Source organism: Dasypus novemcinctus, chromosome 7 (genome assembly GCF_030445035.2).
Source record: "Dasypus novemcinctus isolate mDasNov1 chromosome 7, mDasNov1.1.hap2, whole genome shotgun sequence".
NCBI lineage: Eukaryota > Metazoa > Chordata > Mammalia > Cingulata > Dasypodidae > Dasypus > Dasypus novemcinctus.
Window position 1 is genome coordinate 41,385,500 of NC_080679.1, and position 243,793 is coordinate 41,629,292.

The window sequence follows — 243,793 nt, forward strand, 5'->3', positions numbered from 1 at the left end:
CAGAGCCTTCTGCAGGAATACAAAATTCAGGGTAGTGGTTATCTGCCCCAACCCACAGTAAAACTTCAAAACCACCACCATGTCCAATCCACACCTGGCCAATATTCTGGGAAAACAGTGTTTACTTTTTTTGTTTATGTGATGGGAGACATTATTTGGGAGCTTTTAAACCAAGTAATGAAATTTTAAGAGGAATAGACTTTGATGCCTCTCTGTCTTCTCTGCCCCCCAAATTCTCTGTGCTCTACACTAGACCCTTAGAGCTCTCCCTAGTTCTGCGTACAATCCTGTTCCTGGCCATGGAGGATTTGAGATGCCTAAAAATCAGGCTCCTTTCAGTTATGCTTTGTCCGAACATATTCCCAGCTCTAATCTCTGAGTTTCTATCTAGTTCCCTGTAAACAATCACCTGTTTCTTGTATCCAGTTCAATACCTGAATCCTTCTCACTCTCTGCTTACTTCTCATGGAGTTTCCACCTTGGGTTCTATTTCAGTTAGGAATGTGTATTTGACTGTCAGCGACAGGAATCCCAACAGCAGCTTAACCAAACAGGGGTTCATTTTCCTTACATTACAAAAAGTCTGGAGACAGGTCATCCAGGGCTCGGCAGTAGCTGGACGATGTCAAAGGCTCAGGTTCCTTCTCTCTTCCTGCTCCACCATCCTTAGCATGTTGCTTTTTATCTTTGCATATCAATGCAGATCAGACTTCGTGCTTGAAAAACAAAAGGAAGAGAAAACTGTTCTTGCCAGTTATGTTTATTCCCATGTATTAGAAAAGCAACAGATTTCCTAAAAGCCTGCCCTCTACTCCCAACAGACTTCCCTTAATATCTCCGGCATTAGAATTGGATTGCATGACTACCCATGGCTGCATGGGAGGGAGACTGAGATTGCTTTGGGACAGCAAACAACAGTATCTTTCATAGTTCCCACTCTAGTTACTGCTAAGCTTGTAATGCATCTTGCCTTGTTCCCCTGGGAAATGGAATATCACTCCCAAGCCCTGGACTCATAACTGAATCAGCGCTGCCAGCTTCTAGGTCTGCCTTCTGCTGATCACCTGCACAATGCTCTGATATGATACGCGTGGCTGTTACTATCAGGATACTGTCTGAACAGCTTCCCATGTCCTCATCTAGCCTCATCCTCAAAGCATCCAGCCTATGCTAGGTTCTTAGTCTGGAACTTTGCTTCCACCAAGTTAGTCAGTAAGGTTGAGCAACCACACTGACCCTTGGACACAATTCAGCATTCCAATCCAGATTACTTTTGCTCTCAAGTTTCTGGGAATGTACCTGACATGTGGTAGGCCCTCAATAGCAGTTTTCTGATGAATGAATGAATGCACAGGTCAAATTTATGGACATGGCCTAGAGTAAGGGAAGGTTAGGCAAAGGCAAAATCCAGAAGGAGACATCTATGATTATTTTTTGTTCTATAGGATATTCTAGGAGTACATGTTTCTATGTGATCAAAACTAACATAGAGATGATTTTTTCTTCAGTTGCTATGCTGCTTAGTGAACACTGGAGGAAAAAGATTTTTCTCCCACTTCTTAGAGCCTTTAAGGTATGAATCAGACACACATCCTCACATTACACTAATAACTTTTTTGTTGAACTCCCATGTGTGCAATTTTAATGTTCCTGATTCTCCTGACCATGATATGTAGACATGGGTAATCGGTGACAGATGCATGTATCTTCGCCCCTAGAGTAGGTACAAGGAAACATTATCTAAATAAGGAAAAGTTTAAATAAGCACTGTTATTTAATTAAAGGTTACGGCCCCTTTGGATAATCCTTAAAGGAAAGAAAGCTTTTTTGTTATACAACTAAAAGCATAAAATATAAATAGTAAAGATGGTCACAGTGTTTAGGGAAAAAAATCTTTCATTTAGTAGATATTTGGTTTTGACAAATATTTTATATGAGCAACCCTTAAAATAGAAAAATGCATAAGAAGTCCTCATGGTTTCACATTATTTGTTGTGGTAACAGCAAAGAAGCTCTGTAGAATATATATATATATATATATTACTCATCCTCCATCACCTTATATTCTAATTATAGCTATTACTTAGCATTCCTGTGACATGCATGAATGTATCCAAAACCAGAACAGAAAACACCAAGTCTTCAGACAAAATGGAAACTCCTATGCTTCCCTTTGTCAACTTGTACACTTCTAGGAAAAGAAAAACAGTAATTATCAAGCAAAGGTTATTAGAGAAGTTGCAAATATATCACTGAAGAAACTACTGGTAGTGACTAGTCTGGCTTTTTACAGAATTATTTTAGGAAAGAGTAATTAGTGAATGTGAGTTAAACATAAATATATGGGAGGCAATTTACATAAATCATCTACTGATTCTTTTTATAATATAATTGCAACTATGTAAATTATATTCTTACCAACATATTTTAAGGGAGTGTCAGACTTTCAAAGGCCAAAGTCACTATTGAAATTTTCTAACTTTTCCAGTTGACCCAGGTTATAAGTGTCACAGATTACCCTCACGAATTAATCTTGTATTAAAGTAAATGTGAACTATGGAAATAATTCCATGCACCCATGACTTTTTCTTCTCAATCAGAATTTCTGACTGAGTTTGTCGAGGTAAGTTATCAAGTAGTCCTGGTGATTGAGCCTTTTGCATGAAGGCTTCAGATAAGAGAGTCTCACAGTTAACTCAGCCAGCTTGGACAATCTGTGTAGAAGAAGAATGCTTTTGAGATGCGTATTTATGGTTTCCTTCATGTATAGTCTTCTCACTTCTCTCTCAGGAAGAAAGCAGGCCCAGTGCTTCTTTGCCTGAGGGGTGTATTAATATATCACAAGGAGGAAAGCAGAAGTTGCCTGCAAGATACTTCCTCTGTTCTTGGTTTTTATTTCCGTAAGCCTAACCCCATGGAGAAGTTTATGCTGGATTCCGGGAGGGAGAAGAGAACTGGATTAGCCTCTCCCGGGAATGGTGACTTGAAGAAAACAAGAGATATCTCTGCACCCCTGCTGTTTTTCCTCACTCTCTTTCCTGGCAGTTCCCTCAAAAGGGAACCAAACATTTCTAGCTCACTAGTCTCTTGTTTTGGAGGGTTGAGTGAAAGAAGCAGAGTCCTTGCACTTACAGGACTCTGAAGACTAAGACAGCTGGCACCGCCACAGAAACCAGTGTGGGCTGGAGAAGGAAGGGCCCTCCCCAGTGCTTTGGGGCTATGTGAGGCCTCTGCACAGCCTTGGCAGAGGGTTGGGAACGCACAGGGAGAGGAATGACTGAGTTTGACTCTCCTGCTATAGAAATTCTTGTAGAATTTCTGGTCTACCTTGTGGATGGGGACACTCAAGAGTAAAACAAAGCTAATTCAAGAAAACGAAGAAATGTGATTTTTTTTTTTTTGCACGTTAGAGTTTTAGAATTGACATTCATAGCCAAAACAACTAAATATAGATGCTTGAAAGCACAGAAAACACACACCTGTCCCCAATGACAAAAAAAAAATGAGTAGCTGGTCCCTTTCAGCACAACTGAGATTTGTTAGGGAAAAAAATCTAGTTTTGCTTATTGTGATGAAAGCCATCTAAGAACCAGCTGTTTTCCTTGGAAAATGTGATCTTAAAATACTGTACAGGGAAACCGGTGTGGCTCAACCAATTGGGCTCCCGTCTACCATATTGGAGGTCCAGGGTTGGATGCCCAGGGCCTCCTGGTGAGGGTGAGCTGGCCCATGTGGAGTGCTGGCCCACATAGGAATGCAGCCCCACCCAGGAGTGCTGCCCTGCATGGGAATGCTGCCCTGCCACCAGAAAACTGCCCCGCATAGGAGTGCCAGCTGATGCGGAGAGCTGGCGCAGCAAGATGACACAACAAGAGACAGAGGAGAAAAAAATAAGAAGATGTAGCAGAACAGGGAGCTGAGGTGGCACAAGAGAGTAATCGCCTCTCTACCATTCCAGAAGGTCCCAGAATCGGTTCCTGGAGCTACCTAATGAGAATACAAGCAGACACAGAAGAACATACAGCAAATGGACACAGAAAGCAGCCAATGGGGGGGGGGTGGAATAAATAAAAATAAGTCTTAAAAAAAAGAGAAATACTGTGCAAGTGAAACATTCTGCATCCCAGTGTACATTTAAATATGCAGTCCTTTATCATTCCTCAAACCTCCCAGTTCATTCAAGCAATTTCATTCCTCCCATTCATTGTTCCCTGAGCTCTCAGATGACATTCATTCCCAGCATATTCCCTTTTATGTACTCCCATAATAATATTTTACTTCCCTTTAATAACAGTCAATGTCCAGCTACTCCACTAAGTTGTAAGGTCCATAAAAAAAGGGGCTTTGAAAGGAATCATTCTTTTTGGAGAGCTGGTACCCCTATTATTCATTCAAGTTCTAAAATACAGTGTAATGAGAGGAACAGTGAATGAAAATATTAACTACAATCTATACATGACATGACAGCATTTGTGCCAATATGGCTTCCCACCTTCCCCAAATTAAAACCAAAATGGATACTGAGTTATTCCTCAGAGGTAGAAAAGAGAGGAGGAAAGTTTACTACAAGAACTTTGTTACTTATGGAAGACAATTTGGTATTCCAGTATTGGTTCACAGTGAATCAGCAAAACTGTTAAAAAATTTCACAGTTTCAAGTTTAATTTCTTTTCAATGAGACTCTGACCATTGAAGCAACAAGATTTTCCTGGGTGTTTAAAAATTGGAGAGACATTTTAATAACCAATTAGTTATACACAATAGTCTTAACAAAATATAGCTTTATAATTCTTATTTCCTTTTTCCTAATTAAGAACAAATTCATGGGAAGTGGACTTGGCCCAGTGGATGGGGCATCCGTCTACCACATGGGCGGTCCACAGTTCAAACCCCGGGCCTCCTTGACCGTGTGGAGCTGGCCCATGCGCAGTGCTGAAGCACGTAGGGCGTGTGGTGCCACACAGGGGTGTCCCCCGCGTGCGGGAGCCCCACGCATAGGGAGTGTGCCCCGTAAGGAGAGCCGCCCAGCTGAAACAAAGTACAGCCTGCCCAGGAGAGCTGACGCGCAAGATGACGCAGCAGAGGGAGACACAGATTCCCGTGCCGCTGACAACAGACACGGACGAAAGAAGAACACTCAGCAAATGGACACAGAGAACAGACAAGGGGGCGGGGGAGGGAAATAAATAAATCTTAAAAAAAAAAAAAAAAGAAGAACAAATTCAGGTATTTGGAATCACTTTTTAGCCTGGCAATGGGCATATTTTTGGTGATTTACTGATCCTGATGGGAAGTACTGTATAGAATTGGGCTCTGTTTTACACTCACTTTCGAATTACTGGGAGAAGAGTTTCATTGTCTAGGCAGGGAATATTGCTGAGTGCTTTTTAATACTGGTTTGGACTTAAAATTTATACTTCCACGTGATGTAAAAAAGGCAGGTATAATTTTAAAGGCAAAAAGAGGGCTATATCTGAGCAAAGTTAAATTTTCCTTTGAAAGAAAGCAGATGAACAGATCAGGGAAAGGTTTTTAACTTATGTCCATGTGCAATTGAAATAAGTGAGCCTCCTTTCATGGAGGAAACAATAAAAGCTCCTGCATACATAGTTATAAAATTTAAATGCCATTATAAAGATTTCTCCCCTCTCTATAAGACTGAAGTTTTATTAAATAGACCCTTAGTAAGATACCAAGATTTTTTGTGTGTGCTCATCTTATTTAACTCCTTGTTTTTAGGCAAAATCACCCTTAAAACACTTCAAAAGTTTTTAATTTTTTTCTTTTATTTCTTAGGAGGTACCAGGGATTGATCTTTGGACTTCAAACATGGCAAGCAGGCACTCAACCACTGAGCTATATCCATTCCCCAGTGAGACTGTTGTTTTCGTTTCTTTATTTATTTTTGCTTTTAAGCAGGTGCTCAACTACAAAAGTTTTTAAGTTTTATTTTTGAGAGCTACCATAGAAATACACTTGACAAAGTTCAGAACTCATTCTATTATCTAACAACCCTTATGGTGAGAGAGCTAACTAGAGTCTAAATACAGCTAAATTTCATTATGTGATTAGTCACTTATTCCACAACACAATCTTGATTCCAATTGAAGAATCCTACTCTGTACAGCAAATTTTCATAAATGTTAAGATTGTTAGATTTCCTTTTGTTTTTTTCCTTCTCATATCACAGCTGAGTAATTTGGGTTGCTGCTTCTTTTCCAGTCCGGTTTTACTTCCCATTCTTAAATTATCTTTGTGGAAGTGATTGGTGAACATGCAGCATAAAGATGACAACTTTGTATCATGAAATCATCCTCCAATGTACCAGGCCATTTCTCACATAAATATTTACACTGGACACTGTGTTTTTTCCCATGGAAGATTCACAATAATGTTTCTGAGCTTTTGCTAACATGCAATATAGTTAATCAACAAAAACAGCTAGCTCGATGAGTGCTGTAAAACATGATATGATTCTTTCCCTCATAGGGTTTATCATTTATTTGGAGTAACCCCTAAACCATAAAAAGTGGACATAGGTATTCAGCGCATGATATAGACCTTGCGTGCTATAAACGTTCAGAGAAGGGAGCCTTCCTTGACTGATTTGGGAATGTTCCACAGGGGTATACTGGATATGGCTGGAAAGATTGGACAGGATTCGGGTTGGCAGGGAGAGGAAGTAAAGATAGCCCAGACAAGGAGAACAACAAGAACAAAGCAACAAAAGCAAATGCTATAAAGTAAGTAAAGTTAAGAAGGCTAGCCAGAGAAAAGCAATGCAAAGCAACTGAAGTTGCGAAGTGGAGGCAGAGAGGAGGGGGTTGTGAACAGCTTTGAAGCCAGTCAGCGGAGCTAATTTTAGACAGAGTTATAGGCAAATGGGAATCATTGTAGGTTTAAAAACATTTCTAACTATTTTAATCCTCTTCTGTTGCAAGTGATAGAAACAGCCAGTTTTGGCAGAAAAGGGAATCTCTTGACTTATATACCCAAACCTAGGGAAGGAGAGGAATATGACTTGGCCTCAGACAACCTGGACCAAGGAAGCAAATACCACTAGGATTTTTCCCTCTCTGTTTTCATCACCTCTGCTTTGTGCTCATATTTTCAATATCAGAAATCAGGAGCAGCAGCAGCATTTTCTGGCACACTTTTTTCTAGGCTCCCCATCAGGGAAGAAATGAGTTTTTCTTTTAATTCCTGTTAAAAGGGAAAATAAATAAATAACACTGGGAATGACTCTGGTTATCCCAGTCTGGATCTCATGCTCTCACCTGGGATCAGGGGCAAGGAGCTACCATAATTGGAAGCAGCCTTGGACCCATGTGGTTGAGGTTGGGGGCTGAGTGGGGAAGAACAGTTCCAGAAGAAACATGCTCTCTCCAGAAGAAAGGAAATGGGCAAGACAGAGGAAACAGCAGATGTCCCCTATGGTAACATTTACTGAACCATTTTCGTTGTTCTCATTCTCTATGAAAACAAAAGTAATGCAAGATGGAAATGTAAAATGATGCGGCTGCAGTGGAAAACAGTTCAAAGGTTCCTCAATAAATTAAACATAGAATGACCATATGACCCAGCAATTCCACACCTAAATATATACCCTAAAGAACTGAAAGCAGATACTCAAACAAAAACTTGTACATGAATGTTCATAGCAGTATTATGCACAATAGCCAAAAGGTGGAAACAACCAAATATCCATTGATGGATAAACAACATGTGGTATATCTATACAATGGAGTATTACTTGACCATAAAAAGAAATAAAGTACTGATACATGCCACAGTGTGGATGAACCTTGAAAACATTATGCTAAGTGAAAGAAACAGCCACAAAAGACCACATATTGTTTGACTTCATTTAAATGAAATGTCCAGAAAAGGAAAACCCATAGAAAGAGAAAGTAGATTAGTAGTTGCCAGGAGCTAGGTGAAGGGGGAGAATGGGTGATTACTAGTGAGTAAGCGTTTCTTTTGGTCTTTACTTATTTACAGAATAAGTAAATATATAAGAGACAGTAGATTAAATAGCTGCTTAGGGCTTGGGGAAAAGACATGATAACTAAAGGATATTGGGTTTCTTTTTGAGGTAATGAAATTACCAAAAGCTGACTGTGCAGTAGGTTGCTCATTCTTGTGAATAGTAGTTGTGAATGAACCTAAATTCACTGAAAATATGTACTTGAAATAGGTGAATTGTATATGTGAAAAATATGTCAATAAAAAAGGTTTTTTAAAAATAATGCAAGATTATTTTGAAATTTTTGATCAAACACAAAGAAGTAAAGAAAAAAAAAATCACCTGAAGTTCTTAATCTCAAGTTAAAGCAACCCCTTAATATGTTGGTGTATTTCCTTTTAGTTTTTGGTATGTATTGGGTGTATTTATATGTAAGTGTGATGGACAAAATACTGGCCCCCCCAAAGAGGTCCCTTTCCCAGTCCCTGGAACCTGTGAATATGTTACTTTATGTGGCAAAATGGACTTTACAGATGGGACTAGGTTAAGGATCTTGAGATGGGAGGCTTACTCTGGTTTATCTTGATGAGCCCAATGTAATCACAAAGATCCTGGTAAGAGGGTCAGCCAGAGAGATTGGAAGATGCTAAACTGCTGGCTTTGAATATAGAGGATGGGGCCATGAGCCAAGGAATGCTGGTTGTCTCCAGAAAATAGAAAAGGCTAAGAAACAGATTCTCTTCTTGAGACTTGGAAGAAATGTAGCCTGGCCAACATCTTGATTTTAGCCCACAGAAACTGATTTTGAATTTCTGAGTCCCAGAACTTGTATATAATAAATTTGTGTTGTTTTATGCCACTATATTTGTGGTAATTTCTTATAGCAATGATAAGAAATCAAATGCAATGGGTATATATGTGTGTTTGTAGGTTTGGGTTTTCTATTTTCAACAATATGAGGGTCATACTGTATGAGATGTTTTGTGACATGCTTCTTTTTTTAATGGAACATTGTGGGGGGTTAGTTTTTAAAAGAAAAATGATACAGTAAAAATAGTGCTACTGGTATCAGAGATTAGTCTGGTCAGGAGTATTATATAGAATGTTTCAAAGGGATAAAAGAAAGACTTGTAGAGGCAAGCCTGCATGCTTTTGCAAAACTCTGGTTTTGAAATGATGAAGACCCTAAAAGGCCTGGTAGCAGACAGAATAGTGAAGAAGGAGCATCTGAAAGGCACAACTGATAGGATTCAGGGACAACACTTAGGTAATGTCACATTCTTTCCTATAGACCTGTATCAAAGCACAAAACTAAAGAAAAGTGCTAGTGATCAGCTATTTATCTGTTTGTTTTTCCATGACATAATTTTCAAATGACTTTTCCCAAGTCATTCAAAGAATCATATAAATGTGGTCATGAGGCAGCATGAGAAGGGAGTCTTAACTCATTCATCAATCCCCTAGATCAGGGATTCTGAACTTTTTTTTCCTATGGACCCCTTTGCCAGTCAGGTGAAAACCATGGGCCCCTTTCTAAGTCCACACTATACTGTGTATTATTTAATAAATATATCACATCCCCACCAACGCATCCCCACATTCAAGTTCATGGACCACAGATCCCTTAGGGTCCATGGATCCCTGGTTATGATCCTCTGCCCTAGATGAATTATAAAGTAAAAATATGTTAAATGATAGGTACATAGCAGGAGAATCTAAAACTGTTTTTTAGTAAAAGAAAAAGTCTTTGAAAGTTCTAATTGATCCAAAGAAGCACATTTTGCCTCCCTATATATTACATAGAGACATGTTGGCCATAAAGTCTGGAAACAAATTATATATATTTACAGATCAAATTCCTTTCTTTTAGGGAATGCTATAGATGCATGTTTATTCAGTGAAAATCTGAGACACAAATAATCTGAAGTAATGAATCACAGATGCTTATGTGGGGGTTGATGGACGGACCACATTAATGCACATCATTCACTGCAATTTTATACAGGGCATTGAACTATATAGTACTTATGAGGAAAACCCATTAAACAAGCATGTAATGTCATTGAACACATCATGCATTGTAATATCAGTAAATGAGTCATTATATATAGAATATATATGTATTATGTGTCTCTGTGTGTATTTGCCTATGTTTCTAGTCTTTATAGCCACCAGTGTGTGTGTCTTTGATTTCTGTCTTTGGATGCAGTCCTTTCAGCTCAACAAATATTTATTAGGCAACCTACTGTGTCTTAAACACTATGATAGAGCCTAGATATTTAACAATTGCAACAATTGAAAAGGAATAGTTCCCAACCTCAAGGAAAGTACATACCTTTATTTCCAGGAACCTCAGGAACAGCTCACTTAATGTCCCACACTTACTTCAAATGCCACTGTCCAAGACTGAGCTAATGCCCCTCAGCTTCTCTTGCAGAGAATAGGCTCTGCTTTCTAGGCTACAGAAGGACTGTAACTTTTCCTTGTAGCCCTCCTGTCACTCAGCACAGTGCCATGAACTTGACAGGCACTCAGCATCTCTCTGTTTATTTAGCAATGACGTCAGTGCTCCTCTTTCAGCATTCTTCCATCCCGGAAACCCAAGAGTCATCTGGGATTTGTCCTCTCCTTCATAGCCTTGTCCAATTTGTCATCTGTTTCTGTCGATTTTTCCAAATATATTTTTGTTTCCGTCCTTTTTCTTTCCTCATCACTTTGTACCTGGATTAATCTGCATTCCAATTGTTTCCCTTATGCTTACATAGTCTTCAAAATTTTGCTGGACTTTCTTTAATGATGCCTTTCATCATTTTTTTATTTGACAAATATTGCTGAACTTTTCTACATACAAGATGCCCTGCAACTTGGGAATTGTCCTGAATGACATTGCAACGACAGATACAGACCATTATAAATCTGGCCATAACCTAAGGAATTGGGTGAGAGAGAGTATAAACTATAATGTAAACTTTAATACCCATTTAGTGGTAATGCTCCAAAATGTGTTCATCAGTTGCAATGAAAGTATACCTCACTAATGAAGGACATTGTTAATGTGGGAAAATGTGGGAGGTGTGGGGAGCAGGGCATATGGGAATCCCCTATATTTTTTATGTGACATTTGTATAATCTACCTTTAAAAAAAGAAAAGAAAAGAAAAAGAAGAAAAAAGATGTCCTGCAAAGTGCTGGAAAAAATACACATATGAATAAGGATGTAGTGTCTGGCCTTTGAGGAACTCATGGTGTTTTGGAGGAGTCAAAAAATGCACAAAAGTTTCCAAAGCCAATGTGCACAGTTTTTTGGGGGAGCAGAGAAGATGCAACAAATAACTTTAGAGGAATTGAGGATCAATGAGGAGACAGTTGAACTGTAAATAAGTAGGGACAAGCCAGACAGAGAAGGTAAAAGGACATTCCAGGCAGAGAAAATGGCAATTTCAAAGGCTTAGAGTTGAGCAAATGGCTGGCATATTCAAGAAAGGAGTAGATCATTTACTCTATTGCATTGCTTCCTAAGCTTTCCTCTTGGTCTCCAAGGGCCATCATAACCTATCATTTTTATTTTATTTTATTTTATTTTTTAAGATTTTTTATTATTTTTTAAAAATTTATTTCTCTCCCCTTCCCCGCTAGCTGCCCCCCCCCCCCGAGTTGTCTGCTCTTTCTGTCCATTCACTGTGTGTTCTTCTGTGTCAGAGGCACCAGAAATCTGTGTCTCTTTTTGTTGCGTCATCTTGCTGCATCAGCTCTCCACGTGTGTGGCACCACTTCTGGGCAGGCTGCACTTTTTTCGCACTGGGTGGCTCTCCCTGCAGGGCACACTCTTTGCACGTGGGGCTCCCCTATGAAGGGGACACCCCTGCGTGGCACAGCACTCCTTGAGCGCATCAGCACTGCTTGTGGGCCAGCTCATCACACTGGTCAGGAGGCGCTGGGTTGAAACCCTGGACTTCCCATGTTTTAGGCAGACACTCTGTTGAGCCAAATCTGCTTCCCTCATTTTCATATCTAACTATTCTTCAACAGACTTTTTCAGCTCTAGTAAAACCCATTTTCCTCATTGTTTATGCTACTTTACACTTGATACATTTGTGACACATTCCCCTATCTAGAATGTTTTTCCCTCTTTAGAGTGGCAACTCCAGACCTAGAAATATCGAACTCTTGATGGAAATCCATCTTCCATCCTGCTCTTTCCCATTGCAGACTTTTGGAGACGGGCATAACCCTGTTAGTTTATTATTAAGTTCTAAACATAACTAATTCACTCTTTCAATCCATCTATTTAGCTCATTCTACTCCTAACTATTTAGATGTCAAGTTGGAGAGCTAGTTTAAAAATAACACTCTAGAATGTGCATAATCAGAGAATTGCTGAGTTCCAATAGGTTGAATTCATTTGTGGGCTGATTGTTGCAGATGTCAGAACATTCACAAAGGTGTAGGTTGTAATAACTGTTCTTGCATAATAGTTTGTATTTGCTCTAAGTAAGCAACTAGAAATTTCCAGTTCTACGGATTTTGCAGACATAAGTGCCTCCAAAATGGGCCTACTCCTAAAAACAGCTAATGTTTTTAAAATAATACAAAGGATATTGTATATTTCATATTTATATTACATAAGGTATGTAAATTTCACTTGTGTGAAAGAAGCAAAAACATATTTACAGGCAAAGATTACATGTGCTGCAATTGTTAATGATGGACTGGGAGGGATAGGACAGGTCTCGCATTACCTAGCAAGGTCTTTGCCTTGCCTTCTATTACTGCCCATAACTCTGCTTCTCTCTTTGGCATTCAGACTCCCAAGTTTCAGCTAAGTCTTACTTATTCCATGGAGTCGTCTTAACCTGCTACACCACAGCCAATCTCTCCCCTCTTTTAACTCCTCTTGTACTTACAGTCTGTATCAGAGCTTAAAATTTGTTCTCCAGTTATTTAATATGTTCTTATCTTGTCTCATCAATGAAATGTCTTGAATGCCTAGATCTCTTTTTAAATTAAAATTAACTTTATTTCCTATTAAGTAGTATATGCTTTGTGTGTGTTTTTCTCAACATTTTGTTTTAGAGATTTATTTATCTTGATAAATTTTTATTTAGTTCATCATTACACATGCAGGTAAGAATACAAATTCAGCATTAAAAGAAAAAGAAACAAAAGAAAGAACCATAATTATACCACTCTACTTTTTTCTCCATGTTGTATTTCCTTCTAGATCTTTTCTGTATGTTTTTCTGTGGGTTCATATTGTACATAATGTTTTGTAACTTTTAAAATATTGATCAACATACTGTGTATGTCTTTTCATATCAGTAAATATCTTCTACAAATCATAATTTTCTTAACCTAGCCCTTATTGCTGAGCATTTAGGTGATTTCCAATTATTTGTCATCAACCCACAATATCCCAACTAATGCTTTACTCTTGCTTTTTGGAATAAATTCATAGAAGAGAAATTGCTTGATCAAAGAGATCCACATTTTATGGTGTTTTAATATCTATTGCCAAACTGCCCTCCAGGAAAAGACTGTAACAATTCACAGTCTCACCTGCAAAGTATGAGAGAGCCTGTTTCTTTCTATCCTTGCCAACAATGGGAGGTATTTTTTAAAATAAAATTTTACTGAATTATATCATTCATACATGAACATACAACAAACAATAAGTTTATAGTAAAATATGTGCATTTACAAAACAAACATGCATATCATCATACAAGGCTCCCAAACATCTCCCCACCACCAGCACCTTGCATGTTTTGAAACATTTGTTACAAACTATGAAAGAGCATCTGTCAAAATATTACTACTGGGCAGCAGACTTGGCCCAGTGGTTAGGGCATCTGTCTACCACATGGGAGGTCCACAGTTCAAATCCTGGGCCTCCTTGACCCGTGTAGAGCTGGACCATGCACAGCGCTGATGTGTGCAAGGAGTGCTGTGCCACTCAGGGGTGTCCCCCGCATAGGGGAGCCCCACGCGCAAGAAGTGCGCCCCATAAGGAGAGTCGCCCAGCGCGAAAGAAAGTGCAGCCTGCCCAGGAATGGCGCCGCACACACAGAGAGCTGACTCAACAAGATGATGCAACAAAAAGAAACACAGATTCCCGTGCCGCTGACAACAGAAGCGGACAAAGACGACGCAGCAAATAGACACACACAGAACAGACAAGCAGGGTGGGAGGGGGGAAGGGGAGAGAAATAAACAAATAAATCTTATATTACTACTAACTATAGCTCACATCTTACATTTGGTATATTTCCCCCCAATCCACCCAATTATTAACACCCTATATTAGTATTATATATTCGTTACCTTCAGGAGAAGGTATTTTCATATTTATCATTCACCACTGGATTCCCTGTGCTATAAAGTACCATGCTTTGTACAATCCATTCAAAGTGTACACTCAGTGGCTCTCATTTTCATCACAGAGTTGTACTGTCACCACCTCAGTCAATTTTAGAACATTTTCATTACTCCAAAAGAAAAATTCCATACCCTGATATACTCCCCTATTGTTGACCCTTACTATTGCCATTGCTACAAAATATTATAATATTATTGTTAACTATTGTCTATAAGTTACATTAGTTGTACTTTTCAATGGGAAGTACTTTTAAAAATCAGGGAGTACATCTTATATTTCTCTAGTCCTCCTCAAAGTGATTAGACAGAGCTGGGGACACAGTGCACACAAAAGCAATAGTTTTGATAAGTTGATTAATGTAGTGTTTACTACTATGACTACTGAATTTTTAAAGTAATTAATTATTCATTCACTGAACACATGTATACTACATGTGATGGTCTTTGGTTTACTAACTAAAAAGGAATACAGCATTTAGAAATGAAACGAATACTTCATGAATTACTGAAACATATATTAATAACAGTGATAATTAGTTTCAAAGGAAATGTGCATAGAAACTACTCATAAAATGAAAGTTGTCCTGTGGTCCTAAGAACTCTTTTGGGAACAAACAATTTGTCTCATTTTTCTAAGAATAGGAAATACTGAAAAGTCTCCTCTGGGATTTAGAACTATGAATTTAGGATATGAAAATCCTCCATCCATTAGAATCTTCAGAATCGGGGGAATTATGCTAGAGAGGAAGCCAAAGCCTGGTTTGGATTTTCACAGTTCTTATACATTTTGGAATTTGTGTTTTCGTTCAAAATGAAGAGAGGGGGAAAAATCAACTTTCAACAGAAGTTGTAGTGTTTCTATCCATTCTTGAAGGCTTATTTTATTTAAAGCTACTTTGGGCCTAGGGTGACTAGATGAATGTCCTATTTAGTTAGGTGATTTAATTTTATAAGGCTCTTGCTCAAGTATCAGAAAGATCATACTGAGGTAAAATTGGACCTACTTCTTCGAGTGTCTAAATCTTTTCATCCTATGTAAAGTAGCAATCATTAAATATTAGCATAGCTTTTAAAATAATTGATTTGAAACCTCATTTAAAAGAATATATCCCAGGAAGCGGATGTGGCTCAAGCAACTGGGCTCCTGCCTACCACATGGGAGGTCCATGGTTTGGTTCCCGGTGCCTCCTAAAGAAAAAAAGAAGACGAACAGACACAGCAAGTGCAAGCAATGAGGGAGTGGGGAGAGATAAATAAATCTTTTTAAAAAAGGATTTATCCCATAATTGTTTTACAATTTTTTCTTCCCATGATCCTAAAAATATTGGAATGATTTAATAGCTCATAAAGCAGTATATAGTGGAAAGATCATGAAAATGGGGTCAGAAGATATGGATTCTGCCAGGAATAACTATTTGACAAGAGCCAAATCGATTGATTTCTTGGGGCTACAGTCTTTTCTACTACAAACTGAAAATCTGGCTTAGACCAGCATTTCTTAAAGTGTGTTTGGTGGAACACATGTCTTATAAGATGTTCCACTGGAAAAAGGGTTTCATGGTCTGATATATTTGGGAAATTATGTGATATCTATCTCTTAGCAATTCACAGTTTACACTAACATATTAAAACCACGGAAAACTCCTTTAATTTAGAAACCCATTGAACTTTGTTTAGGAAAGCAATTCTTACTTATTTGATTAAAGGAATTTTTTCTTTGACTCAATAAAATCTTATGAAAAAGGGTTTGTTCGAGGAAGCACACTTTGGGAAATGATGGACTAAGACCCTTTGAGGGAAGCGGACTTGGCCCAACAGATAGGGCATCCGCTTACCACATGGGAGGTCCGCGGTTCAAAACCCGGGCCTCCTTGACCCATGTGGAGCTGGCCCATATGCGGTGCTGATGCACACAAGGAGTGCCCTGCCACGCAGGGATGTCCCCCGTGTATGGGAGCCCCACACGCAAGGAGTGCACCCTGTAAGGAGAGCCGCCCAGCGCGAAAGAAAGTTCAGCCTGCCCAGGAATGGCGCTGCACACACAGAGAACTAATGCAGCAAGATGATGCAACAAAAAGAGACATAGATTCCTGTGCTGCTGACAACAGAAGCGGGTGCTGCTGACAACAACAGAAGTGGACAAAGAAGAACATGCAGCAAAATGAACACAGAGAACAGACAAGTGGGGGGAGGGGCGAAAGGGGAGAGAAATAAATAAAAATAAAAATAAAAAAGATCCTTTGGGATATCTGGGTTTATGTTACTATGCATATTACTACTGTTGTACAGGCATTTAGACAGGCCCCTGATACCTCCTCCTCCTTCTGGGGTCTCTACTTCTAGAGGACCACCACCATCCAGTCAGAACCAGAATCCTGAGTGCCGTCCTAGACATCTCCCTCGTATCTAGTTATTCATCAAATCCTGCAGAGTCCTCTCTGTAATATTCCTCCCATCCATTCCCTCTTTCCCATTTCACTGCCTCTGCTTCATTGAGACCTGCATCACATCTCATCTGTGTTCCTGCGCCAGTCTGGTCTCCCTAATGCCAAAGAGATCTTTCTAGAATATAAACTCTATTGTTCTATGGTTTAAAATACTTCAAAGACTTTTTAATTTATTATATGTCCTAGGGTATCAAGTTCAAACTCCCTAGTTTAGTACATGAACCCCTTCATTAATGAGGCTGTTCCTATCTTCCTCCCAGCTCTTGACCAGTCTGTTTCTCTCCTGACAAAATTCAACTAGCAGAGCCTCTAAAGCAGGGGTTCTTAACTTTTGTTGTTCCACAGATCCCTTCACCAGTCAGCTGAAAACCACGGACTACAACTGTAATTTATGGCATATATTCATAAGTGAAGAAAATGCTAGATTTCAGTTAGAGGTCAGAGAAAATAAAGATAATAAGTTGATTTTTTTTTCAATTCAAGCTCATGGGTCCCCTGAAATCTTACCACGGACTCCCAAGGTGTCCCCTGGTTAAGAACCCCTGCTCTAAAGCATTGTGCTTTTTGGTGCTTCCATACCTGCACTGGCATACCTATTCCTTGCTCTACAATCATCTGAACTCCCTCTGCCAGTAACACTTGCTCAACTCCAGAATCTCCTCCACTGAGAAGTCTACCTTCTAAGAGTGGACCCTGAACTCTAATAAGGACATCCTTATCTCCTTTCCCACTAATCCTCTTTGAGTGCATTAGCCACCATCCATTTCTTATCTTTGTCTTCCTAGGCTTTAGCTGTAGCTCAATAAATCTTGCTGAATGAATACATTATTTAATGGTTTATAGGAACTGATGAGAACCTGCTTATTTTTCTCAGTGGCTGAAAGTGACTTTGTTTTCTTTTTAAATTAGCCTTGACCAACCGAAGCATCTGGAGGAGAGAGAGTTGGCCAAGAGCTATCTAAAAAGGACTGCAATGTTCTCTTTTCTTAAAAGAGGCTTTGATGAAGTCAATATCTTCCTTGTATGGTGTCATGTAACCTGATAATAGCCTTTGATGACAATAAGGATTTATTAGGCTTGGCACCCAGATATGTATATTCCACAAGAAAGCTACAGAAGGCTATAGGAATTGGTCAGCAGCACCATCTTTGTTTCTAAGAGATAACATTTTATACAGAAATATTAAAGCATCTATTACACTTAAAATACAAAAGTGCAGGGAGGGGGCTGCGGCTCAATCAGTTGGGCTCCTGTCTATCATATGGGAGGCCCTGGGTTTACGTCCTGGGGCCTCTTTGTGAAGAAGGCAGGCTTGCCTGTGTGCTGTGTGCTACAGAGAGGTGCCAGCCTGCAATCGCCACGGATGCTGCCTGGCCCACAAGCGCAACGGAGAACTGACTCAGAAAGGTGAGGCAACAAAAAAGGGAGACAAGTAAAACAACACAGAAGAACGCGCAGCAAATGAACACAGAGCAGACGACAAGCAAGCTGCAAGGGGGAGGAGGGAATAAATAAAAATAAATACAGACACAGAAGAACGCACAGTGAATGGACACAGAGAGCAGACATCAAGCAAGCGGGGAGGGGGAAGGATTTTAAAAAAATACAAAAGTGCAGTTAGGTTTCTAATGCACAGCTATTGCAAATGTGAAATGCAGCCCAAACTGTGTTGTATGGTTGTAAATACCACTTGAACCAGATTGTGTACCAGTTTGGAACAGATTGTGCAAAAAAAGACCGAAACCACTTGAAAGTCTTCAAGAATATCAGAAAGAAGGAGTGTAATTAACCAAGCCAGGATTTGGCCCCAGGACAGAGAAATGAACGCTCTCGTTCTTAGAAAGGGAGCCAGGATCTCAAAAATGTACAGTCACTTTTCTTAACTGTGAAAAGTCAAGATACAGAAACTCTTAGCAAACAGATGGGAACACATGAGAAAGGATGTTCACTGCAACCAACTCCAGGTCACACTCTTGTTTTGTCAATTGTTACAATACTGTCAACAAACTTGCTTTGCACGTAGCAAAAGTGGTCTAATTCCATCCCCTTCTTTCTTTGATAAATTATAGGTGAAGGTAAAAATAAAGATATAAATTAAAACCTAAAAGTCTTACTAAGTCAAGCCTGCATCAGAGTAATCAGTGTCTGAGTAACTGAGAGCTTGATCATAAAGAAAAATGGAGAGACAATATTAAATAACTATTGTCAACATCTTTCTCCTAAACAATTTCAGTAATGGGGGTTGGAGTTATTTAAGAACGCATGATAAGCAGATTTCAAAGTTAAAAAGTAATTTAAAATAATTGAACTGTCCAGTTTTTAAAAGCTTCACAATACAGTGCATAAAACTGCAGAGTTATTGGCCAAAATGGGATTTCCTATTAAAAAAAAAAAGGTTTCCCAGACATCAACGACAATAGTCCTGTGAGTGTCAAAGACAGCATCCGATGTGTTTCTGGAGTCCCTGAACAAATGGATGGCATGAAGGTACATGCCTACAGCTCCTTGACAGATCTGCTCAAGCCTCCAATGTCTCCCAGGGCCCTCTGATGGACGAGGCCGCTGAGCCCGCTTCCGAGGAAAGGCGAGCAGGGCTGGGTCAGCACCGGGATTTTCCTTCCTCATTCATTCATTCTGATTCACTCCTTCCTGGAGGTGGTTCACAGGGACGCGCGGAGGAAAGGCGGGGCACGGAGGCCAGCCCGGGCTGGGTGCGGTCCGGCGCCAAGGGGGAGGGCGGGCCTGGCGGACGAGGGGGCGCGGGCGGGGGGCGTGCGGGCGGGGCGGGCCTGCGGCCTGCGCCGGAAGTGAGTGGCGGGCGGCGGGCGGGGGGAGCTAGCGGCCCGGCGGGAGGCGGCCCTCAGTCGGCCGCCGGGCCCTCGGCCCCGCCCTCCGCGCCTCCGCCGGACGCGGCCGCACTCCGGCCCGCGGCTGTGCTCTGAGGTGGTCCGGCCCCGCCTCGCCCGCCGCCGCGGGGTGCGCCAGTCAGTCAGTCAGTCAGTCAGGGAGCGCGCGGCGAGGAGCTGCGGGTGCTCGCGGCGCCTCAGGGGTAGCGCGTCGCGCCTGGGAGAAGGAGGAGGAGCGCGAGCGGCGGCTGCCCAGCCTGGAGCCGCCGCGGTAGCGGGGAGCGCCGGAGGGCTGAGCGGCCGCCGCGGTGAGTGTTCTGCCTCTCCCTCGCGGGCCAGGGAAGAGCCGGCTGGGCGCGGGGCGGTGAGGCGCCGCCGCCGCCGCTCCCGCCTCCATTTTCCCCGCTCCGGCCCCGCCATCCCAGCGCGGTGCGGGCGGCCGCAGCCTGGGGCGGGGTCGCTGCGGAGCTGGGGCCGGGCTCGGGGCTCGCTGGACTGCTCCGGGCGAGGCGGCCGGCCGGCGGGTGGGGGTCTGCGCGGCCTGGGCTGCACCCTGCGCTCCTGGGGGCCGCGACGGAGACAGACAATGAGATGGGGGGCCGCTTGGGGAGGGTGCGGTTGGGCTTCTCGGACCCGGCACCGGGGGCGGGCGCCCCGGACCGTGGGGGGAAGCAGCGCTCCGCCGCCCAGCCCCGGGCACCGGGGATCCACGCCTGGGGTTGCTCGGGTTTCGGTGCTCCCGGTCCGCCCACCCCCTTCGTGGATAATTCAGTGCCGAGATTTAGAAAGGCGGGGCGCCCTCTGTGTCTTCGTTCTAATTAAACAGGCTAAGTAATTGCTCCATTGCTTTTTAGCCCCATCTCATCTTTCTGTGTCTGTGTACATTCCCGCCGGAAATCCAAACTGTAATTCGGTGTTGGGGGTGAGAGACGGGGAGGGGAGGTGTGTAATAGTTAAGATAATCTCTTTTTCAAGACGGTGTAAAGGAAGATGTGGTTTTCTTATTCTGACAGTGTCTTAGAATATCCCTATCGTGTGAGCCTGAAACCGCCTAAGTCTTACTGCTAATAAGGACGAAGACGTGGCTTATAAATAAGAGCTTTTTGGAAGGGTGTGTTACATCACTTGTATCTTGGGTGCATGTGTGCATTTCTTGCATTCTGTGGAAAGAACATTTAGGGAAATTGAGGGTTGGTGTTGTCTGCTGTATTTCTCATGGAGATGTGGAAAGCTGCCAGTGGATGTAAAGTCCGCTGAAAACGGACAAACAAGTAAAGGTAACGGGTTAGGGGTGGGACGTGATCAGTTTATTAAAAGGGTGATACTGAGTCCCTGAAAATACTCAACAAATACCTACTATCTGTTAGACAGGGTGAAGGGCACAAAGTGAACAAGACCTTCAGCTTGGGGTGCTGCAAAGAGCTCTTTGGAGCCAGGGAAACCAGCGTTCTGTAAGCACTGGAATTGATTAGCAGTGTGACGTTGGTTAAGCTGTTGAACTCTCAGGAGTAAGTTTCTTCATTACTAGAATGGGAGGAACCCCACTCATTCACTCCCTAAATGCATGCAAATACCTCTCCCCTTACCTGGCTGGCAGTGTTTAACCAAAGTTAATCCCTTTCCCCCTTTCCCTTGCTCTTTGTGCATTTGAGTGAGGGGAGAGGGATGTGAGGGAAAGTGAACACAGGTAATTGTAATACAATGGATTATAAAACAAATGCTGAAGTAGAGGTGCAGAATAGACAAGCAAAGAGGAGAGATTCTAGATTGTGGGCATTGTGGGAAAATCCAGGGAAGTGGTGACAGTTAAGTGAACCTGTAAGGATGGCTAGGATTTCAGTAGATGTAGATGGAGATGGAGAAGACATTCCAAGCAGAGGTGGTGCTAACCTTTGAGAGCTGAATCTTGGGGGAAGACTGTTGCTGGAAGGGTAAAATAGAGACCCTCAAAAGCTGGTCTTGTAGCTCAACCTTCAAAATTGTTTGTTATTTTGCTTTTAGTTCTGGGAATTGTCCAGAAATCAGAACTAGCCCTGTTCAAGTAAGTACAAAAATGTCTACAAAGCTTAATAACATGATTTTTTAAAAAGATTTATATATTTATTTTCCCCCCCTCCCTCCATTGTCTGTTCTCTGTGTCCATCCACTGTGTGTTCTTCTGTGTCTGCTTATATTCTCATTAGGTGACTCTGGGAACTGATCCTGGGACCTTATCGAGTGGGAAAGAGGCAATCATTCTCTTGCTGCGCTACATCAGCTCCCTGGTCTGCTAAGTCTCTTATTGTCTTTCCTCTGTGTCTCTTTTTATTGCATCATCTTGCTGTGTCAGCTCTCTTTGGCTGGCACTCCACGTGGGGCATCTTGCCTTCACCAAGAGGCCCTGGGTATCGAACCCTGGACCTCCTATATGTTAGACAGGAGTCCAATTGCTTGAGTTACATCCCCTTCCCCCATGATTTTTCGGATAACACATTTTGTGTTACTTGGACTGTTGCTCTCTTGTTTGGATTTAATAAAGAATTATTTGTAGATATTTTCTTTTGATGGATATTATCTCAGTTTGGTAGAGGAGCAGTTGAGTTTTCAGATACAGAGGTCTTACTGAGGTTATATAGTAAGTTAGGAGAAGAGGAATGAGTACCATTGGGTGTGCTCAAACTTTTGATCAAAACTGATTGTTTTTACAAATATTTTAACACTTTCTTTTCTGAAGAGGTGTTTTTAACCATTGCCTTTTTGAGGATAATTATGGTGTCTTTTGGTCTCACTACCATTTTGTTCCCACCCCATTTGTTTTCTGAATGCTGAATTATTTATTTAATAGATTGACATTGTAGATAACCCCCATCACACTGGTAAGAGATTCTTGAACACGTGTGATAGAATCTCATTGCTTTGTCCTGGTTTAGTAGTTGAGTGACAACATTAGAATTATTGACCCCAAACTCTTATTTTAGGAAGATTAATATTAGTGAAATAAGATGTTTGCTCTCAGGCAAGTCACTTACCTGAGTCTATCAGTTTCTTTACCTGTGAAATGAGGGGTTAGGATTAGATCACTGGTTTTCAAACTGTTTTTACTGAACTCTAGAATTTGAGGAAGTGCTTTGGGAATTCTGAAGATGTTTGATTTACATCTCTTTTTTAAAGTATATTTTAAACCAATAGTAAGAGGCTATTATATGACGTGCACTGTTCATATTAACGCATTTATTTTATTCATTTATTTATTTATTTATTTATTTATTTATTTAAATTGGATGCTGAGATGGTCATAAAACTGCAACATCCGTAACTCTTTTTTTCAGTCTCTTCATTTGATTTTTTAATATGTAGTTGAACTTATAAAATATTATTAGCCATGCTTTTTCCAGTTTATATATTGGCAATATTTTGCTGCAAATATTCAAAAACTTCTAGATTATATGACCTCTAAAACTTAATTCCATGCTCTTATTACTGTTATTTTAAGATATGCACTACACTTTGAAGGAGATGTCTTAAAATATATAACTTCATGATATATAAATGACTTTTTTAAAAAGGTATATATTTTTGCTGTTAATAAAATATGTATTATTGTTTTTCTGTAGACAGGGGTAAGTAAAATAGGGAAATCAGAGAATTAAAAAATATAGACCAAAGCCTCATGGAATAGTTTACTGTCTTGTAGAGGGAAGGATTGTTTTGTTCTTCAGAGAAGAAGAGGGATCTGAAAATGGGTAGAAATTTGAAGAAGCGAAAAAGAAGGGGAAGTGAGGACATTCTAAGAGATCTAATGAAGACTAAATGTTTTGGAACATTTAGAAAAGTAGTCCAGTTTGGTGAAACAGGTTTCTTTTTTTTAGAAGATGTATTTATTTATTTTTCTCCCTTCTCCCTCCTCCCACCCTGCTGTTTTTGCTGTTTTGTCTGTGTCGTCTTCTCTTCTCATTTTCCAGGATTCAATCCTGGGGATTTCTGATGTGGAGAGAGGTTCCCTGTCAATTGTGCCACCTCAGTTCCTGGTTTCTGCTGCTCTTCACCTTGACTCTCCCCTTGTCTCTGTTTTGATGCATGATGCTGTGTGACTCACTTGCAGAGGCACTGGCTTGCCACGCAGGCACTCGCACGGGCACTGTTCACCATGCGGGCACTGGCACTCACATGGGCACTGGCTCGCCACGCGGGCGCTGACTCACCATGCAGGCACACTTTCTCTTCTTCTTTTTCACCAGGAGGCCCTAGGGAACAAACCTGGGTCCTCCCATATGATAGGCAGAAGCTCTATCACTTGAGCCACATCACTTCCCCAGAAGTTTCATATTTGGGCAGAGTGGGAAATAAGCTTGGAGTGGTACATTGGTATCCCGTTGTGATAAATCTTGAATGCATACCTAAGGAATTCAGACAATTCTGTAGCCATTTGATGGCCCTAAAAGTATTGACATGGGTTAATATGGACTGAAAAAAATCCTGTGAATTTTCCAGTTAGGAGATCTTCTAGAAGAAAAGTTCAAAAGGAAGCAGAAAGGACTAGGACTTGAAAACAGGTTTGGAAAAGGAGGGACAAGTCATTCCTTTAGATGAGAAGAAGCGCAAGAGTAGGAGGTCCCTAGTAGTTGTGAAACAAAATTTAAGCCTCTTGGTGAAGAATGATGGTATCTGGAGAAAATTAGAACTGTAAGCATATAAAATAGACCCAAATATTGTAGAATTGCAATGAGTCTATTTTGCAACAGTAATTAAAATTTAATGCTTTTTTGGGAATTGCCTTTAGAAGGATCTTAGCAAGTTTGTTTTGTTAAGAAAAGTGTAAGCCATGTTGGTGCAACAAAATAATAATGTCATTTAAAAATACAAAATATTCCTTCTGTATTCCAAATTCTTTATGCCCCGATGCTTTTGTACATAATCTCAAGGTTGGTTTGTTTTCCCTAACTTTCCCAGTCAAAATTCTACTACCCTTCCTTTGAGATTCAGCTCCATTACTATCCAGTTCCTTTGTGAAGCCTTTTGTCATTAAGCAGAATGAATTGCTTTCTTCTTTATTCCTTTAGACCCTACTTATGTGCCTTATGTTGTTGATAATTGTGAATCATCTTAAATCTCGAGTTTTGGAGGGTTGGACCTGATTTTACTCATCTGAAAAGTCCCCCAGTCCCTTAAATATAATAGAAATTCAATTTTAAAAATTTGAAAGAAAGCTCTTATTTGAAGAATTCTTTACAGTTGATATTACTTCCCCTGGAAGGAATCACAAAAATCTAATAATGTTTATTTATTTATAAAGAATAATGCTTTCTTCATTTATTTGATTTATTTCATATCGTAATAAATTACATTAGATTCTGAAGGAAACCAGTGATACCCCTTATCTGTGAATAGTTTGCTTTATAAATTTTAGTAATGGTTCAAAACCATTTTTTTTGTTCTAAAATTTTTATAAATATATGTGTTTTAAAGTAGAAGCAGTGAGTATCCTGCACTATGTTTGAAAAAGCTTGGTTTTAGTACTTGGTGGTACAGAAATTGCGAAGTCTGGATCTTAAGTTTATCAGTGAAATACTTAGCAGAAAAGGTATCTCATGGAGGTACACATACCCAAAGAGAATAATAAGTACAGCTGGCTGTACTTTCTAAATCTTCCTCCATCCATCCATCAATTATGCAAATTTGGCTAGTCAAATTTGTTCTTCCTGTGTGCCAATCAGTTGTTCTTGCCAACCATAGTGAAGATGTTGCTTTTGTTTATTTTTAATAAATGGGTTCAAAATCCAGTGAAACTGTTAGGAAGGTATTTAAAGAGTTAGAAAATTCTCTTTATAGTGTACAGATTTGAGTCTTTCAAGATGTCACATCCCTTTCTTTTGGAATATAGTTATTTTCTTACTAAGTTTTCCATTTACCTTAAGGTACAGATAGATAAACCACTAGGTATCACACTGCTTACAGCATGTCTTCACAGAAGGTCAGCAAATTTAGAGCCCTTGTTTTTCTATTATATAGATGGAAACTGCAGAACTATTTAAAGTGGACAACTCTTTAAGTACGTTGTCATGAGACAATCAAACTTCTGGTACAGGCTGCACTTTCCTTCATGCTGGGCGGCTCTCCTTATGGGGCGCACTCCTTACGGGGCACACTCCTTGTGCATGGGGCTCCCCTACGCGGGGCTCCCCTGCGTGGCAGGACACTCCTTGCGCACATTAGCACTGTGCATGGGCCAGCTCCACACGGGTCAAGGAGGCCCGGGGTTTGAACCGTGGACCTGCCATGTGGTAGACGGACGCCCTAACCCCTGGGCCAAGTCCACTGCCAGTAGTTGCTTTTGAAATTAAACTTTACACTCTTTCCCAAACTTTTGTGAGTTCAAAGTAGCTGCTTAATGATAAATTATGCTAACACAGTTTCCCCATAAAACATTGCTTCTGTTAAGGAAATAATTTACTGTTGAAAATATATCTTCTCTGGAACACCTGTCTTTTATAGTGGCTTACATAAATATAGGTGTTATTTTTATTTCTCTATTGAAAAGGAATCTAGCTTATACTATCACTCTTCCCTCAGAATACCCAGAATTACTTAGTATTGGTATACTTAGAATTCTTTATAGGATATGTGACGACAGGTGGCTATAATGAAGATGTCGGTGTCATTCTGTATATTAAAGATATATACTTATATATAATGTATTGCATTATGACATTTAAAATGTATAGTGCATTAAGAGAAAAAAAATAGAAATACAAATTTTAATATGTTCTTATACCCCAGAAGCTCATTACTCATAGCTTATTCACTTCCATTTTGAAAACCACTATACAATCTTACTGAATTGCTGTTGTTAATAAAGAAACTTTCATGTTAAGTTACATTTCATACTGTATGGTATTCTTACATTGAGCCATCTTAAAGCCACTTGGGAAAAGACATTCTGATTCTTATACTATTTGGTAAGTAATATTTATAGAAGGAAAGTAGGACACCTTTATATCAAGCCATTTAATCCCAGAATAATAAGAGAATTTCAGCAAAGTGAGGGTTTTATTAAATTTATTATTCACCACAGTTGAAATTATAAGCTTATTTTCATAAAAGCCTAGGATTTTGCATTGTGCTTTCAGGAATTATTCAAAATGAATTAAAAGTACCGTTAGACATTTAATTTAGTAATTCAGTAATGTTGATAAACTTACCTATACAACTTTACTTAACTATTTCATGTTTTGACTATTTTAGGTTCTTTGTATTTCCATATAAATTTTAGAATCAGCTTCTGAATTTCTACTAAAAAAGCCTGCTGGGATAGCAATTGTAATTGAATATCTAATGCAATTTGGGGAGAATTGACATTGACAATATTGTATCATCTATTCATTAATGAATAGAAACATTAATCTCTCCATTTAATTAGGTGTTTTTTTTTAAGATTTATTTATTTCCCACCACCTCCTTGTTTGCGCTTGCTGTCTGCTTTCTGTGTTTGTTCATTGTATGCTGTGTCTCCTGATCTTCTTTTCGGAGGCACTGGGAACTGAACCTAGGGCCGCTAATGTGGGAGAGAGGTGCCCAGTCACTTGAGCCACATTCACTCCCTGCTTGTTGTGTCTCTCATTGTGTCTCCTTGTTTCTTCTCATTGCATCAGCTCACCGTGCCAGCCTATCTTGTCAGCTTGCTCTCTTGCTTGTCTTCTTTAGGAGGCACTGGGAACTGGACCTAGGATGTCCCATGTCATAGATGTGCGCCCAACTGCTTGAACCATATCTGCTTCCCTTAATTAGATCTTTCTTTTTTTTTAAGATTTAATTTTTATTTATTTCTCTCCCCCCACCCCATTGTCTGCTCTCTGTGTCCATTTGCTGTGTGTTATTCTGTGTCTGCTTGGATTCTTGTCAGCGGCACCGGGAATCTGTCTCTCTTTGTTGCATCATCTTGCTACGTCAACTCTCCATATGTGCGGTGCCATACCTGGGCAGCTGCGCTTTCTTTGTGCAGGGCAGCTCTCCTTACAGGGTATACTCCTTGCATGTGGGACTCCCCTATGCTGGGGACACCCCTGTGTGGCAGGGCACTCCTTTTGCGCATCCACACTGCGAGTAGGTCAGCTTACCACACGGGTCAGGTGTTCTGGGTTTGAACCTTGGACCTCCCATGTGGTAGAAGGACACTATCTGTTGAGCCAAATCTGCTTCCCTTCCTTAATTAGGTTTTTAATTTCTTAGCTGTGTGGTTTTTTTAAATTTATATATTTTATTTATTTTTAAAAGATACTCTCAGCTATGTTTTGTAGTTTTCAGTGTAAAGAATTTTTATTAAATTTATCCCCAAATATTATGTTTGTGGATGTCATTCTGAATGATATTGGTGTCTTAATTTCATATTCTAAGTTTCTTTGTTACTATTCACCTGATTTTTATATATTGACCATATGCTCTATAACATTACTAAATTTTCTTATTCTAATTTTTTTTCTGTGTAGATTCTTTAGGCTCTTCTACATGTGCGGTCATGTCAACTGAATTTAAAAAGAAATTTTAATTTTCCTTTTCCAAGTTTTATGTCTTTGATTTCTTTTTCTTCCCTTATTGCTCTGGCTAGCACCTTCATTATAGAGTTGAACAGAATTGATGGAAGTGAATTTCCTTCTTTTTCCTCATCTTAGGGGTGTATAATTTAGGGTCTCCTGAAAGCAGATGCCAGGATAGAATGAGGATTGCAAGAGATTTATTAGGGGACATGACATTGAAGGATAAAGGAAAAAGGGAGGATTAAGTGGGGATAGCCTCAGACAAGAATACAGGTCTGACACTTGTGAGGGGTGAGAGAAAAGGTAGGGAGATTGGGTAGAAAGAGTTTGCTGTGATGAGCATACTTTGTCTACATTTTGAATTTCTTTTTTCAAATTAATTTCAGTTTTTAATTTTGGAACATTTTAGATCAAAGTATGCAACATGGTAAACATTTACATATATTCACCATCAATATTCATGAATTGTTTATATTTTGCTTCAAATAACTTATTCATGAATTGTTTATATTTTGCTTCAAATAACTTTCTGTAAAGAGATGTAACAGATACAGCTAATAATATTCCTTTCTAGTTCTAGTTTCTTTAGTGTTTTTATCTTGAAATGCTGTTGAATTTACTCATATGCTTTTTCTGCATTACTTGAGATTATTTTGCATTTTAAAATTTCATTCTAGTAATTTGTATTCCATTGGTTTTCATATGTTGAACCACTTTTGCATTTTTGGGATAAATCCCTCTAGTCTATTTTTTTTTTTTTTTTTTTTTTTTTTTAGATTTATTTTTTGTTTGTTTATCTCCCCTGCCCTGCCACCCTCCCCCCCCTATTGTCTGCTCTCTGTGTCCATTCTCTGTGTATTCTTCTGTGCCCGGGTTTATTACTTGTCAGTGGCGCTAGGAATCTGTGTCTCATTTTGTTGTGTCATCTTGCCACGTCAGCTCTCTGTGTGTGTGGCACCATTCCTGGGCATTCTGCACTCTTTTTGTGCTGGGCGGCTCTCCTTATGGGGCCCACTTCTTGTGTATGGGGCTCCCCTACACGGTGGACACCCCTGCGTGGCATGGCACTCCTTGCATGCATCAGCACTGCGTGTGGGCCAGCTCATCACACATGTCCGGAGGCCCTGGGTTTGAAACTTGGACCTCCCATGTGGTAGGCAGATGCCCTATCCCGCAGGCCAAATCCTCTTCCCACCTCTAGTCTCTTTTTTTCTTATTAAGCAATACATTCTTTTTTTAAAAAAAAGATTGAATGATCGATTTCTCTCCCCTTCCCTCCCCACCCCAGTTGTCTGTTCTCTGTGTCTGTTTGCTGCATGTTCTTTGTCTGCGGCATAGGAATTTTGTTGCATAATCTTGTTGTATGAGCTCTCCGTGTGTGCGGCACCATTCCTGGGCAGGCTACACTTTCCTTTGCGCTGGGCGGCTCTCTTTACAGGGAGCACTCCTTGCGCGTGGGGCTCCCCTACACGGGGACACCCCTGCGTGGCAGGGCACTCCTTGTGCGCATCAGCACTGCATGTGGACCAGCTCCACATGGGTCAAGGAGGCCCGGGGTTTGAACCACGGACCTCCCATGTGGTAGATGGATGCCCTAACCACTGGGCCAAGTCTGCCGCCCTTCTCTAGTCTATTTTTAACCAAAAAGGAAAGCTACTTTGTAAACCAAGAATTCACTTGGGGCCCTATTCCTGGTCATTTAGGTGTGTTTAATCTGTGGAAGTTTAGTTCTGCCTTCATGATTTCTACTTTATTTCATTATGGTTTCATCTCTCCCTCTGCTCCTGTGTCCCTTAAGGTCATAAAGCTCCTCCCTTTCCTGAGCCAAGGAATTTGGCTTTATTGATGATTTAATGTCTTTATTAAAATTTTGGAATTTTATGAAGGAGAAATCACATGATGTATAGCCTTGTACTACACAGCGTCTGCACCTTTTGCATGGCTGCTCTCCCAGCCAGTACTTCAGGTTTTAGTCTAATTGCCCACTTTCAATATATCATTAACAAGGAGAAGCACTATGTTGTATTATGTTTCCACATAATGAATCACCCCAAAACTTCGTGTTTGGAATCATAAGTAACCACCTTACTATTATCTCAAATGAAGATTGACCAGACTTAGATGTTTCTCTCTAGAATGTCTGGTGCAATTGCAGTCAAAGGAGCAAGGATACAATTAAAAATAAGAAGCCCTTGATAGATGATATCTATGTGCCAGGCACTATGCTAAGCCTTTTACATAGATTATTTCATTTAAGCTTCACTATGATGTTGGGTGATTTTAGAAATGAGGAAACAGGCTTAGGGAAGTTGCCCAAAATCATGAAGCTATTCACTGTTGTGGTTAAGATTCCAACTCAGGTGATCTAATAATTGGAGAGCCCCAAATCTTAACTAAATAAAGTTCATTCTCTTCAACTAGGAATGTGTATGAAACAGTGATGGAAGAAAGGACACCTACTTAGCCATATATCTGCCAATTTAGCCATCTGTGGAAGGACAAGTTATAATCAGAATGCTTTCTTTATTGTATATTGTGGATATGAGACCAATTGTGTTAAAAACCTTTTAGCTATGATCAAAAACTGGGCATCAGATTTGAAAGTGCCTGACCATTATTAATTCTGGCCTATGCAATGAGATGAGAATCACTGATAATTTGAAAACCCCTTCTTTTCTTTTTACCCAAGATACTGTATATCCAGAACAGTGATTAAACATTTTAAATTAAAGGTTAGATATTTTAAAGTTTTATTTAGTCTAGTAGGAAGATTGGTGAAGTTACAGGATTTTCTTTTAAACTTTGCTTCAGTTTTATTAGTAAAAAAGATAGTAGTATTAATGACCAAGACTAAGCACCCAGACTTGGAAATTACAGTCCTAATGTACCATCTAGGTAGCCTATAAAATGTATTTAATCTTTATCCTTACTGAGCCTCTTTGAACTTCAGTTTCTTTATTATAAGATGGAAATGATACCCCTACTATCCTGCTTTTCAGACAAGAGTGATGTAGCCCTAGACCCACAAGTTTGTGTTGTACAGGGGGTGGGAGGTTGGGAGAGATTGGGAATGCAAAGCCACAGACTAAACTCAACAGCATTATTCTGAAGCTTAATTTTACTTGGTGAAAGCAGTTCAGAATACTGTTTTTCTATTTTAATTTATACTATGGAGCAGAATGTGAAATTGTTGTGGATCTTTAAGATAAGATAGACAAGTTCAAGATAAATTTTAGGTGTGTAGCAAGCCCACTGTCTGGATATTGCTAATTCTCCTCTGTTACTAGTAGCCAGCCTTCCTGCTTCCTGCAATCCATATTCTATCCAGAATTCAGGTTAATTCTAAATACCTTTTAGGCAACTGTGGATTTTGGTTTTTCATATATAGGAATTAGGAGTATCTCCATTGATGGACACTGAGAGAGAGAATGGGGAGAGAGAATACAGAGACAGAGATATAAACCAGGTTGCAGAACCAAACTAGAGAATTTTCAAATGAAACCTTGGGAAGGAGAGAAAGGGAGATATAGGAAGTTGAGAGAATATATGTTGTGATAAATGTATTCATGAACTTATGCTCTGAATTTGAAATGATTCTTTGCTTTAAAACTAGTTTCATTTGGGTTTCTGTCACAGAAATCTTTACAAGTACTCACTTGTTAATTTTTATGAAAGTCATATTAACACAGCTTGTGGATCTCAAATTGTATCTCTAGAACTAGATAACCTTATAGAAATATTACAAATATGTTTTGCTGAAGCTAAAGTGCATCCCAAAACATTCTCTGAGTTTTCTAAGCTACTCCTCTATTGATAGTAAAATTAAATTTGAATATGTTGGTTTCTTTAAGTAAATTATCATGTATTAAGACCAGATGAATTTGTCACTTTTTTTTTAAGGGCTGCATCTTTATTTCGGTAGTCTTTAGCTTTGAGCCATCATAAATTAGAAATATTAGGCAGGGAAAAAATTAAAATCCAGATCAAGAAAGAATATGATTCTGTGCAAGTTGCTCTGGGGTGAAAAATGAGAACCATGTACTCTCTCCAAAGCTTGCATCCTAGTTGGGTGTGGAGGGTGATAAGGCAAGTGCACAAATAACTACCACGTAACACAAAGCTGATTAGCTGTAATGCCATAGAGAGGTACAGAGTTCACTGGCCTCTCAGAGGAAGTGATAACTAATTCTTATTTTAAGTCACACTATACTTAAGTTTTTTGTGTGTGTTTGGGTTTTTTTTTTTAGGTTTCTTTTTTAAAAATCGAGACATAAAATTCAGTGACATTTAGTATTTTTAGAACATCATACATCCATCACTAAGACTACCATCTAATTCCAGAATAAACTTTAAAGAAAAGAAAAAAGATTGTTTTAATTTTTTAAAAAATTTTTTTCTCTTTATTTTTTTAATGTTACATTTTTAAAAAATGAGGTCCCCATATACCCCCCATCCCCCTAACCCCACTTCTCCGCCCATAACAACAACCTCCTCCATCATCATGAGATATTCATTGCATTTGGTGAATACATCTCTGAGCACCACTGCACCTCATGGTCAGTGGTCCACACCGTAGCCCACACTCTCCCACAGTCCACCCAGTGGGCCATGGGAGGACATACAATGTCTGGTAACTGTCCCTGCAGCACCACCCAGGACAACTCCAACCCCCGAAAATGCCCCCACATCAAGATTGTTTTTAGCTGAGGTATGCTTTCTAGTTCTCAGGCCCTACTGTTCCCTACTGATTTACATCTGCCTACCTTTGGTATTTATACTGGCCTCCTGACCTCTGTAGGCATTTAGGTTTGCAAACTAGGCTTGAGAAAGTTGTTTTTCTAGCTTCATTCTGCCAGGAAATCCATGGGGGTATCTGTGTGGGGAACAGGGGTTGCTATTGCGCAGAGCATCCTTTTTCTACCCTCTGACTCCTTTAAGAATTTTCCTTACCTTTTGTGACGGATGACTTCTAGTTGCCCTTCAGTTGGCATTCTTAGAATGAAATTCAAACTCCTTTACTTGTCCTAGAAATTCTTGTATGATCTGGCCTTTGCCTATCTATCTGTCCGATCTCATCACTTGTCTTTATAGCTGTATCCTGAATTTCTAGAACAGTCTTTGGCACATACTATGTACTTAATAAATATTTGTTGAATAAATGTTGAGTGAAAATGCTTGCTCTGCTCTGTCACTTCTGTTCCTCTGGTTCATCTGCCTTTTGATTCTGTTTTCTGCCTTCTGGAAATTTGCCAAAATCTGGTCTCTTACCTCCTTTGTTATCTCCTATCCTTAATGCCTTTATGACTTTATTCCCTTTTGTTTACTGTCACTTCAGTGGGATTTTGGGCCGAGAGAAATGTATTCTCTTGCTCTTTTGACAAGTGGAGTTGTTGCGATCTGATTGAAAAACATGAGCAAAGGCCAAGTTGGAAAAGCATGGCTGGTTTCTGGAGAATAGTAAGTACTTTAGGTTGATTGAAGGGTAGAAAATAAGGTTCAAAATTTAGGTTGAGGCCATATCATAAGAGGATCTGAAATCATTTGAAGAGCTTATACTTAGTTCAGAATGACATAGGCAACTGTTGTGGATTTTTGAACAGAAGCATGACATGAAAACATTCTTAAAGGGAAATAAGTCTGACAGTGCTGTTTTAAAAAAGAGAGGTCAGTTAGGAAGTTGCTGGATTAATCTGAGGAAGATATGGTGTGCATCTGAACCAAGATAGTGGCCATAGAAATGGAAAGGATTGTATGGAGTGAGACATACAGTCAAGCTTGCTGGCAGTTATGCTGATGAACTGCTATGTGATAATTACAGTTTAGCTATACGAATTTTATCTTGATTGGTTTAGTGTATGGGGACAGTATTGACTATATCTTCTAATGAGTTTTAAGATATCTTTCTCAGGAATTTTACATTGATGAAATGGATGTAATAGAAAACAGACATTTCAAAACTTTATTGGGTGGAGGATATTTGATCAACTCTCATAATTATCTTTGGATGTTGGCAAGAGGTAAGGAAATATGTTAATGAATAATGCAACATACAGGTGCTTTTTTCCCTTTTCACATTTAATAATAAAATTTTAGAAATCAAAGTATAAAATAAACACTCAAAAAGTCTATATTTACTTTAAGACTTTTTATTTGTTTAAATACTATCCTTTATTGGAACTAAATTTATTTTTGTAATAATAAACTTTATTTTAGAGAAGTTTAGATTATAGAAAAGTTACGTCACAAAGGTGATAAGGAGCTGCTCTGTGACGGGAACTGGAAGCTCCATTTCCCAGAAAGGGGAGGAGGAGAGTTTGGCTGCCGATTTCAGCTACTGATTGGGAGACTTGGCTGGCTAAGAGATAACCCTGGGAACAGCTGGGCTGAGAACCAGCCCAAGTCAGAAAGAGGCCCATAGTCACCATTCTGACTCCGCCCCCAGCCTGAGGGGAAGCCCGACTGATGGTTTCTTTTTCACGCAGATCAGCCTGCAGCCTGCCTAGGCTTCAGCCCTGCCTCTGGCAGGGAGAAAGCCAAGGAGCCCTGCACCAGCCTATACAGGTAACTGCAGAGAACTTCGGCTTGCATAGGACCTGCACTGCATAGATTGCTGCCCACACCTGCAGCTCCATCCTTGCCCTAGGTAGGGCAGAAAGGGATGTGAAGCTCCATCAGTCTCTCTGGGCAACTACAGTCTAGGCCTGCACATGGATTATTCCACATAGCTGTGACTCTGTCCCTACCCCTGGCAAAGGAGAAAGTTGGAAGAAGCTTCATTGGCCACTGGTGCAATAAGGGTTGCTTGAGCCTCCACAGCCTACAGCACCAACTACATGCTTGGCTCCTACTGCACAACCAGCAAGGGAGAAACGATAGGAAGCCCTAAACTAAAGAGAAAAACTGCATCCAAAATAAATACTGTAGGAAGCCAGATGCGAAGACAACAACAAAAATTACAATCCACATCAAGAAACAGGAAGCGATGGCCCAGTTTAGAGGACAAGATAAGCCTCCAGATGGCATGAAGGAGTTGAGACAACTAATTATAGATGTTCAAACAAATCTTAATAAATTCAGTGAGATGGCTAAAGAGATTAAGGATATTAAGAAGACATTGGATGAGCACAAAGAAGAATTTGAAAGCATACATAGAAAAATAGCAGATCTTATGGGAATGAAAGGTTCAGTCAATGAAATTAAAAAAGCATTGGGGGAAGTGGACTTGGCCCAGTGGTTAGGGCGTCCGTCTACAACATGGGAGGTCTGCAGTTCAAACCCCGGGCCTCCTTGGCTCGTGTGGAGCCAGCCCAAGCGCAGTGCTCATGCGCACAAGGAGTGCCGTGCCATGCAGGGGTGTCCCCCACATAGGGGAGCCCCATGCGCAAGGAGTGCGCCCCATAAGGAGAGCCACCCAGCGTGAAAGAAAGTGCAGCCTGCCCAGGAATGGTGCCGCACACACGGAGAACTGATGCAGCAAGATGACGCAACAAAAATAAACACAGATTCCCATGCCACTGACAGCAACAGAAGCGGACAAAGAAGACAACGCAGCAAATAGACACAGAGAACAGACAACTGGGGCGGGGGAGAGAAGGGGAAAATAAATAAATAAATAAATCTTTAAAAAACAAAACAAAACAAAACATTGGAATCATATAATAGCAGATTTGAGGAGGCAGAAGAAAGGATTGGTGAACTTGAAGAAATGCCTCTGAAAGTGAACATAGAAAAGAACAGATGAAGGAAAGAATGGAAAAAATTGAACAAGGTCTCAGAGAGCTGAATGATAGCAAAAGGCATGCAAACATACGTGTCCCGGGTGTCCCGGAAGGAGACGAGAAGGGAAAAGGGGCAGAAGGAATATCTGAAGAAATAATGGTAGAAAATTTCCTAACCCTATTGAAGGACACAGATATCCCTGTCCAAAAGCACAACATACTCCCATCTGAAAAAATCCAAATAGACCAATTCCAAGACACATACTCATCAGAATGTCAAAGGCCAAAGACAAAGAGAATTCTGAGAGCAGCAAGAGAAAAGCAATGCATAACATATAAGGGATATCCAATAAAATTAAGTGCTGATTTCTCACCAGAAACCAGGGAGGCAAGAAGACAGTGAGACAGTGGTCTGATATAGTTAAGATACTACAAGAGAAAAACTTCCAGCCAAGAATCTTATATCCAGCAAGACTTTATTTCAAAAATGAGGGCAAGATTAGAATATTCAAGATAAACAGAAACTGAGAGAATTTCTAAGCAAGAGACCAGATTTTCAGGAAAATACTAAAGGATATGCTAGAGCCTGAAAAGAAAAGACTGGAAAAAAGGGCCTGGAAGAGAGTCTAGAAATGAAGATTATATCAGTAAAAGTAACAAAGTGTCAAAAGAGAGGTGAAAATGAAATATGACAGATTAAACTCAAATAGGAATAAACTTAACCAATGATGTAAAGCACTTGTATTCAGAAAACTGCAACTCAGTGTTCAAACAAATCAAAAAAGCCCTAAATAACTGGAAGAACATTCCATCCTCATGGATTGGAGGACTAAATATCATTAAGATGTCAGTTCTACTCAAATTGATATACAGATTTAATGCAATCCCAATAAAAATTCCAACAGCACTAAAGAAAAAATTGAAAACACAATCATTAAATTTATTTGGAAGGGTAAGGAGTCCTGAATAGCCAGAAACATCATAAAAAGGATAAGTAAACCCTCATCTCTAGACTTTAAATCATAATACCTACCTATAGTGGTAAACACAACATGGTACTGGCCTAAAGACAGACATCATAGACCAATGGAACTGAATTTATGGCTCAGAAACAAACCCTCACAGCTTTTGTCAAGTGATTTTAGACTAGACTGTCAAACTCACACGACTCGGGCAGAACAATCCATTCAACAAATGGTGCTGAAGGAATTATACATCCATAGCTGAAAGAAGGAAAGAGGACCCCTATCTCACACCTTATCCAAAAACTAACTCAAAATGAATCAAAAAACTAGAAATAAAAAGCAAGAACTATAAAACTTCTAGAAGAAATTATTGGAAAATATCTTCAAGACCTGGTGGTAGGTGGTGGATTCTTAAAGGAGATAAGAGAAGGACTGAGTGGACTACTGATGGTTTAATGTATGTAGAAGTTTTAATTAGCTTAATGTAAAATTGTGGAAATGTATAGAGTGGATGGTAACACACAGTGAGGAACAGCTAGTTTATAAATGGGGATGTGACTGAAAATGGTAGTCTAGTTATGTAAATACCAATTGACAGAATGCTTGAGAATAATCTAGGAACTGGACAGCACAGTAAAGCAAGAGGTGGATGAGAATTGTGGTTGATGGTACAGATGCAAGAGTGTCCTTTTTAGCTAGAATAAATGTATATCACTAATGCAGAGTGTTGGGAATGTGGAGAAGCATGGGAAAAATACAGCTGGAGTGACCTATGGACTGTGGTTATAACATCTTATATTATTGTGGTATATTTGTTAACAATTAATGAACAAATATTTAAGCATTGCTACTATAGTTTACATCGTGTTTTACACTTTGCACTGTATAGTTTATAGATTTTGACAAATGTATGACAGATATCTCTGTCAATGCAGTATCATACAGAACAATTCCAGTGCCCTAAATATGCGCTGTATTCCACCTATTCTTCCCTCCCCTTCCTTTCAGAATCTCTAGTAACCACTATCTTTATATCAATGTTCTTCTGTTACCACATGCTAATAACTGCAGTAATAGTAAATCTACTTTGGTCTGTGGTTGTATCCCGCCCCCCCCCCCCAATGTTTGTTCATTCCTTAATCTTGAGGAATTTGGGATGATGTCCACTCTGCTTCAAATTGAGAGGGGGCTTAGATCTAATGGGGCAGATGGAAGGAACTGTTTTGCTTGCAGTTATAGATACTCCTTTATTTTTTGGGATGGGACTTGTCTATCATCATCAATTTGTTAGTTTTCCAGGGTGAGTCTCATTAACTGGAGAGTAAGTATTGGCTGTAACTCTAAGATTCATGGCATATGAACAGACCGAAGATTTAAGTCTCTGAGACATGAATTTAACAAAATAGGGATAATTATAGGCTCAAATAAAGGAGTAGAAGAATCATGTGTAGGAAAATTGTTATATATTCCAGAATAAGGTCTGCTTTTGGGGTGCTGAGTGCATGGGGTTGTGTGTCTTGCCTATGGTGCCTGGAAGTTCCTAGAGCCCTCGGGAGCACTTTTGTTTACTGTGGTAGTTAGTGAGATCTGCCTGAAACCTGCATAAGCATAAACTTTGGAATGACCTCCTAACTCACTTTGAAATCTCCTAGCTGTAAAAACTCCTGTATATTTAATTTCCCCTTTTGGCCAAGGTTTTTTACCAAAAACATAACTGGCTGATGATTGATATAATCGCTTGTTGCCAGGGAGGCTCTTCCCTGTGAGTCATGTCCCATGTAGGGCAGGGGGAGGGAGTAGAGTAGTGTTTTCTTGCTGAATTTGGCTTAGAGAGAGGCCACATTTGAGTAACAAGGCAGTTTCATGAGGTAACTCTTAGGCATTACTTATTATTAGGCTAAGTTTTAATTTTACAAGAATAAAGTTTATAAGTAAAAGCATTAATATTGAAGGCTTAGCATATTTTCTTTTATTAGGCATTGTGTGTATACTCCAGGAATTTTTCCTACTCTATTTGAGAAAGTAACAGGACTCTCCAGGATTGGGGTATAATATTTTGTTGACTACTGTGTGGGTCTCCATCCACTGAGAAAACACATCTATGACAACATGAATGCATTCATATCCCATAGAGGCAGGCCTCAGGTGCACCCCTCTCCATACATATCCCCAACCCAAAACCCGCACAGTGATGCTTCCCTGCCATAGTTCCTGAAAGAACACTCCCACAGTTGTATTCTCAGCCACAGTCCTGGACCTCCCCAAAATTTGGCAAGTGGCACCTTCACCTATTTCATCCATTAGTCCTCCCCCCCAGTACCTCAGAGGCACCCTCCCCCCAGACCACTCACACTCAGACTCCAGCACTGTCAACCACACTCAATAGCTGCACTACCATTACCTCCATCCACTGCCAAACCACCATATATTCTGCCTAGATTGAGCATCGGCTCTCCATTCTCTACTCCCTTTCTATCTCCTGGTAACCTGTATTCCAGACTCTTAACTCTGTGATACTGCTTTATATCCTTAGTTCATATCAATGAGATCATGCACTATTTGTCCACTAGTGACTGGCTTACTCCACTCCATATACAGTCCTTGAGGTTCATCCATTTTTGTCACATGTGTCCGTACTTCGTACTTCTTCCAGCTCAGTCATATTCCATCATATGTATCTATCACATTTTGTTTATCTATTCATTAGTTGATGGACACTTGGGTTGCTTTCGACTTTTGGTAATTATGGATAATGCCGCTATGAACATTGATATGTATATACCTGTTTGTGTCCCTGCTTTCATTTCTTCTGGGTATATTCCTAGTAGTGGGATTGCTGGATCATATGGTAATTCTATACTTAGCTTCCTGAGGAACCGCCAAACTGTCCTCCACAGTGGCTGCACCATTTTACATTCCTACCAGCAGTGAATGAGTATTCCATTTCCTTCACATCCTCTCCAACACTAGTAGTTATCTGTTGTTGTGTTTTTTTTGTTTTTTTTTTAAGATTTATTTTTTTATTTATTTAATTCCCCTCCCCTCCCCCGGTTGTCTGTTTTCTGTGTCTTTTTGCTGCGTCTTGTTTCTTTGTCCGCTTCTGTTGTCGTCAGCGGCACGGGAAGTGTGGGCGGCGCCATTCCTGGGCAGGCTGCTCCCTCCTTCGCGCTGGGCGGCTTTCCTTATGGGTGCACTCCTTGCCCGTGGGGCTCCCCTACGCGGGGGACACCCCTGTGTGGCACGGCACTCCTTGCGCGCATCAGCACTGCGCATGGGCCAGCTCCACACGGGTCAAGGAGGCCCGGGGCTTGAACCGCGAACTTCCCATGTGGTAGACGGCCGCCCTAACCACTGGGCCAAAGTCCGTTTCCCTCTGTTGTTTTTTTAATAGGAGCCATTCTAGTAGGAGTAAAATGATAGGTCATTGTAGTTTTGATTTGCATTGGAACTAAATTCTCATTTCTTCCTGACCTACTTTTGGCATTAGCCAATTTTTTGAAAAATCAGTTACTTGGGTTCTTCATCTGAAGGTAGAAATGATTACGTCTCTCACCACTGTAAAATAATTATCTGATGGATAATTGTTTTTCTAAGATGCTAAACTTTCCTTTGTATTAAGTAACTAATAAACTAGGGAAGCATATTTGGCGCAATGGATAGGGTGTCCGCCTACCACATGGGAGGTCCAAGGTTCAAACCCAGGACCTCCTCACCCATGTGGTGAACTAGCCCACGTGCAGTGCTAATGCATGCAAGGAGTGCCCTGCCACGCAGGGGTGTCCCCCCCCCCCCAATAGGGGAGCCCCACATGCAAGGAATGCGCTCCTTTGTGAGAGCCGCCCAGCGCAATAAAAGTGCAGCCTGCCCAGGAAGGGTGCCCCACACATGGCGAGCTGACACAGCAAGATGACGCAACAAAAAGAGACACAGATTCTCGGTGCCACTGACAAGAATACAAGTGGACACACAGAAGAGCACACAGCAAATGGACACAGAGAGCAGACAGCTGGGGGGAGGGCAGGGAAGGGGAGAGAAATAATAAAAAAATAATTTTTAAAAACTAATTTTATGACAAAAGTAAACTAAAAATGTAAATTAAGTTAGGAAAAACCATGTCTTAACTAGGATTATTTTTCAGTGTCCTTAGATTAAACCATGCTTTTTATTTGGTAAAAGTGTTTTGCAACCTATATGTTTTTTCTTTTTCTTTAATTTTATATGATCTATTTGTGGACATCCTCTCTTTTAACTAAACTGTAAATTCCCTGAGGTCACAAACTTTTCTTCTTTCCTTTCTTTTCTTTTCCTCCCTTCCTCACTTAATTAACTTGTTTTAAGATAATTTTAAACTTCGAAGCTATAAGAGAAGCATAACAAACTCTGATAAATCCTTTACCCAGATTCAGCTCTTATTTACATTTTGCCCAGTTGCTGTTCCTCTCTCCCTACCCACATATGCACATACACAAACTTTTTTCCCTGAGCCCCTTTAGGATAAATTGCAGACATTGTGCTCCTTTATGCCCATATTTTGTGCGCATTTCCTAAAATCAAGGACATTCCCTTCCATACCTGCAGTAGTTAGCAAGATAAGGTAATGCAACATTGACATGATACTATTATCTAATCAATAGTCCATAGTAAAATTCTGTGAATTGTCACAATATTATCTTTTCCAGCTATATTTATAGACTTATATTCCCACTGGGTCCAAGATCCAGTCTAGGGTCAGTTATTGCATTTAACTGTCACATCTCTGAGTTTTCTTTAATCTCAAACATTTCTTCAGCTTTTCTTTGTTTCTTCACCTTCACAATTTTGAGCACTATAGACCAATGAGTTTTGTGAAAAGTCTCTTATGATTTGACTTATGGAATACATTTTTTTCAGGAATACTATGGGCTAATTTGTGTCCTGAGTGCATCATATACAGGAAGCACATGATGTTGATGTGCCTTAATATTGGAGTTGTTAAGTTTGATCACTTGGTTAAGGCAATGTCTCTCCTACTGGGAAGATCTTGAAGAATATGTAATTAAATAGTCTCATCAAATTTAACATCTATTGGTAAAATCTTGCCTGAATCAGTTATTATTACCATGGTTGCAAAAATGGTGATTTTCTAATCATCTTTTTCTTCTACTTATTTGGCATTCTGTGAGAAAATGTTTTATATTCTCCCGCATGTATTTTATTATATTAGTATGGATTCATAAATTTTATTTAATGGGTTATATAGTCTGTTTCTGTAATAGCTTATTTTGATGTTTAAACTATCTCAGATAAGGTCCCTGGGACTCTTCAGGCCAGCTCTTATGTCCTTATGCCATGTCTTTGTCATTAATTGAGCACCTTCTTACTTTCTGGCTCAACAAGATATTCTAGAGATTCATCTTGTATTTCCCTGCCCCAGCCCTGAAATCTTTACTCCGAGGATCTCAGGTTCCTTTTTGTAAAGAAAGTATATTTAAAACCAAGAACTAAGTAATTGGGTAGGTCGTAGCTACCAGGGTGTCACTGCCAGTAAGCCTTTTCAGTGGACATAACTAGGAAATATATGCACACACACACACATCTCTACCTTTATTTCTACTCCTGTTGCCATATATTTGAAACCATAAATTCGTACTGATAACCGAAATCCAATCCAGATGTTTCCTTTTCCTTCAAATAACATTGGCTACCAAGAAGGGGCAGATTTCCTCTCTGATGAGGGAGAAAGGGCAAAGTCGAAAAAAGCAGCAGTCACCTGAATCGTTAGGGAGACTTCTAAGAATTTCAAGGCAGTTTTCCCTACCTGAGAGAACAAAGTGGTAGCCTCTATGTTCAGTAGAGGCTGAAGAGTGAAGGAAATCAGTTCTCTTCAAAGATAACTACCCACCTATATAGTACAATAGAAATGTTTAGACAAACAGAAGAATCAGGTAAAGACACAAGTAAAAGTAAGAAAGAGGCCAACATTTTGTGACTTCTCTTCAGGATCCTGAGATGGCTGCTGCAGTTCCAGATAGTACATACAAACCCATCATCCAGAAAGGTGATCATCCATTTCTTATATCCCTTTTTCATAAGATGCACAAAGATGGAATAATTTTTACCACAAAATCAGCAGCTGAGAGAGCAACAGAAGACCTTTCATAATGTCATTAAAGTTTTAGAAGATGGGTTAAAAATTGGGTTATGTGACCGACCATATATGCTGCAGGAGAAAGAGCAAAGAATTTGAAAATATCCATCAGCAAGAGTATTAATTTTATCAGAGCTTATCAATGAAAAGAATATAAACATGAAAAAGTCAAATAGAAAGCATTTGTAGAGCTGTATTTTAAAGAGGGAAGAAAGACTAGCTTACAGATTTTTTTCTTATTCAAGGGTTCAAAAGAGAAAATTGCTTGGACATTTATATAATAAATGTGATTTGAAAATCAGTATTATTCAGATATTCTAACAGCAGCAGAAGAGTTAGTTTTCTGCTCAATAACGGATACTCCTATATTCTACACAATACAGAGAACTGCGAAGTTGGTTTTGTTTTTTTCACTCAGATGTGTGTAGAGAGGTTACATTATGGAAGATTTTGATCTTAGTAATTCAAAAAGAATAAAATCTCAGACCCTTCACATTCTTAACACAAGACTTCCTAGAGATATTCTTCATTCTTTTAGTTATTTATTTTTTAGAGTTGCACAGTACTTCATTGTATTGTTATGTACATGAATGGATATATGTATGGGCATTAGTCTTTTTCTGATAGTTTAGTTATGAGCAGTGCCTATATGTTTTTGTTTCATTTGAAGTATAATTTGCAGGGTAAATTCCTAGAAGTAGGGTTGATTTTTGGCTCCAATGCATATGTAGTTTTGTTAGGTATTGCCAAATTCTTTCCCAATTTGCTTTCACCGGCAATATGTGAGCACAGCCAGTTTCCTCATAGCCTTGTCAACAGAATGCTAAGCTTTTACATTTTGCCCATCTAGTAGGTTAAAAATAGTATCTCATTGTAGTTTTTGTTTGTTTTTGCTTTTTTTACTATGGAATTTCAAAAGCATACTATATTAGTCAGGGTTCTCTAAGGAAACAAAACCAACAGGAGATACCTGTAGATATTATGAATTTTAAAAAATTGTCTCACCCAACTGTGGGGGTACACAAGTCAAATTCTGTAGGGGAAGGCTGCAAGCCAGGAATTGCAATGAAGGTTTTCGATGAATACCCCAGAGAAGCGGGCTGTCTGAAGTAGAGATAAAAATTCTCTCTTCTCGCTGCTGAAATCAACACTTCTCCTGTAGGGCCTTCAGCTGTTTGGATGAGATATCTCTCAATGCTGAAGGCAGTCTCCTCAGTTGAATTTTATTTAATCAGCCATAGGTGCAATCAATGTACTAATGATTTAAGTCCATGAAATGTCCTCGTGGTAACGATTAGGTCTGTGCTTGCTTGACCAAACAACTGGGCACTATTACCTGGCCAAGATGACACATGAGCCTAACCAACACACATACAAAATAAAGATAATAGCATAATGAATTCTGATGTCACTGTCACCCAGCTTCAACTGTTATTAACATTCTGACATTCTTGGGTCACCTATACTTCCACCCACTACCCACCCCTGACTCAATTCTATTTTTGTGTGTTCTTTGTGGTAAAATATAATACATTAAAATGCAAAATCTTAATTGTATAATTTTAACAAATAGATTATATAAATGACCTATATTAAATCACAGTCCTGTGATGATATAAGGCATTTCCATAATTTTTCCCCAACCACAGCCACTGTTCTAATTTTTTTCATCTGGTTATTTTTGCCAGTTCAAATAATAAGAGCAATACCTTATACATTATTTGTGTCCAAAAGAGATTCATCCATGTTTTTGTGTTGTTGCCACGTATCAATACTTCGATTCTGTTGATGTATTTATCCATTCTTCTGTTGATGAACATTTTGGGTGTTCCCAGTTTGGTGTTATTGTAAATAAAGCTATGAACATTCTTGTACATGTCTTTTGTAAATATATGATTTCATTTGTTTTGGGAAAATACTTAGGGTGGAATTGCTCAAGGTTATGCTTAACATTTTGAGAAACTGCCAAGTCTTTTTCCAAAGTAGTTGTACTATTTTATGTTCCTGCTAGCAATGTATGGTTTTTTTTTGTTTTTTTTTAATCCTTGTCCTGTTGCTAGAACCTCCCGTATTGAATACAGTTACTAAGAGTGGAAATCCTTGACTTGCTACCAGTTTTGGGGAGAAAGTAAGCTCTTTCATCATGGTTTTAATTTGCTTTTGTTTGGTTATGAATGATGTTGAATGCTTTCATGTGCTTTTTGGTCATCCTTACCTCTTTCTTTGAGAAGTGTCTGTCTGTGTCCTTTGCTTGTTTTTAAAAATTGAGATGTTTTTTGTTTGGAATTGTAGAATTTCTTTATACACTCTGGATTCAAGTCCTTTGTATTGCAAATAAAGTATGATGTTAACTATAGGTTTTTTGTAGATGTCTTTCTTGGGGAGTTGAAAAAGTTTCCTCTTAAGTTTGCTACGTACTTTTTCCTCAACTTATTCAAAGGATCATACATTTTTCTCTCCTTTATTCTGTTATTGTAGTTGATTCTATTGGTTGAGTTTTAAAAATATATATATTAAAGCATTCTTCATTCCTAGAGTAAACCCCACTTCGTCATGGTGTATTATCCTTTTTATACACTAGGTTCAGTCTGCTAATTCTTTATTCAGAATAATTGGTATAGGTTTAATTTGCATTTCTTTCATAAGGGTAGTTGAGCTCTTCTTATATTTATGAGCCATTTTTATATATTTGTGAAATGTCTATGTCTTTTTGCCTATTTTTCTATTGGCTATTTGACTCTTTACCCCTCAATTTTTGAGTTAATTATATTTCAGGAATATTAGCTCTTTACCTGTGATGTATGTTACAAATAGTTTCTTGGAGTTTATTTTTCTTTTACTGCTTGATAATTTGTTTTATATATTTTTAATTGAGATATAATTCATATACCATGAAATTCACCCTTATAAATATACAATTTATAAGTTTTTAGTGTGTTCATAATGTGCAACCATTACCACCACCTAATTCCGACACATTTCGTCACCTCAAAAGAAAACCTCAAATCTATTAACAGTCAATCCTAATTTCCCCAGCCCCTGGCAGCTACTAATCTAGTTTATGTCTCTATGAATTTACCTATTCTGGACATTTATATAATTGATACCATGCAATATATAATCTTTGGTGTCTGGCTTCTTTCACTTACTGACCCTGCTAGTTCTGAGCGTGGGTGGGGTCTTTCCCCTCCCCTGACTGGGGTGTAGGGTACAATGACTAGAGAAAAAAACCAGAATGATCAGGTAGAGCAGAGGGAACCAGAAGAGTTAAATCCTGAGCATAAAGGAACCCTGAGGTCATCTCATCCATCCCCTGCCTCTACCAAGACCATATCTACACTGCCTGACAGAGAAGAAATGGGACCAGTTACTCCAGAGGGCCACATTTCTGAGCTGTTCTTTTTTTATTTTTTTAACTTGTCTCCCTTTTTTTGTTGCTGTTGCATCACCTTGCTGAGTTGGCTCTCTGTGGTGCTTGCAGGCCTGCGGCTCTCCGTGGTGTGCAGGCGAGCCTGCCTTCACAAGGAGACCCCGGGACGCAAACCCAGGGCCTCCCATATGGTAGACGGAAGCCCAGCTGATTGAGCTACACCCGCTTCCCCCTCCCAGCTATTCTTTTTTTTTTTTTTTTTTTAAAGATTTATTTTTATTTATTTAATTCCCCTCCCCTCCCCCGGTTGTCTGTTTTCTGTGTCTTTTTGCTGCGTCTTGTTTCTTTGTCCGCTTCTGTTGTCGTCAGCGGCACGGGAAGTGTGGGCGGCGCCATTCCTGGGCAGGCTGCTCCCTCCTTCGCGCTGGGCGGCTTTCCTTATGGGTGCACTCCTTGCCCGTGGGGCTCCCCTACGCGGGGGACACCCCTGTGTAGCACGGCACTCCTTGCGCGCATCAGCGCTGCACATGGACCAGCTCCACACGGGTCAAGGAGGCCCGGGGCTTGAACCGCGGACCTCCCATGTGGTAGACGGACGCCCTAACCACTGGGCCAAAGGCCGTTTCCCCAGCTATTCTTTTAACAAGTATAGTTTAATCATCATGATTGTTCAACATTCATTCATCAAATATTTGTCGAACATCTATATTGAACACAAGCATTATTCTAGGCCCTGGGACTACAGCAGTGAACAAGATAGCTAAAAATATATCTGCCCTTGGGAGCAGATTTGGCTCAAGCAGTTGAGCTTCCACCTTCCGCATGGGAGGTCCCGGGTTAGGTTCCTGTTACTTCCTGAAAAAGCAAAAACAAATAACAAGCAAAACAAGTGAAAAAACCAATTCAGGGAAGCTGATGTGGCTCAGTGATTGTGTACCAGCTTCCCACATACAAGGTCCCAGGTTCAATCCCTGGCCCCTGATCCCTCCTCCCCCCCAAAAAAAAACTGCTCTCAAATTTTTAATAAGCTTGATTTTAAATGTTTGGAAATGGATAGAGGTGATGGTAGCACATTATTCTAAGTGTAATTAACAGTGCTGAATTAAGGGTGTGATTGTGGTTGAAAGGGGAAGTTTAGGGTCATACATGGAAAGAGAAAGAAAGCTAGAGAATAAAACATGGGACTGTGTATCATAGTGAGCCCTGCTGTGGGTCACAACTGTGATTAATAGTACTAGTATAAGAACGTTCTTCCATGAACTAGAACAAATGCATGTCACTATTACAAGATATTAATAATAGGATGATAATATGGGGAAAAATACAAACTAGGGACTATATAACAAGATTGTCTTGTTGTACCACATCAATGCCAAGTGTGTATAAGAGGTATGGGATTTTTCTTTTTGGAACAATGAGAGTTATTGGTGGTGATGAAAATACAACTCTGTGATAATAAAGACTTTTTAAAGTTGATATCATATAATATGTAATCTTTTGTGTCTGGCTTCTTTCACTTAACAATGTTTGCATGGTTATCCATGTTACAGCATGAATCATTACTTCATTCCTGTCTATAACTGAATAATATTCTATTGTGTGGACATAACACATTTCCATTTACTGGCTGGTGGGCATTTGGGTGCTTCTACCTTTTGGCTATTTTGTGAATAGTGCTGTTATGAACATTCATGTACAAATTTTTGTGTGGAGGTAATGTTTTTAGTTCTCTTGGATATATATGTATATTAATGGAGTTGCTGAGTCATGTGGTATCTCTATGTTTAAACTTTTGAGGAGCTGCCAGGCTGTTTTCCAAAGTGCATGCACCATTTTACCTTCCCAGCAGCATAGTATGAGGGTTCCAGTTTTTCTACATCTTTACCAACATTTGTTAGTGTCTGTCTTTTTGATTCTAGCCATCCTGGTGGATGTGAAGTTCTATCTTAATTGGGGTTTTGCTTGGTGTTTCCCACATGACCAGTGATGTTGAGCATCTTTTCATCTTTTCATTATTAACCATTTGTATATTTTCATTTGAAACATATCTATTCATATTATTAGCCATTTTAAAATTGAGTTATTTGACACTTATTGTTGAGTTGTAATAGCTTTTATGTATTCCGGGTACTATATACACTTATTAGATAGGTGATTTGCAAATATTTTTTCCTATTTCACAGATTGTCTTCTCACTTTCTTGATATCTTTTGAAGCACAAAAGTTTTTTATTTTATGAAGTCCAAGTGATAATATGTTTTTTAAGTGAATTATCTTGAAATTTTTGGGCAGCATGCAATTTGCTCAAAGTGTGGTCTAACTAAGTAGATTCCCTGAGAAACACATGTAACCTTGAGTTTTCTAAAGGCCTCATGATGTGTGACAATGACATCATCACTGTGATGGTGTGTTAGTCAGCTTAAGGGTGCTAATGCAAGGTACTAGAAATCTGGTGGGCTTTATGAAGGGTATTTAATTGGGGTAGAAGCTTATAGGCACAAGGCCATAAAGAATAAGTTACTTCCCTCACCAAAGTATGTTGCCACGTGTTGGAGCAAGATGGCTGCCAGTCACTGCGAGGATTCAACCTTCCTCTTTCCTCTTAAGGCTCTGTGGTCCCAGCTTCTTCAGATCTCAGCTGTAGACTGACATCTCTCTCCCTGGGACTAGTTTCTTTCTGAGCTCAGCTGCATCTGTAGGCTATCAAGGTCATCTCTCTTCCTGGGGCCTTTGCTCTGTGGAGCTGTCTCTATTTCTCTGTATTCTTCTCTTATGTGTCTACTTCTGTGTGAGAGTCTGTTTTTTCAGCTCAAGGAGACTGGGACTTAATGCTGTCACACTCTAATGATGTCGTTGAATCAAAACCCTAATCTTAGCATAATTTAATCATCTGAATCTAATACAAAGGGTGTCACACCCAGAGAAACAGACCAGTTTACAAACATAATCAAATACCTTTTTTTGGAATTCATAAATATTATCAAACTGTTACAGATGGCAAATAGAGTGTGTGCTTGTATATCCTTATGCATTGATAATCCTCTTTTTTTAAAAAAAATTGAGATAGTCACATAATATAAAATTAACCATTTAAAATGAACAGCTCATTTGCATTTAGTACATTCACAATGTTGTGTAACCACCATCTTAGTCTATTTTCAAAACATTTTCATATTACCCATTAAACAGTCAGTCCCCATGAGGAAAATGTTGCTTATACACAACGTATGTTGAATATCTTGGTTTTGTAAAGTGCTCATACAAATTCACTTCTAAAATATTTAAGACTGTTGGTTTATTAATTAAATTCCCAGTTTCCGTTTGGGCAGTTTACATATGGTAACATTTAGGTCACAGGAGAACTATAGGTCCCATGTTAAAATAATATAATTGTAGGTCAAGATAGAAATAATCAAATATACTGCCTGTACCCCAGGCAGACAAGTAATTATGGCTCAACATCACACACAGTTCTCACTTTATTTTACTTTCATGGTGTCCTACTCTCCTTTTCCTTCTCTGCTCAGACTTCCTCCCTCCTTTTTGTGGGCCCCTTCCTCTTTTTGTGCCCTAACTAAATTTAACAGGAGTGGGGTTTTTTGTTTTCCTTACTGTGTCTTGTTTGATTTAGATTTCCTTCCTCCGGCTTTTATTTTGCAGCGGTTGTGCCTTGCACAGTTGGGGGCACTCCTTGAACCTGGAATTTTCTATCTCTAGTGCGTGTTTTTCTTTAGAATTATTCATCAGATCAGAGCAGCATGAGGTGTTTCAAAAACCATTTTTGTGAGGGAGCTACTCAAACATAACTAGAAATAAAGAACCACAATTTATTTATAAACTGAAAAGAAGCATAGGACTATATGGTATTGAGAAGGAGTCATTTAGGTGTGTTAATTCAGGGATCTTAAAGCTGCCTAAATTCCCTTACAGTCTTTAGGGGCAGTCATTCCAGGATATGCTGTCTTTAACCAAATTGTGGTTAGACCGAACTGCTTTATCAAGAAAGACCTCCCTGTAATTACAACACAATATACAGCAGCAGTTGTCAAACTTACTTGGCAATACCTGGGGGTATATGCTAAAAATGTCCCACCCCCTTGAAATTAGTGTTCAGTAGATCTTGGGTAGGCCAGTTTCTAATTGACTTTAAGAGAAACACCCCACGTACTTTTTTAAAATTAAAAATATATATATTATTTTTCATATCTTCTTTTTTTATGTTCCACCTCAGGTACTTTGGATGCTGGGTATCAGCAGACCACATATGGAAAAACATTGGCGTACAGGGTTAACTCCAAATTCTTTGGCATGGCTTATAATTTTTCCCTACTTCCTCACCAGCCTCATTTTCCACAGTTCTATATCCAGTGCTTCAGACGTGCCAAGCAACTTACTTTCTCACACCTTATACCTTTGCATATGCTGGTCCTGCTGCCTAAAATACCCTTGTCCTTTTTCTCTGCCTTGCACATTCCTTCTTCAGGTCGAAGTACCAGGTACTCTTGCCCCTCCTTATCTGAGTTAAACTACACTCTTCCTCATTGTTCACCAAACAGACATCTATTATAGCACTTAACACAGTGTTTCATCATTGTTGGTTTCCATGTCTGTCCTCTAGTAGATTATACATTCCCTAAGGGCATAGGTTATCTCATTCATCTCTATTCCTCCAGTGTCTGGCACATACTAGACATAAAGAAAATCAAAGCTTCTCTTGCTTCTTTGTAACATTGAGCTGGTTAGACCTAAAGAAATGCCCTAGTGGTAGCTCCCTTCTACCTTGAATTCTGAGGGCTTTCGTGGAATTTTAAGTATTGAGTCCTTTGGAATACAAAACAATTATTTTTGTATTTTTAAAGTGACAGAAGAGTTCAGTAATAAGTAAGATACCCTGGCTTTTTGTCATGTATTTTTCTTGCCTCTCTAGATATGTGACTTGTATCAGTTATATTTCCTTTTGGAATTTCAACTTTCTTACCTATAATTATCTCTACCTAATATCTACAGTAGCCTTCTAATGTTCTTTTCCTTCTCTAATAACTCTTAAACAAAGGTACCATATCTTCTTACTTAAACACCATCCCTTCCTGTCCCCTCAACTTCTCTGTTTAAGAATACAGTTAACCTTCGGGGGGAAAAAATAGGCTTGTCTTTTAAAGTCCTATATGGCCTTGTTCAGCCTGAGTCCTTTACTTTTAAATCCTTCTTCCCTTCATTCAAAGCTTCTTGCTTTGTTTTAAATCATTTTCATGACATTCTCCCAAACATACTTTCTCCTTTTCTTTTTATAATTTGCTCTATCTGGACTATATTTAACTAAATCTTTAAGTTCCAATTTAAGTCCAGCCTTCTTCATAAAGAATGACTCTTCCATCTTACAGTGGTGAGATTGAATAGTAAACTAAAACATCTCTTGAGAAGTAAGTTAATAGGGAGAATAGACTTGAATCATTAACTTCATGGAAAAATGAAGTGGCTTAGGATGTCTCATACTAAGTTGTATTAAATGAATACCTTCATTATGTGTAGTGTATATAAATAAAACAATAAATAATTGAAGCATAATTATTCACTGGTATGAAATGAAACCAACCAGCATATGAGCAATGGTAGATCATTCTCCCATTATTTCTGTTTTCACTTGGTGAATGAAGTAGACTTAAATTAGTTAAAGATATTAGTTGTCATTACTAGCTGTATTTTGTGATTTTTCTGTAATAAACCAATATGGTTTTGAAATAGTTAGGTTAGCTAAATATTTCATTAGCCGAATCTTGACCTTCCTCATTTTTTCTAGTTGAATGTTTGCTTGGCATCTCCAATCTATCTTTAAACAGAAGCCACCTCACTTCCAGCTGTTTCTCCCTCTTGCCACCCACTCAGTTGCTGAAACCAGAAGTCTTAGATTCATCAATTTCTCTTTCTCTCTTTACTTCGTCGTCCCCCGTGTACGCGCCCCCCCCCCATTCAGTGTTTCAGCAAGTTCTTTTGGTTCTGCCTCAGAAATATATCCTAAATTTGGCCACACTACTTCATTTCTTCTCTTAGAGAGGTGATATACAATGGTTAAGAGCTTGGGCCTGACTGCTTGTGTTATAACTCTGGCTATGTAGCCATGGCCTTGGGCACACTTTGTTACTGTGAAGATTAAATGAGCTAGTACATACATAGTACCTGAACACTGCCTGGTCCATATTTACTCAATAAATATTAGCTGTCTTCGTTGTTCTAATTATCATCATCTTCTCCTTCATCTCCATTGTTAACATATGGTCCAGGCCTTCATCATTTCTCACCCAGATTATTGCAAAAGCCTTCTTGGTCTCTGTTTCTATGGAGTGATAGTTTTTTTTAAAGGTTAATGCTGTTAAACATGCTTAAAACCCCTCAGTAATTGCCCTTATCCACAGAATAAAATTTTGAGACCTTCTTACTAAATTATGAGGCCAAAGATGACCTATTCCCTGTCCATCTCTTTGACTTGAGATCTCACCACTCTTTGACTAGGTCCCTGGGCACCAGTCATAAGAAGAGTCTTCCTTTCCTTGAGTTCATCTGGTTCATTCCTACCCTGGTCTTTTTTTTTTTAAGATTTATTTATTTCTCTCCCCCCCCACTCACCCAGTTGTCCGCTTTCTGTGTCCATTCTCTGTGTGTTGTTCTGAGTCTGCATGTATTCTCATTAGGCAGCTCCAGGAACCAATCCTGGGATGTTCTGGAGTGGGAAAAAGGCGATCATTCTCTTGCACCACCTTAGCCCCCTGTTCTGCTACATCTCTTATTGTCTCTTCTCTATGTCTCTTGTGTCATCATACTGTGCCAGCTCTCCACATCAGCCAGCACTCCTGCGCAGGGTGGCACTCCTGTGTGGGGCAACACTCCCACACAGGGTGGCACTCCATGTGGGCCAGCTTGCTGCATGGGCCAGCTTGCCTTCACCAGGAGGCCCTGAGCTTCAAACCCTGAACCTCCTATATAGCAAACAGGAGCCCAACTGTTTGAGCCACTTCCGTTTCCCTCCTATCTTGGTCTTTGATTTTTTGTTTCCTCTGTCTGTTCTTCTACTTAATCTTCCATACCGCTCTCACTCATGTTTCAGTTAGTGGAATAAAGATATATTAGGAAAGGGACTTTATCTTACTTATTTCACTGCTCTATCCTTGGTACCTGGATACCCAGTAGGTGAGATAGGTGTTCAGTTAATATTTTTTGAATGAAAGAATGTACCCTTCTCAAACTCCATCTACACGTGCAAAACCAGCAATGTAGTAGAATGAGGACACATTTTGCAGTCATACAAACTTGGATTCACATTCTAATACTGCCATTTACTAGCTTTGTGCCTTTGGAAAGTTACATAATCTCTTACAGCCTGTATTTCTTCATTTATAGTCTTTTTTTTTTATATATATAATCTGTTTTAAAGACAGATTAAATGAGAATTTTCTTGTGAAGCACCTGGTTCAAAAGAATAACTATTAATATTAGTTTTCACCCAGTATTACATATGTTAGTTTTTCTTGGACTGAGGCCTTAACTGGCTGTTTCAGGATCCTTTTAAAAGTCTGCATCTTTTGTGTATTTGGAAACACATACACACATATATCTTTGACTACAAGTTTTCCTTCTGGTGGAGAAAGAGAAATGTAAATGTGTCAGGTGGTGGTCAGTGTTAGAGAGAAAATAAAACAGTATAAAGGACAGAAAGTAATAGGGGTAATCATTTAAGCAGAGACCTGAATTATGAAGGGAGTGAGCCATATGAATGTCTGGTAGAGGTTACATCATTGCAAAGGTTGAGGTTGGAGCAAGTTTGTATGTTCCAAAGGGCAGTGTGGCTAGAGGGGAGTGAGGGAGGGAGGAGAGGCCAGAGAGGTCCTTGAAAAGCCATGATCACACAGGGCCGTGTTGACCTGCCAGCAACCTTGGATTTTATTCTGTATTCAGTAAGTCCCCATTTTGGTGGAAAGTAAAACTTTTCCTTCATGGGTGGGGTTCACTTAATTTTTCAGGGCATAGGTTCCCTCATGTGTCATGGATCAGGGAATTTAAGCGAAACTTTTACGCATGTCCTCCTAAGTACTTAATCATGGAATAGTTTAATAGGATTTAGTCTAGTATGTATTACAGTTGCCTTCAGCCTACTTGTACATTATAAAGAAAAGGCATCAAACATGAGCTATCCATTTAAATCCATTTTATTTTAAAAATAACATGTATAAGTTCTATTTTCTGTAATTATTCTCTCTTCTGATTGGAGGGACAATTTGACTGTTGCATTATTTTTATTTGCATTTCTTGCTTTCACCATTTCCAGGAGGGACATTATGTTGGGAAAATCCAGATTCCAGAATTTCTATTTAATTAATAATAGGCATTTATTGATTATAGCAATTACAGCTGGTTTTTAGAATGGGCAGCTTGTGAATGTCAGGGAATTGGCAAGCAAGAATGATTTCCTTACCAGATTAGCTGGCCTTAAACTATGCAGAACCATTAAGACTTTCTGGGGATAGCATATTAAAGTATATAGAAAATGATGTTATTTGGGGATGGGAGAATAAAGATCAATATCAGTTTCTGAGAGTAGAATGCTGTTTTAGAGTATAAATTATTTAAGAAATGTTATAGAACTTATTTTTATTGAAAAGTTAATAAGTTTAAGGCTCCTTAAGTTATTTTTTAATAAAATAATTCATATGATGGCAAAATCAAGAAAGGAGAAGGCTTTCAAAAGTTACATAAATGGGGAAGCGGACTTGGCCCAGTGGATAGGGTGTCCACCTACCACATGGGAGGTCCGCGGTTCAAATCCCGGGCCTCTTTGACCCGTGCGGAGCTGGTCCATGCACAGTGCTGATGCGCGAGGAGTGCCGTGCCACGCAGGGGTGTCCCCCGCGTAGGAGAGCCCCACTGCGCAAGGAGTGCACCCCGTAAGGAGAGCCGCCCAGCATGAAAGAAAGTGCAGCCTGCCCAGGAATGGCGCTGCACACACAGAGAGCTGACACAACAAGATGATGAAACAAAAAGAAACACAGATTCCCGGTGCTGCTGATAAGGATAGAATCAGTCACAGAAGAACACACAGCGAATGGACACAGAGAGCAGACAACTGGCGGTGGCGGTGGGGGGGGGACAAATTAAAAAAAAACAAACAACAAAAAAAGTTACATAAATGGCAAATGTTGGGTAGTGTCCAGGTTGCTTCAAAATTTCCAGTTATTTTATGGGACTCTATCATTTTTACTAGGCATATTTTCTTCTACTTGAGTGTGTAGTATTCCATATTAAATGAAAACTATTAATAAAAATATTTAAATGGATTTTTTTTTTTTACCCAAAGAACTACTTGGTTTACATAGTAGTAAACTCACAAATACATGGAATTAATGTCATCAATCTTATGTGGCTCCATAATAATTAAAAATAACTCAAATTTTGCGTTTGCCTCGTAAAATCGTTTTCCAGTAATATCATTTCTTCCATTATACCACCTTTCTTATGGACAGTCAATTGCAATGTGAGCTCTTATGTGAAGTCAAATGATCTCTTCATTCAAATGGAATTTACGTGGATGCCCTTATGTTAACTGAAATCAGTGGTATTCCATTAGAAGCTGAGGTGTGGGGGGAACTAGAGTGCTGCCTTCTCAGTCCTCCTCCTTCCCCAAGAGCACCTAGGGCTCACTAACCTCTCTGTAGTCCTCATTTGTACAATGGAAGTGATAATATTACCTATTCTGATATCTGGTTCTGGAGGTCTGCAACCAATATTCTCTTCTTATCCTCTTTGTTATAACATCCTTATATTGTGTATTATGGTGCTCAGATATCACAGATTTTCTTTGTGATGCGCCACCAGGACAGATACTCTGACTACCATGTGATTAAATATTTATTTTGGAGAATATGGTCAACATAAATATAGTGGTTCCCTAAAATAGTCATTAAAGTTACTAAAGCCTGCTTATGTCTCTGCCCAAAGTGACAAAATGTTATGTGCTGGACAGCAGTACTGGAGGGCTGGTCATTTTCAATGTACTTAGCGATATAAAATGTAAATAAGCATAAGTATCACTATCTAAAAACTGAATTCCTGTTGGGCTATTTTAGCTTCTGGGTTATTCCAGTGTATTTAGTTTGTTTGTTTTTTAAAAAATCTGTTTTATTGGTACATATTAATAAAGCATACAGTCATCCACAATGTACAATCAGTGGTATTTGGTATAATCACATTTGTTGTGCATTCATCACTTCAGTCATTATTAGAGCATTCTCATTATTTCAATAATAATAACAATAAACAAAAAACAGACATAAGAATATTCTTCAGTTCTCAATGCATTTAGTTTTGAAGATTAGGGAGGTAGAGAGAGTTGGTATTACACTTCAGATTTTGTTGCTTGTTGATCCTCACTATGAAACTGGGTATTACTGATGTTCTCAAACTAGCAACTGTTACGTGAGTAATTAAGTAGTCTGGTCAGACAAAGTTTTTTCTCCCCCACTCACACTATGTTTTTCATAGTAAATAAATGAAGTATGACATCAAGTTTTCATTTGGCTTGATTATAAAGTATTCAGTAATAAATAAAAATGCTAGAAATAGTACAAATACATAAGTCATAAAATCCAAATCTCTTTAAGAGTCAAATTTAGGAATTGGAGAATTGGTAGATCTGTTTTCCGTTTATCACACATGCCTTAGTTACACATGGTTAGAGTAGTGAAAGATTTAAGAAATGGGGATTATCAGTTTATATTAGAGATATCAATAGGTTGTAATCCTTCCTAGTACTAAGCTTAACAGATTATTTACCTTAAATGATTAAATGGCCATGATCTGATTTTCAGCATCTTTAGAGCTAAAGTCAGTTCAGTTTCAATTTGCAACTTTATTTTATAATGCTTTTTTTGCAAAATGTAATATATAGCGAAATAAGGCTTTAAAATTTAATGTCATGACCCTTCATCAAATAATTAGATTTCTTCCATGTCTCATGACCAGATTTAAGGACCACAGAGCTAATTTTATTGATTTCCTTCATTGAAGATATAAGATGTGCACCATTAAATTCTTATTCAAGATTAAGGGTATCTTTCTTAATGGGATACCCATGTACCACATAACCTCTGAAGAATTGTTTAAACCAACTAATGGGTTATATTCCAAATATTGTACAGATTTATTGGGAAAAAATTTGTGTTTTAGAAATCCATAGAGTATATAATGTTACATATGTTGATAATATTCATTGTGTCCCTGGGAAAATTAATAGGTGTTACTGAAATTGAAGAAAGGGCTTATGGTGAAATGAATTTCAAAAGCACTTGGTTAAGCAAGGCTACGTTTTACTGAGGATTTCTTAGAGCTTTTAATATTGAAATATTTTATATTAATCTTACTTTAAGTACTTCACAGTTAAAGTATCGGGTCAGTCATTGATCTTATTTTGTTTTGTGTAATCCTTGCCTCCCATTTTCACAAAATAATGTGCAAATTCCATGTCACATCAAATTTTTTTAACTAGTGGGAAGAAAGAAAATACCTTCTATCAAGGGTTTATAGTTGAAAAGTTACCACAAAGACGAAATTTTGTATGTGAATTAAAAACTTTTGGGAAGCAGTTGTAGCTCAGGTGATAGAACTTCCGCCTACCATATGGGAGGACCTGGATTCAATCTCTGAGGCCTCCTAGTGAAGAAGAAGAAGAGAAAGCATGCCCGCACAGCAAGCCGGTGCCTGTGCCAGTGCCTGCGTGGTGAGCCAGTGCCCGCGTGGTGAGCAAGTGTCTGCGTGTTGAGCCAGTGCCCCATGCAAGTGAGATGATGACACATCAAAAGAGAGACAAGAGGAGAGTCAAGATGAAGCACAGCAGAAACCAGGAACTAAGGTGGCGCAATTGACAGGGAACCTCTCTCCCCATCAGAGATCTCCAGGATCGAATGCTGGTGAATCCTAGAAGAGAGAAAATGAGAAGAGAAGACAAGATAGCAAAAACAGCAGGGCGGGAAGAGGGGAAGGGAGAGGAAATAAATAAGTCTTTAAAAAAACAAACAAAAAAAACCTTTCAATTGTTTTCTCCTTGGGTTTTATAGAAACTGATAGAGAAATGAGTAATGTGGGGAAAGAAGATAAATGGTGTTAGAAAGTGAGAATAAAACAGGAAAAACTAATGCAATAGACCAAACTAAAGTAAATAATGTGTCTTTTCTTTTTTTTTTTAAGATTTCTTTTCTTTATTTCTCCCCACCCCCTCATTGTTTGCACTTGCTGTATCTCTTGGTCTTCCTTGCTTTCTTAAGAGGCACCGGGAACCAAACTTGGGATGTCTGATGTGGGAGGGAGGTGCCTAATCACTTGAGCCACCTCTGTTCCCTGCTTTGCTGTGTCTTTCGTTATGCTTTTTTATCATGTGTCTCTTGTAGCATCATCTTGTTGGATCAGCTTGCTGTCTTGCTTGTCTTCTCTAGGAGGCACTGGGAATCTTTGCTCCCTGCTTTGTTGTATTTCTCATGTTTTTCGTCTTGTGTCTCTTATTGCGTCATCTTGTGCCAGCTTGCTGCACTGGCCCATCATGCCAACTCACTGTTTTCTTTAGGAGGTACTGGGAACCAAACCAGGGACCTCCCATGTCGTAGGTAGCTTGAGCCATATCTGCTTCCCTGTCTTTTCTTTTAAATGCTTGTTGGACAAAGGTTTCCTCTCTTGTCTCTATCTCTTTATTTTATTTTTGTCTTTTTATGTTGGTTTTTTTTTAATTTTTATGCCTCTCTCTTTAATTACATATTTGTAACTAAACAGGCTTTTACCAGATAAATAAGATAATAAATTGCTGCATTCAAGTCTTCTGAAATTGTTTCCCAGTGGTGTTTGGGGTATTATGGGGTCTACTAGTGGAGGGAATGGTACTTCCATAATATCCTCTGCTGACATTTTAATTACTGTTGCTTGTGATTCTGGGTCATAATTTATTACAGATACTGTTTTGCTTCACAATTGCCTAAAAACTTGACAATTTATTTTTCATTTCTATTCACATCTCAACACTGTCTCCGTTAATTAATTCTTATTACCTTTTATAATGTAAGCTGTTTAGTTTTGAAGATTTGACTTCAGAAAGTCACAATATATATGAGAACATATACGGCATGATTTTTCAAGTTAAACCTATAACTGTTCATTCTGCACAAATGTTAATATTTCAGATGGAACAACTTTCAGATGAAGAAATTGACCATGGTGCTGAAGAAGACAGTGACAAGGAAGATCAGGACCTGGATAAAATGTTTGGAGACTGGCTTGGGGAGCTAGACAAACTCACTCAGGTTAGAAGTAATGCTTGCAAAAGTCATTGAGAATTTGAAGTCATCACTATGTGCTAAAATTTTGATATGTATAGATAAAGATATAGATGTAAGTTAAATTTTAAAATACTTCCAGAAAGGAGAAATGTTCAAAACATTAATAAGTATTTAGTAACTATCTTAATCATTATCTCCTGTGGCTAAGAAGAAGCCTTTAAAAAGTAAAAAGTGACAGAGATTCGGTTCATCCAGCATGGTTACTTAATCTGTTTCATAAATTTGAGATTGCTAGCTAAAAAAAAATCTTAAAGCCTAAAGTTTAAATGCTTAAAATTTAGCAAATCCTATCCTTTAACTAAGTAGGTTTGAATTTACATTACAACCTAAAAATTGCCTCTCATTCAGATATTTTTCTCACATGATTTATACTGATGAAATTTCATTCCAGGCTGCATTTTAAAACAGTGGCAAAGCCTTTTTATTTTGCCTTATTGCCCCTTGGATTTTTTTTTTTTTTAATGACCTTGTCATCTAAATCTTAAAAAGTGTCATCTGTGCACTTATGTCACATATTCAATGTTAGTGGGATTTTAAACTTTGTTTTAGAATCAGGTTTAAGTTTAAGTGATTGGTGAATCTTGTGAAAATTTCTGTGTATATTTGCATTTTCCAAGAGAAGTTTCATAGCTTTCATCAAATTCTCAGTGACCCCAAAAGGTTAGAAACCTCCATCCTTGATTATCAATTGTTAACATCATGCAGTGTTTCTTACTAAACCCTCTGTTGACTTAGCACGGTGGACACAGCAGGTAATTATAATAAATATGTTTGTTTGAATTGGTAAAGAGATTGACTTTTAATATGCCCGCAGTTATATTCAAGCTGTTTTACAGACTACATTAATTATATGTGTTATTCTGCATTTGCGCTGAGAGAGGAGGATTAGAGCTTAAATTGCAGCAGAATGATTAGGTTGAGGTTAAAGGAGAATACCCTGTCTGTTTTGAGACACTTTCAAATAAGGCACTGGAGAGATTGTAGATCTCCTTCATTTGATGACTTTACAATTAAGATGGACACGATCTGTAGGAATTCATTTTAATAGTATCTTAAGGCAGAAGAATAAAGAAGATAGTATTCTACTCTACAAATATAGTACCCAGTATTCTTTTTAAAATTTTAAGAAGGTTTGATACTTAATTAAAGATAGAAATTAAAGTTTTAAAAGACCAATCCTAATATTTGCAAATTTATTTAAATATATACTAAATAGCTACTTACCCTTTCTCTGAATTTCTCTAATGTAAACATTTATTATAGAAAGATTAGAGAGAAACAAATGTCATTGAAAACTGGTGAAAACCTATAGGTCACCCTATCCCTGAATTGTACTATAATTCTAGTCAGAGAGAGCTTGGCAGTTTAGCAGGCCTGGCCCCATCTTGATAGAGCTGGAAAAGAACAAGGATATTCCATCATTGCTTGAACCTGTAGCTGCTTTCCATAAGGTCTTCAGTCTCACTAAGTCTGAACTCAGAACTACCCCTATCTTAAGGGTATTTCATGCCAAGAATGAGGCTATGCTGAACCATAAACAGATCCCTTTGAGTAAAAAGTTAATACTGTGTGGTTCCTTTCTATTTCTTTTCATACCATATCCATGTCCATATCCCTGTCATTTTTAGTGAATTTATATAAAATATCTGACAATATGTTTTACATGTTCGGAAGGATAATTTACTCTGAACTATGATAGTCTTAAGTGTTTATATGGCTTAAAAGTAAGCACATATCTAAAAATTGAAATAACTATAATCAAAATAATGTGAAAATCAATTATGCCTTTCCTTTTTTCTCAGAAGAACTGTGGTTTTGTTAACTATTGTGTGACAATTTACTTAATCATAAAACAAAGTTTACTTATATTTTTGTATAATTGAAGCCTGAATTTAACATATATCATTTTAAACTTTCTTTTTTAAATAAAGAGTTTGGATTCTGACAAGCCCAGGCCACCAGTAAAGAGATCTCCTCTTCGCCAGGAAACAAACATGGCCAATTTTTCTTACCGCTTCTCCATATACAACTTGAATGGTAAGATGTAATTGAAAACAAAGTGTAAATAGTATGTATGTAATGTAGAAGCAATACAGCTACAAATCCAGATATCTCGATGAAAATTATATGCATAACATTTTACTGGATTCTTATATATCCTTGATTGTGCATTAATAATTGGATTATCATTTTAAAAACTGGAACAAAACTAAAATAGTTCTCTAGTTGATTATACTAAGGTGGAACCCACAAAAAACTTAATTATATTATTGTTTTTTTCTCTGGATTTAAAGTCCAGTGACATCTCTTCTAAAATGTCATTTAAAAATCAACCCCTCTGGCCTTTATTTAATGTACCCTAGCCAACTGTTTAGTATGTGAAATTGACTTACATTCCAATCTGTAATTTTTTCATGCCTTTCATTTTTTATCCCTTAACTATTTCAATACTAATATCTCTTCCAGGGCACTGACCATATTAGCAGCTCATTATAGACTCTGGTAAAAAGTTGCATGGGGGATGCTATTAAAACCATATAAAAATACTGGGTTTTTGCATTATTTTTGTCTTTCAACTTATAATTTTGTTCTCCTCTGATAATTACGTATCTCTAAAAATGGACTATTTGCTTTTAAATATTTATTTTGGAATTTTAGAAAAACCTGTTAGAAATACTTTATTTGGTTGGCTTTATAATTAATTGGATGAAATCTTTTGCTTCCCCTGTATTTATTAACTGATTAGTAATACATTGAATGAATTCTAATTTTCAGTATGTTATAGAAATATCATGTGTTGTTCATTGCAGAAGCTCTGAATCAGGGAGAAACTGTGGATCTGGATGCCCTGATGGCCGATCTTTGCTCTATAGAGCAGGAGCTCAGCAGTATTGGTTCAGGAAATAGTAAGCGTCAAATCACAGAAACAAAAACCTCTCAGAAATTACCTGCTAGCCGACATGCATCAAAACATGGCACCTTGAAAGGATTGTCGTCTTCGTCTAATAGGATAAGTAAACCTTCACATGCCAACTACTCTCTAGATGACATCACTGCACAGTTAGAACAGGCTTCCTTGAGCATGGATGAGGCTGCTCAGCAATCAGTACTGGAAGATTCTAAGCCTTTAGTAACAAATCAACACAGAAGAACAGCATCAGCAGGCACAGTGAGTGACGCAGAAGTACGCTCTGTTAGTAACTCCTCTCGTTCCAGCGTCACATCTGCAGCTTCCAGCATGGACTCTTTGGATATTGATAAAGTAATACGCCCTCAAGAACTGGATTTAACACACCAGGGGCAACAAATTACTGAGGTAAATAGATTGACTTTTCTTCTTCGTATTTTAGTGTTTGATACTTTTAAGAGGGAAGTGATTTAAAAATGTAGTTTTAATTAACTCTCTTATTTTTCCTGCATTTAAAATTTGTGAAAGATACATTTGAACTAAGTTTTAAAATAAGACTACAGAAGGAATTTATTACCAGATAAGGCAGTGTCACAAAGATGATTAAGAAGAGAGTCAGTTCCTTTATTTTTATTCTTGTGATCATTCAGAAGTCCTTGAATGAATGCCATTCATGTCACATGATTAAACAAAAATTTTTTTAAAAGATTATTTATTTATTTATTCCCCCCTTGCGGCTTGTTCCATTCTTTGCTGTCTCTTCTCTGTGTCCATTCGCTGCGTGTTTTTTCTGTATCCGCTTGTCTCCCTTTGTTGCGTCGTCTTGCTGTGCCAGCTCTCTGCGGCACACAAGGCCGTCAGCTCTCCACAGCGCACAGGCCAGCTTCCCTTCACAAGGAGGCCCTGGGATGTGAACCCAGGGCCTCCCATATGGTAGATGGGAGCCCAACTGATTGAGCCACAGCCACTTCCCGATTAAACAAATTTTAATGTGACTTCTGTTTTATGACGTTTTGCAAAGTCATCACAGTTAAGTCATTAATAATTGCTTGTTAACGTGTGCTTGTTTTAAAGTAACAGCTTAAGAAAAACACTCATATCCCTATTTAGTCCTCCAAGATTCTAGTTTTCAGCAGGTTCTAATAATCTTCAGGTTCTACTCTATTTTATTATTAAAGAATCAGGGCTTAGAATCAGAAAACTTGGTTCCAAGTCTTTTCTTTGCCATTCACTACCTGTGTGACCTTAAATGAGTCATTCATCTTCTCTGAACATCATTAATTTCTCATACGTAAAATGGAGCTAATAGTACTTGTTCCACCTTCCTTATTAGGTGGGTCAGAGAATGAAAAATGATGTAATATATATGCTAATAGATTTAAAAATGAAGTTTTTCTGGGTTTGGTGGGTGAGAATAGGTAATGGATTTGTGATAAAAATAAGTTGAACGTTAGCTGAGTTTGGCGAGATGAATTCTTTATTCATGTATTTTCATCAAGGAGATGGCAATTCAATGATAAGGTGGCAGCAAGCAAGAAAAAAATAAGGACAAAATAAAGCTAGCCTTTCCCATAAGCTTGTGTACAGTGCTCTCTAATGCTGAGTAAAAGAATTTATGAATAATCAGTACTAAAGTAAAATATTGTAAAACATTAAGGGATTGCAGAAAAATATCAAATTTATTCCTGTTTGATATAATTTTCCCCCATTGGTTTAATTGTTTAGATTAACTTCCATTAATCAGTAACTCTTGGTACTTGCTCATGTTTATAGCTTTGTTCTAGGTATTGTGGAACATAAAAGAAGTATAAATCATGGTGCTTTGGAGATAAACAAATTTTATTGCTTATAAAGAGAGAAACTTTGTCAACCTAAAGAATAAACTTTCATTTCTGTAAAATGAAACTTGCTTAAGTGATATATAGAAAACTTGAGAAAACTGATTTCTACCTGATGATACCTTGGGATTCTGTTTAGCTCCAGCTAAATTATACTATAATACTATAATTAATATATGTAATTTTATGTATTTTAGATTGACCTGTTGGGATAAGAGGAGTCTTTTATCAGGGATGGGCTTTCTTGGTCATTCTGTTTTTTGTATGTTGATTTTAACAATATAAGACTGTAGGGTAGGAGTTCAGTTGCCTGTAATGTTTGGTGAGTAAACCAGGAATAAAGTAGGGAAGGGTGGAGGACGATAGTTTTGTCTGTTTGGCTATTGTTCTCTTGCCTTGCTGGGGGGAAAGAAGAGTGGTCTAACACATCTGGAACTTGCTTCAATATGTTTGTTTCTGGTAGTCTGTATTGATTCTAATCATGAAAACTGATGCAAGCTTACTAGATGCCAAACCTATGTATCAAATTGTCCTTAAAATCAAATCAAAATTTTTAAATTAGTTTTACATAAATGGAGTTGAAAGAGTCTGTGAGACTTATTATAAAAAACTGCCCTACACACACATACACACCATATCCTGCTCCTGGAGGAAAGCACTTTCTACTCTTAGTTGATCCTGATTATTTACCTCCATATCCTTAAATATACCTCATATCACTATTTCTTGATTTTTCAGTTGTATTATCTCCTAACTTCTTACTCTTAAGGATTAGATGTGGCTTTTTTTAGACAGTACTCTCCTCAAGTTTCCCCATCCTCTCAGTATGCTTTGGTTGGATTAATATAGCAGTTTACTGCTCTACTTTATGTACATTTATTACATGTCCTTTCCAGAACATCAGTTTACTTCTTGTATATTTTTTAAAATACTATTTTTCTACATATTTATCACCATTTTAATTCTAGACTTTTCTGCAATGATTGACTCTCAATTGGCTCAAACAAATTAAGTATCCTATTAATTTCATCACCTTGGCAAACATTTTGTTTTTGTAGTCTTCACGTAAGGATTTTTATACTTTGCTATATCTTTGTAGTCATTAGTTATATCTTTTCTCTCAGGCTGGTAAACTTCTCCAGAAAAGATTCTTAAAATTCCCTGAGTAGAGCATATCTGCCAGGCTGTCAGTGATTTAGCAGCTCATATGGGAAATAGGGCTTGGAATGTGGGGTATTCCTCAGTGTTCATCTAGTGAACTTTCCTTTATTCCTTCTAGGTCAGGGTTTCTCAGCCATTGGCACTGTTACAAACACCTTGGACCAGATAAGTCTTTGCTTTGAGACCTGTCCTGTGCACTTTAGGACATTTAACAGGATCCCTGACCTCCATGTAGATGCCAGTAGCATATCTCTTCTTCCCAGTTGTGACAACCGAAAATACCTCCAGACACGGCAACGTATTTCCTATGGGGCTAAGTCACCTCAGCTTGAGAATCAATACTCTAGATATAAAGAATAACAGCAGTTAGCCCCTTTTTCATGGAAATTGACCTTGGGTTTTACTTCTGGCATTTTCTTTCTGGAGACATACTGGATTAAGTTAAATTTAGAATGTTACCAGATAATATTTATTGTTATGTTGTTTATTGTAAAATTGACCAAATCGATGAGTACATATGGACCCAGAGGACTGTGAGTGAACTATATAGTATAAACCTGGGGAGAAAACACAGACCTTGGCTCTCTGGTGTGCAATGTAACTCTTGTAATTGAACGTGAACATGTCCCTTTAGAGGCCCTGGATCTATGCTCATTGGCTACTCAAGGTACTGCTGGTTCCTGAAGATTCTCTAAGGCAGCATGATTGCTACACTCACCCACATGGTGAGAGAGTGCATTCCCTTACAATGAGCCATCACTTCTGGGTCCAGAATGGCCCCTGGAGGGCTGTATGACTCCCTCTGAAAATGACATGTCTAATTCGGGTATGCTGCCTTTGTCTTTCTGCAGAACTAAGTGAACTTGGTGCCAAGTTATGGTCAGTTAGGGTCCTGTGAGCATGAATATCAATCTGAACCTGAGATCACTGCAAATAAAGTAGGGAATCCTGGGGTTAGCTGCTTTCCATTTTTTAAAAAATTTATTCCCCCCACCCCACCCCCCCGTGGTTGTCTGCTCTCTGTGTCCATTCGCTGTGTGTTCTTTTGTGTCTGCTGCATTCTTGTCAGTGGCGCCGGGAATCTGTGTCTCTTTTTGTTTTGTCATTTTGCTGTGTCATCTCTCCATGTATGTGGTGCCACTCCTGGGCAGGCTGCTCTTTTTTCATACAGTGTGGCTCTCCTTGCAGGGCGCACTCCTTGCATGTGGGGCTCCCCTATGCGGGGGACACCCCTGTGTGGCACAGCATGTACCAGCTCACCGCAAGGGTTTAAACCCTAGACCTTCTGTATGGTAGGTGGACGCTGTATCAGTTGGGCCAAATCCGCTTCCCTAGCTATTTTCTTAAATATACTTTTAACCAATCCTCCTGCTTTTAGTCTCAGTTTCACTTCTTTTGCTGTTTCTGTAGCTTTTTGAGGTTCTGCAATATAAATTGATTTCTTTCCTCCAGTGCTGGCTTAGCAATCAGCTTTTCTTGGGTCCACTAAATTGCTTAACACTCAGCCATATGCTTTCTACCTTCTAAAATTTTATTGTCATTATTTTTTTGTGAGTTTGGCTTTTTTTTTTCAGTGGGGTTTGGGGAGGGAGTGGAACTACCTCATTGGCCACTCATCTCTGCCTCCTATGCTGGTATTTTTTCATGTCTATAATGTCTTGACCATGAAGTACTCCAGGGTGCAGTTGTGATGGGAGGGTTCTGCAGGTGTCGTGGGTTGACTGTTAAACTTAAAAAAATTCACAGGACAGCCTTCTACAGCCAAGAATTAATCTGGCCCAAAATGTCAGTAGTGCCAAGGTTGAGAAATCCTGCTTTAAAATTAGGTGGCACCTGTCAGTCACTGTCAGCAAGGTGGCAGTTATGATATGGTTATGTGAAGCCTTCTGTTGATACTTTCTGATAAAGGTAAAAAATGTACCAGCATCAAATCATGTACCAGCATCAAATCATCTTAAATCCAAGGAAATACAGTTATCTCCAACCAACATCTCTCCCCTGAACTCCAGGCCTATATATACCAACTGCCTAATCAATCTCTATTTGGATGTCTAATAGGTTACATAAATTTAACTGGTCCAAAATTGAAACCTGGTCTTTTCCCCTAAACTTGTTTCTTCCATATCTTACTTACTCCATCCTTCCACTTCATCAAGCAAAAGCTTAGGTGATTTACTCTTTTTCTTTCCAATCCTCATCCAATCCAGTAGCAGATTCTCTTGGTTTTACCTTTACAATATATCCAGAATTTGATCACTTCTTACCACTGCTACCAAGCCAACACCATCTTGATCTAGGTTTTTTGCAACAGCCTTCCAGTTGGTTTTCCTTTATAGTCTGTTAGCCATACTGTAACCTAAATAATCTTATTAAAAGGTAGTTCAGATCATGGGACTCCTGCTCAAGCCTAACGGCTTCATATCTCTCCCATGTGAAAGCTGAAATCCCTGCAGTGGTCAGCACGGCCTTACTTGATCTGCTTTCCATTTTTATTGACCTTATTTTCCTTCTATCCTTGCCTTTCTTACCCTGCCAGTTATACAGCCTCAGTGTTGTTTGACAGCAGTAAGAGCCTGCCTCAGCTTTTGTACTTGTTGTTCCCTTCTTCGATCCCCTGCCCCAGTTATCTGCATGATAAACTCCCTTACTACCTTCAGGGATTTCCTCCAATGTCACTTTCTTAATGAAGGCTTATTTTATCACCCCTTTAAAAAATCAGTCTCAGCTTCCCTTTCCCTGTGATTACCTTTTTTTTTTTTTTTAGATAATTTGTGGTTTACAGAAAAATAATTCATAAAATACAGGGTCCCCACATAACATTCTATTATTAAAACTTTGCATTGGTGTGCATTTGTCACAACTGATGAAAGCACATTTTTATAATTGTACTATTAACTATATAGTCTTTGTTATAACATTGTGTTGTGCAGTTTCATAGATTCAAAAAAAATTTTTAGTAACATGTACAACCTGAAATTTTCCCTTGTAACCACATCCAAATTTATAATTCAGTGCTGTTAATCACTTTCACATGCCTGCTACTATCACTATCCATTACCACAACTTTTCCATCATCCCAAATAGAAAGTCTGTACTTTGTAAGCTATTAATATAATGCCCTATTTCCTATTTCTACCCCATCTCCTGGTAACTAACATTCTAGATTTTGAGTTTGCTTATTCTAATTTCCATCAGTGAGATCTGTCCATATTTGCCCTTTTTGTCTGGCTTATTTCACTAAACATGGTATCTTCAAGATCCATCCATATTGTTACATGTATCAGAATTTCATTCCTTTTTAGAACTGAATAGTATCCCATTGCATGCATATATACCACATTTTATGTATTCATTCATCAGTCAGTAGACACTTGGGTTGCTGCCATCTTTTGGCAATTGTGAATAATACCACTAGCAACATTGGTGTCAAAATATCTGTTCAAGTCCCTGCTTTCAATTACATAGATGTGGGTTTGTCTAGTCCTATGATAATGCTATACTTAACTTTCTGAGAAACTGCCAAACTGTCTTCTACAGTGATTTTACCATTTCATATTTGCACCAACAATGAGTGTTCCTGTATCTCCACAACCTCTCCAAAACTTATAATTTTCTGTTTTTTTAAAAATAGTAGCCATTCTCTTGTGTGTGGTTCTGATTTGCATTTCTTTAATGGCTAATATACCGAGCAAATTTTCATGTACTTTTTGGACATTGATATATCTTCTTTGAAGAAATGTCTATTCAAGTGTTTTGCCCATTTTTGAAATTGAGTTGTCTTTTTGTTGTTGAATTGTAGGATTTTAAAATATATATATATGATGTCATTTCTGTCTGGCTATATTTTTCATACATTTCCTTTGTGGTTATTATGCAGTTAAAAATATAAAATCCTAAATATATAAAATATAAAAATCATATTTGATTTTATACTCTGTGACTTTCAATAACATACCCAAGCAGTTTTCCTATACTCTTCTGTCCCCCCACCTATTTTTGTCTTTATTTTTTCTTTTCTCTTTGAACACTATCTAGTGTCTTTTTCTTTCAGTCTGAAGAACTCCCTTTAGCATTGCCTGTAGGGCAATTCTGGTGGAGGTGAGCTCCCTAAGCTTTTGTTTATCTGAGATTGTCTTAATCTAACCCTCATTTTTGAAAGACTGTCTCATAAGATATAAAATTGGCTGGTAGTTATTTTCCTTCAGCACTTTAAGTGTTTCAACCCACTGCTTTCTCTCTTTGGTTTCTGATGAGAAATTGACACTCAGTCTAATTGGGACTCTCTTGTACAAACCATGTTGCTTTTCTTTTGCAGCTTTCAGAACTCTCTCCTTGTCCTTTCCATTCAACAATTCATGACGGGAGTATTGTTCTTAACATTTATTCTGTATGGTGTTCTCTGAGCTTTTTGGACTTGCATATTCACATCTTTTGCTAAGTTTGGGAACTTCTCTGTCATATTCTTTGAATGTTCCTTTTGCCCCTTTCTATCTTCTTCTGGGACTACCATAATGTGTTTATTGGTGGAAATGATGGTGTCCCAAAGGTCCTTTAGGCAATTTTTGCCTTTTCTTTTTTTTTAAGATTTTACATTTTAATTTTAATTTTTTGAATTATTTCTCTCCCCTTCCCCCCCCACCCGTTGTCTGTTCTCTGTGTCCATTTGCTGTGTGTTCTTCTTTGTCCGCTTCTGTTGTTGTCAGTGACATGGGAATCTGTTTCCTTTTGTTGCATCATCTTGCGTCAGTTCTCCGTGTGTGGAGCGCCATTCTTGGGCAGGCTGTGTGGGCTTGCTATTTTGAGCTTGCTACTTTGAGTTAGCAACCCACGAGGACCGGGCGGGCTTCCACGGCTCGGCGGTGAGCCCCTAGGCCAGCGCGTAGGCCTAGGTTCTCCAGGTGTGGGGGACGCGCGGTAAAAACCACGGAGACAGCCTGTGAGAGTGAGCTAGTCCACTTTATTGCGGGAATACACTTGATTATATAGGGTCGGGTTAAGGGAGGGGTAGGAACGGGGGCGGATGAACTACGGGGCGGTAGTGGATAGGCGGAGCTGTGCAGGCAGCTATGAGGTAGGCGGTGAAGGATAGCAACGGCTGGAAAAGGGAGATAACAAAGGCTAGGAGGAGGGGTGAAGGGAGGCAGCAACAAGGCTGAGCTTTCTTTTGTGCTGGGCAGCTCTCCTTATGAGACGCACTCCTTGCATGTGGGGCTCCCCTACGCAGGGGACACCCCTGGGTGGCACTGCTCTCCTTGCGCACATCAGCACTGTGTGTGGGCCAGCTCCACACAGGTCAAGGAGGCCCGGGGTTTGAACCTCCCATGTGGTAGACGGGCGCCCTCACCATTGGGCCAAGTCCACTTCCCAGTTTTTGCTTTATAAAATTCTTTTTTCTTTCTGCCTCTCATCTTGACTCACTTCAAGTGTCTTGTCTTTGAGTTTGTTGGTTCTTTTTTCTGCCAGTCCCCACCTGCTGTTGAAACACTCGGGAATTTTTCATTTCAGTTATTGTGGTCTCAACTCCAGTATTATTTGCTTCCTTTTAAAAATTTCTATTTCTTTATCAAAATTCTTGTGTTTGTCATTGTTTTCCTTGTATCCTTTAGATCTTCCTCAGTATTTCCCTTCATCTCCTTGAGCACATTGAGGATCTTTTTTTAAAAAGTCTTTGGTAGGTTCACAGTCTGGCCTTCTTTGTAGATGTTTTCTGAATTGTTATCCTGTTCCTTTGGGTACACCATCATTTCCTATTTGTCTTGTAATCTTTTGTTTAGATTTTAAAATGTTAACTCTGTTTAGACCCTGAAATGTCTGTTTCTTGAATTTGTAACCAGCTAGTGATCTGATAGAGAATTTCTTGATTATCAGCCCCCTCTATGTTCCAGGAGACAGACCTCCCCCTCTCCTGAGTGTTTAAAGCAGATAAAACTTTGGAGTGTATCTACCTCACTGTCTCAAGGTGCTTTTACTAGGAGACAGATCTGGGAGGCAGGGAGTATGCCTGGGAGGAGTTCAGTCTTTCTTAACCAGAACAAGGCCAGATACCCACAAGAGGATACCAACTAACTCCATACTGCACTGAAGAGGGGATGAGGGAGGGGCCGGGGAAGGTGCTAGGAACTTCTGCCAGGACTTCTCAAAGCTGTGCTTTACCTTCCCAGCAGATGCAGCCCTTCAACAGTCCTCCACACCTCTGAGGAAGTGTAACATCTTTAATCCTCCTCTGTGGTCTTTGTGGCAGTTTGGAGCAATTGCCACCCTACAGCCAGGGCCCCAGCAATCTGAAGTTGTAAATCAAAAAGCCTGCACTCTGAAATTATCAGTAATTTTCTTTCAGTATGGTGGATTGAGTGCTCTAAGTGAAGTAATATATGTGAAAGCTCTTCAATATTGAAACTTTGTTTTAACAGCTAGGTCCCCTACAGGCAAGTTTTAGCCAAACCCAGGACAAAATAGTTACTTTCAGCTGAAGTTCAGTGACACAAATACCCATTTAAAAAATCATCTTGTGGACCTTGCCAGTCAAACTGGCCGTCTAAAAGTAATGTATCTTTCTGCATTTTTGCTCTTTGAAAGCCAACACTTAAGTACAGTTTCACATCAGGAAGAGTGTCTTTTTTCTCCTGCCTTCCTTTCTTGGCGTTTGTCAAAATACTGTGCTTCCAGGCTCTTGACAAATATTATCTCATTTAAGCCTCATAATATCGCTTTGATGGGTACATTTTTCTGTAGAAGCCAAGACTGGAAGAGATTAAGTAGACCAAATAACTGAAAATCCATATTTAAATGCCAGAACCACATCATAAGCATCATGATTTTTATCAAAGTCTTAAATATATTAAGTGTAGATGATTGTTAAAAATATTCATATTAGCTAAATGTGAAAGAATATTTTATTGTAAAACATTCTGCATGGATGTATATAAAATTATAGAATATAAATTTAGAAAAAATTTTAGTATATAAACCAGAATCAGAATATTACAGTTAATATTCTTATGAAGTCTATCAGCTTATTTGCTAGTTTTTAAAAAATTAGTTGTAATTGAAAAATAAGCTCTAAAAAATGCCGTATTTCTGTGCCAGTTTGAAATTTATGTAGCAGCTGATCTAGTGACATTGTTGTGGTACTTTTATTCATGTTTACTAATTAAACAATACTTTCCTCTAAAATACAAGTTTGCAAATTTAAATGGTAACTTGCAGGTTGTGAATTTTATATAAGATAAGGATTACTCCTAAAGGGTAAAGGGTGAAATGTCCATTTATATTATTTTTTCTGGGATTTAAACTTCAATACCTTTGAATATGGTATTTTATAAATGAAAGTCTATTTTTATATGAAAATACTTTTTAAAGTTTGTTACTATGTTTACAGCAAATTTAAAAGGTTTTGCTGGATCTTAAGGAAACTTGTTATAACCATATCAGGGAAAAAATTGCCTATTATCTGAGCTAATTTTATAAAACTTTTGAAATTTTAATTGATTCCTTATTTGTAAAGAGTTTTTAAAATTAAAACGTTTTATGGACACGGTTAAAACTTGTGATATACAGCGTAAGTATATGATAGCTTCAATGCAAGTCCTCCAATTCCTTTACCTTCCAGAACTATCTCAAGGATTATTTTGGAATAATTTGGAAATTTTGAAGTATTGGGAAGAAAACATCAATTGTCTTTATTTATCATTGGGGGAAGAAACCCACTGGTCCTGAAGCCCCAGATTATTCCTAGCAAACTTAATATTGTACTCTTCTGAAGTATTAACTGGGTAGGAGCATAGGGTTTACATATCTGAAAGATTGGGTTGTAATAATTAATTTTCTCATCACAGCTACATTTCTCTTAAAATTCTGTTGACTTTGTTGCTGCATTTCACATATACCATATACAGTGGAATTAAACTCAGTGTTTAATTCCAGATTTTGCTGGCTTAATAATGTTAATAGCAGAAAGAATAGATATTGATCAAATGAAAGAAGAGGCTGAAGATTTGCTCAAAGCCAAGGGAAAAGTCTAGTTCTCAAATATTTGCGAACATACTCCCCAAACAACACCGGCATGTATTCCCTGATTCTTGTTCTGTGAATACCTTAGAAATCTGTGAGAATGTTCTTCTTTGCTGATGTAAAAATCTTTAGTTGATTTCAGATCTATTTTGCTTCTCATTTTTCTTTTTCCTTTTTTGTTTTGAGTCTGTGGAAGACTAATAAAGGGCTATAAATAGAAACATTTATAGGGGTTCTAAAAACTAATATTTTTTAAAAATTAGAAGAGGCTCTAAAATATAAAAGAAATGGTTTTGAAAGCGTTCAAACATTTATTGGTTATCTAATAGCCAGTTCAAGGAGAGAAATAAAAGGGAGAAAAGTAGAATATAATAGCTATTATGTTGAGTGCTTATTCTGTGTTAGGCATTGTGCTTTACAGACCTCAACTTACTGAATCTGCTTAAGACCTCTATTTTATATTGGAAGGAATTGAGGCAGAGTAATTAAATAACTTGCACAAGGATTTGAACTCAGGCAGTCTGGTTGTAGAGCTTGTACTACAATATTACACTGCTGCTTCACAGAACTGAAGGAGAATCCAGAGGATGATGGACAGGTCAGTAATCTCAGATCCAGACCTAAGGACAGAACTACATGGGCAGGAGAAAAAAAAGCAGAGATTTATGCAGTAATATCCCCATCTTGTGGCGTTTCAGGATATCCCTGAATATTTTAAGTTAAAGTTTAACAACTTTAAACTAACCCTAAGCTAAATGAGTTAGTTGAGCTCAAATAAAATTCAAATGAGGGCTAGCAGTCTCATACTCTTAAAATAATAATGTTCTTATTACTCATTTAATTCTTATGGTAATCTTTGGGGATAAGTGCTTTTATTTTCCCCATTTTATTCATGAGGATAAATAATAAGCTCAGAGTCACATGGTCAGTAAATAGCCAAGCAGGGCTTTGAACCCAGGCACTCTCTGGCCGCAGAGCCTATATTCCTAACCATCATGCTATACATAATATTTTTGAAAAATGCATACACTTGTCAATAAAAGTGAATGTAAATCTGCTTTATAGAAGCACTAATGTGTGTTCACAAATCTCTTTTTTTCTATTTTGTCTTGTGATCTGAAGTGTTAACTATTAAAAGGAAGTGTTTCATTTTGTAACAACTTCTGGGTATAAGGCCATTTTTTTTTTCTTCCCTTTCACCTGTCCGTCCCCCACCCTGCTGTTTTTGCTGTCTGTCCATTTGCTCTGTGACCTTCTGTATCTATTTCTACTTTTTGTCTTCTCTTCCCATCTTTCTCTAGTATTCACTCGGATTCGATCCTGGGGACCTCTGATGTGAAGAGAGTTTCCCTGTCAGTTGCGCCACTTCGCTTCCTGGTCTCTGCTGTGCTTCACCTTGACTCTCCCCTTCATCTCTCGTTTGTTGCATCATCATTTTGCTGCATGACTCACTTGCATGGGACTGGCTCACCATGTGGGCAGTCGGCTTGCCACGTGGGCACTGGCTCTCCATGCAGGCTCTCAGCTCACCATGTGGGCACTCGCGTGGACACTTGGGTCACCACTCGGGCACTCGACTCACTGTGTGGGCTCTCGGCTTGCCACATGGGCACTGGCTTGCCACATGAGCATACTTTCTCTTCTTTTTCACCTGGAGGCCCCAGGGATGGAACCTGGGTCCTGCCATATGGTAGGCGGAGACCCTGTACCTGAGCCTCATCCCCTTCCCAAGGCCATTTCTTAAGTATGGTTTGGCTCCTGTATTCAGGTGTTCAGATCAGTGCTCTTCTAGTCTCTCCTGGCCCCAACTTTTTCTATTATCCATCTCTAATGCTTGAATTCTGGCTTTAAGATGATACTTTTTTTTTTTTTTTAAATAAATTGTATTGAAACATATTCATAAAGTATACAGTCCATCCAAAGTGTACCATCAATGGTATTTGGTATAATCACAGAATTGTTCATTTATCCCTTCAGTTAATATTAGAGTATTTTCATTACTCCGAAAAATAATAATAAAAAACAAAAACCAAGCAAGAACTCTACCCCTTAGTAGTCCCCTTTTAATCTCTTTATCCTTCCCCTACCATACATAACTGCTATTCTATTTCTGTCTCTCTAATTTATTTGTATTTATATTTTATATAGATGGAGTCAAACAATATGTAGTAACTTTTGTCTAGTTCCCTTCACTTAGCATATTTCCTCTTTTTTTTTTACCATTGATGGAAGATTATTAATACATTATTATAAACTACTGTCCATAGTTTGCGTTGGTTGTATTATATTTTTGCCCAGATAGCACCCTGATAGTAACATCATGTAACTTTAATGTATGTTTGTTCTGTTGCAGAGAACAGCAGTCTTATATATGCAATATTACCCATACTCATTTTTCACATGAAGGTTCGCTATGCTATCATTTCCATGTTTCATTTTTCAGCTTTCCTTCCAATGATTTATAGAGCCTTACACTTACCTTTCAACCACTATCGTACCCATATATTAGCATTGCTAGGTATAACAATATGATATGCTTTCACTTGAAATGGTATTTCATTTTAACATGTTCCTAATTCAGTTCAAGAAAATTATAATCTATGACTTAATTTGTAGAGATTTGTGGAGGGTTTTTGAGAGGTTGATGGAGAATTTGATAGGTTTATAACACAAATGAGAGTTTTTGGGGTTGAGAAAGTTTAGAGCAAAATTTATATGGAGAATTGACTCTATAAATTCATTTTTCTTACATGTTTTGAGCACAGCTTTTAGATTTATAAAAGTGATGAAGAATATGTAAAGATTACATTTGTGGGAAATGAAATATTTGTAGGAAAATATTTAAGTAACTTATGGAAAAGGCACTTAATTAACATTAAACTGGTTCATCCCATAATCCCTTTTCATTTTTGTTGATATAGTACATAAATTAAGTTTTAGTTTTTGTTTACACATTTAACATACTATTTTGTATTGCTTTCATCACTTCACATACATAAATTTGTTTTTGGTAAGGATCTGTTGATTTGGAAAGCATGGAACTATGTATTGTTTAACATGGTGCATAAGCAATTATCTCTTCTTTAACACTTTGATTTAGATTTTTTTAAAAAATAACCAATAAGCACCTGGAGCTATATAATGGGATCTTGTGTGAGACTGAGTCTGGATAGAACAGACTTTTAAAATAAATGTTAGTTAAACTTACAAAAAGTTGAAAGAATAATCCAAAGAACTCTTGAAACTCATTACCAAGATTCACCAATTTTTTTTAGCATTTTGCTATTTTTACTTTATAATTCTCTCTAAATATACCTACATTTTTTTTCTGAACCATTTGAGAGTTACATTTATCATGCTCCTTTACCCCTTAATATTTACATTGTTTACCCCTTAATACTTAAATTTGTATTCCCTAACAAGAATATTTGAGATATACAGATTTGACAGGTGTCCCATTGATGAGGTACTTAAAATACTGCTCTAGAATCTGTTTAACAAGACAGTGTAGAGAGAGAAAAGCCAATGACAGTTCTGATCTGTCAAGCATGTGGCATGAAGACCCAGAAGAAATATTTATTCATACATTCCATAAACATTTGAGTGCCTAGGCATGCTCAGGGCTGTAAGACATAAAACTGTGAACATAATACACAATATACCTTTGATGTTATAATTTAGTTGGTGTGGAGTGTGGTATAGATACAGACAAACAGAGAAGCAATTTCAATACAATATCATAAGTACTATGATAGAAAGGACAGAAAGCCTTCCTAGTTAAAACTTTGAGAATGAATTGCAAAGTACATTACAGCTCAAAGAATGAAGGCTTTAAGGAAGAGAGAAATGCTAGATTTCAGGTATTAGGCATATGTGATGGCTCAGACATGGAGGATGTGCACTGTGCCATGAATTTAGAAAATTTGGCAGTGGAAAGGGGAAAATAATGATTTGACAAGAGGAGGATACCCAGAAGAATGAATATTTTTCTATCCCCTCACCCCCATTGGGCTGAGCTAGTTGCATATCAGAGACAAGTTATTGGAGAGGGAATAAGCAGGATCTAGGATGTGCTTAGTTTTGGAGGGGAAAAAAAGCATATTCTAGAAAAAAGGATGAGAATATGGATGTAGCTACATGATAGATGAATGTAATTTTCTTGGTACTGGAGGGAGGTGAGGTCATACAAAGAGGGGGAAGTGGGTCCTAGAAGCATGAAGAAAATGGAGACTACTTGGAACAGGCTTTGAGGTGGTGAATTAGGGAGCAAGAGGAAGAGCAATGGAAAAGGCCCAGTTGAGGTTCAGCAGCATGAATCTGTATTGGACATGATGTTTCTGCATAGTTCTTCCATAGACCTCTATCATCCAGAAGTAGAATGAGATTATCCTTAAATTATCAGGGGTTAGGAGCATCTGGTTCTTTCTTTTTTTTATTTTTGCATAAAAGAATGAAAGGGAATTGCATGCAACTTTTCATTTCTATTTTAACAATTCATTTCAATGATCTTTTCCTCTTCTTCCTGCATGACAGTGAGAACTGCCTTTTTTCACCTCCTTTACCTATCATTTTCTTCCTTCCTGCATTTTTCACAGCATGCTATTTCTCTGAGATGTCCCAGCAAGCAGGCCAAGCATCATATTGACTTCACAGAAGAACAGGCTGAGCTGACACCTGTAAGTTATGTAAACATGTCTGTGGGACAACTTAGATATCAATGAAGAGGGATGTATTCATCCTGTTGCTGAAACCTCTTTTCACATACCTAATTTTTTAAAATAAAATTTAAACCACACTTAAAAACAAACAAGCAAAAACAAAGGAGCAACTTTATGATATGTAACATTGAATATTTATACTCATAGAAAGATTATATAGGTGATAACATATCTGAGGTAGAGAAATTTTGTATTGGAATATGAAACCACGTGCTTTCTCTTTATTCTGAACTAAGGGCGTTTATAAATTTCACTAAGGTATTAACAAATTTAGCTCTTCAGAATAGACATATCAAATAGAATGACTCTCCTGCACTGATGCTTAAACCTAATTTCTTTCTTTAAAAATGTATTTTTTGCATAATGGTTGGCAAATCTGGATGCTTCAGAGCTACACTGCCCTTTATAATAGCCACTGGCTCTTAAGCACATGCAATGTAGTTAATACAAATTGAGATGTGCTGAAAGGATAAAATGCACACTGGATTTCAAAGACTTAGTATGAAAAAAATAAAATTAATGTATTTTTGTATTGCTTATTGAAATTATAGTGTTTTCATACTCTTGATTAAATAAAATATTAATATTTATTTCATCTTTTTTCTTTTTACTTTTTAAATATGGCTGCTAAAATTCATACCACTGAATTATGTTATTTGAATCTGGTTAGAAGGGGGAAATTTTAGGTGGTATAAATGTTGCTAGAACAAAATTTAAAAACAACCACCACCACCATAGGACTATACAACACAAAGTGAACGCTGATGTAACTATGGACCACAGTTAATTGTTAAATTAAAATAACCTCATCAGTTGTAACAAAGTCACCATACTAATGCAAAATGTTAAAAATAGAAGTAGATATATGGGAACTCTTTCTGCCTAATCTTTCTGTAAACCTACAACTTCTTTAATAAAACAAGTTAGCACCTGAAAAAAATGTGACTATTAGAAAACTTTAAGTTTCGTTTGTGACTTTTTTTATTTCCATTGGATAGCACTGCTTCAGAGTCATCTATGAAGCATATTTTTTTAAAAAACCCATGTACCCCATCCCAGACCAGCTGAATCAGATTCCTTTTGATCTCTTTTCTTTCTCTTTCCCTTCTTCCCTTTCTTCCTCTTTTCCTTCTCTTTCTCATCTTTCTACTTCCCTTTTTATTCCTCTTCCCTCCTTCTCTCTTCATCCCTCCTCCCTCCCTTCCTTCCTTTCCCTCCTCTCTTTCTTGTCCTCTTCCTATTCTTTTAAAATACTGGTTGTAACCTAGTGATTTGATTTCACAACCCAATAAAGGATTACAGAGTGAAAAACACCTCTCCAACCTCACCTCTAGCCTCTCCCCAACACTCTTAAGCGTCAACCACACTTACTATAATACTTTCACTGTCATCCACTTGTTTCTTCTGCCCAAACAGTAGTTTTCAATCCTTTCAGACCCAACAACCTTGCCACCCCTTTTTAAATAGGAAATAACTTATAACACCATCCTTACTATCCTAAGTGAAATTGATTGGTAAAATAACCTACCTATGAAGTAGTAAACCTCTTCACCCCCTTATAATCAAGAACTCTGGATTTAAGAGTAGTGAGAAGATGAGAAGTCAGTTTTTCTAAGAAGGTACTGGCAACTCTTATTTGAAGTAAGGTTTCCAGTAGTGAAAGTTGTAATTGGTATATTTCTAAACAAAAGAATGTACAGGCTTCCTTCAGCTTATTTTACATGGTAGTAGCATTTCTGGAACATTTACTGAATATTAAAATTATGCAAAAGTACTTTGTGTTTACATGTAAAATGGAATAAGTCTCTAAGCTAAGATAATTATAAGTGGGATTTCCCATCTATATGATTTTCCATATAGGGAATTTGAAAAATCATGTGGGATGTGGGAATTTTGTTTTTGTTATTATGTGACCTTTTTCTCTACTTGCCAAGCATTTGGCATTACTGGCTTGCCTCCCAATAAATACTAGCAATACCTCCCTCTTCTCTTTATTTTGACAATCCTAAATGTCAAAATATTTGCATTTTTCTAAATGCTTCCTTGAGGGTAATGCTTTTTCTCTTTGAGAACCACTGGTGTCTCATCTCTGTTTGCTGTCTTTGCCCACCCCCAGCTGCCTCCTCCTCATCTTTCAGTACCCAGGGATTTTTCAGAAAATACTTTAGTGAGCCCTTAATTTTGGGTTAGGTACTTACCACCTACTTGGCCATCATACCTCTTAGTATACTCTCTCATATTGCCTGTTGTACTTATCTGTATCTCCCTATTAGATCCAACTCTGAGAGCAAGGAATGCCTATCTTTGTCACATTTGTAACTCTAGTGCCTAGCATGGTTCCAGGCTCAAAGTTGGAACCTAATAAATAGATTAATAAATGTGCATGGAAGGGGAAAAAATGAAGGGGAGAAAGAAAATGCAGCTAATAAGCCAGTAAAATGGATTAAAAGAAAGCATGCAAAGCGAACGCAGAAGAACATGCAGCGAATGGACACAGGGAGCAGACAACCGGAGGGGAGGCGCAAAGGGGAGACAGATAAATAATAATAATTCTTTAAAAAAAAAACTATATGTTTACAAAAGAAAGTATAAGGCCCTGTTTTATGAAGCTTTGTGTGTTTTTATCAGCAACATGTACCAAGACTGAAGGGTGATTAGGTGATACACCCCAACACGATTTCTGTCACTTCTCAGTCTTCTAACTGTACACTCCTCTTCTCGTACCTCTTGAATCCTCCTCTGTAGTGGTTTCCCACCACTCCCCTGCTTCCTCCTCCTTTCTGAGAAGCATGCAGTTATAGGAGTAATGCATGGCTGGGGTCAGTGGGGGAAGAGACATCAAGTAAGGCATTTATTGAAGGAAGGAGTTTGCTGCTTTTGGTTTCTATGTGTACCTGCCTTCTATTACAGATACCTATGTTTAAATAGAGGGAATATGGAGACATAGGCTCCCCGACTACTAGTGATTAAACGTGACTATCCCAAGCACAAATGATTGTAATTTTGGATTATATTTAGCTATTTGTGTTCTCATTTCTTAGATGTGGCAGCTTTGGGGGGTCACCAAGTGTAATGGCTACCCCCCTTTTATTTTAAGCTATTTAAATCTTTTAATGTTGTTAGGTAGAAAAACTTCTACTTTAGAATATTTAGACATACAATTAATTACTGATCAGATTGTAAGTTTTTTAGTGATTTGAGTCTTGAAGTGACAAGTTTGAGAATTGATATTTAAACTTCCTTTTTTAAAGCTTAAACTTGACATTAATATTCGGAATTATATTTACCAAATTATAGTTTGTTTTCCTTGTCTGAGGTGGATTTCATATTTGTTTATTTGAAAATTTCAAATTTTCTATCTCATTATCTTTTTTTAAGGAAGCAGCATTTATAAGTAAGATAAAGTAAATGGAAGAAATAGAAATAGGTTTTCAAAAAACTATTTTCTATATGTTTTTTATAATAGCATGTAAGAATTTTTTTTCATGACCTGTTAGAAGCCAAAAATGAATGGAAATAAGATAAATGAAAGTTTTATTTGCTCCTTTTAATTTAATCTTTTCATTCTTCATCCTTCCAATTTTTCTTCCTAATTCTTAATTTAACCTCAAACTAAATAGAATTTTCAGAAATTTCTCCTTACCTAGTGTCTTTCTAAATGAGCCAACTACTCTAAAGATGAAGTTAATATGTTCTAAGCACAGTGTTTCTGATCTTGAAGTAGTGTTTTTATGGTCTGTGACAATGTATTTTCTGAGAGTGGGTGCTTCTTTAGTATTTATTCACCTAAGTTTCTTTCCAAAAGATTTATTTGTCAAGAATAACTTGATATATAGTTAGATTTATAAAATATAACATTATAGAATGTTTACTACAACTCCTTGCAGCTGTGTCATGCATTGTCTTAAAATGGTAGTTAGCATTTAAAAATAAATACCAATTCAGGATTATTCAGGGACTGGCACTTCTGAATTAGATGTATGTTAAAATGACTGCAATTATTCTATGTAAGGATAAGTACTATTGTGTAAATTTGCCTTACGATATATTATTAAAAAGTTATTAAGGAGGAAACAGGTAGTTGGGACTATGCTATTCACAAATCAGGTTTTTGTGAAATATATTACTTGCTAGAATTAATTTAACCAATTTAAGGGAAAAACATGTAATATTTTGTTCATAAATTCATATACTATGCAAGCCCTTCACTGTACAGCACAATCCTATTAGTAGATTGTCATTCTGATATAGTAAGCAAATTAAAATTTTTCTGAAAACAGGTGATATCCACTAGTCAACCGATGTATGGTTATTATTCTCTTGGTGTGACTATCATCGAATTGGCCAAAAATACTTATAGAAGGTTTACAAATTGTGTAATCTTTTTCTGTTCTCACCAGAAGAATACTAATTAAAGCTACATGGGTGTTGTATAGGCTTAAATAAGGGAAAGGAATAGCTCAGTCATTGGACTTCTTGACACTTGTGCTGTGTGTGCACCAACAAACACTACCCTAGAGGGCAAACTGGCTCTGAGTTTTGCAGTGTGGTGAGGGACAAAGGGGTCTGCTGGGACATGCCTACTAAAAGAGATATTGTCTTTGCCTCCTCCTAAAAATTTTTTTTTTCCTCTGGAAATGTTTCACTTAGTTTAGGAAAACGATATGAGGTTAATTATAGAGTCTCTCTTGCTTTGTCGACTTTATATTTTAAACACATAAAACCTCTACTGACTTCTATTGCCTTTTTTGTTTTTCTCTCTCTCTTTCTGCACAAGCACTCCTATCTGGACAGGGAAACCTCCCTTCTTCTGAGAAACATTGCAGGAAAACCTTCTCATTTGCTGACCAAGGTGATAATTCTTCTTTCTATCTGCATGTAACTATTTATTGCCTTTTGGGTAGAATATAATTTCTGTTTTATTTTTGTCTTTTTGGGTTTTTTTTTTTGTGCTCTTAGGTTATTGCTTTCTTGTTTCAGCGCTTTTACCTTTAATTGTGGTACTCTTTTTCTCTTATGGATCATAATTTATTGATCTTAACGACTGTCAGAAAAATATTTGAGTAGAAAATATTTTCAATAATTTTCACTACTCTCTTAAATTTTGTAAATGCCCAAGTCTTCCCAAACATGTTGTATCTTTTCTAGTTTAACAACTTATTTGTTCTTTAAATTCTAAACAAACATTGCTTTACTTGTAACTTCTTCTACTGAGGTTATTCATACCGTTTCTTTCTAATTCTTGCTTGTATTATCACCATCTCATTTAATTAAAACATTTACTGATATAAATGGAATCTTAGTTTATATTGTTCTAATCATATTTGAAGAGACGGCTGCAGTTTTAAATTCTCAGTTCTCCACCCTCAGGATGGTTTGAATAAGTCAGCTGGATTTTCATTGGGCTGGTATTTTGTATCATAAAATCTTTTGGCCATTGTCATCAGCTAAGGAATAATAGAGAAGCTGAATAGCACTTTTTCTCTTTTTAAATGATGTCTTTACTTCATTGTTTTATTTAAATGATGTTAAAATCAAGAATGTCATATTTGGTTTTAGGTAATTTTTAAAGAATATACTTAGTAATTATGGGTATTATCTCTGAATTGTTATTGTACCCAAAGTTGTTTTGTTTTTTTTTTAAATTCATCTTCTCCTAACTTTTAAACTTGTGAAGGAAGATAAAGGCTAGCAGTAAAATCTGCCCCAAGATGCAACTTAAAGAGAAGACCCTTTGACAAAGTCAGCAATGGGACTATTTTATTGCCTGAGTTTCTCTTTTTAAAGCAGATCTAAGAATGAGATTAGAAACTTAAAGGTCAGGGAAGTATAGAACTCCAAGCAGGTTGTAGTCTTATGACCATAGCTAAGTTACTTTTGCCTTTTTCTCAGCTTTCCTCCCGTCCTCTTCTGTTTACTCTCTCTCTAAAGTCCACACTCAAGTAGGATTTCAGTTCTAGATCAGATCTCTCTCCCTGAGAGCACCACATTTCCAGCTAGCTATTGGGCTTTTCCTAGAAGATTGCCATCTTACCATCACTTCAAATCCCACAGGTCTCTAGCTTCTATACTGTCCTGAGGCCCCACTATTTTTATCCATCTTCTTTTTCTGTCATTTCTCTTTCTGTTCCGGATGCTGTCATTTTCTGAGTCACCCAGGTTTGAGCCCTACTGACCATCCTTGGTACTTTTCTCCCTCTAACTTAATATCCCAAATCTCTGATGAAGCTTGTCATAATCTGCACTATTTTTCAAGTTCATCTATCCATTTCATTCCCATTTATACCACCTGTAATATAAGCTCTTATCTTTTTTCCCCCTCTACCTCCCCTCCCCTGCCCTGCTGTTTTGCTGTCTGTGTCCATTCACTGTGTGATCTTCTGTATCTGTTTCTCTTTTTGTCTTCTCTTCTCGTCTTTCTCCTCTAGGAGCCACTGGGATTTGATCCTGGGGACCTCTGATGTGGAGAAAGATTCCCTGTCAATTTTACCTTCTCAGTTCCTGGTCTCTGCTACGCCTCACCTTGACTTTCCCCTTCATCTCTTTTATTGTGTCATCATCTTGCTGCATGACTCGCTTGCACGGGCACTGGCTCGCCGTACAGACACTTGGCTTGCTATGCGGGCACTTGACTTGCCATGTGGGCACACATGGCTCACCACATGGGTACTGGCTCACCACATGGGCACTTGCGTGGGTCCTTAGCTTGCCACACAGGCACCCAGCTCACCATGTGGACACTCAGCTTGCCACGTGGGCACCAGCTCGCCATGCAGGCATGCTTTCTCCTCTTCTTTTTTCACCAGGAGGCCCCAGAGATTGAACCTGGGTCATCCCATATGGTAGGTGGAGGCCTTATCATTTTAGCCATATCCATTTCCCAAGCTCTTATCTTTTAATGGAGCTATAAATGTTGTCTCTTTATTCTGTCCTGTAACCTCTTCCATTCCATTTTGCCTGCTACTCTCAGATTATTTTTAAAAATTTTACTATTTCTGTTTATTTGTTCAATAAATATCGAGCCATATACTGTGGTCAGTGGTGGAATACAGCATTTGTGGACATGTTTTCCACCCTCAAACTCACAGCCTATTATGAAGATAGATAAGAAGCATTAACAAGCAAACATGTAAAAAAATATTTCGACTTACATTAAGCACTATGAAGAAAACAAGGTAAAACAGAGAATTCTTAGGAAATGATTAGGGGTATACTTAATTAAGGTGATAAGATCAGAAAAGGCCCTTCTAGGGAGGTGACATTTAAGCTAAAGCCTGAAGAATAAAAGAAGCAGCCAGTCTGGGAGTGGAGAGGAAAGAGATTGGCCTAGCTGAGAAGCTGCAAAAAGACCACGTTGCAAGAGACACCGTAGTTGAGTACAGATTTGAGTGTCTTGGTATGGATTTGGGGAGACAGGAAAGAGCCAGATCGTTTAAGCCATGGTAAGGAGTTTGTATTTTTTTCTTCATGCAGTGGGAAACTCTTGAGAAGAACTTCCATTTATTCAACAGGTATTTCCTGAACCTGCTATGTGCCAGACAGTGTTTATAGAACTGGAGAAATGACAATGAACAAAACAAAGTTCCGGAGAGTTGTTCTTTGCAATTTTGAAGAAATGTAGTCCGAAGAAATGTAGTCCGTAATTTCCTATCTCGCTCTGCCAAAGATGTGATACCAACTGCAATATCAGAGCCATTTCTTTTCTGCTCTGCCTGTCTCTTCTCCTGCTTTCCAAGTGGTGGCCTTGGTGTATGTGTCCAACATTCTGGCTCTAGTTAACTCCTGTATACAACCCTGCTTACATGCAACAATATATTTGAGCAGGAATGTGATATAAGAAATGGAGGGGTGGGGAATGGAAATGAGAGGTGGCAGAAATTCTTAGGCAACCTGAGGTTCAGGGATCTCTCAGGCAAGCCTTGGTTTTAGTGCTGATGTCAGTATCCTCTGTACAGAGCACCTGGCTATTTTGAAGCTAAAATAATACATACCTTTTAACATACCAACATTTGTGCCAGTCTGCTTCCCCTTAGGCAGAATGCGTGATTGCCACCCTTGCTGCTACCTCTCCAAATCTGTCTGACAAAAGCATTAGAGGCTGTGCTCTTCCAAACTAGGACAGTGCAACACCCAGTACACAATAGAATGAGCACAGTAGCTCTGTGCTTGGGCCAAATCAGCAAACAGAATGTCTTTTCCACCACTGATCCAGTTCTGGGCCAGAGAGCCTCTGCAAAAACAATCCCAACCAGTTTCTTCTTGGAGTGGTGGCAGTGCCAGCAGAGGACCATGCCACCATAAATGGGAGCAGTGGAAAAAGAATACGTTACTGATTGGATGCCCTTTCCTCTCAGGGTACCATTCTAAAGGTCTTCCCTGACATTCTGATATGATATAATATGGCAGTCTTTGTCACTCTTTACTCCTTTAACCTGCTTTATTATTTTCCCCATAGGAATTATCACTGACATTATATTACACATCTATTTATTTTCTTGTCTCATTAAATGTAAACTACATGAGAGCAGGAACTTTGTGTCCCCTGCACCCAAAACCAAGCCTAACACAGTCCTAATAAACTCTGTCAAATAAAAGAATCATTCTTAATGACCACTAAAGTTTCAAAAACTGCTATAATGTTAACCGTTTTCTTTTCTTCAGGGAAGTCATAAAAATACTATTACATTTTTTTTGTTTTACTGATAGTTTTTTTATTTTTGACAACAGCTTTTATTTACTGTACAAGTTTGAGCTATAATTGTTAAGGACAAAAGGGACTGTGGCATTATGGCAGAAAGAACAAGTAATATTGGGAAGACAATTTTTCTGAGCCTTAGTTAATATGTACAATGGCTATAATAATTATTGGCCTTGCATTATTTCCAAAGATTGAGTTACCATGTGAAAAATGCTTAGTGGTGTGAGGCAAGTTTTAGGTGTTCAGTTAGTTCTTTTTTCAGTGAGTCTGTCAAGTTGATGATTTCTTCATGGGAAATAAACTAGTTATAAATTACTATTTTGGTTCTAAGCAGTTTTACAGAATAGAGCATTTAATGGATATTAAACTATTTATATCACTCCAAGTTCTCTTTGAATCATTTTAATTTAAGTAACTTTATCATTATAGTCTGTGAAACATCTAGATTCTGAAGAAACTGCTAACTACTGTTCAGTTACTTAATTTCAGTCAGATATGTTTTAAACTCACAGGTCCTTTAAAGAATTAAATTGCCATCTGCCAGGAACTGTAACTCTTTCTTTAATTATTTTAATTTTTACACCAAAGAGAGTATTCTGACACTGTCACGGCGGCATTGACTTTCATATAATCATAAGATTTTTACCTAGTTTTTGTCCTTTATGTAAATTTGAGGCGGCTTGGCATTTGATGGTTGTTGATAGCTACACAGGAGTTTTTCAGGTAGAAAGTGGGTTGTCTCTTTTAAGAGAAAATGTAGGAGAGAAAGTTTTTATATGTGTGAGATCTTTTATGTTTTAGTATGGGAAAGGGGTATTCAAAAGATGGAGGGCAGATGACTTAAAACCCTGAATTATCTGCTTTAACAACTGCAAAAAAGGAGACCCTGAGATAAAGCTTTGCCCTTTGTGAAAACTTGGCTGTAGATACTGAACATAGGTTTGCATTGACTTACATGAGAAACTATTGTAGGTCTTCTAAGTTATGTATAATCTAAACACACTGACAAAGATTTATTGGTGTTCCCTGTACTGTATCACACAACACTCTAATAGTAAGACTATGTCTTCCTTTCCCTGGTTATATAGTTAATAGATGTGGTTGGCGATGACTTAAATATTTAGTCAATAAAAGAACTTTTTGAGGAAGAGCGCTTATTTCCTTCAGGGAGCATAAAATACTATGAATCTTGCAAATTGGTATAAATATTTATCATTTTCAGTTTTGCTCCAGTGATGATATTCAGACTCTAAAATGTAGAGGTGTCTGATCATTCCTGTTTCTTCAGAAAGCTTCTATTGAGGATTGCCCTTATAATAAATTAGAGAATAAACTTAAAAAATTTGCCTGGGTTGAAATGAAACAAATAGCTCTTAAATTTGAATTTGATGAAGTTTTTTTTAAACAAATAAATTTTATTGATATATATTAATAAAGCATATAATTTATCCAAAGTGTACAGTCAGTGGTATTTAGTATAATCACAGTTGTGCATTCATCACCTCAGTTATCATTGGAACATTTTCATTAGTTCGCTAATAATAATAATCAAAAACAAAAAACAAGAAAATTCTTTACCCTTCGATCTCTCTCTGCTTCCCTGCTGTCCTGTACATAGCTGCTATTTCTGGCTGTTCTTCCACAATTACTTATTAAGCAGATTTATTGAGATATATTCATATACCACATAATCTATTCAAATTGTATAGTCAGTGGCTTTTAGTATAATCACAGTGTTGTGCATTCATCCCCACAAAAATTTTTAGGATAATTTCATTACTCCAAAATGGAAAATTCTCCATTCCTTAGCAGTCCTTATCTGTAAAGTTATTAAAGAGTAGCATTTTGATCAAATAGAAGAGCTGAGTTTGGATTTGTTAAAATAGACCATTTAGTTGCCTTACATAATGTTTTCACTGATGGTTAAGAAATTAATTGGCTTTATGCATGCTAATTCTTGCACAGATCTCGTTTGTTTAAATCATTCTTCAGTGAGTCAGCTTTTTTCCTTGTTAGCCTATAGGGCAGAAACTGATCTGTGAGTTTACGCTAATCCTATACTTGAATGACATTTATGTCAGTTCTTCAAAAGATAGCACTGGTTGTGTTCTGTTGTACTTGGTAAGTAATACTATACTAAAACAAACAAAATGGGGCATGAAAATACTGTTTTTGCATTTATAATCATTATCAGAATGTAATATTTAAATTATTTTACTTCTTTTTTCCTTAAACATATTTTGAGGACATCTTCTAAATGTCTGAAGGTTAGTTATAATAGGAAAGAATTTGGTCTTTTGGAAGTTCATGTTTGCATACCAAATACACAAGGCATTGATCCTTCATTACAGTTTTGCCTCATCAGATTTTGAGATTTAAATTTACTTTTCATATTATGAGACTGAAGTGCTACCTACTGCACTAACAAGGTACCTATGAAATGAATCTTGAAAATATGCCTTGGTAAATTTTTCCCCTCTATCTAGAATAGCTATTCATGGCAATATAATGATGTGGCAAGTGAGCCATGAGAAATATAAGATAATTTATCCCTTTGAGAAAACAGTCATAAAACTTTCTGCTTGTTTTAGTTTCCTAGCTGCTAAGACAAATACCATACAGTGGATTGGCTTAACAAGAGGAATTTATTGGCTCACAGATTGGCTCACTGTTTCAGAATCTAGAAGACTTGCTTCCTTGCAGGGTTGGTATCTTCTGGCTGGCTGGCTGGCAATTTTTGAAGTTCATTGGCTTTTCCGTCACATGGCAAACAACGCACATGATGATATTTTCTCTTTTCCATTGACTTCTAGCTTCTGGCCGCTCCCCATGACTTCTCTACCCATCTGACTTTCACTCTGTTTATAAAGGAGTCCAGTAAACCAGATTAAAACACAACCTGATAAATTTGGGCCACACTTTAATTGAAGTAACATCTTGAAGAGATCTTATTTGCAACGGTCCATACCCACCAGAATGCAGACCAAGACCAAGAACCTGTCCAACTAGGTTACACAGTTCGATCCACCACACTGCTTCTCTTTTTCTCCAAAAAAAAAAAATGTCAATAACTGATTTCATAAAAACCATAGGAAAATGCAAATCTTTAAAATTTCATTAGAGAATAGTGAATGCAGTACTCATCAAAAGCACATATAGGGGGAAACAGACTTGGCCAGTGGTTAGGGTGTCCGTCTACCACATGGGAGGTCCACGGTTCAAACCCGGGGCCTCCTTGACCCGTGTGGAGCTGGCCCATGCGCAGTGCTGATGCGCGCAAGGAGTGCCTCACCACGCAGGGGTGTCCCCCGCGTAGGGAAGCCCCACGCACAAGGAGTGCACCCGTAAGGAGAGCCGCCCAGCGCGGAAGAAAATGCAGCCTGCCCAGGAATGGCGCCGCCCACACCTCCAGTTGGGCTGACGCTGCTGACAACAGAAGCGGACAAAGAAACAAGATGCAGCAAACAAACACAGAGAACAGACAACCGGGGGAGGGGGGAAAATAAATAAATAAATAAATAAAAATCTTAAAAAAAAGAAAAAAAGCACATATAGGGTTTGGTAATTGAACTAATGATTTTCTATAAGACTCAGAATTCTAGAAACTGAGTTTTAATGACAGTTTTCTCAGTTTAGAACCTGCTTAAAAAAGAAAAATGTTTATCTTCTGTTAAAACATAAAATCAACATACTTCATAATACTATTTGTTCATTGCATAAAGGAGTTACAGAAAAATAGGATGATTTAATCTTTTAGTCAAAGGAATATATCTATAAAATAGTCTGTGAATCAGTCTTATCTTACATTTCTCCATTGTTAAAGTGTTTTGTTCTCTGCCTAATTGAATTTACAGATAGTATTTCAAGGTCTTGGTCATTATGTTAATTCATTGGCTCCTTTCATTGAAAGGGATTGAATTTCTGGCAAACAAACTCACTGTCTTCCCTAACCACTGTTTTCTTCTCTGTTCAACAGAGTAGAAAATACTCAACTTGAAATGAGGGGAGACAACCTAGAGTATGAAATAGAAAGAGAAAAATAGTTCATAAACATGGAAGCTAACAGAATTTGGAGCAGAACAGTGAATATAAATCCTAAGTGAAACGAGTTGGATTTTTTTGTTTGTTTTTTCTTGTCCTGGAAGCTTTCTTTAGCTTTTTAAGTGAAGACTAACACATGGATTATGTTTCTTAATTACAATCTAGAGAGGACAAAGTTTGGCTGCTGTAACTAGGTTTTCTTTTTCTTTTCTTTTTTAAAGTCTTATAGTAAATAAAAGACTATAAAGATGGCATTTTATATTTTTCTTAGATATTTTCTTAGATATCAAAGGCTTAGAGAAATAGAAAATAATCTGTTGTAAGAAATGGTTTGAGTTTTTTTTTTTCAATTGGAGATTAATACTACAGTGTATTATGGCCTTTTGCTGGAAATTACAAGTAAGTACTGATGTTAGAGTGCTAAATGCTATTTTAGGGGGGAAAATAGACAAATGATTAAGTATATTTCAATTATTGATAATTTTATGTTTTCTGAAGTAGCCTTACTTGAAATTAAGTAACTGCGGAAAATTATATTTAATATTTTAAAACCTTATCAATGAATTAATAGGAACAAATTTGAGTTACTGAAATGAGACATGCATTTTATTGTAGTTTTCCAAAGGAGAGTAAAATTTAGGCCATAAAGCAGCTCCCTCTATTTGTATTAGTATATTAATGAAAACATACCTGCATTTTTAAAAAGGTTTTATTGATGTTGGTTTTGGCTATAGATATTTTTATGATGATGATACATTTTCAGTTTAACAGAATAGAAATTAGTATGCAAAAGTACTTTCTTAGAAGAGGGTATACATTCAGAGTTGAGGGCTTATGCAGGTGTAACAAATTAGTGAACTCATAAATGGCCATTGTGCATTCATTTCCTCTACCCGGAACTGAAATTCATCTCCTTCAGATTGACAAAATTAAACTCATGATTTAATTTACCAAATCATGGATTTCTTTTTTTTTTTCTTTCTAGAATATGGAATCCAGTCTTACTATAAGGGATGTTTGAGTCTGCATCTAAAATAATGTTCCTTTCAGTATAACATGTTTGCTTGCAGTTTGTGAAGTTATTTTTATAATATGCTCTATATAAGTGTGAGTTGTATTCTTAATGAAATTCAATACTAGGAACATCCTTAAAGATAAAAAAGAGCTCTCAGATATTCTCATCATCTTAGTATTAGTTTATCTGAAATGCTTTGTGTTCACAGGAAGAACAGGCAGCAAAATTGAAAGCTGAGAAGATCAGAGTTGCCCTAGAGAAAATTAAAGAGGCACAAGTGAAAAAGGTGATATGTGGGCTTTTTCCTGGTTTGGGATTTTTATCAGTTTTATGACTTATAAAGAATTGCCTTGTTTATATAATGTTCCCCTATGATGTGGAGAGGTAGAGGATGATAATATATTTTTCATATGTAGTATTTTTTTGTGGATAAAATACATTATGAAAGAAAGTGCTGTCTGGTTATTTCTAAATTCCCCTAAAATAATAAAGCAAAATAGTCTTACTGTTAGAATCTTACCTGTTATTACAATAAAAAATAATGCTTTAAATTTATTTAGTAGATTATTTGATAACCATATCTTTAGCATACTTTCATAATAAAGTCATTTGTATTTTAATTTTATTTCACCTTAATTTTTATTTCACTTTAATATATTTAAGGGCATTACTGAGAACATTATTTGATACTGGAAGAAATCCTTTTTTGGAATGCCAATTTTTTGTTTGTTTGCTTCTAAATTTCCTTTTTACCTGTTATAGCTGGTGATTAGAGTCCACATGTCTGATGACAGTTCTAAAACAATGATGGTGGATGAGAGGCAGACAGTGAGACAAGTGCTGGATAATCTGATGGACAAATCCCACTGTGGCTACAGTTCAGACTGGTCACTGGTAGAAACTATCTCTGAGTTACAAATGGGTTAGTAATAATATTGCTTTGTTTACTTTATAATTACATCATTCCAACAGTTTTCATGGTGATAAAAGACCATGGCAGTAGCATAAAGACATTTATATAATATTTCTCTTTCATCTTTTATATCATTGATTATAGTGTTTTAAGTAACTATTATATAATCAAATCAAACATGCAGACTATAAGCTCCATGTGTGGCACAGTGCTTTTTACTATGTGGTCATTCAGTACTTGTTGAATGAATAATAGGAGGTTGTAAATTTATTAAGTTAGTTATTGTCTTATTTTTCATTCATAGATCTTTTGGGATGTAGTTTTTCTAATTGTAGTGAGTTGTGGAGACAGGATTCAAATTCAGGCAGTCTGATTGTAAAGTCAGTGTACTTAATCAGGATACTCTACTGCTCTGTGGAGTAAGTAGTCTCAGGAGAGATTTATATGATAGAAGGGAAGCTGAAAGGGTTCTTGTCCCAGTTCTATGGTTGAAACCCCAGTGTGATTGGCATCTGTGTGGGAGAAAATAGAGGAAGGCAATAGAGTACCATTTGGACCTGAGAACAGAAGAACCCCAAAATATTTCACAAGTATTCACTAAGAAGTGCAGAGGCTCAGTTTAAGAACAATGGCTAATAAAAAAGGGCTTTTGCTCCTTCCTATAATAAGGTCTGAAAGAGTTGGAACAATTTGGCCCCTATGAACTCATAAAACTGAGTTCCCTTCCAAGACAGGACCCTATACTTTTACGATGCTGATAATGGAATCACAATTGAGCAGGATAAAGATGAAGGAAATAGAAAGACATACATAAGCAAAAAAATGTATGATGAAAGTCGTGAACTTAAAAAACAAATATGCATATCTTTATGCCTTAAAAAATCATCTTTCAAGAACAAGGACAAAAGAGACACTTTCAGATTAACAAAAATTGAATGTACCACCAGAACATCTGGACTAAAAGGACTAACTAACAGAACATATGCACTAAAAGGAACAAAGATGCCAGATTGAAGGTCTGAGTTTGGAGGTGGGTTGATTAAGCCAGTAATAATGCCTAATTTGTGAGGCTTTGAGAAAGAACTAAAATATTGGACAATAGCTTAATATTGGGGTCATAGTTGATAAGGGTAAAGCTAAGTTTCTTTTATTATTTCAGTGGTAAGTTAAAGAAATTTATTAACTTTGAACTTTATTTTTTTAGTGGCTACCCTAACTTCCAAACTTGTAAATGGAGCAAATAATTGGAAAATAAACTCAATCAAAAATGAAGAGAATAAAAGTGGGGAAAAATAGGAAAGAAAAGAAGGGAGGGAGAGAGGGAAGGAGAGAGATGGTAAAAGGGAGAAAAGAAGGGACAACTAAGAGCCCAAAATAAAGAGGTGGGAAAAATTACAATAAATGTAAATTATTCAATTAAATGACGAAGATTATTAGAAAGTATGAATAAGCAGAACGCAGCTTTTTTTTTTGTCACAAAAAGATACCTAAAACCTAAAGACACAAAAAGATAGAAAGTAAAAGGAATGAGACACTAACCAAAGAAAGTTGATATGACTATGTTAATATCAGATAAAATAAACTTTAGGAAAATGTATTATTAGAGATAAAGAGAACTTCATTCTCATGATTAAAAAATCCAATTTACTGGGAAGATAGAATCATTCTAAACCTTAAATAATAATAGCATTAAAATATATAAAGCAGGGCAGCTGTGGCTCAATCAGTTGGGCTGTCATCTACCATATGGGAGGCCCTGGATTCGAGTCCCAGGGCCTTCTTGTGAAGGCAAGCTGGCCCGTGCTCTGTGGAGAGCTGATGGCCTTTGTGCCGCGGAGAGCTGGCATAGCAAGATCACCCAACAAAGGGAGACAAGCAGATACAGAAAAAACGCGCAGCAAATGGACACTGAGAAGAGAAAGCAAAGAAAGGAACAAGCCGCAAAGGGGGGGGGGGAATAAATAAATAAATCTTTAAAAACTAAGAAGAAGAAATGTGTATATATATATATATATAAAGCAATATTGGCAGAACTACCAGGAGAAATTTACAATTTTCAGTGACCAATATATAAAGCAGACAAAAAGGATTTAGAATATTTAGAGAATAGTTTAAAAGCTTAACTTAATAGATATATTTAGGACTGTATGTAACAGCCTGATAATTACACATTCTTTTCAAACAGAAATGGAATGTTTCCAGAATTTAAGAATGAGACCAAATTTCAAAGAATCAATATAGAGAGCATGTTGTTTGAACATATGTGTTCAATGTATAGGACATGTTCTTTGATTTCTAATTTGGAAATTAGAAAAATACCTGTTTGAAATTAGACAAAACTCATGAGTTAAATCAATCTTGAAAATTTTTTAAATGCTAAGGACTGAATACCTAATGGAAATACTTGATAAAATTCATGAAATGCAGCTGAAGGGTTTTTTTTTTTAAAAGGGTGGAATGGGGAAAAACCGAAGGCTGAAGAATGACTTACTGAGAGTTAGAATACCTTGATTCTAGTCCTAATTTTTTCCTATAGCAGCTGTATGACCTTGGTTGAGTCACTTTATAACCACTGAGGCATATTTCCTTATTTGAAAATGAAAGAAGACTAGACATTCTTTAAAGGCCAAGGTTTATAGTGTCAGTTAACATTCTGTGGTTCTGATGTGAATTAATTCACAAGGTTTCATGCCTTTGCAGATAATCACAATCTCTCTTGAGGTTTGGTGTTCTACCTCCTAAAATCTGATTTAAAACAGTGCAATTCTGATGAGCACTAACAAAATATTGATATTTTATTTTGGATCAGAGAGAATATTTGAAGACCATGAAAACTTGGTTGAAAATCTTCTTAATTGGACAAGAGATAGCCAGAATAAGCTTATATTTATGGAGCGTATAGAAAAATATGCACTTTTCAAAAACCCACAGGTAAGACAATGACTTATAGAAATAAAGAAATTTAAATGTTTATCCTTTATTACTGCTAAGTTAATATAATGAAAAGATTGGCAACTACCTGGTGACACATAGTACTATAGATAGTGAAAGCGCCATGGAAGCATTCATTATTTTTGAGGTAGAAGATCTGATGGGGCCTGAGTGTCCTGTCTCAATAGGCTAACCTACCATTTCCACAGACCATGGTTGGTGGGGGAGAGGTGGGGAATCCCTTGTAGAAGCAGAAGTAGCTCCAGGGAACTACCAGGTTTTTCCTCTTTGTAATCCAGAGATACAGGGAACCCAGCTGTTTATTTGGCAAGTCCCTCATGCATCCAAGAAAAGTAGTTACTGTATTTAAGTTTCTCTACCTCAGCCTTTTATCCAATACTATTTTCATTTCTTTTTTGAATTATTAAAAAAAATTCAGTTATCTTGATTATATATGGTTCCACATTCTAATATGTTACCTTGATTTACTTGGCATCCTTACTTATTCCAAAATAATATTTGAGTTAATCTGTATGCAGATATTTTACAAAAATCAGCAGGTAGGGGAAAATAAAAACTCTACAATAAAAAGGAAAGGAAAACAGAAGCAGTGTTAAAGGTATTGAATAGCTATCTTTCAGATTGCTTAAATCATGACAAATCTTTTTTGGATATTTTTAGTGAAGAATACATCTCTGGCAGTAGCCAGTGGGCCTTTTTGTAAGCAATTGTGAAAAAAAAATTTATAAAGCTAATAATTTGAATTCATTATTCTGTTTGAGTCAAGCAAATGGGATTATGATGATCTCAGAGAATTTGGATTTCCTTTTTAAAAACCAAAACATAAATTCTGTACCTGTTTTTTTTAATATATATTTTTTAAATTTATTTTTAAAATATACATAGATTACATAAAATATTATATTAAAAATATATAGGGTATTCCCATATTCCCCACTCCCCACACCTCCCACTTCTTCCCACATTAACAACTTCTTTCATTAGTGTGGTACATTCATTGCAATTGAACACATTTTGGAGCATTGCCACACAGCATGGATCATAGTTTACATTGTAGTTTACATTCTCTCGCACTCCATTCTATAGGTTATGGCAGGATTTATAATGTCCTGTATCTGTGTTTTCAATGTCATTCAGGAAAATTCCAAGTCTCGAAAATGCCCCCATATTACACCTCTTTTTCCCCTCTTCCTGCCTTCAGCAACTCCAGTGGCTACTGTCTCCACATCAAGAATATAATTTCTTCCATTGCTAGAATCACAGTAAGTCTATGGTAGAATACCAGTAAGTCCACTCTAGTCCATATTTTATTTCCTAGTCCTGAGGATTCTGAGATGGTGATGCCTGCTCTACCTCTAATTGAAAGGGATCTGAATCCCATATGGCTGATGGATGGGACTCTCTTGCTTACAGTTGTGGACTCTCTTGGTTCCTTGGTGTGGTAGTTTTTAAGCTCAGTATATATGAAGGAAATTTGCTTTAATCATTGTACTTAGTAATTTGTAAACCTTTCAGGTCTGTTAATTGTAGCTTTCATTAGATATCCCAAAACACATTTGCCAGCTTTTGCCACCCTCAGGATTTGGGGTGGGGCAGTTTATGGAATAATACATGACAAATGGAAGATAAGGAGATCTGTATTAAGCATTTTAGTGATGATGCCCATGCATGGGAGCTTTTCAAATGAGTGTTCCCCCACTGTATACTGGCAGAAATTAACATGGAGTTGCTATGTTTCTAGAAGAAATCATGTGCCAAAGAAATTACAGAGTGAGTTTATCCTTTAACTTTCATTTATTCATTTTTCCAGAATTATCTTCTAGGGAAAAAGGAAACAGCTGAGATGGCAGACAGAAACAAGGAAGTGCTGCTGGAGGTATAGCTCCCAACCCCCCTTTTTCCCTTCCATAATAAAACATTAAAATATTAAACACTTTTTAAAAGTCAGGTATGTCAGCACTCTTTATTTGTAGTTAACAATTGTGACTTAAGGGGCCCACATCTTTGATATCATGAGGAAGATAATTCTGTGTGCATGTGCTGGGCTACCGAAGGGCCTTTTAAAAACTATTATTTTGCCAAGCGATATTCCAGAGGACTAAAAGTAAAGAGTGTTTTTTTTTTTTTTTTTTGAAGGTTTATTTATCTACCCTCCCCAACTCCGCCCCCCCCATTGTCTGCTCCCTGTGTCCATTCCCTATGTGTTCTTCTGCATCTGCTTGTCTTCTCATTAGGCAGCTCTGGGAACTGATTCTGGGACCTTCTGAAGTGGGAGAAAGGCACTCAATCTCTTACACCACCTCAGGTCCCTGGTCTACTGAGTCTCTTATTGTCTCTCCTCTATGTCTCTTTCTGTTGCATCACCTTGCTGTGTCAGCACTCCTGTGCACGGCAGCACTCCGCATGGGCCAGCTCTCCGCTCTGGCCATCTTGCCACATGGGCCAGTTTGTGTTCATTAGGAGACCCGGGATATCGAACCCTGGACCTCCTATATAATAGACAGGAGCCCAATTGCTTGAGCCATATCTGCTTCCCAGGAATAAAGAGCTTTTAGGAGCTACTGAATGGGAGAACAGGCTTGGTCAACAAAGGATGTGATAATAGTGGTTTCTCTGCTCACCCACAGAGAAATAAATTTGAATATAAGTAGCTATTCACAAAATATTTCAAGTCTTAACCTTAAAGAACTCAAATAATTTTAAAAATCATGATGATTTAAAAAGTACATATCCTTGTTTTAAAGATAGTAAAAAATTTAAACATAACTGGATTTTTGGCTTATTGGGTTTTGCAGATTTCAAAGAACTAAAATCAAAGAAATTAGTATGTTTAAAAATCTGAACCTAGCAACAAGGCAATTTAAAAATCTTTATCAACACTCAGGTTTTAGTGATGCTAGCTACAATAGTAAAAACCCTTTATAATCCCTCATTTTTCTATACTTTGGAGAAAAGGAAATTAATTTTAGGCTCAAAACAGTCTGTGATAGTGTTTAGCAAGGATTTCTTTTTTTCTTTTAACCAAATATGTGATTTTTTAAAATAAGAGATTTTATATAAACGTGAACATTAGAATTCAAAGTTGTGAGTTTTGTTTACATTCTTTTCAACAACATTATTAAATATTTTAAGAATAAATGCCCTCTTAGCATCATATAGATTGGTACAGTTTAAAGTGTTAAAATTTAACCAGCCACTTAATATGTTGCTTTCTTTTAAAATATATTCCTATTTAGCTTAATCTTAAAATATATTAAGCTTAAAATATATTAAGCTTAAAATATATTCCTATTTAGCTTAAAATATATTCCTATTTAGCTTAATTTAGCTTAATTTAGTTAATCTAAGTGTGTCAATGTAGAGAAAAAGTCTAATACTTATGTAAGCTCTGATACTTAATTAAATTCAGGTATAATTACATTGTTTACAAATGTGTTTAAATACTTATAATTAAGTTGACATTTCAAGTTAGTTTTTCTACAGAACAGCACTAGGTATAAGTTCATAGGTAAAAATTCATTATTCCATTTATGACTGACATTTTTACTTAATTACCTTTTAGGATTGCCAAAGTAATTCCAAACTAAATTGATATTATATTTACAATAGAAAATTCTAATTGAGGTAAATGAGCTGCATGGTTTTAATATAAACCTTGACACTTAATTACAGTATCATACCTTTAACAGGGGGACATACAACTTAATTCTGAGAATCCAAAAATCTTAATTAAATCATCTTATTTTTAGGAATGTTTTTGTGGGAGTTCTGTAACTGTACCAGAAATTGAAGGAGTCCTTTGGTTGAAAGATGATGGCAAGAAGTCCTGGAAAAAGCGTTATTTTCTCTTGAGAGCATCTGGTATCTACTACGTCCCTAAAGGAAAAGCAAAGGTGGGATTGGCTTTCATGCTTCCTCTGTACGTTAATTGCTTTTAATTTGTAGTGAGTTTGCTGGCAAGGTAGCCAAGGCTCTTATTTGTTTTAACTTGTGTAGGACACAGAATATCAATGTTTATCGATCCATTATAAGGAAAACAAAACCTGAAAATTTTCGTTGTCTGGTCATAGTTGAGCCTGTCTTGATTCTCTTCCCAAATTTGAATCATACTTTTATTATTTTTGGGACTCTAGTCATAGCAGCTTGTTTTGTTTAGTTTTTGTTTGGGGAGGATACTTTCTAGAATATTAGACATTTCCATCTTGCTTCTGCTGTGGGCCACAGAATTGGTAGCTGTCACTCACATGCTTACTGGGGCCAGCACTATTTTAGCCCTGTACAGTATCATCTCATCTACTCTTTAAAACAATCCCATGCAGTGTATATTCTTAATCCCTGTTTTACTTGTAAGGAAACCCACATTGGAGAATCATTGTACCTGAGATACAGACCCTGAACTATATGATATTACATGCCATACTATACTGTGCACTATATTTAGTCTTTTTAAAATATCAACCTTTCAAAGTCAGTGTTCACTATAAGTGCCAAGATGGTAACTGAAATAACCAGTTGCACTGATAGATAGGGAAGAGACATTCACAGAGAATCTCCTTGTCTTATCATCCTCAAAAGAGCACTAATTTTTACTTAGTACAGTTTTGATTCTCAGATTTGATTTTCATATAAACATGGACAGTAGAATGCAAAATTGTGGGTTTTGTTTCAACATTATTAAATACTCTCATAACATTATATATATATTGATACAATTTAAAGTTTTTAGAGTTTAATCAGCCACTTATACCATGTTGCTTTCTTAGAATAAGTTCCTACTTAGCTTTAAATAGGAAACTGTTACCAGATGTGGTGTTTGGTTATTTATACATTATTGCTAATTCAGTCCTGTGTGTGTGTGTGTTTTCCCACTTAGGTGTCTCGAGATCTTGTGTGCTTTCTCCAGCTGGACCACGTCAACGTTTATTATGGGCAGGACTATCGGAACAAATACAAAGCACCTACAGATTATTGTCTGGTGCTAAAGGTAAACATGTAGCTCTTCAGAAATTTAATTGATGTTAGACATAGAGTAGGCTACTGGACATTTTAGAAGAGTTTAAATCCCTATTGAGTATACTATTTTTGCTTTATTCTATAGGTTTTTAAAGGAATGGTAAAGGGTAGTAAAGAAAAGAAACATATGCTATATCACAGCAGAGTTGTACCTAAAATTAGCACTAATTAGATTGACTGTTAAGAAGTGCATACTGAACTGTAAGCTTTGAGCCATAATATGGAAAATGGATTAGATTATAAATTTGAGGCATTTATTTAATAGCAGACTTATTTTTGGAATACTTAGATGAGAGCCATATGTGGGACATAAATCTCTTTTATGTGCTTTGGGTCTTTTCCTGTACTTACTTAGCAGAACCATCAGAGGGCACCATGCACAAGTTCAAATGGGACTGACTTTCATCTAGTCCAGAAATAATATTTTTTGTCTTTTACTCTTAAACTATAGCCCTGATTGGTCACATATGTGTAAGCTGTATTTAGTGGTTTTATTTCCTCCCTTCTCCTTTATCCAGGCTTTTGGGCTTCTTATAGTGATTGTATCTGTACTTTTGAGAAGAACTGACAGTTTCAGTGAATTTTTAGTCATTTAAATGAACATTGATAAAATGTTCATATTATTAAAAAATGTTCATATATTAAAAAATCAAGATAATTATTATGATAATTAACTTTTTCTCATTGACTCCATTTTAATAATACCTTGGTAAACTATTTGGGCCTCTATGTTTATATCTCCTTTTGATTTTACTTTTCTTTAAAACTGCCAGTTGGGTTTAAGAGGGTGATACTAGTTTAGGATTTAGAGGTGGGATTTCAGCTGCTTTGAAAAATAAGATGTTTTGTAATGGCGTTGCTTAATTAAAATAATCCTTTCTTGGGGAATGCCACAATATCATTTATGTTACTTTCAACAGCAAATAAGTACAAACTATCTTAATCCAGCAGTTTTAAAAATGAGATCCAAGGATCTTGGGAGTCCCTAAGACCCTTTCAAGGGCTCCATGATGTCAGAATTATTTTTATAATAATGCTAAGATGTTATTTGCCTTTTATACCCTCATTCTCTCATAAATGTATAGTGGGGTTTTCTAAGAGGTTACATGACATGTGATGATATATCTTTGCTCTTTTGGTTAGTAGAATGTGTATTTGTGTAGTCTTGTATTTTAATTTTGTCTTAGTTTTAATTTCTAATAAGGTAAATATCAATAAACATAATCCACGTTAATGAGAATTATTTGAGGTTTTCATAATTTTTAAGAGTATAAAGGGGTCCTAAGTTTGAAACATTTGAGAACTGCTGATTAAGCAATGGGAATTTATTATCTCACAGAACATGAAGACAATGAGAGTTGGTTATTTCAGTGACTCAAAATTGTTAGCGATAACCAAAATTCTTTCCATCTTTCTCGATTCCATCTTCTGCATATCAGCTTATTCCAAGGCTGGCTTACCTCACAGTCACAAGATAGCCATTGCACTCTAGGCATCGTGTGTAGATCTAGCAAAATAGAGAAGAGGTACTATTTCTCCTTGAATCTGCATTTTTAAGAAGAAGGAAATATTTCCCAGGAGTTAATGCAGCCATTCCCCTGAAGGTCACTGGCCAGACATACGTGCCCACATAAATTAGTGGCAAGGGAACAAAGCCACTATGGTGTATTTAGACAACTCAGAGACTGGATACCCCAAGAGACACTGATGATGGATAGATACCCAAACAAAAGCGGAACTCTGCCATAGAACACATGTGAACAAGAGATAGCTGTGGGAAGATAACCAAGAGTTTCTGCTGTAACCAAAGTTAATTAAGGGCACCAACCATTATTTAAACCCTTTGCAACATACAGAATTCTTAGATTAAGAGTATTTTTCTTCTAAGTTTTCTGTTTTACTTTGTTTTTATTATAATTATTTCTGTGTTTCATATTTGCTTTTGGTGAATTAGCTTAAACTAAGTTCATATATTTATATTGCCCACGTATCTATATCTAGAAATACTCAGTGTATTGAAATTGAAAAACATGATACCACTGGGAACAAAAATAATGATACCACCAGGAACAGCAGTAATGACCACCACATATTGAAGAACTCTGTAGTGGCAAACTCTGCACTAGAAGGCACTATACATGTCAACCTCACAAGTCATTTTTAGAGTTTTTGTTTTCATATAAGTGAACTGACGTTTAAAGGGATTAATTTGCCCAAAGCTACACTAGTATTATGATTCAAAGACATGTTTTTTTGCCTTTTAAATTCTGTACTAGAATTTTGCCTAAGTAAATATTTTTGTTCTTTAGCATAAGAGTTCCAACAAAGTAAAATGAAACAAAAGAAATAACACAGGTTCTTTGTAAATACAAAAATAACTATTTATGATTTCTGATGCCTTTTGTCAGCACTAGACTATGTTTACTGATTCTGAGTCCTTTCAGTGAAATGTAGGTTATAGGAAGTATAAAACACTTATTGAAAGTAATAACACACATCATTTAATAACTAGTTTTAAAAGGCTAATTTATTTTAGCATTGCAAGTAGGAAGGGAAAAAAAGTAGTTATTATAGTACCACATAACCAAGATGGTTGTGTAAGACACTCTAGAATCCCATTTCCCCATAGAATCATTGAACAGCTAGCAAAAACTGGGAAGAGCCATCTTGGACATAGCTATGTAAACAAAAGAACGCAGTGACAGGGTGAGTGCTGAATCAAGAAAACACAGCTAAAAAAATGATAGGAGAGGCCTATAGTGCAATTGATGACCCCTCCTCCACCTTGTTCCCAGTGCAGTGTCAAATCAGTGTACCCTCTCGTTATGGGTCCCTGGAACTATTCAGAAGGGAGCAGAGTAAACCCTTTACACATACTAGGGTGCCAGTATATAGATGGTAGTCTGAAAGACTGAACCAGAACTCACCCAGAGTTTTCCCAGCACACAGAAGCAGCATGCATACAGGTAAAGTGGTATAAGAAAATAATCGCAGGGAGCTGAGGGTGGTGTAAGAGATTGAGTGCCTCTCTCCTATTCCAGAAGGTCCCAGGATCAGTTCCCAGTGCCACCAAAAGAGAAGACATACAGACACAGAAGAGCACACAGTGAATGGATACAAAGAGCAGTGAGCATTAAAAAAAGAAAAAAAAAAAATCTAATTGAAGTATAATTAGTCAAATGATTTCCAGTTTTAGACATATAATAGAGTACATGCATGGGCAGGGAGGTCCATGTATTCAAAAGGGAATAGAGGAACATTCCATACCCTGTACTAATCCCTGTAAATAGGGGTATTCTTAAGGCTTTGAGCACATGCTTAGAAAAAAACAGAAAGGGCTCCATACTTTTGCCTTGGGTTGATCTTCCTTATAGAAGGGCTAAATGCTGAAGGAGAGCACCAGCCAACACAAAACCAATTTGAAAAGACTGTGAAAGGTATTTCTTGCCTTGAGTTATTTGTTTTCATTAACTCCTGGCACTCAGGGAAACATCTATCTTATCACTATCTGGATACAAACAGAAGTAATAGACAGTTCAGGGACTAAATTCCAGAGTTACACATCCAAATATTAAAATGTACAGTGTGCAACAAAAGATTATAAGGCAAACAGTGAAACAAAAACCATCAACAGATATCAGATACCAGACAAAGACTTTTCTAAAAATGATAGTCAGTATGCTTAAAAAACTAAAGGAAAATGTTGGGGAAACAATAAATGAACAAACTGAGAATCTTAAAAAGAGAAACTATGTAAAGAAAACAAATACTGGAGTAGACCACAATAACTGAAATAAAAAATACCCTAGAGGGTTTTAACAGCAGATTGGAGCTGGCAGAAGAATCAGTGAACTCAAAGATAAAACCATAGAAATTATTCAGGCAGAGGAACAGAAAGAATGAAGAAAGTGAGCAGAGCCTAGAGAAAAGAGGGATATAATCAGGTGTACCAAAATATGGATTCTGGGACTCCCAGAAGAAGAAAGAAAGGGGATGAATGTCTACTCAGAGAAACAATGGCAGAAAACTTCCCCAAATTTAACAAAAGACATAAATGTATGCATTCAAGAAGCCCAACAGGTTGGCGGACTTGGCCCAGTGGTTAGGGCTTCCATCTCCCACATGGGAGGTCCACGGTTCAAACCCCGGGCCTCCTAGACCCGTGTGGAGCTGGCCCATGCGCAGTGCTGATGCACACAAGGAGTGCCGTGCCACGCAGGGGTGTCCCCCGCCTAGGGGAGCCCCACGCGCAAGGAGAGCCACTAGTGCAAAAGAAAGTGCAGCCTGCCCAGGAATGGTGCTGTACACACACAGAGCTGACATAACAAGATGACGCAACAAAAAGAAACACAGATTCCCGTGCCGCTGACAACAGCAGAAGCAGACAAAGAAGATGCAGCAAATAGACACAGAGAACAGACAACGGGGGTGGGGGGAAAGGGGAGAGAGAGAAATTAATTAATTAATTTAAAAAAAGAAGCCCAACAAACCCCAAACAATACTTTTGCAGAGAACCACACTCAGACACATTGCAGTCAAAAATACAAGGCCAAAGACAAGGAGAGAGTTAGAGAAGCTGCAAGAGAAAAGGAACAAGTCACATAAAATAGCATCCCAATAAGATTATGTGTCAGATTTTCACCAGAAACCATGAAGGCAAAAAGGCAGGGGGATGAAATACTTAAAAGTGCGGAAAGAAAATAGTTGCCAAACAAGAGTTTTATATCTGGTGAGATTTTCTTTAAAAAGTGAGGGAGAGATCAAGACATTCTCCTATAAACAAAAGTTGAAGAATTTGTCACCACTAGATTTGCCCTACAAGCAATATTAAAGGGAATTCTTCAGGGTGAAAGGCAAAGATACTAGACAGTAGATTCAGAGTGGCATAAAGAAAGAAGATTGCTAGTAAAGGCAACCCTATGAGTAATTATAAATGCCTGTACTATTATTGTCAATATGATACAGTACCAAAAAAATGTGAAAATAGACATTAACAGAAGAATTGAGGGCCAAACCAGGTACAAGCCTTACAAATTAAACAGCAAAATGGCAGAAGAAATTCCTGCATTATCTGTAGTGACTTTAAAATGTAAATAGATTAAACTTTCAAGTCAGAAGGCAGAGATTGGCAGAATGGATAAAAAAACCCTGTGACCCAATTATATGCTGTTTATAAGAAACTCACCTTAAATTCAAAGATAGAAGAAAGTTGAAAGAGAAAGGACAAGAAAAAATATTACATGCAAATGATAACCAAAAGAGAACTAGGTAGCCGTACTAATAACAGATAAAATAGACTTAAGTCAAAAACTGTTGTGAGGAACAAAGTCACAGTATACTGATAAAGTGGTCAATTCAACAAGAAGAAATGACTATAAATATATAGGTACATAATGACAAAGCCCCACAATAACAAACAAATATTAACAGATTTGAAGGGAGAAATTCAAATTTTTATGTTAAAGTAGGAGACTTCAACACATCACTTTCAATAATTGATAGAACATCTAGACAGAAGATCAGTAAGGAAATAGAAGACTTGAGTGATACTCAAAACCAAGTAGAGCTGCCAGACATACATAGAACACTTCACCCAAAAAGTAGAATACACATTCTTCTATAGTTCCCATAGGCCATTCTTCAGGATAGGCCATATTTAGGTCACAAAACAATAAATATATTGAAATCATACCATATATCTTCTCCAACTACAATGGAGTGGATTTAGTTATTGTGGGAAACTCAAAATATGTGCAAATTAAACACCACTCTTTTTTTTTTTTAAGATTTATTTTATTTCTTTCTCCCCTTCCCACCCACTGTCTGCTCTCTGTGTCCATTTGCTGTGTATTCTGCATCTGCTTGCATTATCAGGTGGCACTTGGAAACTGGGTCTCTTTTGTTGCGCCATCTTGCTGCATCAGCTCTCCATGTGCCACTCCTGGGCAGGCTGCACTTTTCTCACATGGGATGGCTCTCCTTGTGGGGTGCACACCTTGCGCGTGGCAGCACTGCGTATGGGCCAGCTTACCACATGGGTCAGCAGGCCCTGGCGATCGAACCTGGGACCCTTCATATAGTAGATGGACGGTCTATCAGTTGAGCCATGTCCACTTCCCAGCACATTCTTAAATAACTATTGAATTAAAGAATCACAAGGGAAATTAGAAAATACTTTGTGGCAACTGAAAATGAAAACACAACATGCAAAAACTTATGGGATGCAACAAAGGAAGTGCTGAGGAGAAAATTTATTGCTCTTAAAGCTTACATTAAAAAGGAAGAAAAGGGGGAGCAGATGTAGCTCAAGTAGTTCAGTCTCCACTTCCCATGTACAAGGTCCCAGGTTTGATCCCCAGTACCTCCTAAAAGCAAACAAATGAAAAGCTGAGTGGATGTAGCTCCGTGATTGAGCTCCTGCTTCCCATGTACAAGGTCCTGGGTTCAACCCCCAGTACCTTCTCAAAAAAAAAAAAAAAAAAGGAAGAAATTCTCAAATCAGATACCTAACCTCACAACTAGAGAATGTAGAAAAAGACCAGACTATACTCAATATGAGCAGAAGGCAGAAAATAAAGATTAGAGCAGAGTTAAATTAAATAAGAGAATGAAAAATGAGTAGATTGCGTGAACAAAGGCTAAAGGTGGTTATTTGAAAAGATAATAAATTTTTAGCTACACTGACCAAAAAAAAAAAAAGAATGTAAATAAAATTAGAAATGAAAGGGGAAACAGTATTTACCAACCCCACAGAAATGAAAAGGATTTTAAGAGGATACTATGAACAATTGTATGTCAACAAATTGGATAACCTAGATGAAAAAATACAAACTACACTGAAAGAGGAATAGAAGATTTCAACAGACTAGTAACTAGCAGAGACAGAAACAATATCCAAAAACTTCTCACCAAAGAAAAGCCCAGGACCAGATGGCTTCTCTTGTAATTCTACCAAACATTCCGAGAAGAATTAACATGAACCTGCTCCAAACTCTTCCAAAAAATTGAAGAGGGAAGACTTTCTAACTTACTCTGTGAGGCCAACAACACCCTAATACCAAAGACAGAAAAAGATCACAAGAAAAGAAAGTTACAGGCCAGTAACTTTGTTTTCTTGTCAATAAAACTCCTTCAGTGTAATAAAGGGTATAGCAGTTTGATATTGTTTATGAATTCCAAAAATAGATTATGGATTATGTTTGTGAACTGGCCTGGGCATATTAAATTGTATTGGATTCAGAGGTTTCACTTTTACTTGATTGAGTTGTAATTAGGGTTTTGATTGGGCCATCTCAGTAGGACTAAGGGGGTGGGGACTCAGAGAAAACCACATGGCAGAGCAGAAAGTGGAGCTTTTGAGTTTTGATGTTGGAGTTTTGAGCTGGAGCTTGGGAAGTGAACGTACAGGAGAAGAACCACAGAGGAATAGAGGAATAGAGATAGTTCCAGAGACATGGCAGAGGCCCCAGAGAGAGAGACCAGCCGTTCACCTGATAGTCTACAGCTGCCCTTGTGGAGAAAAACAAGCCTGAGCCCAGAGAGAATCGAGCCCTGGAAGAGAGACAAAACCTCGAGAGCCCGATGGCCTATAGCTGATATTGAAGAAGCTGGGACCACAGAGCCTTAAAAGGAAGAGGAAGGCTGAATGTCGGCAGCCATCTTGCTCCAACATGTGGCAACAGACTTTGGTGAAGGAAGTAACTTATGCTTTATGGCCTGGTAACTGTTTACAATCTACCCCAAATAAATACCCTTTATAAAAGCTAACAGATTTCTGGTATTTTGCATTAGTACCCCTTTGGCTTGCTAATACAAAGGATATATATGAAAAACCCACAATTAAAATCATACAGAATGGTAAAAAACTGAACACTTTCCCCCCTAAGATGGGAAACAAGACTAGAATGCTGTCTGTCACCATGGTTATTTAACAATGTAATGAAAGTTCTAGCCAGAGCAATTAGGCAAGAAGAATAAATAAGACTTGGAAAGTGAGGTTAAAACTTTCCCTATTTGCAGATGACTTGATCCTATATATAGAAAATTCTTTTTAAAAAATCCATATCAAAGCTACTAGAGCTTATGAATTCAGGAAAGTGGTAGGGTATAAGATCATGCACACACACACACACGATGTTTCTATACGCTAGTAATGAATAACCTGCAGAGGAAATCCAGAAATCAATTCCTTTTCCAATAGCAACTTAAAGAATAAATTATCTAGGAATAAACTTAACCAAATATGTAAGTTATATGACATATATGACATATAAGGCCTTATATGTCAAACACTTAGAAAACATTGGCTGAAAGGAATTATAGAAGACCTAAATAAATGGAAACTTGTTCATAAATTGGAATATTAAATATTGTCAGTTCTACACAAAACTATATATAGATTCAGTGGAATCCCAATCAAAATTCCAACAGCCTTTGTAGAAATGAAAAAGTCAGCCATCAAATTCATATGGAAAGGTAAGGGAACCCAAATAGCTAAAACTATTTTGAAAAAGAAAAACAAAGTTGGAGGACAAACAGTTTCTGATTTTAAAATTTATTACAGAGCTATAGTAATCAAAACAGCATGGTACTGGTACAAGTACATATGACCAATGGAATCAAATTGAGAGTTTAGAAATAAACCCTCACACTTATGGCCAGTTTTCATAAGTGTACCAATTCCATTCAATGAAGAAAGAATAGTCTCTTCTACCTGGGAATCTATATGCAAAAGAATGAAGGTGAACCCCTATCTTATACCATATATAAAAATTAACTAATTAGATCAAAGGCCTAAATATGAGTACTAAAGATATAAAACTTCTAGAAGAAAACATAGGGAAACATCTTTAGGACACTGTGTTAAGCAATAGTTTTGTGTTTTGTTTTGTTTTTATCCCCTGCCCCCCTCATTGTTGAGGATAACTTTCTGCTCTTTGTGTCCATATGCTGTGTGCTCTGTGGTTGCTTGTCTTGTCTTTAGGAGGCACCGGGAACTGAACCCAGGACCTCCCATGTGGAATAGAGGTGCTCAATCACCTGAGTCACCTCAGCTCCCTAGCTTCTTAGCTTTACACCAAATGAATGAGGTAAAAGAAAAAATGAGAAATGGACTTTGTCAAAATTTTAAAACTTTGATGCATGAAAGGCCTCTATCAAAAAAGTGAATAGGTAATCTACATAATGGGAGAAAATATTGGGAAACCATATATATGGTAAGGGTTTAATATGCAGAATATATAAAGAAATCCTAAAACTCAACAACAGAAAGACAACACAATTTAAAAATGGGCAAAAATTTGAATAGACATTTCTTCCAAAAAAATACACAAATGGCCAATAAACACATGAGCATCTTTTCAGCATCATTAGCCATTAGGCAAATGCAAATCAAAACCCAATGAGATACCATTTCACACCCACTATAATTGGCTCCTATTAAACAAATGGAAAATAACAAGTGTTATCCAGGATGTGAAAAAAAGAAACCCTTTTTCTATGTTGGTGAGAATGTCAAATGGTGCAGCCAGTGTAGAAAAACAGTTTTGTCAGTTCCTCAGAAAGTTAAATATAGAATTACAATAGGAATGGGGAATTCCATTTCTAGGAATATATCCAAAAGAAGTGAAAGCAAGGGACTAAAACAGATATTTGTACACCACTATCCAAAGCGGCATTATTCACAATTATGAAAAGATGGAGCAACCTAAGTGGCCATCAGCGTATGAATGGTTAAACAATATGTGGCGTATACATACAATGGAATACAATTCATCTGTAAAAAGGAATACCTTTCTGATACATGCTGTAACAGATAAACCAAGTACCCACAGTAAAAAAATAAAAACTGCATAAGCAGAGTTGCGGATATGGGAACTTAGTACTTTTTGCATTTTTTTACAACTGCGGTAGTAAAAAATTTTTTAAAAATTAAAACTAAGAAAACTAGTGTTTGGGTGTAGAATATGAAACTCGACTTCCCAAGCACTATTAGTAATAAGGAAATACTCTACGTGATATATATGAGAATCCTGGAACTTACAGCAGAGTGATGTATAGTCTTATTTTTTAACTTCTTGCATGCCAATTAAATGAATTAATGTTCAAACATATATATGTTGCCAAAGTATAAGTGGATAATATATATCCAGTCATTGCCCTTTGGTATTTGGGTTGCTATTTTAGACCATCACTTTTAGTTACAGTGTCATAGGACTTATCTGTCTAAACCTAATTTTTGGCATAAACATAGAAAAGGAACCTAAGCAGCAATAATAAGGAAAATTTAAATTTATTCTTAAATGATTTTACTTACCTCTTAAAATTTTCACATTTCACTAGAGAATGCAAACTTCCCAAATTGGCATAATTCTTGCTAACCTCTCATTGTTAAGGGTTTACTTTGACTATAATTGAGCAATGTAAATGTAAAGCAATAATTAGAAGTCAAATAAAAAATGAAATAAATGATTTTATACATTTTTCTCTCATTGTGGAGCAGAGTGATTGTTAGTAATATAGATAGATAGCTTCTCTTTTGGGACATCTAATCCTGCTGCATTGAGAACATTTATTCAAATTGATCATTATTTTATTGATTTCATGGGTTGCCACAACAAAGGAGTGTTGTTAGGGAATTCTGGATAAGCTTCTTTGTGGCCCAGTGAAGTTAAAGGCCCTTAAATTTCTTCCCAGCTCTTACATCACACAGTCAAGGTCAGTGCAGTCACTGCCCATTTAAGTCTCAACTCAAAAGTACAATAAGTTTTTAAAAAATAAATATAAATGGAATTAAATAGCTGCTTATTCCCCCTGAAGGGCATGTACTGTAGTTGTGCAGTGTGTTAGAGGAGCCTGAAGAGCAGGATTGTCTCCACAGCAGGATCCACCACAGTAACAGGAGTGACTGCTGAGGAATGTTCCTAAGACTGTGCTATATGCTTTTTATACCCAGCCCAGTTCATCACTTCCCAAGAAGCATTAGAAGCTTTAATCTTCAAACTAATAACTGTTTCTTGCTTGGAGTCCTCTGATGGATTTCAGTGGGCTCAAAGTGTAGTTAACTTCCCCTTCGGTAGTCATAGATAAATTTGATAATTCTGCTGACTTTAACTGAAAGGGACTTTATTTTTTTTTGAAATGTTGAAGGGGTTATTTGGGAATTTTCCATTTTATGAAGATTTACTTTAGCTTGCACATCTTGACATAAAATTTAACACAAGTATTATTCTCATTTATTTTGTAAAAATACTTATGGGCTATTTTATTTGGTCTTGTAGACATATTAAGAACTGTAAATTGGATTTTCACTCTGATACCTTGTAAGGTGTCAGCATATGCTTAAGCTTTGATAAAGTTTGTTTTCTTTTAGTTCTATAGGGGATTTATTTGGAATTTTGCTTTTAATCTTGTAGCACCCACAAATCCAGAAGAAATCTCAGTATATCAAATACCTTTGTTGTGATGATGTGAGAACCCTGCATCAGTGGGTCAATGGTATCCGCATTGCAAAGGTAGGCTTTCTTTTGGTTTGATGACAGATTACTGAGGTGTTTGATGATGTAGCCTTGATTGTCACAGGATGATCATCCTTGTTTAATATGTTTGAAACTTAGTTTATTTTCAAGATTATTGTTTCTTGTTCCTGATTTTGCCAGTATATAGTTTTTCTCATGCCTAAATTCCATGGTTTCATTGTTGTCTTTTTTCCTTGATGATGAGTAACAATTGATATCTTTGGAATAAGAGTGCTAGTACAGCTTGGATAGCATGATAGTGGTTTATTTTGGCTTAGGAGAATGCATTATAGGATTTTTATATTAACAGTTCAGCATAAACAAATTAAATTTTTTAAAAATTAAATTGTTTTAGGTAATGAGCATTTACCTACCAGATTTTGGACAGTATTATTGAATAGTGCTGAGAAGCTGGCTCTGGGTTAAGTATTTGGGGGTAGATGGATAGGGGGATACATTTATAATATAATGAACACAGTCAGAATCGAGTATTGACTTATGGTCACATTTCAACTTCTTGCTGCCCTTCTAAAAATTAGGAAAAAATAAGAATAGAGTACAATTCACTGTTATTAAATAACTTTTAAAATGTTATGGGTATTAATTTTAATACAAATCATGAACCAGTAAATAGAAATGTGTCCTGCTTTCCCATGTAATCATTCTGTACCATACCCAGTAAAGTTCAGATGTCATCATTTACTGCCTTCTATTTAGTATGGGAAACAGCTCTATATGAACTATCAAGAAGCCTTGAAGAGGACAGAGACAGTTTATGATTGGACTTCCTTATCCAGCTCCAGCATTAAATCAGGATCCAGTTCTTCCAGCATCCCAGGTAGTTCAAAATGCCTCAAAGCACTATTTTAATACCAATGTGAAGGTTCCATAGAGACTAATAGCAGACTTGGTTATTCAGCTTAATTCTTAAATCCAAAGCCATATCTAATTTCCAAATTATAATCAATAGATGCTTTATCATTTGTTAGAATATCATGGACTAGTTCATGAATGTATTTGAAATGGAAAACCAGTGTGTAGACACCTAAAACCAGGTTATTCAAACGTCACATACACTCTGAAAATGCATACTTTGGGAGTAAAAGTTACTTGGAGAGAGTCTCTGGAATCCATGATGAAACTGCCCCCTCTCCACAGGTTTCCAGACAATAGCTATAACTAGTCCAGTATCATAGTTATAGCTGATTAATGAAATTTTGTAAAGTTTTTACAGGAAATCACTAGTACTGCTGGTCATTTTCAAATTTCCACATCCTTTAAGCAATTAGCTGTGACCACATCATAATATAAATGTTTGTTTGCCTTCAAAATGCTCCATGAATGATATCCATGTCATCTAAAAGCAGAATTATAGAACCTGTTCTGGCATTTCATGTTATAGAAGTATTTAATATTAAGAAATAATTACTTTAGAAAGTATTTGATTAGAAAGCTGTATGACTTGTTTTCATTTCTAAACTATTCAGTAAAAATAAACTTAGAATTTGTATATACACAGATTAGTATATATAAATATATTTCCTTGCTCTGTCCACTGAGAGTGCTAAAAGCAATGTCATCCCAATAGCAATGAGCACACCCAGCATCCAGATCTTGGTTTCTAATACCATTCACCAATAAAAGGAACCAGGGATCCTTGGGGAATTGGCTGATTCTAGTGCTAGGGGAGGTAGTATACTAGATAAAGCTGAAACATCTCGTAATGCTCAAGAAACCACAACAGTGATGTCAGAGAGAGACAGGTGCTAACCTGAAAGAGCTCCCAATGGCCAAAGCTGGAACAATTTGAGCAATAATTTAAATAATATAGTAATAGGTTATAATCTAAGTATAAAATAAATATCCATGTGTCCATACTGGTATATAAATAAATTACTGAATAATTAAATGGTGAAAAAGAAATCTGTACTGCAGATTTTCAAATAATTTATGTAGATACTCTGCCCTTAAGGAGGTGCATCTTAACTCTTTACCCCCTTAAGTATGGGCTGCACATAGTGACTTGCTTTCAAAGAGTACTTGCTTTTCCAAAGAGAAAAGAGCAGCAAAGGATAACTTCTTGTCAGTGGAGTAAACTGACAAAACACTACTTGAGCCAAGTGATCAAGGTCAACATCACAGTAATAAGTCATATTAATACCTTTGATATAATGTAATGGGAATGGCATTTTACCTCTGTGGTCTTTCCTGTCCAAAACTTTTAATCTCCCTCTAATCAAGGGAAAAAAAAAAACATCATACAAACCCAAATTGAGAGATGTTCTAAAATATGCCTGACCCCAGGGCTCCTCAAAACTGTCAAGTCATCAAAAATAAGGGAAAGCCTGAGAAACTGTCGTGGTCTAGAGGTGGCTAACAAGACATAACAATTAAGTGTAATGTGGTAGCTTGGGTGGAATTTTGGAGCAGAAAGGGGACTTTAAGGGAAAACAAGTGAAATCCAAATAAAGTGTGGAGTTTAGTTAATAGTAATGTTACCAATGTTGGTTCCTTCATTGTGACAAATGTACCATAGTAATAGCAGATATTGATGATAGGAGAAACTGGGTGAGGGGTATGCAGAAATGTTCTGTACTGTCTTTGTAACTTTTCTGTAGTTCTAACACTATTCTAAAATTAAAAGTTTACAAAAATGGGGAGAGGGGGGACTTAGAGGACGTAGATTAGGAGAGTAGCAAGTAGGACTTTAGAAAAAAAAATTAAGGGAAAGAAAATTGAAGGGAAGAAAAGATGAATAATATTTTTAAAATTTAAATTCAGGTGCTTCCACATACTTGATGAGGTGGTGTGGTGCATTTTCCTACTCCAACATCATTCATATATGCTGTATATGAATGTGAAGGGCAGGTTTTTTCATGTAAATCATAAAGTGAATATATACTAATGCTGATGTGATCTCAAGAATTTATATGGTCCAGCCTCTTGACACCTTATAGTCTGCTATCCTAAATATTAAGTTGGGATGATAAATGAGGCTAGTGGAGTTTCCACTTTAAGAAAACTAGCTAGTGAGAATCAAGAAAGAAGAAAATAGGAAGGAGATTTTATCTTACCTTGTTTACATTTTTGCCCTGAAGAGAGTGTCTTAACTTTATGCAATTAAAAGGAAAGGAGCAATCATGTTCTGAATTCATAAATTAGAACTTTGGAATGCCTTGGAGCAGAGTTATTAAAAAGACTGATTCCCAAGGTATTGAAGACATGGTAGGAAAAAAAGTCACTCCTTTTACTGATGGTTCCTTAATTCTCTTATTTACTGGGAATTGATTTTTTGCAAGCCAGCTTGTCAGGGTACCAGTAATGCTATGTGACTTTCTTACTGTTGTTATCAGTCTCTCATGGTGAGCAGTTTAAAAGGAATCTAAGATTTCCTATTAACCTTAAGATAAGGGAAGTTTGTCATGGAAAATACTGGCTGCCTGTATGAAATGATTTGAGTAAAATTTACTCATTTGCTCTTCTGCATAGCATTTGACCTTGTGAAAAAGATCTGTCTAAACACACATATTCATGCTGTCAGAATACTGACCTATTTTACCGTATTGTTTAAACAGAGTCTCAGTCAAATCACTCTAATCAGTCTGATAGTGGGGTTTCTGACACCCAGCCAACAGGACATATTCGTTCCCAGAGCATTGTGAGCTCTGTCTTCTCTGAAGCCTGGAAACGAGGCACTCAGTTAGAAGAGTCCAGCAAGGTAATATGCATTTGTTTTCATTTATATGGAGACATCTGTGGTATTCCATGCTTTTAACTTGAGGTTCTGTATTATTTACTAGGAATCCTTTTTTCACCCTGTTTGAGTCTTTTTTTCTCAGATCTTCAGTCTTCCTAATTGTATTGGGTGAAAAGATTTCAGAAAGACCTGCTGATTTGACCTTCTCTCAGAAATGGATATTTACACATTGGCTGTAATGATCTAAAATCTCAAAACAAAACAAAAACCCTGGCATTAGCTTAACTCCTTTATCAGTATCTCAGAATGTTGTTAACACTTCTCTCTGTTCTCCCATTAGTTTGGATGGAGCAATACCGTTTGGTGTTAAGCCTCTCATTTTCAGAGTGGCTGCTTACAGTTATTTATTTCTCTATTAACTTCATTTATTCAAACTCATTCCTTATCTTTGATACTTTTTGGCATTTATCTGCTTATTGATGAATTTTCTGTAGTCATAGATTACATGGAAGACTAAATTCAAATCAGTCCCCTTACAGTTTTACATTCCTGAGAATTGTATAGTAGATTGTCCAGCAATACTGAAGGGCATGTATAATTACTGAGAGATTATTTACAAAAATAGAGAGGTTCTTTAGCTTAAGTTAAAAGGTGCAACACATTCCTCTAGCAAAGTGCCTCTGCAATTCTGTAGGCAAGGGCGTTTCCTAGGCAGCGTTCACCATTTCAATATGCAAGAGCTACTTCCATCACTGAGGAACCAGTGGCACACCTGCCTGATGATTGTTTATTTATCCAGTTGTCATTCTTTTTTTTGTGTGGTTCTTTTGGTTTGAATTACTTGCTAAGTATTTTCACCAATGAGAAGTAAATGGATATTTCTCCTCAATTTATTCCTTAATTTGCAGAAACTAGAAGAGGAATAAGTAGCCCAGTGTGGGGGTGGAGCACTTTCCCTCAGAAATGAATATTTGAGAATTGGTTTTAATGACCTAAATTCTCAAAGTGCTGGTAGTTTGTTTAATTTCCTTATCAGAGGCTCAAACTGAAGAAATATTATCACTCTCTTTATCCCCTTAATCAGTTCGGATGGAGAATCACCGTTTGGTGCTAATACTCTACTTATGTACCAGAGAAACTGGTTTATATAATTCAAATGTCTAAAGAAAAACCTTGGCCTTATGAAATTATTGATGGTATGATCTGTGTGCATTTTAAATTGTAGGCGTAACCAATTAATATGAATAAGGCCAAGAAAAACAGTGGTCCAAATGCACTGTGATTGAGCAGTGTGAACCCTGCCATGCAGCAGTGAAAATTTGTTTTGAGACTTGATTCCTCTTTGTGTTTCTTCTCCTGTTACCTCGGTCTCAGGTACCAAATGTGAAGGCCAGCACAGCTAAGGGCTACACCCCTGAAGCAGCCAAGACAGGGTCAAGTTAAGGTCAGGGGCTGTTCTTTGGGAAACACATTAACCTGGGTGACTCCTATAATAACCAAATCTTACAAACTAACACCATTACTGTGATATGTAATTTTTTAAAATGTGTGTGTCCTGGTGGGCAAGAGAATTCAGCCCTATAATGAACCTCGTCTACTAACCTAAGCATCCTCAGTGCTAATTAGAAGCCATTCATAATTTAATACAAATGTTTTATCTTGGATCCTTACAGTTTATTTAAAAAGCCTAAAAGATGTCCCCAAAGTTATTAAACAGAGGACGGAAAAACCAAGGGTCCTTCCCTTCCTCTTATCAGAAGTCCTTGGACCACATTCATGCATTCAAGCTCCATGAATAAATGACCTGATGTGGTAATGTTCGGCATTGCCCAAGAGGTTTCCAGGTGGTTTGGTCAGCAGGTTGTTGTATCATTTCTTGATACATTTCCTTTACTCTAGCCTTGCAAAGTTTCCTCTCAGATTCTTCTGGCTTTTTCTGTATGATATTTTTATGTTCTTTTCTGTAATGATTATGAAGTATTTCTTTAGGTATTTTCCAGTAAAACAAATGTAAAGACTGTCCCCCCTTTACCTGCATTGCTGGACATCTGTGCATGTTGGATGCAAGTGCTCACACAAACACGAGTGTGCGTGTCAAGTTTGTTCATTCCTGTGTAACTGTGCACGCCTGCTGAACATTTTCATACTCTCACGTGTCAGCTTACTAGCATCAAAAAGCCATCCTCATTCATCAAGAGGCCCTCCACCCGCACTCCTAAACAGAATTATGGCATCTGCTTGATGTGGATGCAGTCATGGACAGAGAGGTGCACGTAAGCCATCACATCTTCCCCTTTGTCCGAGTCCAGGAGGTGTCTAGTGCTTAGAAGTGCCCCAGAGAGGGTTCTGTTCAGGACAGGTTGTATGAAAGTTACTCAGCCAGAGGTCAGAAATATATCCTGTCAGATTGCTTTTGCAATAGGAAATTTTTCCTAGGTTGTTAGGAAGTTTAGCTATTTTGGCATATTGTTGAGTAAAACAAATTTTCTCTGTCCTTGCCCAGGAAGTCAAGTTTTAGCCTCCTGATGTTATCCAACTTGAGGATCCCCACTGCTGCATCCTTTTCATGCATGTCCTAGACTCCTTGCTTTTTAGAATTCCACAGTCAAAGCTCACCTCTGTAACATTTTGTTTTGTTTTTCTCTTTCCCATCCCCCCTTTTATACTTTAGGCCCGAATGGAATCTATGAACCGACCCTACACTTCACTTATGCCCCCTTTATCCCCACAACCTAAGATAGTCACCCCCTACACTGCTTCACAGCCTTCACCACCTCTGCCTCCACCTCCTCCCCCACCTCCTCCCCCCCCACCGCCTCCGCCTCCACCTCCTCCTCCTCTACCCAGCCAATCTGCACCGTCTTCGGGCTCAGCAGCCCCAATGTTCGTCAAGTATAGCACAATAACAAGGCTGCAGAACGCTTCTCAGCATTCAGGACCCTTATTTAAGCCTCTGCCACCTGCAGTGATGCAGCCTCTGCCCTCTGCCTCACAGTCAGTAAAGCCTCAGATCCTAGTGCCCCCCAGTGGAATTGTTCCACCACCTCCTCCTCCCCCTCCACCCCCTACCCCCGGCTCCGCCATGGCCCAGCTGAAACCAGCACCATGTGCCTCATCCATTCCACAGTTCAGCCCCCCACCTCCACCACTGAAGATTCATCAAGTTCAGCATGTTATTCAAGCGGCTCCTCCAACACCGCCACCACTTCCTCCCATCCCTGCACCCCTGCCTCCCCAAGCTCCCCCTAAACCCCTTATGACCATCCCTCCACCAACCAGCACCAGGACTGGACCACCCATTGTGACACAAGCTGCAGCACCTACACCTATTCCTCCTATCCCCCCAGCAAAAAAACAGCCAGCTTTTCCTGTTTCTCACATCCCTCCCTCTCCCCCTGCTCCTCCTAGTCCAGTCCCCCCACCCACGTTGCCCAAACAACAGAGCTTCTGTGTAAAACCGCCTCCTTCTCCACAGTCGCCTTTGCCCTCAGTTGTGAAGCAGATAGCCAGCCAGTTTCCTCCCCCTCCAACCCCTCCTCCCTTGGAATCTCAGCCCTTAAAGCCCACCCCAGCCAGTGTAGCCCCTCAGTCTCCTCCCGCTGTGAAAGCAAAACCCAAATGGCAGCCCAGCTCGATTCCTGTCCCTTCTCCAGATTTCCCTCCTCCTCCTCCTGAAAGCAGCCTGGCGTTTCCTCCACCACCACCAGCACCAGCACCAGCCCCACCACCACCACCAGCTCTACCCACAGCTTCTCCTACACCTGACAAAAGTGGATCTCCAGGCAAAAAGACCAGTAAGACATCCAGCCCTGGAGGAAAGAAACCACCCCCAACCCCACAGCGTAACTCCAGCATTAAATCCAGCAGTTGTCCAGAGCACCCTGAGCCTAAGAGACCCTCAATAGACAGTTTGGTCAGCAAGTTTGCACCGCCAGCAGAACCTTCGGGTTCTCCTGGCAAGGAGACACCAACACCTCCTGCAGCACCCCCCAAACCTGGAAAACTAAATCTTTCTGGAGTTAACTTTCCCAGTGTTCTCCAACAAGGGTGTGTATCAGCAAAAGCATCTGTTCTGAGTGGGCATGGAAAGGACTCTGCAGTAGAATTTCCCTCTCCTCCTTCTGATTCTGACTTTCCACCACCTCCACCGGAAACAGAGCTTCCTCTGCCACCCATAGAAATTCCAGAAGTGTTCTCAGGAAGCACCTCTCCAAAAGTGGCAGTTGTTAATCCTCAACCACAGCCATGGTCCAAAACGTCAGTGAAGAAAGCCCCACCACCCACACGACCCAAACGGAATGACAGCACCCGTCTCACACAAGTCGAAATCTCTGAGCAGCCAACGATGGCAACAGTTGTGCCACAAGTGCCCACCTCTCCCAAATCAAGCCTTAGTGTCCAGCCTGGATTCCTGGCTGACCTCAACAGGACACTACAACGGAAGTCCATCAGCCGGCATGGCTCACTCTCCTCCTCCCACATGTCCAGAGCAGAACCCACAGCCACCATGGATGACATGGCATTGCCCCCACCACCCCCTGAACTACTTTCTGATCAACAGAAGGCTGGTTATGGAAGTTGTCATGTATCAGGCTATGCAACATTGCGGAGAGGACCCCCTCCTGCTCCCCCCAAAAGAGACCAGAACACCAAGCTCTCGAGAGACTGGTAGCTAACATAGGACTTCTGGTTTATGTTATCTGTAATCAGTTCACCTGGTTATCTCTGAATTTGGTGTTCAGAGTTTCCTGGTATGATGGTGTTATCCAGGTGGTGTCCAGCTGTCTGTATGTGTGTGCACACACGTTCTTGTACACACATAGCTATATATATATTTGTGCGTGTGTGTGTGGCTGAGAGTGATTCTATTTATTCCTTTTCTCTCCTAATCTGAAGGTGGGTTTTATGTGTTTTGGGTAGAAGAGGCATGGAAGGGGATGTGAGACCTGTCCCTTATGATTTATCATGTGGATCGGACCAAAAACTTCTGATTACTTATTTAGAAGGTATTTTGTGTGTCTGTCCATGTGCAGCCTATATCTGCATGTTGTATATTATATATTAATGAATAGATGTATAATGTGCTGTTTTCTCAGTTTGAGAAGACAACCAGAATGTTTGGTCTATCTGTGGGGCTTTGCTGTTCATTTTTTCCCCAGTTAGGACTGCTTGACTGACATTTCATTATTCTACGTAAGCGGGCACTTTAAAATCAGGAAACTCCTTAGCTTCACAGAACGGGTAAATATTGCAGTATGGGGAAACTTTCACAGATAGTTATCTGTTGTGGTTTTGCATAGAAAATAAAGTTATATTCTAACTAAACCATTCTAGTTGTGGTGCTACTGAATGATCCCACCCAAATCTAGAATGTGGAATAAATTTTGTTACAGGTAAGCTATTTGCCTACAGTACATGGAACATTTAGGCAAAAGAAACATGGATAGTTCCTTTTTAGTATTTGAATCCTTTTCATGAGCTTTTTGAAGTTTCTTAAGTTTGGCTTGATGATCTTTGATTTTGTAAGAGAATGTCAAACACAATGCCCCAGTAATTCTTTGTCCCTATATGTCTTCAGGTCACCAGTTAACCTTCTTACAGTGTGTGCTTTAGGTAGATGTGTATAGTAGATGTTTGTAGAAAATTGGTATATAAACTATATACATCTTGTGCCAATATGGTGCATCATTAAGAAAAGCAGTATCACCTTCTGAAATGCCTGTTTTTCTTACATATTACTTTGTAGAAGGGATGGGTGATCACGTAAGAGAATAAAACTGGCCCCTGTGTAGGTCTCAACAGTTAGGTTGTATAAGTTTTAAACATGCAAAAAAAATCCATTTGAGTATGGGACTGTCAGAGAGAGGGAAGAAAATAAAAATGAAGTTTTTGACAAGTTTTGCCCCCAGCTTTTGGAGCACATTAGGATCCTTACTTGTAGAGCCTGCTTATAGAGATGTGCCCAGGTAACCATTTGTTCTGGTGGGGTGGTATAGCCCTAGTACAGTGACATTACATATTGTGCATGTGCAACTTTGTATAATAGGAAATCATTGCTATGACAGAACTCACACTATATTTCTATATGCCCTTTTAAAAATGTGTTTTCTTTGGTATATGAGAGAAATACGTATTGGTCTCACCAATTTATGATAATAGATTGGCCATTGAGAATAAAATGCAGTCTTAGAGCTTTTAAACAGGGAATAAAAGCCAGCCATCTCAACTATCATAAATGAAATGGGGTAGAAATGGTAAATAATTCAAGAATAAGAGAAAATTGTACTTTGTACATAGGATGGCACTATAACCCACTGTCCAAGAAAGTATTGTCATTAAAGAGAAAGAATAGGTAGCACCTGTCCATTGCCACATCTCCAGTGTCTCCTGGATAGTTTGATATACTCATGTAGTTATGGAGTAATAAGCATACACACAATTGTGCATTTTAAAGCCCTGCTTCTTTAAAAGACACACTTTGATATCGTTTAAATTGTTCAGTTTTGTATGCTTGATATTCTTGTGCTTTTCAAGTGACCTTTAATGCATCTGCAGTGTTAAGCATGCACAGCAAGGCTGAGTAATGTTTTTGAGTACAGGTTGCCGTGCTCCGTTGTGACTCATGAATAAATAATTTCCCGTAGTCTTCTGCCTGCAGCTTTATAGTCTGAGGATCATCTTTATTTGTGAGGCAAGAGTTTTACTAAGAAGAGGAATCCAGTTATCTAAATATTTACCACTAGGTGTTTTTGTTGTTGTTTTTTTTGTTATTTTGGTTGTAGTCTTTTTTTATATGATACTGGACTTCAACTTTCCTTGAGGATAAAAAAATGTACCCTTACTCCTACCACCTTTTTTCTCCCATGATTTGAGCTCCAAGTCACAGCCTTTGTTTTTTTCATTCAGTGTGGGAATTCCTGGGATTTCTTGCTTGTTTCAATCTGGGGAGCCATCCTGAAGCAATGCTTCAGTTCAGATACCCTTTGAGTACTAGTAGACACTAAGAAGAGAGCACCATGTGCAGAGCCAAAGGTGGTACAATGTAATTTTTTTACCCCTTATCCAATGGTTTGTCTGACAACAGCCTGCTTTATCCTTTTACACTTCTCCAAAGATGAAAATAGCTATTATTTTTTTTGCTTCCTTCTGTATGAAACAACTGAATCAGAAAACCAAAATGATGGCTTTTGATTTTAATTCTATTGTTTGCTCCCTGGGAGGTTTTTTTTGGTTTTGTTTTTAAATTAAAATTTTTGTTGTTATTGTTGGGATGTAGTTTTTTGTTTTGGTTTGAGACCTCTCTATATTTTTGTAACTGTTCCTTTTTCTCTGGTGCATTTTCATAGAAAGTTCATAGAAAACACCTACTGCCACTAGTACTTTGCCTTCTTTAACTGCCTTGTGCTCAGCAGCTCCAACCCAGCACGGCCCCTTCAGGTCCAGGGAGGAAATCTAAACATTGACTTAACTGTACTGAAAAATAAACAGTATGGATGACATCCTACTGCTACTGAGGGCAGTACAAACAGGTGCCTTTTAGAGGTAATTAGTTGCTTAGCACCATTAATTTTTACTACAGATAATTTCAAAAGTTGGATCATCCTGTGCTTAAAGTTTTAGCATCAGCTCTGAAAGGCTACCAAATCTATTCTGTTAATAAAACAACTTAAGGTTCATAGGTACTAATTTAAATATCTTAAACTATTCTGTATTGAAATTTTACCAACTTGGCTTTTCCTATGTAGAGGTAAAGTAAACAAATGATTTTTATCCTTAGCTGCTAAAATTCTCACTTGGGAAAAGTAACTGTTCTTGACGTTTTACAGATACCTATTAACTGTAAATCAAATTTTTTAATTATTGGGGCTTTTTAAAGTGTAAAAGCATGTTGAAAACTATTTTCATCAGAAACTTTCAAACCAAGTCATGTAGAGATGATGGCCTCTTACAGTCCTCTAAAATTAAGGTGCTAGTGCCCACTAAAGGAAAGGCATTACTTTATGAAGAGTAGTGAACTGTTTTGGAAGTTCTCGCTCCATGATTGTCACTGGAAACAGTGCTGAATTTATCAGGAAAGTTTGTGTAAACAATATTTGGGAATTGTGAATAATAATTCCAGTAGAGTGGCCACTCTGAAGTCAAGGTAAATAGGAGCTGTCCATGCAATTCAAGTTTCAAAAACTGCTTTCATGGGAGAATTCAGCTGCTCAAAAGCTTGTGTCAAGGATGTAAGCTTATAAATTAGCCTGAAAAAAATGTCAAGTTGTTGGTGTTGGTTGGTTTGAATCAACTATCAGGTCAACGAAACCCTTTGTCACCTTTTTCCCTAAGGTAAAAACAACTTTGTTAAAAACACAAGGTGATTTTAAAGGAAGGCTTCCTCTTATGCCTGTTAAAAGCTAAAAATAAAAACTGTTATAATCCCATATATTTTATTCAAGTTTAGACCAGTTAAATCTGTATGATTTATATGAATATTAGGTGTGGTGCTTTAAATAAAAAAGGTATATTTGGATTTATACACAGTGAGAGGATGTATATTTCTAAAAAATCTGTTTAGGTTGCAAGTACCTTTTGGAACTTTGATTTTTTGCTTTATACACTTTCCATAATTTTATAGGGTATCCCTAACCCTTTATGAATATGTGACCTCTCAATGAAGTTTGAGATTTGATCCAAAGAGAGATGCAGGTAGAACAGAATTAAATATCTCACTATCATATAAGATTTTATTTTCCTTTTAAAATTCAGTGTCAAGAATAACATTTCTACATTTACCAGCCTATCCCTCAAACAAATCCAAGTGCTCAGTTCTTATTGTGCCCTTGAAAAGTCTATATGTAAAAGACATCTGAAGCACAGCTGTAGAATAATAATAAAAATAAAACAACATACTGGATAAACACTTGAAGCGAAAATATAATTGGTTTGTTCTTTGATTGAGGTAATTTAGTAAACAATATTTGCTCTACTTCCCAGTGCCTTGACCTCTTTTGGAGGAATAGTATATAAGGAAAAATCAAACAAACTTAGAGGTGCTAATAAAAGAGAAGGAAGGTGAGTATTTCATAATTTGGGCAGAAATAGAAAAAGTGACATCTCACCAGAGATGGGCTTCATCTATCTAATGGAGTCTCGCTGCTCTCTACCAAAGACATTAAGAAGGGAATTGAGTCAGGTTGATGAATACTGCATACTTAAATGGTGGCTAGGTTCAGATGGTTATTAATACAAGCTCATGATTGTTGAAGCCTCAATTACTACTTCTTAGGCTGTAGAATACAGTTCACAGCACTTAAGGGGGAAAAAAAACCTAATGTTTTAGAAATTGTCCATTGGTAAGTTTATTATTACCTAATACCAAAAACAGCCATCATTCGTGATTCCCCACCTCCTAAATTTTTTCCTCTGTATTTGTAAATAATCCCTCCTAGAAAATAAAGCATTAACTGGAATGTTTCAAATGATTTTGCTTAATTTTACTATAAGCCATTAGTGAACTCCTTTTATAGAGATGTACATTTAAAATAAAATACCATTAGCCTGTGTTAAATGTTGTCAAAACATTGTTTACTGTTTTAAAGGAAAATTGCACATATATTTAATTAGGATTGCTCTTCCTCCCCTTCCTCCCTTCCGCCTCCCTCATTTCTTTAAAAAAGGGAATCAAAGCTCTCACACCAACTTTTTGCTTGTGGGAGCTTTGCCATAAATAGATACAATGTAGAAATATACTTTTTTAAAGCATGAAAAAGAGAAAAGGAAACTCATTATACAGTACCCTATAGAAGACATTATTTAAAAGATTATGCACAGCTTGGTAAAGATTTTTCTCTCAACTTGTTGCTGTTATTTTCTGCATAAATGTATGCTCATTTCATTATGTGCCTTGCTCCCTGATTGTGCAAAGCTATATACATATATGTAGGTATATATATATATATGAGAGATATATTCAGTACTACTGATGTTTTTGTTTTACTGCTGGATTAAATTATTTTCCAAGTTCCTCTTGCTGGTTACTGTTAGTAAACTATTGTAATGGCTAAGGATAGTAGGCATACAGTCAGTGTAAATTTGTTTTTCTGTCACGTTTTTCATTTTGTCCACTTACCTAATCCTTAATAAAAAAAATACATAGATTTCATTTAAACATGGCAACTTTTTGTGTTTATTGGCACTATTAAGAACTTGGTTTTGCTTTTTATGTCAGGGCAACCAAAAAATCGGCTATGCAGTAAGAACAAATTCAGTGTGAAAGTGAACTAGAATTTGTTGTGTTCAGTACGTTAACTTTTAAGAATAGTTTGTACCAACATACAGGGGTGCTTTGGCCAAACATCAGCAATTAAGAAGTGGTAATAGCTTTCTGTTTTTCTTTCTTTACACAAAATACAACTACACCTTATTTAGAAGGGGCTGCTTTTTGTTTGAAGCATTGGAGGCACAATTATGTGTTGGGCTGCCATGCCTAGGTATGCATGCACGTGTGTTCTAATAAGTTTTTCATTTTATTACCAAACTAGGGCAAAAAAAGAAAAGGAAGCTTTCTCCCTTCATTCACCATCTGCTGGTCATACCTAGTTTTGTAAACTGGCAGTGTGTTTTGACTTAAGAAGAGTACCTTGTACAATGAACACAGTCTGCCAAGACAATAGAACCAAAAGTATTTCTCTTCCTACCCCCAATCCACAAAGCATTTCAACCAAATGTGTAATTCCAAAGTAACCCCAAAGAGGTCAACTAAAGAGATAAAAGGAGAATGAACAAAAGATTGGCTAATACTAAACACCCTTGAGATGATTGCTTTCATGTCTAAAATTCCTCCCATTCAAAATATAAAATGTGTTAGCTAGGTATCCCTCAGTTTTCCAATTATTCTTACTCCATGTTACTTAAAGACATCGAAAATATAAAGGCACAGAGGAAATAAGTTGGACTAGGAAAATGGGGAAAAACTGAAGCATTCTTGGGTATCAGAGACAGTACATTGTGCCCATTATTTTTTTCAAATAAGCCATTAGAAAATTCTTTCAGTAGATTAAGGTTGGGCTCTTAGCCAACAAAAGCATAGGCAGGGGGATGCGGATTTGGCTCAATGATAAGAGCATCCACCTACCCCAGGCCCTCCTGACCCGTGTGGTGAGCTGGCCCACGTGTAGTGCTGATGTGCACAAGGAGTGCTGTGCCACACAGGAGTGGCCCACATGTAGGGGAGCCCCATGCACAAGGAGTATGCCCCGTAAGGGGAGCTACCCCATGCAAAACAAAGCACAGCCTGCCCAGGAGTGGCGCCGCACACATGGAGAGCTGATGCAGCAAGATGAAGCAACAGAGACACAGCTTCCCAGTGTTGCTGACAAGAATACAAGCAGAAACAGAAGAACACACACAGCAAATGGACACAGAGAGCAGATAACAAGATGGGGAAAGGGAGAGAAATAAATTTTTAAAAATAAATCCTTAAAAAAATAAAAGCACAGGCAGGGAAATAGATGTGGCTCAAGCAGTTGGGTGCATGCTATCACATGGGAGGTCCTGGGTTCTGTTTTCCATGCCTTAAAAAAAAAAAAAGAAAACAGAGCCAGAACATAGACAATGAGCGCAAAATGGAAGGGGGGTGGCGGGTGGAATCCTTGTTTAAAAAGTACAGGCATTCTAATATTTGGTCTTCCTTGTTTTTTGCTTTTCAGTCAATAGCCAAAGATTTTTATATTTACAGAACTGGGTGTATTGGGGATGGAGTGATTAGGAAGTCTGAGGTTCACTTAAAGCAAAATAGGGATATATATAGTTTGTAGCTGTCTTGGGAGCGGAGGGTAAGATGAAATTCAACATTTTAAAATATTTGAAGTCTTAGACTTAAGAATTAAAAAGCGGTTTCCTAATTTGGATCAACAAGGAAATTGAGAATTCTCCCCCATATACTTAAACCTTGATACCACCTTCAAAAGAAAATAAGTTCCTTATGTAATAAATACATTCACAACACACTTATACATTGTGGGATTTTATTTGGGTTTAATTCGTAGTACACAGCAACAATTCCAAATACTATTTAAAAAATTAAAAAGTGAATGTTTCCCCCACTCATCTGGAGGTGGTTTAATGGCACACACAAGAAATATTACTGGCAACATACTGCTCCCTCAAATTTTTCTGCCTGGTTTTCACTCATTATATATGAACCCTCCCTCTGGGAGCTAAAAGTACAACGGCCAGATCACACATTGTTTACATTCTGTTTTGTAAACTATTTCATTGTTAAGAAAAAGGAGCATGGACAAAAGTATGGTTAAAAACTGCTTTTCCATATAATTCTGAAGTTGCAAAAGACGCTTCCATTTTAATGTGAAAATAAGCTTTTTTTGTTTTTTTGTGGTTTTGTGTTTTTTGTGTGTTTTTTTTTTTTTTTTTTTTTACAAAAAAAAAAACAACAAACCAAGATATTTTAGGAAGGATCAGTTTATACACAGCTAGGCCCTGTCATTTCATTTGTCAATTTTTAAAAAATAATTATGAGATTCTCAAGAAATAGGAAGAAAGATCAGCATAAAGTAATGAGCACAATGCCTCCATTTAGTAACTTTTATAAGGCTCTCAAATAAGGCTGTTATACTGTGCTCCTGCCCATGTTGAAATGACAGAACATTTTTGCTAGATATACCTTATGAAGAAGACCATTTATACTGAGTATTGTTTAAGAAGGGTTAAAATGAAAATTTTTACTAATGATGGGTACACTTAAGTACACTCCTTTAAATAATATAGTCTGAATAATCTGAGGATATTCATCAAAACATGGCATATCTTTTCAAGTATCTTCCTGAAGACATCAAGTAGAACTCTATAAAGAAAAATGCAGCACATTCAATTAAGATAGTTGTAGAGCAGTGGAAGGACCACTGGCTGTCTTCTTATTAACTAGATGTTCATATGAAACAAAACGTCAAATCTCAACTCAATTTCTATGAGTCTAAATCAATCATGGGGGGGAGTGGGGGATAAGGATTATCACTTTAACACCAATCAGGAGTTCCCGGCCAAAGAAAAGGAAAGTGATTCAAAATCATTGTCACCTGCCAATTCTGCGATCAAACCCTTTTCAAAGGCAAAGGTGTGGCCTTCAGTACTCCCATGCTTTCTCCACAAGAGAAGTTAATAAGAGATAAGGATAGTTCATAATGAGGAAAGGATGCCTGCTAAAAGGAAATGGAAACAAAAAGATACAAGTAAGGTATCTACCATCATGTTGATGCCTCCCAAACAAATAAATATTTATCTTCTCCATCAACATAAGGCTGCTAAGGAGCACAGCCACATTACAGACATCAATGTAAGGATGCATAAACAGTAGCAGGAGGAGGAAATAAAGGGGTGGTGAAAATGTCTCACCCAATGATTTCTTAGGATCACAGCAAAAAGTATCAAGCCCTTGCCAATCCTAACTCTTAAGATGCTGGGAACAGCAGGTGCATCTGAGGGTGACAGAAAATCAGATAGCCAAAAGGAAAAAACACTGAACATAACATCTTAACATAATAGCAGGCTCAATCTCTCAGGTCTAGATTTTGACATATTGGCACCATTTATGTTTCTGATGTATTGCCTTGGCCATAAGATCAAAGACAAAGTGTATTTTCAGTCATAGCCCTATGGAATTTCAAATGTTAATACCAAAAACAAAAAAAACCAGACCACTCAGCCATTTTTTTTTCTTTTTAAAAGAAAAAAAGGGAGTAGGCACAGAAGTCAAAAAACATTTCAGGAGGGAAACCATCTCTCCTATTAAATTCCCTCTTTCCTGATAAAATGGTTGTTTACTGGTCAGCAGATTTTAGACTTGGATTATATTTGCTACAACATTAACAGTATGTAGCAAGTAAGAGTTCTACATTCATTTGCAATTCCTAATACTGACCCTTTTGTTTATAGAAAGATAAATGGGGGGAAACTTATGATAAAACAGGAAATACAACCCTCACAGACCATTAATAGCATGCAATCTATAAAATATTACATACATTAAAAGTCTTCAAATACTGTAGGCCTGGCCATCATTACATAGTATCCTTCTAAGACACTATAGAGTTCAAACTGTACAAAAATTAAAAAGATGAAAATCTAACAGGTATTGTTTTTAAAACAAAAATCACACACATATTAGTGTTGAATAATGTAGAACAACATCAGTTGGCCTATGGATTCCCTCTGTTGCAGACCTGCAGTATAAAGGTCTTCACCATGTCTTCTGCACTCCCCAATGCAGCCAAGGTCCAACAGGCAAGCTCCCTTCCTACTGACCACCACAGGTCTGCTTCTTGCACAAGTGTCTTCTCAGCTTCTATAGCTGTGAGCTGTAAGAACTGTTTGTTGGATTTCAAAACACACTTTGCATTATGAATCCACTAAGCCTTCTCAGCAAAAAAAAAAATTTAATGGGAACATCTAATTTCAAAAATGTTTTCCTAGTTACACACCCAGTACTAAGAAGAGACTAACCTATCCAAGTAGTCTAGGTTGGGTCTATAAAAGAGCTAAAGATTCAAAGGATACTGTGGGCCATTACTTTAAGAAAAATGGAATAAGGGATGTGGGGATGACCTAACAGAAGTGTAAACTGGCATATGTATTAGAAGCAAGATAATGAAAGCGAAATCCAAAGTCTTGGAAAATTTTAAAAGTAAAGTAGCTACGGTGCAATGTGTAGGAAAAACCTGTAACTTTAAAACAAATTAAAATGTCTTGACAGGGTCGCATTTAAATGTTCGAGATCTTGTGTTCAAATAACGGATGAGCAAGTGGAATATAAACTTATAACTGCACCATCTGGATCTCCTCATTGTTCGAGTTCCTCTATCATCTGTACTATATCATGTTCAAGGCCTACATTTGAAATGTTAGGAGCTATTTGTCCTTTCAGCACAGCATAGGGAGATTACCTGGCAATGCTCTACTCTGACCAAGTCACAGAGACTGGGAAGAACCCACATTGATACCTGGCCATGAGCTGGTCCATCATCACACATTTAACTTCCTGAACATGCTAAGCCCTCCTGATTTTTTCAGTATTTCTTAAACTGGTAACAGAAGGGATGATTAAAGCAACACTGAGTTTGAAGCTATGATTGTGCAAATGGGAAAAAAAACAAACTTTGTTATTGTTTCTCTCAAAGATGTGTTGATTTTTATCTGTGATTGGATAAATTTTGGCTGATTATAAGATTATTAGAATATAATCTTACCCCACTGTTATATTCTTTGAGACATAAGATTCAAAATCTTACCAAGAGCAGCTACTTCAGAATCCAATCATGCAAAAATCAGGAGAATATTTACCTTTACTAAAACTATGGGAATAAACTCAGCAGGAGGTAACACTGGTCATTAATGATGTTGAGAGCACAGTAGCAAGTTTTTTATTCCCAATGACTATAAAGAAACGTAAAAATAACTGCTATTCTTTATCAAAAAAGACCTAAGTGTTTCTAGAGAAGAAGTAAAGAAAAAGTTGGTCTAACCTCCAAGCTCCTACCCATCAAAACAGCACCTCAGGCAAGGGTTTAGGGTCCCTTCAGAGTGGAATGTTCTACAGTGCAATCTCTTCAGAACCTTAGGAACCTTTGTGTGTAACTTTGCACCCTTACCTCAGCGTAAGAACCAGCCTACCACACTTCACACATCTGGGTACACTGGTCATTAGCAACAATGCAGTCTTATGCAACAGCATATTAAAATCGAATTTGGGCACTTGTTAACTACCCTTGGAATGTTTGGAAACTCACATTTCATCATCCTCATAGTTTGAAAACTGAGAAACATGGAGGGATGCAAGTCAGTTCAGCATTAACTTGTTTGGTGCATTCCAATGCTGAGAGAATATAGAATTTAGAGTGTTAAAGAAATAAGTCATCTGAAATAATTATATAAATGGTTAAATGTGATATTTATATTGATTCTTTTTTCATACAAGTGGAAGAAAGTGTAGGGCTTAAGGTATCCACTCAGCTTTGAGGTTAACCCCTTAGTACAGGCATTGAAGAACATTTAATGCCACAGATTCTACAGGAGGGGAAATACCCAGAGTGTACAGAATTCCTGAGAAAACTCCCAGATTTTTTTCTGAACCAATCAAGATACATATTTAGGTTGTTTTATTTTTTATATACTCAGAAACAGTCACTTCATTTTAATCCAGACAGCTCAACATAGTACATATGATGGCAGAAAGATCCATTTGTTCATACTCAGCTTGCTTTTTTGTTTTTGTTTTAATTCTGGGGGATAAACCAAAAATCATAAGTAGTTTTTAATCATTTGTATCCTTCATTCATTTCACTGGAGAGGAATCCCCAGGGGCTCTGACAATCTGGGAAGACCTGACTATTCCTGTGAGGGAACGATAGCCCTGCTGAGCTTTACTCAGAATAATGCATGATAGACTCAACATAATTCCCAGGAAAGAGCCCAGTCACTCCATTCATCACTCCCTCATACCAACCATCGTCATTCTTCTTGATGACATAAATAATGGCTCCTTCCTGAAAGGATAGCTCATCTTCTTTGTCTTTTGTATAATCATAAATTGCCACAACTACGGGTTAAAAAAAAAAAGGATGTTAAAGAGAAGAATAATCCTTGAAAGACAGAACCAAAAAAGTAAATATTCATCCTTTCCCTACTTCTGCAGCACTCTAACAGACTTTCTAAATACAAAACCAAACACTTTTGTTTTGTTTTCCAACTAATACCACCCAAGTCCATACAATGGAATCCCATTTTCTGGGGAGGTTAGGTTCTAAACTGAGTACAAATAGGAAAAATCACATTTAGTCAAACTTACCCTTCAACAGGCCATGGGAAAGTATCTCACTAAAGACAGATATATACAATCCCAGAATCAGGAAACAGAGCTATTTCTTCAGTTGAGCTTTTGTTTAGACACCATATTGTGTTTTTTTAAAATGTGCATTTCTTTAAACATTAGAATTATACAAGTATATTGAGATATACTATGAGGCATGTAAAAGTGACACAAACTAAGGGAATAGCAGATTTACAACTCCTTTCTCATACTTTTGGAGCTGATGCCTATTTTCTGAGTAGAATGCTCCACACTTTAAGGATTTTTTTTTTTTTTTTCTTTTCCTTTACAGGATTGATTGAATTCCCGCAAGCTCAATGCATGAATGATGGGAGTCCACTATATGCATATTCTTTTAAAACACATACTGTATTACATTACCAATTAAACAATAACAGTGGCAGTATTACAAAAATCAATGGACCTATAAACTTTCTGTAGATTTTACTGCTAAAATAACTTGGTAACTGGAACTTTTTAACAATATCTCAGATAATCTCTGATTCCTAAGAAATACATCTGCCTCAAATTTAGGTAATTTGGGATATTCTATGATTTACTCAAATCCCCTTGGAAGAATTCTTTTTGTTCCAACCATTTCATCTCCAGGACCTTTTTCATCCTACTCAGAATTTCATCCAATGAAATCTCCACCTATCCATTATTCTGAGAAACACATAATGACTTTGTTAGTTTATGGCAGCCTTACTCTTAGAAAAAGGAATCACAACAGGCACTTGTGATATAATGCAACTTGCCCTAGTTAGAGGAAAAAATTTTTTCTGGCCTGCTTTACTAAAACTAAAATGGTTCCCTTAAGCTCTGAATACTTCCTATTATGGTGATATGATTAAGCATTCCAGAAGATACTTTAGAGGGGCCTAGAAGTATTAAAGATATATTTCTCAAAATATAACTATCCAAAAACAAACAACTTTTTAAAGAGTTTAGTACTTCTACTAGTCAACCTTATATTTTCTAGCCTTTTTTTTTTTTTCAGGAAAGACAACCTTCATGGTACTTAGAGAAATACAAAGACATTGAAAAGTAATTTAGGGAACAATATAAAGGCTGCTTCAACAACCAGAGTTTAGCAGAAACATTAAACTCTCCTTGCATCTGTTTTCCCTATGTAAACATAGAGAAAGGATTAGATAGAATTTATATGTGACTCCAGAGACTCTGTTTACAATTGTACAGAGATCAGAACTTTGACAACTGCTAGACATTTTATCTTTGTCAAAATTAATAATCACTATTATGAAATTAAGTCTACTTTTATCTTAAAAATGTGCTTTTAAAAACCATTAAAAGGCTCATTTTCACTCCAGGGACAGACATACACCAGTGATTTTTTCATTTAATTCTTTAAAGGATCACTTTAAAAAAAAAAAAAAAAAAGATTTATTTATCCCCTCCCCCCCCCCCCCCCCCCCGTTGTCTGTTCTCTGTGTCTATTTGCTGCGTCTTCTTTGTCTGCTTCTGTTGTGGTCAGCAGCACAGGAATCTGTGTTTCTTTTTGTTGCGTCATCTTGTGTCAGCTCTCTGTGTGGGCGGTGCCATTCTTAAGCAGGCTCAACTTTCTTTCCCGCTGGGTGGCTCTCCTTATGGGGTGCACTCCTTGCGCGTGGGGCTCCCCTACGCAGGGGACACCCTGCGTAGCACGGCACTCCTTACACGTATCAGCACTGCGCATGGGCCAGCTCCACACGGGTCAAGAAGGCCCAGCGTTTGAACCGTGGACCTCCCATGTGGTAGACGGACGCCCTAACCACTGGGCCAAGTCCGCTTCCCTAAAGGATCACTTTTGAAAAAGCAAGCTATTCATCAAAAGGAAAATAGAGTTGATTTAGTACAAGAGACATCAAAATAACTCCAAGATGTATATTAAGTATGAATATCTTACTCTGTTTCCCCAATATTCAAAATATTTAGTTGGTGTTGAGAAATATAAAATTTGTCTAAATCTTAGCCAGGAAAAATGGTTTTGGCAATAGGGAGAGGGAGGAAAGGCTACTAAATATTTTACAGTTACGCATATATTTCAAATATATCAAAAATCACATGAGAAAAAACTTTTAAAGAAAATGCTAAGTATTTGGTTTTACCAAAATACTTGATTTTTTACCAATATGCAATTGGTAGAAAAGAGAAGGATTAATGGTACCTACACATTGGTTTTCTCAGCATTCATGCTAAAGTTAATTTATCCCCAAGTACTTTATATCTTTGATGCAACTGCAAAAGATACTGTTTTGTAAATTTCAATTTTCAATTTTTGTTACTAGTACATAAAAATACAATTAAGTTTGTGTATTGATTTTGTAGTCTGCTATCTAGCTAATCCTTTTATTTCTACTAGGTTCTTTTGTAGATTCTTTAGGATTTTATAGGATGTGTTCTGCAAATGAAGACTATCTGACTTCTTTCTTTCCAACTTGTGTGCTTTTACTTCTTTTTCTTTCCTTATTGCATTGACTAATACCTCTGATACAATGTTGAATAGAAAAGAGGAGAAAATACATCCTTGGCTTGTTCCTGACTGACCTTAGGGGGTAATATTCAGTCTCTAACATTTAAGTATAATGTTAGCTATTGGTTTTTCATAAGTAACTTTTATTATATCAAAGAAGCTCCCGTCTATCTCTAGATAGCTTAGAACTATACCACAAATGGGCGTTGGAAAACTGGCATACTTTTTTGCATCATCTGAAATGACCCATTTTCTCCCTTAATCTGTGAAGATGGTGAACTACACTGATTTTCAAATGTTAAGCCAACCTTGCATTCTTGGAATAAATTCCATTTGGTCACGATGTGTTACCCTTTATATATATGAATGTTTGTGTGTATAATTTTTTTTTGCTAGATTTGTGTTGCAGAAAGAATTTTTTGTCTATGTTTATGAGGGATAATAAACTGTGGTTTTCTCTTCTTGCAATATTTTTGTAAATTTTGACATCAGGGTAATGCTGTCCTTATGAGTTGGGAAGTGTTCCCTCTACTTCTATTTTCTGGAATAGGTTGTTTAACATTGGGATCATTTCTTCCTGAAATGTTTGATAGAATTTTCCATGTTTTCCTTTTCATTCCCAGTGAAATTTTTCCTTCATGGAAAGGTTTTAAGCTATAAAAGTTTTTTTTTTTTTTTAACTCATAGGTATACTGAGATTACCTATTTCTTCATGAGAGTCAGTAGTTTGTGTCTTTTAAAGAATGTGTCCATTTCATCTATGTTGCCTAAGTTATTTTTTTATCTTTTATTTTTTTGAGGTACTGGGGCCAGAAATTGAACCCAGGACCTCATATGTGGGAAGCTGGCACTCAACCGCTAAGCCACATCGACTCCCATGAGTTGTTTTTTTCATTTGCTTGCTGTGTATATTTTGTTTTTAGGAGGCACCAGGAACTGAACCCAGGACCTCTCATGTGGGAAGCAGACACTCCATCACTTAAGCCCATCCACTCCCTAAGTTGCCAATTTTATAGGCACAAAGCTCCTCATGATATTCCCTTGTTATCCTTTCAATATGTGTAGAATCTGTAGTAATGTCCCCTCTTTCATTCCTGATATTGGTAATCTGTGCCTTCTCTTTTATCTGACCTTTTATAATATACACACTTAATGCTATAAATTTTCTCTAGTTCTACATCACACACGTTTTTGTATGTTTTATATTTTCATTAAGTTAAAAATATTTCCCTAGTTTCCCTTATAATTTCTTTGACTTGTGGATTATTTAGAAATGTACTATTTTATTTCCAACTACTTGGGGCTTTTCCAAATATATTTGTTGTATATTTCTACTTAAATTCTTTTCTGTTCAGGAGCATTTTGTATTATTTCAATCCTCTTTATTTACTGAGACTCTTTAAGTGGTCCAGAATATGGTCTGTATCAGTCAAAACTCTTGAGTACATTTGAAAAAAAAAGTGTATTCTGAAGTTACTAGACAAAATGTTCCATAAATGTCCATATGCATAAATGCATAAATCAATGCAATTAGTGATATAATGGATTTTAATTTACTATCTTTTTTTTTTTAAGATTTTTTAAAAAATTTATTTCTCTTCTCTCCCCCCCCTCAGTTATCTGCTTTTCTGTGTCCAATCACTGTGTGATCTTCTGTGTCCACTTGTATTCTTGTCAGTGGCACCAGGAATCTGTGTCTTGTTTTGTTGTGTCATCTTGCTGCGCCAGCTCTCCATGTGTGCAGCGCCACTCCTGAGCAAGCTGCACTCTTTTCGCACTGGGTGGCTCTCTTTAGGGGGCACACTGCACATGGGGCTCCCCTACACGGGGGACACTCCTGTGTGGCATGGCACTGCCTGTGCGCATCAGCACTGCATGTGGGCCAGCTCATCACATACGTCAGGAGGCCCTGGGTTTGAACCTTGGACCTCCCATGTGGTAGGCAGATGCCCTATGCATTGGGCCAACTCGCTTCCCCAATTTACTATCTTCTTGATGCCTATTTGTCAGAGCAAATTGGCTGGTAGTGCTGATCATGTTTTCTATATTCTTACTGATTTTGTTTTTATTCTGACAATAAGTTAGAAAGTAATGTTGAAATCTCAAACTATAATTGTGGATTTATATTTTTTACTTTCAGATTTGTCTCTTTTTGCTTTATGTATTGTGAACTATTTAATGAACTGGTCCATTTATTATTATGGCACATCCATCTTTATCCCAGGTGATATTCCTTCTTCTGAAATTTAATTTACTGATAATAATAGAACCATTCCAGCTTTCTTTTGATTAACGTACCATTTTTTTACTTTTAGCCAAGTGTTCTTACATTTAAAGTGCGTTTCTTATAGACAGCATATAATTGGAATTCTTCTTATCCCATCTGAAAAGCTCTGCTTTTTAATTGAACTGTGTAAGCCATTTATATAATTATTGTTTTGATGGGTTTTAATATATCTTATTTGACTTCTATTTGTCTCATCTGTTTTTGGTTCCTTTAACTCTGTCTTCTTTTGGACTGAGTTTATTATTATTATTCCATTATATTTCTACTATTTGTGTATTAGCTATACTTCCATTTTCTTTATTCTTACTGTTTTTTCTAGAGATTACAATATACATCTTTGATTCATCTAAGTCTACCTTCAAGTATCATTATACTACTTTATATATGTGAACCTTGTAACAGTCCACTTGTTTCCTTTCATTATTTCTGATAGTGAAATAGCTTTTGCATTTGCTCTGAACAATAAATTGTTATTTTATTGTCAATTACCTTTAAAAGAGGGGAAGCGGACTTGGCCCAATGGATAGAGTGTCTGCCTACCACATGGGAGGTCCGCGGTTCAAACCCCGGCCTCCTTGACCCGTGTGGAACTGGCCCAAGTGCAGTGCTAATGCACGCAAGGAGTGCCGTGCCACGCAGGGGTATCCCCTGCGTAGGGGAGCCCCACACTCAAGGAGCATGCCCCATAAGGAGAGCCGCCCAGCGCTCAAGAAAGTGCAGCCTGCCCAAGAATGGTGCCTCACACACAGAGAGCTGACAAAGCAAGATGATGCAACAAAAAGAAACACAGATTCCTGGTGCCGCTGATAAGGATAGAAGCGGTCACAGAAGAACACATGGCGAATGGACACAGAGGACAGACAACTGGCGGGGGAAGGAGGAAAGGAGAGAGAAATAAATAAAAAATGAATCTTTAAAAAAAAAATTACCTTTAGAAGAGATTAAGATACGGTGACACATCTTTATATATGCCCACATATTTACACATTTACTTCACTCTTCATTGCTTTTTGTAAATTTGAGATTTCATCTAGTACTATTTTTCTTCCACCTAAAGAAGTTCCTTTTACTATTTCCTAGCATATGTCTGCTAGTGATAACTTCTCAGTTCTTTCCCACTTCTTTCTTAATTTTGAACAGCTATTGTCTTCCAAGTAAATACATTAGATTGACATCTTTTTCATTCATTGAAGATGTTGCTCAGTGTCTTTGGGCTTGCATTGTTTTTTATGAGAACTCTGCAGTCATTCTTATCTTTGTTTCTCTGTATGTCATGTCTTTTTTGACTCTGCTCTCTGAGATTTTATCTTTATCACACTGGTTTTTCCCAATTTGATTATGATATTCCCTGGCATAGTTTTCTTTGTATTTCTTCTACTTGGAGTTCAATGAACTTTTTGGATCTGCATGTTTATATTTTTTGTGGCAGGCAGCTTCTAAAATGGTCCCAGCGATCTCTGCCTCATGATATTCAAGCCCTTATGTAATCTGTGCCCCTTGACTGTAAGCTGAATCTAGTGACTTGTTTTTAATGAATAATATATGGCAAAACTGATGAGACACCAGTTCTAAGATTAAGTGACAAATACAGGTGACTTCTGTCTTGTTTGCATTCTCTCTCTGGCTCTTCTGATGAAAGTAGTTGTCATGTTTGAGCTGCTCCATGAAGGGGCCAATGTGTAAAAGAACAAAGGGCAGTCTCCAGCCAGCAGACCAAAATAAACCCATGCCCTCAACCCAACAACTTATGAAGAACTGAATCCTGCTGATGACCATGTGCGTGAATGCATAAGAGAATCGTTCCCAAGTCAAGCCCTGAGTAGACTAAGCCACAGATGACACCTTGATTGCAGCCATGTGGGAGTCCCTGAGTCAAAGGACAACCTAAGCCATGAACAGAAACTGTGAAATAATAAATGTGTGTTGTTTTAAACCATTAAATTTTGGAATACTTTGCTAGACAGTACCAGATAATACAGATTTCATCAAATTTGGAAATATTTTGGCCATTATTACATCAAATATTTTACTTTCACCTTTCCTTCTGGGGACTCCAATTACACATATATTAAGCCTGTTTGATATTGTCCTACAGGTCACTGACTTTTTATGCATTTGCATTTTAGCACTTTTAGAAAGAAGTGGAATTACATATCAAACAATATCCTACAATAATACCAGCATTTATAATTACCCAAATAATTGCTCTTACCACAAGTCTTGATGCTGCTTTGAACCACTGTCTAGTGTTATTTCTTTTCAGGATAAAGAACGCCCTTTAGCCTGTTTGTAGAACACTTCTACTGGTGATGAATTCATCCAGCTTATGTTTATCTAAGACTGCCTCACCCTCATTTTTTTTTTTTAATTTAAAGATTTATTTTTATTTATTTAATTCCCCTCCCCTCCCCCGGTTGTCTGTTTTCTGTGTCCTTTTGCTGCGTCTTGTTTCTTTGTCCGCTTCTGTTGTCGTCCACAGCACGGGAAGTGTGGGCGGCGCCATTCCTGGGCAGGCTGCACTTTCTTTCGCGCTGGGCGGCTCTCCTTACGGGGGCACTCCTTGTGCGTGGGGCTCCCCTACGCGGGGGACACCCCTGTGTGGCAGGGCGCTCCTTGCGCGCATTAGCGCTGCGCATGGGCCAGCTCCACACGGGTCAAGGAGGCCCGGGGTTTGAACCGCGGACCTCCCATGTGGTAGACGGACGCCCTAACCACTGGGCCAAAGGCCGTTTCCCTCACCCTCATTTTTTAAAGAAATATCTTACCAGATATAAAATTCTTGGTTGGAAGTTTTTGCCTTTCAGCATTTTAAGTATATCAACTTACTTCCTAACCTCCATAGTTTCTTATCAGAAATTGGAACTCAATCTAATTGGGACTCCCTTGTATGTAATAAGTTGCTTTTCTCTTGCAGCTTTCAATACTCTCTCCTTGTTCTTTCCATTTGATAGTGTGGTCAGTGTATGACAGGGAATATTTTTCTTCAGTGTTTATCCTATGTGGTGTTCTCTGGGTTTCTTAGACATGCATATTCATGTCTTTTGCTAAGTTTGGAACTTTTCTGTCAATATTTCTTTGAATATTCCTTCTGCTCCATTCTTTCTTCTTTTGGGACTCCCATAATATGTATATTGGTGTGCCTGATGGTCTCCCAGAGGTGTATTAGGCTATTTCCACTTTTAATATTACTTTTTTTTTCTTTCTATTCCTCTGCCTGACATTTCAAGTATCTTTTCTTCAATTCTGATTCTTTCTTTTGCCAGATCCTATCTGCTCTTGAAACCTTTCAGGGCATTTTTCATGTCAGTTATTCAACTCCAGTAGTTCTGTTTGGTTCCTTTTTAAAATTTCTATCTCTTACTTAGGCTTTCATATTGCTCATTCATAGTTGTCCTGATATATTTTAGTTCTTCTCTGTATTTTCCTTTATCTCCCTGAGCATTTTTAAGATCAGTTTTTTAAAGGCTTTGTTTGGTATGTCCACACTTGTCTCTTCTTCATTGGTGTTTTCTGGACTTTAATTTTATTTTTTTTTAATTAAAGTTAATAGATCACAAGGAAAGTTAAATTAAAAAACATAAGACGTTCCCATATATCCCACTCCCCACCACATCATTTTTGTAAGTTGTATTTTTTTGAAGATATATACATCACAAAAAAATATTACACTAAAAAATATAAGAGGTTCTTGTATTCCCCACCCCCACTCCCCTACCCTACTCCTCCCACACCAACAACCTTCCTCATCATTGCGGCACACTCATCGTACTTGGTGAACACATTTTGGGGCACTGCTGCACTACACAGATAATAGTTTACCCTGTAGTTTGCACTCTCCCCCAGTATTTTCAAAGTCCAGCATCTGACCCTGCAATATCATTAAGGACAACTCAAAATCCCAAAAATGCCCCCAGATCACATCTCTTCTATCCTTTCCCTGCCCTCAGCACCTACTGGATTTTTATCTTCTTCCATTGGATAGGCCATCATTTCCTGTGGGTTTTTTTTGTTTGTTTGCCCTACACTCTTTCGCTGTACACATTTTAATGTTAACTCTGGGAATTATTCCGAGATGTCTGTTTCTTGGTTTTTTAACCAGGTGGTGCTAAGACAGTCAGCCAAAGACTCAAGGGGACCCCTCTATAGATCTCCAGAGCTCACTTTCTGTGCAGTTCCCTCTTCTCCTTGGTGTTCCCAAACTTCGGTCTCTAGCTTCTCTACTTCCAGGCTGTTTGGGTTCTACCTCCCTGCACTGTGGCCTGGACACTGCCTCTAGGTAGCAAGCTAGGATAATCAAAGGCCCATGTTGTTTAATTTCCTTCTCTCTGGGGTCACAGTCATCTGCCACTTATTATCCAATGCCTGAAAATCATTATTTTGTCGATTTTTTCCAGATTCGTAACAGTTTTAGGAGGGATGGTATTTCTGATTCTGATACTCTATCATGGCCAGATGTGGAAGTCAGCTATTTCTTAATAAAAGCTCCTCAGCTAATTCTAATGTGTGGCCAGATAGGAGACCCAGCAGATTAGTAGCTTCAGTTTCTTTAACAGAAAATTTCCTTCAAAACTGATTTTTTTCCCTAAGCTGATTAATCCTGAAGAGATATATGGAAGTTTGCATGAGTCAGAGTTGACTAATTATATTTGGAGAAGCTGTCCACTAAAAGAAATTCCCAATACAACTTTGCAAAGGAACTGAGAAATCATCATTTGGAAGAAAGTTTCCTATGGAATTACTTAAACTGAAATACCTTGATATAAGATGCCTCAAAACAAGGTTTTAAAGAATGAGGGTAGGAATAATTAACAATCCAGAAAAATAATTGTTTTAGTTTACTAAAGGATGCTAGGAGCAATAAACCAGAGATGGGTTGGCTTTTTTTTTTTTTTTTTTTTTAGGTACTGGGGGTCAGGGATTGAACCTGGGACCTCCTATGTGGGAAACTGGCACTCAACCACTGACCCACATTGGCTTCCTTGAATTGGTTTTTTTTTTTTTTAAGATTTATTTTTTATTTATTCGCACTCCCCCGCCCCATTCTCCCCGCTGTCTGTTCTCTGTGTCTGCTTGTATTCTCATTAGGCAGCTCTGGGAACCAATCCTGGGAATTTCCAGAGTGGGAGAGAGGTGACAACTCTCTTGTGCCACCTCAACTTCCTGTTTTGCTATATCTTCTTTTCTCTCCTCTGTGTCTCTTATTGCGTCATCTTGCTGTGCCAGCTCTTGGCATCGGACGGCACTCCTACACAGGGCAGATTTCCTGCTCTGGGTGGCATTCCTGCATGGGCCAGCACTCCGCATGGGCTAGCTTGCCTTCACCAGGAGGCCTCGGGCATAGAACCCTGGACCTTCTATATGGTAGACAGGAGCCCAATTGCTTGAGCCACATCCATTTCCCCCCTGAATTGGTTTTATCATTTGTTTTGCTTGTTGTTTTTGTTTTTTTTCAAGAGGTTCCTGGAACCAAACTTAGGACCTCCCATGTGGGAGGTGGGTACGCAAATGCTTGAGCATTATCTGCCCCCAGAGTGGCTTTTATAATGCGAATTTATCAGGTTAAAAGCTTACAGTTCTGAGGCTGTGAAAATGTCCAAATCAAAGCATCATCAGAGATGCCGTCTCACCAAAAGTCAACTGTTGGCAATCCTGGACTCCTTCCATGGCAAGGCACATGGAGGCATCTGCATCTCTTCCAGGTCTTGCTTCAGCTTCTGGCTGCTCTGTCTGTGACTTCCTCTCTCCTGGGTCCCTCTTTGAGTTCCTCAATTCCTTCTTCCTGCCTGAGGCTTTTTTCCTGTGTCTATTATTTTCAGTGCTTCATTTATAAAGGACTCCAGTAAGAGGACCAAGACTTACCCTGGGTCATAAATCACTGAAGTAAGGCAATCAAAGCCCCCCAACAAAATCTAACCCAATCAAGGGGCCCCACACCCACAGGGATGGATTAACTTTAAGAACTTGATCTTAAACAAACAGGTTTAATAGGAACAATAGATAACTATCAATAAAAAACTAGTCAAATGTTCACAGAATTTTACTAGAGTGACTTTCAAAATCCTATGAACCTTGAAAATGAAATAAGAATGTATAAATAATATAGATAAAACTATTTTTTAGTGAAAGATAAAACAGATTCTCTTTGGTACCAGCAAGATGCATTTCTATTTTTCCTCCAGTTATCCCATGGAACTTACCCTTTTCCAAGTAAGACCTTGGAGCCCATGGAGGGTCCTCTTCAGCATAAGGGTCACTATACTCAACTACAGCTGCTTCTTCATCTTCATAATCTTCTGGAGGAGGTGGAGGAGGGGGGGATTCATCAAAGACTGTTTCTTCCACAGGTGGTGGTGGAGGTGGTGTATCTGAAACTAAGAATATATCAAGCTGACAACAAAACTATACATTATGCAAAGTTCAGCATTTCCTATTCTAGCTTCTATGTTCTTGGAATATAAACCTAGACTTAAAAATAATAATCTTTCAAAAAATAATGAGGCTAAATCACATTACCAACTATAATGTTTCAAATCTCCAAATATGACTTCCTTTCCTCTTGGGCTACTGCTTATACTAAATTAAGTTTAGTCAAAATAATTATTAACTGAGCCCTTGGAACCTATTTATACTAATACATAATCTTCTTTTTCAAGGAAAAAGTTCAGTACCATAGAGTTTGGCTTTACACCACTATATCCAAGGAGGACTGGTTATCAGAAATATCAATAATTTGGACATCTACAACCATATTTCATTTATGACAAATTATGAATTCAATGAATATTTAAATTTTAGTGATTTGCTACCTTCCTTTCACTTAGATTAAAAAAAAACATTTTGCCTAATGGGTGGGGAGATCATGAAGTTTAACTTAACCTATGAAGATGTTTGTTTTTTATAGAATTTCAACTAATTCAGACTAATTTGTGATCCAGAATTACTTAAGGCTGAATTGTCCAATAATATCAGAGTAATTTCTAGTATCTAAAATGTCTCCTTCTAGAGATCTGTTTTCACACCTTGGGTATTGGCATATAGTAGCATCTAATTGTTTATTTCCAAATTCAGAAGACTCAATGCTTGGTACATACTTGAACACAGCTCAGAATTAACTGAATAAACCTATATTTATCAGCTGTCCAGTTTTACTGAATAGCACTAATTCTTATTTTTGAGGTACCAGTATTGTTTCAGTGATATTTTCTGGGTAATCCTATTTTCTATTCTTTTAAAGTCTGATCTTACTGACTGAATCAAATGGATTTTAGAAGATTGCTGGTACCTAGAGTAAGAACTCATCATATCATACTCTGTCCTCTGTCAGTATTCTTCCCATCTGCATTTACCAACCTAAATTTATGAACTTCAAAACGTTATTCATTTTTTAAAATCCTTTAGTCATAATGGGTTTTTTAAATAAACAAAAGATACAGACATGTGGTTTTAGTATATGCATTTTGAAAATTTATATATGATTGGGATGAGAAACAATAATATATCCTATTTAATGTATCTGTAAGGTAAAGAGATAGAATTTAAATAATTGCATAAACACATGTCCAAAGGAACTTTGTTTTTCAGAACAATCACCTTGAAAGATTATACTACAATCTTATTCAAAGATGCTGCCCTTCTCACTTTTATCTTTTCTTATAATAGCCTCAGAGCCAGTTCCATACTACTAACAACATAAGCACCATTTTTTGAGGATTCAGAATGTTTCAATTACTGAGCTAACAATTTATAATACATTATTTCATTTAATTTTTACAACCTTGGGATGCAGTATTTTTAATCCTCATTTGGATGAATGTGGCTTTCCAAGGCAAGTAAATACAAGAGTGGGAATTTGAATTCCAGTGCCTATGGTCTTAAAAGCCAAACTACAGTGGGATGATATGAATTCAAATAAAGTTAAAGTCATGTTTCATGATCATTCATTCAACATCATCTGAGAGCCTACTATAGGTAGGTACTATGCTCGTCACTAGGAATAGAGTACTGGGCAAAAATCATAGAGATGTGGATAACCTAACATTTATTTACATGTAAGTGTAATAAGTGCTTTAAGGTATTATGGGAACATACAGAGGACCAAACATCGTATGTAAGTCAGAAATGGCTCCTTGAGATGTGAATAATGAATAAGAATTAGTGGCCAAGGGATGGGGTGGAGTGAATATTTCATGTTCCATGTTTAAAAAAAAAAAAAAAAAGGGCAAAGGTAAGAAAGCAGGAACCCTTCAAAGAAGTGACAAAGTTCAATGTGGTTAGAGTAAAGGTCAAGGAAGAAAGAGGCATAAGGAGGCTGGACAGAACAGGAAGGGCCTTGCAGGAGTTTGAACTCTATCCAAAGAACAATGGGGAGCCACAGAAGGATTTTAAGGTGGAGAGCAGGTGTAGCTCAGTGGTTGAGTGCCTGGGTCCAATGTATGGGGGTCCTGGGTTCAATCCCTGGTACCTTCTAAAAAAAAGAGAGAGAGAGAAGGATTTTAAGGGGAAAAAATAAAGGATCCAGCTGCACTGCTTAGCCCAGTGTAACTGGTTCTCTATAATGGATTCCAAATAATTCCAGAATTCTTCCAAAAATCAAACAATGTGGAGTATATATTTGCTACCACAGAAAATCTTCAAAATAATGTACCTAGAAAGCTCTGAAGATAATTCTAAAAGATAGGCTTATGTCTTTCCAAGGTGAATGTTTTGAAGAGAATGTACTCATTTGAATGTGTTAAGTCCTGCCATGTCTATAAAATCAGTCACAGCACACCTCATATAAAAGTTGTTTATTTTACAAATTTTGTGAGAAATGCTTATGACAATGGAACGTGATAAGAAAGGACTATACCAAAAGGTGACAAGTGGTAGAATTAGCAGTTAACTTTTTAAAATATAGGCAGGGTCGCTACAGTGATTTCTACAGTCATTACTTAATTTACATAACGATTAAGTCTTGAAATTCGTAATCATGCACTTCAATAATATTAAATTAAAACAGTAATTTTTAGGGGTCTGTTCACAAAAAATTTTTATGTTTCTACAAGCTTTACAACTTCTCTAATAACTGGTGAGAAATAATAACATCCTGCTCTCTGTAATACTGTTCAATTTTCAAATCTGATTTTTTTGCAATTAAAACAATCTTTTAGCTTCTATACAAAAACTTCTGTTTGATGGATTGGTCTTCAATTTAATTAGTTCAGAGTAAATAATATATAAAAGAACATGCAGTAATAACTGATCACTAACCTTCTCCAAAGTGAACACACATCATTAGTAGTAAAAGCAGAAAAAACTTCTGGGGTATTATTTATGTGACTACCTTCCCAAAACAATGTGATTAGACTGGATTTGTGATGGGAGAAAATTTCTCTTCTACTGTAATGATGCTTAATTTTCCACCAAATAAAGCTATTTACCTGGGTGTGTAGAATAGAAGCAGCACTGGAGATTCCTTCAATTCTGCTACTCTGATTAAATCCTTTTTTTCTATTTGGTCCCATTTAGCTGTTTAGATGCAGCAGAAAAATGACAACAACAACAACAACACAGGGACCTTCTATCCTACATTTGACCTCACAAGCTTGGGAAAGGATCAGACTATGGCTTTACTGGGCTTATACTGAATAAGTTAAACTTGCTGAGAGGGCATCTTCTTCCTAAGCGTATGTGGGTCACATTCAAGCCAAAAGAATGTGGTCCCAATAGCATCCCCCCATATGAAATCTATGCAACTGTAAGACACTATGCATAGAGCCCAGTTAAAATATGAACACATCAAAAGAATGCATTGATCAAAAGGGACATTTAGTCAGCTATGGGAGCACCAAAAAGAAGGGACCAAGAGTGCCTATTTAATGTGTCAGAAACTTTTCTAAGTGCTTGGGAAACAGCCAGTGAACAAAACCAATAAAATTCCCTGCTCTCACAGAGCTTACATTCTAGTACTGGCAATGCCCATTCCTGAAGGAGTCCACATCACAGGCCGAACAATAAATTCCAATTATTTTATCCCCTTGATGAGGCTATCCTTGTTATGAGATGGATATACTGTCCTACTTCAGCCTGACGACATTAAATTCATGCAGTTCCCCATGTTCAGATTCCACACCCATCATGTGACCTTATAATTAATGTGTGTTTCCTTGTGTAGACCCAACACAAGAGAACTCATCTATCATATAGACTAAGTTCTGGTCTCTGTGCCAGCAATTCCTCCTTGAATGTTAATACAGGTCTCCTGATTGACAGATCTCAGTCTCCCGAGTTCCTAATACTACCCTAGAAAAAGACTCAATGTGCCAATAAAATTATCTAATCTTGCATGGTTTATCACTACACCAAAATAAATTCATTGCCAATTTATGAGGCCTCTTAGGAGACAGAATGGCAGCTTGATCCTCTAGAACTTACTGTGACATGGCCATTTTTATACCTGGAATCACAGGTGCAGAGGACTCAGTAATAGCAAGCTAGGCTACTGCTTATCTGAGCAACGCTGAGAAAAAGATAGGGGAGCTAGTAATTAAGGAACATCTCTTCTGTTGGATGTAATCTTTTCCTTATATGTGCCTTATATTTGTCTTACCTTTACTATTAGATTTTAGGCTATTTGAAAGTAGAGAGCTTAATCTTAATTATCTCTTAATCCCCATGAGCCACCCATACGACTTTTTCAAAATATTCAAAAGTTTGAAGGATCAATGAATGAATGACTATTCAGCCAATCATATATATATGACATTTTATGCCTACAATCTGATCTACAGCATAAAGAAGACATAAACTTACTATTTTCTTGGACTCTGGCCACAAATCCCATTAAAGGTAACTGAGGAGTTACCTGTAGGATGGAGGGAGGAGGAGGAGCAAGAGATACTGCAAAAACAAAAAAGGTGTGGAGGATAAGGGGTAAGGGCGAGTTACATCGAAAGGAAAGGATAATACAATAAAGCGAACATATAAGAAGGGAAATCACTATTCAGAAACATTTTATAAGTGATTTTAAGGATCCCCTTTTGAGGGATAATTCATTAAAACACAAAAAATATTAAGGGAGTTTTCAGGAAGTTTTACAAATTATACCAGGAGGCATTTATCAGACTTAGATCTCTATCATATAATAGTAATTGATCTTTATATAAATAATAACATGTCTTCTCAAAGAAAGTATTTCTCCAAATTACCATGACTGACTTTTCTGAATTTTAAAAGGAAGGCTACAACTTTAAATGTCTGTCCATACAGGAGGAAAAAAAAATACCCCTACATCCTAAATTTGTACTTTTTATTACTTCATTAATAGGCAAGTTAATTGGTTCTTACTTCATTAATTAATATTTATTGACTTCTTACTAAGTGGCAGGAACTCTAGAGTCAGGTGCTATGTTATTAATGATTTTTCATAATCAGAGCTTGAGTATACCACCTGCTCCAGCCTCCTTTGACCCTAAATAAAAGTGCTGGTCTCATTCTAATCATTCTTTCTCCTCCTCAAGGTGTCTTTTTTCTACTATCTCAAACACCTGGCAGTGTTTAGTCCTAGTAAGCCATCAACGAATGTTTAATGTACAAATGCAGGACAAACAAGCCTGGCACATGACAAGCAATTTCCCAAGATTAACTCTACACTTATAGTTTCCTTCAGAATAGGTATAAAGTGTGGGTATGCATCTTCTATTAAAGAGAGAATGCCTTTATTAGCTGCAAATTACAGTTATGACTAATAAAACTAAAAGCATGAATAAGAGTCTTTGCCCTCAAGAACACATTCTTCCAGTTGGAAAAAAAAGACATAAGAATAACCTTAGCCCAACAATATCTGTATCAGTTCTCTGGCGGTGGTGGTGAGGAAGCTCACCTTGGATAAGAAGCACACCAAGAAGACATGGGTTGAGAAATACAGCTGAGCCAAGTGAGGGCAAAGATTTACAGGCAAAAAATAGCACAACCAGTTCATAGCAGTGGAAATGCATCCCTATAGGTACCCTAGAGAGAATGTAAAACACCAAGAAAGGTAGTGGGTAGATGGATATGAAACAGGGGAGGACTTCACATCCCAGAATGAGTGACTGGTGGAAACAGGTTGGACTTTAAAGTCACCAAGTCTCATCCCTATTGACCATCTATTTCCTTGTTGTTAGCACAAATCTAAATTTATTTCTTTGGGCCTAATCCATAAATGAAATATGAAAAGGAAACAATGCAACCTACTTCACAGAGTGGTTGCAAAGATTTTTAAAAGACAATGTGTGCAGAAAACCTAACCCAGGGCTTGGTGCATAATAAATTGGGGCAGTAGAGACAGAAAGAAAAGGAGAGAACTAGGAACAGCAAGAGTACTTGGTAACTAATGATTTAAGCTAGCATATAATGGAAAGAGAGAGGTTGAAAATGATTCTTAGAATTTTAGTCTTCATAACCATGAATAAGTACCATTAACTACATTAACCTTGGTAGGGAGCACAGGAAAGGAAAGGGCTGGAAAGTAGGTGGATTGGAGAGAGCGCTAATGAGATGCAGGAAAGTGACTTAAGCATAAAAATGGGAGGCATGTGGAAAATTTGGGTTGAGTTTGTGTAAGAAATCGAGTGGTAAAGAGCTGAAGACATCAGTAGAAAGATACAGTTGATATAGTGGGTAGATGTCAGAACACATATAATGTGTAGACAAGATTTAAGCAGATAACCTTGAGGAATATCCAAATTTAAGGAACAGAATAAATAACCCTAAAAAGGTCTTTATATATATAACCCTAGAAATTGGTTAGATTTCTCCCTAAAGACATACTTCTTGGCAGTAACTCCTTGACTTGTGTGTTTGTCTCCCACTCAGAGGCTTGAAATAATTGTTGATATATTCACAATACCCTGTGTTTTTAATACGTGGGGTAGAGGAAGACACAATGCAGAGAAGGTCGTGGAGACAAAGCAGTAAATTGAGAAACAGCAGCAGACAACAATCCACACTAGAAAATCAGAAATATTTGATGAATATTCTTATCAAATTAGATGAAATGCTCCTCTTCTGTTAGCATTTCCAACCTCCCTTTTAACAGTAAAGTAGAAAATTTCCCACTTCATTTTTCTTATGAATGGAAAAATGAACTTTTTGTACTCAGCTAAAAACAGAATGATTAGGTGCTTAACTTATGGCAGTCTTTGTTTGTAGACTGAGTTTATTATTTTTTAAGATAAATACACTTTATTTCTTTTTTAATTCTGAAAGCAAAAATCTGAAACCACAGTGGTTTTAAGAAGTCCACTGAAGGGAACAGAGGTGGCTCAAGCAATTAGGCACCACCCTCCCACATCAGAGGTCCCAGGTTCGTTTCCTGGTGTCTCCTAAAGAAACAAGGAAGACAGACACAGCAAGTGCAAACAAAAAGGGGGTAGGAAGAAATATATAAAATAAATGTTAAAAAAAAAAAAAAAGTCCACTGACAGCAGCCCATGTAAAAAACAATGCCAGATCTTCCTTAAATAGAATCTTTTTATAACAACACAAGTTAGATTTCTTTTTCAAAGCTAGTCCAGAGCATGCTCAAAAATTCAGTTGTCACCCTAAATTCTACTTTTTTGCCCAAAGCAAACATTTACATGCTGGTCCTAAGTAATCCAGAAACCCAGAATTGTCTTTTTGGACCACAAAGAATTTCATGTGACCAAAACACCTGTGAAACAGATTATGACAATTTATTTGGACTAGATTTGCCTTCGCTAGAGTTAAGTGAAAATTTACTCTAGAAGAATTTAAGCAGAGCTTTGATACAAAGAATTGTTTACAATATTCAGTTCTATTCTTAAGCACCTCAAAACTGGCAAGAGCCAGGAATAACTTTAACTTGTTTGCATTTTGTTTAGATGAATCCTTATATGACAAGACCATTTCCTTATATTCCCCAAAACTTGTCCAAACTTAGATTCAGTAATATTATGTTCAAGATTAACTCTTAAGCAATAATGCGGCAATGTGAAAATTTAAGCTCACCAAGTGACTAGAGTTTATAGGGAGACCTTAAATTGAAGAGCCGTAAAAACTATAGCTATGTATACATAGCAATATACAGATATAAATACCAAAAGGCTCTGCAAACAAACCAGACTCAAAGATGACACTGTGCTGATGACATATACAGACTTTCCAAGCATGCCCTTCCTGTTATGCATTGAAGGAAAAACTCTGAAGCTTGGTGTTTTAAAATGTTCAAATCAAAGAGTTTTCAAGAAAAATTAGGATTTTACATCTTAATTTTACAGCTTTAGAAATACTGAGAAAATCAGACAAAATAAACACTATATAATAAATCTAATTAAAGAATTTAGAAGCCACAGATATTTGAAGCCCATTTAAATTTACCTGCTTATATTTTATATTCCAGTGAGGAAAATAATTTAAGCCATTTAAGACTGAAATATTTTCTAAACATGGATAGCGCAACTTAGAAACAAGAGGAATTTAAAAGTGAACTTAGCTAATCAGTAAAAAGAGCTTTTCTAATGTAAAAAAAAAAAAAAAGATCAGGAAATAATCATCAATCGTATAGTTAAAAAAATATGAAAGGAATTGGGTAATTTTTGTTATTCCTTTTCAAGCAGATAATCACTATATGATGTTATGCCAAGAAAAAAATAGTAGATGAAGATGCAAGATTTCAAAACATAACTTCTATCTAATAAATCAAAGTAAAGAGCTATTTGGGAAAGTGGTTGTGGCTCAACTGATAGAGCATCCACCTACCATATGGAGGGTCCAGGGTTCAATACCCAGGGCATCCTGACCCGTGTAGTGAGCTGGCCCACACACAGTGCTGCTGCGTGCAAGGAGTGCCACATCACGCAGGGGTGTCCCCCGCGTAGTGGTGCCCCACAAAGAGAGCCACCCTACACAAAAAAAGCACAGCCCACGCAGAAGTGGCACCACACACACGGAGAGCTGATGCAGCAAGATGATGCAACCAAAAAAAGTGAGTTTCCAGGTGCTGCGTGACAAGAATGCAAGTGGACACAGAACACACAGCAAATGGACACAGAGAGCAGACAACAAGCGGGGGAAGGGGAGAGAAATTTTTTAAAAATTTCTTTTTAAAAAGCCATTTGGTTTACTTGGTCAATTAAGATTATACTTAAACTTATCAGTTGTTTTCTCGTTTCTTTTTGTTCTCCCTAGAGTAAATATTTTCTAAAAACCCTAAAGATTGCTTAAGATAAGAGTTGAAGTAATTTCTCGCTGCCGCTCCTTTATAACTTTACTAATGGTCCAACAAATCTGCATTCTTCTGGAGATTTATGGTAATGCTGTAAACTGTCATTCCAAGGATATGTGATGTGGCTTTTCTTCTGCTAATACCACAGTCCCAATATTGCTTTTTTACTGTTTCTTTGTTTTTAATACTCTTCATGGGTTTTTTCTTTTTTGAGATTTTTATTTATTTCTCTCCCCTCCTCCCCTCCCCCTCCCGTTGTCTGCTCTCTGTGTCCATTCGCTGTGTGTTCTTCTGCGTCCGCTTGTATTATCAGGTGGCACTGAGAACCTCTCTTTTTGTTGCGTCATCTTGCTGCACCAGCTCTGTGTGTGTGGCACCACTCCTGGGCGGGCTGTGCTTTTTTCACGTGGGGCGGCTCTCCTTGCAGGGTGCACTCCTTGCACATGGGGCTCCCTACATGGGGGTGCCCCTACATGGCACGGCACTCCTTGCGCGTGGCAGCACTGCGCATGGGCCAGCTCACCACATGGATCAGGAGGCCCTGGGTATCGAATTCTGGACCCTCCATATGGTAGGCGGACGCTCTATCAATTGAGTCACATTTGCTTCCCTCTTCATGGGTTATTAAGCCTGAAAATTTCCCTTTGTAAGACAGCATATTCTTTCAGAAATTCCTCTCTCTCATATTAACTATATTACAGGCACATTCCTTAGAGACAATATCCCCATTTTATAAATTAGATTTTTGTAAAGGCTTTATAGTAAAAAAAGATGAATATAAAATGTACAGTATCTTCTACTGAAGGCCTTAGTTTTTAAATACCACATTATCAATTCCTAACCAAACTAGGTTTATTTAAGAATATATGTGTATATATACATATATATAGATGCATGTATGTTCTCCTATATTGCCAAAGTGTTTTGTATTTATATTTCAAGTAAATATTGTAAACTCTTGATTAGCCCTATGTGTTTCAATGCCCTTCCTTATTACTGGCAAGATGAACAATAAATTGGTATTTCTATTTCTTAGGTTGGGTTAGATTAAGAAACAATAAAACAACAACAAAAAAAAAAAGAAAAGAAAAGAAACAATAAGAACCAAATGGGTTTCAGTTATGCCTTGGCCAAAGTGTTCCTTTCAATAACTTGTTTGTGAAATAATCTAACTAGAAACAATTATTGTGCTCCTAGGACTAGGCACTAGACAATGGATGCTCCATATTTCTGTTACAAAGGCCTTTCAAAATCAAACCAAATTATACACTAACAAATACAAAAATAGTGCTGCTAGATTTACACCTCTCAGAGCCCTGTTAAATTTACAGTCATATGAAACCCAGCCTGTCAGTTCATGAATCCTAGGCTGTCAGTTCACTTCCTCAAAAGCACTCATCCATGGCAAGATTCCAACTACAACAACAAAAAATGCCCATAATACAAACCTGAGACCATTTTGTTAAATCAGGGAATGAACTTCTTTGGAAAGCACAGTTAAGTATCACATTTTAAATAAGGACAAACTTTGGAACTAGTGGGAGTAACAGAAATTATATAATATTTTAAGCAAAGGTATATCTGACAGCTAGGAACACTGGTTTGCAAAGCTTTAAGTATTGCACAAAGCATTTCAAAGAACATGGTTTAGTATCATATTTCTTTTTAGTTTAGAAAAAGCACACAGGTTAACCAATTAATAAAATTGTGATCACCTCTTTAAACAATTACCAAAATCCTGAAGAAAAAAATAGAATTTAAAAGAGAGTACAGGAGAACAAACAAAAAAAACACAACAAATTGCCCCACACTATTAAGTCAAGCAACCAACAATCCCAACCCACTGAACTTGCTTCAATGAGTGTAAAAAATACTTTCATTAAAATCATCTCTACAGTAGGGTGTTCTATTTCAACATACTTTCAAGTACATAAAAATCAGATTTTAAAAGTATTGGAATATTTATTAAAACACATTTAAATATGTGTTTAAAATGATTTCAAATAAATTCCACCAAAGGGTTCTCATAAGACCGTAAGACTATTTTGGGGTATATATGTATACAGCACAAAATATCCTTGTATTTACTTTCTGTATATCATGTACAATTGGTCCTAATCTTAACAATGAAATATCTCTCAGCTCTATTATGAAATCAGCCCATTTTGGGCTTATACTATTCTTTCAAAACTCTATGTAAAGATAAGGAAGGGCATAACTGCCATAGGCAACACTTGTCTGGCCTCTGAGAGGGATGGGGAGAGAGCTATCTGTAGCAGAACTATGAAACAGACAATATCTAACAAACTAAAACATAAGATTAATACATTTAAGTACAAAACAACACTTGCCACAAATGTGGATTTGGGAAACATGGTTTAAAAGTAGAATGTATGAAAAAGGCAATTTCATCCAAATTAAGCCCAAAATGTTTTAAAAGTATGGCATAGCAAAAAATATTAAGTGTGATCAAAGATAGCAGTAAGAGAAGTATATTTCAATTACAGCAGTTGGTATTTACACTATACTTACACTGGTTAGATTACATATGGAGTATGGCATTAAATATAAAAGAACAGTGAAGGGATTTGGTTATAGAGACAAGGGATTCATTCTATATTCATCAAATAGTAAGTAAGCATCTTTCCCAGAATATAGCTGTATAAAAACTGATAGTGTCACAGCTCTTTCAGAATTTGTCTAGTAGGTCTTCTGGCTTTTGCTGGAAGTCCCTTAAAAAAAACCAACAACAAAAAACCCCAAAACAAACAAAAAAACACAACTGACTGTTGCCATGAATTTACATTACAATTGGGACAGCTTTTCCAGGCAGGAAGGAGAAGACATAAGAGGGTAAGAAAAAGATCTTTAAAAATCTGATGGCAGGTGAGATAGTACGATAGAACTTGAAACTTAAAAGTCAGAAAATCTAAATTCCAATTCTAATTTGACCTTTACCTCAGCCTCCATTTCCTTACCTGTGAAAAAACACAGTTGAAAATGATGATCAATGTTATTTTGTACATGATTATAAGAAGCAAGTGAGATAATAAACATGAAAATATCCTCTTAACTGTGTTTATGTAGAAGGAGGCTTAGACATCTTCTACAAGACTCCAAAGAATATAACTAAAGTTACACCAATAGGTAACAGCCACAGTAACAAATTTCAGCTCCATAAAATTCAGGGCTTATTGAAAATAAAATGGGTTGTTCCCTAATATCAGAGGTATTCACACACAGACTTGCTGGCCTCTTGGCTAAAATCCAGAAAAATGCAGTAAGTTGACATACCAGTTCAACAACAGTCTAAGAGTTGCTCCCTTCCCTCTCTGCAGGAAGAAGCGAAATAATGACTATTTATAGTATTAAATATGTGCCAGATTGATTTTTCCCATAAGTATGACACAACAGAAAGATGACTATTATATCTGGGTCATTCTCTCCAAGTTCTTGTTTTCCCATCTGTCTACAGAGATAAAACCTAGACCAGAGATTTTGGTTTGAAAACTGAGTAAAATAGTATAGCCTAGCACAAAGCACCTTCAAAAATGCCATTTTCCCCTTTCCTTTGCCAGTTCTAAAACTCTTGTGTCCACTAAGCTTTCATTATTTACCATGGATAGAGCAAAAATACTTGATTAAACAGGAAGGAAATACTACTTACCACAATATATTTAAAGAGTAAATAACCATTAGCACATTCAAAAGGATTCTGTTTAGAAAAATTAAGTTACACAACCAAAGAGGAATTGGAAGATATTAGCAACCTTGTATTCATTCATTCTTCCATTCATCAACAAAGAATTCTGACCGCCTATCACATGCTAGGCATTTGTGGCTGAAGGGTTTATTTTTGTCAATGAAGCTTTTTAATTAGATACATTCTATAGCACGCAAAAGAAAATCTAACCTGGATTCTGGTTATAAAAAGGTCCTCCATTCATCTGATTCTGAAGGCTTGTTTGTGAAGTTATAGAAGGAGGGCGTCTATAGGGCAACGAGCCCCCTATTGTTGGAGGAGTATGGCGAGAGACTGGTCTATTCATGCTGTAGAACTGAACAGGATGACCTGGAAAAGGGACAAAATATAATTCTGTCATTCAAAGAAAATTATCACAGCCCATTTTTAGCTGAAATGCATGGATCTTAATAAGATTATTAAAAATAATAATGTTTAAGTAATTTAATTGCTATCTGATAAACACAAATTGCTTTGTAATGCAAGCCAAGGGAGTTACTGCTCAGCTGATATTATACCAAAGTACAAAAGCAAGAAAGTAGATAAATAAAATTATGATTAGGTTTGATAAAGCTATACTTAAATAGATTACTAATATTATTAATGTATTCAACTAATAAATAGATAAGAGTTTCAAAATATCACAATAAATTTAAGTGTATGCTCTCCCCCACCCCAAAATACAGCTCTCTGTAATCCTGTTCAATTTTCAAATCTGATTTTTTTGCAATTAAAACAATCTTTTAGCTTCTTATTCCAAAAATACTAATAATAAGTTTAAGGTAGCAAAGTAATTTCTTTAAAGGAAAAACAGCAAAGAATTTAAACAAAAGGTCAAGTGGCAGAAATAGAATATGAAATTGAAAGACATTCTACAAATAACTGGACTATAATCTCCAAAGTACCAAGGTCATGGAACTGTAGAAATACTGTGGAACATGAGCAGTTTCAAAAACTCAAAGGACATATGATAACAAAAATACAATGGGGAATTCTGTACTACATCCTTATACTAAGAAGGACATTGGAACAATAAATGAAAACTTGACTGATATCAGAGAACTGGAGGTTACTATTTTGACAATGTTAATTTCCAAATGCTAACTATCTTGTGGCCATGTATAAGAATGTCCTTATTTGTACAAAATAAATATCTACAAATAACTCTCAAATGAATCTGGATAAAATGAAGCTCCTGTACTGTAATTGCAACTTTTAGAAAAGTTATACTTTGTTTCAAAATATGAAGAATTAAAAAGATACAAAAATTGAAAAAGCAAAAAAAAAAAGGTCAAGTGGCATAATTCCAAACCAAAACATCTTTATAAAACCAAATTATCCATCTTTAATTTTACATTATTTTGTCTTAACATTAGAGGTTAAGAAATTTACAGTAATGAAAAAAAGTGAATCAAAATATGTTATTTTCACTATTACCCAGAACCTGTACAAATTCATAAGCTACTTCACTATACTTTCCTCTCTGAGAGTTCTACAACAGCTAATGCTTGAAGACACTCATTCCTAAACTATCCAATTTCCTAATGTAATCCAATTCCTAATTTTCTTTCTTTCCTTTTTTTTTTTTTTTTGAGTTATCAAGGGCCGTGGACCCATGACCTCATATGTGGGAAGCCAGTGCTCAATCACTGAGCCACATCAGCTTCCCTGAGGTGGTTTTATTTGTTTTGTTTTGCTTGTGTTTTTGTTTCTTCAGGAGGCAACAGTAATCAAATCACTTTATAGTTACATCTGCTCCCCAGTTCCTAAATTTTACCTTGACCTCACCCTCATTTAAAACTATTTAGCTGAGGTCTCCCATGAGCATGTAAGCACAAGAGCAGGCCAAGCCAAGAAAGAAAATGAAAAGGGAAGGTAGAGAGAGGAGAAAGGAGGGAGGAAAGAGACAAGGAGAAAATAGAGAAGGAAGTGAGAGGGGAGAGGGGAGGAGGAGAAGAGTAGGGAAGGAGAATAGGACAGAAAAAGGAGGAAGGAAGAGAGCAGAAAGGAAAGAGATGAAAGGAAAGGAAAATACACCCTTGACAATTTTTCATCTTATCCATGATTTTAAATGGTTTCACACAACAAAAATTTGTCTTCAGGAACTCAATAAATTTATCAAACTTGGATTCATACAAAGAATATTAGAAAAACAGTCAGGATCTGCCATACCAGTTAATCATCTTACATATGGCAGTACTGAAATAGAAAAATCAGTGCTGTTATAAAAAATCTTGAGTATTCAAGTCTAAAAATAATGTAGTATCAACTGAGAAGTCTCTTTAACCATGATAAAACATAAATACTGTTATTTAAGAGGTACATTTATTCCTTTGAACCACCAGATACAAATATGTTACTGGCATGTTAGTAATTAAACCATAATAAACTAATACAAACTATAATAAATTAAAGTAGAGGATTTTGCCCTGATATCATGCCTCAGCATCTTAGACCCTGTTGTTAGATCCCTGCTTATACAAGATAAATAGCTTCTCCCTGTCCTGCAAAAGTCAAATACAAATTCCCCACTCCCCACTCTTGCGTGACCAACTACTACCCTACAGCTCCACCCATGTAACATTATAAAGGCAAAGTCCCCAGATCCACTGCAACATTTGCTCCCCACCTGCTTGGGACTCCTAAAGTGTTTCCCTGTGTGACCCTGTGAGGTCTGCTGCTCCACTGTATGTTCTAGGACCTGTCAGCACTAATAAACTTCTCTTTCATACATCTCTGGTGTTACTTGTCCTTGACATACACAATTATCCATATAGTCATTACCCCCACACAAGTTAAAAACATCTAATAATTCATAACACTGTGGGAGTTAGAACACGACAAAATCTCACATGCTATATAAGCCCTAAATGATTCAAAGATACTGTTCATACTGACTATGAAACAATGGACATATTAGTCAGCCAAAGGGGTGCTGATGCAAAGTACCAGAAATTTGTTAGCTTTTAAAAAGGGTACTTAATTGGGTTAAAAGGCCCTAAAAAGTCCAACTCAAGGTTCCTTCCTCACAAAAGTCAGTTGTCACATGTTGAAACAAGATGGTTGCCAATCTCTGTGAGAGCTCAGCCTTCCTCTCTCTCAGCCACAGGCTGGCATAGGGCTTGTCTCTATTCCTGGGGCTTTAGTGGTTTAAGCATTCTCCCTTCTGTCACATGGCAGGACCAAAATGACCAAGTTCTCTCCTCTTCCATGTCTTCTGGAGTATCCGTTTAAATAGCCCATTAAGGGGGCAGGGACTTAAACTGAGTTATCACTACTGACGAGGTTGAATAAAAGCCCAAATCTTAAAATAATTTAATCAAAGACATCTCAACTGAACCTAACACAAGCAAAGCAGATCATACCTAGAAGAACAGACAAGTTTACAAATATAATCTGTATTTTTTTGGAATTCATAAATAATATCAAACTGCTGCATTCCACCCTCTGAATCTCTAAATTCCAAAAAAGACATTGCAATATTGAAAAAAAAAAAAAGCCAAACCTTAAATCAGTAGCAATGCTAAGTACAAAATCACTTCACAATCATTTTATACAAATACAGTTTGTCTTAGGGCAAAGTCCCCTCTGGCTGTTGACCTGTGAAACTTACAAAACAAATTATCTGCTTCCAATATGCAAAGGGACAAGCATAAGATAAACATATGCATTACCACAAGGAGAATTTGGAAGGGAAACATGAGTCACTGGTCCCTAACAGCTCTGAAAACCTGTAGAGGATACTCCATTAGATTTCAAAGTTTGAGGGTCATTCTTAAAATGATGGTTTCTTCTCCTCCTTGGGGCCTCATGGGGGCCGACCCTTTCCACAGGTTTGCCCAATGGCCATTTCCTTGGTTCCACCCTCATCAATCATCTGCGTGGGACTGAGCTCCAGACCTCACCCTCCAGGAACACTGGGGTGATGGCCACTCTTTCCCCAATCTATGGGCTATAGTCTCAATTAACCCCCTTAGTACAGTGAGGTGGCAGCAACATTCTCCCTAATCTCTGGTGTACAGACCCAACCCTATCGGAACAGTGAGTTGACGACCTGGCCTATGGGGGACAGGCTAACCCCTCTCAGTGCAATGGGGAGTTGACTCACTCTCCCCAACCCTTAGGAAATATGCTCCACCCTCTCTGTAGCCTCAGTTAGCAAAACCCTCCCTAAACAGTGGGCTGGAACATCCACCCTCTTCAAATGAGAGGACTAAGCCAAGTGTACAGAGAGGGTTCCTCTCTTGGTACAAGGAGATGTCTTAATTCCAGACCTCAGCTCCCACAGTTTATCTCTTAAAGCCATTTTCCTTTTCATCTCTTCCCTCGATGTCCCTTTCAGTACAGGCTGACAAGTGTTTTTGTTCTTACAGCTCTTGCAAAAAGTTTGTTGGTTTCACATGCAGGAAGGAGAGGTCCAAGCCATCAGACAGTTAGTCTTTCCACAAGTCTTTCCTAGATAAATGCATTTTCAATCCTGGCTTAAAAGCTCCAAGTTTACTTCATTCCTCAAATTGGGCACTAACATCTGGGGCTTGACTTCCAGAGGCTTGGAATTTCCAGAATCAGTTTCTAGTTTCTTTGTGCCCAACAATTTCATTTCTCAGTGTATCTCTTTCATCTAGCATTTTGCTATAAGGTGCAAGGAGAAATCGAGCTGCATTCTCCGAGCTGACTTTGGAAAGATCTTCAGCTAAATGTCCAGGCTCACCATTTTCAAATTCTGCCTTCCATATAACATGAGGAGTCAGTCTTGCTAAATTCTCTACAATTTTAAAACATGGATCAACTTTCCTCCAGTTTCCAATAATAGTTTCTTCCCTTTCTTCTAAGGCCTTATCAGAAATAACTTTTTTAGGCTCCATATTCCTACAAACAGTGTCTTCAAAGCAGTCTAGGCCTTTTCCATCAAGCAATTCATACTTCCTCCAAAAAATATCCCTTATCCATTAATAAAATGGTAATTGTAAAAGCTCAACCCCACTCCCAGTACCAATTTCTGTATTAGTCAGCCAAAGGGGTACAGATAAAAAGTACCAGAAATTTGTTGTTTTTTATAAAGGTTATTTGGGGTAAAAGCTTACAGTTAAAAGGCCCTAAAGAGTCCAACTCAAGGTTCTTGCCTCACCAAAGTCAGTTGCCACGTGTTGAAGCAAGACAGATATTGATCTCTGTTAAGAGTTCTGCCTTCCCCTCAGCTACAGCCTGGCATAGGACTAGTCTCAAATTCTTGGGGCTTTACCTGTTTGAGCTTTCCCCCGTCTGTAACATGGCAGGACCAAAATGACCAAGTTCTTTCTTCTTCTGTGTCTTCTGGAGTGTCCATTTATATAGCCCTTCAAGAGGGCAGGGACTTAAACTGAGTTACACCCTACTGACATGGGCAAATCAAAGCCCTAATTTTAACATAATTTAATCAAAGACATCTCAGCTGAATCTAATGCAATCAAAAGGCATCACACCCAGAAGAACAGATCAGTTTACAAACATAATCCTTCTTTTTTGGAATTCATAAATAATATCAAAGTTACTTACCATATGAACCAGCAATCCTACTCCCTAGGTATTAATCAAATGAAATGAAAACCTATATACACAAAAACCTGTAATTTGAATGTTTATGGCAGCTTTATTCATAATAACTCCAACCAACCCAAAAGTCCAACTGGGAAATGGAGAAAAAAAACTGGTACAACCATATAATAAAGCAATAAAGAGCAATACAAAGGAACGAAATACTTAAACATACAACATGAATATATCTCAAGTGCACTGTGCCAGAAAGCCAGACCAAAAGACTACTTAATGCATGCATCCATTTACATGGTAGTCTTTCAAAGGCAAAACTTTTAAGAATTTAAATAAATCAAGGAGTTGCCAGGGACTGGAGGTAGAGCGCTAGGGTGAATACAAAAAATACGTGGAAGGGACTTCTGGGAAGATGGAAGATTGGAGACACACAGGACTCACTTCTCTCCCAGAAAAATAGCTAGAGGACAGGCAGAAATGGCGTGGAAAAAATGTTCTAGGGTTTAGGACACCAGGGTAAGGCTGGAAACCAACCAGAAGAGAAAGGTGTGAAGGAAAAAAATCTCAACAGGAAAACTCTGTGAATAAAAGCTGCAGCTAATGGCACCGATCTCCCTATCCTTGGAGAAGACGACCTTGAATTCTCTGGCGTCTGGCCAGTGGCTGCAAACATAGGGGGCCCCAGGGACTGACATTCCCAGGAAAGGGGAGAGAGAGATAGAGCTTAAGACTGATAGAAGGGAAACGGACTTTGGTCCAGTGGTTAGGGCGTCTGTCTACCACATGGGAGGTCCGCGGTTCAAACCCCGGGCCTCCTTGACCCGTGTGGAGCTGGCCCACGCGCAGTGCTGATGCGCGCAAGGAGTGCCCTGCCACACAGGGGTGTCCCCCGCGTGGGGGAGCCCCACGCGCAAGGAGTGCGCGCGGTAAGGCGAGCCGCCCAGCGCGAAAGAAAAGTGCAGCCCGCCCAGGAATGGCGCCGCCCACACTTCCCGTGCCGCTGACGACAACAGAAGCAGACAAAGAAACAAGACGCAGCAAAAGGACACAGAAAACAGACAACCGGGGGAGGGGAGGGGAATTAAATAAATAAAAATAAATCTTAAAAGAAAAAAAAAAAAAGACTGATTGAAGGTTTAGCCAACAAATTTGCTCTTCTAGGCTGAGTAGGTCCACACCATTGTTTGCCCTGGGAGCCCACACAGGATGAAAGAAATCCAACCCTATCAACACTCTCCCTATGAATGGGACTGGTTGTTGAGGACAGAGAGGGGAGTGGAACTATTTACTATCCAGGAAAAGGGGCAGGGCCTGCCAGCAAAGGTTAGAGAACAGCATCTGAGAAAGTTTAATTTGCAAGGCTCTGAAGAGCCCTGAGGTGGACTCTTTCTGTCATACTTTCCCCTTGCAGCAAATACATTCCAGCCAGGGACGGAACCGAAAGGGCTGCCGAAGAATGCCATCTGTGGGTGGACAGAGGAAGTACATGTGAGGAAATTTTTTAAATGAGAGACTTTTTTCGGCCTTTACAGCCTCCCTTCCCAAAACCTGGAAACAGGTCTGTAACCCATTCCTGGGTCCATGGCCAAGATATAAGAAACTAACAAGGACAATCCTAAATACCTGGAATAAGTTGAACCAAGAATCAAAGACAAGTAACACACAACCTCTTGTCACTAAATTCCACACAAGAGAAACTAAGCATCTGAGTAAACTCACCATTATAATCAAATGCCTAGACATCAGAAAAATAACAAGCCATACTAAGAAATAGAAGAACTGGCCCAAGCATCGGAATATATCAAAACCCCAGAAGAGACACAGTATTTGAGACAATTAACAACATTCATACAAATCTAAAAGAGAGAAAAAAAAAATCGAGTTGAAATACATTATGATGAAAGAGATAAAGAATATCAAGAAGACGTTGGGCCTGTACAAAGAAGAATTTGAAACCTTAGACAGAAAAATAAAAGAGCTTATGGGAATGAAAGACACAATAGATGAGATCAAAAACACATCAGAGAGGGAAGTGGCTGTGGCTCAATCAGTTGGGCTCCTGTCTACCATATGGAAGGACCTGGGTTCACGTCCTGGGGCCTCCTTGTGAAGGTGGGCTAACCTGCACGCCACAGAGAGCCACTGGCCTATAAGCGCCGCAGAGTGCCTCCTGGCCTGCAAGCGCCACTTGCCCGCAAGTGCTAAGGAGAGCCGACTCAGCAAGGTGATGCAACAAAAAGGGAGACAAGTGAAAAACACAGAAGAGTGCACAGCGAATGGACACAGAAAGCAAAACAACAAGCAAGTCGCAAGGGGTGGGGAGAAAAAATAAATACAGACACACTTAAGAACACACAGCAAATACACACAGAGAGCAGACCACAAGGAAGCCGGGGCGGGGGGGGCGGCGCAAGGGGGGAATTAAAAAAAAAGAAAAAACACATCAGAGGGAAGCAGACATGGCTCAACTGATAGAACATCTGTCTACCGTAGGGAGGGTCCAGGGATCGATCCCCAGGGCCTCCTGGCCCATGTGGTAAGCTGGCCCACACACAGTGCTGTGGTACACAAAGACTGCTGTGCCATGCAGGGGAGTCCCCACGTAGGGGAGCCCCACATGCAAGGAGTGCGCCCCACAAGGAGAGCCACCCTGTGAACAAAGTGCAGCCCGCTCAGGAGTGGTGCCGCACACATGGAGAGCTGATGCAGCAAGATGACACAACAAAAAAGAGACGCAGACAGCGGACCTGGCCCAGTGGTTAGGGCATCCGTCTACCACATGGGAGGTCCACAGTTCAAACCCCAGGCCTCCTTGACCCGTGTGGAGCTGGCCCATGCACGGGTGTCCCCCGTGTAGGGGAGCCCCACACGCAAGGAGTGCGCCCCGTAAGGAGAGTCACCCAGCGCAAAAGAAAGTGCAGCCTGCCCAGAAATGGTGCTGCACACGCAGAAAGCTGATACAACAAGATGACACAACAAAAAGAAACAGATTCCCATGCCGCTGACAACAACAGAAGCAAACAAAGAAGATGCAGCAAATAGACACAGAGAACAGACAACTGAGGTGGGAGGAAGGGGAGAGAAATAAATAAATAATAAAAGCTTTAAAAAAAAAAAAAAAGAGATGCAGTTTCCCAGTGCCGTTGAATAATGCAAGTGGATGCAGAAGAACACACAGTGAATAGGCAGAGAGAGCAGATGGGGGGGGGAGGGGAGAGAAATAAAAAATAAATCTAAAAATTAAAAAAAAAAATCAGAAGTATACAACAGACTTGAAATGATAGAGGAAAGAATATGTGATACAGCCAAGACAAAACAGCTAAACTTGGAGAGAGAGAACACAGAAGAAAGAAGGGGAAATTCTGAGCAGGGGCTGAAATAGTTGACAGATAACATGAAGAGCAATAGCATGTATGTCTTGGAAGTTCCAGAGGAGGAAGAAAAGGGAAAGGGGGAAGAAAGAGAATTCAAGGAAATAATGGATGACAATTTCTCAGCTCTTGTGAAAGAAAATGAATTTGCATGCCCAAGAAGCACAGTATATTCCAAACAGAATAAATCTGAATAGATCTACTCCAAAACACAGACTACACAGAATGTCAAACACCAAAGATAATGAAAAAATTCTGGGAGCAGCAAGGGAGAAGCAAACCACCCATTCCAGGGACGACCAGTAAGACTTAGTGCAGATTTCTCACAAGAAACCATACAGGCAAGAAGCTAGTGGCATGATATAATTAGGATAATGAAAGATAAAAATTGCTAGCCAAGAATTTTTTACACGGCAAAACTGTCCCCCAAATATGAAGGTAAGTTTAAAATAATCACAAATAAACAGGAAGAAAGTTCATAAAAAAGAATCCATCTTTGGAGGAAGTATTATAGGGAGCCTTATAATCCGAAAGAAAAAGATAGGAGAGAGAGCCTTGAAGGAGAGTATAGAAGCCAAGACTAGCAGAAAGGATAACCAAAACAGTAAAAAGACAGATGAAAATAAGATATGATGTATGAAAGCCAAAGAATAAAATAATGTAAATAAATAATGCATTTAAATTAATATCATTGAATGTGAATGGATTAAACTCTCCAATCAAAATACACAGGCTGAAAGGATTAAAAAAAAAAAAAAAAGAGTCATCCATATGCTGCCTAGGAAGACAAACCAGCTAAAAGTGAAAGGTTAGAAAAAGATATTCAACACAAACAGTAGCCAAAAAAGAGCAGGGGTAGCTATACTAATATCATACAAAACAGACCTTAAATGCAAAAAAGTTACAAGAGATACAGAAATTCATTACATATTAAAAAAGGGGATAGCTCAAAACTGAAGGGAGAAATCAACATCTGTACAATAGAAGTTAGAGAGCTCAAAACACCACTGACATCTTAATTAGAGCTTGGCAGAAGATCAGCAAGGAAACAGAACTTGGACAATAACGATCAACAAGCTAGACCTAACAGACATATACAGAATGTTGCATCCCAAATCAATGGGTTATACATTCTTCTCAAGTATGCATGGATCTTTCTCTAAGATAGACCACAAAGGTTGGGTCACAAAGGTCTCAATAAATATAAAAATATTGAAATTATACAAAGCACCTTCTCAGATCATAATGGAATGATGCCAGAAATCAGTAAGAGATGGGAGAGAGGAAAATTTGCAAATGTGTGGAGGCTAAACACCACATTCCTAAACAATCAGTGGATCAAAGAAGAAACTGTAAGAAAAATTACTAAATATATTAAGACAAATGAAAACGAGAACAAAACTAATCAAAACTTATGGAACACAGCAAAGGCAGGGCTGAAGGGGAAATTTATATTAAAAAAGAAGAGGGGAAACTAGCAAAATGGTGTCAGAGTAAGGAGCTCCTAGGGTCAGCTCCTGCTACAAGTCAGTTAGGAAACACCCAGAGCTTTCTGGAGCTAGCTGAAGTACCTGTTTGGGGACTCCAGGAGGCCAGAAGACTATCCTGCAACATACTTGAAGGAATGGAAGTAGGAGGCTGCCCATCTGCAGAGAAGATGGACTCATCAGTAGAGCGCTCCACTACACCGGCTGGTGCCCATCCTCCACTGGAGGCACAAGCCACCTCAGGAGCTGTTACATGGCTGCAATTGAAAGCTCCACTTCCCAAAAATGGGGGAGGAAGAGACAGTTGGGCACCAACATCAGCTACTGATGAGAAAATTCAGTGGGCTAAAGTATAATCCTGAGAAGAGCTAAAGTTTGAGCCTGTCCAAGTCAGAAAGAGGCCAGTAGCCATTATCTTAACTCCACACCTGGCACAATGGGAAGCGGGGCAGATTGTTAATCATAGTGCTGGTGGGAACTGGCTTCTTTCCATCCAGATCAGATTGCAGCTCTAGCCTAGGCTCCAGTGCCACTGCCAGCGGGGAGGAAGCTGCAGGGACCAGCACAACTCTCTCCAGGAAATTACTGGCCAAGCCGCGAAGACCGGTGATTATCCTACTCTGGCGGCACGAGTTGCCCCAGAGGCTATTCTGTAGCTGGCATTCGAAGCTCCATTTCCCAAAAATAGGGGAGAAGGAGATGGTTGGCTGCCAATTGCAGCTACTGATCTGTAGACTCGGCTGGCTAAGATATAACGCTGGGAACAGCTGGGGTGTGAACTGCCTAAGTCTGAAAGGGCGGTGACCACCATTTTGATTCTGCCCCCAGTGTGAGAGGAAGCTCAGGTGAACGAAAATGACAGTGACTATAGGAACCAGTTTCTTTCACCTAGACTGGCCTGCAGCCCTAGACTAGGTTTCAGCCCTGACTCTGGCAGGAAGGAGGCTGATGGGCTCTGCACCAGCCTATCCAGATAATTGCAGGTAACTCTGGCTGACACAAACTGAAAATGGGAAGTCTACCAGGGCAACTGCGGTCATCTTAGACCCACACTGCACAGATTGCTGCCCACACCTGCAGCTCCATCCCCACCTCTGGCAGGGGAGAAAGAGATGTGAAGCTTCATCAGTCTCTCTGGGCAATTATAGTCTAGGCCTGCACGACTTGGATTCTTCCACACAGTTGTGACTCTGTCCCTACCCCTGGCAAAGGAGAAAGTTAGGAGATGCTTCATAGGTCCCTGGGGCAATAAGGGCAGCTTAAGCCTCCACAGCTTATACCACCAATTAACAACCTTGGCTCCTACTGCACAACCAGCAAGGCAGAAAGGGCAAGAAGCCCTAGACTAAAGAGAAAAACAACACCCAGAATAAATACTCTAGTAAGCCAGATGCCAAGACACCAACAAAAAATTATAATCCACACCAAGAAACAGGAAGCTATGGCCCAGTTTAAAGGAACAAGATAAGCCTCCAGATGGCATGAAGAAATGGAGACAACTGATCATAGATGTTCAGATAACCTCCTTAATAAATGCAATGAGATGGCTAAACAGATTAGGGATATTAAAACGACACTGGATGAGCACAAAGAAGAATTTGAAAGCATACATAGAAAAATAGCAGATCTTATGGGAATGAAAAGTGCAATAAATGAAATTAAAAAAAACATTGGAATCATATAATAGCAGATCTGAGGAGTCAGAAGGATTGGTGAACCTGAAGAAATGGCCTCTGAAAGTGAACATACAAAAAAACAGATGAAGAATGAAAAAAATTGAACAAGGTCTCAGAGAACTAAGTGACAGTAAAAAGTGTGCAAACAAACATGTCATGGGTGTCCCAGAAGGGGAAGAGAAGGGAAAGGGGGCAGAAGGAATATTTTAAGAAATAATGGTAGAAATGTCCCAACCCTATTGAAGGACATAGGTATCCATGTCCAAGAAGCACAACGTACTTCCAACTGAAAAAATCCAAATAGACCAACTCCAAGACACATACTAATCAGAAAGTCAAATGCCAAAGACAAAGAGAGAATTTTGAGAACAGCAAGAAAAAAACAATGTATAACATAGAAGGGATGGGAAACGGACTTTGGCCCAGTGGTTAGGGCGTCCGTCTACCACATGGGAGGCCCGCGGTTCAAGCCCCGGGCCTCCTTGACCCGTGTGGAGCTGGCCCATGCGCAGTGCTGATGCGCGCAAGGACTGCTGTGCCACGCAAGGGTGTCCCCCGCGTAGGGGAGCCCCACACGCAAGGAGTGCACCCGTAAGGAGAGCCGCCCAGCGCGAAGGAGGGAGCAGCCTGCCGAGGAATGGCGCCGCCCACACTTCCCGTGCCGCTGATGACAACAGAAGCAGACAAAGAAACAAGACGCAGCAAAAAGACACAGAAAACAGACAACCGGGGGAGGGGAATTAAATAAATAAATAAAAATAAATCTTTAAAAAAAAAAAAAAAACATAGAAGGGATACCCAATAAGATTAAGTGCTGATTTCTCACCAGAAACTATGGAAGTAAGAAGACAGTGGTCTGACATATTTAAGATACTACAAGAGAAAAACTTCCAACCAAGAATCCTATATCCAGCAAGACTTTCTTTCAAAAATGAGAGTGAGACTAGAATATTCACAGATAAACAGAAACTGAGATAATTTTAAGCAAGAGACCAGATTTTCAGGAAATACTAAAGGGTGTGCTAGAGCCTGAAAAGAAAAGACAGGAGAGAGGCCTGGAAGAGAGTCTAGAAATGAAGATTATATCAATATAAGTAACCAAGAGTGTCAAAAGAGTGGTGAAAACAAAATAGACAGCTAAAACTCAAATAGGAATAAACTTAAACAATATAAAGCACTTGTATTCAGAAAACTATAAATGTTAAAAGAAATCAAAGAAGGCCTAAATAATGGGAAGAACATTCCATGCTCAAGCATTGGAAGACTAAATATCATTAAGATATTTGTGCTCCAATTTAAGATATCAAATTGATATACAGAATCAATGCAATCCCAATGAAAATTCCACCAGCATTAAAAAATAAAATTGAAAACACAATCATCAAATTTATTTGGAAGGATAAGGGGTCCTGAACAGCCAGAAACATCATAAAAAGGAAAATCGGGGAAACGGACATGGCTCAACTGACAGAGCATCTGCCTACCATATGGAGGGTCCAGAGTTCAAACCCCAGGGTCTCCTGATCTGTGTGGTAAGCTGGCCCACGCATGCAAGGAGTGCCATGCCACACAGGGGCAACCCCCCATAGGGGTGCCCCACATGCAAGGAGTGCGCCCCATAAGGAGAGCCACCCCGTGTGAAAAAAGCGCAGCCCGCCCAATAGTGGCGCTGCACACAAAGAGAGCTGACGCAGCAAGACAACACAACAAAAAAGACACAGTTTCCCAGTGCCACCAGATAATGCAAGTGGATGTAGAAGAACACACAGCAAAAGGATACAGAGAGCAGACAATGGGGGGGGGCGATAAAGAAAATAAATCTTAAAAAAAAAAAAGGAAAAGCGAACCCTCATTTTCAGGCTTTAATTCATATTACCTAGCTATAGGGGTAAAAAACAGCATGCTACTGGTATAAAGACAGACACAGAGACCAATGGAACCAAACTGATGATTCAGGAACAGATCCTCACAGGTATGGTTAAGTGATTTTTGACTAGCCTGTCAAACCCACACAGCTCAGGCAGAACAGTTCATTCAACAAATGGTGCTGAAAGAATTGGGTATCCATAGCAGAAAGAAGAGGACCCCTATCTCACGCCTTATCCAAACATTAACTCAAAACTGATCAAAAACCTAAAATAAAAGCAAGAACCAAAGAACTTCTAGAAGAAATTGTAGTAAAATATCTTCAAGATCCTGTGGTAGGTGGTGGATTCTTAAAGGAGGTAAGAGGACTGAGATGAACTACTGATGTTTACTGTATGTAGAAGTTTTAATTAGCTTTACTGTAAAAGTGTGGAAATGCATAGAGTGGATGGTAAAACATAGTAACACCTAGTTTATAAATGGGGATGGAGTGAAAATGGTAGTCTAGGTATGTAAATGCCAACTGACAGACTGCTAGAGAATAATCTCGGAACTGAATAGCACAGTGAGCCAAGAGGTGGATAAGAATTATGGGTGAGGGTACAAATGCAAGGGTGTCCTTTGTGACCTAGAGCAAATGTACATCACTACTGCAGGGTGATGGGAATGTGGAGAAGCATGAGAAAAATACAGCTGGGGGACCTATGGACTGTGGTTAGCAGTAATAATATAATCATCTTGCATCTATGCGGAAAGATGTACTGTGCTGATAATGAGGCAGTATGGAAAATGTGACCCAAATATACATTATGGACATGGTAACAATCAGATGATATTACCTTATGTGAAGCAAATGCTGCACCACAGTGTGGTGTGTTGATGGAAGGGTGTTGTTTGGGAATTCTGCACATGTACATGATTGTTTTATAAGTTTACAACTTCTGTCATAAAAAATATATAATAAAAAATATTAATAGGGTGGATTGGGGGAAAAACACACCAAATGTAAGATAAGGACTATGATTAGTAGTAAGATTTTGACAGTGTTCTTTCACAGTTTGTAACAAATGTCTCATAACAATGCAAGGTGTTGGTGAAAGGTTGATGAATGGGACCCCTCTATGATGTTATGCATGCTTGCTTTGTAATTTCACCTCTTATTATATACTTAATTGCTTATGTATGTTCATATATAAAGATAATAATAATAGGGTTGGTTGGAGGAAAATACTTTGGTTAGTAGTAATATTTTGACAATGCTCTTTAATCATTAATTAAAAAGGTTTAACAACAATGCAAGTTATTGGTGGTAGGGTGTGTTATGAGAGTCCTATATGATGTTATATATGTTTGTTTTGTAAGTTCACAACTATTATTATATACTTATTGTTTATGTTTGAATGACATACTTCAATAAATTAATTTTTAAAAAAAAGAAGAAGAGCTAAAATCAAAGCTCTAACTGAACACCTGGAGAACCTAGAAAAAGAACAGAAAACCAATCCGAAAGCAAGCAGAAGGAAAGAAATAATAAAAATTAAGAGCAGAAATAAATGAGATTGAGAACAAAATAAAACAAAAACAATAGAGAAAATAAAAAATAAGAGCTGGTTCTTTCAGAAGATGAATAAAATTGACAAACCTTTAACTAGACTGACAAAGAAAAAATGAGAGAAGATGCAAATAAAATCAGAAATGAAAGGGGGAAAATTACGACTGACCCCAAAGAAATAAAAATGATCTTAAGAGGATATTATAAGAAACTGTATGCCAACAAACCAGACAATCTAGAGGAAATGGACAAACTGCTAGAAATGCACCAGCAACCTGCACTGACTGTATAAGAAATACAAGAACTCAACAAACCAATCACATTTAAGGAGACTGAAACAATCATCAAAATCTTCCAACAAAGAAAAATTCAGAACCAGATGGCTTTACAGGTGAATTCTCACAAGCATTCTGAAAAGAATTAACACCAATCCTGTTTAAATTCTTTCAAAAAGCTGAAGAGAAGGGAAAATTACCCAATATATTTTATCAAGCCATCACCCTAATACCAAAGCCAAATAAAGATACAAGAAAATTACAGACCAATCCCTCTAATCAAGATAAATGCAAAAATTCTTAACATAAGTAAAGCCATTTGATGCACCTAAGAATGATAGCATCAGAGTGTGCCACTGCCACCCCTGCTGCCACCTCCCCCTCCTCCATTGCTGCCACCACCATGAACAGCATGGGGGAGGCATGCAGGACATAAAACGCCAGTACGACCAATGTTTTAATCACTGGTTTGCTGAGAAGTTCCTCAAGAGGGATGGCTCTAGGGGCCTGTGCACCAACCTCTTCAAGCACTACCAGTAGTGTGTTCAGAAAACAACAGAGGAGGAGGAGTTTCCTATTGAAGGACTGGAGTTCATGGGCTACAGCAAAGAAAAGCCTGAAAGCTCTTCTTGACCTTGACAGTCACCTTGAAAAGGGACGACTCAAAACAGGAAACTGAAGACTGTGGATTTTCTCAATTACAGCTAAAAGATGGCCATGTCTTTGATGAGTTTAGGGGGGAGAAGTTTTATTTCCTCTTTGATATTTCCTCTCACTTGCATACTTTGGTTGGGGATGATTTCTCATTTTCTCTGGCATTTTGCAGTAAATGCATGAACTAAAACTGAATAATTTCCTTGGATTATGGTTGCAATAACTGGTCTGTCAATGGCTTTAAATATTCTATGGAGGGAAGCGGACTTGGCCCAAAGAATAGGGCATCCGCCTACCATATGAGAGGTCCAAGGTTCAAACTCCAGACCTCCTTGACCCGTGTGGAGCTAGCCCATGCACAGCACTGATGCATGCAAGGAGTGTCCTGCCACATAGGGGTGTCCCCCGCGTAGGATAGCCCGACGTGCAAGGAGTGCGCCCCATAAGGAAAGCCACCCAGCGCGAAAGAAAGTGCAGCCTGCCCAAGAATGGTGCCACACACATGGAGAGCTGACACAACAAGAAGACGCAACAAAAAGACAGATTCCTGGTGCTGCTGATAAGGACAGAAGCAGTCACAGAAGAACACACAGCGAATGGACACAGAGAGGAAATAAATAAAAAATCTTTAAATTTATATATATATACTATGGAGAAGCAGGTGTGGCTCAAGCGTTTGGGCTTCAGTCTATGATATGGAAGGACCTGGGTTTGATCCCTGGGGCCTCTGGTAAAGGTGTGCAAGGCCCACACAGGGAGCAACTCAGCAAGATGATGATGCAACAAAAAAAGAGAGATGAAGGGGAGAGTCAAGGTAAAGATGCACCAGGAACTGAGGTAGCACAAGTGACCTCTCCCCCACATTGAAGGTCCCCAGGATCAAATCCTGGTGAAGGCCAGAAGAGAAAATAAGAAGAAAAGACAAAAAGAAACAGAAGATCACACAGCAAATAGACACAGCAAAAACAACAGGGAGGGGTGGGGGTGTGTGTGGGAAAAAAAATCTATATACATTATGTATGTAAATAATGATAAAGTAGTGAAGACAGCCAGGACTACCTAACCTATAAAGTCGTACTATGAAGAACATTCGGTATGCCATTCTAGAATCATTGCACATGGAAGCAGTTGGTTAGGACTTCTCTTTTCTCTTAGGGAGACACAACAGTGTCAATGCTTGGGAACATAATTTTATATTTTTATGTAGTAACAACAATTAAAATTGTCATGGCCTGGGTTAACCCAGAAGACAGCTTTTAACAGTTCCCTGCCTAAACAAGAGATGTCAGATTGACTAGAGAGCTTCAAGAATGTTGCAGTGAACATCATCTCAGATTGCACAGTATAATTCGGTAATTAAGATATTTGGAGAAACTCTGGAAGAAAGTCTTAAGTTGCAAAGATTTCTTTTGTTGGTTTCCAACCCATCAGTGAATTAACTCAACCTGCATATCATAAAATGCCAAATCTGATTAAATAAGGGAAAAAGAGTTTGCTTTATTTACTTTATTCTTCCCTGCAAAATCTATAATCATGAAGATGGAATAAATCATAATATTTAGTTTTCTATCAAAAAAATTCTCAACAAAATACTTGCGAACAGAATTCAACAGCAATCCTATTTAAACTCTTTCAAAAACTTGAGAGAGGAAAAATGACCTAATACATTTTTTTTCTAAGATTTATTTATTTATTTATTTCTCTCCCCTTCTATCCCAACCCTGGCTGTCTGTTCTCTGTGTCCAACTGCTGCATCTTCCTCCCTGTCCGCTTCCGTCAGTGGCAGGGGAATCTGTGTTTCTTTTTGTTGCATCATCTTGCCGTGTCAGCTCTCCGCGTGTGCGGCACCATTCCTGGGCAGGCTGCAAGGCTCACCCCCCGCGCTGGGCGGCTCTCCCACGGGGCGCACCCCCCACACATGGGGCTTCCCTATGCGGGGGACACCCCTGTGTGGCACGGCACTCCCTGCGAGCACCAGCATTGCGCGTGGGCCAGTCTACACAGGTCAAGGAGGCATGGGGTTTGAATCGCGGACCTCCCATGCGGCAGACAGACACCCCAACCACTGGGCCAAATCTGCCCCCCCAAGACATTTTTTAAGTCAACATTACCCTAATGCCAAAGTCAGATAAAGACAGTACAAGAAAAAAAAAATTATAGATCAATCTCACTAATGAACACAGATGCAAAAATTCTAAACAAAACACTTGCAAACAGAATCCAACAGCATATCAAATACTTACACAGGACAACCAAGTGGGATTTATTCTTGGCATGCAAAGGTGGTTCAACATAATAAAATCAATTAACATAATGAAAGGTCATTTGACGAAATCCAGCATCCTTTCTTGATAAAAACATTTTGAAAGATAGGAATAGTAGGAAAATTCCTCAAAATGAGAAAAAGCATATATGAAAAACCTACAGCCAACATAGTATTTAATGGGTAAATGTTGAAAGCTTTCCCTCTAAAATCAGCAACAAGACAAGGATGTCCATTGTCACCACTGATTCAATATTGTGCTAGGAGTTCTAGCTAGAGCAATTAATAAGAAAAAAAAAAAAGAAATCTAAATAGGAAAAGAGGAAGTAAAACTCTCACTATTTGCAAATGACATGATCGTATATTTAGAAAATTCTGAAATGTCTATGACAAAGCTACCTGAGCTCATAAACAATTTCAATAAAGTGGCAGGATACAAGATCAACAAGCAGAAATCAGTAATGTTTCTGTACACTAGTACTGAACAATGTGAGGAAGAAATGGGGGAAATTCCATTTACAATAGCAAAAAAAAAAAAACACCTCAGATACCTAGGAATCAATTTAACCAAAGATGTACAGGACTGGTATTCAGAAAACTACAAAACAATGCTAAAGGGAATCAAAGAAGATCTAAACAAATGGATTGGGAGACCAAATATTGTGAAGATGTCAATCCTACCCAAACTGATTTATAGATTCAATGCAATACCAATCAAAATTTCAACAGTCTCCTTTACAAAAAGAGAAAAGGCAACTACCAAATTTATTTGGATGGGAAAGGGAGTCCAAATACCCAAAAGCATCTTATAAAAGAAAAGCAATATGGAGGACTTTCACTGCCTGACCTTAAAACATACTACAAGCCTACAGTGGTCAAAACAACATGGTATTGGCATAAAGATAGACACACTGATCAGTGGACTAGAATTGAAAGTACAGAAAAAAACCCTCACCTCTATGGCTAACAGGTTTTTGACAAACCTCCCAAATCCATACTGACAGGACAAAACCCTCTCTTCAACAAATGGTGCTAGGAGAACCAGATATCCATAATAAAAAGGACCCCTTATCACACTCCCTATATAGTAATCAACTCAAAATGGATCAAAGACCTAAATATAAAAGCCAGAACCATAAAAAAACTAGAAGAAAATGTAGGGAAACATCTTCAAGATCTTGTGATAGGTCGTGGTTTCTTAGATCTTACACCCAAAGTACGAGCAACAACAACAACAAAAATAAATGGAACTCCCTTAAAATTAAACACCCTTCCATCTCAAAGGACTTTGTCGAAAGGATTTTGAAAAAGGAAGCCAACCCAATGAGAAAAAATATTTGAAAGTATTAAACTGCTTTTTAAAAAAATGCACAGAACTCTTCTATATCTTAATTGCAGTAGTGGTTACACAACATATATCTGTCAAAACTCATGGAACTGCACACTAAAAAGGGTAAATTTTACTGTTCACAAATTGAACCTTAAAAAGAAAAGGAAGTTCTTGGTGATTTAGAGACATGGTATAAAAGAAATTATATTGATATAAATATTAAGACAATTACCTTGCATTTTGTTTTAAAAATCTATAGTAATTACCCATTCACACAACAAATGATTATTTAGTGCCAACTGTGCACCAGGCACCTTATTTAATTATTAAAATATTGACTCACAGGTGAAGGTGATTTGTCCTTTCTGGGCCTACAGCCAACTTCAAGATGGATTCTTTACTATATTAATGCAGGGGCAGAACAAGACTCATCTGTAACTAACTAGTCTGGCTTATTAAAGTTATATGTAAATCAATGAACAGCCCATGTTTACATTTATCCACTATACAAAACTTTTCAAAAAAAGTGCTATGATAAGAGTTACCCTATAAAATACCATCCAAAATCCATTTTAGCAAAGTATCTTTAAAAACACATAAACAGCTGGTTACAGCAGAAGAGCTGAATACATATAACCTATGAAGCACTTTTTTCAGCAAGCTAAGCGCTAAGGTGATGTCTGTTCCCAACACATTTTTATGATGGATAAGAACCTGTTTATAAACCAGCAGTTTTATTACCTGTGTAAACATATTTTGCAGCAATTGAGTCTCTATCTCCTCCTCCCGCAAAAGAGATTTTAGATTGCAATTTTAAACACAAGAACACCAGGCAACTTAAATAAACCTGAAATTCTTAAAAAGCTTATTGTCTATTTGATTTTCCAATGTTGCTACTATAACAGATTTAACAGACTTTCAAACTGTTGCATCAAATATTTCCTATTTCCTATAAAATACACTTTAGAATAATTGTAATAGTCTTTTCTTTTTGTTAATGACTTCATCTTTTAAAAACAGTATTTCTAATGACAACTTCTCAAAACCATATTGAAGGTTTTATGAATGATTTTAAGTGATTTTTAGAGGGTCCCCAAAGTAAGTTCAGAATCATTCAATTCTTCTCAATCTGTACTTTGTCTATCATCTTGTTTCCAATATCTCAAATTCCAAAGGAAAATAATCCTCCATTACAGTTTTCTTTTACGTAAGTTACTCTCATGTAATATTTGAAAACTTTGCTAATAAAAGATTTTTTTTCTCTTCTAGAGCTTTTTCTTTAAGAATGTAATTATATAAGTAACAGTAATAAAATAGCTTACATCAGAGCTACCTATGAGTTCAACAGGTCATATTAAGTTCACAAAACTCTACTAAATAAAACTCAAGCAATAAAAATATACATATTTGTGACTTACTGGAAAACATATGGGAAACTTCCTTGATTTTCTCAGGAACTTCTAGTCTTTGGTTACCTGCCATTTTATCATTTAACACTATTATTCAGCTTTTCCTTATTACAAAGTATAATCAAACCAAAAAAAAAACAAAAAACAAAAAACAAAAAGCCAGAGTTCCAGGTAAGAACTGCCAGATGACTGGATTTGCCTTTTAAGGAATAAGCCAATACTCACCTGTAGGGGGAGTGGAAGAAACAACAGGGGGAGTTGGAGAGGTGAAGCCATCAGCAAGGGTCTGGGCACCCCCAGCAGCAACATCTGGGGCAGTGGTAGAAGGAACAGTAGCAGGAACAAGAGGGACAGGGGCAGATGCAGAAGCAACAGGAAGGGGAGGAGTGCCAGCAGAGCTAGCAGGGGCTGAGGGGAAAGAGTAGTAAGAGGTAGCATTAATGAAGCAGTCACATTAGGCAGGATTAGAAAAGGTGTTAAGAATTTAATGCTTAACACTAACCCAAAGAATAAAAGAAAGTGTTGAAAAAAAATGAATGAGGCTTAGGTTAAAGGATTATTAGGTATACAGCAAATAATTCAAGATGCTCAGGGCAATGCACAGATTTTATATTCATTAAAAACAAGCATTCCTTTTTTACCTGAAAGCTTCTACTCTGGGAAAAAAGTGTTACCTTTACATTGTTATTTTTAGCATAATATTCCAAAAATGGTATACAAAACTAAACATAATACACTAGAAAAGAGTCCATTTTGAAAAACAAAAATCAGAAAATGAACATATGCTCCAGACAGTAAACCTAATAGGTAAAAATTACTAAAAAAAAAAAAAAAACAAAACCAGATTGTTTTCATTTTAGAAAAAGATATTGTTAGTTATTATAAATAAATGAAATATGTAACATTTACTCTTTCTCTTTTGTGCCATGCTTCTAAAATGATATTTTAACTCTGTATGCCTTCAGATCAAATAAGTACATTTTTCTGTTTCAGAGAAAAGAAAGTATTACAGTTCCTATTAAATTCCAGCAGTCCACCAAATTAACAATCAAAAGTACCTTTATATTTGTCCAGTTCTTTGTGTACCAAGATGATTCTCTCACTGACTCCCCACTGGGTCCAAAGATACGCATTAGCATAACACTAGCTGTAATTAACCATGTAACTCATACCTGCACCAACTGAGTCACTGCACCAAAAGCATAAAACCAAACAGCAGAGAAATGCACTGTGAGCTTGGTTAAAAACAACAAATCTATAAAGACTTTGCAACATTTATGGAGCATTAGAGGAAAAATCCCTGATCACAAAGTCCATCATAATCAAATCACAAACTGAATTCAAATTTTAAAAGGACTAGTGAAAATGAAGCACCATTAATGTTTTACCTGGAAAGACACTGGGAGGAGATGGAGTAGGAACTGCAATAGGAACCCCCACACTCCCACTTCCACTGTTTTCTCGACTGCTGCTCCGACTACTTGGGTGGCTTCCTCCACTACTCCCACTGCTGCTAAAAAAATAAAAGCAACCAAAAACATGAGTATTTATATGTAGTAAGATAACACCAGAATTTCCCAAAGTTTTCTGAAATGAATATAGCTATAATAAAGATAATTCAGAAGAGTTACTTAATAAATAAGGAGAAAAACCAAGGTTCAAGAAGCTTGTTTGGAAAGAGATTGGGCGCCCACCTCCCACATGGGAGGTCCTGGGTTTGGTTCCTGTTACCTCCTGAAAAAACAAAAACAAACAACAAAACAAATGAAAAAAAACCAATTCAGGGAAATCAATGTGGCTCGGTGGTTGAGCGCCAGCTTCTCGCATACAAGGTCCCAGGTTCAATCCCTGACCCCAATACCTCAAAAAAAAAAAAAAAAGTTTGTTTTGATCACTTTTAAACATGTATTCACATATTTTAAAAATTGGGGCGGCAGACTTGGCCCACTGGTTAGGCTGTCTGCCTACCACATGGGAGGTCCGCGGTTCAAACCCCGGACCTCCTTGACCCGTGTGGAGTTGGCCCATGCACAGTGCTGATGCGCGCAAGGAGTGCCCTGCCACGCAGGGGTGCCCCCCGTGTCGGGGAGCCCCACATGCAAGGATGGCGCCCCATAAGGAGAGCCACCCAGCACGAAAGAAAGTGCAGCCTGACCAGGAATGGTGCCACACACACGAAGAGCTGACACAACAAGATGACGCAACAAAAAGAAACACAGATTTCCATGCCACTGACAACAGAAATGGACAAAGACGACGCAGCAAATAGAAACAGAGAACAGACAACCGGGGTGGGGGGGGCGCGGAACGGGAGAGAAATAAATAAATAAATACATCTTTAAAAAAAAAAATTGGGAAAGAAGAAAAAATTCTCCATAAATATTACTGATAAATGTTGGGGCTCAACACATAAAATAATAAATAATACCTTATTACACTCTAGTTTAATGCCTGCCTGAAGAAACTTCTTTTATAATATAAATGGAGCTTTCCTAAACACTAATTTCTAATGATATCTTGGTATACTATCCCATATTAATATTGTATTATATATAGTTTTTCATCTGTAAAGTTCCACCAAAAAACAACTTGAAATTTCCCACATCTGGTCCATAATATTTTTTTCAGGTCAACTAAACTATAAACCTTATAGAGAAGTTTGCAGTTTGAATTCTCTGGTTTTTGTTTTGCTTTTTTCAACTTCTCAAAGTTGCATCAGAACATGAGGAGAGAGAGGTGGAATCAGATGTGGTTTAGGGAGTAGAGTGAAGAAAATAACTTAGTGCTTGGAAAATGAAAGAGATTTAATTGAAGCTATCTGAACAGATGGATTATGGTACTATGACCATTACATTTTGTGCTGAGGTAGAGGAAATACCTGTAAGTTCGATTTCTTTGATTCACAGAAGCTGTCCTCACAGGGCTCTGCTGCGAGGGAGCCATATTACGAGTTGGGCTAGGTACGTAATCATTTGGTACCACTGGAGGACGCACTGGCTCCAGTGTGCGATAGGGGGAGTGCCGCCTACAAAAAGAAGAGCGTATGTATTGGGTGATTAGGCAAATTTCGGCACAATTAATTCAAAGAGTTGCCAGTTGTAAAATACAATTTGTAATCAGAGATAGGAAAATGTGTTTTAACATAACACAGCTACCAATTTTCAGTCTTTCCTAAGGGGTCACTTTTCCACCATTATGGTTGAGTCTCCAACCTCATTTCCCTGTTACCAATGCAATTTTGTCCATTCATTCTCAGAAAGCACAAAGGTCCTCCCCAACATTTAAGCCAATGTTTCCCAGATCCTGCTCTTTTATTATCCGAGTTTAAATTATTTTAGTTCTATATCAAAGTATCTGCATGAATATACTTAAAATATCCTCCTTACCCTTCTAGCCCTAACCAAAGATATTCAAAGATAGGCTAAACGAACCTGGAATCTTGACTCCACAACCCCCATACTGATGATGATCGATATAGGCCATAACAACTCATTTTCCTCTCTGTATGGTAAATACATATAATTTAAACTATATCTGTATAGAGAAATACACAATTTAATCTCATCTCCTTCTGTTCTCACAAGCCCACCTCTCTCTTTCCTTTCATTCTCCTCAAAATTCAACATTTTGAAGGAAGAAAAAAAAAGACCTAAGATCTTCTACCTTACTTAGTTTGAACTGTAAAAATCAGAATGATTTTATTAACATATATTCCCTCTTTTTCCCAAAATTTCCATTTAAAGAAGAAAATAGGAAGAGCAGAAAGGAAATATGATAGGAAATACATGCACACTGGAAAAATGGTGATTAAATTAGTTCTCATCTATCTTTCTCTAAGTTTCCTAAATTCTTTGTGACAATGATAGTTAACTGACATGAAACTGACATTTTGTAGATAAAATTCAGGTCTTTAAAAGAATGAAATTTGGCATTTCAAAATGTGAAAATTAAAAAGCTTTCATCACCTGTATTGATATTGCTCATTTGACTTATGTATTTCTGAATGATTCACTTTCCAAAAGGCTCCCGGGGTTCCTTTAAATACTGCTCTCTTGAGCTACTCAATTATGGCTCAATGATTGTAAATGAGATCACTCTGCAATGACCCCTTCCATTCTTCTACCCTCAAAGTCTCCTTGCAAAAGTACATCCATACATTAATAATTAAAAGTAAATAAAGGGCACTGTATGGCATTGGGTCAAAGAAAGAAAAAGCAATGTAAGGACTTTGCATTTAAAATGCTAAAAAGTTTAACTATCTGAAACAATGCAAATATAAAAATAAGTTACTGATCAATTTCTAAACATCTGATTTTCACATAATTTTTCCCAGGTAATAAAAATTTTCTGTTTCATCCAAGGAAAAAACCCTGTGCTACCTGAAAACTGTAAAGTGAAGGCAATGATAAGAACCAAGTTAAACAAACAAACGAAAAATGAGGAGTAAAGGAACAAAATGTGATTACTAGGCAAAACTGTGTGACAAAGCCAGGCTGCAAAAACTGGATGTGTGGTGCTGAACAATTAATGGATCCTGCAGAATCCTACCTAATAAGGAAAACAATTACTGGTATATGAGTAATCTTCAAAATTTGAAAGCAACAGAGTATTTTATTTCACTACACGTTATAGTGTTATTATGCTAACAATTCTGATTTAAAACCAAACAAAACTTGTGAGGTAATATAAAATGATGGAAATGTACATATTCTACAGGAAAATAAAACAAATATTTCCTGTTACCCCTGCACAATTATACCCTACCATATCTCCTACATTCCATCCTTAAGTTAAAATCTCACTTGATTCATTAGATTCTTTGCTCTCTACTCTAAGCAAATAAAACCATCCTAATTCCTGGCTGGAATTCACTGTCATTCTTCTTCTCTCTTGCCATCTTAACTATAATTCCTTTTTCAACATTATCTTCCTTTATATCCCATTCATCCATGTCCTGCCCTGAGCCACACTGCTTGATTAGGATTTTTTTTGGTGAGGGGGCCAAAAACGAGATTGCCAATTAAGACATTTTAAGCACAGACCATAAAGCCAATGGTTGTCAAAGCATTTTGTCCTTGTCTCATACATTTTTTAAAAATCCAATTCATTGTATAGTGTCCCTGAAAAGGTGAGAGGACAAATATTACCCCCTTTTACAGATGAAAAAACGAAACTACTGAGAGGCTGACCATGCAGGACCATAGTATATACAACAGAGCTGGACCAGAATTTTAGTCATCTGGTTTCTGGGCTACATGATGCCCACCAGATAACAAATCTCAATGACAATGAATCAAGTTTACACTATGATGTTACAGAAGAAAAAAGGCAGGCTTTTCTACTAACTGACCATTTTTTTGTCAAAAAAAACAAATCTAGAGTTCAATTCTCCAAAGTCAAACTAAAGCTCAATATTTTCATTATAATGTACATTATATAAAATTTTATAATCTACACAGCCTTCTTCAGAATAATTAAGTTCAATTTAATTAGAATAAGGAAGATTTAAAAATTTCTAGAAAATACTGGAATTAAAATTAGAGTACAATTTATAATAAACCATGAACTTGGACTTTTCCTCAAATTTACAATTGATTAGAAAAATAATTTCTAAACAAAGCCTTTTAAAACTATAAAACTGTATTTATCAGGAAAAGGGAAAGTTACACACAAAAAAGATAATCCTAGAAAGAAAATGTGCTCTCTTCAAATATTCAAAATATTTTATATGTAGTGTTTAGTTTCCACACAATTATTACAAGAAATGGTTTTCAATTATTAGTTATATACTTACCCGAGTGTCCCTTTCCCTGACATAGGGGGACTGGGGGGTTTCTGAGTTGGAGGTGTTGTACGCGGCAGACCACCCATCTTCATATTCTGGGTACTCACCTGAAAAATTTTGAGGAAAACTCAACTTGTATGCATTGAAATGATGTGGCACTTTTGAGAAAATAATGCTATGTCATTTAACAAAGAAGGGGAAGATTTAAATAGGGAAAAAATCAGAGGCCATGCATTTCATAAGCAACTTCTACTCTACTATTATTCTATAGTTGTACTCAAAGGACTCTTCCTAACATGATATTTTGAAATGATTATAAACTTGTATTTAAAGACTTTCTTTGCCATTAGGCCATCACACCAACAGATCACTGGATAACTGTTTGAAATTACTTTCAATTAAAATTCAATAAGATAACTATTAAAAACTTTAGTTTAATAAAGAATAATTCAATCAGAAACAATGACATATTTAAGCAATTAAAAGAAGTTAAATAACTTCTTTTAAATAGCAAGTATATCATAAAAACAAAATACATGTTTTCTAAATAAAAACATGTAGCTATGCATATGATTGCATGTAACTGGAGGATAGAAAAATAAAGTTAAATTTTATGATATATATATAGAGAGAGAAAATTTTAGTTTAAAAATTACGGATGAGCCTTACAATTCAGATTTCTCTAATGTTCTCTCATGAGGGAATCACCTACCTGAAACTGCCAGAAGCTCAAGACATGTTCCTAAATATCTGAACCAGAAAATTAGGGCTGACGTATCCAAACTGTGAGCAGTACAGGGGATATCGGCAATAACCTAGCTCCAGTGGGGACTGGATCTTCTCAGGTTCAAAGTAAAAGTTAATTCAGGCATGGGACAGATGATATAGTCTGAAATCAAAGCTGAGTTATGATGCTTCTCACTATGATGTGCACTATTCTATCCTTGCATGAAAATGCAAATGTATGAAAGATGGGTAATCTAGGAACAATGGACGCTTAAAAAAGGAATATGTCAGCAATTATAAAGAAAAGTCCTAGAAATCTGGATATCTTAAGAAGCTAAGTCATTCGCAAATATAGTTCAAATGCAATCTCAAGTTGTTTGAGACTATCAATGTGTTAGATTTAATGTTCAACTATAGGTTCATACCTAACTCTATTTTAAGCCCCTAATATTTTACACCACCATCTATAAAAGAAAAAAAATCTAAAAAGAATATGTGTATTCAAATTATACTTGTAAAATGAAACTGGAAAACACTTCTTCACCATTCAAATTAGAATATATTTATAAATGTGATTTCAAAATATAAATTTTAAGAAGAAAACAAACCATAATAATATACAGATACTGAGGTTATCAAAATTAATTCCGGCTTAATTGGAATTTTAAAATATCCTAACATACTACTTATTATCAGACTAGGTAAGACATAATATATCAAGAAACATATCTTCAAATGAATAGCCCAGTGAACAAGTTGTGTGTGATGTTAAAACAATCTTTAATGACAAATGATACCTTTTGTTGTTGCTTTTAAACAATGAATACAAAACAAACATTTTCAAGTAAGAATAAAGATTAACTTATCCTTGCTCTCCTCCTCATCAATAAGCAGAGGTATACAAATCATATCTTAAAATAAAAATGCCAGAAGTACTTTAAAAAATCAATACACATTTGGGGAAAGTTTTAGTACTAATAACCAATAGCTTTCAAAACTGTAAATCTTAATTTATGATACCAAAAGATTTTTTAGAAGTGTAACCAAGTCCTTTAAGCTCAACCTTGACATGAAACTCAAAGTTAATTTGAGTGATGAGGAAGAAGTAGGTGAACCAAACACTAAACTACATTAATTTGCTAGAAACAGGAAGGAAAAGGAGCAGAAATAGAAAAAGAGTACAAAAGAGTTTTATTCTATACATGGATAAGCTAAAATACTTGAAAACAGCTTTTCAACTCTGATTTCTTTTAGATTTTGGTATAAAGTATTTTTGTTTAAATTGCAGTATCTTCTATTAAGTCTTTTGAACCTACACAAAAGATAATTAAAATAGTCTGTAAATTAAAATCTGGTGTGCATATGTATAAATAAAATTTGATATATTTTATGATCTGAAGAATCATCAAACGATTGTATTTTGGGGCAAAGGGGTTAGATGAATAATTTAAATCACTTCAAGTCCCTGTAGAATATCCAAACAATCTATAATTTTTGTACTTCCTTTATCAACACTTAATATTACCGATAATTACTGTACTAATTTAATATTTAGTGAAAAAGTTTTTTTTCAATAGTTCAAGGCATTTTTCTTGGTAAAAAGTGTTTCTATGCTAAGTAAAACAATGAATATGTTGTGCCAAATATAAATATTGCCATCTAATTTCAGGAAAATGGAGGGAGAATAGGAGAGGTTGCCATACAAAACTAAACTTCTTTATAATACGGTAATAGGTGGGATCTGTATTATTAGTTGGTAAACTATATTTCAAATCTAAAATAGTTTGGTAAAAGGTATTTACTAGATAGACATCATGATCCAAAAACTTATTTGGGGGAGGGGATTTATAAGGAAAAAATGACACTACCTGACAAGTAGCAAACACATAGATCAAAACTGGGAGATAGGGAGGGGACTTGGCCCAGTGGATAGGGCATCCGTCTACCACATGGGAGGTCCGTGGTTCAAATCCCGGGCCTCCTTAACCCGTGTGGAGCTGGCCCATGCGCAGTGCTGATGCGCGCAAGGAGTCCCATGCTACACAGGGGTGCCCCCCACATAGGGGAGCCCCACGTGCAAGGAGTGCGCCCCATAAGGAGAGCCACCCAGTGCAAAAGAAAGTGCAGCCTGCCCAGGAATGGCGCCGCACACACAGAGAGTTGATGCAGCAAGATGACGCAACAAAAAAAAAGAAACACAGATACCCATGCCGCTGACAACAACAGAAACAGACAAAAAAAACACAGCAAATGGACACAGAGAACAGACAGACAACTGGGGCGGGAGTGGGGGGAAGGGGAAAGAAATAAATTTTTTAAAAAATCTTAAAAAAAAAAACTGGGAGATAGAGGGACTCAGCTAGTGTGTGTGCGCACGCACGTGTGTGCGTGTGTGTGTGTACACCGTCAACTCAGAAGAAAACAACCCAACACTGCAGCCACTTCATAAAAGCCATTCCACTTGGAAAAAAGCAAATAAAAATAAGCGGAACTACCATCCAGCACATAAATATGTAATTAATGGTCCTGAATCCCGAGTAGGAGCATTTATAATAATTTTCAAAATTTTATTTGGGACCTTGGAATGAAACTCTGGTAGCTGATTATAACAATAATTCAATTATGTGTTGTTGTTTTTTTAATTCTATACAAGGGAAAATAAATTATCATTGGAGCTTAACTGAAACAAGTATTAGCTACAAGGAGGAACAGCAGGGAAAGTTCTTCCTTTTTTTTCCCTACCAGAGCAAAAACCCCAAAACAGAAGACATATTTCATTTAAGTGATGAAGCATAAAACAAGCTACAGCTTGAATACTTTCCTACTGGCCTGTTATTAAGGAATGTGGATAATACTGGAGGTAGGAACAGTTTTTCTATGACCAGAGTAGTCTGGTCTCCCAGGCTTTGGAGATCTCTACAGCTAGAACCCACCCAAGGGGCCAGTTCTGCCTTAAACTTGATACAGAATATAAGGTTCTCCTTTAGTCATGGAATAGAATATAATATTCATTATAAATGTCAGTGCTTTGCAGAAACCTCTGAACTCCAACATTATTTATAGAATTGACCAGAAGTACCTCTAGTTCAGAGAGGACATAACCTCTGCTACCAAGAAATCTCCCACATAGATAACCTGTCACTATGCAATAGTGGCAGAGGCAGTCTAAAATGGCACTTGTGGAATATCCATAAATTTATCAGCCACCTACTAGACTACCAGTCAAATGTAAGGACATATGAAGGGGGTGAGCAGACAACTGGGAGACACGAAGTTCTACAAAAGCATTCCTGCTTTTAAGGAAATTGTATATTGGAAATAAATTCACATCTTTAAAACAAAAAGAAATGCCTGAGAAATCCCCAAAACATATGTGGGAAGAATACTTAGGGAAGGTTTCATGAAGTAAAACCTGAGATGGAGTGTTGTAAATTAAAAATAAGGAGAATTTAAATATGAGAAAAAAAAAAAAAGACAAATTGTGTGTAGGTTGTGTTGGTATGTGGAGGGGTAGGAATGGAAAGAAACTGGTACTGAACCTCTGGGCATTCATTCTCTGACCAATAGTTTCCTATTAGATCTTCTCAGGAAATAATCCCATGGTTTCCTAAAGGTCTCTATCCCTCTCCTCAGATTATACAGAGACTTACACTTCAGTTTCTTCAGAGCTAGCATGAAAAGTACCAAGAGTTCCTCTGACAGAAATCAAACCTGAAATCAGGAATTAGAGAATGAATTCAGGACAGGGTTTGAAAGACAAACGTCTACGGTGCCAAAAATCCTAAAAATAATCCAATACAGAGATTAGGGAATAGAGATTGGGAGTAAAGGGAGATGGGGGTGGAGAGAAACAGGTAAAGAAAAAGAGGTAAGAAGAAAACAAGAGGAATAAATTGGATGAACTTCTGCTTATTTTGCCAAAGCAGAATAGATAGCTCAAAATTGGAACTGATAAGCCAAAAAGATGGGCTCCTGTTATTACAGCTTTCTTCTAAAAGCTCTGTCAAAAGAATTCTTAAGAATAAATCCTCAACTTTACCCAAAACCAAGAACATGAGAGGCAGTTTATCATTCCTCTGTAAGGAATGACAAACATTCATTAAAGACAGCACTAAGGAAACAGATGAGGCTCAAGTGATTGGGCTTCCATCTACCACATGGGAGGACCCAGGTTCGAGCCCTGGGGACATCTGTTAAAGGCATGCCCGCACGGCAAGCGATGCAGCAAGATGATGACGCAACAAAAAGAAAGACGAAGAGCAGAGTCAAGGCAAGACGCAACAGAAACCAGGAACTGAGGTGGCACAAGTGACAAGAAACCTCTCTCCACATTGGAGATCCCCAGGATCAAATCCTGGTGAATCCTAGAGTGAAAAACGAGAAGACAAAAAGAAAAAAAGACAAAGAATGTCACACAGCGAATGGACACAGAATCCCAGGCAAAATTTTCAAAAATGTAATATTCTTGTTACTTGTAAAGTAAACCCTTAACCCCTCCTTACTGTTCATTATCTCTTTAGGAAATATTTATTTTTTTAGGTAGGCTAGTAAAAAGAATTTATTTGGGAAATGGGGGAAGAACAGAGCTTGCTGAGAAATGGGAGAAAAAGATGGAAATACACACCAGAATTTGGTGATGGCGCCTCTAGGCAGAGAGAGAGAGCCTTAGGAAATGTTTAAATAAAATAAATACTATATTTAACAGATAAGACTTTGCTATTTTGAGTAAACTAGTATGTTTATAAAATATTTCACCTTATTTCCATTAGTGAAATCTCTACTGCTATCAACAGGAAAACCCATATCAAATGCATCAGCTCAATCATAGTAACAAGATATTAAAACATTTCAAAATTAAAATAAAGAATAGGGAAAGGGTACTCCAATTCATAAAGGTATATTCCACTTTTAAATGGTTTCAAGTATAAATTAGAACACTTCTAACATGTCATTCTATCCATTGGCTTTTTATGTTAATTTATTGGCTCACAGGATTAAAGGAAAGCTCTGCCATGTCACTAGATAGATGTAAGGACCAGGTGCCTCAGAGTTTAAACTCCAACAGTAAGTTTTTTTTAAAATAAAATATACATTTCTCAATTAGATGTACTAGATACATATAAATTCTTTTTTTTTTAATCATACAATATGTTACACAATATATTTGGTTCATAGTAATGCAATCATACAGTATTTGTCCTTTTGTGTCTGGCTTGCTTCACTCAACATAATGTCCTCCAGGTTCATCCATGTTGTCATAGCTTTACGACTTTACTTCTTACAGCTGCATAATATTGCACTGTGTGAATACACCACAGTTTATCCATTCTTCTGTTGATGGACACCTGCGTTGTTTCCAACTTTTGGTAATTGTGAATAATGCCACTATGAATATGTGTGCAGATATCTGTTTGTGTCGCTGGTCTCAGTTTGTCTGGCTGCATACCCAGCAGTGGTATTGCAGGGTCACAAGGCAAGTCTATATTGAACTTTTTTAGAAACTGCCAAAAAAATCCTCCACAGTGGCTCTACCATTCTGCCTTCGCACCAACAGGGAATAGGCGTACCTACCTCTACATATCCTGTCCAACACTTGTAGCTCTGTCTTTTTAATACTAGCCATTCTGATTAAGTGTGAAATATCTCACTGTAGTTTTGATTTGCATTTCCCTAATCATTAGAGATGTTGAGCATTTCTTCATGTGCTTTTTTGCCATTCGTATTTCTTATTTGGACAAATGTCTAAGTCTTTTGCCCATTTTTTAATTGGGTCATTTGTCTTTTTATTGTTGAGTTGCAACATCTCTTTATATATCCTGGATATTAAAGCCCTATCAGACATGTGATTTCCAAATATTTAATCCCATTGAATCGGCTGCCTTTTCACTATTTGACAAAGTGCTGTGAGGTGCAAAAGTGTTTAATTTTGAGGAGGTCCCATTTATCTATTTTTCCTTTTGTTGCACGTGCTTTGGGTATAAGGTCCAAGAAACCACCACCTATAAGATGTTTCCCTACATTTTCTCCTAGTAGTTCTATGGTGCTGGCTCTTATATTTAGGTCTTTGATCCATTTTGAGTTGATTCTTCTATAGGGAGTGAGATAGGGGTCCTTCTCTCATTCTTCTGGTTATAGATATCCAGTTGTCCCAGCACCATTCGTTGAGGAGACTGTTTTTTCCCTGTTAACATTAACTATTTAGGTTTGTCAAAAAACAATTGACTGTATAGGTGAAGGTTTCTTTCTGGATTCTCAATTCTATCCACTGATTAATGTGTCTGTCTTTATGCCAGTATCATGCTGTTTTGACCACTGTAGCTTTATATTAATGTTTCAAGGTCAGGCAGTGAAATCCCTTTCCCATCACTCTTCATTTTTAGAATGCTTTTGGCAATTCGGGTGCACTTTCCCTTCCAAATGAATTTGGTAATTACCTTTTCTAATTCTGTAAAGTAAGCTATTATGATTTTGACTGGTATTGCACTGAACCTACATATCAGTTTGGGTAAGACTGACATCTTCACGATATTTATTCTTCCATGAACACAGAATGTCTTTCATTTGTTTAGGTCTTTTTAAAATTCTTTTAGCAATGTTTTGTAGTTTTCTGCATATAGGTCATATACTTTTTTGGTTAAATTAATTCCTAGATAACTGAGTCTATTCGTTCCTTTGAAAATAGAATTTTTCCAGATTTCCTCCACAGACTGTTCAGTACTAGTGTACAAAAACATTACTGATTTTTGCGTGTTGATCTTGTATCCTGTAACTTTGCTGAACTCATTTATTTACTCAAGTAGCTTTGTCAAGAATACTTCAGAATTTTCTAAGTACAGGATCATGTCATCCACAGTGAGAGTTTTATTTCCTCTTTTCCTATCTGGATGCTTTTTTTTTCTTGTGTAATTGCCCTAGATAGAACCTCTAGTACAATATTGAATAACAATGGTGACAGCGAGCATCCTTGTTTTGTTCCCAGTCTTAGAGGGAATGCTATCAACCTTTCCCCACTGAGTATGATGCTGCCTGTGAGTTTTTCATATATGCCTTTTATCATATTGAGGAATTTTCCTTCTATTCCTATCTTTTGAAGTGTTTCTATCAAAAAATTATGCTGGGTTTTGTCAATTGCCTTTACTGCATCAATTAAGATGATCCTGTGGGTTTTTTCCTTCAATTTATTAATGTGATATATTACATTGATTTATTTTCTTATGTTGAACAAGCCTTGCATACCACGAATAAATACTACTTGGTTGTGATGTGTATGTCTTTTGAAATGATGTTAGATTCAATCTGCAAGTATTTTGTTGAAAATTTTTGCATCTATGTTCATTAGAGAAATTGGTCTGTAATTTTCTTCTCTTCAGGTATCTTTATCTGGTTTTGGTAATAGGATGATGTTGGCTTCATAAAATGTGTTGGGTAATTTTCCCTCCTCTTCAATTTTATTGAAGAGTTTAAAAAGGATTTTTTATTTATTTCTCTCCCCATCCCCCACCCCCCACCCCCGGCCCAGTTGTCTGCTCTTTTGTGTCCATTAGCTGTGTGTTCTTCTGTGTCCACTTAATATTATCAGTGACACCTGGAATCTGTCTCTTTTTGTTGAGTCATCTTGCTGTGTCAGCTCTCCCTGTGTGTGGCGCCATTCCTGGGCAGGCTGCACTTTTTTCATGCTGGGCGGCTCTCCTTACGGGGTACACTCCTTGTGCATGGGTCTCCCCTACACAGGGGACATCCCTGCGTGGCACAGCACTCCTTGTGTGCATCAGCACTGTGCATGGGCCAGCTCATCACACGGGTCAGGACGCACTGGGTTTGAACCCTGGACCTCCCACGTGGTAAGCAGACGCTCTATCTGTTGAGCCAAATCCGCTTCGCTCTATTGTTTTATTGTTTTCAAATTCATTTATTTCCACTCTAATCTTTATTATTTCTTTCCTTCTGCTTGCTTTGGGATTGGTTTGCTGTTGTTTTTCTAGTTTCTCTAGTTGTTCAGTTAAATCTTAGAATTTACCTTTCTTCTTTCTTAATTATAGGAATTTAGGGCCATAAATTTCCCTCTCAAGACTGCCTATACTGCATCCCGTAAGTTTTGATAAGTTGTATTCTTAATTTCATTTGTCTCAATATATTAACTGCTTTCATTTGCAATTTCATCTTGACCCACTGATTATTTAGGAGTGCATTGTTCAGCCTCCACACATTTGCAAATTTATTTTTTTCTATTATTGATTTCCAGTTTCATTCCATTATGATCTGAGAAGGTGCTTTGTATAACTTCAATCTTTTTATATTTATTGAGACCTGCATTGTGCCCTAACATGTGGTCTATCTTGGAGAAAGATCCATGGGCACTTGAGAAGAATGTATAACCCAATGAGTTTGGATGCAATGTTCTGTATGTGTCCATTAGGTCTAACTTGTTTATCATATTGTTCAAGTTCTCTGTTTCCCTGTTGATCTACTGGTCTAATTGTTCTATCTAATGTGATTGGGGTGTTGAAATCTCCAATGATTATTGTAGAGATGTTTATTTCTCCCTTCGGTTTTGCCAGTTTGTCTCATGTATTTTGGGGAACCCTGGTAAGGTTCGTAGATATTTATGGCTGCTATATCTTCCTGATGGTTTGCCCCGTTTATTAAGATTTAATGGCCTTCTGTATCTTAGAACTTTTTTGCATTTAAAGTCTGTTTTGTCTGATATTAATATAGCTATCCTGCTCTTTTCTGGTTACTGCTCTCATGAAGTATCTTTTTCCAACCTTTCACTTTAAGCCATTTTATATCCCTGGGTCTAGATTGAGTCTCTTATAAGCAGCATAGGAATGGCTTATACTTTTTATCCATTCTGTCAGCCTGTATCTTTTGATTGAGGAGTTTAATCCATTCACATTCAATGATATTATTGTAAATACTCTATTTACTTCTACCATTTTATTCTCTGGTTTTCATATGTCATATCATATTTTTGTCTCTTTACTCTGTAGGTTATCCTTTCTGCTATTCTTTCTTCTATACTCTCCTCCAAGCCTCTCTCTCCTGTCTCTTTCTTTCATGTTCTAAGGCTTCCTTTAATATTTCCTGCAAAGTTGGATTCTTTGTTGCAAACTCTTTGTTTGCAAATATTTTATACTCACCTTCATATTTGAAAGACAATTTTGTTGGATAAAGAATTCTCAGCTGACAGTTTTTCTCTTTCAGTATCGTAATTGTATCATACCACTGTCTTCTCACCTCCATGGTTTCTGAAGAGAAATTTGGGCTAAGTCTTAATTGACATCCCTTGTACATGATGGTTTGCTTCTCCCTTGCTGCTCTGAGAATTTTCTCTTTATCGGTGACATCTGTCATTATGAGTAGTATGTGTCTTGGAGCAGGTCTATTCAGATTTATTCTGTTTGGGGTACAGTGTGCTTCTTGGACACGTAAGTTCATTTCTTTCATAAGAGTTGGGAAATCTTCAGTTATTATTTCCTTAAGTACTCTTTCTGCCTCTTTGCCCCTCTCTTCTCCTTCTGGAACTCCCATGACATGTATGTCGCTGCATTTCCTGTTGTCATTCAACTCTCTGAACCCCTGCTCATTTTTTCTCATTCTTTTCTCTCTTCAATTTTAGCTGTTCTGTCTTCGGTATCACTTATTCTTTCTTCTATCATTTCAAGTGTGCTGTTGTATATCTCTAATGTGTTTTTTTTTATCTCACCTACTATTTCTTTCATTCCCATGAGCTCTGTTATTTTTCGATTCAGGATTTCAAATTCTTCCTTGTGCTTGCTCTATGTCTTTCTGGTTTCATTTATCTCTTTAACCATAATGTCTTTCAACTTATTAATTTGATTTTGGACATTTGTGCGCATTTCACTGATTAATTCTCTCAAATTCTGTGTCTCTTCTGGGGCTTTGATATATTCCTTTTCTTGGGCCATGTCTTCTATTTTCTTAGTATGGCTCAAAATTTTTTGCTGATGTCTAGGCATCTGATTAGAATGAAGTTCACTCAGATGCTCAATTCCTTACTCTTTTCTAGGGATTTAGTAGCAAGAGGCTGTGTGTTACCACCAGCAATAACATCTTAAAATATCCAACTGTCCAAGTTTCAGCAAAAGATTACAAAACAAAGAAACAAGAAGTGATCGGCCCAGGGAAAGAAGACAATTAAAGGATTAGAAACAACCAATGATGAAGAACAGACCTGGGACATACCAGATGAAGTCTTAAAAAATTGTCCTAAACATGCTCAAAGAGCTAAAGGAAAACACAAAGAACTCAAGAAAATCAGTAAAATGATAGATGAACATAAACAGAATATTAAAAAACAGATGGAAGTTATGAAAAGGAACCAAAGAGAGCTGAAGACCACAATAACAAAAATTTAAAATTCCCTAGAGGGGTTCAAATGCAGACTGGAACTGGCATAAGAAAGTGTAAACTTGAAGAAAAGAGAATTGGAAACATACAGTCTGAAGAGAAGAAAGAAGAATGAAGAAAGAAAATTGAATAGAGCTTTGGGAACCTGTGGAATATCATGAAGGGTGCCAATATATATGTACTGTAAGAATCCCAGAAGCACAAGGGGCAAAGAGAATATTTTTAAAAATAGTAACAATTGAAAACTTCCCAGATTCAGCAAGATATATGAATATACACATTCAAGATGACAAATTCAAAAAAGCATAAACCCAAATAGATCCATACCATAGCATATTATAATCTAACTGCCAAATGGCAAAGATAGAGAATTCTGAAAACCACAAGAAAGAAGCAACATGCCATGTACAAGGAAACCTCAATAAGACTAAGTGCCAATTTCTCACAGGAAATAATGGAGGCAAGAGTCAGTTGGATGACATATGCTAAGTACTGAAAGAAAAAACCGCAAACCAGGTCTCTGTCTGGAAAACTTGTCTTTAAAAAGTGAGGGAGAAGAGAAGATGTGGCTCAAGTAGTTTAGCGTCTGCTTCCCACATGGGAGGTCCTGTGTTTGGTTCCTGGTACCTTCTAAAAAAAAGGAAAAACAAAAACGAACAAAAAACAACTCAGGGAAGCCAATGTTGCTCAGTGGTTGAGCACCGGCTTCTCACATACAAGGTCTCAGGTTAAATCCCTGGGCCCTGACCTCAAGAGGGAGTATAAGACACTTCCAGATAAACAAAAGCTAAGGGAGTTCATCACCACTAGAGATGCTAAAGGGAGTTCTACATGGTGAAAGGAAAGAACAGACAATATATTGAAGCTACATGTAAAAATAAAAATCTCCATAAGAGACAACAGGGATAGATATAAATGCCAGGATTATTTGATTTTTAGTTTTAACTCCACTTTTTATTTCCTACAGGATCTAAAAGGCAAATGCATAAAATGAATGAGAAATCAGTGGTTTTTTAAAATTAAAATGTATAAGCATGTAATTTTTTGACAAGAACTACATAAAAGGCTGGGGGACAGAGGGACATGTGAACATAAATTGTGTATACTATTTCTTTTTAGGAGGTACTGAGGATCAAACATGGGACCTCATACATGGGAAGCAAGTGCTCAACCATGGAGCTATACCCACTCCCCAAGATGGTGTATATTATTAAGTTAATTTGGTATCAGAGCAAATGAGATGGTTGCAGATTTAGAATTTAAGCCCCAAGGTAACTACAAAGAGAATACTAGAGAATATGTAAGCTCACAGAGATAGAAATTAGGAGTACAGGTTGCCAGGGGTGGGGGAAGGGGAATGGGGAGTTAATGAAATGGGTATAGAGTTTCTGTTTAGGGAGATGGGAAAATTTTAGTAATGGAAAGTGAGAGTGGTATGCTTGGAGTGGTTGCTTTGGGAAAGTTTATTCTGTATATATATTCTCACAATAGGGGAAAAAAAGAGCAACTAAAGAGACAATGACAAGTAAAGGCAATAAATGTTTCTGGATAGGATATTACAAGGGAGGAAAGATGGCTCAAAAGGACATTATTAGAACATATGAAAAAATTGGACTACCAACTACAAGCTTTACATCAATGTTAAATAACTTGATAACTGCACTTAAGGTAGTAGCATAAGCTAATATCATTTTTCTTAAAGTTATATGGAAGTAGTAAGTTTTCAAGGAGCATAACTGATGGACTGATAGACGAATGGATAGAGTGACATGGCAAATGTGGCAAAATGTTATACTGTAGATCTATCTGGAAGGATAGGGATATGTTGGGAGTACTCTGTATGGGGTTTGTATTATTTATTCATTACAAAATTTAAAAGTTTAAAATGAAAAAAGTTAGCTGTCAGAGTTTTGATGTTTCATGTTGTTGTGTTAACATGGATATTTCTTAGACTATCAGGTGAAGACTATATATACATACATTTTCTTTTATAAAAATTTATCTAAGAAAAAAAGAACAAAGAGAAAATACATGCTAAGTGTAGTGAATGTAGTTATATTAAGATTCTATTTTTGAAGAAGGTCAACCACCACACCATGGAGCCAACAGTGCCTACAACTGAAAGCAGGAGGATTGCATCAGCATCCATGTGGAATCTAAGCCCCCCTCTTGATATAGATGTGGAGTGGACACAACTATTCCAAGGTCCACAGGATGGAGGAATAGAATATGGATTAGAGTGGACTTACTGATATTCTATTCATGAACTATAATGATTAGTAATTGAAGAAAATGTGGCATTGGTGTGGAGAAAGTGGCCATGGTGGCTGCTGGGTGTGGGGAATGGGAGGAAGAGATGAGATGTGGAGGTGTTTTTGGGACTTGGAGTTGTTCTGGGTGATGCTGCAGGGGCAGTTACTGGACATTGTATGTCTTCCCATGGCCCACTGGGTGAAACATGGGAGAGTGTGGGTTATGATGTGGACCACTGACCGTGAGGTGCAGCGGTGCTCAGAGATGTATTCACCAAATGCAATGAATGTCTCATGATGATGGATGAGATTGTTGCTATGGGGGGAGGAGTGGGGTGAGGGGGGTGGGGGGGTATATGGGGACCTCATATTTTTTTAATGTAATATTAAAAAAATAAGGACAAAAAAATTAAATTAAAATTTTTTTAAAAGATTATATATGATAAGGTTCTTGAATATATTATAGTTGAATTTCTTTTACCATTAATCCTCCAAAACATTGAAATGTTACTAGGAAAAAAAACAAACAAACAAAAGGGGAGGGGGAGAGAAGAACAGATGCAGCATAGGGCATTTTTAGGGCACTGGATTTGTTCTGCATGATCTTGCAATGATGGATACAGGTCATTATGGATACAGGTCAGAATCGGACAAAAGTGTACAGCACAAATGCAAACCACAATGCAAACCATTGCTGATGGTTAGCAGGAATGTTTCAATATTTGTTCATCAATTGCAACAAATGTATCATACTCATGTAAGATGTTATTAATATGCAAAATGTGAGAGAGGGCAAGAGGTGGGGTATATGGGAATCTCCTATATTTCCTATATGACTTTTCTGTAACCTAAAACTTCTTTGAAAATAAAGTGAAAAAACAAGATACTGGGGGGACATACAGAAGAAATTGTCACTGTACATAAAAGATAAGAGACCTTACAATGATGGAAGACACAATGCAAAAAAAAAACTTTTATTTTTTATTATTTTTATTTATTTATTTGGATTGCTTTTGGAGAGATTTTTGGATAGTAGAAAGGTTATAAATATGGTGGGGAGGATTACTGGTATGGGGTTTCAGTGTGAGGAGGGGTGCATCTGAGGCATGCTTCTATGGAATGAGAATGTATTCAAGTGGTCATGGCGAGTTGTATCAGTGGGTGGAGACCCACACAATAACTGAAAGTATAGTGAATTTCCATCCTGGGGAGTGCTGCTACATTCTTTAATAGAGAAGTAAGAATTCCTACAGTACATAAGCAGTGCCTAGAGGAGGACAGACAAATACGCCAGGCCCTTGATACTTACGCTTGTACTTATGAACCTTGTTCTTGTGAAATTGAGACTTATTCTACTATTATATATTGCCTAAGAGTTACCTCCTGAAAGCCTCCTTGTTTTTCAAATGTAACTTCTTTCTAAGCCACAATGAGCACATAAACTCACTACCTTTCCCCAGCATGGGACATGATTCCTGGGGATGAACCTCCCTGGTACAGAGGGATTATTACCAAGCACCAACTAGCAATACACCTGGAAAAATATCTTGACCAAAAGAGGGAAACGGTAAATACAAATAAATTTTTATGGCTAAGAGATTTCAAAGTGAGTCAGGAGGTCATTACAGAGGTTACCCTTATGCACATCTCAGAAGAATCTCACTGACTGCCACAGTAAACAAGCCTCAAGCACAGAGGCTCCTAAGGGCTCTAGAGACATCTAGATGCAACAGGCAGGGCAGACAACCCCAGGAATTCAGCACCCTGTCAGTGGACCTTCCCTTGGAATATATGATAACACTGGGGAGGATCCCCAATGCCTAGGAGTTGGCCTCATTTATAATTTTCCTACACATGGTTCTTATGCCCCTTTTCTTTGAACCCATAATTAGCATTATTCATGTTAAGCATGTATCTCAGAGACTTAAATCTTTCAGCTATTCATATGTCGGTGAGCCCTGGATCTCACCAGAGTTGCAGCCAACACTTTACTCCCCAGTTTACTGGACTCACCCAGGACAACTAGCAAAAGGATGATGATGGATAATGCACATCCCCCAAAAAAACAAAGAGTATCTACAACTGCAAGCAAGACAGTTCCATCCATGTGCCCCATGGGATCTAAGCCTTCTCTCAATCAGAAACAGAGTGGCCATTACCATCTCCAAATACTCAAAATTGAGGAATGAACAAACATTAAGGGGGAATGCAATATTGGACTAAAGTAGACTTATTATTATTTTAGTAATAGAACTTATAACATCAATAAAGGCAGTAGTCACCAGAGGTTCTGAGGGGAAGGAGAGGGAAGAATAGGTGTAACATGGGGCATTTGGGGGGCATTGGAATTATTCTGCATGATATTTTAATGATGGATACAAGCCATTATACATTTTGCGAAAATCTATAAAATTGTGCAGTGCAAAGTGTAAACAATAATGTAAACTATAGGCCATGGTTAGCAGCAATGCTTCAATATGTGTTCATCAATTGTAACAAATGTCCACACTAAGGAAAGATGTTAATGGGGGATAGTGCAGGAGGGGGAGGAGGAGGGGGACGGTGTGAGCTATATGGGAATCCCTTATATTTTCGATGTAACCTTTATGTAATCTAAAGCTTCTTTAAAAACAAAAGAAGGAAAATACAGGGCTGAAAAAGCCAAGGAATACTCTCAGGCAGCTCACCTCTTATCAGCAAAAGGAAAACATATGCACAAATAATTTGCTTGAACTAAAGCGACTGATTTGCCAAATAAGGATTCTTTCAAAATAATTAATATGTAGAACACAGTTAGGAAGAACTGAAGACTTCTAATATTCATTAGGTGTTCAATAATTATTACATGCTTTTTATGTGTAGAGAGCTTCAAAATAATTTGTTCTCTTAAGGAGTTTCAATATTCCCTCTCTACTCTTGCATATTACCTAAACTTTCCAGAGCTATATGAGTTTTAGATTTTAGATCAGAAAAGTTCAAATTAATTAAGTTGAATTGTATTCCTTAAATAAAATCTACTAAACTTAAAAAGAAAAAGAAAAAAAACACAAAAAGAAATCTAATTCCTAACTTGTGTTTTGTTAAACACTACCAGTAGTTTTTGATGCTTTACACATCTAGTTAATTCTCTGCTTAAAAAACTTGTAAAGGAAGTTTATACTGAAATATATATTTTATACAGCAATTTGGGGGGAAAAAAGACTTTGAAAATTGTGTGATACTGCAACTTTAACACCGAACATTTTTTGCTTCTTGTTCTTTATATTACTTAAGAGTCAAGAGATAATGACATACTAGCCACATAATATATAATAAAGCACACCATTTATAGAATAAAAGGCTATTACACAGGGGGAGGGTTAAAGAAGCACATTAGTTGGCTCTCCAGTCCATACCAAATTTCTACATTTACAAGAATCCAACTAATTTTAATTCATAACAAGATTTTATAATAGGGTAACTTACTTTTCAGTTTCACAAAATATATAAACATTGCAAAGTAACCATTCATTCAACAAATATTTAGTGAATACCTAATGGATATAAGGTAGTGTTCTAGGTACAAAGGATATAACAATGAACAGACAAAAATACCTGCCTTCATGGACCATGAAGACACCATAAAATTGCATGACAAAAATAAAATAAGAGTAATCAATTGTTGGTTTTTAAAAATCTAGTACCAAATATCTCCGCACTCCCCATATGTAATATTCTACATAAGAACAAAGAATGGAAATCCAGCCCTGGAATCTCTTACCTTAAATCTAAGCAACCACTTAATGCATAAATGGAGCAAATAAAAGAGGTAAGGAAAAAAAGCATTGAAAGGTTAGTTGAAACTTCAGGATGTGAAGAGAAAGAAAAATAAAACAAAGAAAAAACAAGTTAAGCAATCAGCATTAACAAAATAATGTTTCAATAGATTATAGAAAGAGTGGTTAAAGCAGAATGTGTCATGACAGAGTTTGTTTTTTTGTTTTTTGTTTTTGGATGAAATTATATAAGACACTGTTTTATCCAAAAATTTAATTTCAAATTAGTCATTCCTAAATGTTAAAAGTCCAAAAAGTGAAGGGACAACAGAGTCCCAAAGAATAACATTTTACTCTGAGGATTAAATAAGAAAGGGGGGGGGAGGGGAATCTCCTTTTTATTATACAAACAAGCAAGCACAAATATGATGTTTCATTTTCCAAGTGCCTTTTTCGCATTAGATCTTGACAGTACCCTAACATTTCTATTAGCAGAAAATCTTTTGAGATTAAATTAGAATAAATTTCCTTTATTAATGATCATCCAATTACACATCCTATTTTAACATGCTCTAATTAGTTCAGCAATCTAAATGCATGTAAGTATCAATTATAAAATTAAATATAAAATTTAAGATAATAGTGCTTATATCAAAACTGAGGAAGAATAAGAGATTTCAAATGCAAATGTACACTGTACATTTTCTTTTACCTAGCTCTACATTAAAATTAGATTTCAACTGATTTTTCAACCATAGCAGTGTGGGATGTATTTTTTATTTAAGTACACTATTAAAAATAAATCAAAGCATTAACAGTACAGTGTGCTAAATTTCACTTACAGGGATATATATATTTACACAAAGTCACATTGGATAAATCATCTTTCAAATATTGAGCATATACAAATTTTAAATAACTCAATACTTAGCTGTGTTAAGTACAAACACCAATTTAAATGAAATTTATATGCCTCACAGTTTTGATTATGGTACTTTATATATGTAATAGGCACTCAAATATATTTTAAAAGCTAGCCAAAATATATAATGGCTATATACTCAAAAGCAGCGGGAATATTAATTCATGTATTACTTTTATCTACACTAGTCTTACCCCCAAAAGTTGGTAAAATCCTTTTAGAAAAATTCTACGTACTTGTTTACTTATATATGCTGTTTCTGAAACTAATGCCAAAAATCTGCTGATAAATTTTTCAGATAAGGTTAAAAACTTTAGTAGCATACTAAATATCTTTTAAATCAGTTAAGTTAAATCATTAAGAGATTATAAAGATTACAACATACTTATTTACAAAGATCTACATGAGATATTATCAAAACTGATTAAGCCAATACAATTCATTCAAATATGAAAAAACTAGAGGGATAAAACAGTCATAGTAGCAATCTTCAGACCCACAATTTGGTGCTCTATGGAAGAAAGATAAAAGCGTAATTTTCTGAAGAATTAGTTCCATTATGGGTTATTTTTAAAAGCTTGACAAAAATTATACCTACCTTTACTCCATGTCCAATATCATCTAAAATTGTATAGTCAATCGGTTTTCTAATATAACGAACTGGCCGTTCAAGATTGGCTGGAGCAATAATCTTATGTGTCCTTGAAGTGTTTTTATTGGTAGTCAAAATACCAATTTCTCTTCTTGCAACTTTCTCTTTATGAATATCAACAGTCTGAAAAATACAATATAGACACAATACCAAAAATGTACAGCTCTCTAACATTAAAAAAATCAAAATATTAATGTAGAGATTTAGCATCACCATTCATACTATCAACTATAATTGCTAAATTTTCTCCTTTTTGAATTACTGACTTTCTGCATTAAGTTAAAGCAGAAGTTGGCAAACCATGGAGCACAAGCCAAATCTGGCCCCCATATGTTTTTTTTTTTTTACAGTCCACAAGCTAAGAGTGGTTTTCCCATTTTCAATGACTGAAAAGAAAAAAGGAATTTCATAGCATGTGTAAACTATATGAAATCTAAATTTCAGCATCCATAAATGAAGTTTTATTAGAAAACAGTCATGCTCTTTTACTTACACTAAGTTACTTTTGTGTTACAAAGGCAGAGATGAACAGTTGCAACAGAGACCTTAAGGGCTACAAAGCCTAAAATATTTACTAACTGGCCTTTTAAGCAAAAGTTGCCAATTTCTAGGTTAAAGTATACTATTTTTTCCCTCTCCCTTAAGATATAACCAAATCTAATAATTAAGAAAGCCCCAGTGATTAATCCGGTGATATTTAAAAATGATCTATAGTACTATTTCTATTAAATACCTTTTCATCAAAAAGGGGAAGGGGCTAAAATATAAATTCAGTGTTAAAAATGAGAGTCATTTTTGAGAGAAAAACTGATGGTTTCAACCATGTTTGTAAAATATTTCATTATTTATTTAGATTTATTAAATGCTCACATTGTAATTTAATCCAGAATGGCAATGTGTTTTTACTCAAAGTATTCTGTTTGCTAACAGCAGGGTGAATTTATCTACAAACTTAGGCCAGTAATTGAAAAAAAAAAAAAAAACACCAAAAAAACCTTTTTCAAACTGTACATTGCAATTTAATGGGATAGATATGACCTGTAATTATTTTAAATGAAATTGAACAGAAATAGCAAACTGTATGTACACCCAGGTATATTTTGTTCAAACACCTAAGTATAAAAATAAAAATATGAATTACCTACTGAATGTAATATGAAATGTAGTTTTTACCATGAGTTACGGACAAAAAAGTTCAAAAAACAGTTCACTAAAATGTGTTCGCATCTCTTACCACCATTTCTGGCTCAAGTAGCAATTAATAGACACTTTTTTGCTAACCCCTCCCCAGTCCAATTTTAACTACCCCTTTCTAAAAGAACTAGGTAATTATAATGGAAAGTAAAAATAGCCATCATGACATTATTAAATACCGCTTTAAGAAATGAGAAAACAGTTTGTTTATCCTTCTAAACTGCCTATAGTTTAAAGGAAACTTGAAACAAATTCAAAGCCCCCTTATTTCACTACAACCAAGAGATTATATAATCTATAAATTTCAGAATAAAAATTTAAATCAATATAAATTAAAGACTGACCAATATAACATTATCATTTAAGTATTTCTTTTTAAGACAAAAACTGTCTCTGAACTTTTTTTGTGCATGTTAGGGAATTTAAGAACTGTGCTGACAGAAACGTTTCCTTGCAAAAAATGATACTTTTTTTAAAAAGCACTAAAACCCAAATTAGAAATCTGTAATTTGATTATACAGAGTTTTGACATGGTCTGGAGATCTGGGGACAATTATATATTACTTATATGTTCTCTCCATACACACACACACACACACAGCCCAAATAAATAGACCACTACAGTAAGGATAAGAGGAAGACCAATTTAGCAAAGAAAAAGGTAACAGAATTTTAAGCCTAAATAAAAGGCAGTTCCTATTAATAGAGATTTGGTCCCTAAGATTTCCGAAAAAGGCAGCAAATAAGAAACATAATGAGCTGCAAGGAAATAACACTCCTTAATCAGTAAGATAACAATTTTCCCAGAACTCATAGAGAAATCTGCTGAAGTAATTACGTGGAATAAAGTGATTCTGTTGCCTCTTATTATCAGTAAAAACTGAAGGCATCTTTTATGAAGTAATTTAGTTTGGCTATATTATATTTCTGGTTGTCTATGCTAAAAGATTGCATGCATCCTGGAAAAACTAGAACAGAGTTTCTCAAAAGTGGCACTAATTCTTTTTTGTGGAGGGGCTGTCCTGTGTACTGTAGGATGTAGAGAAGTATCCCTGGCCTCTCTACCCAGCAGATACCTGTATCACCTCCAACCCCCAAGTCAGGATAACCAAAAATGCATATTGTCATTGTCTTCTTGGAGGCCAAATTGTCTGAGTTGAGAACCAACAATCTAGGGGAAAGACTAATGAACTTACATTGTTACTCTCAAATATCAATTGTTTCAAAACTTTACATTGGGAAAAGGTGTAGCTCAGTGGTTTAGCAGCTGCTTTCCATGTAAGAGGTTCTGGGTTCAATCTCCGGTACCTCCTAAAACAAAGCATTATCAACAACAAAAGATATATATATATCTTTTCATAAGAATTGTCTCAAGATTAAGATCTCCAGTGAATAAGTATAGATATTTGATGTCATTAATGCAATAGCTTTAGTTTAGAATTTGAGTATTTTGATGTAAGCAATTAATCCATTTTGTATATAAAGAGAGGAAAGTTTGGTCCAAAAGATTCTGAAGTTTCCAGTAATCACTCACTAAAATTTTTTAAAGCATTTCCTTAAAATATAAATTAACATATTCAAATTAGATAGAATAATATAATGAACAGCCCCCCACATACTGTCACCCAGCTTCAACAATCAACTCACAATCCTCAATTTAAAAAGTACTTTAGTAAACCTAGAATAAAAAAAAAATTTTTTTTTAGGTACTGGGGCCAGGGATTGAAACCAGGACCTCCATGTGGAAAGCTGACAGTCAACCACTGAGCTACATTGGCTCCCCCAAGTTGGTTTTTTCTTTTGTTTGCTTGTTTGTTTTTTGTTTTTAGAAGGTACCAGGGATCAAACCCAGGAACTCGTACATGGGAAGCATGCTCTCAATTACTTGGGCTACATCTGCTCCCCAAAACAATTAAAAATATATATATGTATGTTATTCCTAAATCAGATTCATAGCCTTCAATAATCATCACTGCCTTTGCCTTCATTATAGTCTTTGATGTTACAATGCTAAATGCATTGTTAAATTTTGAAAGCACAAATTCAATATTGATACTAACAGTAATTAATATTGATTTTAATAGTAAGAAAATCTTTTTCAAATGTATCCTGGGTTTTTAAGGTTACTAGTTATATGATGTAAACTTAGTCTTATTTAGAATGGACCTCAATAACAGCACTCACCTGTGGCAAGTAAAAAATGTGCTTAGCTAGCAAACAATAAAGTCCAAAACTAATTTAAGTACACTGCTATTAAAACTATTATTATTGTTTGCTATAGAGTCTGTTAACAAAATAACATAACAAGGAATATCACTGAAACTGTGCAGGATTTGTACATCTCTTCTCCCACAATTCCTTATTAGTTATCCAGTCTTCTCACTGCTATTGCCAAGCTGGTCTCGCATGCTGCAGGCTCCCCCATGACACTTCAGCCACGCAGTGCCAAACCCAGGCTCCTTTGGGTACCTCTTATAACCTTAGATAATCATACTGATTCCCAGCTCCCCTGCAAGCCTGAGCCCCACTCCCACACCTCCCACATGGACCCAAGCACATGCTCAGGCCACAGCAGACGACAGGAAGGAACTCTATAAAGTATTTGTTTTAGGCTTATCCATGCATTGTTGTTTCCCATTACCACAGAAAATTGAGAGTTGATTGTACTGGATAGCACTACCTCAGTTAGCTGCCCATCAGTGTGGGAAAATATCTGCAATCAAACAGTTACAGTAGATTAACTCAACTAAGTTGTGTGTTTTTAAATATGTCTCAAAAATTTTATTAATAAGCTAATGTTTCAAACAAGCATCTAATGATTTAAATTTCAAATATGCATCAAATTATGCATCTTCCATAAAGCAAATTAGTTATTAACTGGGTAATTTTCAGTTATTCACTTTTTATGGTGGTATAAAAACTATATATGAAATTAAATAGGAACTGTATAAATTCTACATTCTATGCATAATTATATGCTGGTAACCTTCAGTGGTATTACCTTATTTTACAAGTGGGAACTTTTAAACAAGGCTATAATTTTTTTTTTTTTTAATTACCTTACATGGTGAGTTCCTCAGATCTCTTTTAGACTTTCTACTGCCTTTTAGTACCTAACTCTTGAAAAGAATTACTTCCGTTCCTGTATTATTTTATAATCAGTCTTTCTATCTGCTTTATTTGTTACGTGCTAATTTAATTACTTTGATGCCTGGCCCAATAAATTCTAGTCTGCTCTTGGGAGGGTAGGAGGAGCAGTTCTTTATGCTGGAAGCGCGGGAGGTGCAGCTATTTATGTTGCCTTTTGACCACTCTTGATCTTATTTCTAAATCATGATGAACTGAATATAGACAATACCACTGTTTTTATATCTGAGAGAAGAGACAGACCTGGCTTAGAAGCAGAAAGTTCAGACTGTTTAGCTTTTTTAAGTTGATAACCAATGACCGGAAAATATTTTGATTTTACAAGGATTATAGTTTGAAAAATATTCTGTAACTCTTTAACTAAAAAAAAATGGACAGAAAATAAGACAGTAAACAATAGCAATCATCCTTATACATAATGCTAGACTTATTTAAAGGTAGCTATGTATGCTTATACAAGTATTCAGTAAAATTAAATATTCGCTCTGATTATATATTCTTGAAAAAATTTAATGTTAATTTAACTCTTACTATGAGTTTCAAGATCATAAATTTCCATTCGTTTTTAAATCATATGCTTCCAAAACTTGAGAGGATAACATCAAAGCTAGAGATGGCATTTCTCTAAAATTTACCATTCCTAAAATAACTACAGTAATCCACATCAAGAACCTATCCTAGTACTGCCTTATGTATGTGGTGAGTGTGGTGTAAATTAGTGTACATACTACTTAGTTCTATATTGTCTTTTTAATACACAAAGTATTTGATACTAAATACTCCCAATCAATTCTACCTTGTTTTTTAAAATGTTTGACATTTAAAGAGTAGAATAGGTTATTGTTTTGTTGTTGTTGTTGGAGTATTTCTTCCTGATGTCATGGTAGAGTCAATGGAATTTCCATATTCAGATTCAAATTTGGGGGGATTTGGGAGATAGTTCAGTTACATTAGTGTGATGGAAGGTTCAAGTTCATGATTGCAGAGCCAGAAGAAAAGAAGCAAATATGATCAAGCTCATTTGTGAGGATAACTGAAAAACAAAGAATTCAAGATGAAAGACAGCTCAGAAATCATCTATTCAGCCCTATCATTTTATAGATGAGAAAATGTAAGTTTAAAGATGTCAAATGTCACACTATTTAGCAGAAGAGGGAGGGCAAATACAAGATACCTGACCCTCCCCCCACCTCCAATTCTACCCAGTGCTGATTTCCATTAAAATGGAGGAAAAAAGCTAGAGTATCAGGAGGCCAAAACGTGATAACTTTCTCACCCAGGAGACAGGAAACAAAAGATACCAATGGGAAAAGAAACCAAGTACCTCAGATATTTAATATCTACAGGTCCTGAATAACTCTCCCAGACAAACCTGACATCTCTTGATTTGACACCTATTGTCATTCCAATAAACATGTAATCTTTTCTTTAATCTCACTGAACCTCCTATTCTTTCCTTCTTCAAACCAACCCTCTCTACAAATTTTCAGAGTCTAGTATTTTTGCTCAAGTTACAAAAAAATCTGGTCTCAGGGTAAGATCCCTCTGACTCCCTTTAAAAGTATAATAATACTTTTAATAGTAATACAAAACGTAATAAAATTTAATATCAAAATTTTTAAAAATATTTATTTTAGAGTAGGGGTTAAGGAACTAGGGTTGAAAGGCCAAATCTTGCACAAAGCCTATTTTATATGACCCACAAGCTAAGGATGGTTTTTAACTTTTTGAAAAAAAGAATTGTGAAAAGGCATACACACAAAGAATAAAATGTGAGAGAGAGTCCTATGTGGCCCATAAAATCTAAAATATTTATTGCATGGCTCTTTACAAAAAGTAGTTTGCCAATTCCTGTGTTAGGGTACTATTTGTTTTGTATTTTTCACTTACACTATAGAATAATCTAGTCTAAGGAGCAAAGAGTTTTGATATTCAATTGACTTTTAAAGAACTTTACCTATTCATCAACATAATTGAAAAAATTTTAATCCTTGAAGCAAATACTACAAAATATATAAAATAAAAAATAAATTACTCTTACTTCTTAGATTACAGCCCCTATATCAACACATTTCTTCTACTCAGTCCCTCATCCAAACATACTAAGATATTCTGTATAAACTTGACAACTGCTTTAGAATTCCAATTCCCCATCTCTCCAGGTATTACCCCCAGATACTCAACTCCAAACAAACAAGGTTCAATGTATGCTTTACAGCTCTGGCTCTCCTGTTATTCCTAACATACTAGTCTCTATCCATTTATCTCCTGTTTTCTACTTAATCCACTGGAATAGTTTTAAAAGATAGCAGTAATTATACCACAGTCAGTGACTTTAAATTTATCTGATACTCAAAAAGAAATTACGCTCATTAACTGAGTTTAATACATATACTTACAAACCTAGGGTAGCCCTAAATGTATTCACCTTCGTCTTTGAGTTTGCTATCCTTTTCTACCAAAGAATTACTAAATTCTAAATAGAAAAGAGACATAATAGATGCCTTTCATTTCATTTGCTTTCTTTTTTATTCTCTAACACACTGTTTCCTATTTTTCCTACAGACTAATAAAAAGTTGTGCCTCCTTTTTAGGAACTCTAATATAAAATTTTTCTTCTGTATATGCACTTTCCTTATTTTCTTTTTTGAGTCTTTTGTCAAGATTTCAAACATGTAGAAATTTTAAGATCCTAAAGAACACACCTTTAAATTCTATAGTAGATTAGCAATCTGTCAATCTCCCTCCTTCTACAGAAAACCAAGTTCCTCTATTTCATTATTTAAAATACCACTGTATGGAAGCGGAGGTGGCTCAAGTGATAGGCCTCCACCTACCGGATGGGAGGACCCAGATTCAATCCCTGGGCCTCCTGGTGAAAAAGGAGAGAGAAAGCATGCCTGTGCGGCGAGCCAGTGCCTGCATGGAGAGCCGAGTGCCCACATGGCAAACCAAGTGCCCATGCAAGTGCCTACACAGCAAGCCAAGTGCCCACGTAAGTGCCCACGTAGCAAGCCAGTGCCCATGCAATGAGCCGAGGGTCCATGTGCGTGCTCATGTGGCAAGCCGAGTACCCGCACAGTGAGCCAGTGCCCGCGCAAGTGAGTCATGTAGCAAGATGATGATGCAACAAGAGAGAGATAAAGGGGAGGGTCAAGGTGAAACACAGCAGAGACCAGGAACTGAGGTGGCACAATTGACAGGGGAGCCACTGTTCACATCAGAGATCCCCAGGATCAAATCCTGGTGAATCCTAGAGGAGAAAGACAAGAAGAGAAAACAAAAAGAGAAACAGATACGGAAGATCACACAGCGAATGGACACAGACAGCAAAAACAGCAGGGTAGGGGAGGGAAAGAGAAAAAGGAAATAAATAAATGAATCTTTAAAAAAAAAAACACCACTGATTATTTCCTTCAGGAAGTCTTTCCTGATTAAATGTTACTTCAATTTCATTAAAACTCACTGACACCTTTTTTTTTAAGTTAAGCAACACCGTATTAGAAGCAGCAAAAAAATGATAGTGTCTACAGACACGGTGATAGCTAGGATGTGAAGAAACCTTTAAGTGACAAACTCATATTTAAGATTAAATAAGATTAAGTAACCAAAAAAATCCCACTAAATCAGTAAGATAATTTTTATTTATTTTATCATCTCCCAAGCCCCCCCTCCCCTATGAGATAACTCCCTCATCTGTCTCCTAGTTTGTCAGCTCATCTTCTGGGAACTGAAACCAGGACCTACCATGTGGGAGGCAGGCACCCAAATGCTTGAACCACATCTACTTCAAGTAAGATAATTTTCAAACAAGAAAAATATAAAGTAGACCACTCATATCTGACTTAATTATTTGGACTATATTTGACTTAATTATTCAAACTTCCCAAACTTCACAGTACCAAAAATGGTCACATGAGTCAATTTCAGAAGTATACTGAACTCCAGGGAAGTGGATGTGGCTCAAGCAATTGGGCTCCCGTTTACCATATGGGAAGCCCAGGGTTTGATTTCCAGGGCCTCCTGGTGAAGGCAAGCTGGACCACGCAAAGTGCTGGCCCATGCAGGAGTGCTGGCCTACCCAGGAGTGCTGGCGCAGCAAGATGATGCAACAGAAAGGGACAGAGGAGAGACAATAAGAGATGTATAGGAGAGTGTGGGCTATGATGTGGACCACTGACCAAGAGGTGCAGCAGTGCTCAGAGATGTATTCACCAAATGCAATGAATGTCTCATGATGATGGAGGAGATTGTTGTTATGGGGGAGGAGTGGGGTGAGAGGGGTGGGGGGTATATGGGGACCTCATATTTTTTTAATGTAATATTAAAAAAATTAAGACAAAAAAAAAGAGACGTAGCAGACCAGGGAGCTGAGGTTGAGTGCCTCTCTCCACTCTGTAAGGTCCTAGGATTGGTTCCCAGTGCCAACTAAAGAGAAGACAAGCAGACACAGAACACAGGGCAAATGGACACAGAGCGCAGACAGCGCAAAACAATGGGAGGGGGGAATGGTGGAAATAAATAAATCTTTTTTAAAAAGATATACTAAAAAACATTAACATGCACATTTAAAACTTCTTTTTAATCCAGAAGAGGTCTAATCATTTAGGTCTAAAAAGAGTGTTAATACTACCAAATTATTCTAATGACAAGAGTGCTAAAATAGAAAAAAAATTCAAATATCTCTTCCAAAAGAATCAGATATATCAAAACGATTATCATTTTAATTGTTTTAAAAATGCAAGTTGCTGCAAGGTATTTGTGGTAGGGTGATATATGGGAGCCTTGGATGATGCTATGCATATTATGCATTTAAAACATTATTTACAGGAAGAAAGGAAATGCACCAAAATATTAAGTGAAAAGCTAGGGTAGTGGGGAAAGGGTTTATTTTTCCATTTTTCCCCCCTTTGCTATATTTTCATGAGCTTGACTCTTTTTTTTTTTTTTCTTTGAGGTACCGGGGGCCCGAGATTGAACCCAGGACCTCATATATAGGGATCCAGTGCTCAACCACTGAGTCACATCAGCTTCCATGAGTAGGTTTTATCATTTGTTTTGCTTGTTTTTGTTTTTTCAAGAGGCACTGGGAACCAAACCACATCCACACTCTAGCATGATTTATATAAAAATTTTATATGGAATTTTAAAAAAGATATACTAAATGTTTTTTAAAAGTACATCATTTATTTTTAAAATTTCATATAAAGATAACTTCATAAGATTTGCTAGTCAGTTTGGTTTTTCCATTGTTGAGGTACAGTAGCGCCCCAGATAAACAGATTGTGTCAATATGAAAAAAAAATTAAACAAGCCAAGCCACCAAGCTATCATATTTATCTTTTTAAAAATATAAAGAAGTGTGAAATTTTATAAAACTTGGAAGAAACAAGTCAAAAACTTTCACCTCAAGGTGATTTATTTTAACATGACGACATCTCAGTTATATACTAGACCCCTTGAAAGCTTACTTCCCTATCAAAGTCACAGAGAAGATACACACTCAATTAAATAGACAGAATCAGAAAACAATCTAATATTAAGTTTGTATTTTCCAAATCATATGTGTGAGTTCACTCACATACTTAGGGCTTCCAGCATTATAGACTGCCTGTATTTATTATTAAGTGTTCTTCGAAGCAAAACAGAAAAACAGTGTGGTCTCACTTGTGAAATATGATTGATTGAAGATTCCATTCTTCGTAGCTGGGATGCCTGGATATCCAGCATCTGTAGAACATTGTTGGCCAAGGTGTTTATCAGATAGGCAACACTTGCTAAGGACTGGGTGGTGTAGGCTTTGGTTTCTTCTAGGGCTCGCTGCTTATCTGCTGACTAGGAAAAAACAATCAATTATTTATTCAAAGATAAGAAATTTCTAGCAATTTAACTTACAAAAATATTCATCAAAACTATTCTGTTGCTGAAGTCTACACGGACAGTCAAAAATGTTCTGAAAACATATTTTAGCATCCGGTAGATCCAACGACTGAACTATTGATGGAGCTCACTAATATTTTCATGTTGAACAGATACATCTTTGTACAAATACAAATATACCCCTGAAGTCATTATTTTAAAAATGAAATACAATGGATATTCTCAGCAATTGAGACAAGTATAGACATTTTTAAGGTCACTGTTCAGAAAGGTACCATTTATTTGAATGCATAAATTCTAGCATACATTTTCTGATTTTCTGAATTCCTCTTTTCCTTTCACTTCCCATATGAAATGTGGCTATAAAGCAGTCAAAGCAATAATAATGATAAATAAATTAAAGTGCCCTTTATTTCCAAGCATTTTAAGTTGTATACTATAGAATATACATTACCAAGTATTATAAGCCCTACTTGAAAAACAGACTACAAAAATAAAACAAAAGCTTAAGTGATATTTTCAAGGTCACACAGCAAAGCAATGGTAAGGTACATATTTTATGCTGCTATCTACCAAACATCACCTTCTTGTCCTAGTTCTGTAGAAAGATTCTGTGGTTAAGTACAAAGTACACAAGCCTCTAAACCAGAAAATTTTCACCTACCTACCTTTTACGTCAACTAGGACAAAAGTCAGTTTCTCAATTTCTTCAATTACAGATTATTATAATCAAATAATACCATTTTAATTTGAAAAGAGTTAAGAATCACTGCCTTAGATTTTTATTTCTTTTCCATTCTAATCCTTAGTAATTTCAGTTTTATTGGAGCACAAATTAACAAAAGAAATGGAGTTAAAGTTGGTTGAAGACACTTTCAAAAACAAAAACACATTCTAAGGTTCCATAGCAGCTACTTAAGACAGACATATCTATTTTAAATTTCCTAACTGCTGATGCAAACAAAAGGCATAAAAATTATATTGCCCTTAAAATTATATATTCATATAAAAGTAAAATTATGCTTATAAATTATAGCAATAAAATTAAAATTATTTTAAAAATTTAACATGGCTATCTTACATCTAAAGGCTACAAAATCTCAATTCTTCTATTCTAGCAGACATTTGTCAAAATTTTTCACACTAGGATAATATAAGCAGATAATTCCAACAAGAACCATGAATTTTCTGCTTTTTGATGTATAAGATGACATCTACTTAAGAATAACTTTAAGGATTATCACTGTCTCCTAAACGAGTTCACAGACATTCTCTGGAACCAGTAATTCTAATAATTTATTTCTGCATTTTTTATTTCCACAGTAATTTATTTACAAAATCACAAAATTAATATGCTAGCATAATATAACCTGTATCCTCTGGCACGATCAATGGATAACCAAGAAATGCAAAGCAAATTCAGCACTGCTTTGAGGTTCAACTGTGTTAGGCCCAAGCTACTTTAACAGCAGAACTAACTCACTCCAAAACAATTTCTTAAATCTTTCTGAAAAGCATTTCACACTTGTATGCTTACTGAAATAGTTATTTTGGGCTCAAGGATCTTTTCTTGTTATTTCTAAATTCTAGATAAAGTTCTAAAGGGTTGAAGTTGCTCTATGGATAAGTCAATCCAAGTAAATTCATTAAGGTAGTATAAGAACATAATAAAGAACTGGTATTCTAAGTTTGAGATTTTTTCCTATAAAGTTGTTTAAGCATTCAATAAAACTTTGAATAAATGCAAAGTATTTTAATAAAACTCAAAAAGTGCCACTTTATCTTAGGCATCATAGAAATTAATGAACAATTCTGCAGATATTATAAGGTCTATTTCTAGTAGTTCACATGCTCTTTTGGCAAAAACTTACTATTTGTGCATTATGATTGCCTAAGAAAGAATATTCTCATGATTTGTTTGGATACTCCTGAATGAGAATGCAGAGTCTACAAAAAAAAAAAAACACAGTATGGCATTCAAATTAGAATGAGTCATACCAGAGTATAGCAAAGCAAATTAGATAAAGACAACTCACCAAAGAGGAATATAAGGCAGACATGAACATGGGAAAGCATTCAAGTTCACAAATGAGAGGAAAAAAGTAACAGAAATAACACATCATTTTTTAACCAGCAATTAGCATAAAAAGTTTTAAATATATTATTTGTATTACTTGAAGGTTGGTTTGTGATCATCTTGCTTTGGCAGATAAAAGAAAGCACATGAAAAGAATGCCAAATACCTTTTTTTAGAAAACAAAATTCTGAGCTTGTCAGAATCTATTTAAGGCAAAAAGTACAAGATTCTGATGTTCTTGAATAGGAAAGCACTAAGAAATATGCCCTAAGTTTGTCCCCCTCCCCAAAAGAAAACTACCTGTGCAACAATAAAGTAAACCTGAAGGACTATTATGTAGTCTCTAAAAATGCTAATAATCTTGTATTAAATTAAGTAACATTTATGCTTATTTCATTATATTACTTCATTATATTTTCATCTTCATAGAAAAACTTATAAATAAACTACAAAGAACAAAATGCACAATTGTGAAAAAACATACGCATATTACAAGAATGGGGAAAGGGAAAACTTTTAATCAGTTAAAATGCTGGGATAATGAAAGTAATTTTTTCCTCTTAATTTTTAATGTGGTTAAAATGTCATATGTATAGCAAACAAACACATTAAAAGGTGACAGAGTAGGAATATCTTTTTTTAAGACCCATATCCTTCAGGTTATGATAATGGGAGATCAAATTATGATGAACTTCATGAATTCATTATATGTCATATCATTTAGTTATCAAAAGTTTTTAATGTGAAAAATTCAAACTTTCAGTCTTTTTTGGGGGGGGCTACTGGATCAATGTCACTGGCATGTGCAATTCAGGATGGTCCCACTCTAAAATCAATCCAAGAATATTGAGCTCTTCTGAAACTATGCTTTACAGACAGTTTTAAATTTATGTTTTAAATTTATGTTTCGCGAGTGTGGCAGTTTGATATTATTTATGAATTCCAAAAAGAGATATTATGTTTGTAAACCAGTTTCTCTGGGCATGATACCCCTTTGATTGTATCAGATTCAGCTGAGGTGTCTTTGATTAAACTATGTTAAGATTAAAACTTTGATTTGACCAAATCATTAGGGTATGAAGGGTTGTGTCCCCACCCCCCTTGGTAGGCTGATATAAACGGATGCTCAATCAAGAACACAAAAGAATATACACAGAGAAGATACAAAGGATCCTGTGGCCCCAGAAAGAAAGATAAGCCTGATAATCTACAGTTGACCTTGTGAAGAGACCAGAGCAGCTGAGCCCAGAAAGAAATGAGCCCCAGGAAGAGAGGCAAGCCTTAGGCCAGCCTACCACTTAAGTCAAATGAAGTTAGGCCCATGGATCGATCCTTAAGAGGAAGAAGTTAGGTTGTACCCTCACAGACACTGTCCACCATCTTGCTTCAACAATGTGTTAACAGACTTTGGGTGAGGAAGTACCTCTTACGGTTAGACTCTTTAGGGCCTTATAACTGAAGCTTCTATGCCAAATAAATACCCTTTATAAAAGCCAACAGACTTCTGGTACTTAGCATCAGCATCTCTTTTGGCTAATACAGAGAGTTTTAACTTCTACAAAATGCTTTCTAAGGCCCTTCAACAGCTACAGGAAAAGGGTGTTTGGTAACACTGAACTCATTTGCATAAAGACACTTTCCAGATAAGCAAACAATGACTGACTTTTTACATTTCTGATCATGAAAAAAAAGTCAATAAAAAACACTTTCATTTACCAGTGAAGCATAATCGTCATGGTGTTGGCACAGACTTAGCCATATCAAGAAGGTACTGAAGGAAATGCAAATGGCTTACTACACATGTACATGTCACCTACAAGATACAAGATAGAACTCACAGAAAAATTGACAAAGAAGGCTGCAAAATCTCAAAAGTGAAGACTTTTACAAGTACATGTAAGATTATACTTTTATGATTACTAGTCATGACTAGCCTCTTTTATAAGAATTTAAGACTAAATCCTTAAGTCTATTAAACTTAACATTACTGCTACTGTGCCGAATTTGAGTTGTCTGTTAGACAACCAAACGGAGATGTGATCCTAGCTGGGACAGAAGTCTGGGTTCAAGAAACTTAGATATGAATGGGAAATATATATGGTATTTAAAATCATGGAAATGCAAAGCATCAATGCATCCTCAACATCTAGAAAAAAAGCATGCAATACAAAGTAGGTACTAAAAAAAGAGTTGATAAGCAAAATGAATGAATGAATGAATGAGGCATAAAATATAGAGAAAAGAGATGATGACTAGGAACTGTCCTTCAGAATCCCCAACATTTAAAGGTTGGGATGAGAAAGTAAAGGACTCTAAAAAAGACTAATGAGGGAAGCGGACTTGGCCCAGTGGTTAGGGCGTCTGTCTACCACATGCAAGGTCCGTGGTTCAAACCCCAGCCTCCTTGACCTGTGTGGAGCTGGCCCATGCACAGTGCTGATGTGCTCAAAGACTGCCTTGCCATGCTGGGGTATCCCCTGCATAGAGGAGCCCCACGTGCAAGGAGTGCACCCTGTAAGGAGAGCCACCTAGCGTGAAATAAAGTTCAGTCTGCCCAGGAATGGCACCGCACACACAGAGAGCTGACACAGCAAGATGACGCAACAAAAAGAAACACAGATTCCCATGCCGCTGAAAACAGCAGAAGCGGACAAAGAAAAAGACGCAGCAAATAGACACAGAAACAGACAACTGGGGCATGGGGGGAGGGGAGAGAAATAAATAAATAAATCTTTAAAAAATAAAAATAAAAAAATAAAAAAGACTAATAAGGTAGGGGGACACCTAAGAGATACAATGTCATAGAAACCAAGAGAACAGAATGTTTCAAAAAGGAAATCATGGTCAATTTCAGTGCTACTGAAAGGACAGGAAAATTTGGTAAGAAAAACATCCAGTGAGTGTTTTTGACAATGTCTTATTTTTTGATGAATTTGAAAAAAGCAATTTTTGTTGAGAGTGGAGTATAAACTAAATTAGAATGAATTAAGATATGAAGAAAACACACATTGATAATCCTTTGAAAATTACCTGGTCATATAGGAGATTAAAGAAACAGGACCCCAGCTAGATGGAAATATAGGAAAAAATAGGGCTAAAAAAAAGTTTAAGATGGGAGATTACTAGAGTGTTTACATACTGAGATGAATGATCCAGTGGGACAGGAGAGTTTGAAGAATCAAAGGAACAAAATATTTGAGAAAGGCAGTATGAACTCTGAGTGCAAATGGAGCTTTTTGACAAGAAAAGGACAGTTCTGTGGATGGAAAAGAGACAAAAGAAGAAAGTTGCTACAGATATGGGGAAGTTAAAGATTTTAAAGTGGAGAGATGAAGGAGTTTCTAGTCTAGTGGTTTTTTGGGTTTTTTTTTAAGAATTTTTTTTTTTAAAGATTTATTTATTTATTTAATTCCCCCCCCCCCTCCCCTGGTTGTCTGTTCTTGGTGTCTATTTGCTGCGTCTTGTTTCTTCGTCCGCTTCTGTTGTCGTCAGTGGCACAGGAAGTGTGGGCGGCGCCATTCCTGGGCAGGCTGCTCTTTCTTTTCACGCTGGGCGGCTTTCCTCACGGGCGCACTCCTTGCGAGTGGGGCTCCCCCACGCAGGGGACACCCTTGCATGGCAAGGCACTCCTTGCGCGCATCAGCACTGCGCATGGCCAGCTCCACATGGGTCAAGGAGGCCCGGGGTTTGAACCGCGGACCTCCCATATGGTAGACGGACGCCCTAACCACTGGGCCAAAGTCCGTTTCCCCTTAAGAATTTTTTTTTTAATTTCTCTCCCCTTCCCCGCTCTCCCGAGTTGTCTTTGTGTGCCCATTCGCTGTGTGTTCTTGTGTGCGCTTGTATTCTTGTCAGCAGCACCAGGAATCTGTGTCTTATTTTATTGTTGTGTCATCTTGCTGCGTCAGCTCTCCGTGTGTGAAGCGCCATTCCTGGGCAGGCTGCACTTTTTTCGCACTGGGCGGCTCTCCTTACCGGGCGCACTCCTTGTGCGCGGGGGCTCCCCCTACGCGGGGGACACCCCTGCATGGCAGGGCACTCCTTGCGTGCATCAGCACTGAGCGTGGGCCAGCTCATCACACGGGTCAGGAGGCCCTGGGTTTGAACCTTGGACCTCCCATGCGGGAGGCAGACGCCCTATCCATTGGGCCAAATCCGCTTCCTAGTCTGTTTTAATCTAAGTATGAGGCAGGGTAATGAGCTGAGAATGGAGAAGGTAGAAGTGTGTGAGGATGTAAGAAGAGACATGAAGGAATGACAGTCATCTCAGAGAGTGAAAAAGAAAGGATTAATGATATTACATACACCTAGAATTTAGCACAGAACATGGCACAATGGAAGATATCAATAAATGCTAGTCCCCTCCTTACATTGTGTATGGAGAAAGTTTTTTATATATAAAGTAATGATCAAGAAGGACAACTATCATCTCCAAAAGTATTATCATGTAAAAAAACAAGCAAACAATGGGTGCAGATGCGTCTCAAACAACTGGGCACCTGCCTCCCACATGGGAGGTCCCAGGTTCGGTTTCTGATGCCTCCTCTTAAAGGATGCAAGCAGATTTTGCAACCAGCAGATACCACAAAAAGCAGATGACATAACAAGCAGAGATTAGAGGTTGCTCAGATGGTTGGGCGCTCATCTCACACATGGAAGGTTCTAGGTTCAGTTCACAAACTACACACCTCACCACAGCAGGCAATTTTCTGGGCAAGATTCTTTTAAAATATCTCTATGCCACTCTTAAACTATCCCCAATTCAGACCAGAGTCAGCTTCTACCAAGAACTCTATTTTTCAGAGCTCAAGGAAGTATTTCTACACATTAGTAAGCCTCGAGCTGAGGGTGAAAGGTCAGTCCCTCTTCTAGCAAAAAAAAAAAAAAAAAAAAATTTTTGTGTGATGTCCTTAAAACTCCCTGATTTAACTGGAAATGAAGGAGAAGCACAGCACTTCTGAAACACTCTTATAAGAAATCTTCATGCATTCACATATATACTTTCATATTTTTATATATACATTTATATTCATGGATATACAGTAGGGAGTTAAAAACGTAGTTTAATCTTTCAACAAGTCCTATATGAATGATCTAAAAACTTTTCTTAAAATGTGGAGGTAACTTGTTAATTGTTGCCTAATGTTTTCAGCTTTGGTATCAGAACTACAACTCTAACACAACAGGAAAAGTCCCAGTTAACATCCTTTTTCACAAATAATTGGGAATCATACAAATGTCTAGAGAAAGGATTAAATAAATCTGTCACAGTATATCATAAAACATTTAGCATTAAAAACTTACGAATAATGGTAAAACTACAACTGGTGTGACCTGTAGACTGTGGTTAACAGCAATACTATAATATTCTTGCATCAATACCAAGCTGTACTGTGTTGATAATGGAGGTGTATGGAAAAAGTCTGCCAAATGTATGCTATGGACCATGACTGGCGGTAATAGTCTGATGATATTATCTCATAATCTGTAACAAATGTTCCACCAGGGTGTGGAGTTGTATGGGAAATCTACACATCTGTATGATTGTTTTGCAATTTCACAATATCTGTAACAAAAATACATTTTAAAAAATGGTATGGGTTGGAGGAAAAATACACCAAATGTAAGATAAAGAATATAGTTGGTAGTAATATTTTGACGATGCTCTTGCATAGTTTGTAACAAATGTTTCACACCAATGCAAAGAGTTGGTGAAGGGGTGATGTATGAGACCCCTATGTGATGTTATATATGTTTATTTTATAAGTTCACAATCTTTACTATATACTTATTGTTTGTGTGTTCATACATGAATACTTCAATTAAAAAAACTTATGAATAATCTACCATTTATGTGAAAGAATACAAAACTCTTTAAAATATAGTAAGACCCAAAGATAATTCACACCAATAACATGAATCTGAATATAAAGCAACTGGCTCCAGAACTCCAAACCACATGATCTTGTTGTACCTTATGGGATTTAATTTTTAAACTCTATTTACATCATTATGGAAGGCCTTTACTGTATCTCAACTAGATAAAGTGATATGTATAGAATTTAATAGTATGTATATAAAATGATGTATTAACAGATATTAGAAGGAAATATGTTATTTATGTATTATATATATTAGTTAGAAGGAAGTGTTCATGGTTTTATCTGAGTAATGAGACTACAGATAGTCTTAATTTTATTCCTATTTTCCACATTTCCTGATGTTATGTATTCCTCATAATTTAAAATAATTTTTCAGTAATCACCCTTCATGCTTAGAAGAAAATAAGACCAACAACAGCATATTCTGGATGTCAAACTATCTGTATCCTCACTTTACCTGTTTCTAGCACAAGAGTTAGTCTTTGCTGCAACTATGGAACTGGAGTAGTTGGGTTGCTGCAACCATAACAGGATCAAAGGAGCAACATCATTCAGAGTCCAGCATACTAATGAACTAGAAATGTATTTTGATGCTGATCAACTGCAAAGCTCCCGTCTTCCCAAATTGATCTGAATATAGACTGATATTCATTAATGGCCCCATGGACTTAAAGTGATCAGGTCCTAAAAAGTTGTGATGAGATTTCTTTAGCAAGTTTTTGTTTAAATTATCATTTATTTGATGAGTGAAGTTTTAACTTGCTTTGCTGTGTGAAATTTTAAAAAGGAATGTTTTCCCAGGCTGAAACAATAAATGTCGCTGTGCAGTTTAATTCTGGGCTATGTGCATCCATCTAGCTAAATCTACAGTTTTGTTTTCTCCAAAGACAACTCTTGTACATAAGTACAGAAATTAAAGCTCACGTCTATTTGACAAATATAGTTTAGCAGCCAAAAAAAAGAACCCATTAGAAACATTTCCTCTAACCAACAAAAAATTATTTTTAGCTACATCTCCCAAGGACTCATGTGGGACCACAAAACAGCAAAAATTCTTCACTTTCAACCTCTATAGTGGAATCACTCAAAATTTCTATACCCACTAGCTTAGCACACACATAGCTTTGCAAAAAAATGGCGATGGTGATGGCTATAACAGGACATAATTCAATCTAAGTGAAAGAAGGGGGAATGTCTACGTTAATAACCCTTTTAAATTCCTGTATTTGCAAAGAGCTGTGATTTTTGTTTTAAGTCGTAATAAAGAATTGTCCAGCTAAAAATAAGCTCACCCCTTGTCTGTTTTTATTACCATGCAAGACAACAGGCCCTGCTTTTCTGTTTGCTTTCGGGTGTTCCTTCTGTTTTCCTTTATGTTTCGGCATTCTGCTATCTTCTATACTGTCTCCTGCCTAAAAAAATTAGTGCAGCAAAGCAGTATTACACGGAACATTATATGTTTATTGTTCAGCATCCATTACTATTCTTCTGGTAACAGAATTTTATTTTCACATAAGGAGTTCATGTAGGCTGACTTAAACTCCTCTTCCACCTCACCCATTGCCACAGGAATGGACACATGACAGAAGCTTACCAAAAGTACACTAACTACCAATTATAAAAATGTGCTATCATCAATTGTAAAAAAAAAGTTCCACATCAATGGAAAGATTATTCTGTAAACCCATAAATTCTCTAATAAAGAAAAAAAAAATTATACCAACCCATAGACACTATGACTGATTTAAGTAATGGCACTGATTTAAGCCTGGCTCATTAGAAAATACTTTATATCAAGGGTTGCTGTGGCAGCCAAGGAGATACACATTTAGATCTTTAAGAGAATGTTTCAGGGAACACAGCTGACTGACAGCTACTAGGTGCTGCATCTTTGATTCTAATGCTCATGCTGAGTAATGTATTACTACCAAATAATAAAGATCATCCTTAAAGCACTTATTTTGATTTTAGTCTTTCTTAATTTCATAAATGATATCAGCAACAGGATAAAAGCCAAGAGACTAAGGCTTTGTGTTGACTCAAACTTCTCAACTCAGAAGTTTCCTGGTTTTGGAAAGCCATGCCCCAAATAGCCATCTAATCTCTCTGGTTTTACAAGCAAACTTTCTCTGCATCATGCTGGCTTCTCATCAACATCTAATGCATCTAACCCAGGCCTTCCATATCCTTAGCCCTGAATACTAATATCTAAATTAAAATTCACTTGCTACTCTTTATCAGATCATTCTTGATATCTAAATTCTTCTTCTTGCCCCTCTTGCCAAACTGCTCCTTTGGCTTTTTCATATTTCTCTAGACTTACCATGTCTGTGCTCCTTTACTGACAGTCTTATGATTCTTCTCACTTCACACATACAGCTCCCCAACTGTTTTAATCTAAACTCTATACAGAGTATTATTTCCTTCCCCTTATCACATCCTATTTCCCCATTCTAGACTCTCAAAACTCTAAATCAAATGTCCTTTGTTCCTTTTAATAATTTAAACTATACTGGTTTCAGTTCTCAACATGTAATACAGTTAAGCTGCCATGTCATCTTCCTATTCAACCTATATAGAAGCTACTGGAAACAACAGAGGCAGATAAACCTGATATTTACCTCTACAACAAAAGTGTCAGAGGACAGCCAAAGAAAAAGAATGTTAATTTAGTAAGACAACTGATCATATATTAGTCTTTTTAAGATTCAGAAAATCAGGTCACCTAGTTATTTGCAGAGATTGTGCTTGGCTGTTTTGGAGAAAACTATCACTCCTAAAGCCTATGGAAGGATTCTAGAAAGCAGTAGGATAACACAAAAGATAGGGTTGGGAATCAGGACACTTAGGCTTTGTTACTATCTTACTTGTCCTTGAATAAGTTATTTATATTCTCAGGATTCAGTTACAACAAGTTACATTGAAAAGACTGGATTATTAGGTCATTTTCAACTATGAAATGTCATGGTCCTTTTCCAGAAGTAGGGCACTTTAGATTGGACTTATGCTTATCTAGATGGAGAAAGATCATAAGTTTTTATAAGAATAGTTATTTAAGATTAGGAAGAGAAATGATTGTTAAGAAATATGACATAAATCTTGCTTTTGAAAATCAGGCAACAGTTCTAAAAACATTTTCCTCACTATTTGAAGTGCTCTCCTTTCCTTATTTGCCTTCTAAAACATTTTAGATACCTCCTCACCCCCCAAAAAAGACAAGCAGACTGTGAAGGATATTCTGTGCTGGTAAGCATAAAAACTCTTGTGATCCATCTAGTGTCATTCTATTTCTGACAAAGATTTTATAAGAAAAAAAAAATTTTAATAACTGTATTTAAATACATAAGAGGATTATGGGAAGATGGTTGAGTAGGAGGCTACACAAATTAGTGCCTCCACAAGAACAACAAATATAACAGGCAGGAACTGTATGAATCACCTATTTCAAAATTCTATACAGTGCCCAGTGAAGTGGAGGAGGAAAAGGTTGGTAAACTGTGATAAAGTACAGTAAATTGCTCTCTCTGGCAGGGCAAGGGGAGCAATTACTGGTACCCATCCCCTACTATCTCTTACAGCTTGCAGTGGGGTCCAGCCCCTAATGTAGCTTGCAATGCCAAAGGAGGACATAAAAATCTACTTTCCCACATTCCAGAATGGGCACAGGCCAATCGCTGATCAAGACTTTTGATTAGTAACTTCGGATCTGTCCACCTGTTCGGCAGCAATCATTCCAACCTTCCCCAGACAAAGGCAGCAGAGGAGAATTAACAATCCTATATTTCCTCAGAGCTGCAAAGGACAGCTAAAGGGCTGCGTTTGCTGGGAAGGTCAAGGAAGTGCAGCTTTGGGGAATCGTGGAAGAAACTCCTGGCACCTTTTCTGGCCCCTCCCTTATCCCTCTCCAGTTTGGGGCCAGTCTGCAACCTCTTGTGGGTATCTGGCCTTGTTCTAGCTAGGAAAGACTGACTTGGGAAACTCCTCTCCAGTGTACTTCCTCCCTCCCAGAATTTGCCTTCCAGGTAAAAGCTGTTTGAGACAAGAAAGCAGTGTAAGAAACAATTGAGGTAGAGAGCCTAGAACAAAGTCTTACCTGCTTTAAGCAACATGGAGAGGGAAAAGGTCTGTCTCCTGGAGCAAAGAGGAGGCATTCAAACTCCTGTAAACAGGAACATTCCTAAACAACTAGCAAGACAAGCCTGGGACAAGACACAGATCCAGACAACACAGGGTCAGTCCCACACTTTGCATTTGTCTTGGGTGACATTCCTGATAGGAGGGTTGACACTCAAGAAAATCTCTCATAACCAGCTGGATACAATATCAAGAAAGAGATATCTTAGGGAATAAAGCCCAGAGTTAACATTTTAAAATATTAAAATGTTCAGTGTGCAACAAGAGACTATAAGACAAAGAAACAGGAAATGATGGCACATCCAATGGAAGAGGAAATGAATCCAGAAAACAACAAAGAAGAACAGACTGTGCACATACCAGAGAAAAACTTCTTAAAAATGATCTTTACTATGCTCAGAGAAAGAACTAAAGGATATGAGAGAAACAACAAACGAGCAATATGAGACTCTTAGTAAAGAGAAATTTTAAAAAGCAATGAAACAGAACTACTGGAGGTGAAGACCACAATAACTGAAACGAAAAATGCCCAAAGTTTCAACAGCAGATTGGAGGTGAAAAAGAAAGAACCAGCAAACTCGAAGACAAGACAGTTGAAATAAGTCAAACTGAGATGCAGGAAAAAAAAAATTATAAAAAGCAAAAACAGACTAAGAGACCTCTGGGACACCACCAAGAGTACCAATATATGCATTATAGGAGTCTCAAGAGAAGAAAAAAAGAAAAGGGCAGAAAGAATGATCAAAGGTATAATGACAGAAAAGTCCCAAACTTAACAAAATACAAGAAAATGCACATCCAGGAAGCCCAGAGAATACCAAACAGGATAAACATGAAGAAAAATACGCCCCATCACATACTGGATCAAACTGTCAAATGTGAAGGACAAGGAGAGAGTTCTGAAAGCTGCAAGAGAAAACCAATGTATTATGTACACGGAAAATGAATGCCATTTTCTCATTAGAAACCATGGAGGCAAGAAGGCAATGGGTTGAAACACTTAAAGTGCTGAAAGAAAATAACTGCCAACCAAGAATTTTATATCTGGCAGACTTTTGTTCAAAAATGAGGGAACAATTAAGACATTTCCAGATAAACAAAACCTAAGGGAGTTCATCACTACTAGACCTGCCCTACAAACAATGCTAAAGGGAATTCTTCAGGCTGAAAGGAAAGGACGCTAGACAGTGGTTTAAACTGCCATAAGGAAATAAAGACCTCTGGAAAAGGTAACCATGTGGGTAATTATAAATGCCAGTACTATTTTATTATGTTTTTTGGTATGTAACTCCACTACTTACTCCCTATAGGTGCTAAAATGCAAATGCATAAAAAGTAATGATAAATCAATAGTTCTAGACAGGCAATGTACAAAAATATAATTGACAACAAGTATAAAACTAGGTGAGGGGCAGAAAGGTATAGGAAAAGTATATGTGTATGCTACTGACATCAAAGTGCTATCAAGCCAAATATGACTGCTACATATGTAGGAGGTTAAATTTTAACCCATGGTAACCACAAGGAAAACGGATAAAAAAATATATCCAGCTAGAAATGAGAAGACACTCAATGTGATAAAACACAAAAAAAATAAATATGAAAACAGGCATTAATATAAGAGCTGAAAGACAAAAAGACCATAAATTACAAAGATTAAATTACAAAATGAAAGAAGAAAGTCTGTGTTATCACTAGTGCCTTTAAATGCAAATAAACCGCAGTCAAAAGGAAGAGATTGGCAGAATGGATTTAAAAATGGTGACTAAACGATATGTTGTCTGCAAGAGATTCACTTATTTTTTTAAAAAATTTTATTTATTTTTATCTCCCCACCCCTTCGTTGTTTGCTGTGCCTGTTCCTCTTCCTTGTTTTCTTTAGGAGGCACTGGAAACCTAACCCAGTACCTCCAATGTGGGAAACGGGACACCTAATTGCATAAGCCAACTCCATTCCCTGCTTTGTTGTATCCCTCATTGTTTTCCTTTTGTTGCATCAGCTTTCCGCGTCTGCCCTTCACATCAGCCTGCTGTATTGCTCGTCTTCTTTGGGAGGCACTGGGAACCTCCATTCCCTACTTTGTTGTATTTCTCATTGTGTTTTTCTTCTTATGTCTCTTGTTACATCATCTTGTGTCAGCTTGCCACGCCTGCCCATCGAGCCAGCTCACTGAATTTTTTAGGAGGCACTGGGAACCAAACCAGGGACCTCCCATGTGGTAGGCTGGGGCCACACCTACTTGAGCCACACCTGTTTCCCAAGAGATTCACTTTAATTTCAAAGACATAAGTAGGTAGAAAGTGAGAATATGGAAAAATATATACCATTCAATTATAAACAAAAGAAAGCTGAAGTAGCTAGCTATTCTAATATCAGATACACTTTAAGTCAAAATTTTAAAGTTACGAGGAACAAAAATGGTCATTCTATACTGATAAAGGGGATAATTCAACAAGATGTAACAATTATAAATACATATACACCTAACAGCAGAGCCCCAAAATACATGAAGCAAATACTGACAGATTTTAAATAAGAAACCGATGGTTCTACATTAGTAGTAGGAGACTTTAATATGCCTCTTTCAATAACAGAAACAGGGAAGCGGACTTGCCCAGTGGTTAGGGCATCCGTCTACCACATGGGAGGTCCGCAATTCAAACCCTGGGCCTCCTTGACCCACGTGGAACTGGCCCACGCGCAGTGCTGATGCACTCACGGAGTGCCGTGCCACACAGGGGTGTCCCCACATAGGGGAGCCCCACACGCAAGGACCCGTAAGGAGAGCCACCCAGTGCGAAAGAAAGTTCGGCCTATCCAGGAATGGCACCGCACACACGGAGAGCTAACACAGCAAAATCACGCAACAAAAAGAAACACAAATTCCTGTGCTGCTGACAACAGAAGTGGACAAAGAACATGCAGCAAATAGATACAGAGAACAGACAACTGGAGGGGGCAGGAATAATTAAATCTTTAAAAAAAAAGAGAGATATTAAAGAGAGTGCTGCAATCTGAAAGGAAATAACAGGGGAGAGAGGCTTAGAAAAAAGTATGGAAATGAAGATTATTACTAAGGGTAATTAAAAGGGTAAAGAGACAGGCAATAGTAAGATATAACAATGGAAAGGCAAAGGATAAAATGGAGGAAGTGATTCCTTTACAGTAAGGACACTGAGTTAATGGATTGAATACAGTAACCAAAAGACAAAGAAGGACAAATACATTTTAAAAATATGAACAATCTATATGCTGTCTAAAAAAGATTTACCTTAGACACAAAGACACAAAGAGGTTAAAAGTGAAAGTTTGGGGGAAGCGGACTTGGCCCAATGGATAGGGTGTCTGCCTACCACATGAGAGGTCCGCGGTTCAAACCCCAGGCCTCCTTGACCCGTATGGAGCTGGCCCATGTGCAGTGCTGATGCGCACAAGGAGTGCCGTGCCACGCAGGGGTGCCCCCGTGTAGGGGAGCCCCATGAGCAATGAGTGCGCCCCATAAGGAGAGTCGCCCAGCGCAAAAGAAAGTGCAGCCTGCCCAAGAATGGCGCCGCACACACGGAGAGCAGACACAACAAGATGACACAAGAAAAAGAAACACAGATTCCCAGTGCTGCTGATAAGGATAGAGGCGGTCACAGAAAAACACACATCGAATGGACACAGAGAGCAGACAACTGGGGGGAGGGGGGAGAAGAGAAATTTTTTTTTTTAAAGTGAAAGTTTGGAAGAAGATATTCCACACTAACAGTAACCAAAAAAGAGATGGAGTAGCAATACTAATACCAGATAAAATAGATTTTAAATGCAAAACAGTTGAAAGAGATGAAGAAGATCATTATATATTAATAAAGGGGGCAATTCACCAAGAAAAAACAGCTATAATAAATATTTATACACCTAAACTGGGTACCTCAAAACACACGAGGCACACACACTGGCAAACTAGAGAAAAAGGTGTCTCTACAATAGTAGTTGGAGACTTCAATATACCACTCTCAGCACTGGATAGAACATCCGGCCAGAGGATCAATAAGGAAACAGAGAGTTTGAATGATATGATAAATTAACTAGTCCTAACAGACTTTATAGAACATTACACCACAAGACAACATAATATACATACTTCTAAAGTGGTCATGGATCTTTTACCAGGATAGACCACATGTTGGTCACAAAAAAGGTCTCAATAAATATAAAAAGACAAATTATACAAAGCACTTTCTCTGATCATAATTGAATGAAGCTCGAAATAAATTAAAGGCAGAAAAGGGAAAACTCACAAATATATGAATATTAAATATCACACTCCTAAATCATTAGTGGGTCAAAGAAGAAATTGCAAGAGAAATCAGTAAACCAAAAACTGAGATGAATGAAAACAACAATACAACATATAAAAATCTATGGGATGCAGCGAAGGCAGTGCTGAGAAGGAAATCTATAGCCCTCAATGCTTACAATAAGAAAGAAGAGATTCTGATAACAAAACAGAAATTATATAGATATAGAAATAAGCTTATGAATGTAAATGTTAAAGTTTTACTATGCTGATTTTTAAAACATTAAAGAATAGAATAAACGAAGAACTAGGTATGTGTCTTTATGGAAAGTCTCAGTGTGGTAATTGTATGATTTTTCAAATAAGTTAAATCTATAAATTCACTGATATTTCAATAAAATCCCAATACATTTTTATTTAAAAAAAAAAAAAAAAAAAAGCTAAAATCAAAGAACTAACTCACTCTACACATGGAAGTCCTAGGAAAAGAACAGCAAACTAACCCAAACCAAACCAAAGGAAAGAAATAATAAAGTGCAGAAATAAATGAAATTGAGAACAAAAAACAACAGAAAGAATCATCAAAACAGAAAACTGGTTCTTCAAAATCAACAAAATCAACAAACCCTTACCTAGATTGACAAAGGGGGGTGGGGAAGAAATGCAAATAAATAAAATCAGAAATGAGAAGGAAGATATTACCATTCACCCCACAGAAATAAAGGAGATCATAGGAGGATACTATGAACAACTTACGTCAAAAAACTAGACAATGTAAACAAGATGGAAAAATTTCTAGAAACACATGAACAACCTACACTGCCCCTAGAAGAAACAGAAGACCTCAACAAACTAATCATAAATAAAGAGATTATAATAGTCACCAAAAACCCTGTCAAAAGACTTTGTCAAGAAAGTAAAAAGGTGGCCTACTCATGGGAGAAAATATTTGGAAACCACACATATGACAAGGGTTTGATAGCCATGTTACATAAAGAGATCATACAACTCAAAGATAAAAAGACAAGCAACCCTGGGAAACGGACTTTGGCCCAGTGGTTAGGGCGTCCGTCTACCACATGGGAGGCCCGCGGTTCAAGCCCCGGGCCTCCTTGACCCATGTGGGAGCTGGCCCATGCGCAGTGCTGATGCGCGCAAGGAGTGCCGTGCCACACAGGGGTGTCCCCCGCGTAGGGGAGCCCCACGCGCAAGGAGTGCACCCATAAGGAGAGCCGCCCAGCGCGAAGGAGGGAGCAGCCTGCCGAGGAATGGCGCCGCCCACACTTCCCGTGCCACTGACGACAACAGAAGCGGACAAAGAAACAAGACGCAGCAAAAAGACACAGAAAACAGACAACAGGGGGAGGGGAGGGGAATTAAATAAATAAAAATAAATCTTAAAAAAAAAAAAAGACAAGCAACCCAATTAAACAATGGGCAAAAGACTTTAATAGACATTTCTCCAAAACAGAAATACAAATGGCCAAAAAGCATATGAAAAAATGCTCAACATCACTAGCTATTAGGGAAATGCAGCTCAAAAGTATGAGATACCATTTCACACCTTTAAGAATGGTCTTTATATTTTTTAAAAAATCAGAAAAGTAAAAGTGCTGGAAAGGATTTAGAGAAAAAGGAATAACCCTTCACTCTTCATGCAAATATAGAATGGTGCAGACTCTCTGGAATACAGTTTGACAGCACCTCAAAAAGTTGAATATAGAACGCTGTATGACCCAGCACTCCTATTATTGGAATATATTCCAAAGAAATGAAAGCAGGGACATGAACACAGTAGCATTATTCAAAACTGCTAAAATATGGAACCAGCCCAAGTATCTATCAACTGATGAAGAGATAAACAAAATGTGGTATATACACACAATGGAATAAGCAATAAGAAGAAATGACAACATGGATGAACCTAGAGGATACTGAGTGAAATAAACCAGACATAAAAGGACAAATATTGTATGGTCTCACTATATGAACTAAATACAATGAACAAACTGAGATAAACAGAAGGAAACAGAAGGTAGGTTGAGAATGGGAGATGATGCTTAATATATATACCATTATTAATACGGTTAACTGTAAAAGTGTGGAAATGCATAGAGCTGAGAGTAACATTATAATGAGTATAACTAACACTGCTGATTTATAAATGTGATTGTGGCTGAAAGGGGTAATATGTGGAAGTAAATGTCAACTGAAAGGAAAACAGAGAATAATCTAGGGTATATATAACAAATTTCATTGCTGAATGAAGATTGTGGTTAACATTATAAATACAAGAATGCTCTTCTTTTACAAAATGCTAAGAACATGATTATACACCCACAGGGAAATTACAACTAACATAACTTATGGAAGATAGTTAACAGTAATATTGCAGTATTTTGCAGCAATGGCAAGAAGATATTTTTCATTACTAGGGACAATAAGGGGGCATAAGGGGATATAGGATTTTTCCTTTTGGAGTAATTAATGTTCTAAAATTCACTGAGGTGATGATAGCACAACTCTTGACAAAAATGAGAGCCACTGAGTATACACTTTGAATGGACTGTACAAAGCATGGCACTTTAACAGGAATCCAATTGTGGATTATGGACTGTGGTTAATAGGACAAATATGAGAACGTTCTCTCATAAACTATAAGATACTAATAATACCATACAATTCAATACTAATACATGGTGTTAAGAATAGGACAGTTGTTGGAAAAATACACCAAATGTAAGGTATGAACTATAGTTAGCAGTAATATTATGATGATGTTCTTTCTTCATTTATAACAAATATTCCACAATGCAGATGGTGGTGGTGGGGTGATGTATGGTAATCCTGAATGGTATGCATGATTGTTTTGTAAACTCACAACTTCTCTAATAAAAAAAAAAAATCTTAAAATTTAAAAAGTAGCCAGTTAAAGGTATGCCTTTAAGAGCAGAGTAAAAAGATGACAAAATATATAATCAATATACATTAATAAAGTATACAGTAATAGCAAATACATACCATGTTTCATTGATTTTAAGATGAATAATTTTTCACATTTTAACATCACAGAAATTTAAATGCATCTTACTACTATGTCAGTTTAAGTAGCAGAGTTTATTTTTTAGTGGCACATAAAATAATAGTGCATCTTAACAATTGACAGTCTTAAATTTTATTAAAAATGTAGTGTTTTAACTGAATTCATTTAGCCTTCACAACTACCCTTTGATGTAGCTGTCATAACTGTACCACTTTACAGATAAGAAATCTGAGGCAAAGAGGTTAAGTAACTTCCTTGTCACACAGTCATAAAAATTAAAATTATCTTCATATACTTCAATATATATTACAATATTTAATTAGCAAAATCACCATTTAATGTAACCTGCATAAAATTTTAATTTTTCTGTAACTTGTTTAGTGATCTCACTATGGAAAGAAATTTATTGTTTAATAATAATGTTCTATGCCTTTATAAACAGTCCATTTGCATATGCAAATTAATACACAGCAGAGTATATAAAGTTAACATACATCTGTCTAAGCAAATTTGATTATAGTAAATTCCTAGACATTATATAAGTCCATTTCTTGTAAAAATTCAGAATGTATGTTACTTCACTGACCAAATTTCCTATAAGTACAAATATAAATTTTTAATAAATTCATGTTGCAATCAATGTATTCAACAGACTAAAAATGTAAAGACTAAAATGTAGTCAACGGACTAAAAAAATGAACATCTCAATGGAGGAAGAAAAAGCATATGGCAAAATACAACATCTATTCATGGTTTGAAAAAAAAATAATCTCTCAGCAAACTAGGAATAAAAGAGAATGTCCCTAATCTCACAAAGAGCATCCACAAAAAAAATCTATGTGAATGTTTTCCCTCTAAGATTGGAAAAAAGGACCTATGCTCTGGCCACTGCTATTCAATATGTATTGGAGGTCCTAACTACTGTCATAAGATATGAAAGAGAAATAAAAGGACAAAGATTGAAAAGGGAGAAATAAAACTGCCTTTCTTTCCTGAAGAATCTTTAAAAAAAAATCTTAAAAAAAAAAAAACTATTAAGTTTAACATATACATTTAGCAAGGTCATAGTATACAAGGTCAATATAAAAAAATCAATTATATTTCTATATACCAGTAATGAATGATTGGAAGTTGACATTTTTAAGTTTTACAATAGCACCAAAAATCACAAAATAATTAAAGATAAATGTAACAAAATTATGTGCAAAATTTGCATGACAAACATTACAACTATAAGAGAAACCAAAGAAGATCTAGGTAAATAGAGAGGAATAGCACATCTATGGATTAAAAGACTCAATATTATTAAGATAGCAATTTGCCCCAAATGATCTACAAATGCAGTTCCATTTGAAATCCCAAAAGGCTTGCAGAAATCAACAATCTGATTCTAAAACTTTGTGGAAAAAGCAAAGAACCTAAAAGAGCCAAACAACTGACAAAAAAAGAGGACAAGTTGGAGGATTCGCCCTACCTGACTTCAAGAGCTACTAAAAAACAGGAAGCAGTTTTAGCTCAAGTAATTGAGCACCTGCTTTCCATGTACAAGATATTGGGTTCAACCCTGGTACCTTCTAAAAACAAACAAATGAAAAAAACAACTCTATTTGGGGAGTAGATAAAGTTCAATGGTTGAGTGCCAGCTTCCCATATACAAAGTCCTGGGTTCAATCACTGGTACCTCCTTAAATAATAAAAAAAATTTAAAAAGATTTACTAACTACAGTGTGGTACAGGCAAAGAGTAAATACACACGAGAGGAAAAGAACAGAGTCCAAATTACCAAATTAGACTCACATATATATGGTCAATTGATTTTTGGCCAAGGTGCCAAGGGAATTCAATGGAGAAAGGAATGTCTTTTCCACAAATGGTGCTTGAATAATCAGGTTGTCATTTGCAAAAAAACATCTTTATCCATATTTCGCAGCATATACAAAAATTCATTCTAAATAGATCATAGACTTAAATGTAAAACTTACATCTAGAAAGCACAGGAGAAAATTTTTGCAACTGAGATAAACAACGATTTCTTCACTAAAACACCAAAAATAAATAAACGAAAATAGAGAAAACTGATAAATTGGACTTCATCAAAATTTAAAATTTCTGCTCTGTGAAAGATACTGCTCAGAAAAATGAAGAGAGACTCGGAAAAATATTTGCAAAGCACCTATCTAATAAAGGATTTGTATCCGAAATATAAAGAACTCTTGAAATGCAACAATACAAAAGAAACTTAAAAATGACAAAAGATTTGAAGACACTTCACCAAAGATGATATACAGATGTAAACAGACTATATAGTTCAATATAATTTTTTTTTTTAAGATTTATTTTTTATTTTTCTTCCCCCTCCCCACCCTGTTAGTCTGTTCCCTGTGTCTATTTGTTGCATCTTTTCTTTGTCCACTTCTGTTTTGTCAGTGGCACAGGAATCTGTGTTTCTTTTTGTTGCATCATACTGTTCTGTCAGTTCTCCGTGTGTGCGGCACCATTCCTGGGCAGGCTGAACTTTCTTTCATGCTGGACGGCTCTCCTTACAGGGCGCACTCCTTGCGCGTGGGGCTCCCCTACATGGGGGACACCCCTGCGTGGCACAGCACTCCTTGCACACATCACACTGTAAGTGGGCCAGCTCATGACATGGGTCAGGAGGCTCTGGGTTTGAACCCTGGACCTCCCATGTGGTAGGGGGACACTCTATGCATTGAGCCAAATCCGCTTCCCTTTTCTTTTTTTAAGATTTATTTATCTCCCCCCCTCCGCCCCCGTTGTCTGCTGTGTCCATTTGCTATGCACTCCTCTGTGTCTGCTTCTATTCTCATTAGGTGGCTCTGGAAACCTATCCTGGGACCTCCCGAAGTGGGAGAGAGGCGATCCTTCTCTTGCGCCACCTCAGCTCACTGATCTGCTTCCTTCTCTTATTGTCTCTCCTCTGTCTCCCCATTGGGTCATCTTGCTGTGCCACCTCTCTGCTTGGGCCAGCACTCCTACATGGGCCAGCTTGCCTTCACCAGGGGGCCATGGGCATCAAACCCTGGACCTCTTATATGGTAGACAGGAGCCCAATTGCTTGAGCCACATCTGTTTCCCTCTAAGTATTCTTAGGATTCCTCCATTTGTGAGAACATAGCAAATTCAACCCATAAACACAAACAACCTTCTTCCTGTATATTTTATGACATCCATAAAAAAAGAAAGTCAAGACAAGCATCATCGAAAGTCCTTTTTAGGGAAGAGGACTTGGCCCAGTGGATAGGGCATCCACCTACCACATGGGAGGTCCGCGGTTCAAACCCCGGACCTCCTTGACCCATGTGGAGCTGGCCCATGTGCAGTGCTGATGCGCACAAGGAGTGCCATGCCACATAGGGGTGTCCCCCGCATAGGGGAGCCCCACGTGCAAGGAGTGCGCCCCGTAAGGAGAGCCGCCCAGCGTGAAAGAAAGTGCAGCCTGCCCAGGAATAGCACTGCACACACCGAGAGCTGACTCAACAAGATGACGCAACAAAAAGAAACACAGATTCCAGTACCGCTGACAACAGAAGCAGACAAAAAAAAAAAAGTCCTTTTTAAAGCATGGTGCAGAGGTAATATAGAACATTAATCCACTTTTAAAAACATATATGATATATATAGTTGTGTAAAGAGTTATAAAAATTTAAAAATATAAATACCAGATGTCTATTTGGGCATTTTAAATTTCTTTCTTAATACCTATTGCATTTTCTAATCATTTCTCAACAATGAGTATGCATTCAAAGGTTTTTATTAAATAAAAATTTTAAATCGTTATATCATTAATAATTATTTTTCATAATACTGAGTGATCATTTTTTTAATCCCCTTATAAGACTGTCAATTTTTAATGAATTCTGGGAGTATCCTTGTTGATAAAGAGGAAAAAGGAAAGTTACTAATGATTTGCCCCCTATTATTCAAAAGAAATATATATTTCAAATAAAATTAAAGTAAATTTATACTTTCTGTTCCTCTGAGCAAATCCACATTATAGAATGCCTTTGTTCGTAATCCAAACAATGGACAATGTGATTTTTACTATGTTTTTATATGAATTACCCATCTGTAATTTTTGAGAAACTATACTTTTTAATTATAATAAAGAACTTTTTCCAAAGAGGGACAACTGTTTCTTTTATTACTGATATAAGTAGTCATTTCTTTTAACTAGCAAGAACAGTGTAAATATGAAGAAGTTAGCTTTTCAGATTTACTTTATGAAATTAACAAAATATAAACTTACTTCTCTTAAACATCAAAGGGACCCATATTATAAAATTCTTCAATTGAAAAAACAGATTCTGAATTATAATAATTTTTTAATCCTGGACACTTCCTAGATTAGGCATTCCATATGTATATTAAAATGAAGAAAAGAAACACAGATCTTAAATGCATGTCCAAAAAAGTCCTTAACGATTACTCAAGCCTTTTTTACAGGCAAAAATAAAGAATATCGACGTTAAATATCAACAAACTGTAGTTATAATTTTATCACATTTTAGAAAAAATACTTTGTCTAACAGATTTTTTAGGGGTTATAACAATAATACAGAATCACCTAAATTTTTTTTAATTTCTAATGTTAATAACCTTAGTACCCTGGAAAATTAATTCAGGTCTATCTGTAGATTTTCTGTGTTAATATAAGTAGTAACCAATTACTTCTAAAGCCAATGATATTCCTGAAGGGTACTTTTTAAGATAGAAATAAACAGAGTACAACTGTTTTTAGAAGGACAGCTCAGTTTTCACAATGAATATACTCTACATTCAGAATATTTTTATTTACCTTAATTTTTGGGATATCCCTATGTGTAAAACCAGCTATTTAAGAATGCTGAGCAAAAAAAAATCTTACCACTTATTACATGAGATCAACAGATTTCTCTTTATTCTGCTTTACAGGCAAAAATTACATTTCCACAAAATGAATGTTATGTTAGTTAAGTTAGTGGTTCGGGCATGATGTTATAATAAGTTAAACTGACCACCTGATCACTGAGCCTACCAATTAACTTTCATGCACTGTGGGATCACGGAGAGCATCAAAACACCCTCTGGTCAGTTCTTTGGTCACAAGGGGACCCAGACAAATGTGTAGCTGAATCAGCACAAATCCACAGTCACTATGTTCTATTTATCAACGATGCCACAAACAAACCAAATAAAAGTTGCCATCATCAGAGAGAACATGAATAATATACCTGTTGGATCCTTAAAAAAGATGAAAATCTAAGAGGTACAGTGTAAAATCTACTTCAGATGTTATATTGTAGAAATAAGGTATGTTAAAATCCAAACCCATTTCTATCAAATCGGTATTTAACTTTGAGTTTACAAAAGCCACCACAGGGAGCAGATATAGCTCAGTGGCTGAGCACCTGCTTCCCATGTACGAGATCCTGGGTTCAATCCCTGGTAACTCATAAAAAATAAATAAATAAAAAATAGCCACCACATAAACTTTTGAGTCCTTCTTGTAAAACAGATAATGGTAGCAATAATTCATTATTTGTGTAAAATATATGAAGAAATGTATAAAGTATATAAAAGGAAGGCAAGCTCTAATTCCTTTAACTTTCCAGTTTTATTAAGTCCAGGTACTACCTTTACATAGTAAATGTAATCTTTGAAAAACTATACTTTTTAATTATAACGAAGAGCTTTTTCCAAAGAGAGACAACTGTTTATTACTTACTGATAATAACTGCAACCCAATTATTTTTCCATGCTCAGTTTCTCTTCTGTCCTACAACTGTTTCTCATAATGTGTTGCATGAGGCAATGAAATTACCACTTGAATCCTTTAGGTTTTGCCTCTCCTAGATACTGTGAATTGCATTACATCCCTGCATCCCTGCATCCCTTCCTCCAGTGGTATTCCTGCCAGCAGTCCATTACAGACTGTAAGTTACCACACTGCATGGTATTAACCAGACTATAACACTCCTCTCTCTAGGCACTAGGTGTACCAACAGCCTTTGACACAGTGTTAGGCACATAGGCGTCTTCTGAATATATTCAGTGAACAAAATGAGCAAGTGAACCTTTGAATGACTCCTACTCCACTCAGTAAAGTATTCTGGAAATAAGGACATTTTTATTTTTTGCGTTAATCGTTGACCCAAGTACATTCCTTATGTTCCCACTAACCATACTTTCAAGGGCCTCATTGGAGAGGAAAATGTTTGGATTATGCCTTGATCATTCTCCAATAAAAACGTTCCCAACAATACAGAGTTCAGCGTGTGTAAATCAAGTAAAATATCACAATATCATCCTTAACAATGCCGTTCTTACAAAATTTATGAACCTATAAATTGTAACACCTTTTTTTAAAGAAATTACACTGAGACTTAAGGTTTCCCAATATAGCCGGTTGTTAAGAAGGATGCTTGGGGAGATGGAAGTGGGAGGAAAAAAAAAAAAATCTAAGTGAGGAAACAATTTAACACACTGTTTTCCACGTTTATTCCAAGAGAATGTAAATGAGAAGGAAAAAAATGGAGGCAGAATCTGAATTCAGAATTAATAAGCCATAAAGACAAAAGATGATGAATTTACGAACTGTGCGCTTTAACCGATCTTTCAAAATAATTTTTAAAGAAAGATTTGTTTTTTGTTTTTTTGAGCCACAGAATTTTCTACTTCATCCAGGAGCAGCTGGATCTCATCTCACCCAATACCTCCCTCCCACCCCCACCCCCCACCCCCCGCAAACACACAGAAACCACTTACACCTCGCTACCACTATGAGTCCCTGAGCCAAACAGCCATCACGGGAAAAATTTAAACCATAAGGTTCATTTTCCTAATTCTCTCAGAAAAAGTCAATACATTTTTCCCCTAGGAAAATAAGTCATTCTAACAGGAGTAGGGAGGAGGGGGGCGCAACGACGGCTCATTATCACGTAGCTTCCCATTTTCCATAAGGAGAAAAATGGCAATAACTTCCAACAAGAGACAACTGCTCTTCTATGGTAGCCCCGTTAGACGTACCCCCCCACACCACCCAAATAAAGGTCCTTTGAGGCACTTTACTTTTAGACCCTTAAAAAATCCTCCAGCGCTTAGGGTGGTGGGGAGTGAGGTAGGGTGACCCATTAATCCCTTCCACACAAATTCCCCATATGGGAGAGCAGGATTCTGTCAAATAGAAAAAGCCACACTGTCCGCCTCCCTCGCCATCCCAAACATCCACCCGCACCAAATGCGTGGGTGGCTGAAGGCAGGAGAAGCGAGGGGCACTACAGATGCATCGCGCCGAAGGCTGATTCACGGATTTTTAAAATGTTTTGAAACTGCAATTTCTTCCAACCGTTGGATTCCCACACACTCAACAACTCGAATCCCAGCCCTCACCCTGCCCCTTCCATTAAGGGCTCTGTCCGGTCGGGTCCGAGCAGCGGCCTCCGGCCCGGGGGCCCCGCGCCCCCAGGCGCGCGCCCCTGGCCCAGGGATCCCCCGGACCAACTCCCACCGCCCCTAGGCCCGACGCGTCCAGGCCAGGGAATGCGTCGCACCTGGATGTAGTTGTTCTCGCAATAATCGGCCACCCGCTCCAAATTCGTGTAACTATCGAAAAGGGCCCGGCGGCCCCCCGGGATTTCCTCCTCCAGCAGCATCTGCAGCTCCGCCATCTTCACATCCTCCTCCTCCTCTTCATACAGACCGCAGAGGTAGCGGCGGCTGCAGCGCCTGGGAAACCCAAGACTGGGAGAGGAGGAGCAGCGGTGGTAACTCGGGAGGAGCGAGAAGCACCCCCGTCTGCGACAGGGGAGGGGGCGGTGAGGACGGGGGCGGGGCGCGAGCCGACGGGTAGAAAAGACAGTCACCCCGGCGACGGACGACCGGGCGCGCGCACGCGCGCTCCCCTCACTCCGCCCCCGAGCGCCCTTAAAAGATTCCCACCATCAGCCGCGCCGCCCGCCCCTCCCCCACTTCCGGCGTCTCCTAGCGACGGTGGGGGGAGGCCGGGATGCGCGCGGGAACTCGACAGCAGTTAACCCTTCAGTCTCTTGCAAGTTGCGCTGCCTGGGAAGACCCCTCGGTGGCCTTTGTTAGTCCGACAACGAGGCGCTGCTGGCCTTCGGTGTTTTCCCGCTGGTGCCTTCCGTGACTCACTTCGGAGTTATCCTCACCCTGGGGACAAACAGCCGTGATGGTCAGTTAGTTGCCTGAGGAATCTCTCGAGGCCCTTCTCTGCTCCTGACTGGAGGCTGCAGGAGATCACAGCCAGAACTCGAGTCCATCCTACGTGAAAGCGCACACCTCATCAGGGCACGGATAAAGCTCACAAAACTTAATGCTGCTTTAAGTGCCGCCTCTCTTCATTCTTCTCATCTTTGACTTCGCCCTCTTTATTACTGATAAGGAACTTCCAGTATCATAATCCCAGATTTCCTGCACTCCTGTTTTTTTGTGTGTGCGTTTATTTACCCACCAAAGCTGTTTTTCCTTATCAATTGTATTCCTCACTGACAACCTTAGCTGTTACTTCTCTAGTTTTGTCAACTTCACTGTCCTCTTCTTCATGGATTCAGTGTTTTAAATTATGAAAAGTTTTACTGATCCTAATTTCCTTCCTCACAGGTTTATTAAAAAGAAAATACAAAATTTGCTTTTTAAAAGTTTATGCGAAAGCATCATGAAATATGCTACAAGTTCAAGGTAATTTTGATCTTGCAGTTATTACAATGTTTTTATTCTCGATATTCAACTTAAATCTATCTTTTTTCCTAAATCTGGCTACCCCTTCACAATATTCTTCAGTAACTACAACTCCTGACGACTGAGATAATTAAGTCCATAGCCTTTATCTGCATTGCAGAAAGTGAAGAATAATGACTCCAGGTGGTACTGAGACCTTTGTCGTTTAGAGCAGGATCTATTACTTCAACTTGTGTTCTTGCTGTTGATCTTTTGGCCCTCCTACAGTAGTTTTTATCTCTTCTGTCTTCCAGATGATAAGGAAATTATACTTTCTCAAAAAAATTTAATGCCATACCGTTACAAATTTCTGGAGCAATCTCTAATGTTATATTGGTTTTATGATACACACATTAGAACTTAGAGTTTTCACTGTGGAACCCTAATTAAAAGAAATCAAAAACGTTGGTCTAGTCCTACTAGCTTTATTCTTCAGCACTTTAAACGTATTCTATATTAGTGGTTCTCACTTCAGTGTGAGGACCTTGTTAAAAATGAAAGCCGGTGGGTGACACTAGCGAGTGACGCAATGGAGTCGTTATTTGAATGGCACATATACTTGCTTCAGGTAATAAGTGAACAAAACAAACTAGGTTAAGCAAACTTTTATTTCAGACTAAACTTCAGTGAATCAAACAGTTGTTGAACTGTAAGAACCCCAGTAGGTGAGTTAAATGGTAGACCACCTCTTCCCCATTCTTATTCCCATCTAGCATTCTTATAATTAGCACAACAGATTTCCCTCAGTAATGATTCATTATCCAAGGGATAGGTGAGGCAAAGCAGTTCACTCTGAAAGTCTAGTATTCTCAATTTGTGACAACTAACTTCTTAGGACTTTTGTTTCCTCATCTTACATATCAAAGAGTTAAAGCTCAGGTCAGCAGTTGTCAAACTCGTGTGCATCAGAATCACCCAGAGGGCTCCTTAAAACACAGATTGTTGGATTCAATTCCAGAATTTCTGATTCAGTTGGCCTGAATGGGGCCCAATAATTTACAGCTCTAACATCTTCCCAGGTGATGCCAATGAAACTGCCCTTCTGAGTCTGAAGGGCTATGATTCCAATTTTTGGCAGGTGGGAATCTCCAACAAGAGAAGCACTTTTTGACACTCTATAGAATAAGGATCCAAGGTCATACACATTTCTGCTGCCTCCAAAATAAATTAAGCAAAAAGACAACTTCAAGATCTGTAAAAGGTATAAAGTTATTAGGATCAAGGAAGGCATTGTGTACATATCTCTTGAAAATCCTCCACTAATTACCCACACTTGGTAAAGGTAATTGAAACTTGTTCATTTTTACAGTTTTTCAAATGAGCTGGTAACATAACATAGCAACATATTTTCAAGTCCTCAGAGAGTGGCAATTATAATAGTAGTGCACACTTCATGGGAAATTCTCCATATAAGCATAAACACATTGCCTCTGAGACAAGAAGCAATATTTCAAGAACTCTACCACAAGAATATTTTTCTGACAAAATGTATAATGGCCTAAAAGTCTGATGCTCTACCAACTGAGTCATCAGAACCTATAAAAGTATACAGTTATATTTTCTATGTTACATTTATGTAATCTAAGTATATATATTTTAAAATAAAAAGGCATATAAAAAAAGGAAAAGTATACGGTGTAAAAGGTAAACCATAATGTAAACCACCAACCATGGTTTGCAGCAGTGCTTTGATATTTGTTCATCAATTTTAACAAATGTACCATACTCATGTAGGATATTATTGGTAGGGGAGGAAGGGGCAGAGAGAGTGGGGTGTATGGGAGTCCCCTGTATTTTCTATGTAACTTTTCTGTAACCTAAACTTCTCGGAAAATAAAGTGAGAAAAAAAAAAAGATACTGAGGGAACATAGAGAAGAAATTGTTACTATATATAAACGATAACAACTCTTACAATAATGAAAGGCAAAAATGCAAAAAAAAATTTGAATTATTTTTGTTGTTGGCTTTGGGGGAGGTTTTGGGTTGCAGAGGGGTTGCAGCTGTGGTAGAGAAGGATCACTGATCTGGGGTGTCAGTGGTGGGGAATGTGTGGGGGATGCACTTGGGGCATGCCTCTGTGGAGTGTGTTCATGTGGTCATGACGCGTTGTCTTGGTGGGTGGAGACCCACAATAACTGACGGAATATTGAATTCCTATCCTGGTGAGTTCTGCTGCATTCGCTCAGACTGTTGAGAATCTACAGAGTACATGGGTGGTGCTTAGCAAAGGAGGGTGGACCAATGTGCCAGGGTCTTGATATACATGCTTGTACTTATGAACCTTGTTCTTGTGAAATCAAAATTTGGCCTTGTAATATATATTGCCTAAGAGTTACCTCCTGAGGGCCTCCTTGTTGCTCAAATGTGGACTTTCCCTATGCCAAACAGCATATAAATTCACTGCCTCCCCCCACCCTCCCAACATGGGACATGACTCCTGAGAATAAACCTACCAGGCACTGAGAGATTAATACCCTGTGCCAACTAATACTGCATTTAGAGAAAGACCTAGACCAAAAGGGGAAAATATGAAATACAAATGAATTTTTTTGGATAAGAGGTTTCAAAGTGAGTCACAGTGTCATTCTAGAGCTTACACTATGCACATCTCAGGAGGATCTGTCTGCCACAGTAAAGAGTGACTCAAGTAGTGGTGTTTCTGGGGCTTGTATTAGTCAGCAAAAGGGGTACTGATGCAAAATACCAGAAATCTGCTGGACATTATAAAGGGTATTTATTTGGGTAGGAGCTTACAGATACCAGACCATAAAGCATAAGTTACTTCCCTCACCAAAGTCTATTT

General features: G+C 37.4%; 2 protein-coding genes and 1 non-coding gene across 32 annotated transcripts; 2 read left to right on the plus strand and 1 right to left on the minus strand.

Moving 5' to 3' along the window:
* Positions 1-19,610: 19,610 nt before the first annotated feature.
* Positions 19,611-126,320, plus strand: RAPH1 (Ras association (RalGDS/AF-6) and pleckstrin homology domains 1). 5 transcript variants are annotated; one of them, XM_058300309.1, is made up of 16 exons: positions 19,611-19,941; positions 59,532-59,651; positions 61,619-61,724; positions 62,498-63,003; positions 78,200-78,280; positions 83,100-83,174; positions 92,285-92,362; positions 92,839-92,998; positions 95,799-95,920; positions 97,752-97,817; positions 99,691-99,834; positions 100,815-100,925; positions 112,369-112,467; positions 113,188-113,308; positions 116,046-116,188; positions 118,839-126,320. In XM_058300309.1, the coding sequence occupies exons 2-16, from the start codon at positions 59,532-59,534 to the stop codon at positions 120,837-120,839; spliced, it is 3,933 nt and encodes a 1,310-aa protein (XP_058156292.1). In that variant the 5' UTR covers positions 19,611-19,941; the 3' UTR covers positions 120,840-126,320. The 5 variants fall into 5 exon arrangements, with proteins under 5 accessions (XP_058156292.1, XP_058156296.1, XP_058156297.1 ...); XM_058300311.2 differs by lacking the exon at positions 19,611-19,941 and adding an exon at positions 21,562-21,674; XM_058300313.1 differs by lacking the exon at positions 78,200-78,280.
* ABI2 (abl interactor 2) lies at positions 89,259-242,837 on the minus strand. Of its 26 annotated transcripts, none has more exons than XM_058300316.2 (13): positions 239,804-242,837; positions 212,622-212,789; positions 202,560-202,736; positions 201,045-201,062; positions 183,945-184,042; positions 181,029-181,175; positions 179,539-179,663; positions 178,376-178,558; positions 156,910-157,068; positions 148,583-148,669; positions 143,989-144,162; positions 132,669-132,761; positions 89,811-89,878 (listed from the first exon to the last, which is right to left on the minus strand). In XM_058300316.2, the coding sequence occupies exons 1-13, from the start codon at positions 239,918-239,920 to the stop codon at positions 89,874-89,876; spliced, it is 1,551 nt and encodes a 516-aa protein (XP_058156299.1). In that variant the 5' UTR covers positions 239,921-242,837; the 3' UTR covers positions 89,811-89,873. The 26 variants fall into 26 exon arrangements, with proteins under 26 accessions (XP_058156319.1, XP_058156307.1, XP_058156299.1 ...); XM_058300315.2 differs by lacking the exon at positions 89,811-89,878 and adding an exon at positions 106,978-107,090; XM_058300324.2 differs by lacking the exon at positions 132,669-132,761 and having other exon boundaries at positions 89,781-89,878.
* Positions 155,670-155,731, plus strand: LOC111762998 (U7 small nuclear RNA). The gene has a single exon (XR_002795972.1). It is a non-coding gene; the product is annotated as a U7 small nuclear RNA (small nuclear RNA).
* Positions 242,838-243,793: the final 956 nt, after the last annotated feature.

What these genes read in the sequence shown, in the direction of transcription:
- ABI2 (XM_004453602.3), bottom strand. Translation starts at nt 239,920, where the DNA reads ATGGCGGAGCTGCAGATGCTGCTGGAGGAGGAAATCCCGGGGGGCCGC. An exon ending in CAAAGAAATCGAACTTACAG is followed by an intron (nt 179,664 to 181,028) that starts GTATTTCCTCTA and finishes TTATTTTTTTAG; the next exon opens with CAGCAGTGGGAGTAGTGGAG. An exon ending in GGCCAGAGTCCAAGAAAATA is followed by an intron (nt 144,163 to 148,582) that starts GTAAGTTTATGT and finishes ATATATTCTTAG; the next exon opens with TTTCAGATACACCACCTCCA.
- RAPH1 (XM_058300309.1), top strand. Translation starts at nt 59,532, where the DNA reads ATGGAACAACTTTCAGATGAAGAAATTGACCATGGTGCTGAAGAAGAC. An exon ending in CACTTTTCAAAAACCCACAG is followed by an intron (nt 95,921 to 97,751) that starts GTAAGACAATGA and finishes TCATTTTTCCAG; the next exon opens with AATTATCTTCTAGGGAAAAA. An exon ending in ACAAGGAAGTGCTGCTGGAG is followed by an intron (nt 97,818 to 99,690) that starts GTATAGCTCCCA and finishes TCTTATTTTTAG; the next exon opens with GAATGTTTTTGTGGGAGTTC.